The 269,545-nt window shown below is 40.9% G+C and overlaps 8 protein-coding genes and 2 long non-coding RNA genes across 36 annotated transcripts; 7 read left to right on the top strand and 3 right to left on the bottom strand.

Annotated features, from left to right (window-relative positions):
* Window positions 1-87,091: 87,091 nt before the first annotated feature.
* ZBTB43 (zinc finger and BTB domain containing 43) lies at window positions 87,092-91,032 on the top strand. Of its 5 annotated transcripts, XM_088177646.1 has the most exons (4): window positions 87,092-87,220; window positions 87,981-88,060; window positions 89,231-89,390; window positions 89,480-91,032. In XM_088177646.1, the coding sequence occupies exon 4, from the start codon at window positions 89,503-89,505 to the stop codon at window positions 90,895-90,897; it is 1,395 nt and encodes a 464-aa protein (XP_088033772.1). In that variant the 5' UTR covers window positions 87,092-87,220; window positions 87,981-88,060; window positions 89,231-89,390; window positions 89,480-89,502; the 3' UTR covers window positions 90,898-91,032. The 5 variants fall into 5 exon arrangements, with proteins under 5 accessions (XP_088033772.1, XP_088033771.1, XP_014735591.1 ...); XM_088177645.1 differs by lacking the exon at window positions 89,231-89,390; XM_014880103.2 differs by lacking the exon at window positions 87,092-87,220 and having other exon boundaries at window positions 87,611-88,060.
* A 6,717-nt stretch (window positions 91,033-97,749) lies between these two features.
* ZBTB34 (zinc finger and BTB domain containing 34) lies at window positions 97,750-108,616 on the top strand. Of its 2 annotated transcripts, none has more exons than XM_014880101.2 (2): window positions 97,750-97,894; window positions 106,272-108,616. In XM_014880101.2, exon 2 carries the CDS (start codon window positions 106,294-106,296, stop codon window positions 107,791-107,793), a length of 1,500 nt encoding a protein of 499 aa, XP_014735587.1. In that variant the 5' UTR covers window positions 97,750-97,894; window positions 106,272-106,293; the 3' UTR covers window positions 107,794-108,616. The 2 variants fall into 2 exon arrangements, with proteins under 2 accessions (XP_014735587.1, XP_014735586.1); XM_014880100.2 differs by lacking the exon at window positions 97,750-97,894 and adding an exon at window positions 98,193-105,328.
* Window positions 108,617-115,739: 7,123 nt separating this feature from the next.
* Window positions 115,740-196,257, top strand: RALGPS1 (Ral GEF with PH domain and SH3 binding motif 1). Of its 2 annotated transcripts, XM_088177475.1 has the most exons (22): window positions 115,740-115,853; window positions 118,129-118,244; window positions 122,404-122,497; window positions 123,654-123,776; window positions 125,444-125,551; window positions 125,932-125,982; window positions 128,891-128,974; window positions 129,444-129,533; window positions 131,126-131,218; window positions 133,066-133,192; window positions 163,542-163,679; window positions 164,897-164,990; window positions 172,980-173,047; window positions 184,120-184,246; window positions 184,802-184,953; window positions 187,517-187,568; window positions 187,844-187,924; window positions 190,009-190,114; window positions 191,210-191,302; window positions 191,478-191,583; window positions 192,989-193,080; window positions 193,470-196,257. In XM_088177475.1, the coding sequence occupies exons 4-22, from the start codon at window positions 123,720-123,722 to the stop codon at window positions 193,497-193,499; spliced, it is 1,749 nt and encodes a 582-aa protein (XP_088033601.1). In that variant the 5' UTR covers window positions 115,740-115,853; window positions 118,129-118,244; window positions 122,404-122,497; window positions 123,654-123,719; the 3' UTR covers window positions 193,500-196,257. The 2 variants fall into 2 exon arrangements, with proteins under 2 accessions (XP_088033601.1, XP_088033602.1); XM_088177476.1 differs by lacking the exons at window positions 192,989-193,080; window positions 193,470-196,257 and adding an exon at window positions 192,240-192,392.
* Window positions 137,435-154,418, bottom strand: ANGPTL2 (angiopoietin like 2). 2 transcript variants are annotated; one of them, XM_014880034.2, is made up of 5 exons: window positions 153,818-154,418; window positions 144,462-145,318; window positions 140,067-140,260; window positions 139,561-139,831; window positions 137,435-139,020 (listed from the first exon to the last, which is right to left on the bottom strand). In XM_014880034.2, the coding sequence occupies exons 2-5, from the start codon at window positions 145,267-145,269 to the stop codon at window positions 138,821-138,823; spliced, it is 1,473 nt and encodes a 490-aa protein (XP_014735520.1). In that variant the 5' UTR covers window positions 145,270-145,318; window positions 153,818-154,418; the 3' UTR covers window positions 137,435-138,820. The 2 variants fall into 2 exon arrangements, with proteins under 2 accessions (XP_014735520.1, XP_014735519.1); XM_014880033.2 differs by lacking the exon at window positions 153,818-154,418 and adding an exon at window positions 145,401-145,542.
* A 2,000-nt stretch (window positions 196,258-198,257) lies between the features above and the next one.
* On the top strand, window positions 198,258-205,484 carry LOC106855407 (uncharacterized). 4 transcript variants are annotated; one of them, XM_088177479.1, is made up of 2 exons: window positions 198,258-198,364; window positions 203,864-205,484. In XM_088177479.1, the coding sequence occupies exon 2, from the start codon at window positions 203,924-203,926 to the stop codon at window positions 205,229-205,231; it is 1,308 nt and encodes a 435-aa protein (XP_088033605.1). In that variant the 5' UTR covers window positions 198,258-198,364; window positions 203,864-203,923; the 3' UTR covers window positions 205,232-205,484. The 4 variants fall into 4 exon arrangements, with proteins under 4 accessions (XP_088033605.1, XP_088033604.1, XP_014735540.1 ...); XM_088177478.1 differs by lacking the exon at window positions 198,258-198,364 and adding an exon at window positions 198,493-198,692; XM_014880054.2 differs by lacking the exon at window positions 198,258-198,364 and adding an exon at window positions 198,550-198,681.
* Window positions 205,485-207,549: 2,065 nt separating this feature from the next.
* LOC148221393 (uncharacterized) lies at window positions 207,550-207,866 on the top strand. The gene is made up of 2 exons (XR_015808056.1): window positions 207,550-207,621; window positions 207,690-207,866. It is a non-coding gene; the product is annotated as an uncharacterized LOC148221393 (long non-coding RNA).
* A 73-nt stretch (window positions 207,867-207,939) lies between these two features.
* On the bottom strand, window positions 207,940-216,326 carry FBXW2 (F-box and WD repeat domain containing 2). Of its 2 annotated transcripts, none has more exons than XM_014880052.2 (7): window positions 215,961-216,326; window positions 213,965-214,474; window positions 212,543-212,737; window positions 211,642-211,775; window positions 210,962-211,048; window positions 210,136-210,305; window positions 207,940-208,686 (listed from the first exon to the last, which is right to left on the bottom strand). In XM_014880052.2, the coding sequence occupies exons 2-7, from the start codon at window positions 214,452-214,454 to the stop codon at window positions 208,398-208,400; spliced, it is 1,365 nt and encodes a 454-aa protein (XP_014735538.1). In that variant the 5' UTR covers window positions 214,455-214,474; window positions 215,961-216,326; the 3' UTR covers window positions 207,940-208,397. The 2 variants fall into 2 exon arrangements, with proteins under 2 accessions (XP_014735538.1, XP_088033606.1); XM_088177480.1 differs by having other exon boundaries at window positions 213,965-214,382; window positions 215,961-216,302.
* A 5,829-nt stretch (window positions 216,327-222,155) lies between these two features.
* GARNL3 (GTPase activating Rap/RanGAP domain like 3) lies at window positions 222,156-252,075 on the bottom strand. 4 transcript variants are annotated; one of them, XM_014880051.2, is made up of 29 exons: window positions 251,770-252,075; window positions 249,569-249,638; window positions 248,153-248,227; window positions 246,772-246,871; window positions 246,222-246,340; window positions 245,515-245,579; window positions 245,133-245,196; window positions 244,919-244,945; window positions 244,530-244,605; window positions 243,845-243,943; window positions 243,201-243,304; window positions 241,920-242,028; window positions 240,779-240,824; window positions 238,212-238,318; window positions 237,313-237,434; window positions 236,533-236,637; window positions 233,902-233,976; window positions 232,890-233,001; window positions 232,058-232,156; window positions 231,017-231,133; window positions 230,174-230,346; window positions 229,709-229,867; window positions 227,889-227,955; window positions 227,131-227,238; window positions 226,593-226,711; window positions 226,232-226,367; window positions 224,970-225,179; window positions 224,561-224,672; window positions 222,156-223,842 (listed from the first exon to the last, which is right to left on the bottom strand). In XM_014880051.2, the coding sequence occupies exons 1-29, from the start codon at window positions 251,823-251,825 to the stop codon at window positions 223,686-223,688; spliced, it is 2,988 nt and encodes a 995-aa protein (XP_014735537.2). In that variant the 5' UTR covers window positions 251,826-252,075; the 3' UTR covers window positions 222,156-223,685. The 4 variants fall into 4 exon arrangements, with proteins under 4 accessions (XP_014735537.2, XP_088033599.1, XP_088033598.1 ...); XM_088177473.1 differs by lacking the exon at window positions 251,770-252,075 and adding an exon at window positions 251,403-251,519; XM_088177472.1 differs by lacking the exon at window positions 231,017-231,133.
* On the top strand, window positions 252,042-254,064 carry LOC148221392 (uncharacterized). The gene is made up of 3 exons (XR_015808057.1): window positions 252,042-252,145; window positions 253,389-253,500; window positions 253,927-254,064. It is a non-coding gene; the product is annotated as an uncharacterized LOC148221392 (long non-coding RNA).
* Window positions 254,065-257,372: 3,308 nt separating this feature from the next.
* LOC148221391 (nucleolar pre-ribosomal-associated protein 1-like) lies at window positions 257,373-264,027 on the top strand. 13 transcript variants are annotated; one of them, XM_088177694.1, is made up of 6 exons: window positions 257,373-257,763; window positions 259,659-259,765; window positions 259,859-259,975; window positions 260,614-260,752; window positions 261,461-261,654; window positions 261,883-263,096. In XM_088177694.1, the coding sequence occupies exons 2-5, from the start codon at window positions 259,760-259,762 to the stop codon at window positions 261,592-261,594; spliced, it is 396 nt and encodes a 131-aa protein (XP_088033820.1). In that variant the 5' UTR covers window positions 257,373-257,763; window positions 259,659-259,759; the 3' UTR covers window positions 261,595-261,654; window positions 261,883-263,096. The 13 variants fall into 13 exon arrangements, 12 of the variants coding, with proteins under 12 accessions (XP_088033820.1, XP_088033817.1, XP_088033812.1 ...); XM_088177691.1 differs by adding an exon at window positions 263,827-264,027 and having other exon boundaries at window positions 257,459-259,975; window positions 261,883-261,987; window positions 262,846-262,962; XM_088177686.1 differs by adding an exon at window positions 263,827-264,027 and having other exon boundaries at window positions 257,459-259,975; window positions 261,883-262,471; window positions 262,846-262,962.
* The last annotated feature ends 5,518 nt before the right edge of the window (window positions 264,028-269,545 follow it).

Below are 269,545 nucleotides of genomic sequence, written 5' to 3'. Positions count from 1 at the left end.
CTGGTGATAAATATAATGTGGAGAAACAGACAAGTACAGTCATGGCTCTCAGTTCAGAAAACTTCACGGGGAATATTTGCCAGGGTAATATCAGTAATTATAGGGTGTGTTCAAAATAGAGCTCATGGGGAAAGATTGGCAGGATAGGCACTTTCTTAAATAAATACCTTTAATATATTGACCATAATAGCTGAAAAACAAGTCCAAAGCTGTGGTTAATCTAACTCCTCCAGGCTGAGGACTGGTACCAGGCCAGCAGGGCAGGGTCCCTGTGGGTGTCCCATGGAGGGGGGACAGAGCAGGACCCCGGTGGCCTCAGCCCCGGGGAGCCCTGCTGGGAGCCCCCCATCACTGATGGACCCGCATTGTGCAGCCCCTCCTCGGGGCTGGGAAGGACAGGGTGAGGGCTCCCAGGGGAAAATACCATTTCCCCCCAGCATGGAAGTGTGCACTGAGCAAGCTGGAGGTTTCTTGAGAAAGCCAAGATTTATCTGCAGGGTAAGTGCACAGCTTGTCACTCCAGAGATGACGAGAGCACCATGGATGAGGCTCTAGGTGTGTGTGTGTGTGTCAGTGTGTCAGTGTGTCTGTGTGTCTGTGTGTCTGTGTGTCAGTGTGTCAGTGTGTCTGTGTGTCTGTGTGTCAGTGTGTCTGTGTGTCTGTGTGTCTGTGTGTCTGTGTGTCTGTGTGTCAGTGTGTCTGTGTGTCTGTGTGTCTGTGGGTCAGTGTGTCAGTGTGTGTGTCTGTGTGTGTGTGCACGTGTGTGTGTGTCTATGTGTCTGTCTATGCGTCTATGTGTCTTTCTGTGTCCCTATGTGTGTCTGTCCGTGTGTCTGTCTGTCCATGTATGTGTCTGTGTCCATGTGCCTGTCTGTCTGTGTCTGTGTGTCCATGTGTCTGTCTGTGTCTGTCTGTCCGTGCCTATCTGTGTGTCTATGTGTCTGTGTGTATGTGCCTATCTGTCCGTGTCTGTGTGTGTCTGTGTGTGTCTGTGTGTGTCTGTGTGTGTCTGTGTGTGTCTGTGTGTCCGTGTGTGTGTCCGTGTGTCGTGCAGGGGCAGAGCTCAGTCCAGGGGCCGCTGTTTCACTGCTGGAGGTTCAGAGCTCTGTGTGTCCCCTGTGCTGCACACAGCCTCGGCCAGGGAAGGCACTGGTGGCTCTGCGAGGCTTCCAGGGAACGTTCCTGTCCCAGTCCCTGTTCCTGTCCCTGTCCCCATCCCTGTCCCAGTCCCTGTCCCTGTCCCCATCCCTATCCCTGTCCCTGTCCCTGTCCCCATCCCTGTCCCCATCCCTGTCCCTGTCCCTGTCCCTGTAGGTTCAGATTGCTGCCATCCCCAGCAAGGTGGGTCTGTTGTGTCCATGTGCTTTGCCTAGTGACCATTCCCTGCTTTCTGGCAAGGGTGTGGTTTCAACTGAATGTTGTGAGCCTCTGGATATATTTTGAAATTGAAATTATTTTCTTTTCTTACCCATCCTGTTCAGGCATTTTCCCCTTTCCTTATGTATCAGAATAAATAACAATTTCCTTTCTCTCTGCATGATAGCAAACATCTATAAAGAACTCAGGTGATCCTCACTGCTTGCAGGGCAGAAGCAAGCAGGTTTCATATGGCTCATGTAAACATTTGTCATTTGTCACTACCGATCTCAATGGATTCATCATTTCCCTCCTCTCCCCTCTGCTGTGCTACTTTACAGTCATAGAAAAACCTCTCAGACACACCAGTTTGTAGACTCCTCACACAGGCACGGCCTTGCTTCATAGCTCATTACTGGCAGGATCAAAATGGCATTTTTGGTGTTTACAGGGACTTACATGAGAACTATAATGTGACCTACAGTTTGGAGAACTGCCTTGTCCCAGCTCTACCTCTGCATCTGGGATGGATGTTGAAAAACAATCCATCTCCAAGGAAAAAAAGTCAGACATCCCATTTATAGCTGAAGTATAATTCTTTGCTGATTTTTTGGATGACTGTTTGCCACCTTTCTTTTCATGCTTGTACAGACGATCTCCTCTCCCTTGGTGTGTCGTAGGATGATGCCTTAGCTGTTGGTTGCCCCATGTTCTGCCACCTTTGGAGCCACATACACGCACACATCCAGGCCCTTGGCACGTGTGACATTGTCCATGCCATGGTGGGCTGCTGCTGGTCCAGGGAAGGGAAGCATAGGCAAGGATTTCCAGTGGGCCTGTGATAGCTGGCAAAGGCCAAAGTTCATTAAAGTAAAATAAATGTCACTTTCTTTTTGTGGAATAAATTATCCTACTGGAGTGTGATCATTGTGGTTTTAACCTGGGACCTTGCAGTAAAAGATTATACAGCAACCTCTGACCTCTTTGATTTCTGCTTTACTCTTGTGTTGTCAAGGGAATGTCCCCAGTCAGGTGACAGTAAAATGTTTAATGGGCCATATCACAGTAATATCTTACATTGAGTCAAATTGATAAACTCTTGCCAAAAATTCTTAGCATCTGGCACTTCCATGGAAACCACAAACAATGATTGCACATATGGGAGCTCAGAGGCTAAAGGTCATGACAGCAGTTTATTACATGCACCTTACAGTGATCATTTTCCCTAGGAAATTAACCCCTCTCTAACACAGATGCATCAAGTGAGCTCTTCATGGTGTTTCCATCATATTGTTTTGGCTAATCAAGGAATACGTGTGCAGCTAAAGCAGTGACAAGATGCAATTAAGTAAAAGATGATTGATTAGGTTTCAGTGTGCTCAATAATATATAAAAAGGTGATTGTGAGATCAGGATGAATATGCTGGGTAGGAGCTCAGCAGTCCTTGTGCAGCTGCAGCTCTGTGAGGGTGGCAGAGTTGCCAGCACCCATGAGGGGTCACTGAGCTGCCTGGGGCTGTCCCAGCTGGGCTCTGGGCTGCCCTTCCCTGGGCAGGGCTGGCTGCTGAGGGCACCGTTCCAGCTGTGCACAGCTGTCCAGACCCTCCTCATCTCTGCACTCTGGGGCAAACCCTGGCGCTGGTGGCAGACCTTTCACAGTCACAATATTGGAGACAATTATGTTGCTGTAAATAAATGGTGGTGGTTGCACTCATATTGGAACTTATATACCATCCTGGGCATTTTGATCTCCTTTTCTTCTTTAAACTCTGTCATCAGAAACATCCAGGTCACTTGGCCCAGTCGCAGCTAACCATGCCTGAGATGTGGCTCGTGTTGGTTGCACAGTAGCTGCTGAGTGGATTTTTCAAATCCACCCTGCAGAACTCAGATGATCATTACCAGGTCCTTTGAAGGGTCATTGCTCAGACACCTCGCTGTGCATCATGTCATAAGGAAGGTCCTTCATGCCAGCAAACCTTCTAGAGACGATGTGAACCCACTTCCCTCTTCCTACTGTGCTCAGGACTCCCTTCCAGTTCCTTTAAGGGTCAGAGGTGTTTCCCAAGGCGCTGCCCCAGGTGCTCCAGTGAACCCTGCTCTGGGATGCTGCTGGGATGCTCCAAGCTGGGGGTCACAAGAGCACTTCTATGAACCCTGTCATAAGAACTCTGGTTCTCCCTGAAAGTCGCTAGAAATGAGCAGCAGAATCATGAGGAAGGGAAGGATTCTCACAAGCTGGAGCTGGGTCACAGCAGTGAAAGGACAGAGGCAGCTGAAGCACAGCACGGCTGTGGGAGCTGGAGCTGCAGCACCCAGAGTCGGGGTGCTCGGGATCATGCTTTACACAGCTCACCCCGGGGATGTGTGAGCAGCAGCTGCTCCCCAGCACAGGTCCCTCCCCTGCCCCTGCCGTGGGGTCACAGGGCTGCAGGCACCTGTGCTCCTGCTTAGGGACGTGCTTGGGCCTCTGCTTGCTGAAGTCTCCTGGCTTTGGTGGGCTTTCAACACGGTCTTGCTTCTCTGAAACCGATCTGACTACGCTGATGGATGTTTCCCTCCTGGTGGCTGCAGCCTGGATCACCTTGGCTCGGTGCACTCTGGTTCTGTTCAGCAGCAGCTGTGAAGGGGCTGCCAGATACTTTGCATTGGGAACTCTGTTTTTAGGTGAACACCCTATTTTTTAGCTGTGTATGGCTGTATTACTTGTATATTTATATATTCTGTATTTATGTTATCGAAATGTAGTATTTTGTAGCTGTCTGTTACAATTTGTTTAACTTGTAAAAAATATGACTGTGCTCTCTCATACTTAACCAGCTCCTTTCACTGTAGATTCGCTGCTCCTTTCCCTCTGTGTTGGAAACAAACCACCATAATGTATGTAGATTGGAATTTTTTTAATTTAATTATTTGTCATTATTAAATTATTTATTAGTGTTTTTAAATTTCATTTCACTTCAATTTTTTTCCTGCCACCATTTGCTGGCAGCTAAAACCCAGGAGTTTCTTATGCATCACGTTCCTTCCCACGTGCATGTACACACACACACACACACACACAGAGTCCAAACAAAAACAGAAAAAGAAAAAAAAGAGAGAGATTACCCTTCAGTATATTTGTAAATAAAAGCAACCTGTAAACTAAGCAGGACTTTCTCTCAGTGTGCAGTTCTTTCCTTGCTTTTGCAGACTGAGAGTGTGATCTCGGTGTCCTGGGGCTGGCAGCAGTGCTCACAGGGACAGGGATGGGGACAGGGATGGGGACAGGGACAGGGACAGGGGCAGGGACAGGGACAGGGGCAGGGGCAGGGACAGCTGAGCACTGCCTCGGGGCGTTTAGAGCTGTGAACCGGAGGCCAGGCTGCCTGGGGGAGGGACACAGCCAGGGTGATGGCAGAGGCTCCTCTTGTGCTGGGTTTTGGCCTCTGGAGGTGAGAGCTGCTCTGTAGGGATGGGGACAGATCTGCCCTGGCAGAGGAGCTGCTCGGGGGGGTTTCAGAGACCCAGTGTGATCTTTCCTGTGCAAAGCACATGCAAGGGCAGCCTCACGCTGAAGCAGACAAAAGTGTGTAAGTGTTAGCAATGGATTAGAAAGTATCCATCTAGTAATGGTAAATTCAAGACTAATATAAAATGACAGATACTTGCTGGTGTCTCTTGGGCCATGTAAACATAAACATGGAACCTCAGCTGATTACTCATTGCTATTCCCTAGGTCCAGAAACACCACATTTCTTTTCTATGCCTTGGACATCAAGTGACAATTTCAATTTTTTAATAAAAATCAAAGCGTGCAGTTTTACAGATGACCTAGTATCACCAAAGGGGACAGCCCTGTTTCCACAGTCATGCCAGTTCAGCACATCCCTGTAGGCCTTGCAGCAAGGTGGGCTCACCCCCCTGGAGAGGGGGACATGGGGTATGCCAGGGCAGGGGCTGCCACTGAGTCTCTCCGAGTCTCTCAGCTTGCACATCATGGAGTGACACCACAAAGGGCACAACACATCAAGAGGCACTATCTCAGTGACATAATAAAAATCACTTGAAAAGTTTTTCCCCCTATTTTGTTCTTAGAGATCCACCTGTGACTGCTGAGCACAGATCTCCCTGCTCAAACTCTCCCCAAGGTAAGGGGAGCACAGCCCCAGGTCCCACCTGAGGACTAGATCAATAAAGCTTTTTTGCTTCTAGTTTCATTCCCTTTTGCTTTCCAGCTCCAAACTGCATCATCCTGTCCCACTCACACTGGTTATTGGTGGAATGTCACTGAGGAAAAATGAATTGCCATTAGCAATTTGATTCACCTAAATCAGAATTAGCTACTCAAATATTCATGCTCTGTGTGCATCTAATATTCATGAAGGAAGAATTAGAGTTGCCCGTAGCCATTTTTGAATCTCCCCCCAAAAATAGGTGAAAGGGATCACAAAAAAAAGGGAGGAAAAAAAAAAAAAAGATGAATACATTTGGGGCTTGGTGTTGTGCATTGTTTGTGTTCTGTTTCTCTTTGGTGTCAGTGAGACAGAATGGAGACTGATTTATGTGCCACAGCTGTAGCAAACAAAAGAAGAAGAGACGGGGAAATGGCTAGAGGTAAAAATGCCGGTGCAAGGGGCTAAAGGCCTGCACCTGGGTACAGCTTCCATGAGCCTCCCCCGCCTTGGAGCACCTTGTAAAATCAGATTATCTGCTGGACACCGGAGTTCAAACAGCCCTTCAAAAGATTTGTCTTAATAATTGCTGCCTTATCTTAACTTCTGGTTCTTTATCAGCCAAACTGCTGCTGGGAGGCAGATCCTGAGGATAAGGTTCTGTCACTCTTAATTATTATTACCTCTTATAATGAAAACACATTTGTTCATCCTCCCGTGCACTTGGAAGTGGTGTAACAAATGAATGTCTAGTGTTTTATCAGTAATTTTAATAACATAAAAGAAATATCATGAGTATGGCCCCACTGTATAAATGATTGTACATCAAATGCTATGAAATAGATGGCATACTTGCTTCTCATTTATTTATATTCAAATATAAACCAATTACTCAGTAAGAATGAAACACATTTTTATGTCCTCAGAAAACCGTTCTTTCCTGAAAACCAAATTTTGCAGTTAAGATGCTGTAGGGCTATTTTCCATCACAGAAAGAACATGATAATTAGCCCCAGAACCAGCAGGTACATTCTGAAATGAGGTGATAGAAATGCTATTTCTTTGTTTACTTACGATGGGAAAATGAAACAATTCTCTCTGAAAGCTTACTAATGAATTTGGCCTGCAGTATTTGTCAAAGCCACAGCCACCATTTGCAGTCTTCAGCTGGCTTTTCTCATACTTCGAGAACTAAATACGAATTACTTGGATAAAGTGACAGCACGGTGTCAGTTGTATGTGTGAAGACCTTCAATTCAGAAATGATCTGCTTGGCCTGCAGCTCCTGGCACAGCTCTGGTGGCTCTCACCAGCCATGGCCAGGGTCAGATGCTTTTGTCACAGACAGGTCCTGCAGTGTCACCTGGCCCAGTGCTGGACATGGCCAAAGCTGCGCCCCAAACTGCAAAGGAAATGAAAGTGGAGAATTCAGTAAAGCACAACATGAGCTAGAGCAATGCACGTTTCACTGCACTGAATGATGACAGAGTCTTTGCTCTGCCAGCTGGACTTACACTAACAATATCTTGACCTTTAGTTAGCAGGAGGGCACCATGTTCTCTCATCTTTAGCCAAAATCTGGAAGTGAAGAGATGTTTTTTTTATGCCTATGGGATGGTGCATCCAGAGGGAACTGTGCAGGGATTTAACACAATATTTGCTCACTCCAAAATCTTCTTGCCATCCCTTGTGCCTGCTGACTGACTGGCAGACAGGACAGAGGCAGTTCCTAGAAGCAGCAGGTAACGAGGGTTTGATCGGACTCTGGCACAGTCAGATGATGTCCAAAGCAAAAAGGATTCTGTAAGACAGGCAGATAAAAGCAGTGTTTTTAATGCAAGCCTCTAGCAGCTGACAGGAGGGACAGGCTGGAGCTGTACATAAAGCACAGGAGCCTGGCTCAAACCCCTCATGTCATCCATCAGTGGCACAGATTTTTGTCATTGTCATGTGCTTCTGTGTCCCTCCCCTTCCAAACAAATCTGTCCACGTGCTGTGATATTTTACTTTTAAACAGGCTTAGGTAGAATTCCACTGGTTTTGTCAGAGTTGAGCCATTTTTCCATTCAAATTACTGTAGAAAAGGGTAGGGCACTGAAGGGCTCCTTACAGCTTTCTACCTGAAACACTATTTCTGGAATAAACAATCAACCTCATTTGGAGCTCAACGCAATTATTCCCCAATTTTTAGCTCTCTTGCTGCTTCAGTTGAGCGTTCAAGACACTCAAGATGTTTTGGCATGCTGCCTCCTCCCCTTAGGTGGTGGGGCCCAGGGAGCACATCAAGGAGTTGGAAATGAGGAAGGTGAGGGAGGCAGGAGCAGAATTGAGCGTGCAGTGATGTTCACCTCTGCTCACGGCATTTCGGGTTGAGCTTGGGGAGAGCACCTCTCTGCTTTGTGACCCTGGCTGTCACCAGACACTGACCCTCTCAGCCATGAACTTCTCTGACCCAGCCGTGGGGACAGGGACCTTTCCCCAGAGCAGTGAAAAGCGCAGGCTGCTGCTCTGGCTCTGCCACTGCAGCAAGGATGTGGGTCACAGAGTTTTGGGGTTTTTTTGGAAGATGTTTCACAGTAAGGCACCTGTATTATTAAAATGAGGATATGAAATGCCTTTTCCTTCTGGACACCCTTTCTGTGATTACTGTCTCTGCCCGTGGGAGTGCCGGGGGGTGTGCAGTGGTCGGGAGCTGCCCACCACACCCCTGCGGGTACCAGCACCTCTCACTAGGCTTAATGTGCTCCTTTGTTCAGCTGGTAACGGTGAACCGGTGTCCAGCAGCACACAATGAGCTGCTCGTGCTCAGGTTACAGAGACCCGGCCCAGCTGGGGCATCCCCTCACACCTGTGGTGTCAGATTAGTGGCGATAAGGAGCCGCTGATAAGCCTCGCACTGAAGGGCTCTCAGGGAACCCCGAGCATTCCCTTGATCTTTCTTTACACTTCAGCACCATGCGGAAACCTTTTGTTTTGGGACTGAGGGGAGAAAACAGGTAATTATACTCCCAGTGGTAACCACCTTTCTTGCAGGACACTGCAATGGAAGCCCGCTGCGTACTGAAGCAGGCAAAATACATCTGACTAAAACAATTAATTACATAGCCCTGGATAACTTAAATTTTTTTTTTTTTTTTTTTTTTTTCACTTCTATAAAGAGGAAGAAGCCCCCAGGCTGTGCACTAGGCAGAGAGAAGCAGAGCTGTGTTGGAAGGCAGATTGGTGGCCAGCTCGGTTTGTGTGCCAGCCCAGAGGAGCACCAGGCTGGATCCGCCGTGTCCGTGGGCCCGGCTCTGAGCGGGGCCGGGCGCTGCTCCGGGAGCCCGAGTGTGCGTGGCAGGGTTTGTGCGCTGGGACACCGCGCGTCCCGGGCTTGGGAACGGCTGCCGAGCACTGAGCACTGAGCACTGAGCAGTGCCAGCCCCGGGCACGGTGAACCTCGCCGAGGAGCGGGTGTCACTCAGGGTCTGTGCGGACCCACCCCGACCTGCAGCCGCTGCCGTGCTGGAGCCCGCAGCTCGCCACAGGGACAGCAACTGCCGGGTAAGCCGAGAGCTGAGCTCCGGTGCTGCGGGACTAATGCATTCTTAACCACTAAAGCCTACTCATCCATCGATAGCACCATGAAAAACATAATACATAAATAGATTTTAATTAATAGATAAGTTATTAATAATAAAGTACTGATTTTAATTATATTTGTAGCAAAAAAATGCCACTTTCTTCACTTTCTTAGTGTCTGAAACTTTCATGAGTCTTTTTAAGTACAGCAGATTCCTCTAAGACAACTAGAACATGCATGAAAAAGAACAGGCTTTTGAAATCTAATCTTCTCCTGCTTAAAATAGAGGTAGTGGTGGGCTGTTGACAGTAGGTCTCTGAAGACTTTCAATATACTTTTTATTCTGTGAGTCTGGCACCACATAGGAAATTAATTCAGTGACAATATTTTCATTAGATTATAACCCAAGTTCTCAATCTTAGGCACATTTGTATGCTTGTAATACATTCTAATTACTTGTAAAGAATAAGTCTGTGTGCTGGTTGGCTTATTGAATATATTAAATTAATGAATAAATAAATTTGTCTCCATGCTGGGAATGCCACCTGACATCAAAGCTTGCTGCAGAAGGAACCAGAAATGCACTTGGTTGTGGTTTCGGTAAACAACATGATTTGTACTCTAGGTGGACTTTCACGTTCCCCACAAGAGTGACAAGTGAAAAAAACATCTTTTATCCCCCAAAACAACAGAAATCAACTATGTGAAGAGACTGCTACTTTTTTTGTTTGTTTTGTTTTGTTTTAATGATGTCTCCTTATTGATTTAGCCAGGAGAATTGCCCTTGCCGGCTCAGCTCAGCACCTCAAAGTGTTTCCCTAGGATGGAGCTCTCAGGAGCTCTCTAGTGCTTTCACATATTTTTAAGTTATGCAAGTAGGAAGGAAATAGCACATACATGAAGGAAGACAATGATTCTAGAAAAACATGTCAGACTTTAGTAGTGTCTGCCCACGTTGTGGGGTTTTCTGTTTATCTTATCAGTTTAAAAAAACCCTTATTTTTGGCATGGAACAAAGTCATCAAAAGTGGGACTTTTTCTCAAAAGAAGGTAAATCCAATATATTTTAGAGATGTATTGAGCTGCCATGGTAGAAAGGACAAATTTCTGTTTCCTCAGTGCAGAATGGTAGGAGGCTCATCTTGCCCCCTACCTCATGGTTTGTTCATCAGCTTGTTATATACTGAATTTTCTTTCTTTCTTTCTTTCCTGGAATGATTTTCCTCTCTGGCCCATAAGATAAAAAGCTGTGGGTCCTGGCATGCAAGGAAGCCAAGCTGGGGCTCTGGAGCCAGCCCTGCTCCCGGTAGCTCCTTCCTCTGGAGTGCTTGGGTTTGCAGCACCAAGTGCATCTCTTTTCTCACAACAATTGCGTCCCTTGCAAGTGTCAAATTTTCTGATCAATGGTCTTCCAAAATCCAAAACACAGCAGGTTCTGATCTTTTCCTGACAGCAGGATCCCTTAACATTAGGAACAATGTCTCCAGAGGAGTTCGGTGAGGACATGGGGCAGAACACAAGGGACGCTATCTCCTGCGAAAATGTAAGTGAAATTCAAGAGGTCAAAGAAATTAGGTTCCTGTGCTGGAAGGCTGCTTTTTCAGGCAAGTGACTCGGTGGCAAGGCTGGAGCAAAGACAGGAAAATTTCTCTTCCAGCCTGTTGCAATCGGAGCCCTTGGAAGAAGCCGATGTGGTTTTCAGCGCTTTGTCGGAGCGCTGCTCACCCGTGTGAGAACGCGCAGCCCTGTCAGGCTGCCAAGTGAAACTTGGGGTGATCGGCTGCGTGAGCCACGGTAGCACAGCACACAGCTGCCTTCGGCTACTTTCAATTACACGCCCAATTCTTTTAAGACTTCTGAATATTTGGGAAAGGAGAATATGCAGAACTTGTTTGTTTACATCAGATTGTGCTGTGTTTTCAGGTTTCTTAACTGCTTTTGGAGCATGTGAGCACAGCCTAGCCCTTCCCCTTCCACATACCTGGCAGCTTTGTCAATGCAGCAAACGAATCCTCTCCAGGAGTAAGCAGCCGTGTCAGACTGATACTGTGCAGGGTTTCATCATTTCAACCAAGCAGGAGCTGGAGCACAGACAGGCATCCAGGAGCTGATTCTTTGCAAAGCAAACTGTCGGTGCTGCGATGATTCAGCAGCCGCGGGCACTGCTGAGGTTGGGCTGGGCAGGGGAAGGTGGCAACCACTGGCAGATGCCAGCCTTTCATCTTGTAGGGACTGCTGGAAGCATGGCCAGGGTCCGCTGGACTCGGGGCTGGGCAGAACAGACGGGAAGTGCAGTCAGTTTGTCTCTGCCCTTCTGAGCAGGCCGGCCCCGGAGCTGGCAGAGCGCCAGGCTGTGCCCGGCTCTCCCCAGAGGCTCGGCACCCTGGCACCCTGCACACGACTCCAGGGAAGTCTGGCAGGAAGCTCTAAGCGTTGCATCTTCTCCAGAACTGAAACGTTTTTTTTCGTGGCTTGGGATGCTCTCAGGATGGCCTGTCTGTGCAAGCAGCTTTTTTCCACAGGTGATTGCAAGTGAGGTCTTTTGGATGAGGAACTCACTGAAGTTGACAGCTTAGTTATTTTGAATTTATATACAGCTCTCTGTTCAGCACCAGGGTGGTGCTCAGCCTGCCCTAATTAGCCCAAATTACCGTAGCTACAAAAAGCAGGAATTGATTCTCATGGTACCTTGCTTATCTCTACATAGAGATACTGCAAAGACATGCCCCTGAGGGCATCACAGTAAATTTCTGAACCTTAATTCACATGTTCAAACTGTTATTCAAACTTCCACACCAGATCTATTACTGCATTCAGTAATTTTCAGCTTCTAATAAAGCACTCTCTACCTTTCTTTTTCTAATCTTTTAAAAGCATGTAGCAGCATTCAGCTGCTCGAAGGGGGACCCTGAAGAGCCAAGGCACCACAAGCCCCTGTAGCTGACCAGCACTTGACAGCCCAGAGCTCTCGCCCCATGGCAAAGCCCAGCCTTGCCAGTCCCTGCTTTGTCCCGGCGCTGTTTTTCCCGGCGTTATTCTGCTCACCCGGTCCCAAAGGAGCACGGGCACAAGGCAGGCAGAGCTGCTCCTGCTCACACTGCCAGTGAAGCAACGCCTCAATTTCTGTCAGAGCAGAGTGAGAACTGGAGCTGGTATCTGCAAGCCCAGAGTATTTGTGTTTCTGTACCAAAAGTAACAATTACACCACAAGAAGAAAAACAAACCTCTACAGAATAAGGCAATAAAACCAAACAGGTTTCGTCAAAGCAAAGGTAGTATTTTATTAATCATCATTATTTTGCTTTGTCAAACTTGATAATACTGGAGAAAAAAGGACTTTTTTATTGTAGTGAAAAATCTAGCAGACTGGAACAGAAAGCTAACTTTCTGAGCCCTGGGAAAAAAAGTCTGAAATTATTGAACCAAATGCACATATGAGTGATTAAAGTTTTTACAAATGAAAATATAATGGTAACATTACTATTTCAATACAACTGAAAAGTAAATACAAAGTTTACCTGACATGACGTTTCTATGCAAATATTAGTTTATTTTTTATTTCTTAATTAAAATTAAGAATATCTGAATAAGACCTATTTTTTCTCAAAAGCGCTCCTGTAAAACTTCATTATGTTCCAGGTACCTGCTCTGATTTTCCTATAAATATAAGTTGGCATGTTTTATATTTCTGAGCCCAGCATAGGTGTGGCATGAACAAGATCTTATATATGTGAAAATTCAAAGGTGTTTGTGGCTTTTCTTTCCCAGTGTTGCAGGAGAATCAAATAGTCATTCCTTGCATACTTCAGGCTTCTCATAATTTACTTTTCAGACTTGTAATAGCTGCTAAGAGCATGAAAAATGAAGCATGAAGGGAAGCCCAAGATTATGTTAAATGATGAGCATCATCCGTGAGGTGGGCAGATTTCACAGGTCTGTCCCGTGTGACAGCAGCAGGCTGAGAGAACCTGCTTTGAATGGCACAGAGTGCAGAGTGTGAGTGGAGGATACAAGCTGCAAGCAACAAAAACCAGGGAGATAAGGCAGAAGCTCAGTGTGCACACATGTCCATGAGGTGTGGAGAGGCTCTCCAGGTAAGGCATGCTCAGACAAGGTGCCCCTGTGCTCCACCTGTAAGCACCACTGCCACACAGGCAATACCAGGAAATGCCCATGGGGGAGGAAAAGCTGCCACTCCTGCATTAATTATTGCATTAAAGGCAGCATTAATGACAGAATCTGCTGTGTCCCACTGGGAGAAATTCCCCCTCTGTCTGCCAGTCACACACCACATGGTGACAAGGGGCTCCTCACAGTCTGACACGGCAAACACCAACACAGCCTCTGCTCTTGGCAGCATTTCACAGCAGGATTTTCTCAAGGATTAACTGTTCCTAAACATTTTCTCCAATATATAAGGTACAAATATTATTTTCTTCCAATCAGTCATGCAGGTCTTTCTTGTACAAACACTGTGGCCAACAAAAAGAAAACCTTGCCCTCCAGTCATGCAAAATGCCTTCAGGTGCCCTGTGGCCAATTCCATGGGTGCTGATGGAGGGCAGGGCTGTGCTCCTCAGGGCACAGGGTCTCTCCAGCTCTTTGTCCCTGCACACCTACTCTGGGACTGGAAACCTGTACCAGAGATCCTGTCCTTCTCTAAGGAGCCAGCAGCCAGAACTCAACAAGTCCCAGTTCACAACCCAGGCTGGTGATGTTCTGTCAGAAACCAAGTGATGTTTCTTGTCTCTTTGTTAAAAATACTCATGTTGTCCCCATGGCAACTCCTAGACCCTTGGTCTAGTCTGGAACAGGGGTCACAGGTGTCATAATTTTTACTGTAGGAGTGCTTAAGTTTTTTGTCATTAACAGCATCTCAATTTTGCATCAGACCTTGGTCCCCTGACTTGTGCTTCTCAGACTGTACATAAATATCACATATGCTCTAATTCTATCAGAAATTTTTGTGAATAGTTGCCATAGTAAACTGATACAAATCTCCAAATTTTTCTTTTCTTTTGATTTCATGTTGATGTGGCTATCAAAGCTCTACCACATCAAAGCAAATGTTGTCTGTTATGATCAAAGTCCATAGGATTTCTAATGTAATCACCATCCAAAACCTGGAAAAAAAACGTTTTGGGAAGGATTAATTTGGTTTCAGGCAACTGAATTAGATACAAAATTCCCATTGATATTCAGTAGCACTTTGGCATGTAGTTCCTAGAAGCCCCCTGGAAATCCTGGACCAGGCCAGTGGGTGATGCACCATTTCAGCACCGTGCTCAGTAATTTTATCCTCAAACAATTTTAGTTAGGGGCACTCCCAACATCTATCTCACAAATTACTGGTGGAGTCACATCCCCTGCAGCACTGCTAGGATATTGTATCATGCATCTTTTTTAGCTTATGACTGGAAAAGATAAGATCTGAAAAGAATTTGGTGGTGAGGTAGGTGATGAAATTCTGCTGCTGTGTTTGAATACATCAGGCAGGAATTGTTTTGAGTCCTGAATATGTATTCGATTTCCACAGGCTCCCAGGTGAGCGTCTTTTGCAGAGGGAGTACAAGCACTGATATGCAGATAGAACACAATAACTATCAATAATCCAATGACACCTGAAAAATCAGGGAATACATTATTCCATAATAGTAGATGAATTAAGAGCCATTCATTTCTTTAACGTTAGATGCCTGTGTTGTCTCAAGCCTGGTTTATATGCATAGGTAAATACAAGTTAAATCATCTCTTTCAGGATGCTTATCAGCCTCTGCTGCTCTTTGCATTGAAGGTGTAATAACAGTCATAACAGCAGGGAGAAGGGGAAGGACACCACTGCAGTTTTGACCTTTCTCCAGTTCCTTGGTGGTGATCTGGCAAGGGCATACTTTTATTTAACCCACAGCGCTGGGCATTGTCCCTTTGGTGTTTAGTGCAGGTGTGAACACAGGCATTTGCTTAGATGGATATGCAGAATAAATGCAGTTTAGTCACCACATATGATAAACTGTGGGAAAAGCAGCCAGCTGCTGTGATGCTCAGTAGCAGTAGCTTTATGGAAATGAGGACACAAGGCAGTGATTTTCTGTAAGGCTCACTAGGTAAATGCTGGGAAGCAGGTAACCAGGTTAGCTCCTAATGAGACAAGCATAGGTTGCACAGGTTGTGCTATGTCTTGCTGAGGCACAAATGGGTAGTAGCAAATGGACATGCTGGGATCTGCTTGCTGGCTCCCAAGCTGGGAGAAAGGTAACCACAAAAACACAGAGAGTGGAAAAAATTATTCTATGCTTTTAGGGCACCTACATCAAACACATCGGGGAAGCAAAGCTCCAGCACAGGAAAACAGAGAGCAGCACTGCTTTCTGATCACTATTTTCTGATGGCTCGTCTGCTTGCAGGTTAGTCAGACCTGCCTGTTCACTCCTGCATGGAGAGTGATCTGCTAGAGGAACTGCCAAACCATCCTGACACCTTACAGTGGGCAGCCTGCTACCTGACCATGAAACAGGCTTTGCTTTGTGAAGAGGAGCCTGCCTGCAGAACCCCTGCACAGCTACTGTGACAGCCTCCTGCTACAGCACTCCTGTGCTGAGCTGGGATGGGGCTCACAGCTGAAATGGGCCTTTCTCATCCCTTTTATCTCACAATGCATCTGCATTTCTAGGCAGGCGCGTTTTCCCTTCTTCCATTTTACCCTACAATAAAGCAAAGCAAACAAAGAGGTATCAAGCCCCTGAGCATCAAGGGGGAGAATACACAGATATTCTGTCCAGGCTATAGAGCCAGCATCCTGTGACAGCAGAGCAGCTCCCCCATTGTCCGGGTGACCCCAGCTGAGCTGGGAGGAATGGCCCAGGGCGGGGGACAGAAGGATCAGCTGTGGGCCTGATCCCAGCTGCACCAACCAGCTTTGTGACAGGCAATAAAGGGCCGAAGAAAAGACTTTTGTCCTTGATTGCGAGAGCCCCGAGCCTCCTCTCATTGGCAGGGATGACAATTAACCACAGAGGATTCGTTATTGTCTGGCACTGGAGATCTCCCAGCAGTTGTCCATCCAGCACGCTCACATCAAGGGCAGCACCTTGGATTTGTCACTGGCTCAGTTTGTGTGGCTGTGCCAGGCTGGGAGCCTGGAGGAGCCTGGCTGGGGCACAGATCTACTGACACAGGCTGGGCCACAGAAAATGGATGAAACACGTCACCAGGCCAGGCTGAAGAGTGAAGTGAGGTCTCCTTCCAGTGAACCTGGAATAAACAAACAGTGCTGGGCTGACAAGCATTTCATGAGGGCTCCATCACCCCGTGTATAAAATCCTTTCTGAGAGGACATGCCAAGGAGGCTCCTTATGCTGAGACCTCTAGCCTGGAGCGAGTGTTATGGAAGAACTCTTGACCCCTGCAAAAGGGCATAACATGAGAGCAAAAAACAACACTGCAGCAGCCCTCCGTGCACTTTCCTGCAGGAGCAAGGACTTCCCACCGGCTGGGCTGGGGAAGAATGAATCCCATTCAGGGAGGGAAGCTTGGACTATTGAGGCTGCCACCAGACACCTCTTCCTGATGCTAATCCTATTCTTCTGCTGTGGATCAAGTAATTCTTGTGTGTGAGTATTTTTCATGGGCTAAAGAAAAAAGATATTTAACCACAACAAACCTGCTGCCAGAAAATGTCAATCTTAGTTTCTTGGGTCTAAATTATAAGCACCAACTACCAATTTCTGGCTGTCATTTTTACTGCAGAGGTACCTCACACATTGACATGGATCTCCTGGCAGTGCCAGTGCTTTGCCATCCTCTTGAAAGCAAACATGTGCAGTCCTCCAAGGCATGACAGAAACTTAATCAGGCTTAGTGCTCGAAGGCACCGACAGCTCTGTTTTAAATAATCTCTTGCAATACTTGTTTGGGAGCAAAGGAAAATTCTCCTTGCAGAGAAATGCCTTCACAGTTTGAAGAGTAGTGAAGTACTTGGAGGATTTAAGCCTTGCTTGGCCACCAGCTGCCCCTCCTCCAAGCACTCAAAAACCCTCCTCCACATTCAGGCGACTCAGCCATCCTAGCAGAGGCTGAGGGTTCCCAGAGCATTCTGGTAAAACAGTGCAGAAAGTCAAGAGTGCCCCATACCCTTATGAACCAAAGTTCTGAAATATGTTTTCAAAAATCTCATTGCAACGCTTCCAGCAAAGCAAGTGGTTTACATTTTGTTATTCATTTTTCCTAAATGAATGCTAGCAAAAGCTGTCTAAGCCATGAAGTTGATCTTCCACAGTGGTAGATAAGGGCAAGCACTAGATATGGATTTATTACCCTGATATCAAGCCCTAAGTTCCCACACCCTGCTCAGCCTCAGAAAACAACAGGAGACTTGGCATTCTCTGAGGTGCTCAGCCTTGACCAGCACAGCCCACGGGCTTCCACCCATGGCTGTTCAAAGGAGAAGGAAACGTTCCAGCAGCTCTCCCCGAGGGCAGGCACTGTGAGCAGCTTGGCCCCTTCAAGCTGGGGAGTCTCACGCTGGTCACTGTCAGCCTGGCTGAGCCACGGCCGTGCCTCCTGCTCAGCACCCAGCCCTGGCACCCAGCTGATGGGGCACCTGCCCGCATGCCCACCCTCTCATTCTTGCAGCACACAGGTAGTGTTGATGATGAACATGCCCACCCTCTCATTCTTGCAGCACACAGGTAGTGTTGATGATGAACTGGCAACTGTATCATTTTACACCAGGCTGTCGTCTTCTTTCACAAATATCTGTAAATATTTCCTTACCTACCAAGGCATCTTCATTTTGCCACCGTTACCAGACCCAAATGCAGCCAGAGGAATTGACACCTCCATGTACACTTGTGACTCCTGCTGAGTCCAGGTATAAGGTGCACTTGAAAATCCAAGAAATGAAGTGGCTTCCTATAGATTTCCTTTGCTAGTCTTCTGTTCCCATAGCTCTTCATTCTTCATTGCTGAGCTGGTGTAAGATTCGTGTAGAAATTGCTGCTGTGCACTTGGGTGGGTGAGGATCCTTTCTCCAGCTTCTCCTCAGCAAGCCCAGGGAATCCTGGTCAGCAAAGCTGGCATGTAAAGTTAATATTCAAATATTCAAATAATGAAAGAGAAGAAGGAAAGATGAACCCTATTTTGTTTCTAGCCATGTTAGACGTTTAGTAACCATACACTACTTGCTTAGCACTGCAATAAATGTTGTTAAATGTTGTTATTGCCCTTTTCATGGCACTTTCCAGGACATAGCTGGAACATGGAGGCCAGAACAATGTCAAGAAGGACAGTTAGACACATTCCCACAGATTGTTTCAGCTTGGGAAGATGATGCTTTGTAATCACAGCAGCTGGAAACACCAGAAGCTGAACTATGGTAAGGAGAACAATGTGGTAGTTAACATACATAAAGTATAAAGTTTTATAAAGCCTTCAATGTATGTGCCTTGTTGGAATTTACAATAATTTAAGGTGCTTATTATTCCTTCAGGCATGGAACTCATAAATATTACTCAGTGCTATTTGTCATTGGCTTCTCTGTCATGCATAAAGCAAAATTAAATACTTATCTCTATATCGTTAACGTATTAAACATTAGGATTTATGGGGTTTGAGATCTTACTTGCTCTGAGAACATTAACTTCCTGATGAAAGATCTGAATGCAAATAGAAGGAATGCCAAAATACCCTGGAACATAATTAAGGATACTGAGGTGCGAAGAAGCCCCAGGCAGAGGAATGTGCAGTTTTCTTATTTCCACTGTCATGGTGGGCTAGTTTTCTTTGTTCTACGTTTTTACACACTGCCCCAATGTGCCACCTTGTTTCTTTGTCATGAGGTGAAGAATATATTAGTTCATTCTCATATGGATTAACAGTGAGTGTTCCTGGTTTAAAACATATCCTTGCTATCTGTACTGGGAAACAACAATTCTGAAATGTCTAGACTTCAAAAAAAATCACTGATCATTCTTTCCACATGAAAAAAATTCTCTTGGTAGTTTTACTTGATTTGTTGCTTATGTTTCTACTCAAGAGTTTCTGCAAATAGGAATTGAAAGGGACAATTTTAACGAATTGCATATTTCTGCTGCAGAAAATATCTACTTTCTGTGCTGGTGTATATCTAGATAAATCTACCATTCAGAATGATCACTATACACTTTTTGTCATCTTCACACTTCAGGCCAAGCTATGTCCCAGCAGCAATGTTGGTGGCCACTCCAAATAGACAGAACTTGCTGGCACTTTGACATCCTGTATCTCATCCCAAAGGACGAAGGTTTTTTATTCAGAAAACATTTTCTGCTCTACCTTGTTCTAGTAGATTTAAATGCCCTTAGTGATACACTTGACACTTTGCTTATGAGACTTTCTCACAGCCCTGCAGATCTCACTGCCAGCCCGAGCTTTGCCATTATTCATTCCTGCTATCATTCCTGCTTTTCTGATCCTGAGTAATTCCTCTCCCACTTATAAGTCTGCTATGATATCTTACCTTTTAAGCCAACCAACTTCTGCCACTTTTTTCATCTCACTATTGGCCTATTTTTATTGTACTTTGATTCTTGCTAATATTTGTGACTATTTCCATTTAAGTACAAGTAAATAATTGTATTAATCACTCCATAAAAACCCACAAGTTAACGAGTTCAATCTTCACACTGATAGTTGAAAAATCCAAGCTGACACTCCCCACTGCTGATGGGAAGCAGAGAACACTGAGGGGGTTCCAGTGCCACCATCCACCCCCAGTACTGCTTTGTCTCATGCTGTATGGTTCCTTCCACTTCTCTTCACCTGCATTTACTTGTCCATGCTGAAGTCAGAGAGCACCAGGTGTCTTTGACTAACACATGCCAGGTACTGCAGTTACATCCTGCTCTTTGAGCATCAGCTTCATCCCAGCACACCAGTCAGGAGAAGAGGGCAGACGCTGCTGCTCGCTTCCCCTCGGGGCGAGTGGAGGGAGGAGTGGCATCACCCATGGTAAGATAAACTCTGTGATAGATCTGCCACATCCGTGCAGAGGATTAGCAAAGCTTGTGCTGTCCTCCATGAGTGAGCAGCAGCCAGCTACCACCCAGCAGTTACACTCAGCAGCTGGGGGAGCTTGTCTTTGTCGTGATAAAAGTGCCTTTCACAGGTGGGGGGAACTGATTTACTCAGACTGTCAGACTGGAGGGAGCTCGAAAAAGTTTTCATGTACAGATCAAAGTAAACTAGCACTGTCTTCAGAGCAGTGATGCTTGTCACACAAATCATCTGTCCCAGCTTTCTGCAGGTGACATCACTGTTGCATTTGTGACAGACTCTGCTCAAAGCAGCCTCAGAGAGCACAGCACACACAGAACCCCCGAGCTCACCACTGACCTGGCACTGGAGCTGCCTGAGGCTGTGCTCTGCAGAACGCCTCTGAAAACCTCCCTCTAAACCTCCCTCAGGGTTTATGCAGATCAATTTATTCACCAGTCAAACTGTGCTCCTGTTCCAGGCTGCTGTAGATGCATGTGGTGAGATTTTGAGGGGGACAAGACACAGGTGGCAGCTGACCTCAGCTCCACTTGGTCTCTGTGTTATTTTCTAGGTTGAGGTCAAAGAGCTCTATCTTCCCTGGCTGCTTGTACTGTGCACAGATTAAGGATCTTTATTATCTATTAATAACTGAAAGAACAGTGATGTCTTCACATGACCAGGGTAAAATATTTTTTTTTTAAAAATTAAAGAATCTTGAAAGATTAAAGAATTTGTTTCTTGTTTGGAGATTACAAAATCCAAAACGAAAACTAAAATGTCAGCAACAAGATTTCCAGTATACCAGCCTCCTCTTTTGAGGAGGCCTTTCTCATTCCGTGCATTACAGATGTTTAAATGAAAGGTTACACACAGGGTCATCAACAAGGCTCACAATGCCTCCAGCCTTACAATACACTCCACTTCAAAGGGATTGGCTGCATTCCTGAGCCTTGTACCAATAAGCACTAATAACACTGAAAAATGAAAACTGAACCAGATGTCTCCAATAGCATTGATTCTTATTAGCTGTTCACAGCTATTCTTACACCTCTGGGCATAACGAGGCAGAGCCACGTTGGGTGTGTGGCTGCTGAGCCGGTAATGCCGATGGAATGCTCTCACGCTGCTGGGAGCTGCATTCTTGACAGACTGTCTCCATTATGATCTTAAGAAAACTTCTTTAAAATGTCATTTAAAAATGCATCAAATATGTAAACTCTTACTCAATCAGGATAGGATTTGACAGTAACATGTACTTAAAATTAACTGAAAAATAGTGACCAAATGGACAGCAGAAGTGACCCATACATTTATCTGTGCCTTGCTGCTGATCCCAGAGAACTTGAGGCCACCCAGAACGAGTTTAGGGCAGGTCTGTGGCAAGAGAACAGAAGAATGGCAATCAATAGTAAGAAAAATGCGTGCTGCTATGCTGTAAATACCCCAAACAGGACAAGCAACAGCCAGAAGTTCTTTACACAGTCTGCTCAGTGAACGAAGTGAAACTGCTTTGGTACGACCCACAAGCACAATGAGTATCTGTGTCCAGAAAAGCAGAGCCTAAAACACACACACACCTCTGGGGCTTGGCAGAACGTGCTGGGTTTCTAGTGCACTCCTGCTCTTGGACATCACCTTTCTGCTTAGGGAGAAGGGCAGTCCTGACAGACAGCGAGTCCACATGGAACGGATTTTAACATCATTTCATTCACAAACAGTGAAGACTGCTCCTGCTGCAGAAGTATATAATTTTATTCTGAAGGTTGGTAGTGCAAGAAGACTTTTCAGAGTGCTCCAGCAATCTGTGTGAGAGCAGCAAAGGGAAGCTAAGTAAGGGGAGATGCTGTGAAAGGGACAATGTGAGCAGAGCTGAAACAGCTGATAAACTCTGTGGCCTTTTAGCTGCCAATCCAAAATATTTTCTGTCACTAAAGGCTACCCAGTGAGGTGGATCCAGATGCTTCATCCAGATGTATAAAGAAGTATAAAATTCTGGAATTTCAATTACAATCTGGTTAGTAAGGAAGCAGTTATAAAAGAAGAATTTCTTGTTAATAAGTGAAGAATCTATTTTCCTTGGTTAATGTAAAGGTTGCTGGTGCAGACAGCATGAAGATCCTTGATATTAAAGGGACTCAGTCCCCACAGCACAGCTTGAAGACCACGAGCCTAAGTCCTGTCATTGCTGCTGCCAAAGCAATGCTGAGATATGGCTTAAATTAGCAAAGAAGAGTGCCATGTTTGCTGAATTGGCCAGGACTTTAGACCTCTTGGCTGAGTAACAAGAACTCCAATAAAAACTTTATCTTGAATTTGATGAAATTGATCCCCTAGCACTCACTAGCCAGGGAGATGGGGGCCCTGCACAGTGAATATGCCATGAGCCCAGTCCTCCCACCATGGTGGTGCCAGGAGATCCTGTGCATCCCTCCATGGACACCCCCATCCAACTGGGCAGCATAAAGCTGTGCATGTAGTCACTGTTCTGGAGACAGAGGCAAAGAATCACCATGCAGGTTCTTTACCAGTTTGACACTAAGCATTCTCATAATAAATCTAAACAAAAAAACAACCCAAAGACCCCATGACAGCAGACAGTGCAATTATTACCAAAGGGAAGGAAGGCCAGAGAAGAAGAAAGTTAAAAAGGCTTCCATGGAGCAGCTTTCCACATTATAGCAAAAGCACAAGACCTTCTGCTTCAAGGGAAATTCATCCTCTACTCTTCTCTCCCACTTCCCACTGCCAACCAATTCCTGAGTTATTCTAAAGGCTCTGCACTGGTGGAAAGCACAGTGAAGGAGGAAGCATCAGCCAAGGGAAGTTTCAGAGAACAGATAGTCACTGTGTTCACCTGCATCCATTGGTGAATAGCAAGTGGAGAATCATTCAACTAATTGGATGGAGCTCAAGGTAGATGGACAAATGTAGGACCTAACCAGAAGTAAGAAATGCTGCAATGACTTGTAAAATATGTCTGTTGGATCTTGGCTTCAGCCATCCCCACTTTTGTTTGTAAAATCCATTCCACAAGTTCTGTATTGGGTAATACCCCGAATCAGATTTTTTTACACACAACTATATTTAATTTGCAGAGGGGAACACCTTGGGTTTTTTTATGTCAACATGCCTGTTTAATTGGGCTTCTGATTATTTAATGTCACTGCTGAAGAGGTAGTTTTTTTGAGGCAGAAAAGAAAATTTAATGAAAATTATTCACAAGCCCAACTTCTGACTAGTAAAACCAAGAGCTTAATGTAAGAGCTGGAGTCCCCATCTGCTACTTCTCTGAAAAGAACAGCCTACATGAAGGATTTATTGTGACATTACAATGCTTGATGTCAAATAATCTAGCCAGAGGAACAATATTGCCCTAAAGAGAGCCATCAGGCCCAGTGTGACATGGGTATTTGAAAGGATTAACTGCACTTAAATCAATATGGGCAATGAAAACAGAAATAACCAATCTCTTGGCCGCTCAATTATTTAAGACTGTCTTTAGTCCCCACAGAATGGAATTAAACGCTTGTTTAAGAGGACTGACAATTAAATCTATTTCTTTAATGTCAAGATAAGGACATGGGATCTGTGGCTGCAGTACAGAAGGAGGAAGTGGCATCTCCCAGAGAGGACCATGTGAGAAGGAGACATTGGGTGTGAGTGGCAAGGGGCTCTCCTGGGGAGGGAGCCCAGCTGCTCCCCCCTGGCACTGCCCTGGGTGCTCTGCATGCCTGGGAATGGCACAATCCCAGAAAGGCTCAGCTTGGAGGGGACCACAGTGGGTCATCTGCCCCAGCCTCCCAGTGTCATCCCAGAGCCCATGGCACAGCACTGTCCAGATGGTTCTGGAATATCTCCAGCCAGGGACACCCCAGAACCTGTCAGGTCTCTGTTCCAGGGCCCAGTCACCCCTCCAGGAGAGAAGTTCTTTCTTGTGTTCAGGTGGAACTTCCTGTGCACGTTTCTGTCCATTGCCTCTTGTCCCTGCTCAGCAGCACCAAGAGCAGCCTGGATCTCTCTCCTTGCCATCCTCCCTTCAGACACTGCTGAGTTCTCCTCTCAGTCATTGCCTCCCAAGGCTGAACAGGACAGCCCAGCCGTTCCTCAATAGGAGAGACACTTCTGTCCCTTGATCAAATCTGTTTCCTCTGCTGGACGTGCTCTGGGAGCTCCTTGTTTCTCTGGGACTGAGGAGCCCAGGACTGGCCACAGCACTGCAGCTGTGGCCCAGCAGGGCTGAGGGGAGCAGCAGCATCCCCTCGTTGGCCTCCCCAGCCGTGCCAGCCCCCGTGGCTGCTGCCAGCTGTGCCCAGGGTGGGGCTGGCCACACGTGGGCCCTCGGCCACACCTGCTGGGCCAGCAGGAAAGGCTGCATCCACAGACAGCTCCTGGGCTGCCATTTCCCCTTCCTAGGGCTATGCTTTAGGAGTATAAAATGAAGGCTTTAAAATTCACAGAAGACTAATAACTGAGTGTTATTGCAGCTGACAGTATAAATGTAAGATCATTTACTCGAAGTGGATTGAGAATTTCCCAGTTATATGACTTTTGAAAACTTTGTCAGACCTATCCCAATATTGTTTTTAAGACCTTTTTAAAATGTTTTACAGAGCAACCACTGTGACCTTTCCTGCTGATACTATTTCTCCTGAGGTGTTTGTTCATCTCAAATGCAATGAAAAAATTCCTGGTGTGAAAATTTTTAATAAGGAGTTCTATTTTCAGATGATAAAAAGGAGGTAACAGAGCAGGATGTATGCAAAGCATTGAATGTTCAACCATCATGTTGCAGATACCCTAGGCTACAGGGAAATATCAGATGCCTGCATGCAGTCAGAGTTCCTGGCCTGAAAAGCTGAGAGATGTTCTTAAATTGGAGACAACCCATTGCACCAGAAATTTGAGGAAAAGAAGAAGTTCTAGTCACTGTTTCCCATCACGAATTTCAGTTTTTCCAAGGCTTTTGTGAGAGGCAGAACAGATAAAAAGTCTGATTTTTGATTTTTAGGCTGCTTCAAAACACAGCAAGTCTCTGCAGAAGCCCTTCTCTGCTTGGTAACCAACATATGAGAGTAATTCTCAATGTGCCATAAGGACTTCTTGCTTCTGATGAGCCCCTTGTGGTGATAGAAGAGCTCTTCCTAGATCTTCCATCCCTTTTTTGCATCTTTATCTGTCTATTAAAATATAATTTAATATTAATCCCTTTTAGCCAGGAAAGAAGGTGCTGTCCAGAAAAGCTGATATTTTTCTAAGTACTTTTTAAAAAACAATTTGTGAAAATGTATTGCAGAAAATCATTACTCATAATCTTTGTCTAACAATTTTAAGCATAATAGCTTGGAGGTATTGTTGATTAATGATTTCTGCTTCCTCTGATGTTCTTGTCCTAACTTGTCCACATTTCGGAGTCATAGAGTAAGGTGCAAACCAAGAAAAAAACAAAAACAGTTGTCACTTTGTAATCAGAGACTTAGATTAAAATCAGTCGATTTTATGGTTTATGTGTGCCCTGACAGCTTTGCATACAGTTCCCATCTTCAGCACTTGCCACTGGTCCAAAAGCTGCAATGCTGAGCCCTGCACTCTGCACGACTGGTTTTGCTGTCACCTCACTACTCATCTTCCTGCCATTATTTTTCTGATCATCACAAAAGTATTCATTTCCTCATCTCCTGCATCAGTATTACAGAGTTGCTGATTCCTCTCTAAAGCATTCGGATCACTTTGTCCTTCCTGCCCTGTTCCTCTCCACACATTTCGTGGCAGCTCCACCTGGCTGGGGCTCACATGGAGCTCCCGAAGCTGCAGCTCCACTGATGCCAGCTTTACTGTCACCTGCCCTGATACTCTGACAGAATTGACACAAAACGATGCAGGGCAGGTAAAGATCCCAGAGACGTGCAGAAGATCAGCTCTCAGTGAGCTGTCGGCATTGCTGCTGCCAGGACAGCTGCAGGAGCATCCTTGCCGTGGCAGCCCGTGCCTGTCACCACAGCCGTGCATGAGGACAGTGCAGGGGACTGCAGAGCCGAGCACTCCTCGGGCCACAGCGAAGGCCAGACACAGAGGGAAAGGACACTCTGGACACTGGGGACATCTGCTTTGCACCAGCAAGCTCAGGTGAGAGCTGCACTGTCCCTGTTCCAACCCCTTGGGAACACTTCAACACACCACATGGTCTCGTGGGCTGTTTTCTGTCATTTAATTCCAAGGTACTGATTGTCACGTTGGTAAAATGTGCGTTAAACTACGTGTTTATACAGGTTAGAGGCAGAAAAGGCAGATTTGATTCGTTTGTAGGTTTCAGAATTTCAGAATTCAGAACTAAGGCAGAATTTCAGGGGAGAGGAAGTTCTTTTTCCCAGCATGGACTTTTTCTATGAATTCAAATTTGGAGCATTCATTCCCTACTAGGTTACTTCTACAGCACCTGAAGGATTTGGATCTTGAATATTTGTGATATTTCTGGCGTGATGTTAGAGCCTGTGAAGCTGAGAATGAACTCGTTCAGCCAATAATCCTGATGAGCAGGCAGAGCATGACAGAGCTGTCCAGCCGTGGGACTCAGAGGGACTGGAGCACTCCTGCCCTGCCTGCTGCACTGATGTGTGATGTTAGCAGGGCTCTGGGGACTGAAACAAAACGGGAATCTCTCCCTCATCTGGCTCCAGCTGACTCGAAGGTGGATTTCAGCCACACTGGCACTGTGTCACAGGCACACAGAGCTCTGTTTTACTTTCCACCCTCCTCTATTCAACAGGAGTCACTAGTATTGCATATTGCACATAAACACTGTTCAAAAGTGGTGGCTGCAGCCCAAGAAATCCTTGTGCAGAGCTGGTTCCAGGCTCCTCCCCTTCCCACTCCTTCACCTGAAGGCGTTTTCTGGTTCCCTGGTAGGAAGACACAAGTCCCGGCAGGAGAGCTGCAGCTTCGGGAGGAATGGCTGTGTTTCCATCCCTGTCCCAGTTGCTGTGACCCAGTCACCTGTGGCTGCTCCCTGCAGGGCTAGTCCCTGCCTGCCTCCTGCCACTCGCTCCGTGGCAGAACTCGTCTGCCTCAGACTCTGCTGTCACTTTTTTTCACTTGACAGCAGACTGGTCTGACATGGTTCTTGTCACTCAAGTGGTGTAGAGCACAGATCCCTTTAATCCATCTAACAAGAAGTTCTCTTGTCTTCTCTCAGCACCAAAACTAATTACAAAGCAAACCACAAGTGTGTGGTTTCATGCAGGAATATAAGGAAAGAAAAGACAGTGTTTGCATGAGGGTGTACAAAAGAGCCAGACGTAAAGTCTGTCACATTTTGCCTCCTTTCAGCCCATTTCCTGCACCTGAGAGAAGGCAGGGCACGGTGTAAATCAAGCTCAGCTGTCAGATGTTCAGCTGGGCTCACCTGTCCTTGGCTCTCTGTGGCAGGCCAGCACTGCAACTCCTGACACATTTTCTTCCACAGGCTTTGCTGCAAGCTGCAGCAGACTCTGCTCCTTGGTTCTGTGTCCTCCTCGTCCACAGAATGGTTTAAATCATGGATCCCCTTCACAGGAGCCAAAGTCTTTCACCTGTAGGTACGTCCCATTGTTATCATTGTGGCAAACTGAAGCTGATGCCTTCAGTTCTCTGTGCCGGGGGTCTACTCTTATTTTTGAAGTTTCAATAAAAGACAGATTCCGTTTTTTCCAGATGAGAAAATAGGGATGTTTCCTTCATATTGATTATTCTTGCTGTTCTTTAGCAGCATAACAAACCTGGCACATTACACTTTAATCTACTTTTTTGTCTATTTGCTGACTGATGGACAAGAAAATAAAATTAAGCAAGACAAGAATTCATCCAATTCTTGTGATTCTTACTTGTCTTGGTAGTTGAGATCTGTGCAAAATAATTGGAAATAGAGTCGTGTATGCCTAGGCAGAAAGACAAAGAATGAGCAAGAAGTAAAATAAGAAGTCTAATCTTTGTCATTCTCAGCCCAGGCAACAAAGGGTCACAGAGCCAGGAAGGAAGGATCTAGTGGAACAGTACTTTATTTATTCTCTTATGAAGAAATCTGACTTGGACTGTGTGTTTTGGAAGGAGTGTGCTGGACAGGTTTGAAATCGATATTTTACTTTGTGTCTATACTGTCAGTGTATAGTGTGAGCACTGTAAGTAGCTGCACAAGAGCACAGGATTTGAATCATGCCTCTGACCTTTGTAGCTATCTACTGCAGAAAAAATAATTCCTGTCTGTCAGTTACAGAAATGGAAAGGATGTAAAAGGACAAGCTATAAGATCCAAGGCATAGATCCAAACTCCATTCCAAACAGCAGCAAGATGTCCCTGCCCTGAGCTGCTCCTGTGCCAAGAGTTCAGTGGGCACTGCAGAGGTGCAGAGGTGCAGGGAGCCTGGCCCCTGGGAAGGAGAGCCCTGGGGCTGGGCATTGCTCCTGCAGACTGCCAGCTCTCCTGCACTGCACCCAGCCCCTGCAGCACTCCCTCCCTGCCTGTTTCCTAGGGAAAACAGTGGGGAATTCCAGGGCATCAGTGGAGAAGGGGGATGCTGGCAGCCCTGGGCCTGCCCCAGCTGTGGGATGGAGCTGGCACTGCACAGGAGAGGATGGCTGATGAATTTTGCACCTTGAATCTCCGTGGGCTTGGTGCTCCCAGGGGGAAGCCCATCTCAGCCCAGGCTGGCCAGGCAGTGCTGTTCTTGCAGGATGCCTTTTATTCGGTTCATTTTTCAGGACATAACACAATCAGGAATCCTCCAGAAATCTCACCTGATGTCTCTTCTGCATTAACGTGAACAAAATCGATAGAATCCAAAGTAAGACACTCTTTATTAATACAAAACATGGCACATCAGAGCCGGCAGTGACGTGGTTCTTGTGGGCCTGTTTGGGAGCAGGGGCAGTTCTGAAGGCAGCACAGAGGCCGAGGGTGTTTTTGCATGCAGTGAGAGACAGAGGAGGGGTGTTCTGGCCTCTTTTACCCAAAAGGAATGGAAAGCACATGCAGCACATCGTGATGGACTTCGGAGTGTCTGCTGGGGAATGGGCAGGTTCAAACTAATTCTTATTTGTAGAAGCCAATAATTCTGCTTGTTCCTATATGAAACGCAGGGAGTGACTTGAAATGTGATCCTGTTTCAAAATACACTTTAGCTGCAATAAAGCAACATTTCTGAAGTAAAGTCTCTCCTGTCTGTCACTATGGCAACCTGTGCAGTGCAGAGCAGCAGAACCTGCACTGGGGCTGCATCCCCTGGCCGAGGGTGAGCCCACATGGCAAAGCAGCAAACACCGGTCCAAATCTTCAAAAAGATGGTGAGCAGGACTTTTCAGCAAACTCAGGAAGCAAACTGAGGATTGGCCGACAGCTGCCTGCAACATTGCCACTTGGAAATCCTTTCTGACCATGTCACTCCCCCAGCCCCTCGCTGCTGTGGCACAGGGTGGTGGCTGCAGCTGGGATTTGGAGCAAGTCCAAGATTTGCTGCTTGCATATTTGTCCCTAAGACCACTAAGAACTTGTTAATATTGCATTATTTAATATTAAATATCAAATTAAGCAAAAAAACTTCAATAGAGAACTTCTCTGATAAAAGGCTTTAGTGATAAAAGAGGCTCAGAAGTGGGAAATCACAATCTGCCTTTTTATTATAATTTTAAGGAAATACAGAATGATTGCATAGTCTGAAGAAGGATGTTGGTAAACATTTCTGCTGGCAGCCCAGACTTGTCAGGAAAGCACCAGTTTTGTTTCACCCCTTCTGACCAAAGCATATTTTTCTTAGAATGTCTGCATTGAAAAGTTTATTCCAGGTTGAGAAAGGGAAATAAAAAAGGTCCTTTTCAAAGCACCTCCTTTTCCTTGTGTGATGTCTGAGAATATTTACAAATTAAGTATTGAGATTATTAAGTATTTTTGTTTTGTGTTACAGAAATTAAAATCCTTTAAGAAGTAAATTCAGGCATTTTGCTGGAAACAAACATCCTGACCTGCTATTTAATGCCAGTTCTGCAGGTAGAGTTCTCAGAGTGATAAACATTTCTGGCATGCTCACTGAGGCTGATCTTTCACCCAGGGCCCACGCTGGGGACTGGTGAAGCAGACAACAGCCTTTCCCTACAGCCCTGTGAGTTAGGCCTAGCCTGTGTGCAGACAGCCTTAAAAACGGGTCCTAAATTGCCAACATGTCTACTAAAACTTCTATTCCCTCCCCTGGAGCAGAAGCAAAACTGCCCCTCTCAGCATCCTGGAAAGCCCATCTGTGAGCAGAGCACTCAGGCTTCTTTTTCAAAGCACAGAGACATAAAAAATACTGCACAAGTGTATTAATAACTCAGTAAATGTACCATAACTGATAAAAGGAGCAGAAATAAGTCCATGTCTCCCATAAACATGGGAGAAAAAGACATTCTGTTTGTCTCATTAAAAAAAAAAAAAAACTCTTCAGAAGTTAGAAAAGAAACATTAAATGTAGAAAATATATCACATGCAAGATTAATACCTAGATGTTGTTTTAAGGTTGTGGTTGCTCAGTTTCTAGCTGCAAGGAGCTGGTGAGCTGGCTGAGTGCAAGGCTCTAAGTGCTGGTGGGAGCAAAGAGTCAAATCCTCCTCTTGAGTCTCAGATGAACAAACCCAGAGCCAGGTCTGGCCTTTCCACACAGGTGAGGTCCAGCCCACCAGGCCTTACACTCCAAATACTGTCACACAGAAAATGCTGAGGTATTCTTTGCAGCATATTTGGAAATCCCAGCTGAAATTTTTACTGGGGAGCATCAGTGGTAAGGTTGCTTGGCAAGCTGGCAGCAGTTCTCTGCTCTGAGAACACCCTGCCCTACTGCTGCAGTCAGCTGTGCTGAAGGAGATTTGATCAATTACATTGAAAGTTTTGGAGTTCGTCAATTATGTTTGAAAGTTTTTGAAGTTGATAGAAGAAAACAATAATATTGTTTCTAGAAAGTGGAATAAGGTCATAATTTGCTTGTGGGTGTTCTACAAACAGGAAAGGGGACACATTTACTTAATAAATGATTCATCATGAATTAGACACCAAATATAGACAAAAATAAAGTTCATTAACACAGCCGTGACTCAGCCTTCATGGTTTCAGCTGTTGCTTTCTCTTTGAAGTGGCATTTTATTAACAAAAATCAATAAGAAGATATTAGGTGCTTTCTTATTATCTCTATGAGCAGTGCAATATCATCTGCTGAGAGAGAGGACCAAGAGGTAAGGAAAGAACCCCAAATGTAAGCTCCAGAATTTCAGTGCACAAAGGGGAGGCAGGGATGCAAATTAGCTAAAAATTATTCGTGCACTAAAAAGGCATCTAAAAATAACAGTGGACAAACACTGTCCTTTAGCCAATGCTACAGGAGGGGTACCAGGATTTCTAGAGAATTACTGGGACTGTGAATAGATCACCGTGTCTCTGAGATGCTCAATAGAAGCAATTATTAAAGATCATTAATGTTCCAGTTGTAATAACGAGGTCCTTTTGAAGCAAGTCACTCCAGCCTCCCTTCCTTGATACTCTTTAGGCCCAGCTGTGGAATAAACCAGGTTTTAGTGGGATGAATTTGTGCTGTAGATTACTTTGGAAAGAGCACTATGAAATAACTGGGGAGATATTTTTATCTGCAGAGCCGGGGCTTGGGGCTGGCCCAGAATTCTTGTCAAACTGCTGGACATTATCTTGCACAATTATGGCCACGAGATTGGCTCTGGGTGCATTTCTGTGCTCGGGATTTATAGAGGATGCTTTTTCATTAAAAATGGCTGAGTGGTAAGATGGAGACAAAGACAGCGAAGGTGAATAAAAAGACCTGTATATTTATCAAAAGGTTTGGCATAAATATGGTGTTGGTAGAGGGTTTCAGCTGTTTTATATCTCAGCAACAGTTTAGACAATAACATTCATATCACAGAATGGTGTAGATAATATCTGCAATAAAAGCGGGTCTTTTATGTTCGCGAGCAGACAAAGCCGGGGCAGCACATTGATAAATGAAACGGAACCTCTGCATTTCCTTGTGGTGGAGCTCCCTCTAGCTTATAGCATTTACCCCGTGCCTGTAAATCACCGCTGCTCCAGCTCCCACCTCCATTTTCAGGGTAGAAAACGCTCCTGATTCTGCATTCTTGGAAGCATTTATGACATTTATAATTCGCCTGGAAAAAACAAACCCTAAACCAGAGCTGCTAGCTGAATGGCATTAGCAACAATGGTGACAATAAATTCCAGACTTTTTAAAAGAGTAGTATAGAGACAAAATTTGTGACATCAGGGGATGTGACTGTATAAGCACCTTTCTGCCTCTCCCAACTTTATTCTCTTTTATTTTCACACGTAGAAATATACATGTATATCTTCACCCACTTGCTTGAAACAACTAGCCATTTCAAAACAGCAGTGAGCAAGCTAGGGACATTTTGCAAGGTAAATTTATTTTTTAAATGAATAATAGTGCATTAAATAACAAAATAGTATGAGGAATCCCAATTTATCAAAAAATAGTCTATTCACCTTTCTTTACTGGCAAGAACAAATCATAAAAAGTAATTAGGGAGTATCTTAGTCTGATTAAGGTGTCACCATCACTTCTTTTGTGCAGAATAGTTTCTTGCAGAATCCACACATGTTCCCCTCTTTAGGATTCATCTGTATTTCAAGGCTGAATTAATGGTTGTGAATACTAACTACACCTTTAAAAAAAGTGCAATGAATGGTCCACTATGGAAACATTGTTTTGCCGAAATGCTAATTTGTGTAGATTAAGAAGACATTTCTGAAGAGCAATATCCAAAATCTGATATGAAGCCTAAATAACTGCTGAAATGATAAGCAGGCAGAGCTACCGGAGAAGAGTTAATTAAAAATCTCCAAGGCAACTTATATTCCTTTGTCACAAAAGAAAGGCTATGCTGCTGATACTGTACCTGGAAACTGAAAAATCACCAGCTGCTGTAGCTAAGCAGAGAATAGAAAAGGATTTACTGGTTAGCAAAGTCACAAATATTCTGCATTTTAAATGCATTTGGCCACATTGCTGAATAAATATTGCTCCCCGGGTTTTCTATTTAACTTCAAAACTACTTATCCTAAGCTCCTTTACACACTGAAAAATTAAGTTCACTCATGTTAAAATTAACAACAAAGAATTGGCTTATTACAGACTTTGAAGAATCTGATTCAATAAGAATAAATATGAAATTCATATTGTAGGCTGAGACAAAATAGATGCTTTACACACCTTTTTTGGGATTCAAAAGCCTAATGAAAAACAAAGCTCTAATAGTCTTTAGGGCTGAAACTCTGCCTGTATTATTATTGCTGCTCCACCACCCCAATAAATTAATATATGAGATTAATGTTATTTTTGTAAATTAAATATGCTATTCAGATGTGTTAGCATGCTGAATGCTCTGAAAACTCTAAAATCAGAATGCCAATTTATCTGCTAAACTACAGCATTGAGAAGAGATAAAAGTTTAAAAAATATTATTTGCTGCAGTTTGCTCTTTATTAGTTAATGGGAAGTAATCCTCCACAGCAACTGCTGTAATTCAAATTACATTTGAATATATCCTAAAGAGATGAGTGAAAAGAGAAAAATACTGTTTTAAAGGAAAACATATCACAGTCTGTTCCATCATTTCTTCTTGTAAATGTCACTGATCTTCTAAAAATGTTTTTGGATTATATCATAATTAAGAAAACACAAATTTAGTCAAATTCATCTTCTCAGGGATTAAAATGTTCTCCAATAAATGAAGTGTAATTTAGGATGAGTTTTACAGGTAGAAGTCCACAATCACAGCTTATTAGTAATGGAAAATTAAAAGAAAGTATTTTTTAAAACTTTTTTTTTTTTTTCTGTACCAGGCAGTGTGGGTGCTCCTGTTTGGAATATCAGCATGACAAGGAACTGTGACAAAATCCCTGGATTTACTGTCCTCATGTTAAATAAAGAATTCTTGCTCTTGAACGACTCAGTGTCAAAATTGCACATCCAGTTTTGTGGGCTTCTTCAATTATTTTCCCCAGTTCCTTTCCTGTTACATACTGAAATCAGCCTCTGTCATCAAAGTTTGCAGGAGGTTAAGAGGGCAAGAGTCTGAGGCTTGCTGTCCCTCGGAATTTAGGGGAATTTTCTCATTTCAAAGCATTTAGTCCCCATGTGATCTAACAAAATTCTTTTCAACTTCTAGTTTTAAAATGTATCCTACAATTTAAACTTAAAATCAAGTGCAGCTTACTATGAAGGTCAGTAATCACAAATTCTTTTGAAATGGATATTACACTTGGAGCCCTAAGCACCAATAGATTTGATAATCATGCAGGGGAAGAACTGAGAGCTCTTTTTATTAAACATGCTATTAATAAACCTGCATTCCTAAAATCATGCCCAATGCAGGCTATTTGTAGCAGATTCGTAGCTGCTGGTCTTTCCTAATGATCTCTATCAAACAGAAATTGCCCTAACGAATTCAAGAATGAAAATTGGTTGTCTGAAGCATTTTATTCATAAAAGATTATTATCATCATACACTGCAATACTTTAAAAGGTCAAAAGCAGAATACAGAAGTCCCACAGAAATGTGTGAAATGACACTGTGTCAGTGCTGAAAGGTACAGTGCTTTGCTTACATGAAAAGACTTTATTTTTGAATGATCACTGCACTGAAAATGCTTTGCTGTTGATATGATTAGTGAAAAAAATTATTTATTTTGTAGTCCATGTAGGCAGACATGTTATATACATGTTCACATCCATCTTGGGTCTGATGTGAGCTTATAGTAATCAACACAGTGGAAAATTAGAAGAAAAACATGACAGGGATAGATAAAATGCTGCAACTTAGAATCAGTTGCCTTAGATTGGAACAATTTGGCACAAACGTAGTGTGTTTATTTTTTAATCCTTTTCAGTGAACATTTTCAGACTACATAAACCAAATATTTTTTTCTTTAAAGGCTTGCTCTGTAGTTAGGCACACAAGTGACTTTATACACAAAATATAAGACATAATTATAAAAATCCTTTCCAATTTATATTTTTAAAGAAAATTGTTCTTACCTAATTGAATATCATAATTTTATTCTGTGGGTTCCTCATAACGATTTTCTTTTATTTTCAAAATTCTTTTAACACTAAACCTGCAACTTTCTGTTTCTTGTGGAGTATTATTTCATCACTAAAACTATGGCACTCCCATGACTAAGAAATCTATAGGGAAATGCTCTTTTTCTCCACTTGCTATAATTCCCCTACTTGCTACAATAATTTTGAAGCTTCCAAAACGAGTTTCTAAACTATACATAACCCTGAAATATTTGCCCAGGAGATGACACAAATCAGGGCAAGACAGTACCTCTGAGGAGAGACAGCATGCACACATACATCCCATCAAGGATATTATTTCTGCATCCAGGAAGCCTCTGTATAAACAAGAGCACGGAGAACCAGGGAGATTAAAAATAAAAAAGCCCAAAACAAAAAAAAACAAACAAAAAAACCCACTACCACCAACAAAAAGACCCAAAAAGACAAAAAAATATAACCACCAAAAACCAAACCAAACCAAACCAAAAAAACAACAACAACAAAAAAAAACCCACAAAAACAAAAAAACAAAAACAAAAAACAACCCAACAAAAAAAGCCAACAAACAAGAAAAGAAGCTGCAATAGGCAGCAGGAAAGGCAGACAGGCAATGGCAGGGCAGGGCTCCAGGATGGGTCATCACAAATGCCATTCTATATTTTACCACCTCTATATATTTTATCCCCTCCTGCACAGGACGCTTTGTGAGTGAAGAAGATAGCTAAGCTGAGTTTTCACTTAGATGCACAAATAATTTGCCTCAGTGCTGAGTTCTGAGCTGTTTGCCACAGGTCAATAGAGGTGGCAGCTGCAGTGGGACCAGGGGTGGCCCCGTCCCAGCCCCAGGGACATGGGGCTCTGCTCAGCCACTGCAGGAAAACCATGAAAATCATAACAGCAATGATTTCATTGCTTGGGCTTCTCTGACTCCCACGTACATTGGGAGATAAATTGTTTGAACTGTTTACTTTAATTTTTTTAGTTGAAAAGTGCTACCAATGTTTCTTCAAAAATATATTTTAAAATACTTTAGAGCTAAGAAGATCTATGGCAGAGAGTTGCAAGAAGCACAGGGGGGACAGAGAGCCACAATGATACAGAGAGCAAAGTCCAGAGACACTGGGATATTTCTCTGACCGATTTCTGGACAGCACTATTTGTGTGTGTTTTCCTTTTGTATTTCATGGTGACTAATAAGGTTCCTTTTTCTCATTCTAAATTTTCTTTTTTGAATTAGACGTTCAGCTTCTGCATTTTAACATCCAACCACATTTTTCAAGTTGGAGTGTTCAGAGAAGCATTCTTTAAAAATAGGCATCAAAACTACATCCCATGCCTTAAATCAGGGACCCTCCTTTCTGCTCACAAATGGTGACATCATCTTTCGTAGAAATGCATTTTTATGTCATATGCAGACGTTGCATTCAGCAAAACTAGCAGTGCCCCAGATTACACAACTCCTATCACTCACAGGTAATGCCCCAGGAGAGTCTTTGTTCTTGGCTGGGCTCTTGTCCCACTTCATTCTTTGCTCACTGAATTTTCCTCTAGCTCAGCACAAATTAAATCCTGCCTCTGCCCACTCAGTGGCTCACCCCTCAGTCTGTAAAAGCACCGGGGGCCGATTTTTCCAGCTCTGTTCTGTCATTGTTTATCCGTGCAGCTCAGGAGTGCCAGGTGCAGCAGGGAGGAGCTGCCAGCACGAGCAGGGCTCTTCTTTGCACTTAGACCCCAAGCCCAAGAGATTGGAGCAGCAAAAGGCAGCTCAGAGATGAGCAGTACATTTCTTTGCAAACATTGGCCTTAAGGAGAACTGACCGATTTTTCCTTGCATCCTCAGAAACAGGATCATAAAACTGTATGTGAGCTTGTGAGAAACAGGCTTAGCCTAAAATAGGGTTATTAACAGACAGATCCAGTTTTAGGAAAAATGTTGTTTTACACGATTATTACAGGATGTAAGAAAAAGTAATGCAAGGTGCATTAACCTGTGGTCGTACTTGGGCTGAAAATCTCAGCAGATGAAGGCCAGCTCCTGAAGGCAGCTCGTGTAAAATAACTTGCCTCAACTGTTCTTGATTAATTCCCATTTGAAGGCACAAAGGCATCTTTTTCCTAGTCAACTAGCAGGTATTAAAAAATTGAATAAGCTAATGGAGAAACATGACAAAAAAGATTTTAAAAGTGTCCTTAGAAGGAGCCCCTCTTAGGTGGGGGATGTGAAGTGCATTACCTCACGTGCATTAATTTTCCAATGTAGTTTAGCAAAACGAAGAGGCAAAAATTGTCCTCAAACCCAGTGTGGCAGCTGTCGTGTCCCAGGCCATCAGCAGGCTGGGCAGGCTGGGCTCCTCGGGCTGGTGAAGAGAGAGCAGAGAGCAGGGGGAGAGTGGGAGCACTGGGAGCACTGGGAGCACTGGGAACACTGGGAGCAATGGGAGCACTGGGAGCACTGGGAGCAATGGGAGCACTGGGAACACTCCCGTACCAACCCCAGCCCTGTCTGCAGAGCTTTGCCTGTCGCCTGGGAGGGTTATGAAAGCTTGGCACCTGTGACCTGCCCCAGCACTTGCCCCGGTGCCACTGCACGGGCAAAGCAGCCTCTGCTCCCCTCCCAGCCCACCTGCAGGCACAGGTGTGACAACAGTTCACGGAAAGATTTCTGCTGGGAGCAAGGCAAGGACTGCCATTTCCCTAACGCCACTGCCTTTTAGAATAGTCTATTTATAGCAAGTGTAGCATCATCTCTTTGGGGTTTTTTTTTCTTTTGTTATTAAATTGCACTTAAGCTAACAACTGAAATGTAAATTAATTTGTGCTGCGAATTTAGCTGTGACTGTTCCGTGCTCAGTGAGAGAGCAAGCGTTGATGTTTCTCTGGGTGAAGGAGTGAACTCTGACACTCAGGGGCACTGACCAGGTCACCAAAGCCTGTCCTTGCTGTGCCAGCCTGCCACGGGCTCAGCCGTGGCCGCAGGAGCTGGGCGTGTGCTGAGTGACACATCCCGGCACAAGCGGAGCTGTGGGCTTAGGGAAAGCTTTTCCCACGGGCGTTTAGATTAGCCCCAAAATCCTGTGAGACAGCGTGACAGCGTGGCCACGGGGGAAAGCAGGGAAGCTGCCCCTTTGGAGAAAGGGGGATCTTAACAAGGAACGTGGGGCAGAGTTCTCCAGTTTTCACACAACTTTACTTTTCCTTAGGGAAATAATCCCCGTTCAGCTGCCTTTAGGGAAACGCACGGGGTTTTGTGAGGTGCTTTTATGCTCAGCCATGGGGATATAAAGCAGGGGGTGCCCCCTCCCACACCAGGCACATCCAACCCCTGCTCCTGCTCAGGGACTGCTGTGCCCAGTCTAACCTAACTGATCAGGGCACTTCTCCATTAAAAATGTCCTTAAGTACGAAGTTCAAGATGACTATGCTGTTACTGTAAATAACAGGCTGTTTATTAATGAGTGAATGATGATACTAATACATTTTTATATATCATTATTAAGTAATTTGCCAGCACATTCTGAATGAAATTTCCTTAAAAATGCAATGAAGTGAGCTGGAAAAAGTAGAAAGTGTATTTAATCTCTCTTTTCCCTTGCAGTTCTGCTTAAGCAGAGGGATGAATTAGAAAAAGACAGAATTCAAAGACCCCCGTGGCCTCGTCTGTGCCTTACACACCCTAAAGGACTGTTGGCCATCCTTTGCAGAAAGATGAGAATTCATTGATACAAACTTAAAGTCATACCTCAATGTTAATTTCTAAAGAATAAAGTCAAGAAGAACCAGTATAAATTCAGAGACAGTTTAGTGTGACTGAAGCCAAGAGAAACTGATGTGTGATTTAAAGAGCTCATAAAAGCAGACAACTGGCTTTAGAATCTATGGAAAGCAATAAAGCAGTTAAAAATTCTCCCAGTTGTAATGCCTATAGATTTCCTTATCTTAAATTCTTTGTCCAAAGCCCTGGAGCAAGTTGCAGGGCACGTGGTGGGAGTTTTGTCTCCCAGCCCCGTTCCTGCCCCCTCTGTCCTGGCGGCAGTGTCTAGACATTCCCAGCTCCTGTCCTTCCTGACAGCCTCATGCCAGTGGTAATTTAAAAATTGTTTGGGATAGGCTGTGCCTCATAGACACAGGGAGCCAGCAATAACCCCCAGTTCAGTGACCCTGCTCGGATCATCAAACACACGGAATAGGCAGGCTCAGTTCAGTGTTGGGTCAGGAATCATGACCTCCCCTGACCTTTTTTGTAGATTTAAAATTGTTTTGAGAAAGAGAGGAATAAGAAAAGATACAACTCCAGGCAATTCTGGAAAGCAGTCCAGCTTCCTGTACTGTACACATGCATATAAGTAACATGTTTAAACAGATGCAGCTCTGGCAGGCCTGAAAAATTAGGATTTAGGTACTTTGTGCATTTTTTTCTAATAGAGTGCACATTGCTTCTATTTGCTTTGAAAACTTTGAAGTTAAAAGACACTGTATGAAAATATTATCTTCACTACTTTTAATAGCAAAGACAAAAAGGAAAAGCAGGTAAATTTATTTTTAGAAAATTACAAATAAGATAAGCAAAAAAAAAAAAAAATCACTCTACGTGGAATTTTTCAGATGTGTTACAGAAAACTGTCTGGTGTATCAGCTGTGTGTACCAGATGAAAAAAATTAACGCTGAGATTACTAGACAAATTGCCTTTTAAGAGTAATATGCATACAAACATAGGCTGGTTGGTTTTCAAAGGTTTCCTTTGTGTGCATAGTATTTGCAGTCACAACCAATAAAACAAAATATACTGGCACTCTCTTTGTGGTTTTGGTTTTGGAATTGCATAATGGTGACTAATATTTTCTCAAAACCTACTTTATAGTGTTTACTTAGCAGAATTTTCATGCACTGTACCTGGAAATTATGAAATGTACTTTGTGAGCTTCCAAAGGGTTGTGAAGGCTCAGGAAGAGGTTTCCCAGTTTATGGAAAGAGAGCAGAAAGTGTTTCTCCTCTCTAGGCTTTTATATGGGCTGGTACAGATCAGAAACACGTCAGCCAGGAGAGGGAAGGGAAGAGTAAAGTTACAGGAGCTCTCTAAGAAACATAAAAATATAGAGTGGGAAAACAAACCACCAGCACCAAAACAGCATAGGATTGTAAACCTGTAAACAGGGACAAACTCAAACTCAGTTTGACCACACCAAGGACATCAATGCTTTTGCTGTTTTACCAAGGAAAATCGTGTAGGTGTCTGTAACAGAAATGAGAGTGTCAGCAGAGCCCAGCCCTGGTGTGCCAGGGCACAGGGAGCTCTGCAGCTGCTGCTCTGCAAGGGGACACCCCTGGGAATGGGCCAGGAGCTCTGACTGTGCCCAGGTTCCCTCCTCAGCCTCTCCTCAAACACAGGCAGTGCTGCGTGTCCCTGTACTGACACACGGGCACCTGCATCCCAGAGACATCCCGAGGTTGTCTCCCAAAGCTTTGGAGACACGCCTCAAGTGCATTTTCTGTATTCAAAGGTTACAGCCTCATCTAATCTTGGGAGCACAGGAAACAGGGGTCCTACAGGCACATCCAAAATTTCCTAAGCCAGTCCTGGCAACACAAAACTTTTGCAGTATAAACCACTCTTAGAGGGCTATTCCTCACAGAATTCCATTATTTTCCTAGGAGTACGTTTGCCACTGTTCTCACAGCAAGTTTCAGCAAATTCTGTAAAAGCTAACTCGTAGGTAAAATTCTTAGACTTCCTATTCTCACAGACCAGGGCAGGAAAGGGGTTTAAGGCCTGATGCCATTCCCAAGTAAGCAGAGAAACAGTATTTGCTTGCCAGAAGCTATTCATATTGCAAATCCTTTATATTCTTTTTTTTCTTCTCCAGACTTCTGTGGCAGCAGCAGTCACTGGAGAAAAGCAAATGGGGGAAGCAGGTGATTCCAGTAACCTGCCTGTCCTATCTGCCATGAGCCTGATTCTGCTCAGTCCTTATGATGAGAGCTCACTCAGCAAAAACCTTTGCTATCACTTTTTAATCAGATGATTAAATGATAAATTTAAATGAAATTTAATTGCATTTTAAATGGTAATTTAAAACAACAGTCGAATGGTTTCTCTCCACCCTGTTTGAAGTATCCCATCTCCAGCCTTGCCCTCTGATGCCAGAGTATGTGCTCAGCTTTTTGGCAGCTGCAAATTATTAAAGATTACCTGAAATTATTGTTCTCTGTGCTCCCAAAGATAAAGTCGTGCTGCCTGAGACAAAGAGCACAGGAACAGCCCACCCCAGAAGTTGTGCTACAAAGGTGCTTTCCTATCTTGAGACCTGAAGATATTGTCATGTTTAAATGGGAGTAAGAGGAGAAAGCAACACAGTTCTAGAGGGTAAAGTGATGATGGAACCGTGTCAGGGGACTCACACTGGGCCTGTGTGAAGCTGCAGCCCGTGGGATAGATAGCCAGCACTTTCCCATCAAAGGTACAGAAGTCTGAAAACCATCAGTAAAAGAGGAAAATCAGTTTCGAGTGAGATACCTGCGAATGTGAGGGCACAGCACAGGGCCCTCAGCAGGGTTTGCAGGGGCTGACAAGGGCTGCAGACACAGGAACACAATCCAGTGCAAGAGGAGCAGCAGTGCAGCCTGGGGACACGGCCAGCACAGGACCCCAGACACCCCTCCCCTCTCTCTGGCTTTACATCTCTCATGTTATGCTGCAAGTTTCCCTCTGTGGCTGCCTCAGTAGCTGACTGAAACACAAACAATTTTAGTCTTTAGAGCACACAGACAATAGGACTTACGATGGCTTTGGAATCTACAGTGTTGCTGGTTCTAATAATTAGTTGCTGTAATTTTAATAAAATATTAGCAGTGTAAATAATTACATCTGCAGGAAAACATCTGTCAGGAGACCAGGCAAGGAAAAGAAAATCTGTTCTAAAACTTAACATCAAATTGGTTAAATTTTAAGGCCTGAATTTCAGCCTCCCAAGGGGGCTGGTGTGGGAGAGTGAGGGTAGAGCCAGCGAGATGCTGTTGTGTTTCTATGGCAACGGGGGGTCCATGCAGCCTCTGCCATTCCCTAGGATTGGTAAAATCACTACACAGGGTATAAAGTGGCCAAGAGAAGCAACAGCCAATAAATGCAGAAAATCCTTAAATCAAAGAGACACAGAAATAAGAGATGGAAACAACCTGTTAGACCATCTTGCTCATTCCCTGAGGCCCTGAGCAGTATTATTAACAGTCTCAAGAACCTTGAAAACCTCTAAAAATTCCATCCAAGACACATGTAAAAACTTACTGAAAGGGAGAGCAATATCTCAGGAAGACATAAAAAATCTCTCTAATCTGCTTTCAGTAGGTGTGTGCACACTGTACTGAGCATGCTGAGATATCAGGTTCTCCAGCATTTGAGAAATGGGATGCAGGGGAGAGGTTTCATGGCATTAGTCACCATAACACAAGTACTTTTGCCCAAGATAAAACACCCTATAAAAACATCCTGCCAGCTGTATCCCTCCAAATTCTCCCCTCTTTTCCACAGAACAGATTCCTGTACCCTAAAAACAAGAATTATTTTGAAGAGCCTGCCTGTCCATTTCAGATGGTAGCTCCCATCCTTTGATGAGCTGCAGAATAAACTTAAAATAGAAAGAAGATATTTTAGGTAAGCATTTGTGTGACAGCTATAGCTCCTCTCTTACTTTTGCAGTGAGGGTGAAGAGAGGGATTAGGCTGAGTCAAAATTTGTGAGCCTCGGTCAGGAAGACAGAAGGAATGTCCACACATGTCAAAGCATCCTGGGTGTCAGACTTTGCAAAAGCACACACATTCTACTCTGAAAAAAAAAAATAAAAAATCATATGTATTGTTCAGGTGGTACAAAACCAGAGAAATGTACCTAGTCTTGTTCTCAGCATTGCAAAGCACTTGAAGATATGCTGGTGGAAGCCCTGCTGCCCAGAGTGATTTATGCCTACCAGCCCAAGTAACTGCTCTTACACACAACTGTGCTGCTCCACAGTAATTTACTAAAGTGAATAGCATTAATATAGGTTTGCTCAGGTTAAAGGAAGATATATCTTTTCCATAGGGATTATATGTTTTCTTCAGGCAGAGCTATGACTACAGGTGTGATTTCAGCAGCAGCACAGATACATCCTAAAGGAATATAGATACATCCTAAAGGAATATAGATACATCCTAAAGGAATATAGATATATCCTAAAGGAATATAGATACATCCTAAAGGAATATAGATATATCCTAAAGGAATATAGATACATCCTAAAGGAATATAGATACATCCTAAAGGAATATAGATATATCCTAAAGGAATATAGATACATCCTAAAGGAATATAGATATATCCTAAAGGAATATAGATACATCCTAAAGGAGTGCTTCCTTCACCTTGGCATTGGATTTTTGCTGTGCTTGAAGCACAATGACCCAGCAGCTGCAGTTTGTCTACAGCTACACATCCACTGAAATGGGGCAAACATCACCAAATGTTTGAGAAGAGGAAATATTGGAAATATTGGAAAGTTGGAATAAATATTGGAAAGCTGAGGTAAGGACAGGCCTGTATCTCCTTCCCACGCTTTCCTGTCAGTCCCAGGCTCCCCTGGACTGCTGGAGCTCAGTGTCCAGCACCAGGCTCGTGCCATTTTCCACTGGGCTGCCCCTCCCCAGTCGTGCCTGGGATGCATCCCTTTCTTTCCCAGCCTGACAAGGGCTAAGGAAAAAGCAACTCATCTCTGGAGCAGGAGCTGCCAGCAGAGTTCTTCTGCAGCTGCTGATCCAAGCTCTTTAATCTGTCACAACTGGGTGAGGAGGAGGAGGAGTAATGCTCAGTAGCTGACACAGAAGTGCTGGTATCTTTGCACATGCTTTATTTTCTTGCAACCATCTATTGATCACACTTGGGCCCTCAAGAAAAGAAGATGTCTCATCTCATATTTTTATTTCCGTGTTTTATCCTCTCTGCTGTTCTTTCCAAGTGTGGGACCTTGATTATGTTAATATTCAGGACAGTCTCCTCTTTTGATAAAGAGAGGTGAACTTTGAAGTTAGCACAGCCTGGGACCCCATTACCAGACCAGTTACTTTCCCAGAAAAATGGAAATGGGTTTTATTTTGTTTACAGATAAAAAATAAAAAAGTGGTATCTTCTATTATCCCAAAGGCATTGTTTACATAAATTTATCAACTGCTTCCAAGGAGCTACAGAGTTCAAGAGCATTACTAAACAGTGAGAACCCATCCTGGATTGAGTTACTGAAAGAATTGCAGCTGACACTAAGAACTGCTTGAAATGTCTTGAGGGGAACTGCAGACAATGGGCTGTATTATTTAGCAAATAAAGGTGAAGATACAGGGGGTACTTGAGACCAAGAAGGCAGTGTCAGTGAGTCTGCCACAAACACCAGCTCCACTTGTACTAGCAGGAATCCCAAGTTAAGGAAAGGAGATGTTAAACTAAAGAAAGCCAGTCTGCTGAAGCCTCAGCGATTTTTATCCTTCCTTCTCCAACATGTAGCCACATATTGGACTGTCAGGCTTGCTCCTTGCTTACTGTTTTATCAATACCTTCCTAATAATCATTAGTGCAAAAGATGAGAAAGCATTTGAGTTAACAAATAAAACCACAATATATTTTTGGTATTTCACAGGCAGAAAATGAGAGTATTTGCTGGACATTGTTCTCTAGAGCCCTTAAAACTAGCTAAAGAAACCAAGCATAGAATGCAAAAAAAGAAATGAAAATGTTTAGTTCAGGCTCTGATGTTTATTTGCTATTGGGATACTTCACAATTCTTCCATTCCAAGCAGAGGTGGTGAAATTCCTTTCCAAGACATGTGCAATATTTTCTTGACAAGTATCAAGCGGAGGCAGCACTCTATTATCAATAGTGCAGAATGAATCTCCTGTCTGTAATTAGCTAATAAAGCATAAGAGTCTTATGCTCTGCTGGTGGGAGAGCTTTATTGCCTTGTGGGTAGTGACAGTGGGCAGAGTTTTCCCATTTCACACATACTTGTAGCTCTTGGCTTGATATTTCTGCACTTGGCCGGTTTGTGGAGCACTATATGAAATTTAGTCAGATGAGTTTCTTTTACTGCCACTGTATCAGGGTAGTTCTTAGCCTCCTGAGAAAATCTACAGGGAGCAATAAAGCCAGATTGTCTAACCAAGCTCAGTAATTGGGTCAAAGGACTATTAGGGGGGTACAAAATAATTTTTCACTCGATGTTTTTTATGACTAGTTGCTCCTTACACCAAGGGGCAGCAGCTCCCTCCCTGCACCTTTCCCGGGCTGGAGAGAGCAGGCCCTTCCCCAGGGGCTGCTCGAGTCCTTGTTTCCTGCACAGCCCCCCTGCCCCGTGCTGGCCCTGCTTTGGGACAGCCCGGGGGTCTTCAGAAAAGTGAGGAGATATTTTATTCCCCCTTGTTATGGACACAATGATTTGCCTGGGCCATCCTGCTGAGATCAGTCTCTCCTTTACTGGGGTGCTCAGCTCGATGCTCAGTTTCACAGAGTGGAGCTGGGCTGACTGCTCAGATCTGTGCTGCTATTTTGGTGCTGGCTACCCCCTGCCATACCCACAGAAACCCTTCCAGATTCAGAGCACACGTTCTGGCATGCCATCTGATCCAAATTAAAGCTGGCCTGCACTGGGCTCCTAGCTCAGCACTGAATTCCAGCTGTGGTAAGCCACTAACGCTGTTACACCTAGGCTCTAATTTGAATGCATTTTACATTTCAGTATATTATGTCTGAACGTTAAAATTGTCCACAAGAGATGGGCTTTTCCTGCTCCATCAAGTCAACCTGCAATGCAGTCAGCCTGCAGAAAGTCAAGATTTGATGCAAATTGTCTTCTCTGCTGCCAAGGCTGAGAAAGCAGAATCCCAGAAGCCAGAGAGTCGGGTGGCCACACACAGGACTTGTTTGCCACCAGGGACAGAGCCCTCCAGTGATGCTGCTGCCATCATCGAGCTGTGTCCTGGCTAGGGCTCCACCTCCAACCCACCAGGATGTGGTTGTTCATAAGTCAAAGACTCAGCAGCTTATGGTGGCTTTTTGAATTGTGAAAAAGTTCAAAGCACTGAGGAAACACCTGGCTTGGCTGATTTACAGGTGCAAACATTGCCAATGTGGCTTCAGAAGCAGATCCCCCACACCAGTAGGTGCACTTGGTCTGACAGATTCAGGTTAGATTTTAATAACCTGATACCTGTGGATTTTAATAACCTAATACCTGCGTGCTGCTCCCCAGGAAGCTCCAGACACCAAGTCCAGGTAAGAGAGAGTTAAACTCACTCGACACTCCCAGGTGTGTCTGTCACACTCCCAGGTGTGTCTGTCACACTCCCAGGTGTGCCACAAGTGGCCACAGCCTTCTCCACTGCTCCCAGAGCACACAGCTGGTAGCAGCCTGTGGTGCACACTGGCTCCACAGAATAATTTCACAAGGAGCCTGCAGTGCCAGATGAAATTAGGAAGCAAAGACCATCTATACATGGACAGCTTTTCATTCAAGTCAAAGAAATATTAATGACAAAGGAAGTTTGAAAATAAGATCAAGAGGGACAACAGAAACAAATGCTCATCTTCCCAAAAGCCAAGAGCAACCTCAGCTTACAAATTCAGAACTCGTCTTGGATTATAATTGGTTTTAGCAAAAGAAAACAATGATCTTAAGAGAACACAAGCTGGCTGTTAATTGAACCATGCTTATTTTCAATTTTCCTTTTAGTTGCCCCCTGTGCCCTCTGTTAGTAGAAACCTGGTATTCTAGGCAACGAAAATATCTGTTTAGTTGAATTTCTCTCCATCCACAGTGAGGAACTGTACTCTGGCTCCAGTTAGATCTGGAGCTGAACTGCTGAGAGTAATGACAGCAAATTCAGGGCCCTAATGTTCCCCAGAACATTTCTTGTCTCACCTAGCATCAGGTGGATTCACAGTGAACTTCCTGCAAGGAAAGGTGTATTGGGAATTCCAGGAAACCCTGAAATAGAAGGAACAAGTGGCACACAGGAACACCACATTTAGGTTTTTGTGAGTTCATAGTGGCTTATTAAAAACATCCCCATAGACTTAGAAGTCAGAGATAGTATCAGCAATGCAGTATTTTCAAGAAAACATGATTCAAGTTAGAAATGTGGCAGGTGCCAAGAAGTAGCAAAGGCCAACTGCTTGCAAGGGCTGGGGACAGAGTGTGACAGCATGACTGGCAGTAAAGGGACCTCTTTAGCTATAGCCTGTCCTGGAGTATCTGGAAAAGGTGGGCAGACCAGGACTCGCCCGGGGATGGCAGTCGGTGTCACCAGAGAGCCCAGACCATCCAGCAGGTCTGTGGCAGTGAGGCAGGTGCAGGCTCAAGACACAAAGTCAATCACAGGCCAGGGTCAGCTCCAGTGCAGGTAACTAGCACTAGAGACATGCTTTCATCTGCAAATTTCCTAGTACAGGACTTTCCATATTAGTCACATTAATTTTAGGAAACTAAAAAAAAAAGCCGGGGGGGAATCACCCCTAAAATGAATAGGTTGTATTTAAAAAAATTAAACACAGCAAAAATAAATAACAAAGAGCAAAAAAAACATGTGGTGATCATCCTGCACTCAGCCTTCACACTGCCCTCCCCAGTCAGGGTAAAGGTCAGAATAGCTGGCATAAAGTGCACATAAAATGCTGAGACAGTGGCCAGATCCTGCAAATCCTGGAGGGATGAGTACAATGATGGCATCTCGGAGACAATCCTTCTTCCCACTTCTCACCTGTGCCCTGTAGGCACCAGCTTTTCCAGAGCTGGAGGGAGATGAAATGACTCCTTTGCAGCACGAGGGCCGCCCTGAGCACTGTCCTCAGTGCAGTGCTGACCTGCTGTGCACCTTTCCGAGCTGCCCCAGGCAGACTCACATCTTCCCTGGCACACACCATCGGCAGCATCTCTCGTGCAAGGGCAGGAGGGCTGAGGGCTCCCTCCCTGTGCAGCCCAGGCACAGCCCCTGGATCTGGATCTGAAGAGCAGGGGGGTGAAGCACAGGAGCTGCCCATGCAGCCAGAAAATTCTCCAATAACCTGCTCAGTGGAGAAAGCACCCAGGTCCAATGCCAGCTCATTTGAGTTTGCAGGTGATTTGATCTCTATTTCAAAAAGAAATGACGGCTGTTCTGTTCCTTCACTCCAGCAGAATACTGCAGCTTTATGCTCAGCAGATGTGCAGGAGGGAAAATAACTTTCCATGACAGCAAGGCCAGAAGAAATACAGAAACTGCCTCCTCCTAAGCAGCTCAGCATTTACACTGAACAGTCTGCACAGGAGGGAGGCCAGCAGGGTGGGCAGCTCACGGAGAGGGGGCTAAAGGCAGGGGCAGCAGCTGCTGCTTCTGCTTGTCCCAGGCTGAGACTCACAGTGTGGATGCACGTTTTACAGAGCAATATTAGGGATAGAGAGAGTGATGCAAAGTAAGAAATAAGGGATTCGGATAAGGCTCTGGCTTCTGTAATTGTAAGGAAGCAACTTACAAAATAATAGTAATTTTGAATGTTTCAAGAGATGAAATCAAAGCCATAATATTTAAATAATAAAAATGGAGTTGTTTATATTTTACTTAAAAACAACAATGAAATTTCTGCAAGGGGTAGCTTTTGTTGTATGTCTGCAAATTATTTGCATTGATCTGCTAATAATAGGATATGATCACCAGAGAAGTTGTAGTTATTAGTCAATCTTAAGGTTGTTGGTTCAGTTAATTATTCTCAATTATGCTAGAGGAAAAGCTGGTGTGGAGAAACGAGGCTGTTGATTTTCCTGCAACTGCTGGAACCCAGGAGCACTAGGTGCCTCCTCAGGTCTTTGCTATTACCAGCTGGTTTTGTCCAGCTGGTCAGAATATCCTGGATCCATGGACAGGAAATACAGATGCTTTTTTTTTTTAAAGAAGGTGAAATACAATCTAAAGCAAGGCAGCCACAATCATCCTTAGCAGTACCCCCACCTCACCTGCTGTTCTTCTAAGCTACACTGTGGAGCTTATCTAGGAAGCAGCTGAAATTAAAATATCCAAGTCAGGGAACATTTTTTTTCCTAAAATCTTCCCTGTTTGCAGGCAAAAATCTTTCAATGGAACAAGATGTTTAGGTGCCGTTGTGGAGCCAGGAATAAAGGAGCACTCAGGCAGGTGCTCAGCAGCTCCGAGCTTCATTCACTTCATTCATTCACTGTTAGTCACTAGGAAAGGTTCAGGATTTGGCTCGCTTACCTTGTGCCATGAGCTAAGCCACAGAGCACAGCAAACAGCGGCAGGTGACTGTACATGACATGCAAAAAGACACCACATTGAACTCTGCGGGTCACTTGCAATTAGACAGATTATGTCATGAGCTGGATTCGGTCCACTGAATAATAGCCGTGTCCTTTCACCACTGGGCAAGGGGCAGACAACAACATAATTAAAAGCAGTCAATAAAAAATACAGGCAAAGAAGTAATTTTATTGTGTTGCATTTCTATCGGCAGGTTACAAGGCAAGGCACATCAGGATTTAAAACGGGTCAGAAAAAATCATAAAACTCAAAATAATGCAGAGAGAAATACATAAGTTCAGGCAGTGATGCAGAAGAAAGTATGCTGTGGTGTGTAAAGTGCCTCTGTGCATGTCAGAGACGCCTCTGGGATGTTGGCTCCTACAACTGCCACAAACTGCAGTGAGAATGGCAAGGGATGAGGTGGCACCCATGGGACGAAGATAACAGACCCAGCTCGACTGGAAGAAACCTGCTGCTTCAACAGCCAAAATCTCCTTTGAGATGAAAAAGAGTAATTTTTTTGTGTGTGCATATACACACTTCATGTATTCCCACAGTAGAACTTAATCTTCCGCTACGCTCTCCTTCTTAGAGCTGTTCCTATTTGCATAACTAAGACGCGGACAGTGGAGTCTTTTGTGTGCTTTTTTTTTAACTCGAGTCAGGGGCACCACCTAATGGCCGCTGGATCCCCGGCGCTCCTTCGCTGCGGCGCCGCAGCTGGCGGAGGAGGAATCCAGATGTTCCCCTGGGTTAGCAGCTCCCGATGCTGAAAGCACTGGCCAGGGCACCCCCGATGGCACCGAGCGCAGGGCGATAACCCCCAGGCATTGTGACTGCTCACAGTACCTGTGATGTCCCCTGAGGACAGGCCAGGAGACAGGAGCACTTCTTGTGCTGTTCTGAAATCCAAATACTGTAGTTTATGTGTTTGGAGGAGTTGAATAACTGTAACTTACCCATATAATGCCAATCACGATATTTACCAACAGAATCGCTCACAAACGCAGACCATGTTACTCTAACACACCTGGAAGAAATTTATTCTCTGCACTTTTCCCTTCAGCTTTAGATAAACCATTGGTTTATAGCATGTTCATGGGAAATTCAGAGATTGCTCATTTTCGATGGACGTTGGTGAGGCACAGCTCAATTCCTGCAGCTTTGCCAGCTTGCTGTAACATACCTGTACAGGAAAGTTTTTAACAATTTAAAGTGCCTTTTAGGAACTACAGGGGAATTTGCACAACTAACCTAACGATTACATCAGTAAAATCACATGAGAAAAAGGGCACCACGAAAGACTTTGGGACACACTTTAGGACTTGGGAAGGAACACACTTTCTGAATAATTTCTCACAATAACTCATCAAAACTCAAAAAAAGTAATACCCCTCCTCCTTATGCCAATAAGGCAAGTCTAGCTCTGGGCAAACTCTGAACTTGTGTAAATGTCACCTGCATAGCTGGAGGGAATTCTTCACCTGTACCAAAATGCTGCTTACACAATCATCTTTCACCATCCATATACCCACACCTGCTTTAGCTTGTCATCTTTGCATAGTCATTGTTCTCCAATTAACTTGGCTCGTGGACAGCTTCTATCAGGATCACTAACTCCTGCATGAGTCTCTCTAAATGTTTGATCGTTTTCTAGCAATTTCAGTGGCTCTCTAAAAAGCAAACCCCCATTAACTTCATTTTATTTAGCATGATATGCTAAGGTAGTGTTTCATTTTAACATAGTCTGAAATTCATAACAAAACTTTCCATTTTCTTTTTCTTATAAATATGATATAGACTATTTAATCTCTGAGTATTACACAAAAACAGGTGAGAAGTTTCTGTGGCTTTCTTCTTTGTTTACAGAGACCTATTGTCAACCAAAAGTAAAAAAAATGCCACAATTGTTCCACCAAGCAAAGGCTTCTGGAGTACAGAGCTAGTTCCAGAGATACTACCACTAAGCATGTCTGAGCTGCTTGCTTTCTCACAAAACCAGCAGATGAAGATAATTACTGCCCAAGCTGACAAAAGTGCAGTGTACCTCTTCTACCTTTTGAAAAATGCCTGTCTTTGTTTGTTAGATTTGGCAAACAGGGACCTAACCTGATTTCAACCTTAATAAAGCAGTGGTGTGGGCAACTTGCTCTCTTTTTGGAAAAGGTTATGAGGAATCTTGACTGATATGACCTTCACTATAGCACTTTTTTATAGCTTTATATTACAAAATCCGTTTGGACATAATTAATTGTTTTTACTGCCAACAGGATGTGAAATCTGCGTGTCCTACATGAACCACAGCAGCAGGCAATGCTCTGCACTACTGCAGGAATCAGCTCAGGTTAGGTCACAGCAGGTCAGTAAATAATCTCTAAAGCATTGAATAATTCAAAGGGTAATTTGGTGGTCAATGAATGTCAGACCTTTGTAATTCCATAAATCATCGCTCCAAATGATCAATAACTTGCTTTAAACAATGAATTTTACAGTTTCTTCATTGCCTGTCTGTCCCACATGAGCATGGATTTGAGGCAGGTAATTGTATATGCTCCAATCATTTTGATGATTTGCATAATAAGGAAGCCAAGCTGAGTAAAGTCACTCATTGAGAACAAAGTGTAACAAACAGTGTCCTACCCAAAGGTAATGCAGTAGGACACCATCTCATGAACACAGAGGCTCCCAGAGTCTGAGATTGCTGTCTCCAGGTTCATTTGTAACACTTTATTCTACATAAGCTTCATTTTTATTTCCTGATTTACTTTGGAAAAAAATGGAGAATCTTGAAATCATGAATTGCCTGACTTCTGTGGACTGTTCAATGGGTCCTGTCAGCTACTTAAGTGAGCTGAATCTGAATTTTCAAAGTATTGTCATCTAAATATACTAACCTTATTTTGACTTTCTATGAAGATTTTACTGAGCGTACCCAATGACATGTAAAAGTATCTTTTAACTAATCTTCTTTATATTAGTTCCTTTAACTTTTTGAAGTGGTCACGTTCTTTTTCTTTGCTTTACTCCAAGTGAATTTGTCTCCAACAAGTAACTGCAAGGCCAGGGGTATTGGCATGCAGACAAGGAATGGGCAAACGATGGGAAGAGAAGCTTAGTGACATCATTTCCACCTCAAGCAGAACGAGGGTGACAGCCCAGAACTCAGCACGGGTCCTTTCAGCCCCAGAGCCAACAGCTCTGATGGGCACTCACACCTGGGCAAGGCACCCCTAACATGCCTGAAGCAGAATTTCCTCACCCCAGAAACACTGATTGTCCTCCTGGGCAGCACAAAGTCACCTCATGGGCAATAAAGATCCTTTTTTCTGAGGCTTGTTAATAGACTCCACAAAGCATAGCAACAGTTCTGCGTTCTTTTTTTTTTGTGGTGCTGATTTTATGTTCCCATTGCTATTATCAAACATTGAAATCTAGAGGAAACTAATATATCCATTTATTTAACCTAGAAAACTGATGAGCAGATTACCCAAGGTTACTGTACCTGCTTCAGCTATTCAACATCATTTGGAAGTCAAAGGGCAACTATTTATCGGCTGCAATGTATTTAATTCAGAGCCTTGAGCAGGATTAAATTTCTCATGGGTATTTGTGCTAATTTCAAAGGCTAGACTGACAGACAGTGTCTGAAAACAAAATTATGGAGGGATGGATTTAAACAGAATGTTTTTCTTTCCAGAATCCAAAGTGGCCTTATTTTTCAGATGCTGGACTGAAAAATACTTCCACGTCCTTGGAGGATCAAGGGCTATCAAAACAGACAAAAGGAAGATCTGTGATTTAGTGGCATCACAGTTCACATGGTTTATATTTCTACTAAGCTCCTGTGCTGTTTCACAGACCATGTGGCTTGGGACTGCTTTCAGACACAAAACTATGCACGGAAGTACAGATTTAGATACAACCTAAGATACATCCACAGATATTTGGTGCTTCTGAACAATCTGTATTGAATCAAACCTGCTTATATTAAAGTATTAAATACATGTTGTCTTTAGAAATTTTCAAAGGCATCTTTGGGAAGTTGTTATGTGGAAAATGTAAGTAATTGCTTCAGACCAAAAGGACACTATGCCATCTGAACAAACAGAGCCTGCAGAGTATCCTTCAGAGTGAAGGACTATTTGACTTGTAATTACTACAGCAGCAGTGTTGGATCTTATTACTCTAGCACATGCTGTCAACAAAACGTATTTTTCAGTTTCTTCTTGATTAAAACAACCAGTTATCCCAATGCACTGTGAGGAAAAAAACCTGTGGCAAAAAGGTCTGAGATGATTCTGGGAGTAGGAGAAAGTGCTGCATTTTTTTACCTGAGAAATTATCTGGGGTGAGTTGGAAGTCTCAGTTGCTGTGTCGTGTAAAAGTTGCTGTTCACCCAAATGTTGTGGGTTCACCCTGGTAGCAGCTCAGCCCCCCTAGATATTCACTCACACGTCTCCCCCAGAGCAGGATGGGGAACATAAGAGGATGGGGATGGCAAAAGTAGGAAGACTTGTGAGTTGAGATAGAAACAGTTTAACAGTAAAGCAAAAGCTTTGTGTGGAAGCAAAGCAAAGCAAGAAATTAATTCCAGACTCCTAGGGGTAGGCAGGCGTTCAGCCCTGGCCAGGAGAGCAGGACCCCAGCACAGTGACAGTGAGTGAGGAAGAGGAAGACGAGCACCACCACCCCGACCATCCCCTCCTTCCTCTCGCCTCCCCCAGCTCCTGCAGCCGTGCATGATGTGATGTGGGACACCCGCAGTGGCCAGCTGGGCTCAGCTGTGCTGGCTGTGTCCTCTCCCAGCTTCTGGTATCCCCCAGCCCTGGGGGACAGTGCAGACCCTGCTCACCAGTAACTGCAACGCCAGGCTCTTATTGACTGCTTTGCTCACACATTCAGACCACTGCACGTACCAGCTACCTGGAAGGAAAGTAATACTATCCCAGTCAAAACCAGTAAAATGAAATACTCATAAAGTTTGCTGGCCAGCCATGTGTAGTCACAGTGGATGTGAGGAGAAAATAGGGATTTGTAAGAGAAAAGAACAAGCGTTTTGAAATTAATTAACCTCCTTGAGGACCTGCAGTGAACAAGAAGATCCTGCTTTCAGCCTTGCAATGGGGATCTGAGAAAGAAGCATTAAAAAATCTTTGGATTTGAGTCATTCTTCTAGGGAGCAATAATCAGTGCTGTGGGCACTGGTTGTAAACTGGCTGAAGGGTTTGGCCTGAGACATGAGCTGTAGCAAGTTATTAATTCTGTAAGCCTCTGAGCCAATGTCATGGCTACTGCAACCATTTGAGGGTTTCCATTCTGTCAGGAGTCAGGCTCACCCAGATCTATTTGCAGTGTCACCTACCAGAAAAGGCAGAGCTCATGGATATACAGGCATCCTGCCCAGTGCATTCCTTCAGGTCGTGCCACTTGCATGAGTTCTTTGCACAACCTCTGACCTGATCCACTGCCAAAATCCTGGTCAGAGGGAGCTCCATGTGTCACTTTTCCTTACAGGACTCATTACCTACAGGGACATAACTCTACTGCAGTAGGTCAACCAGCATGTTTAGCAAACAGTGCTCTGGCACTGTGAGCCTTTTCCATGAGTCCTTTGTCTAGACTGTGATCTCCTTGGAGCCCATACCCTCAGCAGAAGCACAGGAGACAAGATTCAGACACTGGAGTTACTCAGATTTTAGTTCCATTGCTAAAAAAATCTGCTTTGGTGCTTTTCAGTCCCTTGAAAAACTCAGAATTCCGAAATCTGGGACACAAACAGGTTAAAAAGCAGAAGACTGAGGCTGGACCTCTTTAGTTTTGCACAAGAGCTGCTAGAAGTGAGTGACTAGTCCAAGCCAAAGAGCAGACCTGTGCTGATGCTGACTCCTCCTTCTGAACAGTTCTGATCACAGCTGCAGAATTTAACATGCCAGACCACACTATTGACATTTGAACTCCCCCTTGAGCTGCCCTCTGCTCTCTGCAGGGCACAAGGCTTTGTCATGCACAGCCACACACCTGCAACCTGCACAAAGACAAAGCAACAGGGAATGGAATTTTCAGTGTAAAACAAGAAGTAGGACTCTTGCAGAAATAGGCAATTGCAGGGTTTCTTTACAGTACCTGCAGCTCCTCGTTCCCTGGCCGTGGTGTCAGGCACCCCAAGAGAATCCTCTGCTGTGCTCCGTGCTGGCACCTCTGAAATGATGTGTCTGGAGAGCTGCACACTGGTTCAGATCACTCCAAAGCCCCCTTAGTGATTAGTGCTGTGGGACATTAGTTCTGGATGACTAATTATTTGGTTTAAAAACAGGTCTTTTGTTTCTTGGGCTATAAAGACAACATGACCACTTTCTGTACTTTTGACCCCCGGGAAAGAAAAGCCACAGATAATAGAATTAAACCCTCATTTCACTTGAGATAATATTTGTATTAGCTCCCTTAGTAAAATGTCATGTACACTGCCAAGTCTGCAGGTTATCACTTCCACAGTTTGAGTGTTTGGAGACAGGGCTTGGAAATAGGGGGTATTTGGGGGAAAGCTCTGAGAATTATAAGACCTGTAACTGTAGAACTTTTTTCCTACTCCGTCCAACATTTCCTTCAAGACTTGAGCTCAGACAGAATAACAGTTAGGATATTTTTTATTGGCCTAACACTGAAACATTATATAAGGTTTCAAGGCCACACTGATGATATTCACCCTTTTTTTTAAGGCTCTCTGTAGACTTTGCAGGGAAAAGAATCAACACATTCAACTGTGATTCCAATTGTGCTCCTCTTTCAAGGGATTAGTTTAAAATTTTAAGCACCTTGAAGCAAGAGTGCAAGTTCTCCTGATCAATACTCAGAGCTTTTCCCTTATAATTCTGAAATCCAGCATCAATAACAAAGCTTCTTGGCTAAGTATTGGTTTGAGACATTCTATTCTATTCCGGGGTAGAAGTGACCACTCCCTCCCTTTTCCTGCTGCAGTCATGTTGTGTTTGGATGCCCAAATGATTTCAGGTGAGATCAGACTTTTCCATAACATGGGAGCTAGTTCTTCCACTGCCTTCTCCTTTCCCCAGTGTGTTGTCTTTTTTGCTTAGTAAATGGCAGTAAATTCTGCAAAATAAACCATCGGTAAAGAGAGAATTTCAAACTCTGACATAGGTAGCACACTGAGCAAGCTGGGTGATCAGGTAACAGAGAGGTTTTTAGACTGGCTTGTCTTCCTAATGAGGAAATGAAGCTGAAGAACTTAGCCTGAGGAAGCACAAGCCCAGCGTTTAAATATTCATTCATTGTATCATCAGCACTTGGCTGCAGAACACCTCCCCTTCCCATGAAGGAATGGAAGCTGTCAGTTCTCTGCACTTTTTAGGGGGCACATGTTCATTCAGTCAACATACACAGGGTAATATTTTCCTGAATTCACAGCTCCCATCTCTTTCTCCTTTCATTTTATCTCCATGCTGGAGTTGTAGAGGCAAAGCACTGGCCTGGTGTGTCTTCACACACAAAGCTGGCTTTTGTGGGCAAGGCAGGGAGAACTGCTGGAGCCAGTAGAAGGAAAACAAGAGAGAAAGAAAATGTTTTATCTGCTTTGTGCCATATGCTTTGGTGTCTGGTTACAGAACAGTCAGTCTACAGTGACAATTCGATTCCCTAAACGGAGCCACAACAGAGACCTGACACAGTGTGCAGGTGGTGTTTAACCAGGGCACATGCATATAATGATCCTCTTTAACTCTGCATCCCCTTCACAAGTCAGTGTCTGCTGTGAGCAGCTCCAGAATGTCTGTTTGAAGCACTTGTCCAAAAATACTGAGAAAGCTGGCCTGTAAATAAGCTCTGGGAACAAAATGGAGAAAGGTGTGAGGGAAAAGACTTGCAGAGGCAACTAAAGCAACCCATACTGCTCTGACTTAGCTGCAGAATTCTGGGCTTGGAACAACACGAAAAATATTGGAAATAAACAGACCCTGAAGTAATTCATCTTAGGTCCTCTCTATGCTTCTGGCAATGGCCAGCCCAGCAATACCTGCCAAAAAGAATCATGACCTTGCACATAGGAGACTGGCCCTGTTGCTCATGGTCACGATCAGAAGCACACCCCAAACGTGGAACTGCTCCACAGGAGAAAGGCAGGACAGCCAGGACAGGAGCAGCCCCAGCCCTCGGGCACTGGAAGCTGGAGCCTTTGCTCATCACTGCTCCAGAACACCTGTGCTTCCAGTGGTGCCACGGACTGTGTCCCCAAAATACCTCTTGCACTGCTTTGATGCATAGGTGTGTGTGTATGTGCACAGGTGAACAGACACACATACACATTTGTCTGGTGTTATCCCAGGAATTTGGATGATGTTTACCAGAACAATAGGCTGTGCACCACTTCAGGCCTGGCACACAGCCCACCCCTGCACCCAAAAGCAGGCACCAGATGGGGGTCTGGGTCTGGAAGGACAGCTGTACAAGACACTGTTTTTAGGCCATAAGAAGACTTCTGTGGCTGAGGAGTATATACTGGGCTATAATAACAACAAATACAACAGTCTCTTACTTAAAGGAAAAGCAGAAGGATCATTTAAACAGAAAAAAAAATTAAAAACCTATAAAACTTTCCACAACAGTTTAAACAGATAATTTTAAAAATACTGCTATTAGTAAAGCCTTTAAAATTCCATATGAGGAGGATTATTCAGCCAAAATCCCAGAGAGTGGTTGTAGATAATTTCTAGTTGTTTTACTGTTCAAGCAGAGTTTTTCCCAAGAATTTCCACTACTCATCCTCTGTTTCCAAGAGAAAAATGAATGAATGATGGGTCTTCGGGGTTTTTTTCTATTCCAAATACTTAATATTGAGCAATACACAGGATCCAGAAAAAAAGAAATCTTTCACGTCTCCTTTTTCAGCTTTAAAAATGCTACAGAGGATACAAACACTATTTCTTCTCTTTAGCAGGTCACTTATAATAGACAAGCTGCTTGTGATGCATTCCATGCTGGGACCAGCTATAAGCCATGCATCTGCTGAATTTAGGAATAAAGAGCTGGTCCATAAAATGTGGAATCAGAGGAGTGGCCTCAGGGGCATAATGGTGCATTACTGCTGTGAGATCAGAGTGTTTCACTGAAAGATATATATATTGTTACAGGAAAAGGAGTTCCATGCTTTTTGATTCTGTCATTATTTATTGTTGCCATTGCTCATTTTCTGTGATGCTGGATCACACAGCAGAGAGAACTGCAGAGTCCTCTGCAGCTTGCACTGCAGCTCACCTTACTTGCCACAGCAAAGGAATTTTTTCTTATTAGGGTAAGTTGTGTGCAAGAACTTTAAAGCTACTGCTCATCTAAGTATGAAAAACATTAAGGCTAGGGATAGCTGGGCTCCTTTACCTCCTGAGAAGGTCACAGACAGGCACTGGTCCTTGCTACCTCTCTACTGAACAGCTTGATGAAGACAATCAGGAGGAAGAGAGGGGAAGGATGGGCAGGACCCTGACTGATCTTCCAAAACAGACAACCTCATCTAACATTAGCCTCTGACACAGTTCCAGCTCTTACCTCTTTTTGATAACAACGAAGGGCAAATATGCATTCTGTTCTGTTCAAACCTGAATTTATAGAAGTCCTCAGGCCCTGGGAGGAGCTTCTTACCAGCTGGCCATTATCAGCCTTAATTATTTACTAGAGACACCTGACAACTGTGACATCTGGAAAGCAGGACCCAGTGACTAAGTGTAGCTACATTTCTTAGGCTTTTTCTTCTGTAAGTCGTCATTAACAGTATAACTCATAGTTGCATCACTTCTTAGGTTTGCCAGGTTAAAAAAATATTGATTAAAAGTTGCTTGGATTAATTATTAATTGAACTAGGCTCACGAGTCATGGGATTTATATCCAGGAACAGAAATGTGTCTCTTTAGAATCAGGTGTCTGTATGCATTCCTGCAGTGGATGTGCTGATTTCTGAGTGCCATTCCCAGGCCCTTGGAACTGCTGTGGCACCTGCCTGCTCTGATAGGCTGCTCCTGCTTAAGAACTTATAGATGCAAGCAGCCTTGCCCAAAAAGACCAAGCAGGGCTGAGTGACAAGCAGGGATGGGTTCCACGTGTCGGGAGCTGTCACTTTTACTGGCTAGATCAATACCATGCTTCCCTTCTTATCCTGAAAGCTATGGGAGGACAGAGTAGATGAGCATGGAACTCTGCCTTGGCTCCTGCCATACTGAGGCTCCACAAACCTCTGCCCTGTGGTGCTGTCAGGCACCTGCTGGAAAGGCTGTGGCTGCCTTGAATATGCTCATCTAGAACGTGTTTGGGTTTGGGTTTTTTTCTGGATAAAACACAGACAGTGGCTGCATGCACACTGGAGAGTGGAGGGTGGACCTTACTGCTGCTAAGTGGTCCCTGTGGGTTTCAGCTGGCTGGTGACACATAAGGGCAGTCTCACCTGAGGCTGATATGACCAGAAGCACCATGAACTTTGCTCTACCTCTGCTATTTTTTGGCTTCTCAGAAGGTCCACCGATGGGTCAAGGGGGGATTTCTGAGTGTCAATTCATGGCTTGTATCACTGCCCAGAGATGACTTTGGGAGTTACAAACTATGCCAGAAAAAAACTGGCAGGAAATATACAGAATAGGATTACTAGAAAATATCTAAATCTAAGACACTGGTTTCTGGAGTCCTTTTTCAGCACTGGCTGAATACTCCCAATTTAAATGTTTCTATCAGGAGAAATCCTGCCACTAATACCCTTATCCCAAGTCCTTAGAATAGAGAGGTGTCAGTACAGTTTGTTCTCAGACTTTTACATAGATTCAGTTGCATTCAGTTATGTTTCCTAAACCCTAGCAAAGGTAGGACTGTCACTGCAGAAGAAAACTAAAAAGGGTGCCTGACCAGGATGGTGGCACTGAGCCTGCCAGTCGGGCAGTGGTGGCAGTACTGTCGCCTGCTGCCATCACTGCACACCTGCCCCGGTGCCCCACAGGTGGGCAGGGGGTGCTCCCTGCCCCCTTCAGAAGCAGCAGCAGACAGGCAGCTGGGTCTGCAGGCTGACATGTGCCCCCAGTGCATGCAGGGTGCTCCTGTGCTGCACAGCTGTAAAGATGATACTTTCCTTGTAGCAAACCTTGCCACTGTCACACAAGGTGTCCTTTATTTCTTCTGAGCAGTTCTTGGCATCTACAAACGGAGTTTCTAGGTAAGATGCCAAAATGAGCTTCATCTCTGTAATCCCAGATCCAGAAAGGGCATCCAGAAGATTCATTTAGGAATTTTCTCTACAGGGTTGCTCCTGGGGAGTTCCAAAACAGACTCAGAGACTCTGATTTTTAGTTTGCTCTGATTGTTGAGGTCTCATACTTTTATTTTGGGGCAGGCTTTTAGGAACAAGTGTTTAAAACACCTTGAATACAGCCTGTACTACCCTTTCCATCCCCTGTCATTTTTACCCTGTAGAAGGGGGACTTAGCATCATCTTCCCATCGAAGACAGAGATTTCAGACTGAAAATTATTGTTGGAGACTGTGTGAAGGGTTAGAGGCTAAATGGAATTTGTTTTTTTTATAAAACAATTTCTCCTGTGCTACTTGTCAAATGTTGACCTCAGGGTCCTATGTTTCCCATATTAGATTGATGATCTCACATATTCTGCTAAATGTGGTATCTATTCTGCTAGATATTGCATCTTAATATTTCTTTTGAGTTGCATTTACCTTACATTCCCACTGGAGAAACAACAGCTGAGATTTCTATATTGCACTGGAATTTGTTGTGTGCTTTTTGGTAAAATTTTGTGAACTTCATTTGAAGGTATTGGGGTTTTTTTCCAAAACAAATATGGATGCATGAATATACTGCAAGATATTTCACTGAGGCCATGCATTAATATTCTGAGAAGGTAACAGGTTAGTCAATGCCTTTAACACAAATGCCATACAAGAGGATATAAAACATAAAAATGGCATATATATGCTTGATATTAACCCCAGGTCTCAGCAAACTGATCAGAAAATGTAATTACAGCAGGATGCAATTCAGAGAAGTGGTCTGTACAGCCACAGACTTCCCCATGGCACACAGCAGATCAGCCAGCCCTCATCCACTCCAAAAACCAGTGTGAAATGGACAAGTCCCTCCTGGACTTTAAACAAAGAAATTAGTTGCAGAAAGAGAACTACATCCATTTTGTGAGGATGAGTACTAGGTTACGGGAATTTCTATGTTTTTATAAAAAAATTCTTGAGATGGTTATTCTCCTGAACAGCCAAAACAGACATCCTTCAGACAATGGAATTTGAAACTCCAGAAACAGCCCAGGATCAAGCTCCTGTTCATATACAACCTTTATTTACTTTAAATCTGGCTTTGGGGGGGAATTGGTTTTGATTTGGGTTTGGGTTTTGTTGGGGTTTGTTTTGGTTTTTTGGGGTTTTTTTTTGGTTTGTGGGGTTTTTTTTGTTGTTGTTTTTGGTGGTTTTTTTCCTGAGCTTGAATTTTACAGCACTACGAGGGAAAAACCCTCAGTATTGATCCTTTAAGGTTAAGAACTTGGTGCACTTAAATTATTCTAACCCAGAAAGTCTGAAATTTATAGTCCCTCTTGAACCTTTCTGCCTCACCAGCTTCCTTGGGAGGACCCTACTACAGGCTGCACGCCAACTGCAGTAAAATTTAAAGAGGTGAGAGAGAAACTTCCCAGAAAATATAAACATTTCATGGAAATGAAATAAGTCTTCCCTTATAGGAACTCACCTCAGCGAGCCTTAGATAAATGAAAAGGTATTCAGAATTTTAAGTGGGTATAAAGCGCGGTGGTTTAGGCGCATTTGCTCATGGGCAATGCAGAAGTGGCTGCTGTCCGGGGGCCACGGGAGCCGTGTCCGGGCCAGTGGCAGCGGGGTGGGGGCAGCCCCGGCTCTGCCCATGCACGGAGCTGTGCCTGCCTTCACACACGGGAAACCTGGACAAAGAGCCCGGCAGGGCCCTTCCCGATCCCTGCCGACACGGCACACGGAGAAATAGCGTGTGAGCACTGGGAGGGCTGGGAATTCCTCAGCCCCACTTGCTGGGCACGGGGGCTGCTCCTCCTGCAGCTTTCTGTGAGCCACGCTTCCTCAGAAACCTCAGCACACCCGTGGAGGGTCCCAGAAGCTGCTGGGAGAACGACACGACGGAGGCAAGAGTGGATTTTTCAGAGGGAAACTCTTTTGGCCGGGAAGATGTTGGGAAGTTCCGATCCCGTGAATGGGAAACACGGCGGGGCTGCTGCCGAGCCGTCCCTGGGCAGGTCCTTGCCATGTCCACAGAGCCGAGGACAGATGTGCTGTGCTTTCTGTGCCCTTCCCGGCCCGTGGCCGTGCCCTCAACCAGCAGCCCAGGCCGGGCTGAGCTGCCCCACACGGGGCTTTGATCCCACGTAATGATGTGAAATTAAAACAGGCAACACGCCACACAGCCTGGTATTTCCACCTGCTGTCACTGCTTGCAATGGTTCTGAGGTCAGGATTTTCTTTCCCAGTTGCTTCTCCAGAAATGGTTAAACTCAGTTCATTTGGAAACATAGACCCATGCAATATTTGTCCACAAGAAAACTTCTGTGAGTGGCTCAGATTTTTTCTAAAGACTTCCTATTTTTTTCTGTTTTCATACCAGCCAACCTTGGACAAACTCTTGCTAAGCAATTGAAAGCTGGTTTCATGTTAACTGACATTACCAAGGGTTTTCAGAAAATTCTTTTAAAATTCGTTTTAAGAGACAACAAGAAGCCTGCTTGAAGAAAGTTGCCAAAACATGTTTATGTTAATGGGACAGTGTCAACTTTCTGCATGACAATTTGGGAAATGACCCTAAGGGAGAATCATCACAGGCCATAAATCTGCATTTTAGCCTTTTAGCCAAAAGCCCTATCTTTCTAGTCAGCTAATGGCCTTCTGACAGGGCATGCAGTTGAATTTCTTTAGAAGTGGAGTCGGGGAGACTGCAGGAAAATCCAGTAGTTTAATGGCAAAATTTTTTACACCAATGCCTTTGAAATGGGAGCACCGATTGTGCATGTCTGCTCTTTCAGAAAAGTTTTATTGTCCAAAATTTATTTTAGATATTTTATGAGTGAAGATGAAGCTTAAGCAAGGATGTCATTGTCTTAGCCAAAAGCAGCCAGGGTGTGGACAGAGGGGCTTGCAATGCCCCCACGTCCTCTCGGTCCTGCCTTTAAAATGTCAGCTCCCTTTGAAGTGACAGCGCCGGGCTCCCTGCTCCTGCTCCGAGAGCTGCAGGGAGCTGCGAGGAGGAAAAGGATGGCAGCAATTGCAGCTTCACTCTTCTCCGTGACATATTTCATCCAGAACAGAAAATATTGCCTTGTAGGGAGCATAAATCAGGGGCTGCTTTCAGCTTTTGAAATGACGTCAAGTTTGTATGAATACAATTATAGCCTCTGATGCAAATAAAACAAGACGTGACAGATACAGAAGGCTGCCACTACTAAGCTAACGTTATAAAACTTCAGTAAGTGACTAGCAGTTGGCAGGATGTTCAAAGAAGGTTTTACTCTCCCTGACATTGATATCGTGTCTGAGATATCTCTTTTTAAAGCTTTTTGTTGAATTTTATATGCTTTTTAAAAACGGTGATTAGTTAAGATTGCTGTGAGCTGCATTCTTTAAGCCAAATTTATTGATTCCAATGTACCAAATAATTTTCTTCAGTCATCAAAAACAAAGGTATGCCCTTTGTGGTATTTGTTTCTTGGTAGTGATGTTGCATTTTCATATGGCAAACATTTATTCTATTTTCCAAATTCAGACTAATTGAGGTTATTACCTCATGTGTCTCTGAAGTCAATCTTACCTTATCTCTCTGAAATACTTTATCACTCCACATATGCCACAGACTGAAACATGCACACAGACCTGTGTGTTCACCCAGGAGCAATGAAGAGTTCAGCTCCTCCACACCCCAAACAGCTCCCTGCAGGGACTCTAAGAAAAGAGCAACTGTCCTGATTTGAATTTGCTTTTGTACATTTTAACAGATTGCTTTCCTTATGTGTGTAGCAAAGCAGTGTTTAAATACTTGGGCAATGTTCTCTGTAAGGTGTGCAGGTTTCATAACTCGATATAACAATACACACACAAACAGACACAGATATAAATATCTATACCTGCCAGGTAAAGGTTGGAGCAGGTACAGAATACTTGGAGGACGGTCCTGTCAGAAATTCGAGAGATTTAGGGATTCTCTGTAAGATGTTCCCCATTTGACTGCTCAGATACTTACCAAGTAATCAATCACCATGACTCCTCACAAAGATAACATTCTGAGCAAGAGTAAATTACAGTGATGAAATCTCTAAGGGAGTATTTAAACAAACTATAATTACAAAAGTTTACTCTCTATGACACTTTCAACTCCTTATCACCAAGTTTTCTACAATATGTTACCCTAATTACAAGTTGCCAAATTTCTCTGCTCTGACCTCTAAAACGATCAGAAAAAAGATTGCCTAATGAAGACTCTATGTTTTTCAAGGTCAGATACTGTAAGGGTCATAATCACAACGGCCACAGTGGGATGCATCATTGTCATAGAGGTTTGCACCAGTGTCTTGCATTGCTTTTACTTCAATACGTATTTATTTTGTTGGCACACATTTCCCCCTACAAATAGAGCCTGGTTCTGACTCTACTGGTCTTCAGTATAATTTCTGTGCCCCTCTGTGACAGTCTCTTTTTAGTGGCAGGTGACATTTACATCTCAGGTGTGCCATTCCATGTGATTCCATCTTGGAAAGGTTACTCGTAAGCACAGCTACTCCTGCCCAAGCAATGCCCTCTGCCAGCTCAGATCAGCACGGAACAAAGAACCAGGTTTTGCTCCCTATGTAGGGGAATTTTTACTTTTCGTTCTGGGATGAAGCATTCTGTGGTGAGCTAATTCCACAAGGAAGCCTTCCTTCTGTCACCAGTGTGCAGCAATTCCTGCAGATCTAGAGCAGATCTTTCAATACAGTGTCAGGCACATATTTCAGTGTCAGTTCTACTCTAGAAAATCTCTCTGACCTCTGAGAATGAGCTCTCAGAGCTACACAGGACAGGGAGGACCCAGCAGCCCACAGAGATGCTGGGATGAGTCACCCCAGAAGGGAATGAGAGTCTGGTACCACTCAGTAAATGTCAGCCTTTGTGCTGCCAGGGTGGGAAGAGGCTAGCTGCAAATCTCTGGCCTGACAAAACTAGAACCTCAGACTGGAAGATCCTGCAGGCACCCACAGGTTTGAGGTTTCTGGTCCACTGCCTTTACCATTGTTAAACCCAAAGCCAAACCCAGAGGACAGGTGTCTTGCCTCAGGCTGCAGAGCAGAGTGGGTGCAGGGAAGGACAGGAGCACGAGCAGCTTGCACAGGCTAACAGGCTGCTTTAAATCCCAGCATAACAGGAGCTGCATTGTTACTGTTTGTCTTCCTCGGGTCATTGCAGAAAAGGCAAGGGGAACACTACCATATGAAAAATGGGGAACATAAGAGCTGGTCATATTAGACCCTGTCATTCTGCTTTATCTCTCACTGTTGCCATTTAGTCTTCCCCCTCAGCAGTTGTGAGTCTTTGAATCAGAGCTGCATTCTCTCTGAGCAATATGACTTTCACCAAGGCATTTGCTGTTCTGAGCGTAATAGAGTTTTGCAAAATGCTCTGTTTTCAACTGCACTGAATGAGACTATTGAGTAACCTAATATTGGCCAGTGCCAAAGAGCAGGTAACCTTCCACACTGCCAGCTCAGCATCACTCCCCATGCCTCAGCACCAGCTCCACTCTGAGATGTTATCACAGATCTCCTGAAGGAATTAGTCAGAGTGACAATGGCAGCAGATCCCAGCCTTGGGCAAAGTAAAACAAGGAGATCCAACAGCTATAGCACAACGGCTGGCAGCAAACCCCCCTTGCTGCTGCCACGGCAGAAGCTCTGGGCCAGGGCTGCCAGGGCCGTGCAGCAGCTGTGGTTCACACTATTCGGTGAACAATTAATACAATCAATTACTTTCCAAGAATGTCTAATGAATCACTGGGCCATTAACCTGAACAGTCATAATGTATATTCCCAACATCAGTATTGTTTGAATAGTCCCCAAGGGAATAATTAGAAGTTCATCACTTGGAAGAATGCATGGTATGTAATGCATTACTGGATCCCAACAAATACAATGGCTCCTCAGCATAACGTCAGGGATTTAGAAAGAAGTCAGTGGATGGAAGAGGTCAAGAGAGAGGCATGATGTGAATAATACCTTTTTATGAGTTTAGAGAATTTTGTGTATCTCTATTTTGGCATCAAGATTAATGAAGCAGAGAAGGAAGGAAGATACTGAAATGGTCATACTGATTCTTGATATGCACTTTAGTCCTCCCTGTGGCTAACCTACCAGTCTGACTCTCTCCTTATTCAATGTAGACCCTGCTGTCTGCATAACCTATACTTCAGTTATGGTACTCAGGTTCCTTTCTAGTCGTAGTTAATTCCATTCTTAAAGCAACCTAAGCAGAGCTAGCTGACTAATTCACACAAGGATACTCCAGGAAGAAATTATGCATGAGAAGAGGCAAATTACTCTGCCTCTGTCCAGGACAGGCACTGCACACTACCTGAAATGCCTCCAATCCACCTTTGTGCCATGCTACAAGGCACAGAACATTCATCCTCTGTGCAATGTTTTAAAAATCATCTAGCCCCCCTGCACCTTTCATTACTTCAGAAATTACAATTAGGTGTTTGAGGAGTACATGGCATGCAAGGAAAACCAGCTTGTGCAGGTATGGATAGACATGCACTTTCCCAAAGGACTCTAACCATGGACACAGACGTGACCTACAGACAGAGCAAGATTGTGTCTTTGTCTGCCTCATTTTCCCATCCTCATAAGTTACTATTGGTATTAATATTTGTTTAGGTCAATATTAAGGCCCAAGCTGAGCACTGCTACAGCCTTTGTCCCTGCACAATAAGAGCTGGTAGGCACAGCAGGATAGAGATATGACCCTAGGAGTCAGTTATTGCAAAATTAAGCTAAGCTGGCTTCTCAAAAAATCCCTTGGGTAGAAAAGCTCCCTTTACACACCTAAGACTATGAGAGGACATAAATAATTCATTGCCCTGTATCTTTCTTACTGCAGAAAAGATTTCAGGTAATGCAAGCGTAAAAACATAGATATACACCCACCATCCACATTTTTTTCCTCATAAGGATGAAGAGTATATTAAGTGACCTTCCTCTTCAATAGGATAAGAAATCTAATGCCAGCTTAGGAAATGTAAAGTTATTAGCAGTTACATATTACTGGCAACATATTTTACACCAGACAGCTACGAAAAAAAGTCATAAAAATGCAATTAAATGTCTGAACTGTTGCTATTTTGGAAATTAAAACAACACACGGTGTCCTTGCTGCATCTTATATTACTTACTTATGACTTCTGCAGTTATTTTCACCAGTTTAACCATGCTTCTTTTCCATAAATGTCTGCTGTAAATAGTTCCTTTGGGAACCTTGAAAATAACAAGATCTGTAATAAAAAAATTAATAACACTGAGAGAAAACTCAGGTTGGAAAGGCATTTTTAGAGCACATTAAAGGGTCTATTTGAAAAAGAAAAAACTTGCAGAGAAACACCCCAGTGCTCTGTAGCAGGTAGATGTGAACTGTCACTGCTGAGAAGTAAAAGAGACACCAAGTTTTCAAGAGATTGGACTTTATGGCTGCTGGGAATACTACTGGGCTCTCCAAAGCAGCAGTAAAGAATTTTGTTCTCTTGATAAAATCATATAAAATACCATTGCCAGTGAACAGTATCAACAGTCATGTTTACATTATTTCAACATATCAATTCTTCTTATACATGAAAAATTCTAAGGCAGCACTGGCTAATTCAATTCACAAAGAAGTAGGTAGAATACAGATTAATCCACAGGTATGAATATTCCAGTTGGAAAGTTTAAGCTAAGCGAGAACAGAAAACAGAATCATATCAGCAACACACGTCACAGAACATTGTCAACTGAATCCTGAACTCCCCTGGTTTCAAGAGATAATGGTTTGTTCTTTCTTGTTGCACAAAATTTGCGACACCTTTGTCTAATTGGGACATTGGTGTTGCATGTAGTAAAGCTACAAAGAGTTCTAAAAATTTTGCTGTTTCAAATGAAAGTGGTACACTGTCCAATAAGGCAGAAGAAGATGGTGTTCAGCACATATTCTATTCCAAATATGAGGAAGAAAAGACCAAGAATGGTTATCACATTCATGCTGGGCTCTTCAGCTGCAGTCTGTGATCAGGGTTTTGAATCTTAGACAGACTCTATGAATTATTATTCCGTTTCATATATTTATTAATTTTCAGTCCTAGCCCTTATTTTTAATACAATAGAACTGCTCAAATGATTAAAAATAATTGTAAGAACTGATCACACCCAGAGGTGGTCACTATCTTAGTTTATTCTTATGATATCCAGTTTTCATAATGTAAAATAATAATAGAAGAGCACTTTAGTAAAAGCACATGTGAACCCTTTGATGTGATGGAAACATCTCTGAAGACAAGTTTTAAAAGCCCAGAATGTGAGAACTCTTGCTTTGCAGACTTTTAAACTGCAGACTTTAGTGAGAGGTATCTTTTAACAACTAAAACATCCTCTGCAAAGATGAACAAAGATTAATGGACTGTGGCATACTGCATCACCATTAGAGCTGCCAGTTTAATTATTTATTATCCCAGCACCCAAAATGTGTCACGAAGCAAACGAATGTGAAAGCAAGTATTAACATACTGGTTACCTGAGGGAGAAGATTTAAGATTTGCCATACTAATCCTGTAACCCAAGAAACTCTGTATGATTAGAACTTTATGACAGCAGGCAATCAGACGTCCTTACTCAATACTAATTGCACATGAGGTAGTAAAAATCTCAGTTTTTAGTTTTATTACCAAACATTGCTGGCAATGTTTATATAATACTGCAGCAGTGGCATCCAAGACCTACGTCTCTGACAGCTGCTCTGGGCTCAGACCAGAACTCTGGCCCCAACACAATTAAAAGATTAAATGATTATACATTGTTGAAACTTTCTCCTGCTTGCCCTCTCTCAAGAACACTGTATGTAGCTGAGAGCTGCCTTGCTAGACTTAGAAGCCAAATGGTTAAAGGTAAACTGACATCTGGTACTCTGAAAGAGCCAAGAATGTTACTACAGAGGTCACAAGGTGAGTGGCACAATCCTTGAATAAAATTAACTCAGAGATTTCATGCAGAGTATCACATTTCTGAGCATAGTCTTGACATCTTGTCATACACACATCACCACTGTACCAAATGGGACATAATAGCAGTTCCCTTTGAATGTGGTGCTTAAACAGCCAATATTCTTCCAACAAATTCCCTGGTTGTGAAGACAATTGAAAGCTATACATTTTTAAAACAATATGCTCAATATGAATGAATAACAAGCTTTCCCTGCAAGGTGTAGACAATGGCTAACCAATGCAGACAAAGAATTTTATACAATTTCTGCCACCTTTTATTTAGTTCTTCTACTTATATACACATTTACCTGGCAAGACTGCAGTGAGAGAACCATTATCTAGAGAAACTGTTTTTGAAATTATGAGGATGTAAAATGTTCTTTGAGCTTAGCAGTTTAATGTGACAACCTCAGTGGTGCCCTCTGTTATCCCAGTCCAGCTGACAGCAGTGGCCACACTCCCTCTGGTACCCAGATACTGAAAGCAAACTAGGCACAAACAGGAGGTAAAACGTGAGTGTTTTCTCATGGGGAAAATGTAAAGCAAATTATTTTGGTTTGTATTTGCAATGCACTAAGTGTAGAGAGGGAGAGGTGCTGGTTCTGCTGATATATGGTAATTACATAAACTGTGATAAAGTGTCTGAGTATTTTGTCTTATTTAATCTGAGTATATAAATACTGGTCTGTTTATAACCTAATTTCTGGAGACAGCCCTCAAATACCATCTAATTTCACCTTTTCCTTCTGTGCCACACTGCTGTGCTGTCTCAGCCATAATACATGAGGAAATGCCAATGGAAAACCCTTTTCTACACTGACAATAAGATGGCTGAAAAAAATGTTTATTGAGTGGTAAGAAGGGTGAGAACATACTTCACTGGACAGAAGTGTGGAAGCAAACTCGAGATTTAGAAAGTAATAGATATCTTTTATTATATCAGCTAATACAGGAGCATCAGACAAGCTTCTAGGTGCACAGGCATTCCTCACATCTGAAATAGCAGCAAGTGAGAGAGAACTGAAGAGAGCAATTCAAATTGAAGAGGAGAGGCAAAGTGAGGCTAAATCTTCTCCATAAGATTCTGGTAGTTGGACACTCCATATATCTCATCTGACATCCCTTTGCAGGACCAGTTTTTTCCTCAATGCACAATTAATGCTTGTCTCATCAGAAGCAACAGGTTTTAATCTCTCTAAAGCTGAAAGGAACCAAGAATCTTATTTCTTTTGTGGTTTAAAATCTGGTAAGCATCTGCTAGAGCATCCTGTGCATTCCACAGGATGACCAGGTAGAAAAGCCTTTCCCATCCTCAGCTGCATTTGCTCTTACATTATGAGCAAGGATAAATGTGAGAGTGTACTTTTCTGTGGATTTTTGGTTTCTCATTATTACATTCTCTTTTTCATCTCTTCTCTCAACAAAACCAAGTTATTTACAGTAAAATTGAACACTTTTTGTTGCCTGCCTATGGACTCACTGATATTTGCATTGTATCATTTTAGGAATGAGAGAGTAGCCCTAGAGCCTAGATCTCAGTAATGTAATTCTGACAGTTTGTAGTAAGTTTGTCCAATTTTTATGAACTACTTTTCTTTGACTAAAGGCTGCGCTTTGTCTGCAGAATTTGCTCTCCCAAACCATCTGTTCTCCTTGCAAAAATATATTCTCACTCCTCTCTAAGACTGAAGGCACCCAAACATCTCACATCCCCAATGTCTGCACTTCCATCGATTTTAGTTTGCACTGACCCCACATGTGAATGCCAGCAGCTCCTGGTGAGAATTCAAAGAGTGCCATCCCAGGCTGGACATCACCAGCCTTTGCTGTGCTTTTGCATCTTTCCTTCACTGTAAGCCTCCTGCCACCAGCAGCACCAATGCCAAAGGCACCTTATCACCAAAGTAATCTTTCCCTAAACATATATCAGTAGAGTACTTCAAAGCTACACTTACTGTAAAAGTCATATTTGATCCCAGATATTTTGAAGCTACATTTATTTTAAAATTCATACTTGATCCTAGATTATGTCTTTTAGTATATTCACGTGTGTTTGTTCCAAATTGTCTTTTTAGATCAGTTGTGCTGTCATGTTTTCTCTGGCAATCTGACAATACCCACTGACCAGCAGTGACACAGCAAATCTAACAAGTCATTAATGGTTTTATGAATTGTAGCTAAGAGCCATCAATTCACCTAAGATGTAAGTAGCCTTTCAAAGTCACCTCCAGCATCTGCTCTGCCCAGTGCAAACAGCTGGGGAATCATCACAGTTTCAAGCCCCTGTGACAGCACAGGGCTGGGGCAGCAGCTGCACTGCAATGTGACAGAAAACTGCCTATGGCAACGACTACCCTGAGTGTGGAACAAATGCTGGAGGACACAACAGGGCCATTTCAGTAGAATGCTAGGGATCACCTGTCAATTGTAACTTGACCACTCTTCAGGCTTATGATAAGGCAGGCTAGCTCTAATTGTATTCTGCTATACAGGCTTTTCTTCCCTGTGACACCAGCAATGAGTGTCCAAAGGTAAAGTACACAGGCCAGTCTCCTCACCACAGGCAACAGTGAGCAGGCTCCATGTTCTGTGAGAAAGCAAGGCGAGTTACAGATCCGATTCCTTCATTGCCCCATCCACCATCTATAACCAAGATTTAATAAAGACACTTTTTTTCCGAGCTTACTGGATGTTTCATTCTTGTAAAAACATTTCCAATTCAGTAGCAGTCTATACAGAAAAAAAAAAAATCTGCTGTATAGCTAAAATGAGAGCCAGACAGTTAAAGATTTCTCTAGCTGCAGTGTGGCAGAAGTGGCAGAAGGTTTATTGGTCATCTCTGTAGTTTTACCCCAGGTGAAAGACTTGTTAAGGGGACTACATGACTGCCTTTTCTGCCAGTCCTGTCCATTGCCTGTGCACTCTGCACTGAGATCTGAGGGTACAGGTCCTCCCAGTGCTGAGATTGTACTGGGCACTGGTTCTTCATCACCACTTCCTTTGGAGTATACCTACTGTCAGTGCTGACAAATGTGTAAGTCTGCCTCCAAACAATAACTGGAAATATTACTGGGATTAGCTTGCATGTCAGTGTCACTACCCAGTCACTTAACAGTCACTCAAAGAGATGATATAAAATATCACTTTTTTACATAGATGAATAATAGAGTGTTTGTCAGTCACTTCTAGGCTGACTGAGCCCCTTTGACTTGCTGAAACTAGAGTCCTTTTTTTTTCTAAACCTCACGAGAAAATGTTGACAAAACAGGCAATTTTCTGTAATTTCTCTGCAAGCTTCTGTCAGCACAAGAGGCAGCCAGAGCCCGCTCATTTCAGATAACACCACGGGGTAACCTTTGACATCCACCCCCTCGCTGCCGTCCGAGGCTCCTCTAAGTGCAACAGTTGTGTCTTTCAGGTTGCAGGATGCAGACCCACAATTTGGGTTCTTGTTCATTGAAGGCAGCCTTTGTTTCCCAGCTGACTAAGAAGCTCTTATAAAAGGGATAAGAAATGTAGTTAATAGCTTGAGAGTGGCCTAATCATCGGCTGCTATTACCCCTCCAATATTAGGGAGGATGACAGACCTATCAATAACAGAGCCCCAGGTGAGGTACAGCAGCTGATAAGGTGAACTTTGGCTTGATCTTTGCTCTGCAGAGCACAGCACTTATTTGAAAGAGAAGCCAGCACCTATTTTTTTTCTTCACATTGTGCCAAAAATCATTCAGCTGAGCAGCTTCTGTTGTGTTTTTCTATCTTAAACCACAGTGATTTAACCAATTTAATTTATAAGCAGAGATGAAAACTGAAGAACTCCCGTATCAGATCACAGAAGCTAGAGATATGCACCTGCATGATGTGTCCACTCACGTGAAAGTAAAAGGAGGTGAAATGAGAAATCAGGTCTCCATGTGCTGTTCATCTTTACATGCATGTGGTGCAGCCACATACATGCACAGATTTGCACATGCATGCGTCAGGCACATGGTCTCCAAGCAGTTAACTTTTCCTTGAGTGAACAGCATGCAAAAGCTAAACATGCAGCAAATACATCACAACATCATTTTATGGTTACAACTAGTCAAAACACAAGCAGAAACTACCAACGAGAGCAACTGGATACACTCTTGCTTGGAAACAAGACTGACAAGTTTATTTTAGTACCACATAATTTCAGAAGTTACCAGCACTTCCTTAAGAGGGGAAGGACTGGGAGCTATGGGAGAAGGAAGGTGAAGATTCAGACTTGATGAGAGGACAAGGGAGGCAGGGCAGAGAGTCGATGTGATGCTTCACTGACCTCTCCCCTGGCTGCTTCTCTGCCTCCAGTCTGGAAAGGATCTGAGAACAGCCCTCGTCAGCACAGGATTAGCTCCAGCTCTGTAAGAAACTGGTGCTCAAGGAGCTAGTACTGGGACTAAGTCACCTTCCATCATGACACAGAAAAGATGCAAACCACAGAGTCCTCAGCAGGCAGCTGCAGGCTCCCGTTGTGTTGCACTGAATGGAGATTAGTATTTAAAAGAGATCACAGTTGAGCAGGTTTCTTCATTGTCAAACTATGTCTAGTTTGGTGTGTTGTTTTTTTTTTTTAATCTGTTTAATCCTTTGCTTTTGAAATAAGGGAACTTTTAATATTGCCAAAGTGGATACTACTTTTAAACAAATCCAGTTTTTTGAGAATTTTTTTCATCAAGTATTTAACTGGAGTTTTGTTACTAATGCTGGACTTATAGTAGCTAAAGCCAATATAATACTTTCCTGAAGTATTGCTCAGAACTACTTAAGCTAATATTTCCAAAGCCAGAATTCTTTAAAAATCTATGGGAACAATCTCAAATGGCTCAGAGCCACGTACCTCAGAGTCGAACACTAAAGTATTTCTTTTACTAGGCAAGTTTTATGTTCTTAAACTATTGTGGCAAATCTTGCATCAACTCCTCTGACAGCAGCCTTCTTTTGAGCATAGTCCTGGCACTCTGAAAAGCATTAGAATTTATAATCCTAACACTTATGAGAGGATGCAGTGAACAGATTGGGATCTAAACCCAAGGAAACATGAGCCCAGAAGAAATAATCTCTGTGAATTCTAGCAGCATGTAAAGGTGAAGGAACCTCCCTGGCTGTGCTCGGGGGCCCTCCATGATCTCCTGGCTGAGAGGATTAGGCAGCTTCTTACCCAGAGATTGCTTCACCCTGCACCCTGGGAGCACAGAGGGGAGCAGCTTTGCTCTGAAGGTCACCGTGGTTCTGAAGGTTCAGCCTGGTCACAGCCAGAGCCACACCAGCACCACGTCCACAGCACCTGTGGTGGAGCTGGCTCCCACCAGGGGCTGGGACCCCAGGAGCAGAGCTGGGCACTGCCACCCCTCCATCCACGCTGGGCTGGGACCCCAGGAGCAGAGCTGGGCACTGCCACCCCTCCATCCACGCTGGGCTGGGACCCCAGGAGCAGAGCTGGGCACTGCCACCCCTCCATCCACGCTGGGCTGGGACCCCAGGAGCAGAGCTGGGCACTGCCACCCCTCCATCCACGCTGGGCTGGGACCCTGACATGCCAGACTAGCTCTGTCCCTCTGCCTGCAGCAGCACTGCTCAGCCTGCACGTCCTTGTCCCTTGAGAACCTCAGTGGGCTGGCAGCCATGCCAGGGCCACGGGCTGGCAGAACAAAAGCAAGGCCTGGACACAGGTGCTGGTTTTCTAGATCAAGTGAGAACCTGGCTGATCTGGCTGTGCTTTTTACATGCACTTGCACCAGCATGCATCTGGGTAGCTGCCATGTCTTGTCAAGCCCAGGATGTGCACTTGGAACATCTTTCTTTGCCTGCTAAACTCTGTCTGCTCTCTGTAAGTGTGTCAGGGTCGATGTCTCCATTGTGCTGCAGCAATGCCATTAGTTATATTAACCACCCTCCACCCAGAAATGACAATCCAGCATATCTCCAAATTAGCCTTTTTATTGAAATCAATAAAGGAGAAAACACATGGCACCAAACTATTTGATGGCAGCTTTGTTATAAACTCATTACTGGAAAAACCTTTTAACAGACCTTTAACCACAGCCATTGATTCCATCACAGCAAGGGTGATCTATGGAGTTAATCAGCTGAGTCACTGCAGACAGCCCTGCCTGACACTCTTCATGGGCACTAGAGTTGTAGCCTCACAAAAGCAAGACTGACACCACCACCAATCCCCAAACAGACTGATTTTTAAAGGCAGCAGTTCACATTCTGGAAAAAATAATAATAACTTTAAAATATGCAATTCCAGTGCCAAACTGGCTGGTAACACTGACTTTGCCCTCTGCAACTCTTCAGCCTTGGGGGATGACCTGCTTTCCCCAGCACCAGGGCCGGGATTGTTGCAGGTTTTGGGCTCAAATACCTTGGCCTGCCCATGAACTCATTCAGGCAGCCACGCAGAACCAGCCCTGCATGAGCAGATCCCACTCTGGGCAGCTCTCTGGAGATATGCATTTAGGAACAGAGCAGAAGTTTCAGAGAATCCACTCACAGAGTCAACTTTTGCAGGGCTGACCCTTTTTGACCCTCTAGCAGTGACATGCTCAAAATTGTAGCCATTCATTTTTGGGTTACTCTCATGTCTGTACCTCTGAGGAAAGGTTAACATGTTTTTTTTTCCTCAGTAACTACACTTGCAAGCTCCTTTTGAGTTCCTTTTTCATTGAGGTTGCTGAAGGAACAGACAGCACCAGTACATACACAGTGCCCTATGTCTCGTTCCTGGCCTTGTGACAGAATTTAGACAGTAAAACACTTAGAATCAGATTGCTTCACAAGAAAGAATTAATTGAATTTTTGCAGGTGTCCAATATCTAAGAGCTTTAAAGAGTCAGCATCTGATAACAAATGACTCCTGCAGGAGCCTGGTGTCAGTTTATTCCAAAATACATGTCTACTTGCAGTCATTGGCATCAAGCTGCTTCTTGAAAATAACAGGATATAGCATAGGATGCCAAATAATTTTTTACCTTTTTTTTGTCCATAATGCTCACAGAGAGGAATCTCCTCATAAGAGCCTGTGCAGTTAAAAAAAAAAAACCACCAAAAAAAACCCCACCAAGACCAGAAGAAATTCAGATGGAATACAAACACTTTGGGTAAAGAAATGGTTGAGAATAAGGCACAACATTTTTTCTGTGACACGTGACACACAATCTTCTGTTTCTTCCTCACAAAACCTCTATAACAACCACCACAATTTAGAAGTAAATTTTGAAGTGCTTGCAGGCACATCTGCACTTTCCATGCAGTGCCTCGAACAGGGTGGGATGGGACAACCCAGCTGCCCCAGCCCCCCAGCGTTCCCTCTGCATCCCACAGGGTCCTGCCTCCAACGGGCTCCAGTGATGGGCAGGGCAGCCTTGGACTGGCCACAGCCACCACCTCCACACCAGCCATGCATCCTCCCCCAGAGCTGCTGCACTACAGCTGAGCTAAAATTATCTTCTGCTTCATGGATTTTTCTTAATGAATTTTCTCATGCAGGCACTAACTTCTTTTTACAGAATTTTGTGACAATACTCAAATTCATCTTAAGTAGTGTTTATTCTATTTACCCAAATGAAGCCCAACTGTTTCCCCTGGGAACTTTCTGCAGGTTTCTCCCTGGATGAAATTCACAATTTTAACATGAAAACATAGTTAATTTAAACTTTAATGGCCTTTACAAACAAAATTTGGATTAAAAGATGAGTAAAGATATTAAACATTCTAGATGGGAACAAGTTTATGACTCACAGGCACATCTTATGACGTCTGAGGGGCTTTTCAGCTTGTGGCAAAAGAAAATCCTGCTTCCAGACCATTCCATACTTTATTGTGACTGAGATGCTGTAGTCTTCTGGTAGCAACAGAAACACTCCATACTCATATGTCCTGGTAATGTCACCTCCTGCGTGTCCTTTCCTCATGTAAAACTGCAAAACTTATGATAGAAAAGTACTTTTTCTTCCTACTTTTTCCTGGCACTGTTAAACTGACCTTGCTGCTCAACATCACTGTTTGGCAAATAGGAGGTCAAATAATTTTTTGAGAGTTTCATTTCACCCCTGAAAGTATGTGACAAAAAACTAGGCATATATTGGTCCAGTATTCTCATGGATATCTGGGAAATTTGGGAAAGACACGGTGGATCCCAAGACTGGACACACAGCCAACAGAAGCATACTGTGAATCTTGTTGAGAAGTTCCTAAGCTACATATTTTACTTTAAAACTATAAAATAATTTAAATATCCCAATTTTCAGGTTCAAGGATAGTGGCTTCTCTGGAGACAGTGTGGACAAGTCATTCCTTGATCCCTCAGTAAGTTCAGAGGAGAGGCAATAGAAGGCAAGGAAATCATTTTGTTCAGTAGCCAAGTCCACCTTGTTCACATCATACTGCAGAGTCCACTCCACCCTGTTTCAAAGTGAAAGAAGGAGATATTGCTGCAAAGTGCACAGACTCAAGCCCTGATTTTCTACTGGAACAGACTCATGCACCTATCATGAGAGATATATAAATGCAAAGCTTGCAATAGTGCACACAGTGCACTGTAATGTGGTATGTGTTCAGATAGAGATATAATAAATTTTTTCTGAAAATACCAATGAGGAGAAGCATACAGATACTCCATATTCCAAAATCCTAAATTTTGGTCATTGGGTGTTTTTTTATGATTGAGCCAATATCCTGCAAAATTAGATTTAGTGTCCTTGCTTCTTATGAAATTACACAGAGGCTGCTGTTTTATTCCTCTCCAAGACAGTAAAAAGCAATAAAATTCTTGCAGATTTCGACAGCAGGCAATTCAATAAAAGGCTATGTATATTTTATAAGTACAATAAAGACAAGTCTATAGCTGGATCATAAATGGGGGTTTGGTTGGTTGGTTTGTTTTCTGAACGCATCAATGTTGGAGTCTATTTTCAAAACAGGATGGTCTTCTCAGCACACAGCCACCCTTTTTTGGGGAGAAGTAGAATGAAATTTATATTTTTATAATGTATTATTTAAGCTTTGCTCAAGGGATTTTGCAATGAGTGTCTGTTTAAAATTTAAAGGTGTTGTGGAACTGACTACTTTTCTGTTCTTGATGAGTGCTATAAAATTTTACAATTTTTTTGTTGCATTGTAAAGTGTATCTGTCTTATCATTGTGGCATTCCCTTTTTTATGAGCAAACAATAAATATTTGATACACACATCATTATTTCTTAGACTTCCATCAATCCTCATTTTTTTTTTAATTCTTCAATAATATAATGGGGAGATTAATAGATTGTTGTGTTTCTGAGCAATAGTGCTACAATGCATTTAGTGACAGTGTCTGTCTGCTGAAATATAAAATTTTATACAAATGTAAAACCAAAACTGACAACATGACAACATACGAATTACCCATCCTAAATAATTACAGCTGTATCAATTTTTTCTTCTCACTTAGAGAAAGAAATTTTAAAACTATGAAGAAGCGGATTAAAGAAAAAAATACCCTCCCTATTTGTCTCTGAGACAAGTTCTCCAGCACTGAAAATTAGCAAGAGGTTTATCTGAGCAGGGTCTGTGGCATAGAACATCAAATTTTCTGGAGAAGGAAACTTTGCTATGTAACTGCACAGAATCCACAAGCACCAGTTGCCCATCTGAGTAGTCTGGGAGTTAAAGTCTGACTCATACAGCAATGTATAACCAGTGTCATCTTACTAGATGTACCAAGAATACCAACTTTCAGAATATATGAACACTGTTGGAGAGAACCAAAGACATATTTTTCACCATCAGAGTGAAGCTAAAGCACTGCTGTCCTCAAAGAATTGTAGAATCTTGTCATGCAAGAATTAGAGAGACCTTTTGTTTACCAACACAAGGTGATGCAGACTGTCTCCATCTCAAAATCCAAACAAGTATGCTTTGGAAAGACACCTGTGTCAGTCTATCCAATATCAAGAAAAAATTCCCTTTCAGCTCACTTATTAGAACATTTTATATCTTATTATAACAGAAAAGGTATTAAACTCACTGCCTTAAAAATAAATTGAATGAATCACAGCAGGGAGTACAGAGGAGTTAAAAAAACATACTATAATAATAAAGCATTCAAGGGAGAAAAATTATGGTCTCTAAGCTTAGATGAATGATCATTCATGAATTTGACCCAAACTTCCATAACCTCAGGATAAAGTAAAACATACAAACATTAGTTAATGCTGTTTCCATTTGCTTCCTTTGTAAAACATGAATTTTGATTTAATAAACTAGCCTTGACCCTACAGCCCTGCTCCTGCACTCAGTGTTATCATATGAAGGCTGCAGAACTGATCACATGAAGGAAATCCAAAATGCTTTTCATTCCACGCTCATGTTTAATCATAACTGGCACTGTGGCAGATTTCACCTTTAAAAATGTGTTGGTTTTTTTTTCCTGAAGAAAATGCTGGAAAGCAAGAAAAGATAGCAAAAGTAGCAGAAAAAGGTAGCAAAAGTAGCTTTTAATTCCCCAAATCCTGGAAAGTAAACCTTTACAGGAGCTCACAACACAAGAGTTTAAATGCTAATTTGAGAAGTGCTCTCTGTCTCTTAACAATATAGAATGATTTTTTCTGTACATCAAATAATAATGATATATGATTCTCACCACAATGCCCTTATCCCACTTATCCCATCCACTACGTGTGCTGCAGCCAACTGCCAGGTCTTGCATCCCCTTTTTCGCAAATATTTGTGCAGGGACATCCTTTGTTTATTCATTACTCAGCCCTGCGGGATCCTGACTCTTAACAGGGACTGCCAGCCCTAATTCAATTGTTTGATCTGGACTCTTTCTATAACCACGCTTCCGGTAGAAATAGTCATTGTTTCAGAAGAAAGCTGTCAACAAGCTTGTTTGATTTCCTTTGTTTAAACAAATGTTTGTGACAGTCACCTCACCTCCAAGATGCACAGAACATACATATGGATGCAGCCAAAGCAAGGGAAATAATTTCTTGGAGCAGATATTTTTAGGAAAAGGAGCTGATGTATTTGCACGGGACTAAAATGTTTTTCATCTCTCTTGGAGGCTGAGCAAAGACCCCAGCCGGAGCTGAGCAGGAAGGACACAGGCTGGAAGAGCTTTCCTGCCTTGTTCTTTTTTTTCCAAGCCTCAAGTGAAGATCCTAAATTCCTCCCTTTGCATGTGTGTGCCAGGAGGAATGTAGTTACCAAAGTGCTAAGAGCATTGATTAATGCTGCCTAGGCTGTTGATAACACCTATTTTAGGAGGTGGAAGTTTTTCAGCGTGTACTTTCCTGTGTTATAATATTGGAACGTGTAGTCAGGAATTCCAGCATTTTCCTCATGACTCCTGTTGTGTTGAGTCCTCACACAAGCTTCTGTTTGCTCTTTATTATTCATTTATTTCATTACCCTATTTGAATTGACTTGGAAGAAAGTATTTCTATTTACTAAGCAGCGAGCATCTGCACAGTGCCAGACTGAGCTGGAAATACAACAGTGACTTTACCAGCGAGTTTCAGACTGGAAAAATGCAATTAGCAATAGATTTTGCAATGCATGTAGAGCAGCGTGAACAGCTTTGCAATGACTGAAACGTCATTGTTATACCGAGATGAAGAACGAGCCAGCGTTGAGATGGGGAGTCAGTTCTTTGTTGCTTTCTTCCTGGAAGTCCCAGGGCCGTAAGAACTTAACAATCTGTGAATAAATAAATAAATGAATAAATGAATAAATAACTGCTGTTTAGCTCATCAGAGATGGTGCTGCAGTTCTAACTGACTCTGAATTTGCTGAAAGCTTCTAGATTTAATAGGAAAACTGCAGTTGCAACTACATATTTGTCTATTTTTGCTTGTAATAACATGACTGAGTTTAATACTCGTGGTGTTAGAGTGTACTTGATGTTGGGGCAGAGCAGTGGGATATAAAAGCACCTCTTCAGTTAAATTCTAGGAGACGGAAAATTTTTACAATGTTGGAGGGAGCTATTACATAAGGACAAATATTTACCTAATGTCATCAAACTCCTCTTTAAATCAGAATAGTGGGAGTGCAGTCACTATGGTTCTGTATACTTTTGTGCTATGTTTGACAGAATTTGGCAGAACTAAAGCCACAGCTGATAATCTGATTTTGAAAGAGAAGAGAAGAATATATTAGGTTTGCATTCGAAATCTGTCCTCAGGATGATGGCACATGCTCTCTTGCTAGCCCTGAGCAAGGAGACTCAATCCCAATAAATATTTACAAAATCACCTTGCAGCCCTGCAGGGCTGTGATGCTGAGTGTGCTTTTGGAAAACCCTGCCTTTGTGTTCCTGCCCTCCTCCTCTGTCCCCGTGTCCCCCTCATGGGCCAGCAGTGCTGGGAGATGTCACCTCCTGCTCTGCCCCCCTGCCCAGCCAAGGGTCCCACTGAGCTGGCCTCGAGCCCCTGGGCATCTCCCAAAGGGCTTCTGGAGGCTGAACAAAGCTGGGGGGTGAAGTATTCTCCCAGTTACCCTGGCAATGCTGATCTGCTGGCCCTGGGCAAGGTCCAGCTCCCCTGGACTTGCCTGTGGTGTAGGATCATCTCACATGATGGAGAGATGGAGACACGGAAATAAGGATAAATTTGTTGGTGTGCTTTTATGGGGGTTTCTATTAGTTTTTGAATGATTATTTTGCAGTTGGGCTAAATGTGAGTGAGTTCTGCTTATTGTTGAGGGCTTTGAACACGAGTGTGCAGTAATTGGCAGGAGATAATTAGCACAATGACAGTAAATCACACAGCAGCCTGGGCACTGATAGGGCACAGAGTCTGTGTGTGCTTCACGAGTAACGTTTCACAGCCAGCACTGCAAAAGGTAGCAGGGTGGCAGTGCCAGCAGCGTTCTTCCCTGCCAGCACAGGTACTCACCTCACCCGCCCTGGCACATCCTGCTCTCACTTGCACTAGCAAGGCACAGAGAAGTTTGGGAGTGGCAGTTTGGGGAGTGCCAGGAATGCTGGGGAGGGGCTGCACGTGGAGTGGACATCGTGGTTTGTCCCGCTGATGGCAAAGTTTAATTCTTCTTTGCCCAGGGTTCAGTCTTAAAAATGGTTGTGAATAGCATTGCCCCCTGCATTGGCAGCACAAGGATTTGCTGGGTTTGCTGCTGTTCAGCCTGGCTGAAACAATCTCCGCACATAATTCCTTGTGCTGATCACTAAATCCTGTTAATAAAGTGCTGTGGGAGATGCATCTGTCCATTCCGGGGTACTCCTCAATGTGATATTATTGATAAGTGACATATCACATGCCCTGTATATAAGTGACATATCACATACCCCTTCAGACACACTCAGACAAACTCACACACACACTCACCCTCAGGCACACTCAGCCACATTCAGACACAATCTCGGACACTCAGGCACACACAGACACACTCAGGCATACCCAGATATCACATGCCCCTCATATAATAACTTACTGTTTAAAAAGTCTAAAAAAAAAAAATTAAAAATAAAAAATAAAAATAAAAAAATACAAAAAAGTATAAAAATTTGTAAAGAAAGAAAAAAATAATTAAAACAACAAAAAAGAGAAAAATAAAAAATTTTTAAAACTTAAAAAAAAAAATACAAACTCGAGTGCGCATGCCTGCTGATCCATGAGCACGACCAATGGAACGAAGGAATGCACAATGAGTGTGCAATGGGTGTGCAATGAGTGTGCAAGGACTGTGCAATGAGAGTGTGAGGAGTGTGCAAGGAGTGTCATCGATTGCTTGGTGATCGATTACTGATGCCTGCCGATCGATTAGATCGGCGATCGATTGATCGCGCCTGCCGATCGATTAGATCGGCGATCGACTGCTAATGCCTGCCAATCGATTATATCGGCGATCGACTGATCGCGCCTGCCGATCGATTATATCGGCGATCGATTGCTAATGCCTGCCGATCGATTAGCTCGGCTATCGATTGATCGCGCCTGCCGATCGATTAGATCGGCGATCGATTGCTAATGCCTGCCGATCGATTAGCTCGGCGATCGATTGCTAATGCCTGCCGATCGATTAGATCGGCGATCGACTGATCGCGCCTGCCGATCGATTAGCTCGGCGATCGATTGCTAATGCCTGCCGATCGATTAGCTCGGCGATCGATTGCTAATGCCTGCCGATCGATTAGCTCGGCGATCGATTGCTAATGCCTGCCGATCGATTAGCTCGGCGATCGATTGAGCGCGCCTGCCGATCGATTAGCTCGGCGATCGATTGCTAATGCCTGCCGATCGATTAGCTCGGCGATCGATTGCTAATGCCTGCCGATCGATTAGCTCGGCGATCGATTGAGCGCGCCTGCCGATCGATTAGCTCGGCGATCGATTGCTAATGCCTGCCGATCGATTAGATCGGCGATCGATTGCTAATGCCTGCCGATCGATTAGATCGGCGATCGACTGCTAATGCCTGCCAATCGATTATATCGGCGATCGACTGATCGCGCCTGCCGATCGATTATATCGGCGATCGATTGCTAATGCCTGCCGATCGATTAGCTCGGCTATCGATTGATCGCGCCTGCCGATCGATTAGATCGGCGATCGATTGCTAATGCCTGCCGATCGATTAGCTCGGCGATCGATTGCTAATGCCTGCCGATCGATTAGCTCGGCGATCGATTGCTAATGCCTGCCGATCGATTAGCTCGGCGATCGATTGCTAATGCCTGCCGATCGATTAGCTCGGCGATCGATTGCTAATGCCTGCCGATCGATTAGCTCGGCGATCGATTGCTAATGCCTGCCGATCGATTATATCGGCGATCGATTGCTAATGCCTGCCGATCGATTAGCTCGGCTATCGATTGATCGCGCCTGCCGATCGATTAGATCGGCGATTGATTGCTAATGCCTGCCGATCGATTAGCTCGGCGATCGATTGCTAATGCCTGCCGATCGATTAGCTCGGCGATCGATTGAGCGCGCCTGCCGATCGATTAGCTCGGCGATCGATTGCTAATGCCTGCCGATCGATTAGCTCGGCGATCGATTGCTAATGCCTGCCGATCGATTAGCTCGGCGATCGATTGCTAATGCCTGCCGATCGATTAGATCGGCGATTGATTGCTAATGCCTGCCGATCGATTAGATCGGCGATCGACTGATCGCGCCTGCCGATCGATTAGATCGGCGATCGATTGCTAATGCCTGCCGATCGATTAGATCGGCGATCGATTGATCGCGCCTGCCGATCGATTGGATCGGCGATCGATTGATCGTGCCTGCCGATCGATTAGATCGGCGAGCGATTGTTCCTGCATTCATTTGCACCCTTGTCGCACACTTCTTTCACACTCATTTGCACACACTGAGCCAATATAATATTCCAAATCTTTCACTGACCGTGCTATGATCAAAAGTAAGGTTGTATTTATTCTGTAAACCTGAAGAACATTAAAGACTTCATGACTGTGAAGGATCAGTCGGGATAGAGGATGATGCTTTATTCTTAATCCTGTGTAAGATGCTGCATCACATAAATGCAGAAATCTAAAAGAATTTAGTGTCTCCCAAAATTATGAGAGAGAAAGTGAGGCTTTCGTTGGTAGTTCTCCACCATGATCTCAGAATTCTGCTCCACAGTTCAGAGCTGTACCGGATGATTCCCATTCCAGTTGGCTTCTATCAGACATGGCAGAGACGGAGGCCATTTCAAAGCAAGGAGGGGAGAGGAATCTGGCAGCTGAAAAATCTTTAGCACCATTTAGCAGAGAAAGTAGCAGGAGCTTTCAAGACTCACTGAGATCCCAGTTTACAGTATGAACTTGACATTAGTTGAGATCTCTTCAAAACTTCCTGCTGGGGAACTGTGCTGTCATAGCCAGAGGATGGAGCCTGTTGAGTTAGCTATCACTTGTGTGTGTGTTTTGACTCTTTACAGAAATCTCTCATTTAAGAAGTGGAGTACATGGTTCCTTTCCTATCCAAATGCTTAGGAACGCTACCTAGCAGACCCAGCAAGGTGCAGAGTTAATCGTGTGGTAGTCTGGAGAGAAAATCCACAATACCTCCCTCCAAAGTGGTTTGTGCAATCAGTTGCCGTGCAAGTCAGATGACCATTGTGAGGCTATACCTGAACAACTTCCCTACCTGTAGGGAGTGCTTAATTCCCCACACCTGGAGCAACTGACCCTTACCCTTCTTGCCTCCTGAATGTGCAACAAGGGCTGCCAGGGCAGCTCCTGCTGCTGTTTATGCCACTGGAGGTTGAGCTAAGTTCTCTTCTGTTGTGAGTTGATTTCACATCTACTTTATAACTAATTATTAACTTTTTGCAACACTGCACTTTCAGCTGTGGCATCACACTGTTCTCCACGCAGGCCAAGTTTTTATTAGAGTTCCTACTAATGTAGGAAGGAATGTACTTAATATGTGAATGTGCACTACCAGACTTGAAAATACAGGCAATAGACCAAATTCTATTCAGATACAGTACTTGCTAAAATGGGGATAGCTTCTGTCTAGGAGAACTACTTCAGCTCCCATGGAACAGATTGCTCTCCCTCCTACCCCAGGGTTTTAGCACGTTCTCTTGCCCCAATTCAGCCACAGAAAACCACTCTGGCTTTGGCTCAGGTGAGGTTTTCAGGGGCACGAGCCGAGAGCCGGGACAGCTCTGCCCCCCAGAACCTCGTGCTCCGGCTCGGGCTGCATCGACAACCAGCCGGGAGGGCAGCTCCAGCTGAAGTCTTTGTGATGAATTTAAAAACGGAGATATTGTCTTCTTGTTTTCTTTAAGAAAAAAAAAAAAAGATTAAGCATAATTAATACTAAATTTTTATCCGTTTATTTGGGGCATTTTCCCGCAGAAAAGGGCGGATCTCAGGCCCAGGCGGGGAGCGGCGCCCCCTGCGGGCCGCAGCGGGGCGGCACCGCGGTGAACCGTGCCGAGGTTCCGGCACAGGTGTTGGTGTTGCTTGCGAGCCCATGGCAACGGTTCGGCGGTAGGACAATGCCCGTCCCCCAGCACCTCTGTGCGGAACACGCGGGCTGAGCCGGCGCCTGGCGAGGACAGCGGGCTTCAGTTGTACTGTGGGCTGGTCCGCTCCGGGCAGTGCCCACGGCAGCGCTGAGAGTATCGCCCCGGGCAGCAGCTGCGGCGCAAAGGGAGGGGAGAGGCCAGGACGGGACCGGAGAGCTCGGCCCAGAGCGCTCCTACGGAGCTCGGGTCAAATACATCCGCTCCCAAACGGGGCCAGCAGGGGGCGCCGCCGCCCCGGGTGAGAGCCCCACGGCGGGCAGGGTAGACGGGCCGGGCCATCGTCACGTGACCGGGACACGGAAGTGCCCGCAGGAAGGGGGGGCAGCTACTTCCGGTGCGGGCCGGGGTGGGCGCGGGCAGGGCCGGGGCCGGGGCCGCACCGACAGCGTCCCGCTATGAGAGAGACGCCGCGACCCGCAGGTGAGACGCTGCTGCTCGTGGCCCCTGGGCGGCCGCGCTGCCGCCAGGCCCGGTGCGCGGGTCCGCGCTGGGGCGGGGCGGTGTGCGAGGCCTTCCCACGCCCCGCGTCCGCCGGTCCCGCGCTCTTGTCGGGCCGGGTCGGTGTCCTCGTCGGGACCGGGACCGGGACCGGCGGCCGGGGCGGCTCCGACCGGAGCCTTCTGGCGGGTCCGTGCCGCCGCGGAAGGCGCTGGGCCTGTCCGGTCCTGCGGGCTGGAGCGATTCCCGGCCGGGCCCCGCCGGTGCGGCCGCGGCAGCATCGCGGGGGCGCTGCGAGGGTGAGGGATCCATATCTGCAGGCCTGCTCGTGGAGAGGGGACGGAACTCCCTGCTAGCACTTAGTACAAATAATGTTATTTTAAAGCAACTGAAATATGACTTGTGCGTTTTACTCAATGCTCCAGCATGAAGGTTTCTTTTTTTTTTTTCTTGTTATTAATTAAAGTAGAAAGGCTTTGTTCTTTATGAGTTTGGAATAAAAGTGCAAAACAAAGCAGATTGTAGAAGGAGGGAGTGAAACCCTCGAAAACCGGTTTGCTTCACTTGTATGGCTTTGCTAATTGAAAATATTTTGCTTACATTTTGTCTGCATGAGAACTTAAAATACAAAAATGTCTGCTGTCGTCTGGAAATGTTTTTTTTGGTGACATGCTGAAAGATGACAGTTTAGATTACCTGTAATTATATATAAGATGTACAGGCATCTGTCTTTAAATTTCAGTTGATCATCCCCTGAAGGCTTATTTTTTTTGTCGTCAAGTATTGAAGAATAGAATCTTAAATCAGAATATTCTGAAGGAGGTAAGGAACTGCATCTGTATAAGAAAATCTGATTGTTTCAAAAATTAGACGTAATATACATAAAGTATATACTTTGTAATACTGAAATAATTATGTCATTGTTTTAAGCAAAGTGGTAAGAAAAGTTAACAAGTGAACTGGAAGGTGCAGTATTCCGTTGCTCACTGGAAAAGTACGGGTAGCTAATTCTGTTCTGAAGAGGGTTGGTACTTTGAGGAAAAGAACCTGAGGAGTGCTGGAGACAGTAAATTTAAAGGTGGTATTATGCAATCATGTGGGTAGCAACTTCATGGAACTTGACCAAGGAAACGGCTTGCTGCTCCACAGCTCTTCAAGAATCCCATAGCAATTTACTCAATTTACACATTATCAACTAGAAAAATTGCACAGGTTTAACTTACTCAAGCAGTTAATATTGGTATTTCATAGTGGCATTTAAATTTCTGTCATTTCTGATTACACTAACGTGCAAGTTTATCTCCGATTCAATTTAAAATTTCAAGTATGTATTTGAAAAAGTCGTGTTACTGCTTAAAGGACTGTTAACTTTGTAGTAAGACATCTAGATTATGTCAGACTAGAGATGTGAAAATCTGGGAGCTCTTAGCTGAGATTCTGGCTTGTAATTGTTATGTTGTTACAAATACACAAGGAACAGACAGGAAAAGTTCTGTGCAGGCAAAGGTATCAATTTCTAGATTGACATTTTAAATTCTGTATGATTTCCCTAAAAGGAAATAACATTAACATTATAACCCTAACGCTAACCTAAATATTTGAATAAGCTTGGAATTAAAAACTGTACAAGCTGTTGCTGTTCCACCTTTCAGTTAATAAAACAAGAGGGAAATGCATGAGAAGGGTCATAAGCCTCATTCTTAGTGGGATTCTGCCTGCACTTCCAGTGTCATCCTGTGAGTGGATACAGTTGCTTTTGAAAAATTGATTTTAAGTGAAATATTTCATGAGTAAAATCAGTGTTCATTGGAGGATCAATAAGATGATTTTGTTGGCAGTTGAAATACAGAATCTTTCATATGGTGGAACAAACTGTGGAACATCCTGGAGTTAGAAGTGTGCTGTATAATTCCATGAAATATCGATTTTGCTAGCCTAAACTCATGTTGGAAATGCTTAGTCTATCCCAACTGGATAACTTGCTGTTTGTAGATCCTGCTGTAGTTGATGAGTCCTCTTGGAGAGAAGAAACACAACAAAACTTGCTGGCATAGAAATTTATGGCCTTAGTACAGCTTTCAGAAGAGAAAAATGAGGTGGCTTGAGAGAAATACAACAGTGGCAAAAGGTTCCAGAAAATGTTGAATTCCATGTGAGTCTGTTAAGAAAAAGAATAGAAGAAAATTGAAAGGTCAATACTTGACCAAGCAGAATTTCTAATTTTTTTTTTTTTTCTTGCAGCACAACACTAAATTTGTAATGAAATGGAGTCTGGGTCAAGCTCCTTTCGAGTGGAATTTCCAGATTTTTCTAGCACCATTTTGCAGAAGTTAAATCAACAGCGCCAGCAAGGACAATTATGTGATGTGTCCATTGTGGTTCAGGGCCATCTCTTCAGAGCCCATAAAGCTGTTCTTGCAGCTAGTTCACCTTACTTCTGTGATCAGGTTCTCCTGAAAAACAGCAGGCGAATAGTCCTGCCTGATGTGATGAATCCCAGAGTATTTGAAAACATTCTTCTGTCTACCTACACAGGCCGGCTGGTAATGCCTGCGCCAGAAATTGTTAGTTATCTGACAGCAGCAAGCTTCCTTCAGATGTGGCATGTAGTGGATAAGTGCACTGAAGTGCTTGAGGGAAACCCAACAGTTCTGTGTCAGAAGATGAATCATGGCAGTGACCATCAGTCCCCAAGCAGCAGCAACTACAATGGCCTAGTTGAAACCTTTGAACTTGGCTCTGGAGGACAGACAGAATTCCACAAAGTGCAGGAACTAAGGGATGGTGAAAATGAAGAAGAGAGCTCTAAAGATGAACTGTCGTGTCAGCTGACAGAACACGAGTACCTTCCCAGTAATTCTTCAACAGAACACGATAGACTTAGCACTGGAATGACCAGTCAGGATGGGGAAGAGGGTACTAGTGATAGTGCAGAGTACCAGTATACCAGACCAATGTATAGCAAACCCAGCATCATGTCTCACAAACGGTGGATCCACGTGAAACCAGAAAGGTTTGAACAAGACTGTGAAGGCACTGATAATCCTTATGATGAACACCAGGTTTCTGAATCCATGAATGCCATCCAGGCAGATCACTCAATCCAGCCTTCAGGCGTTGAAGATTTTCACATAAGTGACAAAAAGATAGAACCAGAATTTGATGAACAGGCAGATGAAAGTAATTATGATGAACAAGTTGATTTCTATGGCTCGTCTATGGAAGAATTTTCTGGTGAAAGGGCAGATGGAAATGTAAGTGCTCACAGACAGGATCTTATGATAGCAGCAGGCTATGGTGAAAGCATTGATATGGCTGCTGGGATTAAAGAAGAAACGTCTCTCACTGGATTCTCCCATGCCGATAAGCTCTATCCTTGTCAGTGTGGAAAAAGCTTTACACACAAAAGTCAGAGAGATCGGCATATGAGTATGCACCTTGGTCTTCGACCTTATGGCTGTGGTGTCTGTGGTAAGAAATTCAAAATGAAACACCATCTTGTAGGCCATATGAAAATTCATACAGGCATAAAACCGTATGAGTGTAACATCTGTGGGAAAAGATTTATGTGGCGGGACAGTTTTCATCGGCATGTGACCTCTTGTACCAAGTCCTATCAGGCTACTAAAACTGAGCAGAGTACTACTGAGATGAACTAAGACATTAGTGCTTACATTTGTTTAGTAGAGTAAGAAAAATAAACTAATTATGCAAATAATGTCTGGTACTTGCTATTGTACGTTCTCAAAAAAAAACGTTTTAATCAGTATGCTGGTATAAACAGATCAAATGTATTTTGCTTCCTGCAATATTACTTCAGGTGTTCAGTGTGTGAAGTGCTTGTGGTTAATCGGAAAGGTGCTTGCAAAATGAGGTCTGAGATTGATTGTAATCACAGCAGTATTTAGAAACCGTCTTGTATTTTTAAGTCATTTAAATTCACAGTAAAACTCAGCTCTAAATTGACAACAATCCTGAAAATAATTAGATGAACTAGGAATTCAGGTAGCACTCCTCATTGGAGAAGAAAACTAAGATGACCAAACTGGGTTATTCGATTCACATTTAAAGAAGAAAAAAAAAAAAAAAGCATTGCACCTCAAGGTGAAGACTGCCAAAGTGCTTAATATGTATCATTAGGTAGTGTGCATCGTTCAGTAGCCTTTGTTGTATTGCTTAATGAAAGGCAGTGGTAAAGGTGGTTTGGCTTTCCTTTGTCCATCTTCTGTTTTTTTAATTTATCTTCAGTAAAACAAGTCTCTAATTTTGTGCTGATTTCTATTTAGTCTGTAATGCACTCACGGTTTATCGCAATATAAACTTCAGTATATATTAAGTATACTTTGTCCTTGCTCTTCTAGGGTCTAATGCTCTATGATTCTTGACTTCATTAGATTTTAATTACTACATTGTGAGAGCTTCTAGAAGTGTGTGTAGTAAATATGTCTTATTAAAAAAAAAAGACACCAACAAAAAGTAAGATGTAACATTTGGAACTTAGTCAAAATAATCAAATATTTAAAGTGTCAATTTCTGTACAAATTCTTGTGGCTTACTACAGTAGCAAGTACCAAACTCTAGATTAATGAACTGACTTGTTATTGGTACAAAAACTTCTTTGAGAACTTCTATCTAGTTTTAGAAACCTGCTTTAGGAAAATTACATAGTCATTGATAGGTATTTATACTTTTAATTCTTTACTATTTGAATAGTAAGAACTATAATACAGATTCTTGGTACTGAACTACTGTGACTGGTGATTACAAGCAGAATTGTTTACTTCCTCAAATGAAGTTGCTTGTGGAAAAAAGTAGGAAGTATGTGATTTGGATCTTCTAATGGTACTGCAGAACCTGGTGCCATGCTTATGTCTGAAGTTGGGATTTTTGCTGGGAAAGTGACACTTGTTCTTTGTTAGGATGAGGATCTATGTGTGGGGCTCTCATTCATGGAGACAGAGTGTATAGTTCTAAGGGATGCTGCCAGCTCTGCCGATTGAGTAAAGGTGAAAGCAGAATTTTGGGGTTGAAAGCTTAATGCAGTCCAATGCGAAAGCAATTGCTTCTTAGTAAGCAAAAGCTTCTTAGTAGCTTACTGAGATATGAAAAGGAAAGAGCCTTAGAACATATATAGAATATAATAGAAAGAGGTGATATCCAAGTACAGTGCTGTTCACATGGAGAAAAAGTTAACCAGCATTAAAGACCTAAGCCTGTTTGGCCCAAATTTCTGTATTAGGCACTGCTGTGTGCAGGATAATGTACTGAAACAGATGCTCCTGTATGGTGAAGCAAAACCACACAAATATTATTACACTTCAGATTCTTTTTTGAACTCCCAGTTACAAATTGTCTTAAGATACAATGGAACTGTGTCCTGAAAATGAATGTCTGTTGCAAGCTGAGGGTTTTCTACTCGGTGAGCTGCAATTACTGTAATTTCTTTACTGGCATTCTACTTACAAACCCTTTTTTTTTTTAAAGAGGCTCTTAATTATTAATCTTCTAATACTTCAAATATTTTTTCATATGGAATTTTGTTAAAACAGATGTTCCCAAGTCCAATGAACCCATTGCTGGCAATGGGCACGAATGATCAGCACCACGGAGTTCCTGTTCTTAGCACTTAATTGAACTCTACAAATACCATGGTGGCCATGGTTGACCTTTGTGATCAAGGTACTGAAACAGGGATTTTGCTCACTAACACTGTAACCTGCTTAATGTATAGAAGCACTTTGTATTTAAACTAAACAAAACAAAAAAAAAAAAACCAAAAAACAAAAAACCAAAACAAACAAAAAAAAACCAACAATAAAAAACAAACCATAAAACTTTATAAGTATGTTTTTTAAACTTAGAAATTATATCCCCTCTATGGTTTGTTTACACACTGCTAACACTGTCCTTTTTAATACTAAAAAATACTATAATGCTTGCCTGTTTACATGAGAGTAGAGGAAAGGGTTCTTGCACTCGGTGGCCCTATTTTTCCATTCTCCAAGGCCTTACCACATACATGGTGTCATTTCTGCAAGTGCCATCATCACATTTGAAGGAAGGCATTAGAATCATAGGACGGCTTGGCTTGGAGGGAGACTTTGAAGGTCATCTACTTCCAACGCCCCTGCCATAGGCATGGACACCTTCAACTAGGCCAGGTTGCTCAGAGCCCCATCCAACCTGGCCTTGAACATGTCCAGGGTGTTTATTCTCATACTCATTTCAAGAATGATCTTGTATATTACATTAATCCTCAGCCCCTTTCCAATTGTCATTTTAATTTTGCATAAAAAGGTTGATGGTGCCTCTTCCCATTTAACCATAAGAAAGGCTGGACAGAAACACCAGTCAGAAAACTGTGGTCAAAAAAAATATATGTCAAACTCAGACCATCCTACAGAGCTGCCAGCAAAACTGTTTCTTTTACCAGCTTGGAATGACTTTTATATGGGATATTTCAAGATTTAACATTGCTTCTATTTGCAGTTAGATTACTTTGAAATAAAGCTTTAAAATCAAATGTACTGCGAGAGACACTTTAAAGATTTTATAACAGGTTACGTAGATCATATTATAGGACCATGTCCTTTTTTTTAATGACTTAGCTTGAATAGTAACTTTTTAGTATTTGCCTCTTGCTGTTTTACCCCATATTATGGCATTGTCTTTGAAGTCCATTTGAACAAACGTTGCTCCACTGATTTTGTAACACTTGGCTTTCTGCTGTTAATTTACATGAAACTAATTGATTGCAGGAAAATACTGATCTGATTGTCCTGAGATCAAGTTGAGAGGATTGATGATTTAAGGGCAGCTTGAGATACATGTCAAATCCTTTTGCATGTCACAGGTGAAACCGTTGTCTTCTGGTGTTTTTCGTGAACTCAGTTTATTGCTCTTTGTCAAACTTCTAATCACCATTTCAGGTACTGGGGGAGAAAGATTAAAAATTACTTAAACCATCTTCCTCATGCTCAGCTTAAGTCTAACACCTCTTCTCCCTGCCTTTGTAGTATCCCCTTGCTTTCACCTTTAGTAAGGTGACAGGTCACACAGGAGGTTGGGGTCATATGCACACTTCCTTGTCTGATGCTTTTCATTTCTTAGTGGGTGTCCTCTAGTGCTCTGGGCTGTCAGTGTCAGTATTCATGGTGACACTGGGCCACAGGGATGTGTCTGTTCCAGCTTGGTTCTTCTGTGGAACTCAGTTAGAGGTGTACCTGCTCTGGCAGGGCTTAGCTGTAGGCTGGAGTCCTCTTAGAAGTGAATCTCCTCAGGCAGGGAGTGTGTCCTGTATGTCTGTGCGTGTTCTCAGTGACTTCTTCAGGTGTTCTCCCAAGAGCAGCTCTTCAGTTTCTCCACACGTACCCAGGAGTATCTTCTCCATGTGTCTGCCTGCACCTCTTGCTAGAGCTGCCACTCTTCCTTAAGTATGTTTAAGCAGAAGCATTATGTGCACCTCTGGTTGAGATTTTGGCTTGCAGTGGATTGTTCACATCCATTTTGTGTGCAGGCTGAACTTCTTTTGACTAGCACAGGGCAGCTCGCAACCTCTAGCCACGTGTCAGCCCTGCAGTCCCTGCCACTGGTGGCCAGTGCAGTTGAACGTAGCAAGCCAAGATACACAGACGCAGCTTCTGTCAAGCCTCTGATCTTTGCTTATGGAGTGGTCTTGTTCAAGGTACGAAAAATTATTTCTTATTTGTGGGGAGGAGGGAAGCGATCCATATATATATATGTATATATATAATATGAATGCATATGTATATGATGAATTTCATTAATCTTCCCGTATGCTTCATTACCTTTGATGATGTGACTATTGGCTGTAGTAAAGTGAGTGTCTTCTGAAAACCAGCAATATTGTACACCCAGGTGGCTTTCTGACTTTCCTGCTGATTTGAAGCCATTCATTGTCCTAGCAGTGGTAAGAAGACTTAATGATACTGCAGCTAAGTTTCTTTTCAATCCATTTTGTAACTGTGTTGTTAATTACCACGGAATCTGTGTAACTGCCATTCTGAAAAATTCAACTGTTAGCAGGGTTAAAATCTGCTTAGGTGTATATCAGGCCCTTTTGAGGGAGAAGGTGCCTATTTCACACACCAGTGTTGGTTTGTGGGATGCTTTTTTGTTGATTTTTTAAACTTGCCTTGTTAGTTTTATGGGTGAGCAGATAGACCCTAGAAGGTAATGTCAGTACAGTTTTTGGTCACAGCTTTTTTCATCTGAGGTGTGTCTGAGGTTGAGAAACCGTCCTGTATCATAAGCAAGGCGGATGATCAAAGGCTGATGTATTGAGTGTTCCAGTCTTATTGATCCTGAAAGAATGGAGGCAAATCAGGGTTTGTAATCTCAATACTTTTGCCTGGGTGCCAGCAAGGTGACCTGTCTCTGAATTATGGGAGCCTACAGCAGTACACTGAGAGTTTTGCTGTTACAGAATTAGGACCTTTCTCAAAGCAACAAAGGAAAGTTGGCTTTTTGTCTTTTAAATACTTCATTGATAGCTTGGCTTCTTTAGCTATTAGCTGTAAACTGTCAGTGGCCTAGAGGAAGATGCTGGAAAAGAAAATGGTATATTTTTAATGTGATTAAATTGCAAGTTGATTTTTGCTTGAAGCCTGTGTCTGTTGATAGCTGCTCCTTTTTTTTTTTTATTCATGGGATTCCATATTTCTTTCAGAAATGTAACTTTATGCAAGTCGAGTGAATCTTCCTTAACGAGCTATAAGTTTTTATTCTAAACAAGTCATTTATAATAGTAAATTTGCATATCTTGATATTTTGTGAGATGTTATGCCTGTATTGCAGAGGTTGGATAGTTTTGTCTATAAATATTGCTGTCCTAATTGTACAGCATGGTTTTAATTTAATGTTACTGTTCAATATTTTCTTCTTATAGAAGAGTCCCATGCCCCTTTTTTTCTATAACGTTTTAATAAATGTTATCTGTCAACTTTGTAAATGTTTTCTTAAGCTTGAATGAAAGGAATGCACGTCTAGTACTAGTATTTAATATTTCACTTTGCCAAAATAAGTGATCAAACAAAAGTACAAATCCAAAAGTTGTTGATATATAACTTTATTAAATATATAAAAAGTGTATCTAGTAATGTGTCTTCTTGAAATGATAATAATGCCAACCTAGTCTAAGAAAACATTAAACTAAAACCTGATTTTTATGACACAGTAAGTTTGATGACTTTGTGGAATTGGACCCATTTCTTTGCTGCTTTAGGTAATTGGCTTCCATGCTAATTCAAATTTGTCAAAGAGGTTTTGTTGTAACTGTTTTTTTGCAAAATGGTGATCTCTGAAGTTACAACAGAGAATGTATATGCTGATGGGAAAATTCCAGAACACTCACTTCATAGTAGCAGCAACCGCATGTCCCAAAGGCCTCTTGGTACATTTGAAGTAGGTACAGATAACATAGATTTTTTTCTTGTCTAAGTATAAAAGAAATTTCCTGCTGTGAAATATATTCCCTTACCTTCCTGTGAGGATTCCTTTTCTCCCTGACTAAATTTAGGTACTCTTACTGAAGTTAATTTTGTCCAGCCTCCATCTGCTCAGTCCTTGTGGAACTGTCCTAACTGCTGCTTACTGCCTAAGCAAAAAATGAGTTCACTCTCATGAAAGCATGTTCAGTCAATACCTGGAGAAGGCAATATTTGTGTAACACACGCAGTCTTCAGCAAATTCAAATGGAATATGGTACAAGAACATTAATTTTCTATTTCATTACATTTACTGAACATGGAAGAATAAGCCCAAAGTTTTCTACCTGTTCAGAAGCAGTTGTTTGAGTGTTTTTTATCTGAGTGAACAAATACAGTTTGTCTCTGTGTTCTTTAACTCTGTTATTTGTACCCTGGCCAGGATGCTTCCCAGGCCGCTGCTTTATCTGATCAGGATTCAATGCCTAAAGTGTGAAGACTCTGTTCTGTGTCTTAAAGGGAAAGCCATACCTGCAGAAGACAAGATGAGGTGTCCAGTTAGGCCGGGTGGATATCCAGCAGGACCTACTGGCACCAGTCACTGACTGTTACCAAGTAGTGCATGAACTGTCCGGTTCATAAACCGAATCGTTGCACTACCTGACCTACAAGCATATGCACGATAACCCAAAAAAAAAAGAAAAAAAGCGCGTGCTTGCTGAAGTGGTTTCTGTCAGTGACAAGGCCAGTGTAACACAGGTGAACTTTTTAAATTTTTGCTCAGTACGGGTGGCAGTTCAGAGCTGGAGTGGGGGATGTCCTCCCCCAAAAGCTCCCTCGCCGCATCTGCGACTGCCCATCGGGGTATGGCTCTGAGTGCGCGTTCTCTTCTGGAGCTGCACACCGCGAGCGATCTCGGCAGAGCCGTTCCTGCGTACGCACCGGCTGCAGCCAGCGCTGCTCGGCTCCCGCTGCCTTGGTGCGGAGCGGCGCTGCGAGGGCGGCTCCGCCGCAGCCCGGCGGCGGGGCGCGGGGCGGGCTCCGAGCGGCCCGGGGGCACCGCCCGCCGCCGGGGCGGCACCAGGAAGCGGAACGGCCGCCAGCGGAATCAGTTCCGGGTGCGAGGGGCTGTGGGAGCGGGCGGGAAGCGGCGGTGGGAGCGGGCCGGGCCGGCCGGGATCCGCCATGTGAGAGCTCCAGACAGCCCCAGGTGAGCGGCGCGCGGAGGGCGCTCGGCCCGGGGCTGCGCGGCGCTGCCGGCTGGGCCCGGGCCGCGCCCGGGGGGTCCCGGCGCCTGACGGCCCCTGCGGGGGCGGCGAGCGCGGCCCGGCGGGCCGTGCCTCGGTTCGGCTGCCCGCGGCGGCGGCGGCGGCTGCGCCGGGGCGGCTCCTGCCCGGCCGTGCCTCGGCCGGAGCTGCCGCGTAACCCGAGCCCGGGGCTCTGGTGCGGCTTTGGCGTGCGCGGAGGGAGGGAGGGAGGGCGGACGCGCTTGTGTCGGGGTCTGCTGTTAACCCGAGCCAGGCGTAAAATCCTCGGCACGACGGACTGGGGCGGACCGAACCTGGACCCGTTCGGGGAGCTGTTGATTGCCTGGAGCTGGGGGACCTTTCGGCTGCTGCTGTTCTGTCAGAGAGGGTGGAAGTTCTAGTGAAACACCAGTCTCTGTAATGCAAAGGTCTTTCCGAATCCCGACAGGTGTGCACAGCATGCAGAATTGGAATTGGATTAGAGTAAATCGAAGTCGGGGGTTAATTTGGAACAAGCCAGAACAGTCTCAGAAACATTAATGTGGGTGAGCCTCGTTTTCAAGGGAAAACGAAGTGACACAGGATTAGCTGCACTGCAGTTGTTAGATGTTACGGAATATTCAACATCTGGATCAGAATGTGCCTGTGCTTCATTGCCTGTCCAGGGACAGTTCCAAACAATTCCATCTGTCCCAAGCAGTGTGCTGGGAAAATACCACGAAAATGTGCTCTTCTTCGCAGCTATTACAAATCTACTGCAAAAAATGTTGCTGATATCTAGAGAACATAGTCACTTCATTGTCTAAAAGAGACACTGGAGCCGAAAAGTCAACAATTTGATGAAGAGTGGCTACTGTTAGAAAAATAAACCAAACCAACAAAAACAAGAAAGAAAGTGGACAGATTAAAATGCACAGTAGCATTACCTTGGTAGTAAATAAAATGGTATTGGAAAGTTCAAGAGCTCTCTTCCCACTTGCGGAAGTTCTGGCTACATATATATCCTCAGGCTCAAAATACAGGCTGGAGGGTTTTTTTATAATGGTAGTGACATCTCAGAGTTGTCAGAAAATGTGGCTATTATAGCATTACATAATGGGGATATTGTGAAATTTGTGCACAAAATAAAAAGTTTTGATCCTTACTTGTAAGGTATTGCTGGTTTGAATTGTATGTATCACCAACACGCCCCTTTGTTTTATTTATCTGGCACAATACGTTTGTTGATACTGGAATCATAGCTACATAGCATAGTTTGATTTGGAAGGCACCTTTTGATCTTGGCTTATCTCCAGTTTGCCTCCTGGTAACTTTTTTTGCATTCAGAAGTAGATATGTACCTGCAACTACTGTTTTGGTAATTTGATTTCTAGAGTCAAGATTAAGAGATTATTTCTGTTGAGGTTTCTAATTCTTAGGTGAAACTATATTTATGCATTGATAGGTGTTTCATTTTTGCCTTTTCAATCACTTGCACACAAGCAAGCAGTTGTGAGGACGGCAGTTAAGAGAATAAATGGCAAAGGTGTCACTGGGACTTCAGTTACATATCTACTTTCTTTGGATAGTTGCTCAAATAAGAGTTTGGTTTTTTTTGTATAAAATTCTAAATATGCAGTTCCAACACTATATCTGCTGCACCGTTCTGACCACTGAGAATGAGTTTGCAGTGTTGCTGGTGTTGGCATGTGTGTATGTATGCATATCCATGTATGACATCTAAATAAATCGATTTTATCTTGATGCTGAAATCACTCTTTGAAGTGATTTTTCCGTTCATCATGTTGAGAATCTTGGTGAAATAAAAAGAAATCCTTTTAAATTTTTGTTAGATAGAAGTGTGAATTAGTAAAGCCGTACTGAACTGAGTGTCAGGGGTTACTGCTTAGCTCTCCAGGCAGTTAGTGAGGTTGTGTCCCACTGCACTGCCAGAGCTCTCACCTGCCGGGCAGGAGCTTTGCTTATGGTTTCACTGCAGGTGTTCAGGACTTTGGGTAGAACGTGGCCTGTCTGGCTGCAGAGAAGGAGTGATGATTTTCACTGGAGTGTTCTGATATCTATGGATGCAAAGTGTAAGAGCTACATTTTCTAGTGACTACAGTTCAGCCTGTATTAACTGGCTTCTGTTTCTGAGGAAGTGGACACTTCCTGCGTTTTTATGAGGTAAAGTAATGAAGTTTTAAATTGTTGTGTAGTTGTCACCTGATGGATTTTGTATTGGAGTTCAAACCAGACATGAAGCAGACTGACTTTCAAGGCTGTTTTCCAATCAATAATATGCCACATTCAACCTTTTGTTGTGTGCTCTTCTACAGATAATTTGGGCAAACTGCCTCTATCTTCTGTGATTCCAATGGGCACTTTGGAGGAAGTGATTAATGCAAAAACAAGTTCTAGGTATTTGCGTAGTGCTGCTTGTATTATCAGAAGTTTTTGTACTTCAAAATTATCTCAGTTGTTGGGATATTATGTGGGTTTCTTACCCTTCTTTAGTTTTGGAGTTTTTTTAATGGCTGCAAAATTAAACTCTCTTTTTCATCAGTGGGGATGGAGTTTCAGTACAGCAGTCGTACTGTGTGGCATGTTATATAAGGCCATCTAAGAGTACAATATGCTGACTTTTAAAGAGTAATTAATATTTCACTGCTATGAGAGGTATAAACTGGTAAAATGTTCTATGATCAGTCACTTCCCTATTTTCAAAGATTATTTCATTAGTGTCTTCTAGACACCCCCCCCAGCCTGTGGCATACTTGATGGCAGTTTTTCTTTGATACAGCTAGTGTTAATTAGTGTGGCTGTTGTAAATCTGCAAATTTACAAATGCAGTCTGAAAGGAGTAAGAGTGATGAAGACTTTTACCCAAAATCTTTCATGATTACAGCTGATAAGGTTACATTCCTAGGTTAAAATTCTCTTGACTGAAGGTACATATTTGCAATGATGTCCTGAGTTCTCAAACAGATGGTGCAGATACTAGCTCCTACAAAACGCAAAGGAGGAGTGCACTGATTTATGCAAATCCCTGCTGATTTTTCTTGTCCTTTCTCTGTCTTCTGAGGAGTAATGCATGGAGGGAGTATCATAGAATCATTAAAGTTGAAAAGACCTCTAAGATCATCGAGTGCGATCTTTAACTGATCATCACATTGTCGACCAGACCAGAGCACTGAGTTCCACATCCAGTTGTTTCTTTAACATTTCCAGGGATGGTGACTCTTCCACCTCCCTGGGCAGCCTGTTCCATTGCTTAACAACCATTTCAGTGAATAAATTCTTTCTGATTTCCAACCTGAACCTCCCTTGCTGCAGGTTGAGGCCATTTCCTCTTGTCCTGTCACTTGTTGCCTGGTAGAGGCATTTTTGGTGTCATGGAGTACTTTGTTTTGTTTTTGTCATAATTTTCATTATGACCCTCCTAGCTTTTCCATGGATTTCTGTTCTCAGACATGCTACAACAGTTATGGTTTGTAATGTGGTTTTTTTTTTCCAAGGGTTCCTTGTTGCTGAGCTAATTTAAGAAAATGCGAGGGATCTTTTCTCACACCTCAGTGTGAGTTAAAATGAGTGTAATTTGTGTTATTCACCTGGCTGCGGGAATGCTGAATCATACTTCAGTGAGTGAAGGAAATTAAACAGGTGCAGACTTAGAAGCAGAAACTAATACTATGTTGGCAGACACACAGCTTCGTGTTGTAGTTATATGATGCTTCTCCGCTGCTACTGTATGATGTCAGTAAAATTAAATACTTTATGTGGTTTGTAAACATCTATTCTTGTTTTTTAAAATTAAATAAGAGTTTTCATAGAACATAATTTTTGAAGGAAATTTCTTTTGAAATCTAGTAAGAAATGTTAAGTGCCTATCACTCCGATGTTCACAGGTTACTTCCATGACTTCTGTTTGAAGACATAGGGCAGCGATCCACTATTACTAAAGCCATTTTGTGGGCTACATTTGCTGTGTAAAACCCTGATGAATAAATGTAGTGCAGATGCAAAGAGAATTTATATGATTCTTTTGAGTGTGGCTGCATCATCTCCTACAGAAATAGGCATGAGGCTCAGCACAGAGCCCTTCTAGGACTTAGTGAACCTTGTGTCCAGTTTTGGCCTGTGCCTTCAGCCAGTTTCTTGGATACATAATAGCTATGAAAACCTTAAACACTTCGACCTACTTTTGAGGAAAGGTTAAGAGAGGACCTAATCATAGACAGGTGCCCAGACTCGAATTTTACAGGACTTTGCCCTAACTTTACACTAACTCCCAGGTAGGGATGAAAGCTAAAGCAAGACGAAATGCATTACTTTTTAACAGTGAGTGTACCTGACACTGGTGTGAGTTTACAGAATCACAGAATATTCTGAGTTGGAAGGGACCCAGAAAGGATCATTGAGTCCAGCTGAAGTGTCGTAGTTCTCACTACCCCCCAAATGCTTGAGTTTATATATAGCAAATAAAACTGTCATAATTCTGAGCTATTGTTCTATGTGGCTATAGTGAGCCTAAATAACACAGGTTCTCTCTGCATATGCTGAGATACCATGGAAGGTAACAAATGGGACTTCTGACTGAGCATGATTTCTTTTTCTTCTTCACCTGTGCTAATTCTGTAAGAAATTACAGTGTGTGTAAGTTTCATTATGACTGTCTGGTTAACTGCAGAGGTAATTTTTTTTTCTTTAGTGCATACAGTGGATGTGTCCAAATTTAACTTGTGCTTTAAGGTACATTCTTGTTTTAGTTTAATGCTATGTGCCTGACCCCAAAAGAAGAGAGGTTAGGGAGATGTTTCAACTTGAAGGAAGCTGTTAAAAAACTGAGGAGTTCTTACTAGCCATTTCAAACTGTAGTGATCTTCCTGGACTCTTTCAGAAATATTTCAGCCATAAATACTGTTGTCTTGAAAGTGCTACTGCTCTGCCAGCACTGATGAATAATTAAGTATTGTTATGGTACAGTACCCTGCTGAACTTTATTTTGGTTAACGTTACTAGAATTTTATTATGGAGCTGCTAACTTGATCCTGTGTACAAATAAAATAAAACCTCCTTGTGTATGGGTATATAATCTATGGATTGCTTTTATTTTCTAGATAGAATAGATAGATTCAGGACTTTTGTGAATAAATAAGATCATTTTTCTTCTGACTCTTATTCACCAATAAAACATGGCAAGTGGTGCCTGCCTCTCTGACGTGTGTAATGCCTGGGTTTTCCCCAGGTCTTGCTATCCCAAATTGATACAAGGAAGTTGGGATGATTTGGCAGGTACTAACCCTGCCAAAATTCCTGCAGCCTCAGTGCTGTTCCTGCTACAGTCCTGCCTGCTCCTGAATGGGGTGTCCATTGGTAACCTGGTCAGTTCTCTAGCTGGAGATTTAAGGTTGTGGCTGAAAACTGGAAGAAGGGTTCCCTTCTGTCCACTTCTGCTGTATTTCAAAATTCTTGTCATTTAACCCCAACTTTCCACAGATGTTTTCAAGGTCACAGGATGCATGTATCTACAAAGGGAGAAACTAAAGTGGCAAAGTAGTCACAAGAGAGTGCTGTAGCTTGTTCTCTTTGTTTTTTAAGAGCAGATGGGTATAGAATCTTGTTGTGCACTGCCCTTTAGGCAGTGTGTACTTGACCTGTTTGCTTGCTTTCAAAGGAGCACTTTATGCTCCCTTGATCCCTGTTGCAGGTTTTTACTGTTTTTCTGCTGCACTGGTGAGAAAACTTGCAGACCTTTAACTCCATCATCCTCTCTGCTTACTGCCAGGATGTGCTGTTTACTCCTAGCAGCTTAAGCAAAGTAAACTTCTTCGTTTCCCAAAAGAAAGATGAAACAACTCTGAGAACAAGGATGTAGATTCACTTAGAAATACATGTATGCATATGGAGATAATGGGGTGTTCTAACTGTCATGATGGGCAAGGATCACAGTGGATTCCTATCTCCTTGGTGTCCTTCTGGCTCTCATGCTTTACCTGGTATGTGTTTACAGTCCATTTTCAATTTGTGGCCATGTCCCACATGAATTCATCTAGACTGTGAATTCATCTAGAGATTCTATGATGAAAAAAAAGTAATTTTTTTCCCTCCATCATAGGGCATAAAATGTCCATCTTCTTTCTTCTCAGGTGTCTGTCCTTAGTTCAATCCTTCTGTCTGGACCAGTGCTAGTGGTGATAATATATTTTAATGTTTTCTCCAGGAGTAAGTTATTCTCCATTTTGCTGGGTAAGAGCCCTTAGGGAAGTGTGAGACAAGGAGGAACACCAATGTATCTGTGTGACAAACTTTCTGTACATCCTATACTGGAATGCCAAATTATTGCTGCTGGGGACTGGTCTTTTGGTTTGTACACAGTCCCTGACCCAGTCAACAAAAACTCTTCCTCCGTTTAGCAGAGAAGCTTAATCAGGAATGGCTGATGTTGCAGCTGTATGTAGCTAATAAGCTGCACAAATTAAAGACTTCCTGTGTTGAGTTTCTCTAAGAAGCTTGCTGCCATGTCAGACACAAGTGAAGGTGACGGATTGTGATGTGCATTCCCCCCACCCTGAGGATTCTTTAAGCAATCTTAAAACACTCATTTGTAACACAAGCATGCATCCAACTGCTGGAACTCCTGTCTTCTGCCTGGGACTGGGATAGTGGTTCTCTGCACAGCAGGCAGGGATGCTCAGAAAAGCAAAGTTAATCTTGCCATGTAACTGCCCCACAGCTGGGATAAGTTATGTGTTGTGCTGTTTGATTTTTGATTTATATCAGCTCACAACTCTGAACCGTTTTGTAGCCTTGTTTGCTGAATAAAAGAACTGTCCTGCCAAAGCCATCTCTGAGTGGATTGCTGCAGTCATATCACTTCTGGTAGCCATCTTGCAGTCCTGATTTCCCACCTCAGATATAAAAGCCTATGAAATGTCTTTTTTCTCGCTTTTACATCTCGGCCAAAAAAACTTAAATGAAGTCCGCTTTACTCATTTTAATTGGTAATGACACTGGTAAGTTAGAGAACATGTTCAGCAAGTCTGATAACTTGACTGTTCTGTGAGAGTTTTTGCCATTTTTCTAAGTCAAATGTAGTGTCCAGTCAGGAAGCTGGCTTTCTTGTGTCTCCTGAAAAGAAGTTCCATTTGTGAAGGTTGTGAATGTTAGTTTTAAGTGAGGGTCAGCTGATAGAGCTCCAGTGCTTCCTTTTAGGTTTTTATGCTATTTTTACCTGTTGATTTTCTTTTTAGAATACCTGAATTTTCATAATTTGATTTAAATTGTTCATATGTCCCATTACAGCGTGTAACATAATAGAAAAAAAAAATCCACTAGTATATTGTGATACATTGGATATGCTTCCTGCATCTGAAATCAATGAATGATGTTGAGATCTGTTTATTCAGTTGGAAAAGCAGGTATGGTGGCAATTTTATGTCTTTAGACTTCTGCATTAATAGGAACTAGAATAGCAATAAAAGTCTGGAGGTTCTTGGATGCTTGATTAGTGCCCAGTCTTGGAAATGTAAGGTAATGTTACAGATTGGCATTCTCAGGCTGACAGTGTGTGTGTGGTTTTTTCAACAGGAATCTGTGAAAAGTGCGTTTCTTTACCTTTTGTTTGGAACTCTATACATTTCTTTAAGGGCTCTTTGAAGGCCCTTCCTGGTGTTTGAGTACCCATGGCTTTTAAGTTAGGTTAAAATTTAAATGTCAAATTATTCTAGCTAGCAAGTCACTGCTGTGTCAGATGAGCTTCAAAGTTCACATCATGTTTTTAAAAAAAACCTAAAAATCACAAATTAAAAAAAAAAAGGAAGTTCATGGGTGGCTCAAACACTTTTCTTTCAAATGTGCACACACACATGCCTGTGACTTTTCCTTAGGAGATTTTTCAAACTTCATGAAGTACCTTCCAACAGTTATTCTTGGGAAGTCTAACAATGCAGTTCCATGCAAGTAGTACTGTAATACCTGGCTTGAACACCTACTCAGGGTTCTGAAGTGTTTACCTTGCCTAATGGCTATAAAATTTATATTCTTTTGGGAGGGATTGTTCTGCACTTCTTGCCAGGGAATGAAATTGCAAAGTTTCTTTGAGGACAGACTGTCCCAGGGAGACTGGGATGTATTCTGAGCAATTGCATTGTGAATGTTGGAGAGGGATAATTGGAATTACCGAAATGCAAGAAATGTGTAGATTAAGACTCTACTTTTTTATTATATTGAGTATTTATGCTAAATGTTTGGTTGTAATGCATCTTTAACAGATCAATGTGGTGATTTAACTTAAACGTTTGCTTTTGAAATGGAAAACTCCGTATTCATTCTCTGTTTTAAATATTCTAATTTTTCTTTCAGATTACTCTTTACATCTGTAGAAATGGACAGCAGCAGTTTCATTCAGTTTGATGTGCCGGAGTACAGCAACACTGTTCTGAGCCAGTTAAACGAACTCCGCTTGCAAGGGAAACTCTGTGACATAATTGTGCACATCCAGGGCCAGCCGTTCCGTGCCCATAAAGCTGTCTTAGCTGCCAGTTCTCCGTATTTCCGTGACCATTCAGCATTAAGCACCATGAGTGGCCTATCTATATCAGTTATTAAAAACCCCAATGTTTTTGAACAGTTGCTTTCTTTTTGTTACACTGGAAGGATGTCCTTGCAACTGAAGGACGTTGTCAGTTTTCTGACTGCAGCTAGCTTCCTACAGATGCAGTGCGTCATTGACAAGTGCACGCAGATTCTGGAGAGTATCCATTCAAAGATCAGTGTCGGTGATGTTGATTCTGTCACTGTTGGTGCCGAAGAGAATTCAGAGAATCGCAATGGCGTTAAAGACAGCAGCTACTTTGCCAACCCTATTGAGATATCTCCTCCCTATTGCTCTCAGGTGCGACAGTCAGCAGCAGGCAGCGATCTTCGGATGGAAACTACTCCGGGCAAAACTCTTCGTAGTCGTCTGCAGGAAGAAGGGCACTCAGACCGAGGGAGCAGCGGAAGTATCTCTGAATATGAGATTCAGATTGAAGGTGATCATGAGCAAGGAGACCTGATAGTGAGGGAAAGTCAGATTGCAGAGGTGAAAGTTAAGATGGAAAAGTCTGACAGGCCAAGCTGCTCTGATAGCTCTTCCCTTGGTGATGATGGATATCACACTGAAATGGTGGATGGAGAGCAGGTGGTGGCAGTAAATGTTGGTTCCTATGGGTCTGTCTTACAACATGTTTATTCATTTACCCATGCCTCATCACAGGCTACGGGTGTGTCAGAAACCTTTGGAAGCCTGAGCAATACAAGTCCTTCAAGGTCAATGCTGAGCTGTTTCAGAGGGGGTCGTGCACGCCAAAAACGAGTACCTGCGGGTCACTTGCACAGTGATGTCCAGGGCCTGGGGCAAGGGGCTGACAGTGAATCCATGGTGAGTAATCCAGGATATGAAAATAGTCCACGGGAAAGAAACACAAGAGGTCATTGGTATCCATACAATGAGAGGCTCATTTGTATTTACTGTGGCAAATCTTTCAACCAGAAAGGGAGCCTTGATCGACATATGCGATTGCACATGGGAATAACTCCTTTTGTGTGCAAGTTTTGTGGAAAGAAATATACCCGTAAGGACCAGCTTGAGTATCATATTCGTGGTCACACAGATGACAAACCCTTTCGCTGTGAGATCTGTGGAAAATGTTTTCCTTTCCAGGGTACACTAAACCAGCACTTGCGAAAAAATCACCCGGGGGTTACAGAAGTGAGAAACAGGGTTGAGTCTCCAGACAGAACAGAAGCGTTCGTGGAACAGAAAGTAGATAATGATGCTTCAGCCTCTGAAGCCATGGATTCTAGTATGGAAATTCATGCAATGTCTAACACATCTGATTAAAATCTTACATCTAAGTGAAACACAGACAAGCACATTACTAATGTATTTTTTAAGTATTTTATTCTTTTAGTAATCTTCAGTACAAGTGTAACAGCCTTTTAATTTTCCTGACCTTCTGGAAATCAGTTAGAAATGGTTTCTGGTGAAGATTTCAGAAGTATTCTTTATTTTTGAAGGAGGCTGAATTGTTTGGAGTTTGTTTTTTTATATTTGAAGATGCTCAGAATATAAAGACAGTGTCCTTGGGAAAGGCTAGGAAGAGTCTGTTAAAGTGTCCCTGCTGATTGATCTGGTGAGACACAAATGCCAGTGGAGAAGGATATTGGAATAAGATTGGCAGCTCTGCTGAAGCTCAAAGAAGCTGTAATTTCCTTTATTTCTTAAATCTTGTTGCTGGTAATGTGTTACACAGCAGTGGGGAGAGAGAATATTACAGCTTTGATTCCTCTTCTGTCACAATGAAATCTGTTCACTCTTACTGACTGGTTTTGGTAGTGAGTCTGTTTATATATATAAATTTGCTTTATATATATAAAATGCTTTCACTTTCCCTGTTCTGGTTGAGGTGAACGTAGAAGTATGTCAAGGCTAATACCATATGCCACTTTATCAATTGTTAGGACCCCTGTCTGCTTAGGGTTTAGAACTTTGGACTTTGGAAGGATGGTTTTGGTTTTAAATGAATGTTGTTTGGTTTTCATTTGATTAAACTATTTTTGTGCAAAAGTGAGCAAAGTGAATTACCTTGTTTTAATAGCTTTGCTTTATGACATATGTAAACCAAATGCCATAAATCTATTAAACTATGGTTAAATTGTTGAAAGGTTTTGTTAGTTGTCTAGAATGCAAGCTGGACAACCTGTGGTGCTGACCTTTTTATATATATAGAGATAGATATATCTATATATATATATAGATATAGATAGACACACACACACACACACACACATACACACATATATATATATATAAAATATTAACAAACCTAAAAGTAGCATTGTGGTCTAAAATGTGTTTTTACTGGCCTCAGAATCTACCTTCATTTCGTACTGTAGAACCATACCAGGTAATTAAATTTAACTTCATCACTCTTCATGGTTGTTAAAACATGGGAGAGATGTCGTTTAAACCACAGTATTTCCAAGCAGTATTTTAATAGGTCTCTTCACAGAGAGATGTTTTCAGGTGCACGTTGACTTCCTACTTAAATCTCCAAGTGATATGCCAGCACTTGGAATTTGTACTTTTTTTGTATAGAAAAACAAATAATCTATGGGAATTTTGAGCAATATGTTATTTCATGTGTGAGTATTACAGAGTTGCTATGGCTTCTCTGTTTTTTCAGTGGTTTTTTTCTCTATAAAGGAGCTACCGACAACTTTAAAAATACTCTAAATCTCTTTTGTTTCACCAAATACGTGTTTTTAATATGGTGCTAACTTCATAATTTAGGTCAGTATAATATATAAAATGTGAAACATAATCATAATGGTCAAGGAAAAATATCCCCAACAACAGACAAGCAAAATCCCCCCCCTACACAAACCAACCCCCCCAAATAAACAAACCAAACCAAAAAAAAAAAAAAAAAAAGAAAAAAGAAAGAAAGGAAAAAAAGACAAACCCGTACCACAAAAAAACCCCAATGGCTTAAGAGACCTCAAAAGCATGGACTGGCAAACACTACTGTTTAACATTCTACCTGATGAACAGAATTAATTATTAAACTAATCACATACTTCTTTAGAATACAGGTTTTATATTATTGGATCGTGCATTTGTTTAGCTGATACTGAAAATACATTTGTGAACGTGCTGTTTAACTCCCAAAAATTAGAAAATAAAAGCTCATTTCTAAATTACTGGAAAGAAAAAGGTAGGTTTGCTATCTTGTAAAACTTTTTGGTCCCTGTGAAGGGGCATATTTGTGCAGTAGCTTTATTAAATACACTAGTTCTTAATATTGTGACACTCTGCAATAAGAATTACTGTCTCAAACATGGATTTACAATATAACCCCCATCTGCTCCACTGGAGCAGTTTAAGTTAAATTGAGTACATCATTTGCCTCTTTGTCCTGAAACTGCCAAAATAAAGAGGCAGGGGGTGGGGAGATGTTTCTCTCCTTGAAGCAGCAACAGAAATTTTGTTTCCAGTAAGGGAAGGGATAGTCTGTGTCTAAGGCAGGTAGTCTGTATGTTTACCCACCTAAAAACATGGTGTTTCTGATACAGTTTTTTCCTTGAGTGTTTGTTTTAAGTAATTAAATGCAAAAAGTGTGTTTTGGTAAATTAAGTTTGAGACATGCAAAATCCAAGAAATGTACAGTTATTCTTAACCCTTTATCTTGAACCTGTGCTGTGGTGCCTTTGGTGTGACTTTTTCCCTGGAAGGATGACTTGAGGATAGCAGGATATGGGTACAAATTTATATTTCTTGAATTTCTCTGTGTCACAATCTTAGCATTATTTAAATATAGTTCGTTGTATTTGTAAATGTATTAAATGGTTTGAGTTTACCAAAGAGTGACTTATCCAAAATTGTCTCAGACAAAAGCGAACAAAACCACACCATCACGTTGATTGTACAGGTTCAGGTTCAAGCGTTGTGAGAGGCTGTGAAGGGGCAGGAAATGCTGCATTTTGCAGAGCCCGTGGTTCAGCAGTGTGCCAGTGCTGCTGGCGCAGCCTCCCGCGGGCAGGTTCCTCACTCCAAGCCATAGCCCAGCCCTGCCCAGCCCGGAGCCAGCCTCAGCCGGCAGCAGCAATGCCACTGTGCCTTGTCACACACACAGCGCGGCCACGGACACGGCCACGGCCACGGACACGAGGCGCCACGGGCTTTGTGCCACCGGCCCCGGGCAGGAGCCCCTTCCTCGGCACACGCTCCCGTGTCTGTGCGCTCCTCAGCACAGAGCTGTTACCATTTCATTTACAATAAATGCAGAAGTCGGTAAAATATGTGAAGAAATATTTGACAGCAAAATAAGTAATGAAATTATACAGGCTGGTTCATAATTGAGTCTCTTAATCTACCTTTTTAATTCTAGACAAATGTGAAAACAGTGACAGTGTCCTTTCCTCTAGATGCTTAACCTATTCTGACAAACTGTGAAAATAAAGGATTTTATACCTTTGCTAATGTTTCTGGTTTAAAACTATTATCTTAGTTTTCTTTATTGGTTATCTCCCATATTATTTCTTTTAAACTTGTAAATACATTTAGAAAATAGCTTTGTAAATACTTAACAGTGTATTAAAAGTTCAATTTGGTCACTAAGGCCTCAAGATTGGTTCTGCTTTTTAAGTGTGAAATCTTTCTGTAGAATAAAGGATACTGTCAGTTCACTGTCAGCAGGGTAGACTGTAGGCCTAAATTGAGAGTTTTAATGCAGTCTTCCCCAGCATAAATTCATGTTTTATGCTGAAGCCTTTGGTTTACTTTTACACAAAACAATGAGGCCTCTTAATATGTTTAGGCTGAATTATGGGAAGAACAACAGGAATAAAATCAAGGGCTGGGAAAATATTGAATAAGCTTTACCTTTAAATATATATATATTATTTGAATTTTTGTATTAGTTTACTGTGATTCTTTTATTGTCATTTTTCTAAACAGGTTTCACACGAAACCATGGAAAGGGACTCAAATATGCAACACCTAATCTATTTTCCAGGGGAATTTTACCCTTGAATGGTGCTTTTTGACTGGTCAGGGTTATTTATTAAATTTTATATTTGAAAGTATTTGGGGAATTATGTAAATTCTTTATATGAATCTCTTTATTTCATGAATTGTAAATTTCATAATACTCAGTGATCAAATTGGAAGTTTAGTAAAGTCATTCAAAATGTTCAAACTTTATATAATCTGTGTGCATTTTACATATATTTTATCAAGTGCCAGAATACTTGTATTTAATATTGTAGATGTAATACTACTTGCACATCCCTGTGGCAGCATTAACTTAAGTTACACAAGTTTACATTAAAAGAAAAAAAAAAAAGCTAAACAAATAAGTAAGCCTGGAACATGTGTTCCTGTATTTGTTCAGGGGATGTGAAGCCACGTACCACTGACTGAGCAGGTTTGCTTCTTGCTCGTGGAGCTCACTCCTGCCATGGCAGAGACAGAACTGCTGACTCCCATTCCCACAGGCCAGGGATTCAGCCTTGGACTCAGCCCCAGAACCTCTGCTTGTAGATCTGGCTAGAGGCAGAGCTCTTGCACAGTTTTAACAGTGTTCGTTTCTGACTGAAAATTTGTATTTTTAAATAACTTTTATTTGTATGGTTATTTTTCAAGATAAATAATTGAACAGTTTGAATGACTTGACTTGGTGTCATTATCTTGCAATATAAACCGGGAACCTCACACCTCCGCACTTCATCGCCACGTGAAGTAAATGAAGCTAGCTAAGCTGATGCTGTAAGAATTAGGAACTTGCCATTAAGGATTATTTTACAGCATGAACTTTAAAATATTTATTCAAATGATATTTTACTCTTGTATTCACTTTGTTTTTAGATTTGTGACATGAATATTTCTGTGCTGCTTTATTTTGTTCTGATGAAATTGTTTCTTGCTTGTAAATGGCTTTTTTTATGGTATAAAGTCAATCAGAATTGCTGTTTGTAAATTAAAATGCTTCTAGAGCAAATCTGTGGTGTCAGTGTCTATATTTAGATATTTAATTACTAAGGGGCTTGCATTTTAGGTGCTCTTACTGAAGTGTTACAAGAAGCATTTTAATACTGATCTACCAAGTAGAAATCAAGAGTCTTTAGAGACAACTACTCTTGAATTTTTTTTGTTTTGCCAGCATTAATTACTTAGTTCTGAACAGATGATCATTTGAGTTGTGTGCTCCAAAACCTCATCCAACTTTCAGAGCAAAACAAAAAACCCAGCCAGGTGGTGACAATCTCTCCATGCCATTCCAAGGCAGGTCTGTTGAGGAGGGATTCCCTGCTTCATTCCTACAGCAGCATTTATGTTTTATGTTCTGCCGCATATATCAGTAGGGCTGATGCTGCTCCCCGCACTCCTCCTCACCCACAACCTTGAATTTAACAGGAGCAGCCCCAGTGCAGCTGTAGGCCACGGTTATCTGGACTGGCAGTGGGATTTGGAGGGACTGCAGTTGAGTGTGTTAGTCCCCGAGTCCCTGTTGGTGTCAGAAAAGCTACTCCAGCAAAACCTCCCTTCAAATCCCCTTCTTATTAGGTCTGAAATTTCAAGTAATGCAGAATGGGGTAAACAGGACCTGACCTTTAGGAGTGGGATAAACATTGCACTGGGATCCAGGCCACTGAGATGATCAGGTGGAGCATCCCTGCTATGGAGAAGGCAGAGGAAGCTGGGGGTGCTCACCTGGAAAAGAGAAGGCTCTGGGGAGAGCTCCGAGCCCCTTCCAAGGCCTAAAGGGGCTCCAGGAGAGCTGGGGAGGGACTGGGGACAAGGGCCTGGAGTGCCATGACAAGGGGCAGAGGGCAGAGGGCAGGCCTAGATGGAAAATTGGAAGGAATTGTTCCCTGTGAGGGTAGTGGGGGCCTGGCACAGGGGGCCCAGAGCAGCTGTGGCTGCCCCATCCCTGGCAGTGCCCAAGGCCAGGCTGGACTGGGCTTGGAGCAGCCTGGGACAGTGGAAAGTGTCTCTGCCCATGGCAGGAAGGTAGAAGGAGATGAGCTTTTAAATTATTCCAAGGCAAATCATTCTGATTCTACGAATGTTCTGAAATACCTGAATTTTTATCATCCTAGCTGGCACATCTGAATTCAGATTTTACATTCTGAAAAACAGACCCAGAGATTGGATACTTGTTTAAAAAGTGCTATGAAATACCACTTTCAGCAAAACAGAAAACAGAAGACAAAGATTTTGTGAAAAGATTGCTAAGGGAAAAAAATTGGTTCAGGTTAAAAAGCAGCAGTTCTGTTCACCTGATCTTTGTGTACATGCAGACATAGGCCCCATTGGTTAACTTTTCCTAATGCAAGCTTCTTGAGAAGAGATTGAAGGGAAGGCGAAATAGCCAATGAACATGACATACGGACTGCATACTCTTCCAGCAATAATAAGGCAGAGAAATGAAGTCCAATCCCATGGATACCACATTTAATGAATTATACGAAATAGCGTAGTACAATTGTATTGTGCATGGTTTAGGAAGAATTTAAATTGAATATTATCTCAAATGTAAGTTGAATTATAGATAGAAAAATTTCATTAAAATTTAGGGAAATTATGCGGCTGATGACACTGTCTGAAGTAACATCACTTGTCTGTGCATTCTTTGCCACCAGGGGGTGCTCGCGGACTTTAAAAATATGTTCTTAGGGGTCATTTAAGGCACTGTACATAGCAGAAGCCTAAAATAGGAACAAAAAAAAAAAAAAAAAAAAAAAAGAAATTTCCAGTCCTCGTTATGACACCTTCAAGAGGAGCAGGTGCTGGGGGATTCCACTGTTAGCAGAGCAGTATTTATACCCAGGATTTCAGAGGCTGTCCTCCTGTGAGACCTAGTGAACACCACCATTTTACAGTACTTTAAGCGTCAGTTTGGTAACTCTGACAGAATCTCATAGTCATTCAAATAAGAAGTTAACTAGTTTTCAGATAGGTTGGGGTTTGGTTTTTTTTTCCGAATTCCTGTAGAAATACCGGTAACTACGGTATATTTTTCAAAGACTAGCCCATGGACTGCTGTTTTAATGTCCTGGCACAGTGATAAAGGACAGAGCAGAAAACATTTTGCCAGAGAATTCTCTACATTTACTCTAGTGGGAAATGATGCTAAAAGTATTAGAGGAAAGTGTGTTGTTTCGCAGTACACCAATAGGATAAACTCAAGTAAGAAGAGTCTATTAAATGATAGAAAATTCATATGAAATTAATTTTCTTTAGCTTATCTGAGGAGGAGGGAAGTGTAGGGGAAATACCTTCTGTATAGTGCCTTTGGTTTTGATAGTTATTGGTGTTGTGAGCATCAAGACTCGTAAGCAGATCTCAAATTTATGTTTATTTTTACAGTTTATACTCAAATTGTTTTTTTCTGCTTTTCTGCACACTCATTTAGTTGTGATGTCTGAAGATGTTTAAACTGCTGAGTTGGATAGGCACTGAAAACCTTTAATAGCCAGGAGATTGGAAAGGCACCTTTTAAATGTATTCTGAAGGGCGTCATCCAGTATCTCAAAGCTTCCTCGGCCTTCCCTCAGTACTTCTGTTCTCTAACAAGCAAACCTGCAGGCCAGCCTGATGGGCTGGGTGGAATCCTGCACGTAGCTCCCAGTCCACAGGGGCAGTGTTTTCCTGTAGCGCTGCCTGTACACACGGCCTGAATGTTGCTTTTAGAGAAGCTGTAAATCAGAGAAAGGTGCACCATCCTTTTGCCTCGTAGCTTCAAGTAGCACTCTCAATTACCAAGAAGCCTGCAAAGCTTTGTTTGACTGCCTTGGAAGAACACACACGGTCACTGCCCTGCAGAATCATCACCGGGACCTGAACCTGACTCCAGGTTTAGTTTGGAGGTTCCGAGAGGTTCGTCAATGCCTCGGCAAGGAGAGGCACAGCCCACGCTGCAGCGAGGGAACGCGAGCGAACGGCGCTTCACTGAGCCTTCTCCGAGAGCGGCCAGAGCCGCTGCTCGGGGCCAGGCGGCGGCCGGGAGGGACTTTGGGGCTGTTCCGAAGCTCTGCCCGGCGCCCCGGTTCGGCCCGGCCCGGCCCCGCGGCTCGGCCCGGCCCCCGCGTTCACTGCCGCCCTTACGGAGCCGCGTGCGCAGCCGCGCTGCGACCGCCAGGGGGCGCGGGCGGGGCGGGCGCGGCCAAGGACGGAGCAGCAGCACCTGCGCTCGCGCGCTCCCGCCCCGCCCGCGCCCATTGGCGCGCGCTCCCGCGGGGGGAGGCGGTTGGCTGGCGCGCGCGTCAGTCCGCGCGCCCCGGCCCCGCCCCGCGGTCCCCAGCCCGGCCGGGCCTCGTCCTCGGCGGCGCTGAGGGCGCCTCCCTCTCACCGAGAGAGCTCGGGGGCGTTGCTGGGGGGCATCGAGCCCCGAACAGGTGAGCCGCGGCCGAGCCCCGCGTGCCCAGCAAGAGAACGTGGGACCGGCCGCCACAGCCTCTTCTCCTTCTGCCGTCCCCGCTCCGGGCGTGTGTTGCGGGCGGAGCTCTGCGGCGACGGGCCCAGACGGGCGCCCACCCTCCGGGGGCGCCGCTCGCGGGAGGCCGGCGGCTCCCAGCCCCCCGAGGGGCAGCGCGGGGCGCGGCCGCATCGCCGCTCGCCCCGGCGGCTCCGGGCGCCTCCTGCGCGGGGCGCGGCAGGTGCGCGGGGGGCGGGGATGGCTCCGGCGGGGCCGGGCGGCGCTTCCCCCCTCCGCCAGCGCCCCGCCAGCCCCGCGGCCTCTCTCGGAGCGGGCCCCGGGCCCGTCCCCGCCGGGTGATGTCGCTCCGGAGCGGAGCCGGCGCCCCCCACGGCCCTGCCCGCCCGCAGGGCGCTCCGGGGCTGGCCCGGGGCGGGGAGGCGGGGCGGGCAGCGCGAGCAGCCGTGGTGCGGGTAGGGGGTGTAGGAGGAGCAGATGGAGAGCACCCGGGGTTGTCCACGTCCTCCTGTGTGTTTAGGAATAAATTTGAAAACTATTTGCATGTCGTGCCGATGAAACCGTGCGGGTCTTTTTAAGAGCCTTGACTGCAATCTGTTTTCGAGTCACTTCAGATAGTTTTTTGGTCTAGCTTCTGCAGGCTTATGTCAGCCTGGGGCTTTGGCATATAGTAGGAAGAAAGATTGGTTGTTTAAGTTCTTGGTTATAGAAGTACATCGTGCCTTTTGTTGGTGGTTTGTTGTTCTGAACCCAACAAAATGGAGCATATGTATTCTTGTCGTGCTAATTACTGAAGGAATTGAAATGCATTGGGGTCTCTGAAATACAGAAGGATGTTCTTTGCCTCAGAAACCTTTTCTATGAATGTTGCAATATGTCTTTTATGTCCTGATTATATGGATAATTTTTTTTCCTGTTTACCATTCATGCCATGTCTAGTAGATGCTCTTCATATCTGAGAACAGGAAGCTGCTGTGAAGGGCAGAACTGCACACACTTGTTTGTTTGTTTTCTGTATATTGCCCATCCTGCATGATGTAGCACCAGTTTGAAGAAGAATAACTGTAAAACACTTTCAAACCAAGTTAATTTATTAGTTTTTCTGTTTACTTGCTTTATTTTAGTGAAGGGAAGACATCTAGAAGTTCAGGTGCGTAGTAATTACAAGGTTTACCCTTTACTAAAATGCCACATGGTGCAGGGCAGACAACAGGCATCATATCTGTAATTTGGTTGAAATACTTAAGTGGATGCTAACCCATTTTTAACTTGTCATTTTGGTTCTTCAATGAACTAGGATCATTTGCTCATGCAAGGAGTACTTACTGGATGAATTTTGAGTGTGTCAAAAGAATACTGCTTTTCCAGCAAAAGATAGCTTGCTTTGATGCCAGTAGGAATTGCAGATAGTTATAATCTAGAAGATGGAGTTTTTTAAGGTGGAGGTTCCCTAATGATCGAAGGAAAATAGAGACTGTAGTAGAGGCACAGTTGTAACACCAATTGATCTGCAGTGATTTTTACCTTTACCAAAGCAACATGGGCTTTAATGGGATTTTCATGTCAGTCTATAGGAAAGAAGCTGTCTTTGAGATTATTTTCTTCTCATTTGATGCATCGTTTTATTAAACATTAGGTTTTATAAAAGTTGTTATAAGACAAAAGAGGAGAAAGGGGAAGGGCTATACCTAATATAAATATTACCAAAATGAGTTACCCAAGCAGTATTTTTCTTAGGTTGGTTGCTGATCATGTTTGGTGGAAGAGCTATGGCTTCTTTCGTTGATACAGAGATAAAAGAATTGCTGTCTTTGGGTTTGTGTCCATTTTACTTTGTTTAGTTAAGCCTTGAAGAAAATGGTGTGAGGATGAGTAGCATTTACAATTCATAAAGCACCTTGACAGAAGTGAGTGAAACCAATAAACTGCGTCTTGGCTTGGACCTTGTGTTGATTGCCAGAGTCAGGGAGAGTTACGAGCACATATTCAGAGTATATTTAGCTACGAAGTGCATAATACATTGCTCTGCCTTCTGTGATGTATATGTAGTTCTTTTGAGTTTGGGAATTTATCACATACCAATGAAACTAGAATGGGGAACTAACAAATGAAAGTTGTGAGGGAGAGATGAGAAGAAAAATACCAGAGTGCATGTTTCAGGTGAGGAGTGTCCCATTTTAAGAAGGATTGAGTTGTAAAACAAATGTCACTGTAATCCTGTTTCTTGATATTTACAGGAATGTTTGCTTTTAAACAAGAGATCAAACTGTTGAAAAGCCAGAGCTAGACCCAGCAAGGGACTAATGGAGGTGAGCAGCAAGATGGGTTGAGAGCACAGCTGCCTTATTCCACCGTAAGTATGCAGTTGTATTTCAAGTTACAGGTATTTAATATTTTCACTTGCATTTGATAACCAGAGATTACAGAAGTGCCTGTCAGTTCTCTTCTGTTTAGAGAAGTAGGGTTGTTGTAGTATTTTACTATAATTTGCAGGTATGTTTCTTTTCCTGTAACTGTTTCATTAAGATTAAAGTATAACTTCCCTAAACATATATCTTGGTCTTCTGAGTTATTCAGGTTTGCAGACTGCTTGAAGGGTAATGGCTTTTAAAGGAGGACTTCTGCATGAGAGAGCACTGCAGCTTTGTCTTGATACGGAACCTTGATGCAAAGATTTCCAGAAACTGATAAAATTCCAGTCTATGCAAAGTCCTTCTCTTGTCTTAGTCTGTTTCAGTAGCCGGATGGAGATCTTTCTGCTATCTTTACTTAGTAGAATGCCACTTTATTGTCCTTCTTTGGCTTACACAAATAATTTTGATCATAATATTACTTTACTTTCTAATGAAGTAAGTAATGGTGCAGATAGAAGAATGGAGAGAAGAAAACAAGAGTAAATTTGTAAATATAATAAATGGTTGTTAGAGTGAACTCAATAATCAGTGGATATGATAAAGATGTGGGGCATAATCAGAAGAGCAGTACTGGACATTCACGCCAGTATTGTCAGCTTCCTAGTCTTTCATGATTTTAGCAACTGAGGATCCTGTGAGATTTGAAATAATTTCATTATGAAATTTTGCATACGGCTCTTAAACTAGAAAACTGAAACATTGCATTCATTACAATTTTGAAAAATAATTATTTGAAAAATAATTTTGAAAAATAATAATATTTTGAAAATACTTTTATTCAGCTTATAGAATGTTAGCTTACCTTTTTGGTGTAGTGACTGCCACAGATGCCTTTGTATTCAGGTTGCTCTATGACAGTTACTTTGAAAAGCTGGAATTTTAATTGTTGTAGGGCAGCTTGGTGACAGCAAAGGGAGGAATGGCAGTCTAGTGTAACATGTGACTACTCAAGTAAAGCGTGTCATAAATGCATTAGGTGTTGTTTTTAATGTACTGTTAGATATATTACAAATCAGTTGTGTATTCATAAAACCCAAGAGTTTAGGACTTGGGTTCTGAAGTTGTTTCTTAAACTCATCACAGCAGCTGTTTCTCTGCTCACAGTGAAACTCACTTGAGTACATGCACTGGAGGGGTGGAAGCAGGAGAGTTGAGAGAATTTTAGAAAGGGAAGTCAACTTTGAATGTGCTTTTTCCTGAATTAGACTTGATGCATTGGCAATTTTTGGGACATGATGTGAGATTCGGTTTTTTTCAGCCTGTTTACTCAGGGGCAATGCGTGCTATTGAGAAATAGTTATTTACTTGAGTGATTTCAGTTTATGGTCAGCTGAATTAATCTACAGCCCCTTTTTATTTGTGTTACATTTTCATTATTCATCATTAACTATAGCAAGAAGTTTCTCAGAAAAGGATGAGCATGAAACTGCTAAATTGTTCACAGTGTATTTTATCTATAGGTGGTACTGTTGCCTAAAGCACAGGGAAATACATTAGGGACTTGCTGATGAAATGGATACTGAAAACACACAAGTATTTGCTTTGGAAGATCTTTAAAAAGCCATCACATTTCTATGAATAATCTTCTGCACCCTAATTGCTTTGTTCCAAATAAACTCTTTGTAGGCAATTACTATTTAAATTCAGGCTTTCAAATACTCTAGAATTTTTCACGTTGTACAAAATGTCCACCAAGGTCTAATGTTTAATTACTTCAAAAGTACTTTTTGAAATTAAGAGATTTTTCATGTGAAGCATTAGGACTATTAACACAGCTCAACTGTCCAGTCTTATATCTATGTACATGAAGTCTATGTCATTAAAGGGCTCAGAGTGGCATACAGATATTTATTTTCTGAAGGAAGTGGAGTTCATATGGGTAATTTCTATGATTACTCTAGGACATATGATCCTTTTCCCCTCCACTTTGCAGGAATCATATGTGAGGGGATGAGAAATGGGGTTTGAGAGGTGGTACTGGATGGGGCACAAATGAAGATAAGTGGTGTTTGTACTTTTGGGAAGGGATGCTGTCAGAAATTAAATGGTCTTGCGTCAGTGTTCCTCAGTGCTTTTGAGGTTTGTGTTTCTCTAGGTTAGCAAGTATCCACGTAGCACTCAGCAGCTGCTCCTTTGAAAGATAAGAAATTGTCCTCTACAAATCCTTCCAGGATTATTTGCTCTGTCACTGCAATAACAAATTGTGCTTCTAAATTGTGCAAGCTCGAAAGGATTTTGAAATCCTTTTGAATTTACTTTTTTTCTTTTTTTTTACTTTTAAAATGAGGTTATGATACTGACCTAAAAGAAACCTAATGAGCAGGGAGAAAGATATGTAAACATGTAGGTATGGACATCAAGCAGTGCATTGATTTAGATACTGTGATGGTAATTTTTTTGTCATTATTACCAATAGAACAAAAAGGTGGGACTTCTCCTCAGCCTTAAGAGGGCTTTAGCTGGACATGAGGTAGATGGTGATACAAGTTTCACATCAGTGACTGATTGCAAGCACAGGGGCAAAAATATAACCCTGTTACTGTTTCATTCTGTTTTCTTAAGAGAACTCTTTTCTTCCAGTAGTTAGCTGTGCTAACGTACTTAGATTTGTACTTCATGCCCACAGCATCTGAGTATGTCTTTGTTCATGGTTCATCAAGGAAGGAAAGGTTCTAGTGGTGAACATCTGGAAAAATAGTTTAGGAATAAAGAAAAGGAAAACGAATGCAATGATGAAAAACAGTTCAGAACTGAATATGAGCTCTATATGGTGTGTTGTGTGTCTTTAGGCTGGATGTTGCCAATGGAGTGTAGTAGTATATTGTTGGTCTTGCTGAATGTAAAAACCAAGATTTTTTAGGTATGTTTCATTCCCTTATCTTGATCAATGCCAGTTAACCATTCTGATGTCTGATACCAAATTCTGGAAGGCATATCCTCTGAGGAGCAGCTGAGGGCTTTGTGATTACTTAGTTTGGAGAAAAGGAGTCTGAGCAGCAACCTCGTTGCTCTCTGTAGCTTCCCGAGAGGGGACGTGGAGAGGGAGATGATCTCTCCTGCCCGGAATCCAGGGGCAGGACATGCAGGTATGATCCACAGCTGCAGCAGGACAGGTTCAGACTGAACATCACTAAACATTTCTTCAGTTGAGAGAGTGGTCAAATACTGGAACAGGTTTCCTACAGAGGTGGTTGGTGCCCCATGCCTGTGTTTAAGAGCCTTTGAACAATGCCCTTAATAATGTGCTTTAACTTCTGGTCATTCCTGAAGTGGTCAGGCAGTGAGACTAGATGCTCATTGTATGCTCCTTCCAACTGGAACTAATCTGTCCTAAATTTATTTTTAAAAACCCCCAAACCCTACTGGTTACTTTGGTTGGTTCTAGCCAAGTTTATAAGTGCCCAGGTAGGGCCTTATTGCACTTTAATTGTTTTCACTGAACCAGTTGGTACAGCTAATTTAAGCTTAAGAAAGAACATTTATTTTTTTGGTTGAACGCTGAAGTATATTTTCTTATAAGCATGTTGCAGCTCCTCAGTTCATGATTCAGTGATATTAGAGAAACCATGATCAACTAATGAAAATAGTAAGTAAATGGTTTCTGAAAGCAGCTAAGCCAATTGACTTGTGGAGTCTGGAATGGCTGAATTAGGGCTGCTAAGAAGCATATATTGCTCCGTATTTTTCCCGTCAATGAAGAAAATCAATAAGAACAATGGTCATCAGTGGTTGCTGACATGGTTATTTTTGTATTTGCTGAAAGCAATGTGAACAGTCAGTAACTTCCTCAAATTGCTGTGCTAGCATTCAGAAATTAGAACATAAGGGCTTTGTTGGCCAGAAGTGTTTTTCTGTGCTTTAAGAATCTCAGTGACTTTCTTGAGACTTGGGTAGGTATTACTGAGACTGAACTTATGGGCACTTTGCCTGCATTACATGCATATAACTAACAGCAATGTCAAATTTGCCTCTTGCTTTCAGAGAATGTTGCTTCTGTGGCATACATAGCAAGATTTGACAAATGCTGGTAAAATAATGGCTCTAAGGTTTACTTCTGTGCTGGATTTTGATGGTGGTATTTTTGGGGTTTTTTTCCAGTTGTTTTTGCGCTGTCTTCAGTTTTGCTTCAGAGAGCGCTACATATCTAAATGGGTTTGTCAACCTGGCCAAGAAGAACATACAACCTCTGGTGGTATGTATATTTGCATCCTGATTTATCCATTTTACTTCTGGCAGCCTATGAAGGAGATCTACTGCAGTGTGCCCGTGAACCTTCTGTGTGAACAGATAAGGTGTTTTCTTAGTTTTGATTTTTAGCACTCTTTGTGTAATGCATCATTTTAGTGATTAACCTGAGCAAGTTGAAAGAAATTGGAAGAAGCAAAAGCTGTGAAAAGAAGTTGTATGTCATTTTAGTGACTTTTTACCTTTTACTGCCAGCATTTTAGGCCTTTGATAATTTTTAGAGTTTCAGAAATTTCTTTTTAATCTTGTTGGTGTGAAATATTGCAAGTACAGGGGAGTATTATTTTTCATTTTGAGTGTTCAAAATGAGTTTACTGGGAGAAAAGATAAAAGAAATTGAATCTTGCCTTGTTGAGCAGAGAAGATTTTGGCATTATTTGAAGCCAAATTAGTGACTTGTTTCATGCGAGATCCTGGGTAGAATTGTTTGTTTTTGAAGGAATGAGAAGTGGAGACCTCGTCTTTCTAAAGAGAGTAAAATAAGAGGTTATTTTTATTCTTAGCTGTTGGCTTGTTCAGGATTTTCCTGCTGGTGTGCTCGGTGTTGTGGGAGGGAGTGCAGGGACCTGTGGCAGGATCCCTTGCTGCACATACGAGCAGCTACAGATTTTGCTGAACGAGTCCATGCACAGAAATCAGTGGCAGTGCCTGCCGTGGGCTCATCCATGTGTGCTCTGGGGAGCCATGACACAGCTCTGCTGTTTTCTCAGCTAAAGAGAGTCAGAGCTTGAGCTGACTTGCTAGCTCTGTGAGCAGCTTGTGCGAACTTGCAGTTTCTGAGACTTTGTCCTGCCTAGGAGGGACTTTATATAAGACCTGATTCCATGTACATGACAAATAATACACTTTTTTTCCCCTGAATTTCTTGAGTTGAGTGGAGGTAAGGGTAAGGAATTGGCATGGCTTTAGCAATATTCAATTGTACTCCTTCACAGTTGGTACCTGGAAAAGAAAAGAGCACCTGTCTCCTAAGATAATCTTGTTTCTTAAGTCCTTTACTCCGAGGAAGAAAAATGAAATATCTTGTATTGCTGAGTTATTTTCTGTGTGCATTTTGGTTTTCTTATAAATTTTATTTATTCCACAAATAATTTGCTTTGCAGGAATTTCTGTTTTCTGTTTTCAACAAGTGCTGGCTGAGCTGAAACTTCCTGCATCTTGTGGGGAGCATGTATAAAAGGAATGACCTCATGGCCAATGTGATGGTCACCTCCGCCACTCCAGAGGTACAGTGCCTTGGGTTTTATTAGCTTCTGTATCAAAATGGAAATTTTGGCTTGATTCAACTTTCACAGAATCCCTTTCCACTACTAGTGAAATGCCACACCATTTGTAAGAAAAAGAACTCATACGGCAAGAGAGAAATTGTAGAACACTCCATGGTTCTTGGTGTTCACAGCCACGTTTTTTTAATTGTTGTTGTTGATTACTCATTTTGTTCAGTTTTAAATAGCATTTTTGACCTGCTACTCTTCAGTTAGAGCAGCCATATATTATTAGTGAGTTCAGAGCAACGTAATACACCATCAAAATGGAGTCAGTCAGAAATAGAACCCAGAAATATTCAGCTGCATTTTTTCATTTTTTTTTTTCTTTCTTTTTAATTTACTGGTCTGCTAGTCAGAAAGTGCTGTAAGATTTTGTTCATTTTAATGCTTGTATCCTTTGGAGACCAGGCAACTCTTCTGTGCTACTTCCAAAACTACCTTGTTCCATGTTGAGCTGCTGTGCCCAGCTAACAGCCTGCTTGTTGCTCCATCACAGCCAACAGAACACTGCTTGGGAATTAGCTGCTAGAGTTTTCCTAGGCTTTTGCTTTCATTTAATATTATGGTGAACTATTACTAATCAGCTACAGTAAAGCTTGTCCTGTAATGCATACATTTAAATGTGGGGTTGGAGAAATGCTTTTTCAGCTTTAGGGTGCAGTAATACTGCATATGTATTCTGAAGTTGGGTGCACCATGGATTTATAAAGGAGCATATTAATAATCTGTTATTTATTTTCTCTTTTGCTTTTCCAGACTTAATCAAATCTTATGATGACCCTTTATAGTTTTTCATTGCCAGTTTTTTTACCACACTAAAAAAATGTGGATCCATAGTTTTCAATTAAGTCTCCAGGGTTTACCAGGTTGTTGATTACATAATGAACATTGCTTATCTAGACACAATTTTCTTCAGATTCACATATTTTCAGTGCTTGTAACTAGTAATTTATCTGCACTGGGGATTAATGTCTTTAGAACGAGGAACAACATCAAAAATCTTCTGGAAGTCCAAACAAGACTGTTTTAATCTTGATCCTTTACTCCCCTATTCATCTTCTACCCTCAGTAGGTACTGGAGCAGTGCTTCTCTTCCTGAATGCTGACTTGGCACTTTCCTGATACAACATAACCATCTGCATTTCTACTAATTCCCCCTTATTCTCTTCTTAGGCTTGAGCAGTACATATGTCAGGCTTTGCTAATCCATAGTGTGCAGGTTAAATTTCGGAATGTGTCAATTTTCCCTTTGTTATAATGTTGTGGATAGAGCAGGTTGACTTGGATATGCCCAGTCTTGGTGAATTAATTTTAAGAATCCTATAGAGAGTGAATCTTCAAAATCTCAACACATTTCCTTTTGTGTGACAGCTCTTTCATTTAGTCTGTGATTTTAACAATGGCTTGCTAAAGCTGCAAATTTCATAGAGCTAAAATTTTGTCACTGTAGTTTTTGCAGAAGGACATTGGGAACATTTGTGTACAGTGCAAAACTAAATTTAATAATTTGGTGTTTGAAACTTCTTGAACTTCATACATTTTCTTGTCATTACTTAGTATTTTTACACATTTATTTGTGATTAAATTCATCATTCTGCAGATAAGCCTAGTGTTTTTCTTTGTAGGGTAGTAGCAGCTCAGATTCTCTGGAAGGGCGAAGTTCAGATTATGCCAATAAAAGCTACGATGCAGTTGTATTTGATGTGTTGAAAGTAACTCCTGAGGAGTTTGCTGTAAGTAGAAATGTTGTTTTTGCATTTACGCTTGTATGCTATTCAAGGCTTGTAGAGTACTAAAAGTGCATGAAATCTTTTTTCTTAAAAAATCTTTGAAATAAACTTCCAGTTTTTTGAAAACAAATTGCTGACTTTATCAACTTAAATAAAATAAGCTTGTCTTGGGATTTAATCATTTAGTACTGACCTGACACAGCATATTCGTTGTACTGTATAAAGTAATTTGTACTTTTTAAGGTCTTTTGGGAGACCCTAGCATAGGCTAGCTCTGATCGGTGAGGAATATGTGTGTGGTTTGTAGTTACTGAAGGGCAGATGGAAATAAGTCATTGTTAGCTCCTCATATGACATGATGTAAAATTCTGTCTTCATTGCAGAGCCAGATAACATTGATGGATATGCCAGTATTTAAAGCTATACAGCCTGAGGTAGGTTTTCTTAAACCATCTGCTTACATCTTTAGAATTCAGTGCCTGAGGAAATGAGGCAATTCAAATAATGCTCTTTTGTTCAAAAATGGTCACCTTGCACCACACTAATGTTTTTCAAGGCGTATTCCCTGTTAGCACTGTGAATCTGTAATCCAGCGTGAGTTACTTGGATTTGTCGTCTGCTGCCAAAGGGGGTGACTGTGCTTTTCTGGAAGTCTTCTTGCCTTGCTTTGAGTGGAGTGTTTCTTCAGGATAAGTTTATCAAGTGTAAAAATTCTCAATTCTCCCTTCTGCTGTTTTTCAATTCATATTTGATTTCAGAGTTTGACTCATGCCTCTGGCCATAGTCTTAATTTTAGGCTACATCAGCTGTTTGATAAGCTTTTTAATTCGTATGATCCTTTTTAAGATTAAAAATAATAAATGCTGGGAATAAATCAGCCCAAACCCTTAAAAGTTAGTGTAGTGTCTCTTAACCTTTTGAGAAAGATGCAGAAGGGAACCTGAGGTCTTTTGAGGAAAGGCAATCAAAGTTAATCAGTAATATTACAGAAAATCAATAATAAGAACTTGAGAAATGAAGAATAAAAGTAGTTATCAGAATATGACAAATTTGCATAAAATATGATAAATTTATTTACTGCAAAAGGTACAAGAATCACATGACTCCTGCTTCAGGTGTTTCAATCTAAGAGCATGTACTTGTATCCATTGTAGCTTGTTGTCTTCTTGTCCTAAGATTGGAATATCATGGTTACATAAAGGGCAGCTCCTGCCCCCTCATAATGTCAGCAGAACTGAATTTCTGACGGCATCAGTAGGGACAGTTAAGTTCAGAAGGTTTTTAGTGGAAGCTCTAACCATCTAATCTGGTCACTAACAAAACAAGGCATCATTTATTACAGTAGTTCAGAGAGATTAGCAGACATCTATTTTGAGTAAGTATAGGAAGGAAATTAAAAATTCGTCTGTCTGTTGTCTGTCCTTCCTGTCAGATAATTTTTTCCCCCAAAGAACACCAAGACAATTTTATAGCTGAAAACACTTCCATGCTTTTGAAATTACATATGTGCTCCAGGCAGCTGGGGAGACTTTTCTTTCCTGTGGGGAAAAATGGCAAGTGAATAATGCAAAAAGAAATTAGCAATACCTGTAGAAAAATCTACTAATAAAAAAATTTCAGTCTGTACAAATTGATACATAGATACTTTTCCATGAGGAAGTTTTGTTTAGACCAATATCAGGATAAAACAGAGGGGTTTTTTTAGTCTAACTACCTTTGCCAGAAGCATATTCTCCGAGCAGATGAATCAACTAAAAAATAAACACAAAACTACAGATGTTAATTTTTAAAGCTTTTTTCATTTTTAAAGTTTAGCATTTACTTTAGTTGCCATGAAAGCTGTACCATAGAATTTCATAACAAAAAATATCCCAAGGCAATTGATTTGCTGTTCTTCTTTTCCTTTATCCTTGCTTCATTTTGCCTTTTGGAAATGAAATTTCCTGAAGTGCTGCTCTGGCAAATAGTTGTAACTCACTGAGGAGTGATCAGAGGGAAAACTATTGTATTCTCATGTTAGAATATAGGTCTTTGAATATGTGGCAGTTACCATGAACTATTACTTGTTAATTGTGCTTTCTGATTTTCATTTCACTGGTATTGTCAATATAGTTTGTTTGCCAAAAATAAACAACTGTTTCTATCCTGAAATTCTGCCAACTGTAGGACTAGGTTTTATAGCAAGAAATAGTCTGTATTTGTCATTAACCTGCCCCTTGCTGTTAGGTAAGTTATTAGACTAAGAGAGTTAACATTTTCTGGTTGAAATTTAAGATTTTATTCTTTTAACATGGCCTTATGCATGGATGGAAATACCTAAGATTTTTAGAGTTTTGGTTGCTATGTCTTATCTCAAACACACAAACATCCTTTAAGTATGGTATTTACTGAGGCTTTTTCCTGCTTTTCAACTGTTTTCAGCTATTACTGAAAAACACACCTACATTTTACTTTGCAGAGTTTAGAAAGATAATATCTAGTTAACAATTCTTTGTTCTCCAGCAGAAATAATTATGCTTACGTTTTAGATTTCTATTTTTTTTAAAGTCCTGAAATTGCAATCTCCACAAATTTCAAGGTTTTGCACACTTGATGGGAATGTTTCCTGAGACTGTGCAGTTGAGGAAACTGCCACCATCCTTCCATACCAAAAAAAAGGAGATGAAGTGTAATTCTAGAAAACGGTATATTGTAGCAGTATAAAAAAAATCGTCAGGGGCGTTTTGTATCACTCACTTTTATCAACCTTCTTACTCAGTCTGAATTTTAAACCTGTCAAATGATTTTGTCGTACACAGGGTTTTCCATTGTTATTCACTCTCTTGCAACTGCTTAATATCCTTAGGTTACTGACCTCTTTTACTTTTCTGACAAAGGTAAATTTTGCTGTCCCTAGTAGAGTGTCTGAGATTTTTTTCCCCCACATAAACACATGATTTCTAGTATCATAAGACCAGACATGGACTGTTCATGTGGAGAGTCTGTGTCCTGACAGATGCAAATTGGCATTTTTGTCTGCAGAAGTTTAAGTGCTGGAGATGGGGATTCAAATTATGTTCAGAACTAGAAGTGCTCTCCCTGCTGCTCACACAGGCATGTGCAGATCTCTAGAGTGTGTTCCATTTATCAGCATTACAAAGGGCTTTTCAGAGGCAGAATTCTCTTTGGCTGACTCTGCCTTTTTATATGAAGGTGTCTAAAATTAGTAGTGTACATTTGGAAAGTTGAACAGCATTTTGATTGAAACTGAGACTTGTGGTTCTAAAAACAGGGGAGTGATTTAGAGCTAGTGTTAAGGAGAACTCATTTCTGTTTTTAAGGCATTTTTAATGTGTTTCCTAGGAACTAGCCAGCTGTGGATGGAATAAGAAAGAAAAACACACCCTCGCTCCAAATATTGTTGCCTTTACTAGAAGGTTTAACCAGGTATATACTTTGATTACTGTCATGAACAGGTACTGTTTGACAGATGTCTTGGAGTGTAAACAGAACTACTCATGTGATTTAAAACCTATTTTTCCAAATAAGAATTAAGGTTTTTAAATGACAGACCATTTTCAATTGTTTTGTCCACATTTTCATGTTGTTCCTCTAGACCATTAGTTCCTAATTTGTTTTGCTATGGTGCAACTTTAGCAATTTTGTTTCTTTTTTTCTGGATTTCGCTTGCTCCTTGAGTTTTCTTTGTGTTCTCTCAGTTCTCTACCTCTTTTGGTGGTAATGTTTCAGGGCAATTGCAGTGATACAGATGAGAATTCATGGATACAGAAATAGTTTGTTTCCTTACCCTGTTTTCTTCCTAGAGCATTGTGAGAGTTTGCAAATATTTCATCTAATAGACTAATAAAATCCATTTTTTGGTAATAAATTAAAGTTGTGTGTGTTTACCTCATAGGTCAGTTTTTGGGTTGTACGAGAAATATTAACAGCACAGACCTTAAAAATAAGGGCAGAAATACTGAGCCATTTTGTGAAAATAGCTAAAGTAAGTGCAAATTTCTTACACTATCATTCAAAACCCTAATTCTTTCTTGTTTGTTTCTGTACTACTCCTGTGAGCCCACGTTCGATGGCAGGGGCTAACAATTGTGTTTTGGCACATCTGTTAGGTTGTACCACATGAGTAAGATAAAGGATGAGGGCTGTTCTTTGCTATGTGGGTGCATGAAACTGCCCAGTTCAGTGTGACTTATCTTGTAGCTCTGCCTAGCAAGTTTAAAAGTGGTTTGGCTTGTGGCTGCCAGCTATGTGTTGACAACATCAAATGTGGTTGTGAATTGTTCTAGTTTTTACCTCCCACCATTTTCAAACCTAACTTTTATGAAAAGAAATTTATTGCTTCTAAAACAGCTATTGTGAGACTTGTATTCCTGCTTGCAATATGTAGTTGCTTGTATAAAGCACTGCTGTTAAAACTCAGTTATTTTAATGAGTTTGAGCACTGCATTTTACTCTTAACTTTAAAACAAATAAATAAATTTAAAAATATTTATCTCTTTCATGACCTGTGGTCATTCTGTTTTATATGACCATGAGTGACACAGCACTTGGATCCAAGTCCCAAGTGCTAGTTTTGTATGTGTGAAATTGTGTATGTGTGTAGGTAACTAAAATAATACTTTCCGTGTAGTACAAAACAATTTTTGTGTTATGCATATTTCCAGTCAGTTTACTTAGCAGTTTTGTACTTTTAGAAGAAAACTTATCTGGGTAAGTTACTGGCACAAAAAACCAGTCCAAGTAATAGGACAATGTTCAACTTGGAGGTCTTAGTTGTTCTTAGAAATAAGAGTTGTAATGTTTGGTTGGGGTTTTTTTAGCCTATGCAAAGTGGAACTCTCTTTCTCTGCTCTCTTTCCTTCTCTTGCTTTTTTACTTTTCCTGCTTTTCCCTCCATAAAGTCCAGATCTTCCTTAAATGCTTCTGAGCAGTGAGTAAATGGATCACTCAAGGATGAATCCAGCCTCTTATAAGCTTTACAAGGAAGCTACGTGATAGCAATTCTCATTTCTCTGTTTTACATTTTTGTGCTTGTTGTAGCAAGCATTATCATCTTGACAGCTTTATTCCAAAGTATTGTCTGGCTGAGATCAGTGTTTTGAGTAATTGTCAACACACAGAGTAAATTTCAAGTACATTGAAGTGAGGTAAATTTTTCCTACAAAACAGATTACAAAGGCAAGGTTGTCAGCATCTTTGTGTAATGTTTTTGCTTGAGTAAATCTTTAATTTCCAAAATTACATGAATTTTCAAGAACAATCCATCAAATACTTTTTTGCTATTTTCTGTTCCTGAAGGAACAGCCTTAGAAAATAACAAACTGAAATCAAATACTGTTTGTATTCTCAAAACTGAAATGTCTATTGTATTAATGGGTATACTTGTAAAATCGACAACTTTAAAAGTGGTCTTAAGAGTCTTGCACATGACAGCACTGGATAATATTTTGTCTGCAGTTACAGATGAAAACCTTTTATTTTAGTAATGAAAAAATCATGGTTTGTTAATGCAACTTTGATATTAATCAACCTGCTTCCCTTTCCAACGCGCTAAAAGCTATTATTACCTTTTTTCAGAAGCTTCTGGAACTGAATAATCTTCATTCTCTTATGTCTGTGGTCTCAGCACTGCAAAGTGCACCTATCTTCAGGCTGACCAAAACTTGGGCTGTAAGTGTTGCCTTGATCTTTGGTCCTTCTGTCTTGTTTGATTTTGTCAAAAATTGTTTGTTTGTCATATTGTAAACTCTGGAGGAAGATGCCTTTTTTTTTTTTTTTTTTTTTTTTTTGTGGTACTGTGGTAGGAGAAGTAGTGTTCTGGTACATGTTTTGTGAAAAGTGGAGTTTCAGCTGCATCTATTTGCCTGTAAATTTCCTGTTTTCCTGTGTTCTAGAAGCCACTGGTTATATGCTCAAGAAGACTTCTGTTGATAAGTAATCTTATAACGCCCTTGTACAGAATTTGTGTCAGTGTCCCCTTATCCTAAACATAGTTTATAATTTAATACATTATCTAAAAGGAAGGAAAAAGGCGTGTTATAAATATGCAACCATGAGTTTTGTGATTACTGTGTGATGCCTTTCAAATTTTATTTATTTTAAAAATTAAAATCATTGATAATTCTATTTTCAGAAACTCTGTCTCTGGAAGGCAGAATTTCTTTGCAAAACCTAGAGTAAATTTAAATATTTCTTTAAAGAGGAATACACAATTATAAGTTATTTCTACTCCATGTAATATTTAACTATACAAAGGTTTGGGTAATTCTCATCAATTAAGTATTCGACACACCATGGATCATATTGAATGTTCAGAGCTTATAAATAAAGATGGCTATACTTAAGTTAGATAAGTTTATCAAGCTTTTAAAATGCTTACAACTATTTTATTATTTAAATGCTCAGACTAAGGTTGTAGTCTAGTAAAGTAAGTGCCTGATGTTTTGAGCAGCTTGATGAAACTGGAAATAAATAGGGAAGGTTGCTCATGTATGAAATGAAGTATGTGACTAATTTGACTCATACCTAAACAAGTGCCCAGCTCTTGTAGGCACAGGAGTTCAAAAATACAATGCATTGCAGTAGTAGGGCCTCAAGCAGCTCTCAGTGCTGCTAAAAGGAAAGCAGCAAAAGTATTCTGATAAATTCATTTTTATCCTTTTTATGTTTTTTTTTATGAACAGTTAGACTTAAAAGCTAAGTAGTACAAGAACTGGAATTTTCCAGAGGAGAAGGTACACGAAGGAATGTGCTATGGAGCAGCTGTCTGTTGTCAGAAAGGACACATGCAAGAAGCCAGTGTGCCGTGCCATAATTCTCCACCCACTCCAACTCAATTGGCTTTTAAAAAAATCTTAAAATTATTGCTGGGGTTTCTTAAACCAGCTGAAACAGGAAATGTGTTCTTATAGCAACAGTTGTGTATTTTACGCTTGCTTTTCAGCCCCCTGTGACTAGGATTTTTGCATTCCTAAATGTTGTTCTCGTTTTCTGTATTAAGTCTAATAAATAGAAAACATGCATTTAGTATCATAATAATTTACTTTCCATATACTTTTTTCTGAAACGTTTTGTCACACTTTTAATAAGGTACTGTTGAAATGGCACAATTTGCATTTATTTAGAGCATTTTCCATTGCTGTTTGTACTTTTGAGTTCAGAGGATTTTTAGCAACTCAGCTAAGTTATGAGACTGTTGGTGACTGTATGATAACATATTTTTTCTCTAAATTTTAATATTGCTGAAGTTATTCAAAACTGATGTAGCTAATGAGAATCACTGGCAAAGGAGTCAGAAATAATGGTCGTGTTTTTTCATAGCTTAAGACTTAGACTGAATTGTCTTTTTTTAAAAAAAGTAGCATGTTTTCAAACATTGTGCTGCTTTGGATGATGATGATAAATTTAATCTTAACTACACTATACTTTTTTTACTCTGAACAATTAAACAAGTTATTGATTGTTAGTTTTGTGTGGATTTGTCTTTGAAAAGTTCATGATCTCCATTTTCTCTGTAGCTTTTGAATCGGAAAGACAAGACCACCTTTGAGAAGTTAGACTATTTACTCTCTAAGGAAGATAATTATAAAAGGACACGAGAGTATATCAGAAGCTTAAAAATGGTCCCTACAATTCCATATTTAGGTGAGTGTGAAACAATTACCTTATTTATCTGTAGCTCATTGGCAGACAAGTGCTGATGTACCATGTTGTCCACCTGAAGAGCACTGAAGAATGGTTCACTCCATTTCATATTTGGAAAAATTAGGTCAGGCTGAGATTTTTAGGCTATGCCTATGTCTACATACTTTTTGAAGGAGGTTTTCACTCACGTGCTGAGTAAATGTATGTTTAATTCTATGTGAAGGTGTATTAAATGGGAGACCTACAGTTAAAATGCTGTCCAGTCTTGATATTGTCTCCTTTTCTTTTGTGACATGCATCGAGTAGCCATTTGATAAATTGTTTTTTTGGTCAGTTTTTCACCTGGAAATATTTCTGCACAAAGGTTATTTTTAATGAAAGTAGTCCAATATAATGAACTCTTTCCTGGTTTATTAGTGATTTAGTCAGATGCTAAACTACAGCTAAAAAGAATAAATGTTTTTAAATTGCTGACTCTGGATGACAGGAACTCACAAATTCTGCGTAGCCTTCCTGGGCCAGAATTGCCATCTTTGTGTTATGCCAACCCCTAATGCCTCAGTAGATTCATCTTCCATGAGCACTTGCACTCTCACTTTAAACACACATAAGCTTGCATGCACAGCACTCAGCTGGCAGGATTTCTTCAACTCTGTCTAGTACCACCTTGTTTTGCATGAATTGAACATAGTAATATTTACCTTCACTAGATAAACCCTACCTTGTTCCTTACGCAGCTTGAGGCTACTCCTGACATTATGGACTTCAGTCATTATCTGTTGCCTTCACAGTAAATCTTCAATTGCCTCTTCCAAAAGGAAGAGTCCTTGGATTACTTGATCATGCCTTGTACAGATGCCACTTGGCATCATCCTTGACAACCAGTCTGGGCAGTGTTTCAGTCCTGTATCCTTTCTTTAGGGGAAGAGGGTGCACGTGAAGGGTGATGGTCTTGAGCCAGTCTCCTTGAGACTTTGAATCCTCCTGCATATGTTGTATCTTGTGTTTCATACATGAGAGACCTTCTCCCTGCTGATGGCAAACACTAGGCAGTGTTGCTGTTCTTGTGAAGTAAGGCTTTCCCTGCATTCTAAGAGGTGCAGTTGGACGTTTTGTGTAACCAGGTGAACACAGGAGCTACTGCTGTGCTTCCAACCTCGGGCTATAATGCTAGAGACTAATATATTTCTTACTATGTTTAAAAGTACTGTTTAAACATCCAACAGTTGTTTTGTTTTCAGACAGGTAGAAATTCAGGTTATATTTTACACAATTACTTCAGGAAGCTTTTTGTGCTCTAGTTAGTAATCTTTAACATTCTGTTACCTCAAAGTTTAGTTGTAATCACAGAGTAGCAATCATAGCCTGTTTATTGTAATGCTAAGATAATGCCTTTATTGGCACTGGTTTGCTCTTCTTGTTTTGTATGGAAAGTCAGGATTCTTTTTTCCCCTTGCATGTAAAACTGTCTGTAGATTTTCATCTTCTGTTTTACTGTTCAAGCAGTTTGTCTCATAAATCCTTCTGTAATTCCTATCAGTCTGCCCTTCTCTTTGCTTCTCTCAGTTAGTGAATATCATTAGCAGATTTTTGTTCCTGTTAGTTCCTGTTTTCAGATCACTTACGAATAGGTCAAGCAGCATGAGTCCTAGTACAACTTGCTGTGGAAAACAATAAGCACTGCTTATCTAAAGTATTTCTTATTTAATAAATTTGATGGCCATTCCTAATGGCCATACTTTTAAAACACTATTGAAAACTTGGTATGAGTTACTGAAACTGCTTTGTAAATAATTTCAGGTTTGAATGACTATTTAGCTTATCAAAGGGTAATATTCGATTGACACTTGTTTCAGTGAATAAATGTCTTCTCAAGGAAAACAGCATTACTTACAGAGCAGCTCCTTTATTCTGCTTAAATGAACAAGTAGACCAATAGATGATTTGAGGAGTAGCTACTGAATATAAAAAAAAGTGAAGGAGAGTGACAAGGTGTGAAGACTTGCAGAGTTCATGGGGATCCTGTTTGTGCTGTAGAGCCTCCTGTCTCACTGCAAAAAAGTCACTTAGTTGTGAGAGAACGGTTCTTATTTCATCTGTGGAAGCCTAAGATTGTTTGAAATGAGCTGGAGAATGTACTGGGAAATTAAAACTGCTGCTGAAGTTTTCCAGGTACTCTGGTTTATATAATTGCCTCAGAGCTTGCATAAGAAATGTTTTAATACTATCCAGTTATTATGAAATCACTCCAAGCCACTTTTATACGAGATTTAAAATATTTCTGAAATGAACATGTGTGTTACAAGCCTAATAAAAGACTTGGGTAATGAAAGTGAAAGGAAAAAATCTGCATGTTTACTTCCTAACCCAACTGAGTTACAGGGCTGAATCTGAAATTCCTGCTGGTTTTTAGCCAGTCTCTGAGACTTTGAATCCTCCTGCATATGTTGTATCTTGTGTTTCATACATGAGAGACCTTCTCCCTGCTGATGGCAAACACTAGGCAGTGTTGCTGTTCTTGTGAAGTAAGGCTTTCCCTGCATTCTAAGAGGTGCAGTTGGACGTTTTGTGTAACCAGGTGAACACAGGAGCTACTGCTGTGCTTCCAACCTCGGGCTATAATGCTAGAGACTAATATATTTCTTACTATGTTTAAAAGTACTGTTTAAACATCCAACAGTTGTTTTGTTGTCAGACAGGTAGGTCTTTCAATTTTAAAAAGAAAGAGATAAAGAAAGAAAAAAAAAAAAACGAAATCATGAGATTGGCAGGGCTGTGATGTGGACTGTTGGAAGTGTTTAGCCACAGTGTGATTTAAGAAAAAATAGCCGTCACATTGTTTTGAAAGTTCATGGGTGTAATTGCTACTTACAGCATTTTCTCGTCTTCATTGCTGGTGATCTTTTAGGTTGTCTTTGTATGTTATAGAACAAACAAAGATGGGTATGATCTTATAATCTATGCATTTATTGCACTGTTTGCTTTTTCTCTGCTTGGAATGTAACAGTGGCGGTAATTCTGAAAACTGTGAATGATAATAGAACAGTTTCAGGAAAGAATTCTTTGCAAATGTGTATACAAAAGAGGAACTAGTTGTCCTCTGAGGTAACATCAATCTTGTCACAGCCTTTTATCTAAATGCTGTAGGGAAGCCCCACTGTTTCATTCCTGATACACAGACAATGTATTAGTTTGACAGCATTTTCTTTACCCTTCTGAAAAAGGTAGAGATATTTCAAAAATTCAGAAGAGCAACGTCAGTTTCCTATGGCACTTCTTCAAATGGAGATTTGCAGGAGAATTGAAGTTAGAAATTTTCTCCATAGTTCTGCAATTCTCTCTTGTGTAAACTCACCTAATGTACTTTTGCTAATGATAGGAAAGTGTATGGTATGGGATTTTCAGACTGCAGTGTTGCCAAAGATATACACTTGGGAAGCAATGAAGTCATGTAATTGAAACCTTTGGAAATAATTAGGGAAACGGGAAAAATGAAGGTCTTTGACAGTTTGTAGTAATGTCACCTACTACACTAGGTGGACCTAGTGCAAACTGTGTTCTGTTGTGTGAATTTTTTTTTAAAATAAGCAGAGTGAAATCTGCGATTCTGCCAACGTACTTGCCAATGGATGAGTATCCAGGTAAATGACTCACCTTTTAGGTAGAAAGGTGAAGAAATACGATTTTAACAAAAGACTGTCAGCTTGAACATGAGTTTAAAGCCTATTATGAATGTGTACTATGGAGATGTATTTCCAGCCATATCTGCAGCTACAGAAGAACAACTGTAATAGCTTTTCTAGGGAAGGCCTCATTCCTGAGATCTGCACAATGGATATCTGAAGTTCTCAGTGTTCTTTCCTCAAGCCAAGCATGAAGTAGCCTTAATGCTACTAATTATAAGAGCACTGCAGCCAGGCTTTAGGGCCACTAGGTGCATTTAATATTTCTAAGCTAAAATTTAAATATTTTTTCCGGAATTCGGTAGACAAACCCATGGAAGATAAAGCTTGAATACTGTTTGAAAAAATCAGGTCTTTCATATAATCTACAAAACATTGTACCTCCTTGGGCTGTATGGAAATTCTGTATTTTTCTCAGGTGAAAGTTGCTTTGGTTTTTATGTTGCAATATTTTAACACTTCACACATGTGAACAGTGGTTGCATATCAGCATTTGTTTGAATCAGAGGCGGACTAATGTGAAGTAATCTGAACTACAAGAAGATGAAATCTCAGCATGTCAAAATAACATTTGTTACTTTATTAAGGGTTTACAGTATTACAGGGGTAATCTAATATATTAGAAACCCTACTTTCAGTTATATACAACACATGCTACATCACACATACTGTGGTAAAGATGTGATGAGGTAATAAGGGAAAAGTATGCAAACACACAAACACTCAAGTGTCATACTGGCTGACCAAAAAAATTTGTTGAACTTCTAGAGGCTTTTACTCTGCCTCTTTATGCATTGTTTAACTTGTCTTTTTTGTAGCAGTTGCTGTTTTATAATTGGGGGTATTAACAATCTGTTATAGAAATCTATCTGAGAAGAATATTAGAATTATACCAGTCTGTATTTCATAAGTGTGATTGACCTCTAAATATGAGTAAATCTATTTAATAATTTGACAGTAATGCTATAATTGTGAAATATGTTAAAAATAACTTTTTTGCTACTGATAAGTTCTCTATATAATTTTTAACTAAAGGCTAAGGCTATTAAATAGTTTATAAATTGGTATCCATCATTTGCCTGCAAAGTTGGATAGACCTTTTAATTTATATCCAGCCATTTCTGATTACAGAGGCTACATAGCAGGTAATCACTGAAGTCAGGTACAAAGTACTGTAAAAGTTGTGTGTATAATATCTTGGCTATAGAGCACATAATACCTGTTATAAATTTGGATTAATTTCCAGATGCAAGTAGCTACTTCATTTTGGTAAGTAAAATAATTTGTGTTTTTAATCTAAAATATTTGAATTAATGGTGAATTTTTATAGGAGCAGATTATCGAAATGCACATAGTGAAGGGAAAAGGCCAGATTTATCAGGACAATAATGTTTTTTCTGCTCTCAAAACAGAATTATATAGTGCTAACTGTATTCATGGTAGTTAAGAAAGATTACATAATCATCACATTAATGTACATATACCAGCTACATAGCTCAAAGGATATGATTCCTGTGTCAGATGATTGCTTATAATAACAACAATAATAATAATAATAATAAAACTCTTGCTGTACAGTTTGTAATATTTCCTGTATTTGAGAATATTTATACATAACATACAAAAATACTTAAATGTGGTGGCAATATTTTTATCATCCAACCTTAATTTACAGGGAGTAAAAACCAGGAAGCTTATCTACAGTTTTCATTTAAACTGCAAGTTCTAATACTACTAAGAGGTGTTCTGAATGTTATTATAGTTCCTGTTCTTCAGTTCTTTTTCCTGGGATAATTCTTGAAAACATAATATACAAGCCCTCATATCTTGTCAATAAATGTACAGTATCTTACATCCCTCATTTCTGAAAAGATAATTTCTGGTAATAACATCATAGCTTTATGTGATTTTTAGAACAACAAACCAAACCAAGAGAAGAGTTATTTCAGTGAAATGTGTTAGGGTTAGGTCTTATCATCATAACAACTTTCTTTAGTGAGTATGATCCTCCCCGGAATTCAGCCCAGTAAACTCCGTCCTGGTACCGACTGCGGTAGTGTCCTCCACGATACCAGACTCCATTGAGATTTGAGTGAGCACATGCATTGTACCACCAGCCTCCCTTCTGGTAATGAGCACAGTTACCTGCAAAAGAAAGCTCCAGTTCAGGCTGAGAAGTAAATGAAAAATCTTAAAGTAAGCAGGCGAAGTGCAAAACTTTGTTGTTTTGTTGGTTGGTTGTTCTGGGTTTTTTTAGTAACTGTATGTTTAACATGTAGATATCCTGTGGTACAAAGGGAAGTTAGGCTTCTTCAGGAACCAGCTAAGTAGTTAGGTTCTACAGAGAGAATCCTTCTTGTTACTTCTTGTTACTTTCTCTTGCCTGAAAATCAGCGTTACTGTCTCAAATAACCCTTCACAGCATATTTTACAGACCCTTGACTAGTGACTTACAGTTTTGGTGGCATTATGTATAAGGGTTGACACGTCCGTTTGTACTTCATAAGGCACTAATTGACAAATCCCTTTGTGAGTGGAATTTCTTTTGGTTTTGTTTTTTTTTTTTAATTTGTATATACAACCATAAGTCTTTTTCCTTTTTCAAAAAACAAAAAGAGATAAAAAGCGGGGGGAGGTGGGGATGTAAAGGCAAAATTAGCAAGGCAGCAGAGAGGGACCTCCTACCTGTGTATACGTCGTGGTCCCGGTCCAGCGTGGTGAACTGTTTGCCGTTGTGCCACGTGAAGGAATCTCCCGCGTTGCCGTTGTAGCGCCCCAGTCTCAGCTTGTAGTACTCGCTCTCTGGCTCCAGCCTGAAGCTGGCATACTCAGCAAATACTTTTCGACCTGACCAATCTTCCATTGTTATGAGCAGTTTGTAGTTGCCTTGATTTGTTAACCAGTAAATGTTTTCTAATCCAAGCCAATATTCTCCATCTATATTACCAAATCCTTGCTGTAAAGGAAGCAAGAGAAGCATGTTAATATCCTGCACCTGTGTTAGTGGTAAATCCGAGTGTATTCTCAAGTAGAAAACTGCAGTAACTTGTTTTATAGAGACTTGCTCTTCTGGAAGGGTAAACACACAAGTTCTTTTTCAAGTAGGCTCTTGGCCAGTGTCTAAAATCACCCTTTAAATTAACAGTATGTTTTAGAGGGTGGAAAACATTAATCAGCTCTCTTATCCTAACCTTATATGTTTCCCAGTTCCTGAAAAAGTTGACAGAGCCATCCAGCCGTCTCTGAATGACAGTCCAGCCACCGGGGTCATGCCGTTGGTCACACCAGACCTGCATCAGCTGATTTGTATTTTCTGGTTTTACAAGATAGATGGAGCTTGTGTCATGGCCATCTTCTAATGCTTGTAGACAGTCTCTCCAGGGCCCTGTGTCAAAATAGAAAGGCTCTGCATCAAACTGCTGTTGAGCATTTCTTTAATGCAGGGCAGTATCTGGGTTGGTAGCTTTTTATACTAAATTGGTCTTATTGAATAGCAGATTTTTTTTTTCCTTTTTATTAAAGGATAACTATCCACTGAGTGTTTTCAGATTAATTTATTGTAACTTTATTTCTGGAATATTTCACAATGTATTACTGATGAAGGCAGATTTAAAAAAAAAAAGGCAGCGGTACTGGTACTTTTGCCATCAAAAGTATTAAATCTTCAAAGAAACTAAGTATGAATTACTCCATAGATAAGAATTTCCTTTAGAAAACAACACAGTAAGTTTGACCTTGATTCTATCGTTGAGAAATTCAGCTTTTTAGATCCCCAAAAATGTAATTGGCACAGACATTAATAGTGGAAGCACCAACATAAATTCAGACTGTAGGTCTTACTGCTACCACCTTAGTAAACTACAAAATAACATAGAAATTAAGATTTTTTTTTTTTTTTTTTTAACATGGAGTGCTTGTGAGAGAAACTTTATCCAAATGAGAGGGCCCTTAATATACTTTGCATTCACAGAAATTGCAGTAAACAGTCTTGTTTTCAGAAGGAAAACAAGAAGGAGAATGCATTTTTTCCTTCAGTTCAATAAAGTCCATAAAGAGCTTATGCTTTTTGAAAGTATTTTATATTCCTGATTTTTCAGAAAATTTTCTCCAATGGTAAGACAGATTGTGTTTTAATGGGTCTAAGAAATTAAGATACAAATGATTTAGAGTCTGTGTTGATATCTGCAGGTAGACTCCCCTAGCTGCTTTGCTTCCTGAGTAGAAGAGCGAAGTCAACAAGAATCCTCAGGATTAGAGATGAGAGCCCCTGGATTGATTATCCCTGCCCACTGAAGAAATAAAGCCTTATCACATCTTCTGACTAGGAGCCTTACTGAAGCATATACTGCTATCAAGAGTAATTTCTGTTTTAAATTATTTCAGTCCCATGCTTTTTCATAATTCACTGTCCAACACTAATAACAGTACTCAGCAAATGAGTTAGAAATAAATTAGTTTTATGGAAAAGATCTCAGTGTTTTGGCAATATAAGTTTTTTTGGTATTTTCAACTATTTTAATCAGCAAGTCAGTGTATAAAGAGGCAATCCAAGTCTTTGTTCTGTGGCCCATGCTGTGTTCTTGTTGCCTTGGTTATAATCAGAGACTGTACCTGGAGCTGTGCTTACAAGCCCCTTCTCAATTTTTTTTATGGCTAACTGTTTGGATTTCTGGCAGTTAAGATATGTAGATGCCATGCTCTGTCACACAGTTGCATGGCTCATTATGAGAGGAGGGAAAAAATGTTAATGAGCACCAATTAAATTGCTCTGCTATATTTTATCACAATGTGTATGTAGTGGCACTTACTAAAAAAATAAAGTCATTATTGAAGGACTCCTAAAATAGTCAAAGAGCTTTGATCTTGTCTTTGTAGAAATAAATGTACAGTAGTATTTACATCATTCTAATCTTGCAGTTTCTTTTATTGCATGTGGCAGCAGTATGATTTTTTTTTTTTTCTGAAAGTGATTTAAGATGAACTATTAGAAGTACGTCAAAGTAGAATTTGCTACTACTTTTCCATGACAAGCGTTTTTTGGTCATAGAGTAACTTTTCAAAATTTTAACTAGGGTGCTTTCCCTTGAAAAATCGAGAACACCCTGACTTTAAGGTTGGTAGTTTTGATAAAACCATCTCTAGAGAGTCACAGAATCACTGCAAGGCTTGAATTGAAAGGGATCCTAAAGTTCATCTCATTCCACTTCCCTTCCACAGGCATAGACATCTTCCACTAGACCAGGCTGCTCCAAGCCCCATCCAGCCTAGTCTTTGACACTTCCAGGAATGGGAAAAAAAATAACCAACAACAAAAAAAACCACAACCAGAAAACAAACAGTGTGGGACAAAGTTAATAGTGAAGCTACTGAGACTAGTAAGACTGTAGTAAGACTGTGATAAAGAGAGAATACTGGTCTACAGCTTTTTGAGAAAGGGAGGCTGTCAACACATTAACAGAAGACATTTACTATTTTTCTTGTATTTTGCTCCAGTTTTCATTGCACGGGTTGGCTGTGATCAGGTGGTTAGTACAGCCAGGAGCTTTGGCTAAGGTTGAGAACTCAAGACATAATACAGAAAGGCCTGGATAAAGTATGGGTGGATTTTTTCCACTGGCTGGGCAGTAGTGGTGACGGCTTTTGTTTGTTTTGTAGGATGTTGTTTGTGGGTGTCTTCTTGTGTGTTTTTTCTAGTTCCCTCCAAATACCAACTAAAGCATCATTTATGGCATTAATTTTAAGGAGGGGTTTTGTTTGAGATGTGCTTTGTGAATGGAGAACATTCTGGAGGATGAGGAAAAGGCATTAACTGTTTCTTGACTGAAAAGAAACGTAAGGAGAAGGAGAAGAGGATACCTGGGAAGAAGAGTTTAATTAGCTTAACTTCAGTGGTTGGAAACTTGCCTGAACAAATAAAAAGCTGCAAGTGAGAAAATGAGACAATATTATAATCAATTTGGGCAAAAGAAGCATGAAACTTCTTTTTCTGATAAGTTATGTGATCCAGAGAGAAGAAGCAGATGTGAAATCTTATCTTGGAATTGTGGACTGCCAAAGGGACCTCTTGAGATCAGTGTGAAAAACTGCTGGATAACCAGCACTTCCTCTGGGAGTTCTATGGGATTGCAAACTGGTTTGGAATTAGTTTTTTACTTTTCAAAAGCAGGAAAATGTATGAGGATAGATCAGCAAAAGTTGAAGTACCTGAAGTGCACCTGAAGTAATTTTTCTGTTCTGCTATTTGAAAGTGAATCCTCAGCTCCAGTTTAAGGGCTTGAAAGCACAAGGAGGATGTGGAGCAATTAACAAGTTTCAAAGAGTGTAAGGAAATAAAGGGGAAAAGTATTTCACTTCTAGAAAGATAGGGGAATACTGTTTCAAGCTTGAACCTATTTTGAGATTGAAGTCAAAATGTAATTATTAGAGAGGCCATGGTGTATCGCTCCAAAGGATTTGTAGTAGACCTGATTTTCTTCTGAGAATTTTTCCTTACATAGTACATTGGAATCATATTATTTCTGGCAGAAATTTTGCATGCCAAAATGCAGGCTTTGGTGCAATATCTTTGGCAATTCTGTGAAAATACTGCTTTGTAGGAAAATGTTTTAGAGACTCAGGGCTTACTTGCTTAAGTTTCTTTCCTTATGAGTGTTTCCATGGAGAAACAATATGGAGGTCGTTTGGTTTGGTTTTTAATATGTGGCAGTTGCATTATTTGATAATCCTACAAAGTTTGTTGATGTCTTTTGGAATATTTTGCAAATAGCTATGGAACATATTGAGTGCAGTTCCCCTGCAATACTCTGTTTCAGTTAGCTCTGAGTTCAGATATCTGTGACTGTCGTTTTTCTGAGGAAGGTATGTGTTGTCCACAGAGCGAAGAATAAACCTTTCTTGTATGAAACACATACCTGAAGTGTTTTGGGTTTGTTTGGTTTTGGTTTTTTCTTTTTTTTTTTTTTTCAAATTCGGGTGAAACTGAATTCTTTACATGTTATTTTGTTACCACGTAGATCAGTTGGTCTCTAATGTAATTTCACATCATCAAATCATGCTTGTGGCAGAACTCCTAAGACTTAATAAGGGCTGTATAGTATCCCCTTGCTATTCCACCACTTGCTTCCTTTTGCTCCTAGAAGTGCCCCGTATAAGGTACAGAGCAGATACTTATTCCTTTTTTAATTATACATTATCAAATGCTAGATCAACAAACTTGTAATAACTTCACACTTTTACACAAACTTCTTCAGATGTCATGAATTGTAGCAGCTCAGTCTTGAGCAAAGGTAAATAAAATTTAGATGACTTTAATAGTAAGATTTTTCTGAAAGTCCTTTATCTCATACATGTAATATAAGTGATGGATTTGTCTTGGCAAAGTAACATGAGAAAAATCTGTGGGGCTAGTATGTCTGTGTTAGACATTCAGAGTTCAATTTTTTTGCTTTCTTTCTGTGTTTCTACTACAGCATGTATGTAAAATTTGCTAGCTAAATAAATTGACTGTATTTTTGATATTGCAATTAAAATGTTGCCCACTGTGTATTAGCATAAACTAATGTAAATGTATCAATAATATTACTTACCAGATGGTTTATCAGTTGAAGTTGGAATACTAGTAACTGCAGGCATGGTTGGTAAGGTAGGTGGCAGAATCTTTAAGTTCTGATCACTTTGAATCTCATTAGTAGATATCTGGTTATTAATGCGATTATAAGTAGGAGGCTGGTACACTTTAATTGGTGGTTGTGGAGTTTGTGGCAGTGGCTTTATGGATGGCATTCTTTGACAATGTTCTTCCAGCTGGGCAATTATTATTGTCTGATTATTGGCAATTGACATCAAATGTTGATACTTGTGCTCTAAGTCTTTGTATTTGTTTGCAAGCTGCAACATGTCTGCAGTTTGGTTCAAAATCTTATTTTCAAGTTGAGAAAGTTCTAAGGCATTATCACGTTTTCGGATAATTTCATGTAATAGCTGCATGTAGAGTTGTGTGACACGAGAATTCATATTTCTGCTCTCTTTTCTTAGGAGTTTAACTTCATTAACAATTCCACCATCCACCTCTACCAGTTGCTGGAGAGTTTCTATTTGTCTCTTTTGTTTAAGAAGTTCATTGTTAAGTAACTGTAATTCTTGCTTATTTACCCTGTTTTCAAGCAGAACTTCAGGCTCCTTAGAATTAACACAAATGGCACCTGTCACTCTCTGCTGAGGTACAATAAAGGTGTAAGTGCATTTGTCCTGTGTGTCACTGGAACGTTTATATCTGTTCGTATAAATGAATTCTTGAGCCTTTTCCTTGTCATTGCCTTCAGATTCCTGTGTTTCACTTGTAGTAACACCCACAACAGTTATTAGCATTAAACAGATGAATCTTGTTGTCATCATGATCCTCTAGTTCCGGTCAAATATTCTTCTGCTCAGAACTTCCTAAAATCTGTTTTAAAATAAATGTAACAGTAAGTAACGAGGAGGAAATCAGTGTGGATTTACAAATGATAATCTCTTCGAAAACTTACAAAATAGTACATAGGAACTGTGTGTACAAATGAGGTGTTTTTGTTGTCCAGCATTAACTTCTGTTGACTAAAGTGGACATCATGGGGAGTAGTTGTATCTTTCTGTCGTCAGAACTGTAGTTGTTGGTAGTTCATCTAAAGCCTGCCAATAACCATAAGAAAGTAAGCAATAAATACAAGGAATTGAAGAGTCCTTTCTTCCAGGCAGGTACCACCAAAGTTTCCAAGATTGGCGTTTTCATTGAAATATTAATTACACTTTTCATTTATTACAGTTATAAATACAACCTTTAAATGTAAATAGAATGTAAGTTAATATGTGTATTAATGCTGCTAAAAGTTCTAAAAATGTCTAACAGTTCATTTGCAGTATTTTATAACTGTATATATATTGCAAGAGATTCAGCTTAGGTGACATGTAGCAATTTTACTTTATTCAGCAGTATTGAACCTCCATTGCTTAAAAAAAAAAAAGGAAAAATGTATTTTACATTGGTCCTTAATAACTGTAAGTTAAAAACTCTACTACTCAGATATTATAGTAAAATCTGTTATTTTTCTAGACTAGTAGAATTTACAACTGAGACATTTACTGTGACTCTCACTGGAGACACTCAGCCTCGTCATCTGCTTCAGAGTCCCTCCTTTGTAGGGGAAAAACAGCTGCACGTGTGCATGGCGGGCAGTGATGGAATCAGCTCGTAGTGTCTACTGGCATACTACAACAGTTGCCCTTTGGTGAAACTACCCTAACTTAGTTGTCCTTGCAGATTCATATTCAAGGTGGACAGCTGAGGCCTTTACAATCTTTCAACAAATAAATCAACACCAGAACTTTGCAAGCAACAGTAGACTTGGAAACACGGGCATGGCATTGTCATGCTGCCACAAATAGCCATGTCACAAACCACCCTCTTAGCTACTTGAACAGCACTTTGATGTCATGTATCTCTTAAAAATTTTTGGTGTTGATTTTCAATACTCACGTGTACATGCAACCTAGTTTGCTTAAACAAAATGAATGAAAAAGGCAGTATGGAGTTTTTTTGGTGTATAAAGACAGACACTTTTTAACCAAGGTGGTGTTGCCAATGTTTTTCTTGGCTTGTAAAACTTTCTCATGGAATAATCATTTAGTATTTTAGTATCTATCACCTTACTGTTTGGTCATCTTTAGTACAATAATTTTTTTTAAATTACGTGAAATGGTGATAGTAACAGCAGTGAGAAACTGGAGTGAGTGCAGCTGAGTACACCCAGCATGGATAGCTGGAGGCTGGCAGACACAATGAATGAAGAGTAGCAGAAAGAACGAGGTTTGTGTAGCCTCCAGGTGAGAAGGTAAAGAAAGACATGTTCAGCTACTTAATGGGTGTTTGTAAAGAAGATAAATTCTTTTTGGAAGTGTACAGTGAAAGTGTATGGTGGATTCAGATTACCTCAGGAAAAAAATTGAGCTTTATTAAACAATGAACTTCATTGGGTGGATGACAGAGAACTGAAGCAGTCACCCAGACAGGTGGTAGATTTTCCATTCCTGGAAATACATTTTTGAAGTTTTGATTTAGGTAAGGCTATGAGTAGTCTGATCTAATTTTTAACCTAGACTGTCTGCACTCTAAGACAAAGATAAGGTCCCATCCAATCTAAACTGTTTTATGATTCTAGGCAGCTGCTGACTTTGAAGATTTTTTTTTTTTAATTTCAATCTAATGATGGATAGCCATCCTTTATTACTCATACTAAGAAGAGATATGGTTCATTCGTATTTTTCTTTTTTTGTGAAATAAGCCATAGATGTTTCTGTAAAAGTTTCAAACAAAGCGACCAGGACTTAAGCCTCCACAAAATTTTTGGATAAATACTTTTGCCTCAGTTTCTTATTTAGAATAAAATAATTTTCATTTTGCAAGTAGAAAGGAGTTGTGCTGTACAGAACTTCTCAAAAATCTTTCAGACATGTCAGATGAAGATCTGAAGTTTGACATGGTTTCTGTAGTAAAGCAATGCTATTTGGAGCCCTGGAAAACAGGGAATGTAAATTCACTCCAGACAGATTTAACTTGCATAATCAGCATTTGCACAGCAGGTCACACTTGGAAAACGTGGCAGTTTTCCAGGCCTCGTGTTCCTGCACAGATGACTGGTTTTGCAAATGTCTCCTGCATATAGGTGTAAAAGAGTTTTATTTCAGTGTTGGAATTTTAATATCCTTTTCCTCCCCCTCTAAACCTGTATTTATTGTGACCACTACAAAGAAACTGGTTTTTTTTCCTCAGAGTTCACTTCTGTTTGTTACAGCATCTCATATTTTTGAGTATGGCTTTGGGCAGCCCATACTTTTCTGAGCTGAAGAAAGAGCAACATCTAACAGATTTATCTCCTGATTTTAAGAACTGTGTAAGAAAATAATGGGACGGAGTTCAGCAGCCCCGTTATAACATATCATCTTCATGCTCGCCTAGTCCCACTGCCTGCCTGTGTGGGTGACCCCTCTCTAGGACGCCTATTCTAGGGTTTGACCAGTGGCTGCACACAGCAGGCACCAGTGAATGACATCAGCATAATTCGATCATGCTGAAATGTTTCTCTGTCATCATCTTGCCTGCATGTCATCTTTTCTAAGATGTTCTTCTTATAAGAAGTGTAAGGAAAGTTACATTGGTTAGAGAATGCCCCAGTACAAACAGAAACAAGAAGCATACTGTCATCAGCTGTCCTTCTTCCTGCAGTCTGTGTATGATAATTTTGTAAGTTTCTTACTGTCTGTACTTGTTTGGTTAAAAAAAAAAAAGTGTTTAGAATAAGGCCTATTTGTTGCATATAGTGAAGGACTGCATGAATAAATGGCATTCCTTCCTTTCTGCAGTTGGATTAAAATGAAGTTCACAACATGGTCATTTGAACAATTCACAATGATTAATCTTTCAGGGATAAAAAAGCTTGCTGGAATGGAGAAAATAGGGAGGGAAGCCAGAGGAACCATTTTAAGGAAGAATTTAATGCTTTTTTAATACCTTCCTCTTTGAGTAGCAGAACATTAGATTCTTAGGACATTAGGATTCCTTCCCAGGTAAGAGGAAGATCATATCTGATGTCTAGGACATTAACTTTCAGTTTTCTCCTGTGCCAGTAATTGCTGATACTCCTTGTACTTTGCTGCTGTTGCTTGCTGATCACTCGGTTCTTCCTGTTTCTCTGCGTCCCTTGCCCTCTGCCAAAGCTCTTCTGCAGTGGACCGGGAGGAAATTGTATCACTAGGACCATATTTGTTCCCAGTGCAAAATTCCACTTAGGCAGCTGCAGACTTTTTTTTCCTAAAAGTACATTTACAGGTTTGGGGCAAATTTTCTTAATTACTGGAAATACAGCATTGTCTGTCTCTTTTCCTAACTCTACGACAAAACTTTTAACACACAAGCATACCAACAAAAACCAGGTGAATGAAGCACACTTAAAAGGAAATTATTTTGATTAAACATCAAATGGAGCTTCTAATCAGACTGAAGTAATTTCATTATTTCATTTCTAGATTCTGGCTGTTCAAGACGTGTACTTGTAAAAGCACTTTTCATGGCAATTGAGTTGGGGCAAACTTGCCCTAGTGCAGATGCACCAAACCTCAGTTTTGTGTATGTCTACCCTACTTAGCAGCATATTGCATTTTTTATTCAGGCAAAATACTTTTTTCTCCTGTTTGTCTTTTGCCAGTTAAACTGCATTGGCAGCATTGTTGTGTGGCACATAATTGTAGCACCTTTATACTCCTAGCCAGCATGAGTGCTTTAGTTAAAATTTCAGCTTGTACACCAGATGTTTGCCTATCTGCACATCTGATTGGAAGTAGGTGGTTTACTCATTCATTGTTTACCCAAGTAAGGATGTTTCCATGATCTGGTGACAAAATGGGAAATAAACTTTCTGAATGTTCCAGCATTTGATTGCTTTTTCTGTCCTTTAGAGAGAAAACATAAATAAAATCTTACTTTGGCTTTGCTTTGGAACATTTTTCTGTCCTGTATTCTGTTTTGTTTATATACAGCTTTTCATTAGTCAAAATGTGTTACCTTTTGATTTTTATAAATATCTTGAAATGTATGTACTTCAATAAGATTTTAGTATTTTACAATATAAAATTATACAGATGTTTCACAACCTATAGTTTAATCACTGTCGTGATCCTGAAATTATAAAGGTAAAAAATATTTATACATGAAAAAGTATTACATTTGGCAAATGTTCATTTCTATTTTCAATCAGCTCGCCTTAAGAGGGAGCATTAAAGGTAGCAATGTCAGCACTATGGTCTTTTTGGGTTTCAGCTACTTACAGTATGCATCATATTGGATAATCCAAACTGTATACCTTTTTTCATTATTTGTTGGTTTGGATACCATGCCTCGGAGGATCTCATTTTTACTAAAGAGACTGGTTAACTGTCTCTTACAGGTTTTACAAAATATTTTGCCTGTGGAGTTCCATGTGTAAGTGAAGGTCTGTCTCCATCAGATGAAAAATATGACTTACAATAACAATCACAGAATCATTAAGCTTATCTGAAAATGTTGCCAATAGCTCTTCAATGCTATGGCTGTTTTTTTGTTGAATGACATTTGTTCATAAAAGACACTTATCTTATTACTCTGGAAAGAAATGTGTATATGAAAGCCTGAGTGTATAGTGTCAACACTCTCACATCTAAATCTCAAGTGGTTTTGCAATGTTGAGTCTTTCAACCATTGAGAGATTGGCATTTTGTGTTTAGTTTATATACTATGTCCTTTTTATACCCATGCTTTTCAGTGTCCTGCAAAAAGTAGAGCTAAAACGGCAGGAAGACTGGTGGCTGAGCACTGAACTTTATTATGTGTTGCTTAACACTACAAATAGGTTTAAGGAGGAGAGGTTTTGATACTTAAGACATCACAAGACATCACCTGTACTACAGCATTCTGGAAAAGTACAAAAGCAAAACAATGACCTTTGTGAATCTTAACCAAGACAAATGGGAAAAATAATTGCCTGGATTTCATACCCAAATGGAAGTTTTGTGTCTTAAATTGCATTATTATGGGTTATTTCTACAGAAAAGGAACGTAACAGATCCCAGTAGCTAAAAGCAATAGAATTGCTTCTTGCTGCTGCTCTTGTATTTCTATGTATAGTAAACTGCAACAAAGCCAGAGAAACCTAAGTTTGATTGTGATGCATTGATCCATGGAAAGGCAGCTTTTGAACACGTGATCTGTGACACTCTCACTACCCTTGGAGACTCCTTTACAGAGAAGGCAATTTTCTGTGCTAAAACTCAGAAGGTCTAATGAGAGCATTTCTGGTGACTTGAGTAGCTCTTTGGATTGCAGTACACTTGAGTCTACTGCAAAGATAAGAAAAAACACTACCTGTTTGGTTTATGGAACTGATAGTGAGAACCTGGTATATGATGCAGACAGCTGCAAACTTTAACAAGTTAGAAAAGATTTTTAGTGGCTTGTATGCTGCAGCTGAGGAACCAAGGAGGCATTACTAGTTTACTGGGCTATGATAATTATTGGAAACAAGGTTATGTAGTAGGTTTCCTACGTGGCTTACTCTTAAGCAGAATGCTCAGAAGCTGTCAAAATAAAATAGCATTCTCCATTTAAGTCATTGTATATCTTTGGGATAACAACTGTTGTTTTTACAATAATCGTTGTCACCCAGCCTCCCTAGAAAGGCTCCCAGAGTATTACATACCTTAGAAGTTAATTTCAGGATTGTGGGGGTTAATTTCTTCTAATATTTCACTCCATTTTCTGTACAGGGTTTTATTTTTGTGGTGTGGGTAGGGTTTTTTTTTCGGGGGTATTGGGTTTTTTTGTAATAGGTGACTTCCATTTAATTAGAGTGGATAGGCAAGGTCCAACACTCAGCATTTATTTCCATGTCTGTAAATTGCTCTGACTGAGGAAGGGCGTACAGTCCAAGGGCTTACAGTTAAGAGTTCCTGTAGGTCCAGTGTGACAGAACTGAATGCACTGTAATTACTTTCACACATCAAAGCCTTTCAGAATACCCAGATAGGTGAAAAACATGCATATAGGAAGGATAACACACACACTTTTGCATAACACTCATATTTTCTGAAATGGTTGCTTTGACTATGAAGAAAAAATGATACCATACATACAAATGAGCTCATTCAGCTATGCTAAACGACTGTTACAAAATTCAGCTCCACGGGTTAATCAGCTATTTTGTGCTGTTTTTATTTAATAAAATGAGGCTAGGAGTCCTTTTGATGGGCTGTCTTTTCCTCCATAGTTCTGATATGCCATCTTCTGTGCAGAGTCCTCAGGCACTGAGGCATACAAAAGAAGGCATGTTCACAAAAGGCATAGTGTTAGCTATGACAGCATTTATTCTTTAAACTGCTGTATTTTATTGTGAGCTCATCCACAATTCGATAACTGTGCATTCTAAAGAAGAAATATGAACAGCTAGCACATCTTCACTGTTTTAATACTTTTGTCTTTAATCCTGAAAGGTGTTTTTAGATTAGTGCAGTTTTACATTTTTGTTGCATTATAAAAGCATATGAAGCAAGGATGTTGAAAATGTAAAATCCTGCTATGAAAAGATCAGAAGGCTTGGTTTTAAACAAATCTTGGGTTTTTGCTTCTGCAGAATCCTTTGATAGCCAGTGTTTGTGGACTTACAGTTAGCTGGCATCTTCCAGGCACCAAGCCAGTAATATGATCTGGATTTCACAATGCCATTGTGATAAGACAGACAAGCATGAATTTTTTGACTCTGCGTGCTTTCCTACTCCCTGCCCCTTGTCTTAGAGCTCAATCTCTGTTTTTACTCCTTCACACGTTTTCTTCCATGGACTTAAGTTAATTTAAGTTTGCTCTTTTCTAAGAGGAAGGACTTCCACTGCTGCAGGGTTTCTTTTACAATAAACTCACATCTTGACTTTTAGATGAAAAGTGTTGCTGTGAAAAACCTAGATAGTGATTTTTTTTGTTAGTTTTGTAAAAGGAAACAGCAATTCACTGTGAAAATACAGCACCGTAATATGTACCCCACATGTATTGAAAAAAGCTTTAATGTTAGGCTTTAAGTTTTAAAGTAAATACATAGGAAAGGGCTGACACGTAATAGCCTACAGTGTTTGTTATGAAAACATGATACTAAACTGAACTGAAAAATTTAACTCCAAACTTATGGAGGGAATCACTTTTGCGGTTTTGCCACTAGTTACTTGCTTCCATTGTAAAAAGTGCCACACTGGCATTAACCAATGAATTCCTTTAAGATACTTGTGTTAGAATATGTTCTCTTGTCAGGTTTTCTGCCCACTTAAAACTGAAATTTTAGTTCAAGCACCAGTTCAGTTTTCTTACGAGGTAATACTTTATCTAATGAGGGGAATGGATGACTAAAGCAACACTTCAGAACGAGAGTGTCTTCATGAGGTCTTGGAGAACTTTTGTTTTGAAATACTGTCAGTTGCTGCAAGAAACTGCAGAAGATTTTGTATTTTTTTGTTGCCCTGTAACTTTCTTCAAGTTTTGGCAAAAGCTTCTTTAGTTAGAAGAAGTACAGATTTTCTTTGTGATTACCAAGAATTTTAGTTTGTGGCTTGTTCTTTGTGCTTTACTAAAGTTCTGTCATAGACGTGGAATGTAATTACTGAAAGAAAGCACTGCTTTTGTTGTTGCTTCCCTTAACAGCGGCCTCACCTTATTTTCACTTAATCCAATCACTGCCAGAAAGTGCTCATACTGTGCTTTCTTATATGTGTGCATGGACATTGTCCATAACAGCCTTTAACAGATTCATATTTTAATAAATGTGACTATTTTTACCCGTGAAAAATAGCAGTCAGGTCGTGTAATAGTTTGATGCCTACATGAATGTACTCATAAATGCTGGTTTCTTTTTTAAATTAAGTTTTTGTGAAGCGCTTCAAGTATTTACTTTATAGACTATTAAAGTATCAGAAAGTTTTGTATTTACCTAATCATACATGAGCGTAAAAAAGACTAAATGGAGGTATCATAATTTTTAAGACAGATAGTCCTTTAGAAAATAGGATGTCCTAGAAAAATTATTGGATGGCAAGTTTATGGAAGTGCGAGGATCAAAGTTACGTGCAAAAATAAGTAAGATTTTTCTAAAAAATAAAATCGTATTCTTGAAAATAATATCAAGGCTTTCACTGCCTGGCACGTAACGTCTCAGCGATCTTTACAACTTTTATTTTAATATGTGATGGATTTTTGTTTGGGCTCGGGGGTATTTTCTGGTTTTCTGAAGTCAAAAACCAGGCTTGCTGCTTTATCTTAGGAAGCAGTCCTACTCTGATAAGCTGACAGTGGCTGCGGAACCCGCGGCACCCGCCCGGCAGCCCCGGCGCTGCTCGTCCTTACCGCGCTCCGCTCTGTCCCGTTCCGCTCCGCGCTCTGTGCCGCTCTGTCCCGTTCCGTTCCGCGCTCTGTGCCGCTCTGTCCTGGCCCGTTCCGCGCTCTGTGCCGCTCTGTCCTGGCCCGTTCCGCGCTCTGTGCCGCTCTGTCCTGGCCCGTTCCGCGCTCTGTGCCGCTCTGTCCTGGCCCGTTCCGCGCTCTGTGCCGCTCTGTCCTGGCCCGTTCCGCGCTCTGTGCCGCTCTGTCCTGGCCCGTTCCGCTCCGCTCCTCGGCCGCTCCCGTCAGCAGCTGCCGCCGCGGCCCGACCGCGCTGACATCGCCTCGGCCACCCGCAGTCCGCGCGTGCCGTGCCGGGAACAGATGGGACGTACTTGGGAGAGAGGCGTAATTCTTTTCCTCTTCTGCGTTTTTCTTGCACAGGACCGTTCTGGCCTCGTCAGCCCGGGCTGCGCCCCGCTCCCGAAGCAGTACTTTTCCGCGGGGCGCGCAGCGCTCCCGGCCGTCCCTTCAGGCGGCCCGGATCAGCCTCATTTGAACCCCTGCTCTTTGTGGCAGGCTTATCCTGGCCGGGAAAGGGGGAGAGAAGGCAAAGCAGCTGCGAGCTGCCGGGCGCTGGTTGGACGGGCGAGCTGCCTCCGCCCCCGGGCCGCCGCGGCAGCGGGGCTGCCGGGAGGGGCTTCGCGCTTCGGCCCCCCCGGCCGAGCCCTCCCCGCCCACGGTGCGGGACCCGGCCCCGGGGGACGCCGAGGTTCGGCCGCGAGAGAACGCTGATGCCGGGGCGGGCAGGAAACTGGGGAGCCGCTTTGTTAGACCAAACGGCAGTGAGGGTGTGCAGCTGCACGGGAGCAAAATGTCGGGGCGCGGGTGGGGGGGGGTGGGGGGGGCACTTCCTGCCGCGGCGTCTCGGCACGGCCTGCTCGGGGATGCGCGCTCCGGGCACCGCTGAGCGGCTCCTCCCGCTGCACTTCCCAGGTCATCTTTGTCAGGCAACAGCTCGAAAGCAGAAATAGGGGACAGTAAATTGTCCAAGCAAGCTCTTAAAGCATTCTAATGAAGACTGCGAATTCATTATTTGGCTGAACCTTAGTGCATTTTGGAAAATGATTCTTCATACTTGTCCTGGTAATCTAAAGCCTGTTTCTCATTTGAATGCTGGAAATTTCTGCAATTTTCCTAGAACCGCTCTAAAAATTTGCTATTATGGAACTCCCTGTGTGTAGAAAGTTTTTGGTTATTAGCTATTAGCTCTGGGTTTGAAAAATATTTCTTGAATGAATGAAAGTAAAATCTGCCTTTGTAACTTGCTGAGAATCATAAAAATGAATCAGAAAAAAACCCGCTTCTAACTATATTACGCTATCAATTCATTGTGCCTTAGGTTTTTAAAGTTTTTTGTACCTTTCCTGCATGTCCTGTGATTCCTTCAACTTACTTTTGTTAATTATTTTGTATTTTAACTCAGAAGTTTATTCCTTTCTATTTGAAAGAGAGAGGACCACTGACTGAAGTGGCCATTCCAGTGCTTGTTAGGAGCATAGTCTGGATGCTTGGGATTAAAGCAGTCCAAAGCTTTCCCAATGTACTGGTTTTATACTGAAAAAGCTGACTTCATAGAATCAGAAACTGATCATTCTGTTAAGTCTTGACAGATGTAGCAATATTCTCATTAAACTTTCTTTCAACATGTGTTTGATTCACACTCCTTCCTTTCCAAGATGCTTTTTCAGCCTAGGATACCCAGAGCTGCTCAAGGAGGGAAGCGGGAGCAGGAAGGGCAGAGGGGGTGGGTGGCCGTGAGTGTTGTGTCAGGATACTAGAGTGATTGTTTCCTGTCGTCGTTTCCTGATCAGTTTCTCCAGTTCCTGACTACTTGTAGCGCTAGATAGGTGATTCTCCAGCTAGATTACTACTTGAGTGGACTATTTAGTGTTAGTTTAAAAATGAACAGTTTTAGATTCTTTGCTTTTGTAGGAAAATACATGTTTCTAACTTGAAGTTATGCCCCACAGCACCAAGGTTCTTGGAAGAAAAATTATTTCCTGAGGATGTGGTTGTTTATTTAGGCCCATATTTATAAGGTATCCATAACCACTTTTAAGCTCTTTAACATACAGTTCAGGTCCATTGATTTTAGGGCACTTAAATAAGTGCAGTTAAATGCCTAAAATTTTTACTTAGTGAAGGAGCCTAGAGATTCCTCTTGTGTTATATTCTTTAGTCATTAGCATTCTCTTACAGGTACTTAAGTTATAAGTAAAATACTTGAAAAATCAAAAATAGCCAAGCTCTGTTTCTTTGATTGTCCTCTTTACTGAACAAGAAACATATTTTTACACAGACCAGCCTTTTGATTAGGTACGGAGTGCTTTTTTGTCTCTTAAAACTGTCTAAATAACCTGTTCCTGCAAGCTTTTGTGCATGGGTCGTTCCAAATAGCATATGACAAAGCTTATTTCTTCAACCTCTTGCAGTTTTGTGAAAAAGAAAAGTTGTGCTAACTTGATAGATGGCAGGAAGCTTTTATTTGGATGTGCCAGGTGTTTGTAGCATTACTGAATAGTTTGGATAACATTAGGTGTTTGCTTTTTGGGAAGGATTGAAGAGGAAAATAGGATTTGCCTTTGTGTGGGCATTCTGCTTGGACCAAAGGGGCGTGCCTTTTTCTTGGGTTTGTAATACTGTGAAGTGCAGTTCATTGGTTTTTTAAGGGGCTTTAGGCTGAATGATGTCATTTGCAAAAGATTTCATAGTTGATTTGTCTTTCATACTGAGAATACTGAGCTTGCATTAAAGTCTATGATTAGAGAGTAAAACATCCTACTACCAGAAAGGTACTAACATCCAGTTCTTTCTGGCTGTGACATCTGACAGTTGTCTTCAGCAGGGTAATGCAGTTGGGAAGGAGTGGTTTGAAAGACTTGGCTTTGAGAATGAGTGAAAATACTATAAAACATCTGGTCATAGAAATTATCTTTGAGTCAGTGGTCAGAAATTCAAAGTAAGCAGAAAGAGATAAGAATGTGCCAGTCTTAAAAAGGTAAACTTTGAGAAATCAGATTGTTTTTCCAGACAGGGTGCAGTTCAGTTGCCGGATTTATTTGCCACAAGATCTTTCAAACCTAGAAGTTAAAAAGGGAAAAGTGTTTTTGTAATAATAGCAGGAAAAAGAAAAAATGGATGGATTCGAAGAAAAAACATTACAAAGAAAAATTACCACCCAGACTTAAACCCAAAAGTGTTTATATAAGATCTGTCATAGGAAGTCCCGAAGCACCACTTGCTGCTGACAGGAAGCAACATCTGGAAAACAGCTATTGTACCTTTGCCTTTTTCCTATAGTCTTTTTTGAAGCATTTTCTGCTTTCTGACGTTGGATAGCATATGTTTAAAAATGTTAAAATGCATCACTTTTAAGGCATTTCTTCTTCTGTGTTTTTTCTGATTAATGGGAAAAGTATTAGGAAATAGCTGGATTTTGGGGATAAATAAAAAAAAATATTTTTCTCCAGTATTCTGGAGAAAATCTGATTTGTTTGGGGGAAAGCTTTGGTAGAAAGCTCCAGACAGCTTCAGAATTTTTTAGCCTATTTCAGTGAATAGCAAAATGATTTGCGCCAATCAGAGCCAATTTGCAACTTCTTGAATGTAATTGAATGTAATTCCATTTGAGTTCTTGGTAACATTTTCTTTCACAAACTGGTATCTTAGTTTGAAAGTTGCTTGGCTTTTGCTGCACTTACTGATCTATTTTTCTGTATTAGGCTTCATTGCGGCAGTGGCAAATGTGGGATGATTAATTCTGGTGGTTGAATAGGGTGAGGTTACTCAGGAAAGACCATGGGATCAACATCAAATTTTAATTTTGTTAGTTGATGTTGCTGAGGTGGATTGAGCCGAAATAAGGTGCCCTCTCTAGATCTACATTTTTATAAGGTAAATTTTGCTTATATCTCATGATAAAAAAGATTGCTTGAAGTGCTTGCTTTATTCACAGTTAAAATCAGAGTCCATTGTCTGCTTCTACATACAGAGCCTTCCTGCTGCAGCAAATTAGTCCGTGTAACTGCTGTACTCCAAACTCCCCTTCAATAATAGATATGCAGGTATAAGGTAGCACATTTATCAAACTTATTGTAGAACAGTAGAGTTGTGGTTTGAAGAGGTCCTTGGAGATCATCTGGTTTACCTTCTGTGGACAGCAGGGCCATCAGTTAGGTTATCCAGTGTCCTGTCAAGCCATGTATTGAATGTTTCGAGTAAGGGAAATTGCCGTCCTCCTCTGGGAAACCTGTTTCAATATTTAAGTGTATTCACAGAGAAGAAATTTGCTTATATGCAGATAGAACACCTTCCCATCACTTCTTGACCTGTTGCTATCACTCTGGAAAGAGTATTTCCATCTTCCCTGTGACTGGAAGAGCAGTTAGATTCCCTTCCTGCCCCTTCACTTCTTGAAGCTGAGCAAACCCAATTCCTTTAGCCTTTTTTCCTATGACAAGCCCTCCAATCCAATCCTGTAATCACCTTGACGGCCATCCATGGGACCATCTCATAAATGAGGAAAGTCTCTCTTGAGACATTTCATGATGCATACATTTCTGTATGTTACAAATCACACGGTGTTGCCTTCACAAAGGTTTGTCTTCAGGTTATTTTAGAGTATTCCAAATCCTACCAAGGTTAACCAGTATATACATTTGGTTTTGTACAAACTTTTTCCAGCCCTTAATCCATGGAAAATATCCAGTCTTCCTGAAGCCAGCGATACCACAAAACCAAAAAAGTTGGCTTTTTTGCCTATGAGCTAATCTCCTAACAATGGTGTCTTTGGTTTTACAAACTGCTGACTGTAGTAGTTTGGACTTTCTACCACATAGTTAATTGATAAGTTACTGTCCCTCTATCCTCTGCTTTGTTTAGTGTGATACAACCACACTACTGTATGTAGGAAAATGCTTTCATAAATAGAGTTGACTACAAATTAGAAACATATCCTTGTCTCTTCTGGCTCTCCTATCCAACCAGTGTCATTATTCAATTTGTGAGGAGGAAAAATAGAAAATAATTATTTTCTGTAGATTCTCTTCCTTTATGTGTGCCAGTTACTGCATGTCCTGCAGACCCTGCTTCCTGTACTGAAGGAATGCTCTATGCACAGGCATCTGTGTTTCTCAGCAGCATATGTGCATTCAAGGGCTGTGAATATCTTTAGAAGTGTACATGTTTATAAGTAGGGAACTAAATTGTTTGCTAAAACATTAAGCTTTTCTTTTAACCTCCTTTTACAGCATGTGTTTGTGGTTTCACAGTAATAGTGCAATTTACCAAATAAATGTGATAGTTTATTACAGTACTTGATCAAAATGTTACCTTAGAATAATAAATTGAAGTCCCCAGGCTAGGTGTGAAATACTTCTCTATCAGCTAATTATTTTTTGTTGCAAAGTAGTGAATGTCTGACTGACAAAAATATCATACAGTAGTTGTTTTCTAGCTTACTTGCATTTGCGGAATTGCACAGACCCTTAACAGAGCACTATGCATGAAAATATAAATCAAGTGTGCAGTAGTGGTGTGGTTTAACCACCTAATTTTTAGTTTGTTAGCCCTATTTTACAGTATAGTTTTATATTCATTATAAAAAATATATATTTGTTATATTCTTTTTTATGAATTTTAAAATATTCATTTAAAGAAAAAAAAGTAAAAAATACACAGTTGATAATGATGCAAGTTTTCAGTCTTTATCTGCAAAGATTTTTTTTATTATCAGTTTTGCAACAGTGTGTATTTGTGAAACAATTTTGGGTGCTCTAAGTTTAGGATTACACCTCGTGCCTGCAACTTGTCATAAACCCACAAAGAGATTTGAAATTCTGAATTGTTAAGAATAAATAGTGCTGCTCAGGTCAAAGAAATCTATGACAGAACAGAAAACTTGAACCCAGGCTTTCTAACTTGCAGGCAAATGCCTTTAAAAACAGATTTCTCTTTGTTTCTGTTACTGCTATTTAAAGTACCTGCCCAGTTTTTCTCATTTGTATAACTTTGTACATGTGATTTACTGGACTGAAGGTGTTTTGTCTTTATAGCATGTTATGTCAGTCTTTCTTAATGAGGAACAAACTGCACACTGCAGTTGTTCATGAACATTTTAAAGCTTACGTGCTCCAGCTCAGGTTCTTCAGAACTGAGTGGAGCTGAATAACCACTGGTTTTCAAAGGCTTGGGATTATTTTTCCTAAGACGTCTTTGTTAGTACCCATCAACTCCAAAGTATGCTTATTTATTATCTGCCTCAGTGCTACCTTCTCAGAAGCCTTGAGTATTGAATAAAGAGAATAATAGAAGAAGCTTAACTGTAAATCGAGACATAAGTATGTATACAGACTTAGGTTTGCATCCTGCTGAACACTGCAGTTCTCCATAAATATCTTTTCAGTAAAACTTTCTTGGAAATTGTTGTCTGGTGGATGGAGCACTCAAAATACACTAGTCGGGTGGTATTGGCTGCTACATTTGAAGTTCACTTTTTTGCTATACTAATGTTTTCCTGTCTTTAAACTGCTACTAATATTACTGCTTTGTTTGATCTCTCCAGTAGAAGTTTAAAAGCTTGGTGTTGCAGGTTTGGTTTTCTTTTGCCAACTTAAAAATAATTGATCCCCTTTACACAGAATGATTTTCATTAATGGAAGTCCTGGGTTACTTGGCTGTGCTTTTCCTTAGCATGTGTTGTTACTTCCATGGGACCATAAACTAATGAACATTGTTGTCTGCATACAATATCCAGCTGCAAAATTAGTTCTGGTGACAGTGGAGAAAAGTGAGTATCACTGGAAAATGATACTTGCCTGTGGAAGAAGCTGCCCATGAGCTCACCCTCTGGAAAATATCCCGATGGCCTCACATCCTAGCTTTTTTCAGTGCACAGTAGCACAAATGTGAGCCAAAATTCGAAAAGCTAGTGCTGCATGTTTGCTTTGGCATGAGGCAGCCCTGAGGCTTTCCTTTGAGAAACAGATCTTGAAGTCTTTTGCTGAAGGGAATAATTTTGTCATTCCTCTGTGCAAAACAAACTGATCATTATCTATACCTACTATCGCATCATATATATAGAAGAGTTTAAAAAATCACTGCCCAGATGAAAAAAAAAACAACAACCCGAATTAATTATCCTTCTTTCTTTAAAAGAAGAAAGGGAGAGGAACAATATGGGAAAGGTGTAGCTTGGTGTGTAATTACAAAAAATGTGTTCCTTTATATTCTAGTGTATTACATTCAGTTTAATTTTTTTGACATCTATCAGTTTGGTTTTTTTCTTCCTGCACCCTCCTGCCTACCAAAAGCCTATTTCCTTACACTTATATTTGGAATTCACAGGGCCTAGGCTAACACCCTTTCATCCTTCTTGGTGCTTGTATACCTTGTTGGTCGTCATCTGTATGTTGTCCTGGAAAATAGATACTTTGTCCTGATAAAAATGCTTACAACCCCTGCTACAGAGTAGAAGTGTGTTTAACCTTTAATATCAATAAGAATAGCTGCAGACTTGCTCAAAATAGCTGGAGAGTGGCTTTGACCCAGGCTGCCATAAGGCACAAGTTGCCGTGTGGAGGCCACGAGCAATTCGAATTTTTACAGCTGTAACTCTTAGCTGCGTTTTGATGTTGACCAGAGGGGACAGTGAGGAGCTGCTGTAGGGAGCCTCGTCTAGGTAGGATCTCCAGGCCACTGCAGAAACGTGGGGACTCAGGATTTGCTCAACACTAAACTGGTACAAAGCCACTCTAAAACTAGGGAAATTGGAGTTCTTCCCTCGTTCTGAAGTGTAAGGTGCCTGGTCTGTACTGGCTTTGTGTAGGTGTTAGGATTTCTTGAGTGTAGCCAAAGCAGTTTCCCAGTGTGGTTGAAGCCTTTGTTCAGAGAAAGTTCAGAAAAGATGAAAATAATAATAGGGGTTGTTTTTCCCCTCTAAAATCTAAGTAAGACTGAGATGTGGAAACAAAGCAGGACAAAAGTGCTGTTTATGCTTCTCTAGTATGATAGTATGACATTTTGTATGAGATAAAATAAACTGGTATGATTAATAGCTTATCTTCTCAAGAGTGAAAAAGAACAAAGAAAGAGCAGGTATTGCTGCCCTTGACAAACTTGTAGAAAATTGTCTTCTAATCACATAACGTCATACTTTTTTCTCTCTGCTTTTGTATATATTTTGATAATCTGGGAAAGCAAACCCGATTACTCCCTCTTCCTTTAAACTCACTCATCCTTTGGCTTGGGAAATTACTGTAGCTGAGAGAAGCAGAATCACATCGTCATACTTAATGAGTAGGTCCAGAACAGCAGTATAACTACTAATATAAATTACAGTAACAGAGGTTTCTTTGTTTCATTTTGTTTTAAGAAAAGAGAGCAAATAAAGCAATCACGCAAAACATTAATAACTTTTGATGATACATCATTCTGTCTTTCTAGAGGTAAAAATGTGTAGAGAGAGAAATGAAGATAAGTTGAAAATGGTTTCTAGAAGGTACTTTTTGGGAGACTCTTAAGACAAAACTGTTAAGGTAGTCTGAGCCATATGAAGCTCTGCTTTATAAACTATATGCTATAAACTATACTAAACTGTACATATTTATGAGATATATTACTTCTTCAAGAGAGGATTTTTAATATGGGAAGAAAATTTTTGAAGAACTGATCTGTGTCATTGCAGAAAGTTAAACTAGACTGTAAAACTTGACCTGATTTCTAAGCATCTTTTTTTTTTGTTTTAACTCCTGCATGACTGGAAATTCCCTTTGATTTGCATGTTGTTCAGTTGTTAATCCAGCTTTATTCCACTCATTTAAAAGGTCCAAATGTCCCTTTCGTTTTTGGTGAGATTATTAAATTACCTTTGGTCACTGGAGCACTCTCCTATTTATCATGTCAGTGGGTCTAATGAACTTATATGGTTCTTTCATAGTCCAAATTCACAGATTACTGGGGAGAGACAGTTTAGTTATGGCCTTATGGTTTCCAAAAAAAGCATTTAACAGTTCATAACAAACTGAATTTGTTCTGGCTTGTTGCTGCCTCTTTGTCTGTCTCCTCAGTTTTCAATGACAGGTCATATGATTTCTTCATTCATTCCTTCTTTAGCAGTGTAAAGAAAAATTACATGTTGCAGCCTGGCTAATGCTGGACATAACACAGTGTGATCCAGTGAGCAACATACTGGTCAAGGTGGCAGAGATCTGAACAAACAGATATGTGAGGAGCTCAGCTTAAGTGAGAAAAAGTCTTGCAAGGGATTTCCATAAAGTATTCCTAAATCTCGGGGCAGAAAAGTTAATGGAGATCTTGCACACTGGTGGCAGACAAAGGAAGCATTGCAGTGGTCTCTGGCCACGGGAGCCAGCAGCATTGTGTCCCCCCACTGTCAGCACCACTGCCTGGGGCAGCTCTCACTCTTTTTTTAGTGTCCTTTTTGTGGTCCTGCAAATTGCTCATAGTAGGCAGTAGCCTAAGTGCAAAAAAGCTATTCTAGCTTTTTAAGGGGTGTCATAGAACTCAAGAAGTAATTATGGAATTTTTCAGAATGCAAATCCCAATCTCTCCTTTGTTTAATGGGCCCAAACCACAGTGGGGGTAACCAGCTTCTGGCTATATTCATTAAAAATTATGCAGCTGTTTCTGTTTGAAATACTAGATCAATTGGTTGATTGATTGTTCATTTCAGGAATTTATCTCTTGGATTTAATCTACATTGATTCTGCATATCCTGCTTCAGACAGCATAATGGAGAATGAACAAAGATCCAATCAAATGAACAATATTCTCCGAATAATAGCTGATCTGCAAGTATCCTGCAACTATGGTTGGTAAATTTTGTTATGCCTATCAAGCCTTAACTAAAATTTCTTTAGTGCAAAATTGTGGAAGCAGATTTTGGCCCTGAAGGAACACAAGAGGTTAATGTTGGTAGAGTTGAACACTAGTAAGTGATGTAGCTTCCACTTCGGTGTAGCTTCAATCTTACCAGTAAATAGGGCAGAGAAGCATGTATTATAAATTGTAAGAGCTGTAACAGAGGTGGTGTGGAGTTTACTGTTACCAGTGGGGTACAAATGACATACCTTCAAGTGCAGCTATTGCATTTGGCTTATATACTGTTTTCACCAAAGGCAATCAGAGAGAATTATCTTAATATTTTCCCTTTACTTTGCAGTAGATACAATGTCTAGAGTGTGGAATCTGTTCCATTTGGTAATCATTTTGTTTTTAGTGTCCTGGTGATGTATTTACAAAATGAAATACAAATATCTCAGTCTATACAGCAGTTGTTCAACTGTGCTAAGCTTTTGCACATATGTATGAGGGGTTGTTTCTTCTTGCTAAAATGATTTTACTCTAAAAATAATTTCTGCAGTTCTAGCCTGCGAGTGAGGCTGGTTTTTTTGCTGATGGTTTTGTTGTCTTAATGAATTATAAATGTACTCTTGGTGACTTAGCATGACTTTTCATTGCTTAAACATGTAACAAGCTAAAAAGCCTTGAGTGCAGCTAAGCAATCAAATTCAGAAAATTTAAAAGCTGCCGTTTTGGAGAGCTTAAAAAAAAGGATTATTAGATTGTAGAAAAACAAGTTGAGATGTTAACTGTGTATGCTTAAGTATCCAGCCCTTATCCTTTTTTGTCAGCTTCGGTATTTTGAAGTATTTAAAGGTAGGAACGAGGCATAATAACGTATGATTCTGAATAGCTAGATTATTCAGGTGTCATTTTCTTATTGTGAGTTTCATTTTGTCTCTGAATACTTTGGATGACAAAGAAACTTCATTATTTCATTGATCCTTTCCTTTTTACAGTTTTGGGAGCTTTCTGCAGTGCTATGCATTAATTTTGAGTGCTTTTGTTAAAATCAAATTAAAGTTTCCAGTTAAAGTAGTATTTCTGCCCAATTTATTTTTTAGGGAGGTTCAAATTCTATTTCCATGAAGGCATTGTAAGAACCAGAAAGAAACCTGAAAAATTAATAGTTTTGGATGACATAAATGTTAATGGTTTTTGTTTGTTTGTTTGAACACGCCACAGATTATCTCACAACACTTCCCCATGTGCAAAAGTATTTGAAGTCTGTCCATTACATTGAAGAACTTCAGAAATTTGTAGAAGATGACAATTACAAGTAAGTACTGTTCTTTCCTTCAGGTGTTGGGAAATTTAACAGAAAGATTACTTAGTTTTATTAAGAGCTGAACAAAAGACCCTTGGCTGAAGATGTTTTAGGGTGTTCCTGCTAAGTAAAATCCAGAATGACAATCTTTCTTTATGACTATAAGCAGATTTACAGGTGAAATATACTAGTGAAAAGTAACAGTTCAGAGTAGATGAAAATCTAGTCTTCATTCTATTACATGATGATTGTGTTCTGGGACTTTTATTCAGTAACACTAAAGTCATCTCCAAGGTATCCAGCATTGTCTCTGTGGTATTATGAATAATACATTGAGAACATCTACCAATTTCAAGTTGTTATTTCTAATAAGTTAATACTTATGATTTAGGGGTTGAAGTTTTGGGGGGTTAAGCATGTTAAAGCAATGTTTACAAAAGTCCTGGAGAAGAATTAACCCACACAGAGGTTTGAAGCAGACGCCAGAGAGCACATTGGTCAATATGTGAATGTGCCCTAGTTAAAGCAAATGATTATTCCTGGCTAGTAATTCTGAAAGAACTAGAAAGTTAAGTCATAGGCTAAAGAACCAGGGTTTTAAGTAGCTCAGCTAAGCTAGATGCAATGCTATACAATTAGCTGTTGACAAATAGAGTAACTATTTAGGTGAGCAGAACTTGAAGTATTCAAAGCAAACAAATGTTCAGTAATACAATGCTAGTATAAAATATTTTAGCATATGTTTTAGAGAGCAAAATTGGTAATGAGATTCCTTAAAACCAGTCTTGTTACCAGTTTTGTTAAATACTTCAGTTAGGAACTTTGTCTCCGAATTGATGTGTACTTAGACGTATGCTAATAAAACAGTGATGGAAGGGTTCATTGAAATAGAATGTGGTTTGGAAATCACAGATGAAAAGTCTGATGACTAAAATGATAGTGACACAAACTTCAAAATGTTATATAATTATTCTCATATTGGTTTATGGTGTTGATCAATAGATAGCTGTCACAAGTGAGATACAGCCATGAAAGGACTAATTCATCCCTACTGCCTATCAAATTTAGTGCTTCTATGAAAAAATAGAGTTGTTTATACTACTTCAGAAGGAGCTGGTGGGAGCTTACATGGAGAGCATTGTATGCAATTCTGGCCATCTATGCTTGCATGCTTGAGGGTTTAAATAAATGCTGGTGCAAGCAGATGAATAAAATCTATCTTGTAATATCAGATGTAAAGAGCTAGGTTGGGCCTTAGCCTAGGAAAGGAAAAGTTTAGGTAAGTGAACCACTATGTATAAACACAGCTGGAAGAAAGTGAGGAAATAGAAAATTTTAGAAGCTAAATGTTGAAATAGGTTTTGTAACTATCAGAGTAATGGAATTCTGGGACCTCTTCTTATTTGGTGTAGTGCAACAAATGATTATATAATTTTAAGTTGAAACCTGATCTGTTAATGAAATGAAGGCTACCGGTAGTGTTTGTGAAAAGAAAAGAAAAGAAAAGAGCATATTGAGTAATCAGAAGACTCTGCATTACCACTGTCATATGCATGTCGTGTACACATGCATATGAAGAGTGACCTGCACCAACCATTTACATTTTGCTGCAATTAGTGCTGACACTGCTGGCATACAGATGCAACCTCCTGCTGAGATGGGAAAAAAGGTGTCATCTTAACAGAGACAAAACAACCCATCTTTTAGCATAACATGAGTCAGACAATTTGTCTTTCTGATTTTGAATGTAGCTGCCGTTGGTGGCAGCTCCAGCCACGGGGCATGCAGGACTGCACCATGACCAGATCTGTTGGTAGGAATTCTTGTGATGAATGCGTGTGGAACTTAGCTTTCCCTGAGGGAATAGTTCTAAAACTAAATGTATACAGACAAGGTGTTCTTTTGGAACTTCTCAAAGTATAATCAAGGCATACTTCAAACACAGATAAAATGTCTAAAATTTGTCCCCTTGCTTAGGCTAGACTTCTGCAAAAGAAGCTGAAAGAGCACTGGGTCATTCACTGCAAAAGCACGTGCTTGATGATGATTTGAGATGTTTGTATTTTTGTGTCTGGTTGATCACAGATACTAAGAACAGTGATGTTTCTGTAGAAAAGTAATTGGGAAAAAAAAAATAAAGTTTGTTTTCATAGAAGAATGTTTTCATAGCAAAATTTATTTGCTCCATGGAATTAGAATTCCTGCCAGAGTGGTAGAATGTGTAAATTCTTCCTTTACTCACTCTCATGACATTGTATATGTTTCACACACAGACCCATTGTGCAAGAGATGCACTTTGACCATGAGCAGTGCACACAGCTTCTGAAAAGGTCAAGCAGTCCAACACTTTGGTTAAGGGTAGTCTGAGATTTAAATCTCAGTGTTAAAATTTAACAAATGGTCATTATTTACTAATTTCCCATACGCTTCTGTGCTTCATGAAAGTTGTGAAGACAGTGAAAAATTAAACTAAGTAGTCACTGGTAAAGGTGAGGAACTGTACTTAGTAGAGGCTTTACAACCCCTGGATTGGGTTAAAGAAACTGTTCCTATTTGATTTTTAGATGGAGTTTCCTGATGATGCAATGGTGTTAACACCATGTATACAACAGCTTTCATGAACTGTACTATTTCAGAAAAAATTAATTTAGACAACTGTTTTCCGTGAGCATATGATACCATAACATAGTATTTGTAAAAACTAGAAGTAATTCTATTTTAAATTTGAATATTTATGTAACTTTGGCAACGATGTTGCTGGTAATGCTTGAAGGTATTTGATAAATCTTGAAGATAATTTAATACTTTTTCTTTGGATTTAGTTATTTGTGAGATTAATTCAATAAAGTTGAGTGGTTTTCTTTCCAGGCTTCACTGTGGCAAGGAAAAACTGGACTAAAGTCACGAAAGGTATTAAAAAAGAGGGAAAGATTTGATTCTTACCACAGGAAAGTTGCTACAGCTTATATACATTGGAGAACTTTGATCTTTTTCTACCATGTTTGTTTTGTCAGAATAAAACTTTAAATTTTTAAAAAATTAAATTAAATTAATCAGAACTCATCACATCTACCCTTAAAGAAAACTCTCATTCTTCTTCCATTTTTGCACTTGGTAAGAAGTATTTGGATTTTGTTTTGAGTATTTGATTTCACTTTTTCCTTTCAGTTCCCCTTTAGTTTCATAGCATTTTCTGGTCCTATGCCAAAAGAAGCTGTAAGCCTTAAAAATTCAGAGTACTAAGTTTTTACAGTGGGTAAGAATCTCTTACATCTTTTTCTTTGCAGTGACTGCTCTTTTTGAGTCAGAGACAGCATTAGTGCTCTTTGCAGAGAGGTATGTGTGACCTTTGGCATGAAGAACAGAACTATCTCAGTACCAGTCTGTCAGGGAGAGGTGCATAGAGAGCTGTCCTAAAATGTATTGGCAGAATCCCAACACACGTTTTGCCAAATGAGAACCTCAATTACACTGGAAAGGAAAATACGGCAGCCACTTTATATAAACAAAGCTTTTCTCTACAATTTTTCATGCCAGTCCAATTGCTTCCTTTAGGTTTGTGCTTGTCAGCAAGTAGGAATGCTCCAGAAAACCCCTGACAGTGATGTCATATCCTAAAAATAACAGATCTTTCATGCTCAGCCCATATACTGTTTTCTGCAAAGCTGCTCAGTTTTAGCAGTACGTAACATTGTGGCACAATGCCACATCCTCTCCTAACCAGATGTACCTTGCAGCCATTCCTATAAAATTTTTTGCAGACCTTTTGGCATTGTTAGGACAGGCCTTGTATTCTCACAGTTGTTTTTTGACTGAAACCAGTTTAAAGATTGTTACTCGACTTACAGTATGAGCTCTCTGGACAGGACAATGAGGCTGCTATCTATGCCTGTAATTTGGTTCCTCAGAGCTTATTAGGCAATATAGTAATAATATGTCTTACAGAAAAATCAGTTCAAATTTAGGTTCAGAAAGGCACGGTCCTATGGGGAAATATTCAAGAGAAAATGAGAGGCAATTAAAAGGCTATAGTGACTCCTAGAAGTGCTGGTGCTATGGAAGTCCTAGCTGTACCATGTTTGTTCCAGTCCTATGGGAGCAGGATTACATGGCAGATGCTTAGCACTTACGTTAAGTATTAGTACTTACATTAGTACTTATAACAGTGAGCCTTGGTTGCAGTTCATCTTCAATAAGCCTTCCAAGCAGCTGGATCTTTTTTTTATTCCCTGGATCTCTTCCACCAAGAACTGTGGTGAAAGGCGGGGCAGAAGAAAACCTTCACTGTTAGTCTGAGATTCATAGTGGTCCAGTGGCCATATGGTTCAGTAGTTGTAATTGTGGCTTGACTGCCTCTTCCACAGGACACAAAATAGAATCATAGAAGCATGGAGTCACTAAGGTTGGAAAAGACCTCCAAGATCATCAAGTTCAACCTTTGATGGATCACCACCTTGTCAACTAGAGTAGGTAAACTGAGTGCCCCTTCAGTTGTTCCTTGAACACTTCCAGGGATGATGATTTCATTACCTCCGTGGTCAGCCCTTCCCAATGCCTTGATGAATTTCTGATCATAAACAGGGACAAGCACAAAACAGAGTGTCTTTATGCCTTATGAATGATTTATTAGGCATGCTGGAACCAAGGTAGTTTATTATTTAAAGTAATGCTAGTGAATGACATTGGACAGTCAACTGTGAGACTGTCATTAGGTGTGTGAAGATATGGATGATATATATTGGTGGTAAGTACATCAGGTCTCAAAGTCTGCACTGATCTATTGAAAGTATCACCATAAGCCTCTCGAGGGCCACAGATTCTCGCTCCAGGAGTCCTGTTTGGGAGACACTGAGCATGTGTGTGCATGCGTGGAACTTGTGCTGCTCACTGAAAATGGAGTGTCAGAAGAATTGCAAAATTGAATTTGGGTGGTGACAAACAAGCCAGGACTGGTTGAAACTGTACTGACTGTCAGTATCTCTTCTTTGAAATAAAGAATGTTTTTGATTGTTTCCAGCCTTCTAGAGGAGAGGGGAATAGAAGAGAAGGAGGCTCAGGAATGACAGCTCGTTGTCAGAATATATTCCCTTTTCTCAACAGTTTATTTTCTCAACAGTTTATGTCAGCATGAGTATTTTATATTTACCAAAATATATTTAGGCTCACATTTATTTGTTTTTCTTTTAATACATCCCTTATTTTCATAGATTTAAAATAGATAAATTGCATTCTAGTTTTTCTTGAAACTTTGTAGAATTCTGGCATCATGGAAGTTGCCGTCCAAACTGTCAGAGACTTAGAAAGGACTAAGATTCAGAGTGCAGTTTAACATATCCAAACAGATAACCAGCATTATCTAACTTCACATATTCTGGGGAGATGACCAGTGGAGAGTAGTCTCATTTTATAGTAAGATGTAATCTCCTTTTATAGCACTGAAGACTCATTTGTTGCTCTGTTAGTGAATTTCTAAGTGCAGCACACAACACATGTGCTTTCTAGATGATATAATCATAGCATGCCTCTTCCTAAAACCTTGTTAAAAACATAAAGGTGTTAGATCTTTCTTCCTGCTGTTATGTTCTTCTTTTCTTGCTTACAAGAATAATTTTAGACAGAGGGAGAGAAATAGTATAGTGCAAGTAATTGCATGGAAGTTGACCTCGCTTTTGTCACTAAAGAAGGTGTAAAAATGCACTTGCCTTAAATCTGTATCAGGTCGTAGCACTTCCTCTGATGTTCATATTCATAGGTAGTATTTCACCTGTGCTGTTTTTCAAACATGTAAGAGTTGTACTGGATCCAGGAGCTTGATACACAGTAAGCTGATGCAGTTGGTAAAAATTGTGTCATTAGACAAGTTATTTCTGGCCTTATCAGGTATGTGAGGTAGTCCTACCATTCTTGCTATAAAAAATACGTGATTCTGTAAATAGTATCTGAAATTATAGACTGGACCTGCTTAATAAGACAATTCAGTTCAGCATGCTTAGGAATAAACATGCTCTCTAATCTTTGCATTCAGGTTGAAATTCATTTTATTCTAACCAAGCAAAAAATTTCAAGGAGGAATGCATTACGAATCACATCACTGTAAAAGAAAGAAGCTATTGGATTGTGTGGACTGAACTGCAATCATATCTTTTAGCAGTGGACTTGGATTAATGTTTCCACGGTGTCCAAATAAACTGTGGCTATTGCCACAGAGGACTAATGAAACTGAGTACCTTCTGTGATGCAGGATAAGGAAAGAGCTTCAGAGATGAGTTTCTCAAAGATGGCAAAAACTAAAAATGCTGTTTTCACATGTGGGAAAAGACCAGTGATATCTCTCTTTTACAGGCACAGAGGAAATTAGCAATTGTGGAATAGTGAAAGGTTATCAGAAGGAGGGTTATCTGCTTCCATTTGGAGAAAAACTATGAAACAATTTGAAATGCCTGCTTTGCCTGGGGACTTTGGTTTGTCAAATATGAGCTAACCCAGTAAAATGGGCTTAATACCCAAATTTCTGATAGCATCTGTGGCACAGTTTCTGCGTAAGATTATTAAAACAACAACAACAAAAGTAAAAAGCTTTCTTTGCAAAAATGAAGCTCATGGCTTGGGACTAATGAAGTTTGAATACAGTGAGGAACAGATCAGCCTTAAAAGTGAATGAAAGAATAACTACTGTGCAAGGGGTGCAACTGGAGCATTCCTACAGACATGGAAGATAAATTCGCACAGCAGGGCCTTATTTACAGGGAAGGACGTAATTAAGTGCTTTTGTCTTTTTTTCCACACTGAAAGAAATTCCCATGTGATCAACATTTGAATTGACTTGTATTATTGTAACTCTAGGAGAGTTATGTTACTGCTTCCTGGTCACAGAAATCAAGTTGACAGAAAGAAAAAGTAGTCTGGAAATGAATGACTCGTTACCTACTTGAAATGTATTACTTTGGGTAGTTAAAAGAATCTAATACTGTCAGAAGAACAGAAATTCAAAAACATGAAATGGACTGTAGCTTTGTTAAATGACTTCACACTAAAACATAGTTGACCATGTTGGAATATTGTAGAGAAGGAACTGAAAGGTATTCCCAAGAAAGAATAACAAGGAAAATGATGGCTGAGCCATACGTGATATTTTGAAATGCTGTCATAGGTTTGTCCCTTTGCATGTTTTTATCTGAAGTCAGAAGGCTTTTCCTTGGGGTGCACAGCAGGGAGCTGCAGATAGAAACCTTCCAGCTTTTGTGCGTGTTCACTGCTGTGCAATGACAGCAGTTATTTCCTTTGGATTTATGCCTATTCCATTAAAATTTACTTAACGTTGTGGTCCTTCATACCTTTTTGTCAGACTGGTACAGAGTAAAGAACCCAGGAATGTCAAGTTAAGGCTGCCTAAACTTGAGAAATGGCAGAAGTGATGTGCATTGGGAGATTGAGATTTATTGGAGTGCTGAGAACACAATAGTGAGTACATAATAAAACACATGGAGTGAGTCAGCGTGGCATATGATACTTTCTTCTAATTAACTTCTTTTACTATTAAGTGTTGATCACTTTGCCCTATTAAGCTTCTTTTCTGTAAGTTACAGTAACAAAATAGCTATTTCTGTGTGCACATTTCGACATGGTAACAGTAAATTTGCTTTCATGTTTGCAGGGAATAAAATGTTAGGTTTGTATCTAAATTGCTATCTTTTTGACTTTTTTTTTTCCTAGGTGAAAGACTGTATGAACTTAACGTTTTTAAACTGAGAGGGAAGATGAAATAATGATTTCTCTTTCTGCTTTCATAGACTTTCCTCACAGTTTCTTTCTTGGTTCTGACAGGGTAGTGATCTACATTAAAAAAATTGCTTTTTTGTTACATCACAGAATAAATAACTACACTTTCAAGAGAGTAAAATTCCTAGTTGGCACTGCCAAAATAATTACTTCTTCAATTTCCTTCAACTTCTGTTGAGAATTTTTTGTTTTGTTAATTTCTCTAAAAACTCTTTTTTCCAGATTATCTTTAAGAATTGAGCCAGGTAACAGCTCTCCTCGACTGGTTTCCTCCAAAGAAGATCTTGCAGGTATAAAACATAATTTGAAAATTTGAGTAAGGAAATAATTTTAATTACAGAAATCCTCCACTTAAGTGTATGGGAAAACCCAGAGGTACATCAGTAATGTGAGTCAACAAGAAAGATTGCTGACTTGTATAAAAGCAGTTCCAGTTGAAGGGATGTCACAGGGTGTTTGCTAGTGTTGGAACAGGTGTCAGATTGTGGGATTTTCTACAAATGCTTGCATTTTCATCATTATTTAATAAGTGTAGAAAAAAGAGCTCTCTTGCAGTACAAAAAAACTAATGTGGTGAATAACACAGGAGATTCACCTTTCAGGTTTCCGTGTGATCACATACATTTAAGACAATTTCGTTATGGAAAGCAGGAGGACAAAAGATTCTTAGCAACAATAGCTCCTAACAACATCTAAAAACCTAGAGTGCCATCCATAAGTTGACAAAAACTAATCTGCTGTTTGTTGCTATGACCAAGCTAAACAAACATCAGGCTATGTGAAATGTACTTCCTGCTGTAGGAGCCATTATCTCAAAAGCTGTTCTGTTTTAATCTCTTGAACCTGAATGGCCAATTTTCTTTCTCATTATGTAAAACCATGTGTGAATGTAAAAACCCCAAGGAGTCCAGACCACATCTGACATGCAGTTTCAATTGGCATTCAAAATGTATTTTTTCCTCACCAATGAAAGGCAAAGTAAATGAAAGAAAAAGGAAGATGCTAAATATAAAATGAAGAAAAATCCCATGTGTTTTTCCTCTGCCTCTCAGCTCTTCATGTTGGCTGCTGTCAAATTACCATCGTTTATAGGGAACCTCTTGTTTGTCCTAGTATTTTGATTGCTATCAGATAAACATTTGACCTGGTCTTCAGTTTCTTTAGGAAGGTGCTTTCCCTTTCCCTGCTCGATGCTCAGTATTATTAATTGCTGTGTAAGACATAAAGAAATAGTTCACTGGATTTTTTTTTAATTAGATAAGTTCAAAAGTAGTTCTTAATGAACACTTTCTTCATACAGAAATGCATTTGGAAATTAAGTTCCCCACAGGAGCATCACAGTGTTGAACTCTGTATCTGTGTCTGGAAAGGTGTTGATGAGGTACCAGGTTTCTGCTAAGCAATGCTGACTGCATCGAGGCTCTCTCCAAACCCAATCCCCTGCCATAAAGGCCAGTAGGCTGGGAATGGGCCAGAGGTTGAGAGGGTACATAGCCAGAACAGCTGATTTAAGATGCCCAAAGAGATACTCTATACCATATGACACTCTCATCAATAAAATCTAAGAAGAGAAAGGGAGGAGCAAGGCATTTATGATTAAGGTGTCTGTCTTCCTAAGCATGCACTATGATGCTTGGCTTAGGCCATAGGTGCTCATTGCCCGCTGATGGGAAGTAGGTGATAATTTTTTCTTTTGATTTCTTTTACTTCTGCACACAGTCGTTGCTTTTTAAAATTAATTTGCCTTTATCTCAGCCCACATAGATTTTGTATCTTGTTTCTTCACCCTGTCCTGTGAAGGATGGGGAGTAATACAGCAGCTCAGTGAGCAGCTGACAGCCCATGAAGGTCAACCCACCACATCATGTCACATTTTGCTTTTGTGAGGATTTGTTTTTTCATACTAGAGACTTGAAACTAAGTCATTGCCTCTCATATGATTACATCTTTCTTACATATGTAAAGCAGACAAGTAAACTCTTTTTGTTTTCTGGCTTTTACTTAATGTTACTCATGTCTACATGCTCAACTCTTGGGCTTTGATGTTAACACTTAATTTGTATGATTATGGAATATAATTAAATTAATATAATAATGGAATATAATATAAGTCATAGCAGCATAGTATGTGATCATCACCAGTACTCTGTAAGTCTTAATCAAGGGCTGAGATCTTATTAGAACTCTAATGGAAGGCAGCTAAAATTACAGTGCCAAAGTTGGAAACGAGAATTTTGAACTTGCCTGATCTAGGCAAGGAGCACAGCATGACACTGCAGTGAGGTCAGCTGAAGTTCTCAAAAAAATGATTTGGACAATGTTCAGTAGTACCCACTTCATTGAATGTGTGATCTTATAGTATATTGCATTATTAGGAGAGGGCGAATTTTCCCTTCTGTATCTGCAGTGCCCTTAAGTGCTCTGTAAGGTTGCTTTACTCAGAGTGAGGATTAATGTTATGACTAGAAACCAAGTGCTGAGTCATTCCTATTGCTCCGTTCTTCTGTTAGTATTTTCTTCCAAAGCTTGGCCCTTTTGTGGACTGCTGTATTTCTTGCTCAGCTACAGAATTCTCACTTACTGCCAGTTAGGCAATGAATGCCATCAACATTTTGTAATACCCACAGGAATTTTTCAGTGAGCTGCACCTGTGTGACTGCAAAAATGGTACGAAATGGAATCCAGTACATTTTACTGAAAATAAATTTTACTGAAAACTTTATTCCTGGAGAAGGTTTATTAAGTAAGTTAGCATGAATTAAAATTGAAATTTAACTAAGCATGAGGGCAATATTTATTGTTTATTTCACAACATTAATAAATAGGTGTATAGCCATATGTTAGTCTTGAATAATTCTGAAATACCCAGTAAACTGATAAATAAAATACTCAAATACCAGTAATGAGATATTTGAACATGTAAAATTAAAAATAGCACATTTGCAGGTATTGCTGTCAATTGTATTTGGATTCAAATTATACCTTGAAATTGACTCCACTTTGGACATTGTATGCCAGAAGTAAGTCGTTTGCAGATGGTAAGCTGCAATGATAATAGATGATCTCAAAATACTTTGAGCTGTAATTTAAGGCGTGGGAGTCTGATAATACTCTGAAATAGCAATACTCTGAAAACCGACTGATTTAAAGTTAAAATAAAGACCATAAGGTCAGTCATCAGTTCAGTTGTCTCAGTAGTCCAAAGGTTAATACATTACTAATAGCAGTAAGGCTAGTTGAGTTCTGCCTGTGACATGCTGCCTCCTTGGAGATCAGCGTGTGTTTCCAGAGACAGAAAAAAAGCTCAATGTCATTGGTAATAATTCCAAAGTATATAATGGGATTAAGTGCAGGGAATAGTGTCATCTTTGTGTTCAAAAATATAATTGCATGTGTTCATGATGGAAATGGATTTTACTTGGCAGCACTGTGAATTTATCTTCTACCCAGTTTTCTCTTTTTCAAAAAATATGAACAGAGACATCGTGGGTTTCTTTTTTTCCCTTTAAAATATCTTTATGAGTGTGAGGCTCAATAAAAACAGTTAAATCCTACAGCATTTCTATTTGCAAAGTGCTGGAGAAAACCACGTGTCCATTTTCCACTTCTTTTGCCAACTAGTATTCCAGTAAATTCAAACAGGAGGGAGGCATCTGATTAAAGCGAGTGCCTCACGACAAGCTATGTTTTGTGTATTAGTGGCTAAGAGGGTCTCATTTAATTGCCAAATGCATATATAATTGTGAATAGTGCTTTCAACAGGAAGATTTAATGTCTTCCATAACACTGCAGAGATTCTTGTCCCTCGCAAGTAGCATTTAAGAAGGAGTCTTAAGCAGTTCAGTTGAATGCTTTCAGGAACCGTGTGATTCACACAACTTCCTTGGCAACAACTTAAGTCTGTTCATTCTCCCTTGCTGTGGTTTGAGAGAGAGAGAGAGAGAGAGAGAGAATGTAGCTGGAGAGCTGAAAGTATGCTAGCTGTTCACGTTTTCTAGTTGCATTAGCTGTAAAAGACATCTGTGTTCCTGTAGTGTTAGCTGAAAGGTGTTTGTCATTTATGGTATGGCTGTTAGGTTGTTTTGGAAGGTATAACTCAATACATTTTCCCAGAACAAAGTGCAGTGCATGGCAAAATGTAAGCCTTCTAAGCAACTGAAGTTCCCCAGAATGTGCACACCAAGTGTAGCTCCGTGGAAAAATGTTCTGTTATGCATACTCTTTTTCATCATGTTATTTGGAAAAGTTCAGGGCGCAGTGCTAATCAGAACATACAAAGTGGTTACTCATTCTCTGGAATATAGCATCTTTATTCTGTCTTGAAAAACAATATAAAAAGTTAAAATAATGGTAAAATAATTACCATATCCACAAAATTGCATCTAATACTAAGTGACTCAAAGGCTGGTCTTAACGATTCTGTGATTTTTAATGAACCTCTTCATTAAAGTTAACACCTACCATTAAATTTTAGCAACAGCCAGGCCTCTGCTATGGGTAGCCCTCTTTTTGGGGAGTTTATTATGCAGTAGTCAGAGATGGACCCTCACTCCCTTCTCTTTTGTTTTGTTTTGGCTTGGTTTTTTGTTTTTTGTTTCTTTTTTTTTTTTCCTTTTTGTTTTTTTCCCCCAAGTAGGTCTTGGTATAATTCTTGAGGGGAGAATAAATTAGACCAGAAGTTTATGTTACCATCATACCAGGAATGTGGAGTACTTAATCTGAAACAGGTATACTCTCTTCTTTGTCATTGGGGTAAAATTCAGCCCATTGTGCCAAGTTCATTCAGCTTTGAGAACTAGCTCATGACGAACTTAGAATATATATTTTAATTAACTAGAAGAGGTCAATTATTGGATATAGAGTATGTGATATAGGAGTTGAAAATGTGGAAACAGAAGGAAGAAAGACTGAGGATGTTTGCACATTTGTAACCCTCTGAAGTAGCTGTACTACATTAGTGATATCTCTACAGCAGTTCCAGCATTTTAGAATAAAAAAAACCCACACCATCATTTTCCATGTAAACACTGAGTTTGACATTTAATTTTGCCATTTGTTTTACTGGTTGCTTTGGCAACTAATAAATAGTTTGTGCTAAGTGCTTTAGCAGCCAGTCATTCTGTGGAAATGAGGATTGTCTAATCCTCGTGCAAGTTCTTGGCCATTGCTTCTTGTGCACCATGTCTGCTTTTCTTACACAAGAAAATTAGGGTAGGAATGGAAGAACTAGGCTTTCTTCACATAAATTTACAGACTGTTCAGAAAACGTTACTCTTTGGTTTACGTTCTCTTCCTCTGTGATACTTTCCTGAGGAACTTTTACAACTCACTGGAGTATTTTTGAAACAAATCAATGCCAGAAAAATCTGTGGATTCACATGTTATCAACCACTAAATCCAATGAAATTAGTGTAATATGGGTTTTTTCTTAACAAGCCAAAGCTTCACAAAAATTGTAGAATAATATTCTGTCAAAACAAATATGAAGTTTCCAGGGAGTGAATGATTGTGCTCAGTTTTTAACTTTATCGCTTTCTATTACTTTCTGTGACTTCCTTACCAAACAAGTCTAATGACCTAGTTCAGTGATTGTTATTTTAACTACCAAGCTATTTTCCTGAGGAATGTTACAAATATAAACCAGCCAGAGGACAAAGGGCTTTTCTGCCTTGGTCTTTGGAGGATTAATTGGTTTTGGTTTTTTGTTTTTGACTTTTTTTCATAGCAGTCACCTGAAATAGTTTCTGTTAAAAGTTCAGGGGTTTTTGATGGATTGGTAAATGTATTTGGTTGAACCCAAACTTCAGTTTCCCTGCAGCTGTACTCTCACAATGCATATGTCTTCATTGCCAATCTTGATGTCACCCAAACCCATATACTGCCTTGCTGATCCAACTGCAGAAACTTCAGCATTTTTGCTGAAGTGTAAGTCTGGGGTTTATGCATTCCACTGGTGCAGAATAAATAACACAAATGCTGACAATCAGTGATTCCATGAAAGTGACATTTGAAATTGAAAATATCACTTCTATCCAGTAAGCAGTTGAAGAAAAGACACTCAGTTGTGCCTACTGTGCAGTAAGAACTACGTGTGTACTTGTGTGTGTGTGTGTGTGTGTGTGTGAGTGTGACAGCTTTTGGGGAGCTTGGAGGAGCATGGGGAGGTGCAGTGAAGAACTCAGATTGTTGTTCTTAGTTTGCTCTTGTCTGAGAAGCAGTCATGCAACTCATTTTCAGTTTTTAGTTTGCTATCTAGTACTGGTTTATTGATAATTTTTTTAGTGGAGAAAAATTGTGAACTGTAACTGCCTCATCCTGCTGCTTTCTTTAAAAGCTCTGGAGACTGTAAACGTTCACATGTTTTACTGAAGGATTGCAAAAGTAACATTCATTTATAACATTTGAAGGATTATTCATGGAAAAATTATGCAAAGGAAAAAACAGTAAGATCCTTTGGGATATGTGTAAACTTTTCCAAATGTTCTTGCCACAGATCTCTGAACAGCAGTCAGCTCCCTCTGATGAAGTTGTCTCACGTTCCCTAATGCAAACAAATTTTTAATAACATTTTAATATTTTTATACATCATTCCTGTACATGTCAGCATAATCTTGAAAATGATGCTGAGAAATAATGAAAACCAAACTAACCCTTGTTCATGCCAGCTGACTGGAAAATCCTGCTAAGAGTGCTTTGTCTCCATGAAAGGCAAAATAACAGAATAGCAATCATGGTAACAGTATGCACTAGGAGTGGAGCCAGAAGAGTAAAGACAAGAGTTAGCAGTAGCAGATGACTTCACTTATTGGAAAAAAAGGGGCAAAATAACTCAATCCCAAATGAATTTGAGTATTGGAATTTTAATATCAGCAGTATCAGGCATAACTTCCCCAGCTAATTGCTCAGCAGTCTGGTATGCCCATAAACATCCCTTGGTCTGTGTAGTTTTCATCAGTATCTCGCTGCTTACCCTCTTTGGCATCCTTCTTGGCATGGGCTCTCTTTGTCTCTTACTCCTTTACAGAAATGAGGTAATCTGCCCTCTCTCCTGTAACTCATGCTGACACTCACTGCACCCCAAATTTCTTGCTGAACTGAGTGTAGCCAGCTGAGGAGAACTTTATAGACTTCATCATTCTTCTTCATAGACATGTGGCAGCAGAGCAGATACAAAGACTTTGTAAAAATGTTTAAGTTCAGATTCTTACTACCTTAGCATGGGGCTAACAGAGCTATACTGTACAGATTTCCTTCTCTTGCCTTGGAGATGAGGACGGTGCAGAACTACATTGAAAATGGTCACTCCAGGCATAATAGTACCAGCACAGATGATATTTCTCTTTTCATCTGATCCCACAAAGCATTCTGTTTTCTGCCATCAGGATCTTCACTGAAGACACCTAACTAGGAATTTGAATAAGTCACAGAATCACAGCATAGTTGGAAGATACCACAGTGGGTCATCTAGTCCAAGCTCCCTGCTCAAGTAAGGTCATCCTGCAGCACATGGCACAGGATTGTGTCCAGATGGCTCTGGAATACCTCCAGTGAAGAAAACCCCACAAGCTCTCTAGACCTTTACCTCTTCCAGTGCTCTGTCAACCCAGGTCCGTTTCCTTCTGTCACAGGACTGATGCAAGCAGCTGTGATTGCCATATATAACAGCAAGGAAACCAAGCTGGACGGTTGTCTTAAGTTGTAAGACTCTTATACCTATTTCCACAAACTCTGTCACCCTTGACACATCACACCATAAGCCTGGCAATATTTTTCTGCGAACTGAAATTTTATTCCCTAGTATTATTTTCATATTATTCATAATGCTTCCTAATATTACATTATAATCTGAGATGTGGAGTCCTTTTACACATGCGACATAAGGGGAGGGGGCCAGTTTAACAAACTTTTTCTGTTCTGAAGCTGTCTAGGTAATAAAAGCTCTTACTTAAATAATGCAGTTATCATCTTTATAATGATCAATCTTTAGTTTTGTGTTAAAGTCACGTTAGAGTAAATTTCAGTCCATGCTCCCTAAAGAGAGGAAGAAAAAAGGGAGTGTAGAGTGAAAAGTCTCAAACTGTTTTTTCTTGCTAGATAGTATCTCTTACTCCTTGTAGGTTTTGATAGTAACATTTGAACCTACTTGGAGTCAAATCAAGCCAATTTTGATTTTCTAATAGCTTGATTGTGTCAGCACTGGACTTGTAATTTTGCTGTTCTATCTGATAATTTTGATGCAGTCGCATGCTTTTGCTTTGTTGCATATCAATGTTTTGGAATAAAATTAATCAAACTACTTTCAGGTCTTTGATTCTCCACAGTGAGAAACTTAACCTTTAAACTATTATGTGTTACAGAATTTATTTCTACACGTGGTGCAGTATCTATGTGAAAAAACAGTGTTCTGTACTGATAATCCTCTAGGGCTGTGCCTTGAGATTGCTGCTCTTTCACAGGCTGTGGTTTCAGTAGCTTGTTAAAAATAATATTTCAGTAGCATTCAGTGAACTTAAAAGAACTTAATGTCATCCACTGGAACAAAGCTTAATGTAAATCAGGATTGAGAACTGGCACCAGAAACATCTGAATGACACAGCAGGAAGCAGTATAAAAATGAACAAATCCTGCAGCCAAATTAAGGGACAAGCCTCAGAGTGGGCACATGAACACTGATGTTTATGCTGGCTTTCAGATTAAAGTCTTGTTGATAAATGCTCATCATTTTCATGGAAATTGTCCTTTAGCTGCCACTGTCTTTATCCTGGGTATCAGTTCCAATATATTTTAGGCCTCTTAGCTGGTAATAAATACCTCAGTAGTCCCAAGTATTTTCCTGTTCACAAATTGAAAAGTATCTGATGGAAAGGCACTACAAAGAAAGCATGTAGAACAAACTCCTTTTTTAGGAACCTAGTCCAACAGAAGGTTTTCAAACTAAAGAACTTGTAATCATTTCTGAAACTCGTGAAGGCGTTTGTTTTGTCTCTGCATAAATTTTAATTTGTAATGAAAACCCGTGGTAAAAGACTTTAGTGAAATGTGTATTCTTGCTACTAATGCAGCAGATAAGGCTTTTCAGACCTAATGGTGAAATATGAATCCATACAGTTTTTGCATTAAACTAGGCAACACATAATTGCGCTCATAGTCATACTTTCTCTGTCCTGATTTGTGCTTTGCCTCCATGGCAGAAATGGGAGATGAACTGCCTTTGTTTTAGGGAAGAAGCTTCCAGTGTTGCGTTACAGCCCAAATGCATCAAAATTTTAGTTGTATGTGCAGCAAGAAGGTTGTAATAGGCCCTCTCTGACATTCCAGATGTGTGTCTCCAGGCGAATCTCTGGATGAAGTAATGACTGAAAGTCCATTTTTTAAAACTGCGTGTGGCCATTAAGTATAAGACCCGTCTCTGAAGCTGCATATGCCAGTGACTGATGCTATGACTATTGTGTTTCACAAGTTCACCGTTATGTGATGGTAGCAAAGACAGGCAGGCAAAAATGCTGTCCTGATGGTATATATGAATGAGGCAGAAAACAGGCTTAAAAACTGTTTCATCTTTGTTCTCCTACTAAATTGATGGTCTGATGAGTAATACTACTGAAGGTTCCTCTAACAAACTTATCCCTTCTCTCTGTATTGCTAAAAGAAGTTTTGTTTTTTTGCTTGTCTTGTGACTCCCTTCATTACTAATTAAGCAGCATAATGAACTGTTTGCTGAAATGTGCAGAACACTCTGTGGATTAAATCTTTCCCCTTACTGCTAGGGAAAACCCGTTGCAATTTTTCCTAGTTACAGTGCAGGTCACAGTGAAATTCCAGAGTCTGGGCTATGGGGAAATAAAAATACAAGTAATTTGGAATTAATTTTTATGTGTCATACAACTTGATATAAGTTAATGTTGCAGAGTGAGTGTGGGCAGGAAAGCATCTTGAATTTATTTGTTTTTGGGTTTTTTTGCCTCTTACTGGGACAAACTCATTACTGGTTCTCCTATTTCTTCTTGTGCCTCATGAATCCTTGGTTCAAGGCAGAAGAAGCTGATATATTCCTTCAGGGTGCTTCAGGATAGAGAGAGCAGCCTATATAACAAATACAAACAGAACATCTCAAGTAGGGAGAGACCCATAAGGACCATTGCTTCCTGCTCCGTGCAGGGCTACATAAAACAAAATTATAGCACTGAGAGTGTTGTCCAGACTCGCCTTATACTCTGACAGGCTTGGTGCCACGACCATTTCCTTGTCTCTCAGAATCATTTCTGTTAAAAGTTCATGTTCACATGCTGTTGTCAAACTCTGCTGTGAAATGTCGGTGTTTTGGATTTTTTTCTGTTTCAGTTTATTGCTTATTTGATGCCAGACACTTTTGCAAAGATTCTGATGATGACTGTGCATGGCTTTTCACATCACAAAGCTTCTTCTTGTGTCTACCTCTTAATGGGTAGGTTTTGGTTAGAGTAGAGAAGGTGACTAAACTGAGGTTGCTGGAGCCTCCAAGAAGTGATTTTTGTAATGTAGAGGGAAGTCTGTTCTGCTGGTACCTGGACTGTCCTAAGGAGAAGGAAATCGGGCAGATAGCGACTTTCATGACCACTGTTTTTTGTCACAAGCACCAGTGTCACAACTAAATGTTTAAAAGTGAAATCTCAACTGTTTGTTGTGGCAAATATTTGTTTTCTGAGCCTGGCATTTACTGAGGATGATGATAGTCCGTGTTTTCCACTGTATTGCAAAGCTCACTGCCTACCTTTTGTGAACAGCATCAAGGAGCTGGAACAAAACCAGTTTTGTCCATGTTTTCTGTGAGCCCTCATAAAGTCTGTAAATTGAGAGGAAAAATGATTGCAGTGACACATCTCTAGAACTCACAGATGTTTGAGAAGTAATGCATTTGTCTGGGCATTAGGTATATGGAAAGCCCTTGGTTTCTCTTACATACTCAAGCTGTGAGTCAGTATGAGCAGATTGTTTACAGTTTATTCACAACAGGAAGTTGTGAACAAAATTCAAAACACGTGTAAATGTTCCTGTTCTCACCTGAAGTACAAACTGACTTCATGGTTCTGTATATTACACTTTGGCACATCCAGCTGCTGTAAGGATGCCAAGAGTTTTTGTAGTTCATTGTTGAAAGTATGAGCAAAACTGTTTTAAAAATTACTTCAGGGAGTTCAAGATTATGGAGATGAACTTATAACAAAAAAGGGTGGTGTAACCCTAATGTGCAAGAACCAGTGCTTCAGAAATGGTGCCTGTTGGTTATCTGTAAAAATTAATTCTAATCAGTTCCTAAATTCACCAGCCAATGAAATTTCTGGGATTTGCATCAGTTCAGTGTTAAATAATCTCTGTCTTTTAGGTCCATCTGACATGTCAGCAATTATGAAATTCGGCAGGAGACCCACATGTCCTGATGCCTCAGTAGCAGCGAGTCTACCTACACCTCCTGTACCAAGGCACCGGAAGAGTCACAGCCTGGGAAACAAGTGCGTAATCCCAGCTGTCTCATACTCAGCAGTTACGTGTCATAAAAATTTAAGATATCAAAAGAGAATATGCTAGTATTTGTCCTTTCCATTTCTTGTATTGCAAGAGTGTCTCAGGCTTTACTATGTATTCTCTAGGTTTTCTCTTGACACCTTTGTTATTTTTGCTGACTCTAGTCTCTGCTAGTGCCAGGCACTGGCAATACTTGAAAGCTGCTTATCTGGTTTGGTGTGTGGATTCCTGGTGTGCCTTCTTTTTCTGGGTTTCTTCTTTTGCTGCCACCAAGGACATTCAGGTTTTGTATGGAGAGGAGTCAAAACATTTGCAACTTCCCAGCTGCAGAAATTTCATAATTGTTACTAACAAAGAGAAGTAAAATCTGAAACTCATTTTGGTAGTAAAGGAGCTTATGTACAATATGTGGTAGCACATAATTGCCTGCTCCTTAACAAGCTGCTGATGAGGCAGAGGCTGAGAGGAAATAATGTGAGCCGAGGGTTGCTATTAGATGACGTAAGAGGGGTTTAATGTTTTTCTCTTCTTCCATGTTCCAGTATGATGTGTCAGTTGAGTGTCGTGGAGAGCAAAAGCGCCACCTTCCCGACAGAGCGGCCACGGCACCTGCTGGACGACAGCGTCCTGGAGAGTCACAGCCCCGCGCGCGGCCACGCAGCCAGCGCGCACCTCGCCAACGGCCTCTCCATAGGTACCCTGGCCATAGGAACCCTGGCCATAGGAACCCTGGCCATAGGAACCCAACTGGCCATAGGAACCTGGCCATAGGAACCCTGAACACAGGAACCCTGAACATAGGAACCCTGGCCATAGGAACCCTGGCCATAGGAAACTGGCCATAGGAACCCTGAACATAGGAACCCTGGCCATAGGAACCCTGGCCATAGGAACCCTGAACATAGGAACCCTGAACATAGGAACCCTGGCCATAGGAACCCTGAACATAGGAACCCTGGCCATAGGAACCCTGAACACAGGAACCCTGGCCATAGGAACCCTGAACATAGGAACCCTGGCCATAGGAAACTGGCCATAGGAACCCTGAACATAGGAACCCTGGCCATAGGAAACTGGCCATAGGAACCCTGAACATAGGAACCCTGAACATAGGAACCCTGGCCATAGGAACCCTGGCCATAGGAACCCTGAACATAGGAACCCTGGCCATAGGACCCTGGCCATAGGAACTCTGGCCATAGGAACCCTGAACACAGGAACCCTGAACATAGGAACCTGGCCATAGGAACCCTGAACATAGGAACCCTGGCCATAGGACCCTGGCCATAGGAACTCTGGCCATAGGAACCCTGAACATAGGTACCCTGGCCATAGGAACCCTGGCCATAGGAACCCTGAACATAGGAACCCTGAACATAGGAAACTGGCCATAGGAACCCTGGCCATAGGAACCCTGAACACAGGAACCCTGAACATAGGAAACTGGCCATAGGAACCCTGGCCATAGGAACCCTGGCCATAGGAACCCTGAACACAGGAACCCTGAACATAGGAACCCTGGCCATAGGAACCCTGAACATAGGAACCCTGGCCATAGGACCCTGGCCATAGGAACCCTGGCCATAGGAACCCTGAACATAGGAAACTGGCCATAGGAACCCTGAACATAGGAACCCTGAACATAGGAACCCTGAACATAGGAACCCTGAACATAGGAAACTGGCCATAGGAACCCTGGCCATAGGAACCCTGGCCATAGGAACCCTGAACACAGGAACCCTGAACATAGGAACCCTGGCCATAGGAACCCTGAACATAGGAACCCTGAACATAGGAACCCTGGCCATAGGAACCCTGAACATAGGAACCCTGGCCATAGGAACCCTGGCCATAGGAACCCTGAACATAGGAACCCTGAACATAGGAACCCTGGCCATAGGACCCTGGCCATAGGAACCCTGAACATAGGTACCCTGAACATAGGAACCCTGGCCATAGGAACCCTGGCCATAGGAACCCTGAACATAGGTACCCTGAACATAGGAGCCCTCTCCATAGGTACCCTGGCCATAGGTCCCCTCTCCATATGTCCCCTCTCCATAGGTACCATCATGCTTGGTGCTCCTGGCCCAGGGCGCTGCAGACTCACAAATACCTGAAAGTAGAGAATAAGGAATGTTAGTTCCTGTGCAAAGACTGATTGTTTTCATGGATGAAAGTAAATCAGAACTGCTACCTGGTCATTGCCTACATTATCTCAGCTTTTCTCAATTATCCACCGATGCTTTTGGTAAAAGTGGAATGAAGGAAGATTGGTTTTGTAGGTGCTTGGTGTATGACACAAAGTGTTTGTCAGCTTTTACCAGGGGAAAAGTGGATATATATTTTAAAAGCTACCTTTACACAAAGAAAGCTTTAATTTTAACTATAAATTTTAGAAGATGGGAGAATTGTTTGGCACTACTCTCTAAGACTTAAAAAGAAACATAAAACAAACACATTATTGTATTATAATCAATAAAACAATTACTGTAATATCGAAAAGGTGATCACGAATCTATGTTCTAAGCAAGAAAAGGCCACCTTTTAAGAGACTCTGGCTATTTCTAGAATAGGAAATTAACTGTGAAAGATAGCACATGACCAAGAGTTAAACACTGAGATGATCTTTGCACTTCTGAAAATACAGGCACAGCTTACTGTGTTAAAACTGGGCATTAGAAGATCATTCCTGGGCAAATTAAAACTGTGAGCCAAATAGTTGTGCCAGGAATGGAGGGACAAATTGGTGATGGGCTTGAAGGAGAAATAGGAACTTTGGATACTAATACCATCATATATCTATTTTAATAACGCCTAGCAGCAGCATACAGCTGACATATCCTCTATTAGAAGTGTGTTTTCTTCTTGAAAATAAACCATGATACCATATCTAATAACTTCAGTCAACTTACAGATATTGTGGTAGAAATACTGTCTTACAAAGGGGCTGGATTTTATGTACCTAAAGTGCTCAACTTCTGAAGTAAAAGTGTGATGAAAATTTAAGTAATGGTAGTAAAACACAGCAGTAACATGAGTTAAGTGTGAGATACTATAAATGGAGGGGCTCATGTAAGCCTCTTCCAACTAAAGATCTTACCATGAACACTAAACACATCTACTTAAAAACATGATTTGAGTAAGCGGTGTCCACGGTACCATATAAAAGAGTATTCTGGTGATCCACATACATTGGCTGTGTATTTTCCCATGGGTGGTTTTCTTACTCCTTCTCTGTACTACTCTCTTTCTAGATAGCAGTGAAAGCTCAGAATTTAGTGAGGAGCTGCCGTCAGGGCTTGAAAGGTGAGTTAGTCTTCATGTACACTCACTGAGCACTCTACAGACTTAGCTAAGAAATTCACAAATGATCCCTAACGTAGGTAAGCCCTAAATCAATAGTTATTTTTTATCAAATTATTGATTAGTTAGGAAAAAAATGGCAAACATTTTGAAATAAAGCACTGTAAAGGTATTGGACCTGAAAAGATTAGGAACTATCTCTTTCATGTTTACCAAACCCTAACTGTTGAAGTCTGAAACTAGAATATCCCTCATCAGGTATTTGCATTCACAAACAGGGGTCGTTTGTATGCCACGCTGGGGCCTAACTGGAGGGTACCAATCCGGAATTCTCCTCGCAGTCGAAGCTGTGTCTACAGGTACAGTTCAGGGTCTGTCTCTTTTACTGTATGCTGCTAAACTTCAATTTGGGTCTTTACACTTTCCTAGTGTAATGTATTTTGTGTCCAAATATCTTTGTATGACCATAACATCTATGAAGTCTCCCCTTCCTGCTTGTGAAAACTCCTGGTAATGGTAAAGTAGGGTTAGGGCCCATTCAGATAAAATTCAGTTTAGCTATTGATTTAACTAATGATGGCTGGCTTCCATTTTGCAGAAAACAAGGCTTTACTTAGGGTTTTATGAAATCTTTACAGAATCAGGTTTGTCATGAAGGCCATCTTTGTCTCCCGTGACAAGTAATGATGTCAGAAGGATACCTTCTTGACCCTTTCCCACAGTCTATTTCCTGGTTTACTGTCAGCTACCCATAACATCTGTCCGTGTCAGAGAGCTTGATTTTGTTCAGTAAAAGGTTATCACCTTGGACCTCAAGTAAGAGAGGGAACATCTGCAAGCCATATGTAGCAGGCAGTTGGTCACTAAGACATGGATTTTCCCCAAGCAGGTAATCCATTTACAGATCTCAGAGGGGTGACACGGAAAATTTAAAAATTATTTTAAAATCGTTCCTTGCACGTTTACCTGACCTGAACTTGATAAATTCTGTGATGCTGGCAAAGGAAGACACTTGTTCAGTTAAGGAAATAGGGCCCTGAATCAGTATTCTGCAAATACTGTGATTTAGTTGCAGTTTAAATCCAGTCAGATTTTATTTTGTTTAAATTAGTTTGCTTCAGCCATTGTAGAAGTATCAATATAATGTATAAATTACAGCTGCATTACCTGTGCCAGTGACGTCTGATAACAGTACAAGTTAGAGATCAGATAGAAATAAAAATGCGTACTTTATAAATTCATAAAGGAATACATTTTGGAACAATATTTCAGCTATTGCACCTGCTCCTGGGAAATACAGGACTTTCTTGACATAACCATGGTAGATCTGTTTCAAAAACATACAAAAACTAGAAATATGAAATGTAAGAAGATAAAAATGTGAAAAGCCTCTTAACTCCAGAAAAATTAATTACTCCCTAAATACGTGTCTTATATTTATCTACTGTCACGCAATTCTGATGCTTGTGGTCATTCTTCCTTTTCTGAAACCTTCAACTACCTCTTGTCAAATACAGAATTGGCAAGAATGTACATTTACAGAGATCAGGAAGGTGCATGCAATGGAAGAGGATGCACCTGGCAGTTGGAAGGGCTGCTCTTCCCTAGATGTGCCTATCCCTTGGCACCAGCATGACTTCAGACTTGTTTGTAGACAGAATAGTGTTCCTTTCACAACTCAGAGCTAGATCATACATGTCCTTCTCCTTGTATTCATTATTAGACATGATTTACTTGGTGCTGATAAACCTTATTGGTCCACATAAGAACATCAGGGTTGTGATCACATGACAATGAAGAGAAGTCAGCAGCAGATAACCTACCAATCAATATTTGGTTGTTTTTAATGGCTGCTTGCATTTCTAACTTTGCTGGTACTTGAGTTCTGTCAGTTGTATCTCTTTCTCACTGTTGTATGTGGGAAGTTTTATGTTCATTCTGGAAAAGGAAAACCTATTGTAATCTCTGTACAATAAATGATTTAACTTATTTTTAATAATTATTAATAATTATTTAGTTTATTTTCATATAGTTTTCCCAACTCTTTTCCAATTAGGCAAGGTATTTTTATTTAATTTAAAATAACATTTGTGGGAACTCTTATTGCCAAATTTGTAAGCCAAAAATCTCCAGAAATTCAGGTAATTTCTGAAATTTATCAGAATAAAAAAGAAAATTGCCTGTTTCCACTTTGGCTTTGGGTTTTAGTATTTATTCTGTTTTGTTTTTTCATGTCTAGGCCCTCAGAATAGAACCTTTTTGAAAGATCCCAGTTCCTATTTGATAGCTAGGTTAGGAAAACACATATTCTGTTGTCACATTTCAGATGATACAATATACGTAAAGCAGTGCAGGATAGATATATTTAGAGCTAAATTCTGTTGCTTACTTATTGTCCTTATTTGTCTGCTCAAATACTTAGAGGAATGTTTTGTCTGTGCAGCCCAACCGGTGCGTGCAGCTGCACAGCAGGTGGTTCCACAGGAGTCATTACCATGGAAGGGCCTTTAAGAAGAAAAACACTGCTCAAAGAAGGCAAGAAACCTACTGTAAGTGATTCTAATTATAATTATTCCTATGGTCCTAATTACTTAGTGGCTGTTTTAATCTTCAGGATTAGATTAAACCTGCAGCTTGATACCGCACAATGGTAAATAAACCAATAAAACCAATGGTTTTATCAATTGTAATTTTCTGATCACAGTTATAATCAGGTTATAACAAGATTGTAACCTTTGTGTGTCACTTGATGTACTGCAGTTTTGCTTCTCCCTGTATTTGCAAGTCACATTCCTAGCTGTTACAGCAGAGCAGGAGTGAAGCAAATGTGTAACTAGCAAGCAGTGTTGTGAGGGCAGAAATAAATCTTGTGGCACTGCCTGATGAGTCAGAGCATCATGATACTTTCCAGCCAGATAACCCTGACAAAGGCAGATATTACAGGATGGATAATGCTGGCATTACATTTCTGTGGCAGGACGTAGATTAATAACTTTTAATGAGTTTGTCGATTACAGAACTTGCAGTGGCACTCATAGAAGACTGAAGAGGGAGATCTTCAATACAGAATTTTCAAGGGAGGGTACAAATCCAATTGAACATATTGCCACAATATATTTCAGTGCTTTTGTGGTATCACATTAAAATGGAAATGCTGCAGGGCATCCACCCATAACACCAAAGTCATGGCAATTCATAGTTAACCTGAATTCATGGGTTTCACATGATTCTAGTCCTGTGTATTTGGTAATTTAATTGTTTCCTGTAGAGTTGATTGATTGATGTATTTCACATGCAACCCAATTCAGCTCAAAGCTAAAGGATTTGAAGAATTGCAGAGCCATCAGCTCTATATTTTTTTAAAAATCAAAAGTCTAAGATCTGTACAGCAGAAGGCAGCACACTATTCTTCTCTAAACAATCAGTGCTGTAACATTTATGAGATACCCAACTAAGAAGGATTGTATTCACAGCCAGCCATCAAGATTTAGGCAGCTGGGCTGATTTACACCAGGAGACACTCTTTATCTCCATTCCTTGCTTCTGAAATTAACTTTGGTAGCACTTGGACTTGCCTGTGAATAGCTTTTTGAAATGTCAGAGATATGAAGAGTTTTTCCTTATTTTTTTCCTTTTTCATTCAGCTGTCCTCGTGGACTAGATACTGGGTCATGCTTTCAGGATCAACTCTTCTGTACTTCGGAGCAAAAGCTTTAAGAGGCACTGAAAGAAAACATGTAAGCTTTAAATTTATTCTAAAACCAAAAATTGAATACTCATAAGTAGGTCTGAAAGGGTATCCGAAGTGTACTTTCTGTTCCAGGCTAAGCCATGTTTCTTCACAAACTTCTACAGTCAAAAGTTTTTCTCTGCTACAGTCTCAGCTATGACTGACTTGTCTGTCTTTTCCAGTATAAATCTACACCTGGGAAAAAAGTCTCCATTGTGGGCTGGATGGTGGCACTGCCGGATGACCCAGAGCATCCTGATATTTTCCAGCTAAATAACCCTGACAAAGGTAGATACTGCAATATGGACAATGTCTGTATTACATTTGTGACAGGAAGTAGATTAATGTCTATTAATGAGCTTGTAGATTACAGAACTTGCAGTGGCACTCATAAAAGACTGAAGAGGGAGATCTTCAATTCAGAATTTTCAAGGGAAGGTACAAATTCAATGGAAGTTATTTCTAAAATATGCTGTGGTGCTTGTGTGGTGCCTATAGAGAAATTCCTTTCTTTTGACAGTTACTGTAAGTTTTGCAGAAATTCCACAGCCAATATGAGATTGCAGCACGTCCATGTGTCTCCATACATTGATCTCCAAGTCTCTGAATAGCTTCCTTAAAATCAGTCAGTATCAAATCTTTACTTACACTGAGGCCAATTAAAATATCAAACCATTTACCAAAATAAGTCTTTTAAGTAATTATTACTTTTTAGTAATTAATTTTGCAGTGCCATAGCTCTTTTCCCTTGATTAAACTTGAAAAACTTCAAAAGATAAGAAAACTCCTGGAGTTGTTTTGAACTTTGAGTGGTTGCTTACAGGTTCTTGAGGCTTTCTCCAGTTTCCATGTTTTCAGCTTTGGTGCTGAATATGGTGTCCCATCTACTGTGTGAAGTGCATCATCTGGGTGTTAACTAAAATGCACAAAATATTTGATTGCAGGAAACAATTTGCAGTAGGACATTGAAGAAAACTAAGTTTACAAATATGAAAAACTTTATCAGAAGCCTTGATGAGAAGAAAGCCAGGATTAAATTAGATCTGACCTGCGACGTATGAATGATGCACAGTCCCCAGTTGTGGTATAACCAGAAATATTTATTAAAAGTATATATAGCTTTTATAATATTTTCACTGTTAGATTAGAATATCATGCACCTGGATAGCCAATAGTGTAACTGTTCATGCGTCTGCTAACCAATAATGTAGGGGATCACATTCCTAATATTCACATCAACCTTTTTTCTTAAAATCAAGTGCTTGTATAACAATTTTTTCTGCAAACTACTGAGGTTCTGCTGCCTGTTACATTTTAGAAACTTTGTTACATCTCTCTTGCCCTGACAGAATAGTCCTTGTTCTTCTTTAACCAAGTGGTCCTTGTTCTCTTATTACTAAGCATTCTTTGTTTTCTTGCCCCACACCGACCTACATGGTCTTTTCTGTGGCTGTAATTCGGCCTTTCTGCCTATGAGGCCACATTTGTTCTCATACTTGCTTCACCCAAGAATTACTGGGTAACATGCCTCACATGGGCTTTGCTATATTAGCAGCATCATGTTTGAGCATTTGAAGTGCAAATAAATTCAAGAGTTTACTTCAGGACTTTGGCTTCTGCACAGAAATCAGAGTCCTTTGAAACTATATGTCTGTCTGCAAATTCAGAGTCTTTCATTTTCTTATTTTTGTAGGCAATGTTTACAAGTTTCAGACTGGCTCAAGGTTTCATGCAATATTATGGCATAAACATTTGGATGACGCATGCAAAAGCAACAAGCCTCAGGTAAGGTTGTGAAAACTATTTCTACCCACTTCTTCCTATTTTCCAGAAAATCCTTACTAGAAAAGATGCCTCTTTCAATCTGTGTGCACACACATTCCTGTGGGGACAGACATAATTCATCGTTCATTTTTTCAATAGGAGAAAGAAAGATTATTTAAAATTAAAATTAGAGAATTCCTATCGATTCAATTTTTGTGCAGTTTTTGGTTTGGTTACCTTAAGAGCATATAACCCCTACTCTTAGTTGCTTCAATCAAGATAACCTCGTCTCTTCTTTAGAAGGGATGGTCTCATGGAAAATGAAAGCAACCATACTAGGATGGACTTGATGATCTTAGAGATCCTTCCCAAATGTAATGATTCTATGAGTAATTCACAATCTCTTCCAGGTACCTGCTAATCTAATGTCATTCGAATAATTTCCTCTCCTGCCTGGTGTGACTTCAAGTGCCAAACTGAAGAAACAGGTTATTGTTCTCTAAGAAAGAAGAGGAGAATTGTTTTCCTGACATGAGCCAGTCACAGATATTTCAGCACTTTCCTATGTAACTTGAAAGTGATTCTGACACAGCTTTTAAAAACAGAAAGTGAATGTTGTCTATAGGACCAGATAAAGTCTCATGCACTGAGTGAAAGTAGACAAGTTAGATGGACAGAAGATTAATCCTGACACCTGCAGGATTCTAGAGCCCTCAACTAATTGTGGTCAGAGACTGCATGAACTGATATTTGACCACAAACTGAGCTTCATATCTTCTGCCTGTTCTTTTTTAAATGGTTCTTTCTATTGTTAAGCTGCTTTGTGTGACTGAAGAATATTTGGCCCATGTTGGGTTTCAGTTCTTTCTAATGCACAGAATGATTGACAGTGTTACTTTGCTCCAAAGTGTCACTTAGAATAGAAAATTGTGGAACATTTTTATAATCTAAGTGCACTGAGTTGCTTGGCAATGTGGCTGCCTCAAATTTTCTATCAAATCTCTGGACAATTCTGCTGTTCATATTTGAGCTATTTGGGAAAAACGTATTTTGGCATAGGACAGTTGGTTTTCTTTTTCATTCAGTTATTTTGCTCAGGAATACCCTGGTAATGGATTTAAGGCTGTTTAAATTTATGTTGTGCTGAGGTTTGTCTTTCATTCTTTTACCAGTGGCATAGTTGCTTATAAATTTGGTGTTCTGGTTCAGTCTGAACGTTGGTTATTTCAAATCCCTTAGTACAGGGAAGCAGGTAATTAGGTGTTATGTATCACATGGTCCTGGCTGCTCAGAATGACTCCATATCATTGTTTCTCTTCTATCCTTCTATGGGTGACTTGGCTCCACACAATTCCAGTATGTGTTGTGGCTTCAGGACATTAGTACTGGTAGATGGTAGTGCTATTATAAAATCATGATGGCAGTGAAAGACTGTCTAACAGTGGAGCAAGTACAAAGAAGTCTCCACATCAACATCCAGAGAACAAACGAACAAACAAAAGAAGTGTAACTGGGCCTTCTCCTCTGAGGCAACTCTCTCTATGCTGTATTCCTGCTGTGCCCTGGCACTCCTGCAGTCAGAATCTTTTTCTGTTCATATGTTAAATTCATCAGTTTTTCTGTTTGAAACTCTTCTGCCATATAGCATCATTATTCAGACTTCATCAATCACCAGAAAACCCCTTCTTCTTTTCCTAAGATTGCATAGAGGAGAAATTGGCAAGTTAGCCTGTAGCTTACGAACCAGGAACAGTGTGGAGGTCAGTTTAAGTGAACAGAACCTCTACTAGAACAAGCTCCCTGCATTAGCAGTACGTATTCTGTGGACTTCCATGATTTTTAATGTTTTTTATTTTGAAACTTCTTTAACAAGGAGAAAAAAAATACCTGTATTGTTAAATGTAAGTCAAAAGTAAATATTTTGTTCTTTTAAGAGTTCATGTTACAATCCTGAAAGCCTAATACATACCAGCTTTTCAAGAAGATCAGTTCCTGATGACAACTGCATTGAGATCCTGGGACATGGGAAAGTGTATGTAAAGTTGACAGCTGAGGAACTGTGTGAAAAGAGTGGTAATGCAAAATATATTTGTATCATTTTTCTCTTTTTTTGCTAACTTAAGACAACTTTGAACTAGGAAAAACATGGTTATCTGCAAGGGCAGAGAATCTAATGTCATTGTGTAGAAGCTTTTGAATACCATCCTGTCACCAGTAAATTACTTCAAACTGCTGGACTGTGATATGGTCTGAATTATTATGCACCTATGGATTTTTGTGATTAGTCATCAATGAGATCAAACATCTTTTCACTATAGCAAAATTGTGAAATTGCTGCAGAGTATTGAGAAATTTGGATTGATGGCAATGAAAGAATACTGATGGCAGTGAAAGAATACTAGTAAAACATACCAATTTTAAATTAGTCTTTAAGTATTAAGCAGGTCGTAGCTGCTGATTAGAGGTGTTATGATGCCATTTGATACCATTTACTATTACTTGGTACTTCTGTGGTTCATTGAAAGCTAATATTGAAATACAATATGTTGCCTATCACTACTGATTATTACAGCATTTTCACAAAAAGTATCACAAACCGTACAAGTTTTCCTCCATCAAAGAGAAGAAATGCAATAGTTATGTAAAAGTAAACATTATGTCATAATTACTATTTTCAGAATTGTGAAGATATAAGTGTAGGTAATATTATTAGTTTATTAAATGTGCAATTTTGATGTAATTGAGTGCCAAAATGCATGTTTTTCCAAATAGCACTAAAATGAGGCAAAGAAACTAGTTTTCAAATTGAGACTGACTTGTCACATTATAATGTTAATCAATTTCAACATTTGGGTTTGTTTTGTGTGGAAACTGTTGCACTATTTTTGGCTGTGTTTTCCAGCAGTCCCACTGCATGCCATTTGTGTAAAGGATTCTTTCTATAACTCATGTGAACTGTCTCACCTGTAAGAACTCTGGCGTTGGAATCTAGGTTTTTGGCAAAGTATTTTGTTACCTCAGTCTCGTATCAAGTTGCTGCATTTTTCAGTTTGTTACATTGATAATAATGATTGTTTTGCTAATTAAATACTTTAATGTAAAAAAGTTTGTTTACTACAACAGTAATAACATTTGGTTGTAAGTTTAAAAATGTGCAGGGTATGTATGCTGTTGACAATAAAATATTCTGAAAAAGAACAGTAGAGGTGCAGAAGGAATGTTTTCACTCAAAGGCAGCATACATGTTTTATTTGTGAATGAATGGTAATATAATTGAACAGACTTCATAGAGCACAGTGTCTAGCCATCTAGTAGTATAAATACAACAGAATCAACATTTCTAGGATCAAATTGAAAAAGCCTCCAAATTTGCAGCTTTGTTGGTTTGTATTTTTTAACTGGCCTATAAGCATGTATGTTGAGTTCTTGTACCTCAGTTAAAAAGGAAGTACCTTTTGTCAGGGCGCTGTGGGTATTAATGTCCCAGACCAGCCCACCTGGCACCCCGTCCTGGGCTCAGGAGTCCATTTGAGCTCTGCTCGAGCAGGCTCAGCTCTGACAGACCTCGTAGGGCAGGCTCTGGCTGCAGGAAGCCTCGGGTTTGGTCCAGCATTGCTCCCCTTGGTCCCCTGCAGCCACTGGGCTTGTCCTGCTCTGTAGGGGCAGCTTCAAACCCGTTCATCCCACAGACATTCTGGCTGGTCTCGGATGGCAGGGGAAAGGGAACTGAGCCTGGCCATGGCTAGCTCTGCTTCACTTGCCACAGCACTGAGGCACCTGGTCCTGGTTGCTGAGGCCTCTACCCCACTAGCTGTCTTCTTCCCCTCAAGTCCTAATAAGAGAAAGTTTTTCTCTCTAAATAGTTCGTAAAGCAGACAAATGCAGTTTGCAAGAGGACAAAACACCTATGAATTGTACAGATGACTGTTAATTTTTCTGATGCGTTATTACATGTATGTTGACATTACATGGCTGTCTCAAACCTTACTGCAAGCTCAAAAGTGAAACGTCAGTTATAAGGAGAGAAAGCGGAGCATTACCTGTATTGAGGGAAGGCAGAGGATATAATTTAAAGATCACATTAAAATTATTTCCACACAAGTTTATATTTGGCAGAAATTTAGGGCAGCAGCCCTTTTACATAGTGCACAAGAGTAAATGAATTTGATTTATGAACTGGATCAGTTTATCTAGGAAAGACCTTCAAATTGGAAAAAATTATTTGGTCCACATAGGGTGGTTGAGGGCTCAGTCCACTATTTTTTACAGATATTTGCACATGTTTGGGAAGTGCCTAATAACACCGTTTACACATCTTTGCAGGAAATTGGTGTGACATCTCTTTCATCAAGGATACATCCCTTTGGCGATACATGGCTTTGACTCTGAAAAAGAGTTGTGTTGGGTGTGCTACAATTTGAAATGTAATAATGAAATTTAAAGCATTTCATTTTAATAAGCATTTTATTCCTGTGTTCTCCCCAGCAGTAAAGATACACTCTATGTCTGAGACAAAGTCTGTAACTTAGGGCCTTTGGCACTAGGAAAGAAAATCCCACCACAGAACTCCTACAAATGCTAAACTTGTATTTTATTGTACAAATGACTCAGCTATCACATCTATCTCTAAAAGTAGACAGGACTCCAGTAAACTACTGGATTTTTATCATTGTGTTATTATCAATTTCTCTCTATTATAAAAAAAAAAAAAGACTCGCATTTTGAAAATATAATGGCTAGTGTTTCTCCGTTTTACACAAGTGAATTGGACAGTTAAGCGTCTGTGTCGAATTCGGAGCCCTCGAGAACAGTGCACCGCTGCTGGGGTCCTTGTTTTGCACTTGTGCCGTCTGTTCATTGTTCCCGCCGGGGCAGCGGACGCGGAGCGGCCGAACGAGCGCTGCGGCGCCCGGATCTGCGGCGGGGTGGGCAGGCCCAGCTCCGCACTGCCCCGCCTCGGCGTCCGGCCGCGCTCCTCCACGGGGCCCGGCGAGCCGGGGAAAGCGGCGGGGGAGCCGGAGGGGCGGCCCGGGGATCCCTCCGTCCGCGGCCGACCGCCCGCCGCTGGTCGAGCGAGCCCCTTGGGGCCGCGCCGCCACCGTTCCAAGCGACGAGCGGCCGCCCCGAGCGCGAACGGCCCCGTCAGGGCCACGCCACGCCGGGCGTGGGCTCTGCCTGAGGCACGGCCGGGCCGGGGGCCCGGCGCCGCCTTCCCGGGCGGCAGGTGAGGGGCCCGAGCGCTCTCGCCGGCCCCGGGCCGCAGGGCTGTGTTGCTGTTGCTGCTGTCGGTACCGGAGGGAGGCAGGTACGAGGCGCGAGGGTTCCGGTAGCGCCGACCCAGCTTGGCGCAGCTCTGGCGGCGGCTCTGCCCGCCCCCGGCGCGGGGAAGGGCGGCTCCCGCCGCACGGGCAGCCGGGCGTGGCGCCGGCTCTGGGCGAGCGTGCTAAAAAACCTGCCGGGAGCCAGGCGGCGGCCGGGCAGCGGCACCTGCTCGGGGTCCTGTAACTGGCAGCGCTCGCAGGAGAGGCGCGACAGATTCGGGATTTTATTTCCACTCAAGAAATAGGAGGATGGTGATCAGCTGTAGCATTATTTTTCGGTAGTGGGGTTAACCACTTGGCGGTAAGTTAAAGGTACATATTAATTGTCCAAACCAGATTTTCTGAGTCTCGGTCTGAATTCGTACTAAAGGTGGAGTTTAACTTTAGATTTGAAGAATGAAAAACTTCTCCAAAGCATAGTTCCAGTGTGTGTTGTGGGTTAATCCTGGCAGGCAGCTCAGCCCTCACCCTTCCTCTTGCAGTGGGATGGGGATAGAATCAGAAAGGCAAACGTGGGAAATCCTGTGGGTTTTCCCTGAGATAAAGACAGTTAAAAGGTAAGCAAAGCTGCATGCAGAACAGAATGTGTAATCTATTCATTATGTCCCCTTAGCAGGCATGTTTCTAGCCATTTCCAGGAAAGCAGGACTTCATCAGGTTTAGCAATGACTTAAGAAGCCACATACTGTCCTGTCGTGTGTGTTTCCCCCTTTCTCCTTCCCCCAGCTTAAATAGCTGAGCATGGTACCATGTGGTGTGGAATAGGCCTTTGGTTGGTTTGGTTCGGCAGTCCTAGTTATGCTCCATGCAAACTTCTTGTGCCACAGGAGAAGCAGAGACAGCCTTGACTCTGCGTTAAGTACAGTTCAGTGATAGCTAAACATCAATGTGTTTGAAGCACTTGCTTTGGTCACAAAACACAACATCCTGCTAGCTACTAGGAAGAAAATTAACTCAGCCACAGCTAAAAAAGTACAGTGTGAAAGAAAAAAATTGAAATAACAGTCTTTTACGTGTCATGCGGTTTTTATTTTGCCCAATCTGTTTGATTTTTCAAAGGACACAAAGTTTAAAGGTTTACAATAGGAGGAGTTTGGTTTAGGGATTATAATGGAGATATTACACAGCAGATTCTAATGGAGAAGTTTCTGAGGGTATACAGGGAAGTATGTGGTTTGTCAGTTATTTTGTCAGCACAAAATATTGACAGTTGTATGATAACACTGTATATTGTTCTGGCTTACTGTCTTCGTATTTAGAATAGAAATAGTTTAAAGTTTTTTAGAAATAGTATTTTATTAGTGGAAAAACACTACCTTCAGTTTAATCCTTCAAACAATATGCTTCTGGATCTTATAAGAGAGGAAGGACACTGGTGTGTCAAATAACCTTTCTGAAAAAAGTAAGCTATCAAAAGATTAGCAACATGCATTTGAGATAAAGATGGTAAATGATTGTTAATATTTGGAATTTTTATTTAGGCACCAGCGATCTGTGGTTTTGCTTTTGACAAAAATCATTAACTAAAGGATAGAGAATGACTTTTTAAAAAAATGGTAAGTTTTGTAAGGCTGTTTTTTAGTGGGGGGTTTTTAGGCAGACTGGATAAACAAGGATTAGGTTGTTTATTGTTCTTATACTGCTGAAGCTAATACTTCATATTAGCAACTGAAACTCTGCAGTCACCTTTTGTCAGTTGCCCTCTATCCTTACCCTAGACTGGGAGATAAAGTAGTAAGATGAGAGTTATGAAAAACTTTATGCAATGTAGACATTGTCAAGATACTGAAATGAGCAACGTAAAAAGTCTTCAGCTGTCTCCATGCGAACAAAACAAATTACAAAGGACAGCCACAATGCAGAGGGCACGTGAAGGAAATTAATTATTACCCAGGAATGACTCTTGAACTAAATTAGTGATGGGTACCAGAGAAAGCTTATAAGTGCATTCTTGGTCCCATAGAGTACATTTTAGAAGGACTCTGACCAATGAAGTAAGGAGGTACATCATTAATTTGAGCAACTTAATCTAGTGAAAGATGTCCTAGCTACAGCAAGGGGATTGGAGCTAGATGATATTTTAAAGTCCTGGCCAACCCAAGTTGTTCCACGATTCTAACCGTGACAAGAGCTCTTTATTATGACCTTGCTGCAGAAGAAAACATATTGTGCAATTGCCCTTACTTGACTCACTGGGCAGATGTATTCATTGTTGGCTGATGACAAGCTCAGATGTATCTGTGCAATATGTTGCATCTCCAAAAAATGTAATCCTAGCACACATTAAGAAAGAAAATTTCCAACAGTGAGGTCTTGTTACTTGCCACATGCAAATGGATAAAGTACAGACATTTCTAGTCTCCTTTACTAGAGAGTAATGGAAACTGGGCCAACTGCACAGAAAGAATTGGTGAAGGAAGACTTTTTTATGACGTGGGAGGATTATGAAGGATGACTTTCTTATGAAAGTCTTAAGACTTTCTTTAATTCAACTGTTTTGTTGAATAAAAAGGTAATGAATATGAAGACAAGGAGATGATATTACTGCAGTCTGTCAGGGTGTGGAGAGTGCAGTTAAGTGGAATACTGCAAAGTAGCCATCGATACCATTAGCTGAATTTAGTATTAAAGCAAATTTGTGTCATGCTTAGTTGCATATCAATTGGAATTAAAAAATACAAAATTGAAATGAATTGTTACTATAAAAGAAACTAAATATGCTGAAAGCATACTTTTAAAGTTAAAACTTGCAATTTTACCTTCTCTATAGTGAGGAAATAAAAATGTAGTGTTCTTAATTACACTGATTTCATGTATTTTATGACTACATATCTGTGCTGTTTAGCTCAGGAGAGCAAAATTAAGGAGTCCTGTTGGGGAAACCATGAATTTCACTTGTCAAATAATTGCATATTTCTTTTCTTTAAGATTTGGTGTTCTCATTGAGCTCATTTGGTGTCTCTTTAAGCTCTTGATTTTGCTCTTTTTCTCAGCTTCTAGAACTCACTGTTGTTTCAACACTCTCTCACAGTTCCTAATCAGAATCTGTATCTACATGTTCTAACTAGGCCTATAGCACGTTATAAAAAAAAGTTTGTCCAAGAAATACAGATATATATAGTGTATTTTTCTAGTTCTTTTAAAGTATGTGTGTGAACTGGGTTTATGTCAACATGCAGGATTAACTTTCAGAAGAAAGCTAAAGTAGCCTTAAAAAAATCCATGAAAAATGTCTGATTTGCTTCAACAACTCCATACTCATTTATAATTTAAATTAAGTTCTTGCAACACACCTGTTTACTTTGCTCAAGAGAAGGAAAACTTGTTTTTCTGGTAGGTGTGGCTGCTATTACTGGCATTAAAAGAGCAACAGCTATGCAAAATAAAATGTTCCAGGAAGGGTCTTAGGTATTGTACCCTTTTTTTAATTTTCAGTATTGTTCTGTAGTGGACAATTATTGCAATTTTCCTTCAAAGTATTTTAAGTTTTTATCTGTTTAAAATAAGAAATTAGTAGATTATTTTAGCAAAATAATTTAGCAAAAAATGAATGGAGGACTGAACAGAACTTCAGTTGGCTATCTGCTTTAAAAAGTACTTTTTCCTTTCCAGTATTCGCTGTTCAAAATACAATTGAAAAGATTTTTTTTTCTTGTTAGTTATTTATTGCTAGCAGAAGAAAGAACAGGTAATAAATTTATTTTGTTATTTACTGTTGACATGGTTTGATATTTCTTTAATTAAAAAATATTTATTCTGTAAGACAGAACAATATTTTTAATCATAAATAGATAAAACCATGGGGAAGAATGTTAAATGTGACCTTCTGTATGTTGTAAGAATGCTAAAATATATAACATCCTTGGAATAAGAACGTTTAAGAATGTGTCATAAAAAGACTTAAAAAGTTTTGTTTTCAGTCACAAATCTCCAGCTGGAAGTCCTATGGCAATAGCAGACTCTTACTTTGTATTTGCCGTTCTGCTCTGAATTTTAAGGACTTACGGGGCAGACTCTCCATTTCGGAGATAGAAGAGTCAGTGCTTTCTGCTGATCCTTTTCTGCTTTGTGCCTAGTGTGATGTAGTGAGATTTTTGGTGCCCTTATGGTTATTCTTGTCTGAAAAGCAATTTCTTGGTAGCTAGCAAAGGCTGCTGTAAATCACATCAGCCTTGGCATATGAGACATTTTCAGGGATGTGCTATGACTGTGGTTCTTCCTACTTCACTTTTCATAAAAGAGCAATTGTGAAAATATTGTATATTATTTTGAAGGTACAGGCAATTACTCTTTGCCTGCTGGAAATACTTTTGTCATCTTGTGCAATAGCATCAGTTCATTCCATCTCAACATTTTACTCTGCACTTACTGCTGACAGTTGAGGAAACTCTCTTCTACCAATCCAGTTCTCTGATCTGACATTAATTTAATTAATCTGGGACACTTTTTTCCCAAGAATCTCTGTGGTACAAGCAGGCCTTTAAGGAGACTCGCTGTCACTTTTCTGTTTATGGATCATATGTGAATACCTAAAGATGAATTTGTAGAGAAAATTTATCTAGGCTCCATTTGCAGAAATTAGTGGTTGAGAGTGCCTTAAAATCCTATTCAGGCATTAACACTTGCTTGCAAGTGCTGCTGAAGACTTCAGTCATCTAGGGACTTAGGACTGCCTACCTGTTCCTGCAGCAGCAAGAGTTTTAAGCCTTAACCCCCAGATCGTGCCAGGAGCTAAGCCAGCATGAATGCAGTGTGAGGAGACCCAGACCTCTAATAGGCATTAATATGAGATGACCTTTCCTGCAGCTCCTGCCTTGTACAGGGCTACGTAGGATTGAGTGGCTGAGACTGACTTTTACACCTGCATAGATTTCATCTGCCTTCTGCTGGGCTGTATGAATTGACTTTCCTCTGTGTGTATGGTCTCATCTGTGGTGATCTGCAAGTTAGGGAATTCATAAATTAGTGATTATATCTGGACCGTCGCGTGTAATCCCCTATTTAGCATGTTTATTATGAACTTGATTAATTCAATATACATTTAATTTATCTGCCTCTAGCTTGTTTGTGAGAAATCTGGTAGAGTTTGGGTTTTTTTTAAACTGTGTAGGTGGAAGAAAGAGAAAAGCTCTGCTTTGCTTTAAGAATTACTGCCTAGTTATTAAATTGGATATTCTAAAGTCTGAATTATTGAAAATAAAATACTTGTATTGTTGTATATAGACCTCTGTTATATTATTCTACAGAACCCTCCATGTACAGAAAGTGCTCCACACATCTGACAAATAGAGACGTTCAGTGTCACAGTATTGTACATATCAATTAAAGGTGTGTTCTGTGACTGGTGTTTCATACCCACAGTAGCTGGGTCTCTGAGTAAGTCAGTGCACCATGATGGAGAGTTACCCCATCTTGTTTGTGAAATTTTTGAGCAATGATCATGGGTCAGTATGACCTCATACTGTGTCTTTTCTCTTCTGCAGATATGGCAGCATAAAGTACAAGAACAAAGAAATTTGCTTGCACATTTAGATACGTACAAAATGTTGTGTGCTGGGAAAAAATCTTACTTTGCTGCTGCTGTGTGCATTATTACTGTAACTTCAATGCTCACAGTTTCTTATGTGAGGTTACAGACATTTTCTCATCAGCCAAAAGTAATTCAAGAAGGTAGAAGATGTAGAGGGAAAATTGCCAATAGCACAATAACAGCACTAAAAGGTAATAAAACTTTTATTATATCCCCATACTTTGATGACAGAGAAAGCAAAGTCACTCGTCTGATTGGGATTGTTCACCATGATGATGTAAAACAACTGTACTGCTGGTTCTGCTGTCAGCCCAAAGGAAAGATATATGTATCAAAAGCAAAAATTGATGTTCACTCAGATAGATTTGGATTCCCTTATGGTGCAGCAGATATAGTTTGTTTGGAACCTGAAAATTGTGATCCAACACATGTATCAATTCATCAATTTCCACATGGAAATATCGACCAGCTGCCAAGGTTTGAAATTAAAAACCGCAAGGCTGAGACCTTTTCTGTTGACTTCACTGTGTGCATTTCTACCATGTTTGGAAACTACAACAATGTCTTGCAGTTTATACAGAGTATGGAAATGTACAAGATTCTTGGAGTACAGAAAGTGGTGATCTATAAAAACAACTGCAGCCATCTGATGGAGAAAGTCTTGAAGTTTTATATAGAAGAAGGTACTGTTGAGATAATTCCCTGGCCAATAAACTCACACCTCAGGGTTTCTTCTAAATGGCACTTCATGCAAGATGGAATGCATATTGGCTATTATGGACAAATCACAGCTCTAAATGACTGTGTATACCGTAACATGGAAAGGAGCAAGTTTGTGGTCCTTAATGATGCTGATGAAATAATTCTTCCCCTTAAACACCCAGACTGGAAAACAATGATGAACAGTCTTCAGGAACAAAACCCGGGGACTAGTGTTTTTCTCTTTGAGAACCATATCTTCCCAGAAACCGTATCTTCTCACATGTTCAACATTTCATCTTGGAATGCTGTGCCAGGTGTTAACATATTACAGCATGTATACAGAGAGCCTGACAGGAAAGATGTAATCAATCCCAGGAAAATGATAGTTGATCCACGAAAGGTGATTCAGACTTCAGTCCATTCTGTCCTACATGCTTATGGGAACAGTGTGAATGTTCCCATGGATGTTGCCCTCATTTACCACTGTCGTAAGGCCCTTCAAAGAGACCTTCCCAGAAAATCTCTCATCAGGGATACAACACTGTGGAGATATAACTCATCATTAATCATGAATGTTAACAAAGTGCTATCTCAAACCATGCTGCGACCTCAAAAGTGAAGCCTCGGTTATAAGGAGTGAAAATGGAACGCTTACCTCTATTGTGGGAAGACAGAGGACATAACTTAAAGATCACATGAAATTGATTTCCACATGGAGTTTACATTTTGCTGCAATTATTTAGGGAATCTGTAGCAAAGTCACGAATCATTTAATGATATCAAGGGACAATGCAGATTGCAGTATTTCTTCTGGGAAATGTACAATTTGTTTTCATTTAAAACAATAATAAAAATCAGTATCTGTCAAGTGATTCAAATAATGCAAAACAATTTTCAACCTATGTACAAAAAGTACAAATGCAGTCATTAATATTAAAGGTAGCATGGCTTAATTCTTGCAGTTTGTATGCCATTGGGTACCAAATTTGTATGCATCAATTTGAGTAAAAGGTAGACAAGTAATTGAGCACAATCTTTCTTTCATTTATAAAAAAAATTACCCCTTATATTCTTGGAAATAGTGTATGTTAAAGATGTGATGGATTGTAACACGAAACACAGCTGTTGGAGTTTTGCTGATAAAAAATGTCTTGTTCAACTGGGCTTTAGAGACATGTAAGTTTGAGATGTAATTGCATCTGTTCTGAATTACTAAAGTGGTTTGTGCTGAGCTGTGTTGGAAAGCTTTAATATAGGCAAAGGATACAGATTGATCTTAAAGAAAAAGATACTTTTGTGAACTGAAAAGAACCTATTTTGAGGAGGTACAAATACATGGCCAAACAACTTTTATGAAATATAATAGTTTGTTGGGGTTTTTTTTCTGCCATCTTGAAGCGTCATAGGAAAATATTTCATGAAATTTAGACACAAGTTGGATTTTAGTCCTTTATGTGATGAATAAGTGGAATTCTTGGTGGGTGTAAGGGTACAGAAGTTGCATTTTTTCCAACCTCTGTGGAAATAGTGCTAATTAGAGAATTTTGCTGAAGGGTCAGATGGAAACGAAAGCAAACATAAAAAACGATTTGCTCACTTCTGTTTCACAGTTTTAGTTTCACAGTTTCAGTTGCTGTTTGATAAGCTCCCAGAACTACATGCATTGCATATGTTGTGGCAATATATTAGAACCTTCCAACTGAAGGCACATCTGAAGGCAGCGATAGCCTGACACTGGTGTCTGACAGAGAGAAATGTGTGAGAGCAAGGATGCTTTTTAAATTTCTACATTAGTGCCACGCTTTCATCCCTTTATCTATTTGGTAGTGGCACATACCTGTGCCCTTAAAATGCTCTGTCATTAGTGGATTAGTATCATTAGCAGATATCCAAAGGGAACGTTGCTTCACACTGACTGCAGTATCTCCCAGTCTGTATCAACAAACTCGCAGCTCTGTTAAGTATCTGAGATGCCTGCTGCTGTCAATCATATAATCTTGTGTGGCAACAGGTGCATCTAGAATTTCAGACTCGTTTAGAAGGTTCATCTGAAAGTCCAAATCCTTGCTTATAGCATGGCGTGCTCAGGACTTTGTCTAGGAAGGCTGGGCAGCCAGTTTCAGTCTTAAACTAACCTCACTGTGGAGAATTTCTCTTGTTATAAGAAGCATTAACCATTGTCTTGCTTCAAGATGCTGACCTGAGTGTGACATTATTTTCTTTATGGCTTACTAGCTAGCTGAGACAGTAGCAGTGCTTCCCCATCCCATGCCCATCTTCCCTTTCCCCACCATTCCTTCTGGAAGGCTCAGCTTGGGTCACAATTTCTCAGCCATCTCGTGCTCCACCTCTCTCTGGACTCTGCATGATCAAGGTCACTAATAAAAAGTAGTTAACCAAGTTTTCGTTTTGCTGATTTGGAAACAAGGACAGTTCTGGCACGCCTCTATTTAATCTTTCAAAGGTAATGCAGTGCTGTATAGGTGGCTCCTTCAGAAGAAGCTGAGTTACTGCACACATCATAATGATACTGTTATGTTACTCCCACATTAGGAATGATGAGGACTGGGTTTCAAGACAAGTTATTGAAAACTCGTTTTCATGGAAGCTTTCTTCACTTTGGAGTGAGATAACAAAAGCTCACTTTTGGGAGCTCATTTATGCCCCATACAGTGCAGTTTGAATTGAGAGTTGTGAATTTGGCTTCCAGTATATAAAATCCTTGAGTACAGACAACATTTTTCAAAGTAAATTGGTGTGAGTAAAGGTGGAAAAACTGAGTGCTTAAGAGTCTGGCCTTGTACTTAAGAGACTGCTCTACTGTGACTTTATGCAACTCCTATGGCATCACTCAAATATTGATTCTTGCATGTGAAAACTCCCCTTCATTGGTGAAATTCATACCACATACATTTGAGAATCTTTGCCTTCTTTCAGTATTAAGTATGAAATCAAGTCTCCTTGAATAGTGGGAAGAAAAAAAATAACCAAAAAAAATTTGACATTAAGGTAGGAAGGAAGGAAGGAAGGAAGGAAGGAAGGAAGGAAGGAAGGAAGGAAGGAAGGAAGGAAGGAAGGAAGGAAGGAAGGAAGGAAGGAAGGAAGGAAGGAAGGAAGGAAGGAAGGAAGGAAGGAAGGAAGGAAGGAAGGAAGGAGGATCAACCTAAAGTATTTCTAAAGCATGTGATGTAGATACAGCCTTTAAGTACATGTCAAATACCACAGAAGTACGTGGACAAGTATTTGTTGAAGGACTCATCTGATTCTTCTGTTTCAAAGGCTGAGTATTTAAAGCTACAATACGGAAAAACATTTTGAAGAGAAAGATTCTGGAGAGAGAAAGGGTTTGCTATTTTCTCATTTTTGTTAAGCAGCCATGCACTGTAACCAGTATCTACTGTTACATGTACAAAAGCCTATGGTTCTAAAATAGTAGCATCACCTTCTTTTTCAGCAACAAAAAGGTCAGAAGTCAGCTCAAGCACAACTTAATTTCAGACTTGATAGCAGATTTGAGTAGTTTAAACATTACAAGCTATACTTCAGAGCCCAAGTAGGTATATTTAAACATGAATATAGACAAAAATTTGTGGTGAATACTGTTAGCATGCTGCATTGCATTATGTCCAAAACAACCCATTCCCAAATGCCGAAATAAAAGTAAATGATTGTGCATTGCATGATGATTCCATTGGGTGTGCAACTTTGGTTCATGCAAAGTCTTGTTTTATGGACACACTGCTGATAGGCCATATATTCCTGAAGATTCTGTATGTGTGAACTTTTCAGCCATGTTCTTTCCATAACACCAAATGGATACTATGGTCTGGCATACTGGTGGCAAAAACCAAGCCTGTATCATTTTGGCCATTTAGTCCATTTAACCAAGATATTTCACCAGCCAAAAAGCTTGAACCTCTCTTTGACTTTCTATATTCCGGTAAAGGCCAGCGGCTTATCAGTTTTTCTGTCCTCAAGTCCATTATATACAGGTATTTGTTGTCAAAGAGTAGAGCAAATATCTCTCCAAAGCCCAGCAAAGACACATTTGAGAAGTCTGGAGGTTTGATAACCCTAGAAGACAAGAAAACAGTGTTAGAATTTCCCTTACAATGTAATAATGAGCTTGAATTACTAAACCACATCCTGTGTGTCTACAGAAAATGCATCTAAACTCTTCATTCTGAAATAATTTAGAAAGAACTGGATGCAAATCTCTCAAATTAAGCAACTGAACACTTAGCTACAGTCAGGTCTGTGGTTTCACTTCTGGCTTTGTGCATTCAGGACAGGTGCATCTGAACATAAGTGAAGGCAAAGGTTTGAAAGGGATTATTCTGAAGAGCACAAGAAAAAAGAGCCATTTCCACATACAAACAAAAGAGCAAATGCATTGTGTTTTACAGTAAATTTCCATATGGATTTCATTCCTCAATATCTTTAAGCTAAGAGGTAAAAGCTGTCATTATTCTTTTGATCTCTCTTCTAAAAGGCAGAAGTAAAACATAGACATGCCTTGTTGTGATAAGTACGTTAGATGAATCATCCAAGACTGGTCCTTAGAATGCTGTTTTACTGATGTTTTATGTTAAATTAAGCACGGGGAGAAATAAAAGTATTTTTAATTCCCCAACACCTTTATGATGTCTTCCCTTAATAAATAAAACTTGGAACAGAAACTGAAGAGTTGAGTCTTCCTCAACTGCCTTTATGTTTGATCATAGCATTACATAAAGCAAAGAACTGAGCCACAAAAATGTGTGGGGATGAAAACCTGCACTCAGCAGTAAGAGACCATCTTTCTGTTTTGAAAGATGGGAGGGTAAACTGAGACGTGAAATTACTCAGTTTTTCTTACTGGTAAGAAGCACTTCTGGAGATCTTTCAAGTATCCACAAATATTCAGGCTATTTGAATTAGAGTCTGCTAGCTGTTCTAAAATGCATTTTTTTTCTTTAATAAGTTACTATTTTTGATGCCACCATTTCAAACTCATATAGCCTGATTCTTTTTGTAGAAATGGAATGCCATCATGTTTGGTCCCTTATTGCAGTCTGAGAGATTTCACTATCATTCCACAGCATTAGCAGGAGTGACAGATCAGTAGTGCTATAAGGGAAAAGTGTCTTTTCAATTTCTTGTCTCATCAAAAGACCCCCAGAAATGCCTGCTTGGTTCTCTGTATAGCATTCACCATGGCAGCATTAGCTCTGGGCCACTACATTTTCATATTCACAACTACAGCACTGCAGCCTGGTTTAAGTCTATACTGAAACACTTGAGCTTACAGAATGAAAATATGGAAGAAAACTAGCATGTGCCCGGAAACCAAAACAGCAGTGAAACGATTCATATTATCAGATGACAAAATTAGAATTAAACCACTTCAAATGTGTAAAACAAGATATTTACAGAATTTTTATCAAGATTCTTTTGGTCCGCATCTAAAGTAAGTTATTAAAACTAGTATGATCTACTTCTTATTTAATGAATGAAGACTGAATCCTAAACTGAATGGTTTACCTGAGAATATCATAGCTGGCAAAGTCCCACTGGTATAATCCTAGTGCTGAACTGCACACTATGTATTTACCATCGAAGTGCAGTCTGGGCTGTAGGGAGATGCTGCGGTCTTCAGAAACAGAGAGTGTTCTTAAGCACTTGCAGTTTATTTCCCTTCCAATAGGCCAAATCTACAATTAAAGCACAGTTTAAGACCATAAAGAATTCGCATTATTAACTCTTACATAAATAGAGCAAGTCTCACAGTCTCTTTTTAAGCATCAGGTAAATGAGGTTTCTTTTAGAAATATTTATCTCTTTCAGCTAGGAACATCAGTTCTTCAAGTGACTTGTCTTATAATATTAGTTTAGCTCGTGTTGTTTCTAGCCTAAAAAATCCCAGTGAAAATGGGTACTTTAAAGAATGGATAAATAAAGAGAAGAAAAAAAAAAATCAACCATCCATTTGGGACAGAAATGTAACAGTGTTTCAATTATGAAGCACTTCTATAGACACAGCCTTAACAGCACTCTCCAAGCCCAAAGTCCCCAGCAGTAACAGCATTTGCAGTTACCTGCTTCACTGTCAAGTTAGCATAATAAGCATGACCTGAAAGCACTGATTCTTTGCATTACCATTCTGGGAGAGCACTCATTTAAAACTAAATGCTAAGGTGAACATTGAAAAATACGCTTCCAAAGAGTTTCATGTTCTGCATGCAGCCTTTAAAGCAGGAAATGTGGGGAAAAACTAAAGCCTTCTATTACTTGTAAACTTCAGTAAAGTACTCAAGCTTTTTGTTTCCCAGTGTACCAAAATAATATATGCATGATATATGGTACATACCTTGATTTCATACTTATCTGCACTTAGGAGAATATAATCGCCAGGACTATGCATAAGAGATTTGACTTTGCACTTCTGCAAAACGACCTGTAATTGAAGGATGGTAATGATTTATTATGTTGATGCTGTTAGATAAACAAATTTCCATTTGCATTTTTCATTCACTGACCACCTGCATAGTGTACCCATGTACAAAGGCAGTACAAATACTTTCAGCAACTGAAGGAAAACTGCAGTTTACACTCTTGTTCCTACTAGTGACAACTTAGTGTATTAATAAGCAAACATACATAATTCACCTGTACAGTCACACCCCCCACCTTTCTTCTTTTCAGAAGAAATATATTGTTTCATGCTCAGGTTTTTGTTATCAAGATCATTAGGTTTTTAATATAACTTTTAAAGCCTTATTCTTTCAGAACCAGTTTTTATTCACTCTTTGAATCAAAATGCTGCTTGCTAATGTTAGCTCAGCTGCTTTGGAATTGAAATATCTTCAGTGATCTGAAAGGTTTAATTACAGCTTAAATTATCTTTTCTGTTGAAATGTTATTTTGTAGTATTTCCACATGTTCTTCAGATTCTAAACCTACCTGCAGGATTAGGAAATAAAAATTTAGAGCATGTTACAAATTTAGTGCAAATAAATGTGTGAGATTAATTAAAATCAATATTCTCACCTTAGTGACCCATTCTGTGTGTCCAGTAAGGGTATTCAGGCACGTTCCTGTTGATAAGGCCCATACTTTCACAGTGAAGTCTGCAGAGCCACTGACCAGAATATCAAGTTCATCATTGTAATCCACACTAAAAACTTCAAACAGAGATGGAACTAAATAAGGAATACCAGTCTCTATGCATGCTTTTTTCTGTGAGACACTAGTAGCCTTTATATGAATTTAGCAACTTCTAAATTAATATGCTACTGTATCTTTAATTGTTCTTGAGGTCTATACATGAATTGTTGCTCTGGATACCTGAGTTTACATTGCAAAATTACTGGGGATTTTTGCCCAAATTAAGAGCATGTATATCAGTGGTTCCATTATGGCTGGGTTATAGCAAAGTGTAACTTAACCTAGTTCCTATTTTCAGAGTTTTAGTAAGACAATTCACAGGATCAGTACATTTTATAGATAAAAGGGAAAAAAATACAGCTGAGCTGATATTTCTAAGTACACGACAAAGAATTTAGTTATGAGGGCAATGCAAATACCAGGTCCTTTTTTGCTCTTTGCTTTATGTTCATGTCCAGTCTGCGAAGAATTGCCATGGCCATGTACGCCCTGCTGCTACCTAAGATTTGCACCTCTTTACTTGAAGCTACTGAATAACCATGGCATTTACTGTTACTTCCATGCACTACATTGTTGGCTAAGCCTTGACATATTCGAGGACAAGCGTGTATCTGTTCTGGTCGCTTCCCCTGTCAAGGGGAACTGAGGTGACTCGGGTGACAGAGAACAGAGGCTGAACAACCAAAAAAGCTACTGTGCAAAAAGCTAACTTAAATTACATTTTGTTTGATGATGATGTATGTTACTTCACTAGTGAAATTACAATTTTAAAATTTCAACATACCTGCACCAGTATGTCCTCTAAAATGCTGTGTCTTTGCCCCAGAGCTCCATTCCCAACAGGCTACAGTGTTATCGAAAGATCCTGTTACAAGCTTTTGTTCATCAAACTTCACTGCAGCGCAAGTGTGTGTCTGGATACCATATATGCACTGACCTGTGCTTACATCCCACAGTTTTGCAGACAAGTCATCTGATCCTAGAATATAAAGGAACAGGACAATTGCAAGATTGGTACCTCTGACTGACAGTGTCTACTGTGAAACAGATGCATGGAAGTTTCACATGACACATCGTTCTCAGGTTTGCAGAGCCACTGACTATATTGCAAGCTTTAGTTTCTTTCAGGAAGGAAAGGGACCCACCAAATTTTGAAATACAAATGAATACCAGGCCCCATATCCTGCCACTTTCTTTTCTTTACCTGAAGCTCCTCTTGTTTAAACTGCTATCTTTGGAGAGCAAAATGAAACCCTGGACTCCTTACACCTGCTTCTTCTCCCGGGGTTTCAGTACAAAAGTTGTCAGAAAGTTTTGACAATGCTGTTTTCTGTGTCTAACATTCACTGCTGAGTAGGTAAGTGAAAGACTGGCTAGAATGTAGTTGTTGGCTTTTAGTAAGCATTCAAATGTACCAACGAATGAGCGACTGAAGTCAGTATTCCCAACTTAGTGTATAACACTGCCATTCCAAATGATTGGAAAATCCTTGGAATATGCTCTGACAGCACTTCATTGTAACTCTGTTATCATTCTTTCATACTAAGGCTTTATATATGTTCTGTCTGTAACTTAAGTTTAAACTGAAATCTTGAAGTCTATACTCTTCAGGGAGAAAGATGAAATTATGTGCAAGTCAGACTAGTAACAAGGCTAAATGTAGTTTTACAGCACTTCATAAAGCACTTAACGTTAAGAACTGAAAGTGCTTACAGCCTTTTTTCAAGGAAGAAGATACAAGTTTTTCTTCCACACTTCTAGAGACTGAAGTTCTCTCACAGCACAAAGTCCTTTTAATTGAAAGCTGTCATTGTCTAAGAGGATAGCTAACATATCTGTACTTCTCAAATAGGTTTACTTATAGTAACAGAATGATCAAAAGAATAGAGCAATCTGGATTGGCAGGACCCTTAAAAATCATTTAGTTCCAACCACCCTACCATGAGAAGGGACAATGATGCCTGCTGTTACTATATCTTATCCAACAAAGTCATCTGTCTCCTTATGTTCTTATTAAAGTGATTGATGAGTTTATCAGTACACCACGTGTTTCAGAAATTGAAAAAAATAAGTAATTTAGAATCATCATCTGTACTCGTATTATGAAAATAATTTGTCCGTAAAAAAAAGCAAATTGTCATTAATCTTATGAGGGGGAAGAGAAGACAAAGAATTTTAAGACTCCCAAGTTGTCTGTCCTTCCTACCTGTACACAGAAGTCCATCTTTATAGTAAAGTGCATATACTCTGGCACTGTGTCCAATTAAAGAGGATGTCTCAAAGGCTTCATGGTCCTTCAGTTGCTTCATCCTTAAAATAGCTTTTAGGTAAACCTTCTTCCAATGCAGAGGATCCTGAACAGAGTCATCTATCTGCCAACCCAAATTCTTACATGCAGTTTGCCACACCTCTGTGCAGGCACTTATAACCTTGTTCCATTGCTTAGAGACGAGGCAACATGTGAGTAAGGTCTGTGGATCAAGCCATTTTAACAGATAAAAACTAAGTTCCAATGGAAGAAGTTTGAGGAAGTCCCTCTTGAGGAGAATCTCTAGATTATTGGAGAGGTGCCTGAGCTGGACTGCTCCACTCAAGCTAATCAGGTGATCCAGAGTTTCATTTTTCTGCAAGTCCGTCAGAGAAAGAAATGCAATAGAAATGTTATCAAGCCATGCTTCAAAGTCCTTTTTCTCCATAAGGTTATGGAAAAATTTACCTGTGATACATCAAAATACTGTATTAGTTCCGTTCAGAAAATAAGGTACGAATCACATCTTTATTACTGGTACATAAGTTAACAAGTTAACACATAGACTGAAGAGACCAAATGCATTTTAAAATATTCTTTAGGTTAGGACTAAGCATTTGCATGCACCCTGAACTATCATTTGTCTTACAGAAGACTTATAAGTAAATTGCATGTAGCTAGTGAACGTTAGCATTCATTATGAATGTTAACATATTTCTTGTTTTAGATTAACACTTTCAAATTCTTAGTCCAATAAGGTAGGGGTTAGTTTAAGTTTTAAACCTATTACAGCAAATAAACACTGTTTTAGAGTTTACTCATGGATTATTCTGATAAAAGGAAAAAAACAAAGCACATAAGCGGAATGATAAGCTAATTACTAACCTAATATACTTATATCTGTGTCCTGAACTGTTTAAATACAAAGCAGGTAACGAATTAGTTTTTAAAAATATATAAAAGAGATGTCTGACAAACTGTGTTGGAGGATACGTCAGTCATATTTCTGTTTGGCCCATGTGAAGACCTGAGCTTGTGCTGGTCAAGCATCAGTTTTTGACGTATCTGCACCACATTCACCTAAACCCGTTTTTTAAATCCTGTTGGATTTTTTCCCTCCCCTTTTTTCTCAGTTTATTTCCACTGAGACTTAACCGTGAAACTGAAAACCACCTCCTGAACTACAGTCTGTATGCACTTATACTATCCTGTGACATCTCAAGTTTCTTCAGTGACCTGGGACCATTGATTAACAAGATAAACATCAGGTAAACTGTTAAAAAATAATATTTATTTATTTATTTTCTCTGAAAGGTAGAATTCATTAGACAGCTGCCTGAATTTCACAGCACTCTCAAACTGAAAGAATTGAGGTATCTGAGTGGGATTCAATAACATGTTTATTTCTATACAGATATTTTACCATAATAGAATAAGAACATAGAGGACACCTCTTAACAGAGCATAGGAGTACAGAAAAGTGTAGTCGTCACTATAAAGGGCTGCACACGGCATGCAATCGTTGGTAAAACACACAAGAAGGTTCTGGATATCAAATTCACAGAGGCAGCTGCCTCACAAGTTCATTACAGTAACTGTTACTGCATACAGCAGTATTATTATCTGCTATCCTCAGCACATATGGCAGTGAATATAGCTGCTGCTCAAATAGGCACGTGTTCTCTTTAAACCAAGTAAAAAATTCTAATAGGCCGGCTACGAATAAAAACTCCGTGACCCCCAAAGGCGTTTGTTGTATTCAATACAGGAACCTAATACTGAAATTAGGGGCTGCTGTGACGCCGCTGACACCGGTGCTCGAGCCTCTTTTCCAGGTGTTACACAGCCAGCCCCATCCACTCCCCGCGCCCGCTCCCAATATCCCTCCACAAGCAAAAAGCACGGCGGACTGCAGAGTCAGCGCCGCTGCTGCCAATAGCTCCGCGTCGCTCACCTCAGGTAGCAGCCCGGCGCGGGGTGTCCGTCGGCGGGCAGTCGCCACGGTTTGCGCGGACTCCCGGAGCCCAGCACGGCCGGGTGCTTCCCTGCGGCCATCGCTCCCTCGGCAGCACCGGCTCTCAGCACTTCCGCAGCCCGCGCCACAGTCTGCAGGCACCCACGACAGAAGGCTCACCCTGAAGACGAGACCCGGGCCTCACGACCGCCCGGCGCTGAAGGGAGGGGAGGGCTGGGCCGAGCCCGCGCCAGGCGAATCGCCGGCAAAGGAGAGAAAACGCTCCCGGACCCCCGTTCTCACGATCAGGCGGCTTCCGGCGCATCCTAACGTCATCACTCCGTGCATCACAACGTCATCACTCCGCGCATCACAACATCATCACTCCGCGCCGCCGCGCCCCTGCTGGAGCGGCGGCCGGGGACGGGCGGGCCGGCGCTTCCCCACAGGCGACACGTGGCTGCTGGGCAGTCTCGCTGCCTGCTGGGTTACCCCTCTTCCGACTCGTACCCGAGGTTTTGGCAAGTTCTGTTTGTTAAGAATATTCCTGTTGTTATTAATATGATAAAAAATGCACTAGCGTTTATCATACTGACATAAAATCGCATATTCTCTCTCCTTCTGGCAGAGGTACGGTAGTGGAACCGTGCGCAAATCTAACGTGAAAACTGCACCCCCCCCTTCTTGATTGATTCGAACATAATTTACTTTTTCCTACTTAACTTGCATTGATTCTCTTCACTTTGTGATTGCAGGTTTTGCCTTTGCCTGGGTTCTGTCTCCATGATTGCTGATATCAGAAATATTCCTACTTAAAGCGAGAGGCATATCGAGTGCTGCTTCTGTATTAGCGAACTGGGTTATGGCCTTCTTAGGATCCCAAAGAATTTCAGGATTTTATAGCAAGCATCATGAATTGCTCTTATTTCTTCAGTTCCTGAATTCTTTTAACCTGATGTACTGACTGTAATGGTCATGTGAGAATATTAATTGCATTGGGGCCAGCATCTTTTTTTCTAAGATGTAAAATAAAATCTAATTTTATAAATAAACAAATTTCCTTGCTTCACTATACCTTTTCCTGATGGTGCATTCTAAAGTGAAGAAGTGTACGATGCAGCCTGGGTAAGGTCAGTTTCAGACTGCAGTACTTGACATTTGTGTGGCTGTTATTTCTGGGATGCCTGACCACAGAATTAAGTCTTAATCCCAAACGGAGATGAAATCTTGGCTTTCATGGATTTAAGGTTTTTTTTCTAATGCTGTCAAGGTAGCTAGGAATGCATTTAAATCATAAGAAGGGTTGTAGCTCCTACGAGAATATCTTTGATACTTCAGGCAAGATGACTGCTTTTTCAAAAGGAATTGCAAGGTTATGGTGACAGTAAGAATATATACTTAGCCAGAAAGGGAGGAAAACTATTTTGTAGTGTTAGTTTACAGAGTCAAGATCTCCAACTGAAGCAAGTCTCCAAAAGTCTGAAAGATTCCTGGAGACATAAACCAATGCTAGATTATGGCTTTTGTCGAAGATGGGTAAATCTTAAGACACAAACAGCAATCTCATAGGTATGATACAGCACTTCAGAAAACTCAAATGGAAAAAGCAATGCTCTGTGCTACATCCTGATTTCTTGTTTTTTTACTTTCTAAATTTGAAAGTCATTAGTCCTGTGTGTGCAAGAAAGAAACGGAGTCAAATGTATAGTTTATTACAGATGAAGGAATAAATCAAGTTTCTTCTTCACAAAAGTGATAAAGAGCACTTAAAACAGTTTCAGATGTGATAGGACTGTTTCTATTTGGATGTCATATCTAAAATACAAACCATACATGCTGTCACATGACATTGGTAATGGTAATAAACAATGGTAATACATCAGCATTTAAGTCCAAAGGTAATACATCAGCTTTTGTTCAATGGTAAAGATTCTTTGATCACAAATGTAGCAACGGTCTTAACAATTAAACTATTATTAAATTACAAAGCAGTCTGCTACCATTCAAAGACATTTAAACTGACATTCCAGATTGATAACACTCTGCATAAAACGTTTACATAACAGTTTCCATTTATGTAAACATTATTTACATAATACCTAATAGAGCTATAAATAATTATGCAGAAAATTATCTCCGTTTTCAGTCAGATGCTAGTACCACAATTCCCAGTAGCAAATAGGAGTCAGTCAGTTACAGGTCAGCAACAAAGTGAAGCAGCTAAGCAATATACAGGCTGGTGAAGTTGCTGTGCTCAACTAATAAAAGTACTTTCTAACCTACATGCAAGTACAGATGTTTGCTGCATCATCTCTTGAGCCTTCCATTATTGTTAATTTCAGGTTCCCAGGGAATAATATAGTCCTTCACAAAAACAACAGATTAAGCCTGAAAAAAGCAAGCACTGTGCAAATGAGCCATGACATTGAATTGTTAACAATGAAAACAGTGTGATACTCATTTTCATACACAGAAAGTATTCTGAAATGCCTTACCACTTGCCGATGGAATTTTTCCTTCCCCTGCCTTTTATGATCCCATTACTTTAAATTCCTTATACTCAGGATTTTTAATCCCTGAAAATTTGCAGTAGAAATTACAAATATATATACCTATATATGTATATATATTGAAAACCAAATCCAAATGAAAACGGTTGTGTATTTCAAATGCAGAATAAGCCAACAGCTCTGAAAAAGCCTTTGCATCTGCAAGCACGAGTTACAGACCCACACCTTTAGGAAAACATGTTCAAGCTAGCCTTTATTGGTCAAATAGACAAAGAACAGTAGAAAATATATGTCAGGAGTAGCAACCTTAACCATATGTAACTAGTTAGGCAATAATGTTATACATTCCCTGCCCTCTTAAGTACTGTTTACGTATTTATTCAGTTGACTGTCAGAGTACTAAAAAGAATTCAATTTGAATTCATCAATTACAAATACTTGCCCATTTATAGAAATAATCACATTAAGGCAGAGAACAAACCTGCTATTCATTCCAGGTGCATACTTGTGTGTATGTTATGCACTGAAAAACAACAACAAACCAACAAAACAAAAACAAAATCCCCCCTCGAAAAACCCGAAAAACTAAACCAACAAAACCCAGCCAACCAACCCCCCCTCCAAAACCTGGAAAAATAATCCCAACTAATTAAAAAACACCCTCCCACACCCCCAGCCTCAAGAAACCACAACAACCAAAACAAACAAGAATCCCTGCCACACCCCCAAACCAGTAAAGGACTGGAATTAGAAAAGGCCTTACTTTGCAAACCAGGAAACTGAATGTATGCGTGCATTCACTGAATCTAGAGAGCAGTTCTCTTGCTACCATGAATAGCCAAAGCCCTTTTGAATTGTGTGGGTCTTTGTTTCTGTTTAAAAGGAAGTGTTTTGTTACTTTCAAACGCATACAAAATATTTATGTGTACTGCAACTGCCACTAGAATAAGGACAAAAAAGACTCTTAGTCTATACTGCTTTCTAAAGCCCAAACTGGGCTTTAGGGATTTTGGGAAGGGCTCATCAAAGCCTCAGCCTTAAGGACTCCATAGTGTCTGTATGTGTGAAAGAATTAACTCATGTGTCTGGGGGTTCTTGAGTGCTGGTCACACTTCAAAGTTGTGTGATGGTTTATATGCATGCTGTAGTTCAAATGCAGGACAAAGATGACGAGTAGCTCAAAGTGTTGCATATCCATTTTTAACAGATTTTTGAATGGTGGTGCATGGGTGTGTGTACTGGACTAGATGATAACACAGCGGTCCCTTCTACCCTCAACTATTTTGTGCTTCCACGCATCATTACCCATGGTGTTGAGAAGCACAAGTACATTCTAAATTAATTTAACTACCCGTACAATCTAATGCTTGTACCCGTGTAAATGACATTTCTATAATTGAGTCAGACTAAGGCACAGGTATAAAGTAGTGACCAATGCCATTTAGCCAGAAGGAGTTAAGAGCCTTGCCGCTGCCAAAAATCCAGCACGTTGGGACAAAGTATTTCTTGCAGAAACTTAGCCAGGAGTCCAGAATGGGCCTTCAGTTAAACTTAGCTTGATAGCAAGTGTTCAATCTAGTAGCATTTTAACAATTCTTCCTTCATGAAAACAATTCCTTCCATCCACCTGTAGCAACATTTTTCAGTTTTCCTATTAAAACACCCATCTTACATAGCTGTAGATTCAAAGGTTATCTTTTCTCCTAACCATGAGATGGGTCAGCCAGCATCAAGAATGCAGCCTACAGGCAGCTTTAACATTCAGTGTGAAAGGAGGAAGGATTGTGCTTACGGTGGACATGCTGCAATTTGTGTCTAAGACTATTCTTTAAGTTTTAGGCAGTATGTGCATGCACACGCTGGAGAAACAGAGTGCAAACAACATGGTTCCAACGCTGGAGTGAATGACACTATAGGCATCCCAGCAGCCTTCCAACAAGCCTTGTTATCTTACACCAGTCTTAAGAAGGAGAGGTTCCACAGATGTGTAAGAACTTTGCCCTTTATAAATGATGCACAAAAGCTTACATATCAATACCACCAACTGCCTCTAGATTTTAATTAGCAGTCTGAATGGTAAGGATGATCTTTTGTGAGAAACAATAGCTAGAAGCTAGTTCTCCTCACATGACAAGACAGAAATCATGGTGGTCTCATCAGACTACTAAAAATTCAAAGAAGCCACATCCTTGTACAATAGAGGTTTCTCCTGTTATATCAGCAATTTCACATGATTGTGTTGGTATTTGGTCTTTTGATATAATAAATGAGATAAAGATTGGTTCCTGTGGCTTGTGTCAAATAAACTGGGATATTATTTCCATGTTCTCTGCCTTCTACCTATATTCTGGGCTACTCTTATACAGTAAGTAGGTAGTAAACTACATATACATGACTCTAAAGCCTCGGCTACCATCTCTGTCATATAATACAAACTAAATGTTGTATCACTCTCTACTTCTTTTGCCACATTAGATATTATCCCTTTCTAACACTCTGATTAAGTATAGAAAATTCAAGAAGTCAAAGCCTAGTTAAGGCACTTACTGGATACATTAAGAATGAAGAAATTATTTTTTTTCCAGGATTCAGCTCCTTCCTGTCCTATATGAGTAATGGTCAGTTAAGGTCTGGTAGTTCCTAGTGAGACTTGCTCAACAGCTTGTACCTGACCCATTAAATCAAGCTATAGCATAAAAGCAGGTGGGAAGTGGGCAGGGATGAAGTTGCTGGGCTTCGTTCTTCAAATGACACCAAGATCCTGTTCCAGTTATGTACCATGAAGCCAGTATGATCTGGTTCTGTCTAGCTTCAGTAATTCATTATCTGTACTCCTTATAGTTCTTTTGCTAGATGTCATCAATGATGTAAATCAATGCTGTAATTATAGGCAGACCTTCAAAGGTTCTTTCACACACATACACACACACACACACACACTCCCACCCCCCCAGCACTGTCTTAATTCATAGTAATACTTTACAACCACTGCTGCACTTCTGGTTCAAGAAAATAAGTCCTGCTTTATAGCCTTTTGTTCTATATTTAGGTTATGATGCAAATGCTGTATCTATACGCATTCTCACTGCCATCATAGCCAGTATTCAAGCTTTCTGTCAAGTTCTTCTCTTTCTTCTTGTTCTCCCTAGTGCTCCACCTCTAAGGCTAGTCTTTCAGGATATCTAAGTATGTGTTTGCTCAGGTTCTTCAAAACAAGTTTTAAAATGTCCATATATTGCTTCGACAGCTATCAAACAGTAGTTAGTCATTTTAAATCATGCTGTAATAGCACAGGTGAACATCTGCAGTATGTTTAAAATCTCATATCCTAACAGGGTAAAGCAAAGTTTCCAGTTAAAATTTTAACAAAAGCTCCAGTTAAACACACTGGTACAGTCTTCAAAAATAGCCACAAACCAGAAATCAAATACTACATTGAGAAAGCTGCTCATGGAAAAAGCTGGTTCTTTTCCTTTCTAAAAATATGTAAGTGCCAGCACTGACCCCAAAAGCGGATTCAGAAGTGTTTACAACTTCCAGGAAAATAAGTACCACGTGGTAATTTCAGTACCACGTGGTGATTTTTTTTTAAGCCTTAACTGTCCAAATAAATAAGGATAGGGTAAAGCAACACAATCTCTGGAGACAACATTCTCAAAAAATAACTACAAGTTTTTGCAAAGACTTCAATCTGTACTTCCTTTTAGATGTTTATTAAGGTTCACCCCACACATCTATGAGTGCAAAACCCACTAAAGTAATAATAGCCTTCTACTCCTGGACTAATTACTGCTCAAAATATTGCTTCTTCTATTGATTAGCCACCCTAGTTGAGAATAAGAAATTATGCTTCCAGATAAGACCATGCATATTTTCTTAAGTGAAGCAATTCAGCCATTATATACAACAAACTGAGAAAAAAAAATCACTGTGCAAAACCAGTTTTACATTCAGACAGATGGCAGCAAAAGGCACACATCTTCAGATGATCATGCTTTAACAAAAATGAAATCCTGACATACGAGTGGTATTATGAAATTAAATAAAAAATACAGAAGTATATCTACATATAAACAGGAAACACTTGCTAATAAAGCTAAAAACATCATATATAGAAAGGCATTCATGAAAAATAAACAAAATCAAACAAAATCCTTGCAAAGGTTGTTGTAGAGGAAAGAGTTAAAAAAAATATCAAACTTTAAATACAAACCCCTGTCTTTTAACACAGTAAGAGACAAGACGACTATTTAATCATAGAATACTAGCTTATTAGCAGGGAAATTTTGGTCTGCATCCAGTTAAAAACCCACAACTATATGAAATAATGACTTATACTGTTGGTGTAAGGGCAGCCAACAGCTAATGATGATGTCTGCATACGAATCTTTTTTGTAGTCAAAGACAATCGCGGTTGGCTCTTCTGCCTATAATGGAAAAATCTGCAGATGCACTGCAATAAGTTTTCCAGTAGATGGACTGGGGTTTTTGTTTTGGCATTTTTTGGTTTTTTGTGGGTTTTCTTGGTTTTTTTAATTTCCAATTTTTGAGAAATATTCTGAAAGTTTGTGTTTCCTATAGAAAGTTTCTCTGCTCAGGGATTATTTATGCCAAAAGAGTTCTCAAGTTTCTCTAAACAATGAGCAAAGGAAGCACCACCTTCATATCTCATTTGATTCTTCAGTGAACATGCCACAGATGCATCAATTTAGGTACTGACTGCACTGTTTGAAATTACCTTTCCTGCAAGCCTTTTATTGTTGTTGTTGTTTTCTAAAGACCGAAAAACCAAAAGCAGTGATCTGTGTTATAAAATTCCTCTTCCAACATGACATACACTGTTGTCAAACAACTCACGACAATAATAACGGCGATTAACTTTGCTGCATGTCATTTAGATAAGTCAAATTATAAGAAGCTTAGAACAAGTAATACTTTTTGTTTACTTCAGTTTCAGCCTAAATCTCTCATTTATTACCTACTGTTAAAATGCCATGAGAAGTAATGCTTCATTAACTGAGAAAACATACCTATGTCAAAGACAATAAGCATCACCAAATCAGACTGTGCTAACCAGAACATGGGTCCTATAAGGATTTTTCACCAGTACTTCCAGCCACATTTTACCACTAGAAGCAGTGTTTGTGACATTGCCATAGAGCTTACAGAGTTGTAAGAAAATGTGAAGTAAGGAAGAAAGGTTTTAAAAATGTCTTCATTTTAAGTCAATGATGTCTTCATCATATAAAGAAATCAGCTGAAATGGATAGCTAGATGGTGAACTTTCCTCCCTGTTTGCTAAAGTATCGCGATCTGAACTGGTGGAAAGATGACATCTTTCAGAATAGCCTTCAAATGAGCTTGAGATTATCCTGTGAGGAGGAAGACAAAAGTTACTAAAAAACATACACAGGTCAGGAAGGAACAATGGCTACTTCTAGATTGAATCAAGTTATCCTAAAGACAGAGATGGACCATTACAACTGAGTTTCCTTCTGTTTTACTCCTCTAAAAATAATCAAAATGTAGTATTAATGAAGCTCCTCACCCAAATAATATCCAAACAGGGAAACATATCAAACATAGTTTTACACTGCAAGACATTTTTTGTTACTCTCAGTCTCCTGTATCTTGCCAGTATTCTATATTCTGCCAGTACTCTACACAAATGTAGGTTATGGAAACATTGAAAACAAGAGAATGGCACTGGGGTCAGTACCAAACAGACAAATGCTGTGGTATTTTTTCACAAAACTTGTTCTGAACACAGCAACACAAGAGCATACAAAGAAAACAACAAGAGAGTCTACACAGTGCAGCTGCAGTAGTCCGTATCTTTATAACGGGTTCAGCTGCAACAGGTCCCCACAAAATGCCATTTAGTCCTGCCTTGTTCATTAATGTGTCTTTAGCAAAAAAGTGTAATTGTTTCAGTATTTACATATTCAGATACTCTAACAAACACATTAGCATGAAACACACATGGATATACAAAGGTCTCAGTCAGCCTCATGCCAACTGAGATAAGCACAAGCAATCAATTCTGAAAATATTTAGTCTAACTTAGGCTCTTTTCTAAAGTATATTTACCTGTCACTACTAGATGATCTTACGGTTCCCTGCTTGGGGTCTGACTGTCTTCGAGAAACCTTTTTTAGCTTCTGTGCACATTCTGTCTTGGGTATAGGCTCATCCAAGAGGCCTCAATAAAGGAATAAAAAACTTAATACTTTCAACAGAAAACAAAGCATTCATGAAAATGTTAACCATCTGTTTCTGGTTTCCATTATTAACTATTTCTACCTGGCTTAGAATATGGCCATCTTACACATGATCAGACAGTAGCTATACTATTAACAAATAATGCTGCCTCACTGTTTTTATTTTAATAATTTATGAATATTAGCTACATGTTACAAACCTACCTGTGATGGTGCAAAGATTAGAAAGTACATGTTTGTCAATTGATATGTAACACTGAGGAATGAGAAGAGTTTACCCAGCAATTCTTTACGTGTTCTGCTTGCAATTTCTTTAATTTCCATACGAGATAAAGATAGTGAGTGCGTAACTGGAAGAGAGGTAATGCCACTCAATGTCGTAGTAGTGATGACCTTGGGAGCCAAAGGTGACTTCAGAGGTCGTTCAATGCTTCGCCCAACCAGATTGCTGAGAGGTATTTTGTACAGGTTTTTGCATGGAACTTCACCTGAAACACAGAAAGAAAAAAGAAGATTACACTTGCACAACAGAATCAGTTCCTAATAATTCCAAATGAAAAGTTATATAGCTATACTTGTTGAGCCAGGCACTTTTTAACTGAAATGACAAAGATTTTTCTTGCTCTAGAGATCTTTCAATACAAATAAGCTCAGAGAAAGAAGAAATACATGCAATTTGACTTCGAGAGAAAAAGAAGACTGACTCTTGGTAAAATGATGAATCAGGAGCAGAAGTAAATTTATCTCTCTTGCAGCTGGTACTCTGACTATTACATGGCACTCTGTGCAATATTTCCCATGTGTTTTAATACACTGCAAACACATTGGAGCCTGGATCCCAAGTGGTTTAAATTATGACTCCTCCTCTTAGATAACACAAAATAGCATGTTTTCCTAATTCCTAGAAGAAAACTTAACCAAAATCCCAAACTTACCGTCAAACAGTACTGCCTTTAAGAAATTTGTGATTACCTTCTCCTTTTCCTTTCTGCTAACAGTAAAGCAGCGGATTTAAGGAAGAAAGCTGTACACACATCTTGAATTATCTCGTTGATGTTCCCTTGTTTCTCCTTTATCGTTACATTATAGATTGACTGTTCATAGATCATGTTACCCTAAATTGTCTGTGCAAAGTTTTTCAAGGCTTCTTACTTTCATTTTGCAAAAGAACTTCAGCCATTCAGTGGTCGTTCAGCTTTTCTTAAATGAACAGAACAGCGTATGTTAAATACCAAACTTTCTCAAAATTTATGCCCCTTTTTGTATTATTACTTGTGGTCACATTGCCAAAGATTCATCAAGCTACTGAGGCCTAATTCCTCCCTTCCTACAGAAATTATTTTTTCAGAACCGTGATACCATGTAGTTAGAAAAGATAGTACAGTGCAAAAGCTGAGCCAAATGCTTTAAATGTGTGGAAAACAGAAAATCTCTTATCCGCCACACTTTCAGGTAGGAACTCACATTTTTTTACTATCTTTACTGAAGATCGGCCACACTGAGATGTGATAGCTGTTGGAACGATTAGAGATCACATTACCTTCTAGAGAAGGAAGAGGAAATTCTTGCTTCTCATAAGCTGTCAGTGTTTGAGGAGAACTCTTTGAACTCATTTCCTTAGAGGTGCTGTCAGATGATCCACTTACTGCAGCAGTAGCTCTAAAATAAATATCCGACTGAAATGACAAATAACCCAGCATTAGTATAGTCAGCCTTCCTTAATCATCTTTTGATTCTCTTTGTCCTTTATATCCACAAGGAGCACACAGATGAACAATTACTGCAGATGAAGTAGCACGTATTTTGGTTTTGTTTGTTACATTTTTAGTGGCAGCAACTTTTAATGTTAATTAGATCCCAACATATGACAGAAACTATCAAACATGATTTTTCTGTCTTACCCTTGATGCTACAAGTTGAAGTTCAGGCACAACTGCTGTGTGGACTAAGTTCCCATTCACCACTAAGCGGATCTCAATGGAATCAGTAGTGAAGGCAAGAACATAAGGGAAAGCACAGACTGCAACGAAATAGAAGTTATTTGGCAAGGAAAAATGGTTAAAGCAAAAGTTTCTTGGATGCTCCATGAAAACTGTTCATGACCTCTTCTGGCATGCTCCTTTCCTATGAAAAGTGTTGTCTAACATACAGATGTACACTGAACTACATTGAGCCTGAAGAAAATTTCACTCTCCATGCCTGGCAGAAAGTAGAGTGAATGGAAAATGAGAAACACAAAAAAGAAAGGGGAAAAAAGTTCAGCAAAGGATGAACTTGCTACCAAGGCTCCACTTTTCAAAATTACCATATTCAGATTAAGTCAAGTGGCATCATGAATGTGACACGCTTATTCCCAGAATACTGTAATTCCACCAAGAGCCAAGTGCAGGCAAAAATGGTCATGAAAAAAACATCTAATAAAAAGAGATATTTTCTTACCAACAGCATAAGGAACTTGATTCCAGCTGAAGTGGAAGTCATAAGCTGATGGCTGGACCACTGGAGAACCTCCACTGAAAGGATATACTTTTCTGTATTGACAAACATCTGTACCAAAATAGAAAAAAGAAGCATCCATCACTTTTCACTCTAAGTGACCACCACCCATTTTATAGGGAGATTCTTCAGAAGGGTGGACATTATGCACACAATCAAATATTCATATAAAAGTCCCTCTATAGCGAACAGCAAAGCAAAATTTGCTTTCTCTGTCAACGCATTGGGAAAACCAAAATAAAATACCTACATTTAAATAAGCTGTCATATTGCATGGAGTAAGTATTACAGTTTCAACAGTTATCAGGTCCCTAACTTGTCTATAGATAGAGGAACAGGCAAGAAAAATTCAGAAAGCAGTGTCTGCAGAATTGTACCTCTCTGCCCTTCAAGTTGCCATATGTTCATGTAATTTACATTCTTTGAAGACTGTTAGGCACATGGGTTATTACAGACAAGATTTCATGAATCATATAACTTGCACATCTATAAAACAGATAGTATGACTAAAATACTTGAATTTCTAGTTTCTCCAATATGCATTTAAGTTCCAAATAATGTATTTTGACAAACTTTCCATGAAACAAACTGTCCATCAAACACTAAAATTTCTTTTCAGATACAGACCTAGACTCCAGTGAAAGAAGATCTACATATGCAGATTGAGCTATTAGCATTTCTAGCCTTCCCTGAACACTTACAGTTATAACACAACAATAGACCAGCTTCACCATCTTCATATACATCAATAGCTGCAACAAAATTAACCTGCAATGACAATGGAAAAGATTACTAACATTGGCAGAGGATACTGTGGTTATTACAACTGGGTTGTAACTAACAAGCAATACAATCAGCTGGGGAAGTGCACAATGCAGGTAAAAGAAAAAAAAAAAGAGAGAATAAATCAATTATAAAAATAGCCTCTTTTGTGATGGAATTTTCAGGATGTTCTCAAGATGAAAGTTAGTTTCTTTTGTATTTGGTTCTGTACAGTACTGAACATCCATAACCACACCACAGTGTAAAGCAAGAAAAGCATATAACTTATTTAGCAATACACATTTTGGGAAATAGGATGATTTCAGAAAGCTGTGAATCAACATGGTATGTTAACGATAACAATTATTTTCAAAAATTGTTTTTCAAATGCACAGCATGACTAGCAAAAAGATCATATACACCAATTATTGGTTCAAAACCACTAACATGTACAGAGGTCAATAGGGATGTACCTACGGATTACTGAACAGTCTGAATTTACAAATTGAGAAGCAATTCTGGTTAAACCACAGTATTTTTTACATAGATTAGGCTACATAAATTCTCTAAATTCAACTCTGGTTTTGTCCTTTACATTTAGACTAAAACCAAACCAAAACGGCTACAAAAACAGGATATCTGTTCAGGAAAAGAGACCTTATTAGTGAATGCATAAGGTTACATTAGGCAAATTCTTCCCAAACCATATATACTACTTGGACAGAGAGAGGGCTGAGAGACTGATTCCATGAACAGCAATTCTTTGACTTTCCTTGATTTAAGATTACTGTACAGGTCCAGAACTGTTAAGTAAACCTGAAAGTTTGCATATCCATACCAAACCCATCTTCTGTAGTGACTGAAAGCCATTGCTGCTCTGCTGTCGAGAGAAATAAGCAGGCAACCCATTTCAACATCATAAAAATCACTAGCTCAGCTCGTATTAACTGTATGCTTTATTTGTGTCCCTAAAGAAAAGAAGGATTTCAGTGTGGAAAAGAAATGGGAGTGATGGGTGGCAATGGTGACATACTTCTGCATCCCCATTCTTTACTTCTAATTCCTCATCCAGATTAAAACTGATTCCCAGTGCTGTGGAGGAGGTTGTTTGTTTTGGGGTTTTTTTGTTTGTGGGTTTTTGTTGGTTGTTGTTGGGTTTTTTTCTGGTCTAAAACTACATGTCCACATCCCTATTTAGAAACTATCCTTTCTGGAACAGGAAATACTGGAACTTTTTTCTGAAAACCAAGACATTTACCTAAATCCCAACCTTATGTCCTAGACAGAAAAATTAAGTTAATAGTTGCCTAGACAGTTTCTTAAAAAGAATGATAAGCTATATGTAAATATTTTAGCTGTAGTACATGCAGATAGTCAAATCTGAGTAAGATTTGGTGGTCAACCAATAACAAGTTATTTTGATGCAATTTTTTTAAACAATAAAACACTGATACCACAAAACTGAAGCAAAAAGCTAACTACTGGCTAAGAAAGAAGAAAAATTAACTTTTGACAACAACACTCCAGAGCCTGAAACACAGGCTTTTCCCCAATGTTGTATCTTATAATCAGCGCTCTTGGGAGTTATCAATTATCCCAAAAGGAATAAATATCTCAGAGTGCCCTAAAGCAGTGGTTATAGAAGTAAAAAGTAGCAAATAAATTACACTCCTAGGAGGCCACCATAGAATGCACTGAGTCTGCAACAAATTATGTTCCGTGGGGGTCTGCAAAAAAAGTTTCAATGATGAAAACTTACCCTGTTTGTTTCAACGTGATGCAATCTATAGGACTCCCCTGTGCTCTCATTGACTAAATCAAACTGATGCCGATATGCTACACAGATCATATTGTCACTGTCTCCAGTAGGCCCATCCACCAGTGTCATAACCACTGGAGGGTCAGAAAGGCATATTTCCTGTAATGTAAATAATAGAATTGCTCTCTTTTTCAAGTTCCTACTGTGGGTGCTGCAGGTACTCCACGATTTTAAAGGGATGTTTTCTAAGCACAGAAGCATAACAAGGAACATGCATAAACAATTCTATAAAAATCTGAAAGTTTTAATTAGCATATATGACTGAACTCCACCGTATGACTTCTCACTTTTACTTGTCTGTAGGTTTAGGAAGATGATAATGCGTACTCTGCTTTCCCTGCACCCCCCACACTAGCTGAGTGGTGTTCAGCGTGTTAAGATAATTAGTAACTAGATTACACGTACCCGGATGTACTGGAACTCCTCTACTGGAGATTCAGGAGATGATAGCAGAGAGGTGCTGGTTAAAATGTTGAGTGAATTATATTTCTTTGTGACGAGAAGTAGTTTGTTCCGAATAGCCACAACAATCCTCAGTTCCCTTCCATGGTGAGTATTAATGGCATACAAATGGCAGCCTGAGGAAATAATGTTCTAGACTCTAAGTGGTTGGGGTAGAGTCTGATTTTTTTTTTCTGTATTTTTATGATGAGTAGCACAACAAGGCTCTGATGGGTGACTTGGCAACACAGAATTAAAAACTTCCCAACAGGATTACATCGACTTCTAGGAAAAGACAAAAGCCTATGGCTCTTTTGGAATCTTTTACCCTTAATCCTAAGTACATGGATTGTCACTATTCTGCAAGTTTCAGCTTTTCAAAGCAGCTTGCTCCTGAAGACCAGGAAACATTTATTTTTACAAAAATAATGGGCAGAACCCAGACTAATCTAAGCACTACTATTTAATGGGGGAGTTGCCAGCATTTCGCCAACTTGAAGTGTGCTTTATTTCAGTCTAACATCCCCACAAAATTCTTATCCCCACCTTGAAATCCTATTTTTCTCTAAAGCTTTTCATCATCAGCAATTGCCAAGTAACATGTTTTCTTTTTACAACATTCAAAAATGTCATGTTGGACTATACTAGAGTAGTTTTCAAATATAAGCTTAACAAACTGTGAATTGACTGTCCAGAGAAAAAACTAAAGGTGAACACCTACATCTGCCTAAACAGAGCTAATAAGCCCCTGGCAATTACCAGAATCAAAACACAGTGGATGTTTTTAACACAGGATAACAATATCACCTTTTGTTCTCTCCAGTTTATTTTCTCTGCAGTCATATTTGCTTCTTATAATTTTTTTAGTCTCTATAGCTTTTTGGATAGCACTGAGTCTGAAGACAAGGATACGAGAGTCTTTCCCTGATGTATGGAGAGAACCAGGAAAAAAAGAAGTTAAAAGAAGAACACAGTAGTTTCTTCTGATGAGAAGTAGCACCTAACAAACAGAGCAAAAGTAAACAAAGCGTAATACCTCTCTGGGGACAGAAGACTTATGAACTCTCTGGGATTTGCAATTCCAGTAACCAACCCCTTCAGTACAGTAGCTGAGTTTCCCCTTAGGTGTTGCTGCACCAAAGAATGATCTGAGAGCTTCCAAACAATGAAATGCACAATATTTTGCGAATATATAAAATCTTGCAAAATAACAAAAATATAAACTACAGGGCAAGAGTAAAAGGGTTAACTTTAAGAGCTGGAACCATCCAGGTGAGCAACTGATAACTGGATCTTTAACAGAGTTTGAACTCTTAAGGATACAGAAGCGTTTTCTCTAGAAATTTCACAAACTAAGTTTCAATATAGCTACACTTCCCAGATCTTCAGAAATGTCACCCATTCTCCAGATGTCTTAAAAGAACTGCAAATGGCTCTCATGTAGTCTGAGCTAGTTCTGCAAGATCTCAGGGTGAATTTCATCAGATGCAACCAAATTGGGCCACTCCCAGTGATACAGAAGGAACAATGTTTTATCCAAAGCTTGGGTAAACAGAACTTCAGCAAATACTGAGGAAACAGACATAACAGCGTAAAAAAAAAACAAAACAAAAACCAGCCATATCTGTAATTCTTTCCTGAGTTAAACATAAAGATCCTGATCTTGCTTTTTGAACGTTCCCTTTAGGAAACTCAATCACAGACCATTGGGTAAAAACTACCTCACTAAAAAAACCACACATTTTATGCACATTTAATCCTTCTAAACGAGACACAATTGTAATGAGACATATATACCCAGCGACACTGGGAGTCACACAAGAACCCAAGAACAGGGACCTCTCCTACCTTTGTCCGTTCGGGCAATCAAAAGATCCAGAGCTTCCAACACATTCATCTGCTTTATTTGGAGAGTTTTATCAAATACTGGTACTGATGGTTGTCCATCTAAAAAAGAAACACATATATATTCAAAATCCTACTAAAACTTGCTAGATGCTGGTTTTGAACCATTTCTTTCTTCTAATTAAATTCTTGGAATTTTTCTTACAAAAAAGAAGAGGAAAAAAACCAAAAGGAACTGCACAAAGCTCCTACATGTGTCATAGCCAATACTTCCTCAAGGGAGAGTTTTATTATTGTCATGAATCACATTAAGCAACTGAAATCTAAAAGTGACATTCCTTTGGCAAGTTTGAGAATTATGACCAAGAACTAACTTCATTCCCTCAGTCCCACTGGCCTTACGTAGCACACAGAGGATAATAAGGGATCAGAGTAACAATATCATTGCTAAGGGAAGAGGTAGGGTTTCATTGTCACATAAGCCCTTGGTGTCTTGCTCACTATTATCAAGGGCTAAGAAAACCAGACAAGCCATTTAGACACTTCTTGAACCTGGATGCAACCTCCTACAGCTTTTCAGATGGTCAAGACAACATCTGAAATAAGAAAACGTTCAGAAATCTGCATTAACACTAGCTCCCCAATATGGCTTGATTCTACTGCGGAACGAATTTTTGCAACTAGGTTATATAAATGTAATAAATTTACTTGGATTAGTAACTGTCCCATTACATAAAAACCTACTAACACCTGAACAGAGTTTATGAACACACATTTTCAAGAAAATGTTCAGATACATAAAAATTGACACAAAAATGCTAGATCATTTACTAACCATCTATTAACAAGATGCCAGCATCTGTAGAAACCAGCAAGGACTGGCCCCAAGAATCTGCACAGACAACCTCATGAGGAAAATTACTGCAGAAAGACTGAGATTCCCAAGGCTATGAAGTAACATAAGGGATACATATTAAGTACACTAAAAAATACAGATCATACAGACACAGAATGTGATGGACAATGGCAATAACATGTAAATGCTTTTGGCAGGATACATTTCTGAACAGTATATTGTTGGAATTTGAAATATCAAAATGGAATTAATTTTCTTGCAGACCACTTTCTGTATCAATTCTGTTTTTGACACTAGTAAGTGTGAGACATGTACCTGAAATGCTATAATTAAAACACATGCAGCTGAGACTCAGTGCAACCCTCACACAATAATTTTTTTATTTAAAAAACCCAAACTTATACATTTAAAATGTATGTACCACTATGCACGCACAGTTTGCTAACATTTTATGGTTCAGTTTGTGATGTTTAGTGACTAGCGGACGGTATAGTTAAAACGGCCTTTCTGCCAAATTGCTCTTCCATCCTGTGTTCTCTGTACTTACTTCCCAGAGCCTGCCCCTCCTCTCTCAGTTTATATATTAGTTGTAATCTCTGAAATTGTAGAAGCACTTCTGAAGCTTCTGTATATGAAACACATGCAGATGTAGTTCACTCCCTAATGACTTCAAACAAAATCCAGTATTACAGGAAATGAAAACACAACCCAATTTTGTTTTAAACGTGCTGAAATGAAAACAAAAGATGATTGCATATGGACGATGTCACTTTCATTGAATTTTCTCAGGTATAAAAAAGTCCATGCTTGCTTTAACTTGAGAAGTGCTTCTGTCCCCAGGTTCATCCTTTATTAATCTAATAGTGACTGCAGAATCACTTTGACACTGTACCTTTCATCTGTTCTGCTGCAGCATCTAATTACAGAAGTAAATAGATATCACACTAGATAATGTCTAATGTTTCATAACTTCTTGGACAGTTTCACTCACCTCCTTTTTACAAAAGCCTGTGGTTGCCAAGTTAGCTGTGGTATCCCCTTTCACAGTGGTTTTCAATTTCAAAGCCTAATACAAACAGATGTTTTATTTAAACTGAGTTTTTTGTCAGCAATACCCAAACTAATGACGATATAAAAAGGACAATTTAGGACTAGAAAGTAATTTCAGTTTGGAATTCCTATGTCATTGTAAGTGATGAAAAAAGAAGCAGAATTCGGTATATATAAAGTAGGCATAAACCACTAGATGGTTACTAGGTATCTTCTCAGCCAAAACATATGTTGGCTGTTTCTTGTTTAGGTTTTTTTTTTTTTTTTTTTTTTTTTGCTTGCTTGCTTTCTAAATGGCAACTCAGAAAAGAAGAGTCAAACATAGTAACAGAGAAAAACTGCCACCTCATACTACGGAATCTAACCATCTACACAGTTTACTTTATAATCTAGCCAGATAGAGGATCCTCTTGTCAATTATACAAAATGACCTTTTATTTACAAAACTTCCTAACAAACATTAAGGCAAACTATATATATGTCTGTCTATATATACTGCCAAGCATCCCTAGGACAGATGGTCACTGGATTGCAAATACTTCAGCTAGAAGTAACTAGAAGCAAGGTGATTTTGAAAGGGCAAAAAACTCCAGAGAAATACTGTATATACATAGTTTCATTGACTTACACAGTAAGTCTGTTGGTGTAGCCTATATTCCTTTATTGATAATTTTCACAGTATTCCTAGAAGACCATGATACGTGGAATTGTCACAGCATTCCTTAATGCAAAGTTTAGAACTAACCTGTACCAATTTTACTGCCCTAGAGTTTGCCTACCATCAAGCATGGCTCTCTGTGAAGCAGCAGTAAACACCTGCATGCATCACTTGCACATTTGCATTAAGCATGGCTGTCAGCTTAGAGATGCACAAAATACTTAATTGCATGAACATTTTAATTCCATCTCACCAGTCAGAAGAGATCACTCTGACAATAAATAAATGATTTAAATATACTGCTGAATCACTCATCAATGAATTTTGTCCACCCTCTAAAAAAGTCAACTGGCTATAACTAAAGGGGAAATACATTCCTAGTTTGGCAAGAATGTTTGAGTTACTTGGAAGGCATCTTGAAATATGATCAAGCCTACAGTTTGTAAGGTAGAGGAAAGATCTTTTAGGGAAGGGAAATAGTTAAATGTTAAAAGAACCTCCAAGGAAAACACTAATAGGTATCTAAGAATTTATAACCCACATAATAGGTTTCCTTTTGATGAAGACCATATTGAGGACGAAGTCTTGTTTTAACAAATGGGTCCCAACTAGATTTGTTACATGAGCATCTTATCAGCATTTAACTTGGGGGAGGTGGAAGGGGTGTAAGCCTATAGGTTTCCATACTTTCAATAACCATGCTTTTCCTGTTTTTCTTTATTTCTGTAAAGTAAACATCAGAATAAATTATTGGTTACTTCTGTCTGAATAGTGCACATTCAGCCTTCTTTTTTTTCCAATTCCTGCCTAAAGTGACTAGTTATTTCAAAGTGACTGGGGAAAGGACAGGAAAAGCACAGAGATTTTGCAGTTCTGCCAGTGCAATCTTCAATAGCCCTGAGATTTTTTTGAACCAGCTCTTAAGTGCCTAGCTCCATTCTTCAACTTTAACCACATCTAGAACTTCTCAGACTCCTCTAATCTTTAATTTTTTTAACTAAAATTTTTATAAAGGGGAGAGAAGAGAATTGGGTTTTGTTTGTAGTGTGGGTTTTTTGGTTTTTTTCTGGGTTGATTTGGTTCCGTCAGTTGAGTTCAGTTTTGTTTTGTGGAGGGTTCTTTTGGTTGGTTGGGTATAGGCTTTTTGTTTGTTTGGGGTTTTTTTGTTTCGACTTTGTTTTTTCTCTGTTAACTCCTGCTGAGTTAAAAGAAGTATTCTTAAGATAAGCTACAGATCCATGAGACCAGTCTGGATCAAGAAGAAACAAGTGAGAAAGGACAGGGGAACTGATGAGCATAGTCACTGTTGGCTCTTTTTTTTGCTGCAATGAACTGTCAGATCAAAGCAGACTGACCTAAATCATCAGCAGGCTGTACTTCTCACAGAATCGAAAAGTTAGTAAGCCCATAGAAGATTGCAGTCAGCATTTGGTATGCTCAAAGACAGGAGGCAAACTCTGATTTAACAGAAAGACTGTCAAAATTTCTTCCTGACTAAAGAAGACTAAGTATTTTCTAAGAAATTCAATCTTAGAAAAACATACAGAGGAAATCCATGAAAGATTATGTTTTTCCAAAGCACAGAAAAAGACACGGCACTCTTCTGCTCAGAGAAAGCATCTGCTGCATGAAGCAGGCAAAGACCTTTCAGGTTTGATCCTAAGGTGCAATTTTTACAACGCTCATTTAACTCATGTACGATATAAATATTTGTACATGTATACCTCAGGCGTTACACACAGATACTTCTATTCATATTTTCATATTCATTCATATGAAACAATGCAATGCTACAAAACTATTTCTGATCACAGAAAACTGCATTAAATCTCGACATAACTGCAAGCTAATCAGAACAAAAGGAGTGACACAGTCTTTGTAAACATAGCTGCATACCTTCTAAACTGATCCTACCTGACCAAGCCGAACAAACTCTGCTTGTCGAGCTTCCTCTTTCTTCCGTGTTGATTTTGGGGACTCTGGTAACACATCACTGAAGGATCTTCTATTAAGCATGTTCTAAAACAGAAAATGTTTCTTTCTAACCGCTTAGCTTCTCAGAGAAGAGAAACTGCAATTCTTCCAATCTTTGAGTGCTTTACCTTACAACTTGTCATAGTTTACCACTGTCATGTTTGGTACAATCTTGCCACATGAATATGGGAAAGAATATATGAAAAAGAAAAGTTTAAGCAGATCTATATAGATAAAAGAAATAAACATTGATGGAAAAAAATTGCACCTTCTTAGTTTTAAAAGTGCTGAACTTATTTTTAGTTAGTTAAGAATCACCTTAAGCGTTAAGTCTTCATCATCTAAAATAAAGTTGCCTCATAGCTACCCAGGGTAAAAATCATCCAAATTTACACATAATGGAACAAATGCAGATTTTATGGTGATGAAATATACCACTAATGCCTGTAGTATCTAAATTCCCTATTGCCTTGCCACAGGTAAGCATACACGAAGTATGACATTGTTATGCTTCTCCTCACACCTGGTGAAGAGCCCTGTCCAGAAATGACTGTCTGTCAGCTTTCATATAACTGTAAAGTTATACAATAATCAATATCGAGTCTAGTCATATGCAATTCAGTGCTCATTAGGATTACAGTCCTTTAAAGTAACAGAACATTCAAGCTACTAGTTAGAACAGGACAGTACATGTGAGACATGCAGAAACTTCTGACTTACATTTCCCTTGTGTAGGTCAGGACTCATGTCTTGGGATAAAGAGCGGATCAGCATGTCTAGAGTGCGCTGACGTTTCTGAGAAAATGTTGGTGTTTCCAAGGTGGCTTTTTCACCATTTATTACTAAAAGATTATGCAAAAAATGAAAAAACGTAAATGAACTTCAACAGTCTCCAATGATTCTAGTTTGCCTCTGTACCAAAACACCTGCTCTGCCCCTTATTAATTTAGAATTGCCTCCTTTTTGCCTTTTTTAAGTGAACAACTTTCCCTTAAGTTACAGGAGAAAAATTTGTAATAGAAGAATTCCATAAGGCATCAGAATAAATACCTAACTAATAAAAAAACTACAGACCAACTGCTAGACAATCTAAATAGACAAAATAAGCTACCAAGCTCCTGTCAGGTAACCGTCAAATTGTAATCAACATGATCAATTCTCCAAGATTTCTTTCTTGCCGATTTAGAAGGGCAAATATGGGTCAATGAAAACTGGAACTGAATGATTACAGAATTAAAAAGTGCTGCATAGGTGTCTTTCAGCACCTTTAAGAATAAATTCAGAAAAGCTGCTATTTTCAGGTTTTCGGAGCTATTAAATTAACAGTTTCTATTACTAAATAATGAACAGCACTATAAATTCTTTCAGATCTCCCAAGCCCTTTACAAAAATGCAAAACTAAATATGGCTGGACATTCTGCAAATGGAGGTTTTTTTTGTTAATCTGACTGTAACAGTTTGATGGAACTGACATCCCACTTATGCTACAGATTTGAAAAAAATAACTGTATACAGATCAGCAGAATACACAAGAAAATGTGTATACATTTTAAGCATCATGAATTTTAATTTGTTAGCACAATTATTAAAGGAGTGTAGCAAAAGAAAAACTGACTTACATTTCACCAACACAAAATCCCTGAATTCCTGGTGATTTGTAAACACAGGTGGGGATGGAAGGGGAGGCCCAAAGAGAGGAACACTTTCTTCTGAAAATATTTTCAGCCTATTGAAAGCACAAATCTTTATCTACATTGAAAGTCACATTCAAACCCTACCTTTTTTATAGATGCTAATCAGAACGGAAGAAAAAAAGGGGAAACTGTTACCTGGGTATGTCTTATATAAGAAATTCAAAGGGTCTAACAAAAAAAGATTCACTTGGAATGAATCACTTGCTTTTTCACGTTGCTCAACAGAGCAAAATTATGTTTCTTTTACACAAACTAACACTGGGACAAAGAATTAGAACTTTGCAGTTCTATTCATACAGCAGTAGTTTCAGTGGCATTAGCAAAATACAGTCCTGTTCAAAAAAGCTGTAAAAGAACAGGTCTTCACCGAAAAAGTATGTTCTCCTCACAGATTTCCACTTTACCTATGCGTTCACCATACACACGAAATATTTGATTCTTTCAAAGTAAAAATGGCTTACGACATATGAATCTGCAGCTTGAGAACAGCAAATTTATTTTCACTGAGGACGACAGAGCCAGAATAACTCCCGTGACACCTGGACCTGCTGAGCTCTTCTGATCCATAAGGAATGCAGGATAGCAATAATGAAGGGCAGATACAAACCCCATGCCTATTTGTTCATCAGGCCATAGCTTCTTTAAGAGAAGTAATCATTCTTGGCTATTTCAAGTGATACTTTGCTGACAAAAGTCTTCCAAGTGGCACGTGTATTTGACACAGGTCATAGCAAGTTAAGTAGCAAAATTATAGATTCAATCCATATCTGTTGGTTTAGAAACTAGTCAGAATTTGCTTTCTCAAAAAACCAGCAGTGACTGACTGATACTGATACAATGCTTTCATACGGTCTTTTTTCCTCAAAGCTTAGGAACTGCATATAGTATGAAATGCAGTACCACATTTGCATGAATGTTGATCATCCTAATACTTGTTTCACATATTTGAGATACAGTTTCATAGATGCCCAATGTCCATTTCATTAAGTCCAGGTAAAAAAGCAATCACTTGTAACTACAAAAGGTGTGAAATGTTCCTTGGCTAGATCAGAATGAATTATGACAGGGAAAGTCATAACAAAACTGACTAAAAAATAGACTTCTTGAGTGACGTAAAATACAAGGTATTCTAAGCAGAAATTCAGTGTCAGACCTAATAGTGGCATTGCATTTGAAACAAGGAAAATTCGCCTCAAAAGTCTAGAGCATCCCCTGTATCCTTTGACTGAAATTTTGACTGCTTGGAAGACTGTCTACACACACACACACAAAAGTAAGAGAAGGAATGAGTCCTATTCAGGCCTACAGTGAAAAGACAGAAGGAAACAATAGAGCCAAGCTGAAATATAATGTTCTAAGGTTGTCATATAGGAAAAAAAACCTATATGATATGTGCTATAGTAAGATGTGTCAAGACTGGCAGAATGAAGCAACTAAAATAAGATGGACGGATCTAGTAAAAGCAGACAGTTACTTAATGCAAGAGAGACACATTTATTTTATTTGCTGCAACTAATTTCCTTCCCCACATAAACAGCAATATAAAAAGCATTTTACCCTGGCTAATCCATCCACGGACTATTAGTTTACAATCGTGACAACAATCACTTCTTAAAGGGTAATGAGGGATGTATGCCCAGGTGTCTGTCCCAAAGCAAGAAGAGCAAAAGAAAGAAGTGACTGCATTTTCACTGCACATTGGAGTCATGAACATGTTTTGTGCTTCTCACAAACCTGGGAATGCTGAAAAGCAGAAGCTATGAGGACAATCAAACCTATTTGCAAGAGGAAGCTCACAAGATCTTGAAGCAAAATAAGACTATTCCTTTGCTTAACTTCACTACGAACATTTTCCAAAAGAAACCTTAGCTATAAACAGGAGGCAGGGGGAAAAAACCCCACATTCACAAACTGAAGTACCATTCTTCTCTGGAGTTAGATTTAATGGCACGCTGGAGAAACACAGTAATATGTAAGATTCCGGTAGGTTTTCAGCACATGACGTTCAACTATACAAGTACTCTATTAAAATCCTTAAAAATTAACTAGCTTGCTCAGCTACAGCCAAACTGCAATTTGTAAGGACTTGTAGCCCATGGCTATCACAACATCACATGCATTAATTAACTTTCATCATCCACATAGTTTACTATGTCATCGATCTCACGAAGTCTCAAAGTTCCAAGCATGTATCTTTAATAATTTTTTATACTTTATCTACAAACTAGTTTTTTGTTTCCCCCTTAGCTTATGCCTGTTCCAGAATTTAATTTTTCTGATGGTTAGAAACATCCTACTTACAGCCAGGTTAGTGACATCTGCATGCAGGTCCATATAGCTCTTCAGTTTCTAAGGCTCATTTGGCTTCCTGGCACACAGACAGGTGGGCCTGCCTGTATGCCAGAAAGTTTTCCGATTGCCAAAATGTTTTCCCATTTTCTCTAAACCATCAGGAATCTATTGTGAAACTATTTGTTACATTCAGCACCTACCTGTAACTATCATTCTGCTTATTGTATCTCACTAAAGCAAAAATATCTGCCATACAGTTAAGGAAGTTAATCCAGTTCTAATAAAGCTCACATGTATTTTAATACATTTTTTCCTGCAGTATATTGTAGATTTAATAAAGGAAAAATATATGAATCAAGTCAATGTAAATACAGAAACAATTCTAGACTATACAGATTTTACTGTTTATAAAGAAGGTCCTATTGTTTGATCAAGAGTTTTAAAAATCAAGCTACTACCACAGACACAGCATAAGACATACTATAGAAGTTTGTTTTACTTGTATTTGATATATTTGTGATTAAAAATTCTTCTAGCTGATAAAGCAGCACTGATACTGAACTTTGTTTATACCAAAGCTTCCACTGTAGAAAAGATTCCAATGAAATAATTTAGCCAACAGAATTATAAGAAAATTGAGAGAATGATTTAAAGTGCAAGTTATACTAAGGCTGATGAAGAGGTATGTTGATGTGGTAAACAATTCCTCTTTGTGTTTAGGTTCCTTTGATATATAAAGATTTTTTACTATTCTTTCAATCTTTATTCATTTTTCATTCACCGCTAGCAAGTGGGTTCTAAGAACATTTAGTCTGCCTAAGAATTAGGTGTAGAAGTCTTAAGCCTTGTGATAATTTTTTAAAACTCAGGAAGAGATTATAGATAAAAATTAGAGTTTTCTTCTTTTCATCCATTTTTCCTCATTCCATTCTTCCTCATTCCAGTCTAACAGATGCCAGATTATTACTATTGTGACCTCAAAATGTTTTCAACCAGAAGTCTGAAAAACACAGGCTATTAAAAAGCTGGAGAATATACGGTTAATGGTGTAAATAAATTTGGCAAATATTAAATATGTGAAATACACAAATATTTAAAATAAGCAGCAGCTAAATATTGAAAGGCAATATTGAGAAAAATGCTAACATTTAATGCCAAAATAATTTACACAACTAAGAGAAATAGATTTATGAACTTATATTTTTTTAAAAGGTATAAAATTAAATTTGTGAACTGATGAGAATGCTTTCAATAAAACCATGATTTAACACTCACATTCTTGCTTTTACCTTCTCTTCTAAGCAATTTAAACACAGTTTGATGTTGCAGACAAAAAGATACGTGTAAAATGAGAGCGAATCATGGATGGCTTGAATGCTGGAGAAGACTCTTCACCTTCCTGAAATATGATAGTGACAATGTCATTTCCAATATGTCGCTTCCTTTCTACCTGGAAAAAAAAGGAAAAGGAAAAAAGAAAGAAAGGGCAAAAAAAAAGAAACAGACACAGTGACTTACAAGACATAAATAAGTATCTTAACAATTATGCAACAGAATAATAAAACAACATTCCTAAACTGCAAACGGAATAATTACAGTCCGTATGACTGAGGGCAATATAAAATCATTATTTAACTATAAGCAAGTAAACCTAGCAATGACATGGTGCACACAAGGCACGTTCTAGAAGAACAGATACTGCATATGTTTAGAAAAGCACTCATAGTTTCCATAATTAATATGCACAAATCGGGCATGGAACCTCTAGCATTCCAAAAAAGCAAATCTACTGCTTGAAATAAAAGGACAAAAAACTCTGGTGCTGAGTTATTCTTGAAAAAAAAATCCTGATTGGCCTCAGTTTTCTTCTGTGATCCTGTCATCAGTCCAAGCAAAAAGAATGAGAAAACTGACATAGAAACAGAAAAAAGTATATTTTAATTATATCATCTAACTATATTACTGTAAGAATGTATAATAAATAATAAACCAAGTAATTTGTAAGTAATTTAGGTAAATCTTTATGGATGCATGATGTATAGTAAACACATGTGCCTATATTTTTTTCATCATAAATACAAAGAAAGGCTTGAGCAATGAATGACAGCACATTTGAACAAGAATCTGCCTAGTTAATCCATGAGAATGTGACAGCACTTCTTTACGGTTACCAACATTAACATGCTCACGTGGGAAATTTCTTTCAAGCTACGCTAATTGCTACTCAAGCAGGAGTTATGCATTACACATGTGAATATTCCTACAATTCACACACGGCTAATTTCCAGGTTTTCTAAAACCTGTGAGGTAATAATTACAGCAGTGAAGCTCTTCAAATCATCTGAACACCACACTTACACATTCACTTGTCAGTGAACCAACTTAGATCTTCTTCACAAGTACCTTTTGTACCTTAATGGGGACGATAGGATGCATTATTTCTAATAAACATCACGAAGTTTACAGCATTAGGTAGAATATTGAGGAAGAAAGTGCAAAAGTCCCAAGGCTTACATTTCTAAAATATGAATGGACAAGAAATCCTGTATATCTTATAAAGTTTTGGACTTCACGATTTTACAAATAAATAGGGAAACAAAAGAGAAAGAGAGAACCACGTACCTGCTGCTTGTTCTCTCTAGAATATGGTAGCATGGTTGAAACATGGAACATGATTTCATGCCCTTGAAAAACTGTATAGATGGAACAGGTTCCTGTTGTATCATCTGCAAGGGAAGACAACATTTTAAGGAGGAGCACGTCCTCTAAGATTTCAGAAGACTGAACGATATTTCAAGTCCTTCTACCAAATCTTCTTTAGTTACCTTTTTTTGTCTGGTCCATTTTAGAAAATGTCCACACTGCATGTTTCACTTAAGTCCAAACCCAAGTTTGCAACTAATCTGCATATTCACACTTAAAACCTAAGACACCTTTCACCTACCCTCCTGAAATCACATAGGTCTTCAAGCCACAATGTCCTACTATCATGAAGCAAGTAACATGTTACGCTACTTATTGTTCATTCCAACTTAACATAAAACTGTTCAACTTGATAGTACATGTCATAACTTCATTCCAAACCAGACACTTAAACTGACCTGACTCTTTCCTGGTGAAGTAGGGCATTTAGTATACATACATGGAAGTCTATTTTGGGATTGTTTCATAACTACGATATATACAATATACACAATATGCAATAACAAGAAACATTTAGAATGCAGCACCATCCCCAGTCTTTATTGCTTCAGATGAGTTCTTACTTTTAGTGTCTAGTCCTCCTCTGTAGCCTGACCAGCCTTTCAAGGTAATTGTGTCACCCAAGAGATGCAAAAACCGTTGAAAGCTTTCACTTCCAGTTTCTACATGTGGGAGGGAGAAATGTTACAAAAAAAATGCACACGTAGTAACAGAACATGTCTTAAAAATAACCAAAATAAGGAAATGGGTCCTGCTTCCAGGACACAAGTTGCAGCTGAATTATCTTCCTTTCATGTCTTCCAAGCCTACTGCCTTTCCAGAAACAGCATTCTAACATTGCAGAATAGGCATGATAATGTGACATTAAACAGTGACCTATTTTGCTAACACCAATGCTGTTCAAGTGCATAGGAGAATGCGATTGTGCTGTAAAAGAGTGAAAGAGCTACAAGCAGTGAGTTAATGAGTCGCCTCCTTCAACTGCTTCTTTTTCCTAAATGTTACATCACACATATTTCTAGAAGAGGAATGTCACTGTCTTTCAAGCTGTAACAGTAGGCTTCCTACAGAAACTTCTTATAGAATTACAAGGCCCTAGGCTACAGTTTTTCACCCAACACATGAAACCCAACAAAACAACTGTCCATATAAACATTACCTCATGCCTTGCTTCCAGCTGTAGGCATTATCTTCCTTCTTTTTTTATTCAGATGAACAAAACAATTAAGGAGACAGTGAAAAACTCACCATTACTGAACATTTCATCATCTGTAAGCTGACCATCCTTGGCATAAAGGACTCCAAATTTAAAATTCACAGATCCCTGAGAAATAAAACCAAATTATCATATGCTAAACAGACAAACAGAAGACCTAAAACTTTGTTTCTTCTAAGGACTTCTATATATGTATCTTCGTTGTACATTATACCATCTCCTATATACCATCTCCTACTACATAATAATTTACCTTTAAACTTTTATAGTATGGCACAAAATTATGAATCTAAATTGGTGATCTGTTGTTACGAGGTATTAAGTTGGTGCTTAAAGTTATTCTTGATGTCACGTCAAAACACAACTGGATAGGTATTCACTGGACAGCTCTGTGAGCTAAAAGCGCTAAGTTTATACTTACCTCTTGCTCTTCAAGAACCAGTAAATCCTGTAAACGGAAACAGCATCTTTAGCACACTCGTATTAAACCAGTATTCTACAAGGCAGTTTAAGCAGTATTATGTATAATCATTATTATTAGCCACTACTGGAAGAAACAAACCAGTAGTATTTATATTTAATTACTTATATTTCTAATAAAGAAAAAGAACCGAGCAAAAAAAGTCACTTCCTACCTTTTGTATCTCAGGATCAAAAATTTCCCTTGGGCTTTTCTCAAATTTATCAAGACTCATAGCACTGAAATGCAAATGAAACAGTGATATTTCTTCTCCATCACTGCAGTTCCACTTACAACCTGACCTCCAATTAACTTGAAAATCATCTCGCTGCTGAAGAAAAGGCGCTAAGAATTTCTCTTCATTATAAATTTTCACTTTGCTCATTCAAAAACAAACTTTAAAACCACTTTTCCCTGCCTTCAATGATTAAGACTTGCAGAACTGTTTTTACGGTTTTTATACATTTACCATGAAAACCACGGAACTCAAGCTCTGATTTACAGGAAAAGGTATACAGGCAAATATCTAAACTGATAACTTATTTGTAAATACATACCTTAATATAGATTTCACTGATAATGTTTTTGTGGGACTGTAAGGGAGACATATTTTTTGAGTACCCTGTAAACAAGAAAAGCTAGGATATATTACAGGACATACCAACTTCTTCTGCATATACAAATAGGGATATTAATAAAAACAATTAAGTTTAAAAAAAAGAGAGGAAAATCAAGGTAATTGCACTTAGCTATATTTACTGCTGATTCAGAGAAAACAAAGAAGTCATGGGTGTTGCAAAGCAGAAAGAAAAGCAAACCATGCATGCCTACAGGAGTTTTAAAACAATTGCTTGGATAAAGGACTCTCATGGAACACTGAGTGGGAAAAAAGTGAAACCAATATCAGAGCTCCCTGTTTTCTTACCATTGTACAAGAAAATCCTAAAAGCGGTATAAACTCACTGCCTAAACTGATCATAGGACATAATCAGGAACAATTTAGGCATCATTTCTAAAAAAAGCAGTTGTCAGAATAATTAGGAAATATGTGACATTACAGATTTCTGTCAAAAAGTTTAGTATAATGTTACCTGTAAATTTAGTTTGGTTTTATCTGCTATGGTAGGATTACATGTTCTTATTATATAAAATGAAAATCTGTAATAAATACTGGAATTCTGGAGAACGATGAAAAAGCGTACGATAAACATATCCAAAAGAAAGAAGTGAAAGTCAGAACAGCAGTTAACTATTTGTTTCTTACTGTTTTTCTCCAAAGTATTGAATGGTATTGAGGAATGCGCTGATTATTTTGGTCAGACAGTACCACAGACAGAAAGAAAGGGTTCTTCTCTGCATCTGTACCTACGTAATTCTGATGAACTGTTGGGAGAAAAACAAGCAGCAGTATGAACCATAAGGAAGACACATCCACCCACTCGTGCAGAATCAGAGAGATGCTGGTAAATATATGCATTCATAGCTAAAAGTATATCATTGTCTGCATAGATAACTACGTACTTATATACAAATACGTAAAAGAACCGCCCCAAGAGACAGGTACAGTTTTCAAAGCCAAGGAGGATTTCAAAACATCCCTTTTTGGTAGCAGTGGTTTCAATCCTTACAGACATCCATCCTCTGTTTTCAGGTTAAAAACACATGAAACAAGGACTTGTTTCATATACAGGACAGAAAATGTTTTAATACTAAATGAACACCATCCCTTTTTCCATGTTGAAATAATAACAATTCAAAACTACATTACATTTTCATTGGTCCACATTCCAATCCATCTGCAAAAAAATAATTACCTTTCCCTAAAAAGTACTTGAAGTACCATCTTGTATGATACTCCGGGTTTTCCAAATGCACATCCGTTCTGTGCCATGTACCTGGAGCATAGTCTGTATTCTGAAATAGAATAGAGAGGATGTTACATTATATGCCAAGTGAGAAAAAGAGGACAAAATCTAGGCAAAATAAATAAAGACTGGCCGATTCACCTGAAATTTTAGCTGTACACTGCTTTATAAAAAGCAAGGATTTTTCTGAAGTCAGTTGGCACGTGGCTGAAATGAAAGTTTCTTCCTCTCATTCACCCTTTTTTCTAATTTCTCTCTAAGTATGTAAGTCATGTCCTACTGTACGACTCTTACAGGTAATGTCTTAGAATGTCAGTGAAAAGGAGGTCCGTCAGCGTGGAATTTGAAGACAAACATTTTAAAAACTTAAATAAATTAATGTCTTCAGGTTTCATTTTCTCAGTTCTTCCCAAATTAATCCTCAAAGTCTCCTTGCTTGACCAAAGCATGCTTTGGAAGTTCTTCAGTGTTGTTTCTCATAAACTAAGATAAATTCCCAAGCATCCATCAAGTCCTTTCCCACTATGAATTAACATGCGAAGAAAAAGCCATTCTCTGTATTCATTCACCATGTGGCCGTTCATTACCCACTACACGAATCTTTTTGTGACACAAGCTAATTGGCTTTTGAACTGCATGAAACTGAGCTAAAGACAGAGGACCAAACATGACTGCCCCAAAGAATCAATGCAGAATAGTTAGACTACTTTCAACTCTGCAGCCAGTGCCGATGCAAACAGATGATCAGTAACAGTTTGCTGTTACTATTAATTCAATACACACTTTACCAATATCTTACAAGTATTTCCAGAATATGAAGTCTTCTTTCTTTCCATAGTAAGATGGTATTTACAGATGAAACAAGTTTTGCAAAGGAAGATTAAAAAAATGAAGGTAAGTGTCATTTGGAGTAGTTCCAGGGATGCACTGTGAGTTTAGCAGCAAGAAAGATGGTGGGAATGACTCTCTGATGCTCCACTCAACTTCTTTCTCTCTTATTTAAAGATAAGCACAGCTGCCAAAAGACAGCTAAGGGTCAAAAAAATGAAGCTAAACCTCATCACACCAAGAAGCAATATCTGAAGCACAGAAGTCAGCTTGAACACCATAGTACCAACAGGACAGCATATATATAGAGAAATAAATTAGAGATTGTGAAATGTCATTCAGAGGTATTTTTCTCCTAACACAATCGAGTGAGCAAAAATGTTGCCAGAATTGTCAAAATCCTCTTCCTTAGTAATTGACTGCAAATGCAGCTTTCGTAGGTGAAAAATAACTGAAGCCAAATATTTTTTTCAGCTTCCTATGAGTATTTTTGGGCACTTACCTCACCGGAGGAGCCATTTTCCACACGGAACCGTCCAGCTCTTTGAATGGCTCCATCAGCATCACTAGATATAAGCTATAAGAGAGTTTAAACATAGAGGTTCTATGTCCAAAAATAGCCATACAATCAGCAATCAAAGCTTACTACCATTTCTTTTTGTTCCAGGCATCATGACTCCCCACAGAGAAGGGATCAGTCTAGCTATTATTAACTTGACTAAAGATTTTGAATGACCCAGTAAGAATTCTAACGAGGCATGAATGAGATGCTACTGTGAAAAACACGAAGCAAGAAAAGTTAAGTATCAAACACTTAGAAATTTGAAAGGACAACAAGAACCTTTAAACATCTGTACTCCAAAAACTACACACTTTCATAAAATGCTAGCAGAATTTTTAAGGAAAACAATCAAGAAACAAGATCATTTGTGTGAACTTAATGTGAATTTATAATTATAAATTACTTTTTCTTTTCCAGTAAAAGACTCCAAGTACTAGGAATGAAAGAGCCACTTACCAGAAAACAGTTTACTTGCACTTTTGGATTAAAACACAACATCTTTTATGTGGAATGTACGGAAAGAAAAGGATACCTAGTGTTCCCACAATGCAACTTCCAGCAACTAGGCCAGCAATTTACACGCAATTGACATACACATTAGTAAATACACAACCCAAGAACTTCAGAATTACAACTATAGCTAGTAGAAAACTTGTGATTTCTTCCCACAGTAACAGAGCTGGAGTTCATTTTCTTAACTGCTATCCACGTCCGCTATCCTACAGTAAATTTATGTAATTTTGTTATGACCTCGTAATCAGAATGACATTGTTTTAACCGCTGACATATTTTCACAGTGGAGATGAAATTTATATATGAGAAAAATGAAGTGCCAGCTTAATCTTTGAATTTCAAGAAAATGCAGAATAACTGACAGATTCTAGGGAACCGTTTTTGAAATCCTAATTCTGACTGGTTCATTTAGTTTTAAGCCCTCTCCCACTATTACAAGTCGCATACATACAAAACTACATACACGTGTGTACACACATGAGCACGTATACAGTTTGTAACTTACATAATCACAAGTACTTCATTAAATACTATGCTAATATTTTGCCATCTTTAGATTCTATGAGGAAAAAAGGCTCAATTTCCATCTGGAGGTAAATGCAGTATTGACAAAACACTTTCCTGTTACAGTGAAATACTAATTAGTAAGGTAGTAAAAAGTCCTCCTATCACAGGTCTGCTGTATATCTATTCAGAAGCAGCTTTATCTTAGCTTATAACTTTCAAGTCCAGCTGAGAAAGCACATTTTCCAAACTAGATCCAATTATTTTACTCGGAAATTAAAAAGATTACAGTTCTGCTTTATAAGCTGATAAACTGAAGGACAGGCTATGTATACTTACAAGCTCCACAGATCCGTAATGCTTTCTGCTAAACTCTCCACGTCTGCAACCCAGATCTTCAGAGACAGAGCTGGAATAGAAAGGCTTCTTCAGTGTACACAAGTCAATTAGCCTTACATTTCCTGCAATGCTATAACCTGCTGTTAAAACAATGTAATTTCTGTTGAACAAGGTTCACAGCATATAAACTCATTGCTGCAGGGAACAATTCTTATGGCATGCATAATCTCTAGCAGCCATTGTAGTCTGGCTTTCACATTACTCCCAAAGGATATGTCCATGTCCTGACTGGAAGCAAAAGCTATGATTAAATTAAATACTTAGGTGTGATGCAATCAGAGTTCCAAAGCGGGTAGTGGCTTATAACCATGTTCAAAATGTAAACTTAATGCCTCAAAGAGGACAACTGTATTGTACAACTCAGTAAGATCACACTTAGTAGGTCACTACTGATTTTTTCAGCCTACACACAATGAGAAACGAAAGTGTTACTTTAAGAGCATAAGGAAACAACAGCATTTCAGGGGCTTCCCTTCACCACGTTAACCTAAAGATAGCAAACAAAAGTAATCCTAGAACGCAAAATGCAAAATCCACCTGCATTACCGACCTCCTACCATCGTATCACATTACGCACCACTTCTTCACAAACTGCATTCCAATAATTTGAAGACACAGACTGTCTTGCCACAAACTGCACCCTTTGGTATCAGAAGCATTTTTCTGACAGGGCTCTCAATAATTAAAAAAACAGGAGTATATCTGAGCTAATGGTTAAAACAAGACTGCTTTAACATCAATATTCCCATTTGTGTCCCAACTCAAACTACCTAAAACATACCTAACCTTCAAACACACCAGCGGTCCTTTTAAAAATCAGAATTATACCCAAGAGTTAATCTCTGCTTTTTCTCAACCTAACTACTTTATATCAGACGTCACCTGCTTCATATCTAGTAATTAAAGCAGAATCTCACACGAGCATAAATGCTACAGAGACAACCCCGTAAAAATTAGCATCTTAGCTTCAATTTAGGCACAGGTAAGATTCACATTATCACACTATTTGCATAAGCACATATACTTCCTAACGAACGTTAGCCTGCATACCTCTTTGGCTCTCCATTATCGGTTACCACCAAGATTTGTACTCAACTCTCTGACATATCCCATCTGCTAATTTAAAAAGTACACTGTGACTAAAATCAACTGTTCATATTAAATTTCTGCATTGAATTACATCCTTCCTCGGTCCTGATCTATACACGGAAAATGGCTGCTCCAGTTATGATACCTCTAGAATAATTTTCATCCTATTAATATGAACTGCCAGCACTGAAGAGGATAGTTCATCAGTGCCTCAGATTGGTTGGGCTTAATAATTTATAATTTACTTACATGACTAAGTATTTAAATGCAGATGCACCTCTATTCACATGAATATAACTAACCGGCTTGCATGCATCTGTACAGCATCTGCACAGTATGCTCCACCTCCCTTTCCCATTTGTCTGGAAACACAGGTGCAGTTGTATAAATGAACAGTAACGATGGAGAGAGGACTAGCTTCCTCCCGTTTCAACAGAAGCTCCTACAAAACAGTCCCGAAAGCTGAACAACGAAGCGCAATTAATCGTATTTGCTAATCTAAACGCAGACATTTTTAGGATCCTAGCGTCAAATCACAAGTTTTGTCTTTCAGACGCTGGACAATGGAAAGCACTTTACTTGGGGGTGGGGAGGGTCGTGGCAGAAGGGGGCGAGTTTGCAGATTGCACCTGTGTGATCAGAAGGACACAACCTGCATGCCCCTCGGGCTTGCCATTCACCTTACCATTTACTTGTACCATTTACTTGTCAGTATCGGTCAACCTCTTTTCATTTAAGAAAGAGTCACAAGTCCTAACGCAGTCAGCCATCGTGTAATTCCAGCGATATTCCACGGCTATCTGCTTGCACGAACGCAACGCTGAATACGCTGCGAAACCGACTCCGCCCGCACCACCTGCAGCAGCCCGAGGGAGGGGCTGCAGCTCGGGGGCTCCTGCTGCTCCGCCAGCCCGAGGGCCAGCCGGCCCACACCGCGGGAGCCCGTCCGGACACCGGTCCGCGGAAGCAAAGCACCGCCTCCCTCTCCGCCATCGCCGGTCGGCAGCGCGCCGTGCCCCGCCCCACCAGAGATTAGCCCCCGCCTCCGGTACCGCTGAGTGAGGCCGAGGAACCGGGTGGACGCCCCTTCCGCGCTGCTCAGCTCCATGAAGGCGGCCGGACGGAGGCTTCACCCCTCCAGCGTCGCTCCCGCGGCTCCGTCCCGAGCGGGAGAGGCGCCGGCAGCTGCCCGCGCACATCCCGCTACCCCGGCGCACAGCCCCGCGCGTCCGCCCCGGCCCGCCAACCACTCATCCGCCGCGTCGGCCACTGCGCCGCCGGCACGGCCCGCCGGGAGTTGTAGTCCCGGGCTGCGAGCCACCGGGAGCTGCAGTCCCGCGAGGAGAGCGAACGGGTCCTTCGCCCCTGTGAGGGGAGGGACCTTAGCCAGCATCGCCCCTCCCGAATGCCGGCTTTGTAAACGTCAAGGTAAAACGTCGTTTCAGACATCTGCTGAGAGTTTCCCATGGAAAGTATTCGATATGCCTGCGAGTAGCAGAAACTAATCAGTTCCAAGACGGCCAAGCGGATAGGTCAGATTTGCTGCGGAATACCGCTCTCAAGTCCGGACGCCGCACCACAATGATTTCCACTTACACTCTATGACTGAAAGTGAGCTTGCATGGTGACTTGCCTGCCAGATGAAAGGCAAAGGGCTACAAGACACATCTACACAGCACTGTACTTAATACTGAGAAAAGCCAGCCCCCGGCACCACCCCTAACCCTCACACTCCCCCGGAACCACCCCTAACCCTAACCCAATATCCCGGCACCACCCCCTAACCCTGACACGAAGGGTGACCCTTTTCCCTGTGAAGCAAAACTCACCGTCCCACTTTCCTGATACCAGTTTGGAGGAGGCGTTTGTCACTCCAAAGGCAGCCGGGCTTCTAAGTGGTGGCAGCTTGGGTCTGACAGAAATCTTGATCCGTTCGGAATTTTAGCAGGCAGAGGCACAGTCCCTGGACCATGGACCGTGACACAGTGACCTATTTCCCTGCGAAAGAAAAAACACCCTCCCAGTTTCCTGATGGCAGTTTGGAGCAGGCAGCTGGCACTCAAACAGCACCTGGGTTTCTAAGTGGTGGCAGGTTGGGTCTGGAAGATTTCCTGCATTATTAGGAAAAAATAATTTTAAGTTGAGGGAAAACATTTTCTTTTCCATAATTGTCTGTGTTTAAATTGAGGGGAATCTCCTTCCCTGCAATTTTAATGGTATCAATTGAAGAAAACCCTGCTTTTTCCATGATGTCAGGGATATCAACTGATAGGGAATCCCCATTTTCCATTTTTTTCCAGTTCAAATGGAAAAGGAGAACCTTGACAATGCTCTTTTATGGCTTTGAATTGAGGGTAACTCCTGTATTTTCATCATCCTACGGTTTAAATTGGGGGGAAAGCCCAGTTGTGCCTCCTTTTTAAGGATATATATTATATACTATATATTTTATATAGATTTGTTACTTATATTTGTTCATATTATATGTTTATACAAATATATTTATAGTCTTATTTTGACGTCATTTTATTTTGATGTCATTTCCCCTGCCTGACTTCTGTGCAGCTCCTAGCTGGAAAAAACTGGGAAAACTTAGGGGGATAGAGGTGAAATTTTTAGCTGAATATTTCTAAAATTTCTAATTATACTGAAATTATTTCTGATTGCCTAGTGAGAAGAACACAAACTCACGGCCATTCAGGGCTGACAGTCCCCTGCAGCAAGAGCTCAGCACACACCCACAGAGCCAAGTCCAGCATCTGAAAGAAAGAGAGAAGAAAAAGGTGATTTCTTTTGTTTCAAAGTTATTTCAAGTCCTCAAACCCAAACCAACTCTCGATTTTAGTTAGGTGGATCGTGAGCAGTGGGCACGGGTCGTGTCATTCATGAGGATGTGAGTGACGTTTCCTGGAGGCAGAGCAGCTGATTTCAAAAGTTCACTTCCTGCCTCGTGCCTGATCTGCACGGGAGAAAACCTCTTCCATGAAGGCATTTTTCTCCATCTAATCCCCTTTGCCCAGTGTAAGAGTCGGTCCGGAGTTCCCTCATACACCTCATGACCATTGCGAGGATAGAGACTATCCCGAGGACCCCCCACCCACTCACTTCTGGACAGGAGTTCTGGCCTGGTCCAGGTGGCTGCTGGCCAAGGGACTGTTTGCTGGTGCGCTGTGCTTGCCGTGCTGCTATGGTACAATGCCTTCGAACAGGTACTGCACCTACAGCTGCTTCTCGGAGCACCACTGCATGTTCTGTCTTGAGCACCTCACAATGGCCCATAAATCTCCACACCTCTTGGCCAGATGCCACTCGCTTTGGAAAAGGACTGTAAGAAAGCGACCCTCTGGAGAAGCCTTTGAGATCTCCCCACAGAAGACGTGTCTATTGGCAGGGACCACGAGGACACCGGAGTCTACTGGCTGGAACCACGAGAACCCCGGTATCTATTGGACCAGACCACGAGGACATCCATCTCGTCTGTCGGTAGCTATTCCCTATCTCCCTCTTTCTCTCTCTCTCTTTACTTTATTTTCTTTAACCCTCCCTCTATCACAAAACTGAGTTGTTGGCACTCAATAAAAGTGCATTTCTGCTTGTGCTGAGCACGCTTCCTCACTTTCCCCATTCTGGGTTCTGGCTCCAGTCCAGTCTGAGTCTTCCCCTATTTTCCATGGTAAGAGACAGGAAATTGTCCTGGTCAAGGTGTAAGCCCTTAAACTGCACATTGATCTGGGGTCTGTGACTGGGATTCCAGCAGAAAACACAATATGTGTATCCAAAAACAAGGATAAAATGATTCTTTCTGCTTTTAGTGGGACCAGGGTTATTTTGTCCTGGAATGACAAAGAACTCCCTCAGACCCTCCTCAAAAAGCCAAAGCGCAGCAGGGGAGAGAGGGAGGGAGGGAGGGCACCTCTGCTTCACCTGCTGGGGACAGCACAGGTCCAGCTGCTCCCAAGGACTGGGAATGTGTCTGGAGCCAAAAGCACCTTCCCATGCTGGAGGGACTTTTCTAAAGCACCACCTCTGGGAAGCAGAGGGCTATGGAAGAAATTGAGTGGGAATATTCAGTGAGAAATGGGGGGAAAAAATCAGTGAGTAATGGGGGAGAAATGGGGAAAAATCCATGAGAAATGGGTGGAAAAATATCAGTGAGAAATGGGGAAAAAATCCATGGAAAACAGGCAAACAATCCATGGGCAATGGCGGGAACAGAGCGAGCTGTTGTCGCTCGTGCTGTGGTGGCCGATGCTGTGGGAAAAAATAAGTGATAAATGGGGGCAAAAATCAGTGATAAATGGGGAGAAAATCAGTGATTAATGGGCGGGAAAATGCATGAAAAATGGGGGGAAAAATTCAGAGAGAAATGGGGGCAAAAATCAGTGAGAAATGGGGGGGAAAATCGGGAAACATCCATGAAAAATGGGGGGAAAAATCAGAGAGAAATGGGGGCAAAATCAGTGAGAAATGGGGGGGAAAATCAGGAAATATCCATGAAAATTGGGGGGAAAATCCATGAAAAACGGCGGAAAAAAATCAGTGAGAAATGGGGAAAAATGGGGAAAAAAGCAGTGATAAATGGGGGAAAAAATCAGTGAAAAATGGGGGAAAATGGGGAAAAAATCCACGAAAAATGGGTGGAAAAATCCATGAAAAGTGGGGGGAAAAAATCAGTGAGAAATGGGGAAAACATCATGGTGAAATGCGGAAAAAATCAGAGAGAAATGGGGGTAAAAATCAGTGAGAAATGGGGGGTAAAAATCAGTGAGAAATGGGGAAAAAATCATTAAGAAATGGGGAAAAAAATCAGTGAGAAATGGGGAAAACATCATGGTGAAATGGGGAAAAAATCAGTGTGAAATGGGGAAAAATCAGTGAGAAATGGGGAAAAATCAGTGAGAAATGAGGAAAAATCAGGAAAAAATCCACGAAAATTGCGGGAAAAAATGCTTGAAAAATTGGGGAAAAGATCAGTGAGAAATGGGGAATAAATCAGTGAGAAATGGGGGGAAAAATGCATGAAAAATGGGGGGAAAAGTCAGAGAGAATTGGGGCCAAAAATCAGTGAGAAATGGGGGGGAAAATCGGGAAATATCCATGAAAACTGGGGGAAATATCCATGAGAAATGGGGGGAAAAATCTGTGAGAGACGGGGAAAAATGGGGGAAAAATCCACGAAAAATAGGGGGGAAAATCCATGAAAAATGGGGGGAAAATCAGTGAGAAATGGGGAAAACATCATGGTGAAATGGGGAAAAAACCAGTGAGAAATGGGGAAAAATCAGTGAGAAATGGGGGCAAAAATCAGTGAGAAATGGGGGGAAAATGGGGAAAAAAATCAGTGAGAAATGGGGAAAAATCTTTGATAAATTGGGAAAAAAAAATCATTGAGAAATGGGGGAAAACAAATCAGTGAGAAATGGGGAAAATTTGGGAAAAAATCCACGAAAATTGCGGGGGAAAAAATGCATGAAAAATTGGGGAAAAAATCAGTGAGAAATGGGGGGAAAATGCATGAAAAATGGGGGGAAATATCAGAGAGAAATGGGGAAAAAATCAATGAAAAATGGCGGGAAAAATCAGATCGGTGATCGATAGCTAATGCATGCCTATGGATTAGATCGGCGATCGATTGATCGCGACTACCGATCGATTATATCGGCGATCGATTGCTAATGCCTGCCGATCGATTAGATCGGCGATCGATTGATCGCGCCTGCCGATCGATTATATCGGCGATCGATTTGATCGCGCCTGCCAATCGATTATATCGGCGTTCGATTGCTAATGCCTGCCGATCGATTAGATCGGCGATCGATTGCTAATGCCTGCCGATCGATTCGATCGGCGATCGATTGATCGCGCCTGCCGATCGATTATATCGGCGTTCGATTGCTAATGCCTGCCGATCGATTATATCGGCGATCGATTGATCGCGCCTGCCGATCGATTATATCGGCCATCGATTGCTAATGCCTGCCGATCGATCATATCGGCCATCGATTGCTAATGCCTGCCGATCGATTGTATCGGCGATCGATTGATCGCGCCTGCTGATCGATTAGATCGGCGATCGATTGCTAATGCCTGCCGTTCGATTAGATCGGCGGTCGATTGCCAATGCCTGCCGATCGATTGCTAATGCACACTATTTGCACACTCCTTGCACACCCTTTGCACTCATACAGAGGCAGGAGGTTTCTCAGTTCTGGTCGGGGTTTTTTGGGGCGTTCATTCAGGGGGATTTCCTCAAGGATTGGGACACTCCTTGATTCCATCCCTTGCCTGTCTCCCAAGCGCCACCCTGTGGGCAGAGCGCGGTACTGCGCGCCTGCCTCTCCCAAGATGGCGGCTCGGGTGTCGCTCCCCGACCTTCTAACTCTGGCTGCAAAAGGAGGGTGGCACAGCAAGGAGCCCGCTCGCTCTAGTGGGATGCCTGCGCACGACGCCGACACCGATCCCACGGGTGCGATTTTCGGCGGCGTTTCCAATCGTGCGGACATCTCCTTCAGCCCGCTTCGGCCCGGGGGAGAAGGGCGGGGCCGCCAGCGATGGTCCCGGCGCAGCCCGGGCAGGCTCGGGGCGGAGCCGGGGCTTGGCGAGGCGGGGCACGGAGGTCCCGGGGACGGGACCGGGCGGGGCCGGGGCGGTGCTTTAGGGGCGGTCCCCAGTGGTCCCGGGCGGCACCGGGGGCGGGGCCGGGTGATCCCGGAGCGGTACCGAGCTGTGCTGGGGACGGTGCTGCAGGGGCGGTGCCGGGCCCGCCTCAGGGTGATTGAATGCCCAGAAATCGCCTCCTCTGCCCCGTGCTCACACTGAGCTGCGGGCTGCAGCGTGCTGTCGGAGCTCCGCACACAGCACGGATTTGGGCTTCCCCTCCTCTCAAACCCTCTCCCCCTTCTTCCTCCTCCTCATCTTCCTCTTTTTCCTCTCCCTCCGCCTCGCCCCCCTCCCCGGGCCCCTGACTCCCCCCGGGATCCCCTCCTCCGGAGGCGGCCCTTCCGAACCGACCCCCCCTCCAAGCCCCGGAGCCCGAGACCATTAAGGTAAGCTTTGGAATTGAAATATCAGGATATTCACTCTATCCCACTGGCCTGAAATTTCAGGATTGTACGATTTTTTCTTGAAGCAGTTGCCTTTGCTGCAGGATTGTGTGGTCACCAGTCTCCTTTCCTGTGCCTCTTGTTGAAATTTGCTGTCAGATAACCGGCTAGTAACGAAATATTTGACAGAAATCAATGCTGTGAACGGACTTCACTGCAGCAGTTGATGAAAGAGCAAAGAAAATGTCTGTCGTGTTTACGCACCCCCCCGAGGCTGAATGAATTCTGATACTGTAATAAATCAGTGCAGTTGGTGCCTGCAAAGGTCTTGACATTGATCAAGAAGATATTGCTTTGGATTTTTACTTTTTATCAGCGTTTCTTTAATCTGTACTTCAGCACTCTAGCCTTTCATAAGTCTTCTCCGGTTTCCTCTGGCCCTGCAGAGTAGTCCTCTCTGTTATTGTCTGATACCAGCTTTGATGCAAGGAGGACTTTTTGTCTTGAAAATTAGCATCCCCCTCCGCATATTTAAATTAGTTATTTGACTTTTGAGAAAAAGCTGGTCAGCTCGAAGTCCACCAGACACCAGAGGCTGCTGTTTTTAGCACCTTATTCAAAGAGGACATCCTTTAGTTACCTAAGGAGGGGTAGAGATTTACCCCTAGGAATAAGGAATAAATGCAAGCAGACTGTCCTGCCAAGAAAAAAATCCAGTTACAGTGACTGAATTCGGGTTTAGTTGCCCTTGATCTTTGCAAGGGATTAAAGGCAGGTTCACTTGGTCTCCCAGCAATGAATGTCTCAACCGAAAGCTGCTCAAAATGTGCCGTTTTTCTGATGGTTTTGGATTCTTTTGCCAGGTGGGAACATGGACTGCTTGACTTGTTCCTGTGTCCACTTTCCACTTCAGTCCTTTGCATTTTCTCTGAAGGGAAAGCAGGAACAGGGAAGTTGGGGCAGTTCCGTCAGCAGAAAGGCTGCTAAGAATAGATGGTAAGGACTTACTTTTCTGCACAGTGCCATGTAACTGAAGGCTCGTTTTTGGATTTCACATTCTGTTCCTGCCCGGTTTTGTGAGAGCTGCAGGTGCATTTCTGTTTCCAGACCCTGCCAAAAATAGTCGCTTATATTATAATGAATCCTTTTTCCTTCATGTTTTCTTGCTTTAAAAGAATTACCCTGTCAGATTGATGTGAGCAGCAGTTGTTTTTAGAGCTGCTGGTGTTGTACACGGAGTAACTGTAGAACAAATGAGTTGTGATGGCTTCCTTGTATTTGATGTGTGGAGAGGAGCAAAGGCACAGATTCATCCTGTGTAATTGCAGTCGTCCAACGTAGGTGCCAGGGTCGGGAAGCTGGGCAAGGTTTCCTCTCTTGCTGGGCCTTAGGGGGAGGGAGCTGAACCCTGGTGTCACTCGGATTCCTTCCTCTTCTCCCTCCTCCTTTCTTGCTTGTAGAGCTGGAGCTCGGGGTCACCGAGTTTGGGTGCTCGCAGTCAGGGCCTGAATTTGGAGAGCAGGAAAGCGGGGGGAAGTTTCTAGGCACGTCAAAGCCTGTCTCTAGGGTGTGGGACTTGTTGGTCTTCCTCACCACCCCCAGCAACTTGCACTTCTCTCTGGACCTTGCTGTGGTCACAGCCCACTGCTCATTTATGTGACTGTTCATCCCTCTGCCTGATTGCTTTAAGTACAAGTAGCCTGATTCAGGTTTAATTTAGCAATGATTTTCCTCTGTTTCATCGGTAGTTTTCTAAAACTCCCCTACAGGCTATTTTGAAGGTGCTTTTTTTTTTTTTTAACTGCCTGTGATGATAGAAAGCTGTACGGCTCTCTGAAAGCAGTATAACCTGCTTTCCAGAAATTACAGAAGTAGGATTTTTATTGTCCACTATGCAGCTGAAGTCCCCCTAGTGAGCCTCTTGAACTGAGGGTGAGGAGAGCGGCAGATACGACTCCTCATCAACCTGCTCTTCTTTTCGTTCCTAAAAGAAGGAAGCATGAAGGTAACTATAGAAAAAGATCTGCATCCCTCGGGGTTTTGTATTTTAGGTGTTTTGAGGTTTATTTACACACCTCCTCCTTTGTTTCCTGGACAGGTTTTACGTGACAGTGGAGCGTTTGAGGACACGTGGAAGGAGCTTTCAATTTGGCTGGAGCACTTGGATAATACAAAAGAAGACCAGAAGGAAGCAGTGATTCAGTTTTTGGAAAAGGTAACGGTGTTCAAATCAGCTGGATAAAAAAATGCAAAGAATAGTGTTAGTGGAAACTGGAGGTCTTGTTGCTATTGTTGAGAAACCTGTCAAAGACCAGCGAATGAATTCTGAGAAAAGCCTTGTTTGGGATTCTTTATACGGAGGTGGCATCCTTCTTGTGTTCAGTGGGAGGGCAGCCAAATGATTTGTAGGAAAATGAAATCCAAAAAGATCAGCTGTTATTACAGCATTGTTGGTGTAAGTGTAGAGTGGTGTAGGTGTGGGTAGCTTTGATCTCCTCTTTAGGTGCCAACATTATCAGAGCTCAGTAGATGGTGGTCCTTGACAAGGAAAGGTGACACTTGCTGTTTACTCTTCAGGATGTTGAATGCCCAGTGCTTTGCCTCCACTGTGGTCTGCCCAGGTACTCGGTGTGTGGTCGCAATCTAGGTGCCAAGTTGTGGTGGGTTTTTGTTTTTCCATCAGTGTGGCCTGTAGAGCAGGAACTGTAGACAGAATCCTGCAGAAGTGCTATGGAAGTTGTCCTCATAAAAGCTGCCCAGCTTTCAGCACGTGGTCGTTCTCAGTACCGTGTGGTTCCCCTGCACTTGCCAGCCAGCAGGTGCACTTACCTTTCTCCCCACCTTTGCTGACAGATCCTGCTGAAGCTGGTGGCCAACCCCTGTCCCTACACTGACAAGGCAGCAGACCTGGTTCAGGCAGCCAGCACGCTCCAGGTGGCTCTGTTTAAACAGGACTCTGATAACGTCAGCATCCCCGTCTCTCACATTGATGGTATGTGGTAACCTGTCAACATCCCAACTCCATGACTTGGGGATACACTTTCTAGCCCTAATCAGCAAACTGGGGATGGATAACTCTGGCAATCCTGTTAAGTAAGGGCCCTCCAGGATTCAGCTCTCCACGTGTTCTTGGTATCAGAAGTCGAAGTGGAATTGCCAAGTTGCCGCTTTACCTCTGAAAGTAATTTCTGCCGTGGCTGTGCCACTTGAACGGTATTTGAAATCTCTCTTCATGCTCTTGCAGCAGCGTTTTTGAACTCAAATGGAAATCTAGCCCTTCTGCCTGGGACTGTTGACAGAGTCATGGAATCCCAGAGTGGTTTGGCCGGCAAGGCTCCTTAAATCTCATCCAGTTCCAGCCCTGCCATGAACAGGGACACCTTTCAGTAGCCCGGGCTGCTCCAAGCCCCAGTGTCCAGCCTGGCTTTGGACACATCCAGGGATCCAGGAGCAGCCACAGCTGCTCCGTGCTGGACAGCAGCATTGAAAGGCAGAGTGAAGGTTCAGCTGTAATTTAGGGGTTGCACTTAAAGTTGTATTGCGTGACAAATGTGGCTTTCATCCTTTTTTTTATTTTTTATTTTTTTTTAATTAAAAAGAATTAAAAAGATGCCTTGTATTCCTGGAGTGTTGCATTCTACGTCTGTTGTTTTTCCTGTTAGTCTGGATTCTTGCTTTGATGTTTTTCTTCACTTATTAGATGTCCTGGATATGGTGGATGTCCTGATCGAGGACAGTGATGGCTTTGATGAAGAAGTTGGGTTCTCTTTAAATGAAGACATGATCATTTCCCTTCAGTGCTGTTGTCCCTGCTGCATTAGAAGCCAGGAATGAACAAGTCCACGTGGGCCTGGATGCTGATCCCTCTTGCTGGTCCATGACAGCATGTGACAGGTGAGATTTCCAGGTGTCTGATTTAGCAGGAAACTGGTTTGTTCCTTCTTGTGAGGAGGCTCATTGGCTTTGCACGGGCAAAGCCACTCCACGCGTTCCATCTAGGAACAGAGCTGGGGAGCTGTTTTAAAACAGAGTCCCAGAGGTAAACAGCTTGGCTCGGTATTTCTGTGTGGGAATAGAAGAATATCTGTGTCTTCTGATTTTTCTCTCGTCTTTCTTCCACAGGTGTTTTTGTATTCCTGACTTGGGTTTCCATCGGGGACACGTGGCTTGGAGCTCAGGAGCCGGATCTGTTCCTTGCCCACGGCAGATTGGTCTGCACTAGTGCAGGTGACGAATTACAGGATGGCTTGGGAACTCGGAAACAAGGAGAAGCAAGTCTTATGTGTCTTTGCAAAAAGATTTGGCTACCACAGGGCATTAATTCAGGGAGTTAAGACTTCATCTTTAACGTTCTGTGCTCTGCCAGCATCACTGCGAGCCCTGAAAGCCTCCTGAGCTGTTCTCATACAGACCTATCTTGTTTGGTCAAAAAAAAAAATCTTAGTTTAGTTTCATCCAAGAAATGTTACTACTCTGTGCGAGCTCATGGGGAAGCTTTTATTCGGCATCTCTCAGTGGGACATTGAAAGTCCAACTTCCCATTTCTTGAACAGTCTGAGAGGCAGTATTACTTTCTATCATTTTTATCACAGGCATTTTAAACTTTTTGAGGAACCGGCAGGACTGTTTGTGCGGAGGCGTGCGGTTCACAGCCATCCTCTGTCCAACGTAGGATGGGGAAAAAAGGCTGGAGAGCTTCCTACAAGGGGCTGTAAGTGCAAATGACCAGGAGCCCGGGGTTTAGTCATGATGATTTAGTATTTCTTTAAAGACTCTGATTGATTTCATGATGCCAAAACCAGTATGGATAGAAGACTGAAGTCAGGAATCACGATGGTCTCCTTGGGTTTAAAAAGCTTTAATGGTGTTTCAAGACATTTGTATGAGACCTGGTTTGTTTTTTCTTACCCTTTTATTCAATCAAAAAAAAAAAAAAAAAAAAAAAGCCTTGATCCATCACTGCTGCTGTGATGTGTGACAAATGCCTGTCCTCCCTCCACGTGGAACAGGTGAGAGGTGGAACTGAAGCCCAAAGCGTTTTCTGCCCACTGATAATACGTGAGCCGTATTGGGAATTCTCTGCAGAATGGCAACAGTTGTTCTTGAATGTGGCCATGAGGGGAGTGGAACATGGCAGCCCGGGTCTGAGAAGGTGCAGTGCCAGAAGGAGAAGCTTTGAAATGTAAATCAGGATTGATTCAGGTGACTCGCGACCGCGTGCTGTGCCCAGTTCCTTGGTAGAAATACTGTGCAGGGAAAAGCCAGAGCTGCCTGTGCTATGAGCTGAATTTTTTATTGGGGGGGGGGGGTGTGAAATAAAAATGAGGTGCAAATGAGGGAATTGCTTGTGTGTGTGAATATTCTTGTCCTAAAGGAGCGCTGCCCGGTGCTCCTCCCTTCCTGTGCCCCTCTCCTGGTGAGCCTCTGTCCTGCTGGCCGTGCCTCTCTGTCTCCGTGCCTGTGCTGCTCCTTGCCCGTCTTTGCCCGCCCCGCACGGGCTGTGCTCGCTTCCTCTCTGGCTCCTGGGTTCCCTCTTTGTCATGGTACCCCTCAGTCCTTGCTGTGTGTTTGGCACTCTCTGTCTTTTCTCCGTCCTTCTCTGTGCCTCTGTGGTGCTCCCTGTGCCGTTGTTTCCCGTGGGATCCTTGTGTCCCGGTCACTGTCTGTCCTAGGGTGATGTTATGGTGTTTCTATCTCCAATCATGTGTCCTGATTATGTTTGGTATTATGTCCTGTGCTTCCAGGACTGACTCTGAGAGTGAAGCTTTGTTTTGTCTTGTTATCAGCCGGCTCACCTCCCCCATGGTCTAAGTTTAGGAGAGGTTTTAGCTCGGTTTGCTTGCTTGCCTGCTTGCCTGCTTGCTTGCTTGCTTGCCTGCTTGCTTGCCTGCTTGCTCGCTTCTGCCTCTTTTTCTTTCCTTCGCTTTGCCCTTGCTTTTTTCTTATTAGTTAGTTCAGCTAGGCAGTCCAACTTTTTCCCTGGACTGTTTTCTCTTCCACCCCGTCCCCTCCCTCTCCTGGATACCATCTGAACCTGTTCCGGACGGGGACCTGGGAAACCCCAAGAAACACCGGGAGTCTACACTCTGTCACCTGCAGCAGCCATTCCCAAGCGCCAGAGACTGATAACTGGGCGACCACTCGCCAGAGAGACTGAACTCGTCATCCCTTCAGAACGGTGAAAGAGTTTTTTGTCAGCTGGTGTTGTCTTTTTTCCCTGTGCTGGGGAGTGTCTTGCTTGTTAAATAAAGAGGTTTTTTTCTCCCACTCTTCTCCGAGGAAATTCTTCCCGAACCCGGTGGGGTGGGGGGGAGGAGTCGTGGGGTTTGCTGTCTGGGGGCTCCTTCTGGAGGTTTTCCCCCAAATTTGCCCAAAACCAGGACACTGTCCCTGTTCATTTTTAATCCCTCCCTCTTGTGCTGCCCATCCAGCATGCCAGGGATTTCTTTTCGTTTTTTGGTTATTTTTCGTTTTCATTTTTCTTCTTCTTTTTTTTTTTTTAGGGGGGGTTCCATTTCATCGTGCACCTTGATGTTAATTTTCTTCCCTTGTCCTCTCTGCTGCCCCTCCTCCTTTCTGCCCCTTGTCCCCTGTGTCTGCAGGGCTGGGGAGGAACTTCAGCCCTTGTGGGGGTTGCCCTCCCTTTTCTGGTGTCAGCAGAGTCACTTTCTGTGGGATGGACACATGGGAGGGGTTGCAGTCAAGTGCCCTGCTGCTGTCCAGGGCAGTTGGAGTCGTTCTGTGCCTTCTTTGGGGTGAGGAAAAAAGGCTGAGGGGGGCTCCGACGTGGTTTGGGGCACCCCAAGGTCCCTGGGAGAGGGAGCCGGGCTGCGCTGGAGGAGCAGGTGAGTCGGGCATGGGGGGGGGTCATGGTGGGTGCCAGAACATTGAGAGGGAGGGGTGGGTGTAGAATGCATGAAAAACAGAACCTTAAAAAACAGCTAAATATAGTCTAAAAGGAATGTTTTATTGGTTTGTGTTTGGATAGAGGTAGGGTTTTTTTATAGATACTGTAAATAGAAAAGAAAAGATAAAGAATAAAAATATAGAAGCAAATATAAGAAACCAATATATAAATATATTACATTACATTATATTTTGTTATGAAAATAGAAATATATAAATATTTAGACTTTAAAAGGAATGTTTTATTGTTTTTTATTTGGTTAGAGGAGGGTTTTTAATAAATAATATAAATAATATAGGCAAAAATATACAAATATGCAAAAATAGATACTGACATAAAATTATTATAACTATATATGCATATATATATGTAAGTATAAATCTATAGAAATAAATATAAATATAAAATACATGTATGTAGTATGTAATATAAATAATTTATAGATTTTAATATGTTATATTAAATAGTATGTTATAATAGAATGTAAATAGCATATAGTATATTAATATACTAGTAAAAACTACATTAAATAGTATATAAATATAGAATACACAATATAGACATATAAATCTACAGATATAAATATGAAAACTAAATAGAAAAATATATTCAAATAGAATTTAAAATAATCGAGTTTTTTGTTTCTATTTGGTTAGAGGCAGAGCTTTTAAAGAAATAATATTAAAAACTATGAACCTACAAATATAGACGGATATAGATAAAATAGAAATAACATTAGTAATATAAATCTATGTATATAATGAATAATAAAATAATATTGTATATATGATAAATAGAATAGCAATTAAATTGAATATATGAAATAGGTATAGATTATGACTATAAATTAAATATTAAAAAATAGATGATTTCTATATATAAAAGGTTTTTTTTTTTCATTTGGTCAGAGGCAGGGCATTTTTAGTTTGGGTCGGGGTTTTTTTGGGGCGTTCATTGAGAGGATTTTATGACGGGTGGGGACTCTGGTGCTTGGAACTCTCTCCCTTCTCTGGCTGTCCCTGACAGGGCGGCAGTGCCGGGCTGAGTTGGGCGGCAGTGCTGCCGCCGTGTGGACACGGGCGGGTACTGCACCGTGCCCCTCTCAGGATGGCGGAAGGGCCCGCGGGCCGGGACCCAGCCCTGCGGCAGCGCTCAAGATGGCGGCCTCTCTAGGACCCCGGTGGATAGGCGTTTACATAAAACGCCTGTCCGCGCTCGCCGGCGCCCTCACGCCCGCGGCACCGCGGACCGCGCGGCCGTTGTCGGCACGCTCTGAAACGTCCGGGAAAATTGGCGGCGAGCGGATCGGCGTCGGCGATGTAATCAGGCATCTTATGCCTACACACCGGGGTCCTGATTTTTTCCCGCCCTTTTCTGCCGCCATTTTTGGCAAGTCAGACGGGGTGCCGCCCGAGCCGCCATTTTGAGAGTGCGGACACACTCAAGATGGCGGCCTCTCTAGGACCCCCGGCGGATAGGCGTCTACATAAAACGCCTGCCCGCGCCCGCCGCGCCCTCACGCCCGCGGCACCGCGGACCGCGCGGCCGTTGTCGGCACACTCTGAAACAACAGGGAAAATTGGCGGCGAGCGGATCGGCGTCGGCGATGTAATCAGGCATCTTATGCCTACACACCGGGGTCCTGATTTTTTCCCGCCCTTTCTGCCGCCATTTTTGGCAGGTCAGCCGGGGTGCCGTCCGAGGCGCCATTTTGAGAGTCCCGACACGCTCAAGATGGCGGCCTCTCTAGGACCCCGGCGGATAGGCGTCTACATAAAACGCCTGCCCGCGTTCGCCGGCATAAAAATAAATATGCATAAATATAAACATAGACATAAACATGCACAAACGTTAACCTGCATAGATATAAACATAAACATAAACATAAACATAAACATAAACATAAACATGCAAAACAATAATAATAAATATAAATATAAATATAAACATAATTAGAAATAGAAATACAAACATTAATAAAATCAGTGAGAAATGGGGTAAAATCAGTGAGAAATGGGGGGGAAAAACCATGAAAAATGATGGAAAAATCAGAGAGAAATGGGGGAAAAATCGGTGAGGAATGGGGAAAAAGATCAACGAAAAATTGGGAAAAATCAGTCAGAAGTGGGGGATAAAAATCAGTGAGAAATGGGGGGAAAAGTCGGTGAGAAATGGGGAAAAAATCAGTGATTAATGGGCGGGAAAATGCATGAAAAATGGGGGGAATAATTCAGAGAGAAATGGGGGCAAATATCAGTGAGAAATGGGGGGGAAAATCAGGAAATATCCATGAAAATTGGGGGAAACATCCATGAAAAATGGCGGAAAAAAATCAGTGAGAAATGGGGAAAAATGGGGAAAAAGGAGTGAGAAATGGGGGAAAAAAATCAGTGAGAAATGGGGAAAAATGGGGAAAAAATCCACGAAAAATGGGTGGAAAAATCCATGAAAAATCAACGGAAAAATCAGTGAGAAATGGGGAAAACATCATGGTGAAATGGGGAAAAAATCAGAGAGAAATGGGCAAAAATCATTGAAAAATGGGGGATAAAAATCAGTGAGAAATGGGGGGAAAATGGGGAAAAACATCAGTGAGAAATGGGGAAAAAAATCTTTGATAAATTGGGGCAAAAATCATTGAGAAATGGGGAAAAAAATCAGTGAGAAATGGGGAAAATTTGGGAAAAATCCACGAAAATTGCGGGAAAAAATGCTTGAAAAATTGGGGAAAAAAATCCGAGAGAAAATCCCCGGGAATCCCCGGGAAAATCCCCCCGGAATCCCCGAGAAAATCCCCCGGAATTCCCCGAGAAACTCATCCCGGAATCCCCGTGATAATCCGTCCGCTATCCCCGAGAAAATCCCCCAGGAATCCCCCAGAAAATCTCCCCGAAATCCCCGGGATAATCTTCCCGGAATCCCCGAGAAAATCCCCCCGAATCCCCTGGAAGATTCCCCCGGAATCCCCGAGAAAATCCCCCCGGAATTCCCCGGGAAAATCCCCCGGGAATCCCCGAGAAAATCCCCCCGGAATCCCCGAGAAAATCCCCCCGGAATTCCTCGGGAAAATCGTCCCGGAATCCACGAGAAAATCCCCCGGAAATCCCCGACAAAATCCTCCCGGAATACTCGGGAAAATCCCCCCGGAATCCCCCAGAAAATCTCCCCGGAATCCCCGAGAAAACCCCCCGAAATACTCGGGAAAATCCCCCCGGAATCCACGTGAAAATCCCCCCGGAATACTCGGGAAAATCCTCCCGGAATCCCCGAGAAAATCCCCCGGAATCCCCGCGAATATCCCCCCGGAATCCCCGCGAATATCCCCATGAATTCCCAGGGAAAATAATCTCGGAATCCCCGAGAAAATCTCCCCGGAATCACCGAGAAAATCCCCCCGGAACACTCGGGAAAATCCCCCCGGAATTCCTCGTAAAATCACCCTGGATACCCCGGGAAAATCCCTCCGGAATCCCCCGAAAAATTCCCCCCGGAATACTCGGGAAAATCCCCCCGGAATCCCCTGGAAAAACCCCCCGGAATCCCCTGGATAATCCCCCCGGAATCCCCTGGATAATCCCCCCGGAATCCCCGATAAAATCCCCCTGGAATCTCCCGGAAAATGCCCCGGGAATACGCGAGAAAATCTCCCCGGAATCCCCGAGAAAATCCCCCCGGAATCCCCTGGAAAATCCCCCCTGAATCCCCGAGAAAATCCCCCCGGAATCCCCGAGAAAATCCCCCCGGATTCCCCTGAAAATCCCTCGGAATTCCCCGGGAAAATCCTCCCGGAATCCACGAGAAAATCCGCCCGGAATCCCCGGGAAAATCCCCCCGGAATCCCCTGGAAAATCCCCCCGGAATCCCCGACAAAATCCCCCCGGAATCCCCGGGAAAATGCCCCCCGAATCCCCGGGATACTCACCCCGAGATCCCCGGGAAAATCCCCTGGAATTACCAGGGAAAATCCCCCCGCAATCCCAGGGAAAATCCCCCCAGAATCCCCGCGAAAATCGGCCCCGAATCCCCTGGAAAATTCCCCCGGAATCCCCGGAAAATCCCCCCGGAATACCCGGGAAAATTCCCCCGGAATCCCCGAGAAAATCCCCCGGGAATCCCCGAGAAAATCCCCTCGGAATCCCCGAGAAAATCCCCCTGGAATTCCTCGGGAAAATCGCCCGGAATCCACGAGAAAATCCCCCGGAAATCCCCGACAAAATCCTCCCGGAATACTCGGGAAAATCCCCCCGGAATCCCCGGGGAAATCCCCACGGAATCCCCGAGAAAACCCCCCCGGAATACTCGGGAAAATCCTCCCGGAATCCCCGAGAAAATCCACCCGGTATCTCCGGGAAAATCCTCCCGAAATCCTCGAGAAAATCCCCCCGGAATCCACGTGAAAATCCCCCCGGAATACTCGGCAAAATCCCCCCGGAATCCCCGAGAAAATCCCCCCGGATTCCCCGGGAAAATCGCCCCGGAAAACCCGAGAAATTCTTCCAGGAATTCCCTGGGAAAATCCCTCCGGAATCCCCGAGAAAATCCCCCGGAATCCCCGAAAAAATCCCCCCGGAATACTCGGGAAAATCCCCCCGGAATACTCCTGAAAATCCTCCCGGAATCCCCGAGAATATCCCCCCGGTATCGCCGAGAAAATCACCCCGGAATCCCCGGGATAATCCCCCGGAATTCCTCGTAAAATCCCCCTGGAATCCCCGGGAAAATCCCTCCGGACTCCCCGAAAAAATCCCCCCGGAATACTCGGGAAAATCCCCCCGGAATCCCCGAGAAAATCCCCCGGAATTTCCCGGGAAAATCACCCCGGAATCCCCGAGAAAATCCCCCGGAATTCCTCGTAAAATCCCCCTGGAATCCCCGGGA

The sequence above is a fragment of the Sturnus vulgaris genome, chromosome 22, assembly GCF_052056855.1.
Source record: "Sturnus vulgaris isolate bStuVul1 chromosome 22, bStuVul1.hap1, whole genome shotgun sequence".
In the NCBI taxonomy this organism is placed as follows: Eukaryota; Metazoa; Chordata; class Aves; order Passeriformes; family Sturnidae; genus Sturnus; species Sturnus vulgaris.
The sequence above is the reverse complement of the archived record's forward strand: the minus strand, read 5'-3'. Positions and strand labels throughout refer to the sequence as shown.

Excerpts from the sequence above, each read along its gene's own strand:
- GARNL3 (XM_014880051.2), bottom strand. The coding sequence starts at position 251,825 with ATGGAGCTGAGCAGCGCGGAAGGGGCGTCCACCCGGTTCCTCGGCCTC. Across the intron at positions 244,606-244,918 it reads TGGTTCTTGAAGAGCAAGAG|GGATCTGTGAATTTTAAATT; the intron begins GTAAGTATAAAC and ends TTTATTTCTCAG. Across the intron at positions 240,825-241,919 it reads GATTCGCTCTCATTTTACAC|ATATTTTTGCTTTAGTGAGA; the intron begins GTATCTTTTTGT and ends ACTGTATGGCAG.
- LOC148221391 (XM_088177691.1), top strand. The coding sequence starts at position 259,760 with ATGAAGGTAACTATAGAAAAAGATCTGCATCCCTCGGGGTTTTGTATT. Across the intron at positions 259,976-260,613 it reads TGATTCAGTTTTTGGAAAAG|ATCCTGCTGAAGCTGGTGGC; the intron begins GTAACGGTGTTC and ends CTTTGCTGACAG. Across the intron at positions 260,753-261,460 it reads CCCCGTCTCTCACATTGATG|ATGTCCTGGATATGGTGGAT; the intron begins GTATGTGGTAAC and ends TTCACTTATTAG.
- RALGPS1 (XM_088177475.1), top strand. The coding sequence starts at position 123,720 with ATGTATAAAAGGAATGACCTCATGGCCAATGTGATGGTCACCTCCGCC. Across the intron at positions 133,193-163,541 it reads CCCTACAATTCCATATTTAG|GAATTTATCTCTTGGATTTA; the intron begins GTGAGTGTGAAA and ends TGTTCATTTCAG. Across the intron at positions 190,115-191,209 it reads AAGAAGGCAAGAAACCTACT|CTGTCCTCGTGGACTAGATA; the intron begins GTAAGTGATTCT and ends TTTTTCATTCAG.
- ZBTB43 (XM_088177645.1), top strand. The coding sequence starts at position 89,503 with ATGGAGTCTGGGTCAAGCTCCTTTCGAGTGGAATTTCCAGATTTTTCT.
- ZBTB34 (XM_014880100.2), top strand. The coding sequence starts at position 105,288 with ATGAATGATGTTGAGATCTGTTTATTCAGTTGGAAAAGCAG. Across the intron at positions 105,329-106,271 it reads TTATTCAGTTGGAAAAGCAG|ATTACTCTTTACATCTGTAG; the intron begins GTATGGTGGCAA and ends TTTTTCTTTCAG.
- FBXW2 (XM_014880052.2), bottom strand. The coding sequence starts at position 214,454 with ATGGAGAAAAAGGACTTTGAAGCATGGCTTGATAACATTTCTATTGCA. Across the intron at positions 212,738-213,964 it reads AGATGGACTTCTGTGTACAG|GATCAGATGACTTGTCTGCA; the intron begins GTAGGAAGGACA and ends TTTATATTCTAG. Across the intron at positions 211,049-211,641 it reads ACACAGAATGGGTCACTAAG|GTCGTTTTGCAGAAGTGCAA; the intron begins GTGAGAATATTG and ends CTTCAATTACAG.
- ANGPTL2 (XM_014880034.2), bottom strand. The coding sequence starts at position 145,269 with ATGATGACAACAAGATTCATCTGTTTAATGCTAATAACTGTTGTGGGT. Across the intron at positions 140,261-144,461 it reads TTCAACTGATAAACCATCTG|GGCCCTGGAGAGACTGTCTA; the intron begins GTAAGTAATATT and ends ATTTTGACACAG. Across the intron at positions 139,832-140,066 it reads GGAACTGGGAAACATATAAG|CAAGGATTTGGTAATATAGA; the intron begins GTTAGGATAAGA and ends CTTCCTTTACAG.